Source organism: Tinamus guttatus, unplaced genomic scaffold (genome assembly GCF_059628265.1).
Source record: "Tinamus guttatus ecotype Peru unplaced genomic scaffold, ASM5962826v1 Tinamus_guttatus_pri_ptg000090l, whole genome shotgun sequence".
NCBI lineage: Eukaryota > Metazoa > Chordata > Aves > Tinamiformes > Tinamidae > Tinamus > Tinamus guttatus.
The window spans coordinates 3,541,380-3,829,737 of record NW_028288624.1 but is presented as its reverse complement, the minus strand read 5'-3'; the positions used below and the strand labels follow the sequence as shown (position 1 = coordinate 3,829,737).

The window sequence follows — 288,358 nt, the reverse complement described above, 5'->3', positions numbered from 1 at the left end:
AAAAGACATATGCATAAAAAGCTATTTGGTCTTTAAAAATCTGTGAACTATTAATGTATATGGAAGAAAGACAAAGGGACAAAAAGACTGTCTACTCAAGCAGTTCAAAGAAGCTTATAAACCTTAAATGCAAGTTTGTTTTAAGTGGTTACCACTATACAACCAATCTTGGTCTGCCAGATTCTATCAGAAACATAATATAATAAGAAAAATACATTGCAGCTTACTTCAGAAACAAAAACCCTTTAATATCAGATAGCATTGTGGAGATCTGAAATGCCAGAGGCTAGAATATGTTGCTAGAGGTAGAGCTTTTGATCAAGAAAGGAGCAAAACGATTAGTTTATACAGGACTGGCATCCTCAGAGAGCACTGCAAGGCAATGGGTCACTACTACATTGTTTTGCGTGCACGGAGATTCTGCTGGGCAGTATCTATTACTAGGACATAAATGAACCTGCTGGTTTACTAACACATTTTTGCTTGGAAAAGAAACTGGCCCCAGTAGAATTAATTATCCATGCTTTTCTTGTTCATGTTATCACAAATTCAAACTTCACGGCTTTCTATTCTGACTGCCATATATCTTTTAACTGATCAGTGTATGCACTTCTCCAACCATATAAAACAACTTGAATCACTCAGATCATGATATGTATTAGTCTTCCTTCTCTCACCTGTCAATGCAACTCCATTTGTTTAACCTCTCATTAACATTCAATGAGGCAGAGAGTGAAAATTACTCTATAACCCAGTGGTTAAGGAACTTATTTGAAAGGTGGAACACATTAGTTCCAAATCCTATTCCCGGTAACATTTGGGCAAGGTGGAACAGCAATCCCAGGATAGACTGAGTCATGCTATTTCTTCCCCTCTGCATTCCATACCACAGCCTTGGAAAATCTTGGGGGAAATAATAGATTAAAAATCCAAGATCCTGTTCTCTAAAAAGAGATATACAAAACTACTGAAACAAACTCTTCTCTTTTGCAATGCAAAGCTCTCTTGGTCTGTCTTAGCAGGGAATTTGGCTTTTCATCTCTGTTTTGTAGCATAACAAATACCTGACATACATGATTCTCTCTACTACTCAGGAGGAAAGATATATATTTTTTTGCAGTAAGTTATGACTCATCAGCATGAATACACTAGCCAAGACATAGAAAGTGCACTATCTGAAGTCTTAATGTATGTCTCCAAAGTATACTTCTGCAAAGTAATTTCCAATGCTGTTCTTCTACGAGTCTGTTAAATCTGTATGTCTGATCCCAAATCAACATGGTTTGGCACCTAATTCCACATCTGCCTCTTTGAAGCTATCTTTTGCTCCTGCAAAGAGTATTTGATTATAACTCAAAGAGCAACATTCTGTTCTCCAGGGGTCCCCCCTCTCTGATTTTACACTCTCCACAAAGACTAATTGGTTGCAGGCAGAACAAGCACCGTGACATTTCTTTGGCCATTAATAAGTAAAAAGGTGTTAACAAACAGTAGGCTTTACAATGGTTTTCTCGGCTAAGAAAGGAACAAAAATCAAATGAAAGGAAGATACACAGGCACACACAAGCACAAAATCTGTCCCTGCATAACTAAAAGACATCTGAAAGGAAGAAAAAACCTCTTTAAGCTCAAAGATAGAAGACTTTAGGTAATGACAGTTTTAGAACTCCCCTCAGTTTCAAGCATAGCTACATCTTTTCTGACAGCTCTTTTGTGTAAGCAGCAGAAGCACTTGGGAAAGCCCATACCCTGCTTCATATATCTGAACCACATTTTGTGGCGCTTGAAAAACATGATGAAAACATCTGTGTTGCTCAGGACTAAAATGACAACTGAGATGCTGAAAGATGACATATGTTCTGTGCTGGGCTGACATGCAGATATAACTGACATCTGAAACATTACATCAATTTTTGTTTTGTGAAATAAATCTTATGCCAACAATATTGAGTATGCTATAAAAGCAAAAGCAGAGAATTCAGCCATAGAACCGAGCAGGTTCTGAACTTACTGCTAACAGACATTGCAGCAATTCAAGCTCTTACACACCAAGGCAAGCCAATGCGGTCGGCTACTTGGAATGGGGGACGGTGCTTTATGGATAGGACTAAAACTCATTCCAAGCACCTGTAGCTGAAAATAGTCCACAAGATCTTTTTCTCATGGCCAGAGAGAGATGCTCTGCTAAACAGAGAGCTGGTTAATTACACTCCAATTTTCAAGTTCTCTGTTCAATTCTTCGCTGACATGACTAGAGTTGCTATGCTGCTGTAGACAAACAGCAAATTAATGTTGCACACAGGGGGAAAAACAACCAAACAAACCCTGCACATAACAGTACGTGAGAGGGGCACTGGTCACTTCACCAACTGGCTGGAGAGCAAGAGAAACTACAAAGATGCTGCAGCTGGTTAAAAGGACCTTCAGTGGGACTGAAGAAAGGCAAGTTCCTGACTGCTTATTTTTCACACCTTAGAAGTTTTCTCCTTCTGCCAGATATTGTGATACATTTTGGTGGAAAGCATGTGTACATAGCACACATTTCATAATTCTTAAGGCATCTAGCTTTTTAAACTGTATTTCCTTTGCATTTTTGATCAGATAAAGCAGAGAGAGCAACTAGAGAATCTACTGTAATATTAATGTAGGCCTGCACAAGAGTCAATTGAGTGGTCATTTCTAGGCAGACATCCAGCGAAAAAGTGTGTGTTCTGCAGGATACTGGTTTTTTGATAATATTGAATTAGTTTATTAGTATTGAACTTTCAGGCATTGAAATTCAAAGCATAACTATGCTTTCGGAAACGGCAACTCAGCCTCCATCTCCCAGAAGGAAAAGGAAGGATGTAGGCTGAGGGTTTGGTTTTACTCACTGCACATATCTCCCTCATCTTCTCCCCTAGCACAGTCCCTGATGAAGTCGCACGCCTGCCCCAGTCGGATCGTTGTTCCATTCCAGCAGCTGAACGACCCCTCCAGAGCCATTTTTGAGCCAGAAGCAGATCCTAGAGAAAAACAAAGCAAAACCCATTTCACATCACTGAATTGCCCTCTTTGCTATGAATAGGTCACAGCATCCTGGAAAACACTGAAGGGGAAAATATCCTTTGAAGCATCTGGTCAGGCCCGCAATCCATGTCTCTGAAAGTATGTAATTATTGCAGTAAGGTATATAACTGTAACATTTCAGTTCTGCCATTTCCAATCTTTGAAATCTTAATAAAGCAATTTTTAAAATTTTGTTTGACTTGTTGAATTTTGCCAAATACCTAACAGTCCACATATGAGACAACTTCTGCGGGCATTTCTAGTGTTTTAGCTTTGAGGGCAGATCTGCTCTGTGAAGAGAGGGATGAAATCCTATGCCCTGCTCTGTTTTACTTCTGAAGAACAACACAATAATCATGACAGATTTTTCATTGTGTATGAATTTACTGATAGATTGCCAGTCCTGAAGACTGATACTCTTTCTCTCTAGCTCCAAAATAACATGGCTACATAGTGAGGAGGGCACACAAGCTTTCTCCATACCCTCCTGTCAACCTGCATTACCTATGAATTGAATGTATCACATCATCATATCTCTGCAAGATGGAAAATAGTCTGACTTCTGTTTGCAGAAGTCTGACTTCTAATTTTTCTTCTCCATCCACTCCCAATCCTTTCTCCCTCATTCTCCTCCCCATTAGGCAACTAGTCAGCGGTCCCAGAGCAATTTGAATCTACTATCACACTAAAATCAGCAATTCATTTTAACCTATGCCAAGCAGCAAAAAAGTTAGGAATGTGGAAAGCAGCTAGCTCTTATAAAATGGGATCTCTGAACATAAGATTAAAAGTCAATATGATTCATTGGGAAATGATCCTGAATACTTATGGTCTGGAGATTCTAGCGGAAGAGGTGGGAACGTCTCTTGGAAACAAACCTTTCCTCCCCACCTCCAAAAAGTAGGTATTTTGCTAGTGTTTCCTCTGATAGCACCTGTGCCCCCAAAGAAGTCATGAAGGCTTTTCAGTGGTGGCCATGATAGAACTAGAGGAAACGGCCCGAAACTAAAGCATTAAAATTTCCACAGGAACTTAAGGGAAAATTTCTTAACAGTGACAGTGACAGAGCACTGGAACAGGCTGCCCAGAGGGGTTGTGGAGTTTCCTTCTCTGGAGATCTTCAAAACCCGTTTGGATGTAGTCCTGTGCCACGTGCTCTAGGTGTCCCTGCGTGTGCAGGGGGGTTGGACTAGATGACCTCTAGAGGTCCCTTCCAACCTTAAGCATTCTATGATTCTATCTCTTAGCACCATCCTTTCCTGGAGGCACTTGGCTCCTTGACAGCTGAGAAGTCAGACATCAGCCAGCCTGACGGGTATAATTTTCCATATCCCAGGATTTCTCTGAATTTGAGTCCTTTAATTCTGGCCAAGCAAGATACTTATGACAAAAAGAACCTTTTTTTTTTTTTTTTTTTAAATAATAATATATGTTCTAGATCAGTCACCTGAAGTAGTCAAGAATTATTTCAGGAATATCCTACAGTCAATACATACAGAGGGAGCCAAGCTTGATCTGTACAAGAGTGTCCTCCACAAAAGATATCAGTGTCGATACAATGCACCGACAGCGACTCTGCACAGCTGTGCTTCCAGTGCACTACTCCGCCAAGGCAGGTCTAGGCGTACAGAGACCTGTGCTGTGAATTGCCCACTGCGACAACTCCTATCCTGACTCACATTAAATGGGTAAGTACTAAAGAATAAACCAAAGCCTCTGGGCAGAATGAGCCATTGTTTGCCTAACTCGTCTGTGCTTGCTAAACAGCACAGCTACATCATGTTCTCTGGTACTACAGGGAGTTGGGAATCACTGGTGATTCAATTAGATGTGCGCTTGATACTTTCATTTATACTGCCTGCCAAAACTAAAAATTAATGAAGCATGTAGGAAAACAACCACCATTTCTTCTCAAGCTTATTTTATGGTACAAATCAATTCAGGAGTGGGGGCAATACATGCCAAACCTTCTTAATAAAGGACCCTAGCTCCTGAAAAGGGTGCTCTTGTTATTGTCAGCTCATATTTTTTGATTGCCTTAGAGCAATTCTGGCTTGCTGCAAGCAGGCTCCACAGTGCCTCCGTATTTCAGTCTGGGTCAAGGCCTCACAAGAGAGGAGAATTGTGAAGTAAAAAAAATAGATCAGCTAACTCAGGGCTGGCTTCTGGCAAACTTTGCAGGCTTCTCAGTAAAGACTTAAGGGGGGGAGATGACTTCCTCCTTACCCTTGAAGCACTTCTTGCAGAATATGCCCCCTTGGACATGCTGCTTAGAGCCAAAAACAAAGTTCTTCACATGTCACAATTCACAGCAAGGCAAAGCCCAGATGTCAAGGGAAGCAACTCCAGTTACTCAGTAAGTGATATTCCCACCCCAAGGGTGAGCAGTGAACCCTTGTGGCACTGTGTTGCTCCCAACAAAGACGTAAGAAACAAGTCCCCAAGGACTTCCATGAAGGAAGTGACATTCTTTTAACATTTTAAAGATCGAGTCAAATTCAGAAGTGTTCTGCCTTTCTGAATTTCCCCCAAAGACAGTTCTGCAGAAACTCCATGTTCATTACCAGCTCTCATATCCTGCACAGTTTCTTTGCAATCTTTGCAGCAACGTCCATGCTTTATCCCAGCAGTTGCTGCATTTCACAATCAAATGCAGAGAATGAGAGGAGGGGTGGTTGGAAGATACAGAGTTGTTCTGCTTATTCCAAGCATTGCAACTCCAAATACTGCAACTTTGAAAATGCTCCCAGCTTTCCAAGGGCACAACGACACAGACACTACTTTTAGTGTAACCAAGGCATTCAGGAGCCCCACTGTCTTCCTGGGCATCGTTGATGCAGCCCAGAACCACAAGTCTCCTGGAAGTGATTGATTGTGGTATTTAAAAGCCATCAGTTGCAACCAGACATCAAGCAATTCCAGAGCTTTTCTTCCAAAACCACACAGCCCATTCGCCTGCTCATTCATCTCCATGGAGACAGGGCTTGAATTACTTCAGATTTGCATTAGATGCACATATAGATGCTCCTTGTATAGGTTAGAGAGCACAAACTGCAAAGCTGCAGCTGAGGGAGAGGCTGGCTCTGTGACTATGCATGATTTATTCCTGTCTTCTGTCTGCATGCTCACTATATGCACAAAGGCAAAATAAATTGGATAAAGGAGAAGATTAACTAGTAAGATAAATAATAACCAGAAAAAAACTAAATACTAATAATAACCAGAAAAACAAAACAAATACAAATGACTCTTTTGATGGGTTTTCTGATGCAGATGTTTGCATCCAAGCTCAAGGAAGTTTAATTTTTAATTAAAATATTTTATAAAGAAAACAGACATTTCATTTGACTTTTCATTTCACAGCCTCAATCACTTCTGGCCAGGTGAGCAAGAATGACCTTGACTGCTGAGTCAAGTGATCTTGACTTACACACAAAAGATGTGTAAGGGAAGGGAAATGCATGATATCAAATAAGCATCAAACTAAAATTTGTGGGAGACATCTTTTTTTATTTACAGCAGTGTTTATGCAGCCACTGGCATCCATAAATTATACTACTCATTAAGCTGTAGCATGGCTGGCTTGGAGTCTTATAAATCATTATTTAAACAGCAACATTAAACAAATGGCATTTCAGGCTCTAAATTGAAAGGAAAAAAAAATTCCTTGGGGAACAAGTGCTGACAGTACCTCACAGGCCCTGCTTTTGAACACAGTCCAGCACTGTTAAAGCTCAGATCCAAGAGCAGTCCCTGGATACATGTGCCCCTGCTGGGCTCAGGGCGGGCCAGGCTGTCGGACCTTCTGCGCAGCAGGATCAGCAGGGAAGACAAATATCACCAGGCTTAGCACGACACAGGGTGAGCAACCTATGCTCAGAGGCAGGGCCCAGGGACAAGCACTTCACTTCTCAACAGTTTTTCTTCAGTGCTGGGCTGCCTCCTCTCCCTCCGTCCTTGGCCAGTAGAGAAATCAGAGTGTACTTGCAAGTTCTGATGAATCTGGAGGTCTCAGAAGAAGATGGCTAAAGAGACATTTGCCCTGGTCATTGCAAAATGGAAACCTTCAACTTAGTGCCATGACATGTGGCAACATAGAGGAGACAACTGGAATTCTGACAGCCATTCACAAAGCTGTCTCTGACCTTGCCAACTTGCTGCAATGCTAGTTGTCATGTAGGATTAATCAAGCTGAACATAATTATATCTTAGAGTATTTCATGGAAGTTATCAGGTCATAATTTTCACTGCTACCAAAAGTCTTGGGGATGCACAAACTCAGGTGAAGCATCTGCACCCCGAGAGCAGAAAACCAACAGAGCCTGAGAGGGAAGCACTCGGGTGCTGTGAAACACCAAGTCACGTAAGCTCTGCAAAACGACGAGCAGTAACGGCAAGGCTCTGGCATGAATTCATGTGCTGCTGCCCTTGCCACAGGCAAGCAGCGGTTCTGAGCTCTTCCTAAAGAGCCCTGTCTGATGCAGTGGAGTTTCAGCTCCCCGGTCCTTTGGACGAGAGCCCATGCCTGTCTGAAGTGAAGGCCACCCTTAGAAAGTGCACAGACACATCCCAAGAAATGCTTACACATGAACTCGCACCCTGCTAAGCTCATTACACATCACCCTCCCCCAAAAAGAGAGATATGCTTATTATTTAACTACTTATTAAAAAAAAAAAAAGAGAAGTTTTATACCAGGCTAATGTTTCAGTCTAATGTTCTTCCCTCTGGCCATGCAATATCACAAAAACTCTGGATTTTTGAATGTTTGAACGTCACCGATGTTGCTTTTCTGCTGTATGTATTATCATTAATGCAGTTTCCTTTGCTCCTATTCCAGAATGAGTCCAAGAGCCTGACTCAGAGATACTGAGAAAGAGAACACTCAGGGATTTAGAGCTTTGGAGGACAAGGAAAGGCTGCTGTCTTAGGGGCACAGCTATGCCCCCGTTATAAAAGCACGTCAAGATCTTGGGCCGGGGGCACATTGCTCATGGATTTTTCTATGACTCACTGTTTGAGGGGCATGCCATTTCCGCACTCTCCCTCTACCACCCTCCAGCCTTCCAGCAGTGCAGACACTTGAAGGCTGATGGCTCACTCAGTGCTGAGGATGGTCACATGCTAGGACAAAGTCAATTTTCTACCACTAACGGGCCAGTATTAACCCAGGCTTCCAGCATTACAGAAGTTGGAAGGTACAAAATAAGGTAGGAAAGTGGAAGAGGAGAAAGGAAGCCCATGGTGAAGGGAAATGAAGTAAGCCTTGGCAAATGGCCATTAAACTTCCATGTGATATGTGTAAGTATCATAAACCAAAGTTTTCACAGCCACTAGGCTGCCCTCTTTTTCCAGGCACCCACCCCAGGACACCTGAATTCAGATCTGCAAGAAAAGCGAAGCAATTACTACTGCAAATGAGACCAATGAGAGATATGCTGGTAAAATACTATGTCCTCAAAAAAAAAAATGCTTTGAAAAAAAGACTGGATCCTAGGTTGCTCAACCCAGGCAGCCAAAATTAGTCAACATTTCAAATTTTCTAGCTTCATCTTTGTAACAGCATCATTACTATTGCTGTCATTGCCTAAGGAGGCAAGGGAGGCTGTATTTGTAAAAGGAGGCAATCTCTTTTATTAGACTGACTGATACAGCCAAAAAAAGGCAGCCCATGTTTGCATGCTTGAAAGTTTGTGCATGTTTCTGGTTATATAAATTGGCTTTAATCTTTCTATTTCACTTTCTATGTGTAAAAGGGGAATAAACTCATCACAGGAGCCCCGTGAAGTTTGTTTCATAACATTTGCAAGGAACTATGATGTTACGGTAACAGAGCCATGAGAAAACCCATAACGTTATTTAGGTTACTTACTCTGTCTTTAGAGGGGTTTGAATAATTTATAGTGTAAAATTAGGAGGGCCATACGCTGGATGAAGACAGTACAGGGAATACTAAGCAGTTCCTTGCTGAGTGAGCAGCACCTGTCCTGCATGCTAGGGGGGCACCACTCCCCTTGGAGGAGGCTACTCCGAGGCTGGAAGTCTTTCTCTTAGACATGGTTAGAAAACAAAATTTTCATTTTACAGCAAATTTCAACAATTCCAACATATTTCAGCATAAAATAAAAAATGTCTCAATATCTCACAGACCAATACTCTCAAAACCATTCTGGTTTGGAAATCATAGAATCATAGAATCTTTAAGGTTGGAAGGGACCTCTAGAGATCATCTAGTCCAACCACCCTGCACACGCAGGGTCAAGGCATGAAGTTGACCCAAGAAACTACAAGTAAATAAGATCTTCTTTTTTTTTTTTTTTTTTTTAAAAAAAAAGCACTTTAGCCTGTACTTTAACTTACTGACTACAGAATCATACTGGCTTAAGAGGTGATAACATATAACCTTGTATTATCTTAAAACCAAGACATTTTGCAAAATTTCAACTCAGACAAAGATGAATTTTCTGCCAGGAAGCTCAAATGAAAGCTTACTGCTTAGGAACTTGCTCATGCCAGCAATTCATCCGGCTCAGTTCTGATGTTCTGAACCTCCTTCTTGCCCTGACCCTGCTCCTTCAAAATAGACTATTAAGCTTAATATACTGATTTTAAAGGCCTGCTCCTTTAGCCTTGCCTTATGCTAGTATTATTACATATAGTGGATAAAACTGCTTAACGCGTGTGAGGAACAGGCATTTACTCAAAGCCACACCTCAGTAGCATGATCTAATATGGCCTTAAAGTATTAGTCACATCCTCCGTATTCTCCTGAAAATGTTTTTTACATCTAGTTACAGGGGAAATGAATATATCACAGAACCACATAATGGTTGAGTTTGGAAGGGACCTCTAGAGATCATCAAGTCCAACCCACTGCTCCAGCAGAGACATCTAGAGTACATGGCACAGGGTGGCATCCAGGCAGGATTTGAAGATCTCCAGAGAAGGAGACTCCACAACCTTCTCTGGGCAGCCTGTTCCAGGGCTCTGTCACCCTCACAGGAAAGAAGTTCTTCCTCACATGGAGGTGGAACTTCCTGTGTTTCAACTTTCACCCATTACCCTGGTCCTGTCAGCGGCCACCACGGAGAAGAGTTTGGCCCCATCCTCCCTACATTCACCCCTAAGGTACTTGTACATGTTGATCAAATCTCCTCTCAGTCTTCTCTTCTGCAGGCTAACCAGGCCCAGCTCGCTCAGTCTTTCCTCATATGCAAATGCTCCAGTCACTTAATCATCTTTGTGACTCTCCACTCCAGATGTGGCCTCACCAGAAATGAGCAGAGGGGCAGGATCCCCTCCCTCGAGGTGCTGGCAACACTCCTCCTGATGCAGGCCAGGATTCCATTGGCCTTCTTGGCCACAAGGGCACATTGCTGACTCATGGTTAACTTGTCAACCAGGACTCCCAAATCCCTCTCTGTGGAGCTGCTTTCCAGCAGGAGAAGGATTTGGGAGTCCTGGCTGACAATAACCTATCCTAACCTGCAGCTTAATGATTTAATGTTCAAGTGATATAGCTTTCCTGAATATATAGCATCAGAAAACTTCCTTAAAATTACAGTTAATAAGAACACGGAATACAGAAAATTAACTGTATCAATTCACACTTTCCTATTTTTCAAATAGGGAAGTTGACTGAGAGTTGAATATTTATCTTCATTGCTCCTGAGACAGCAAATAATTGCTGAGCAAAACAAATGCCATAAGAATGTTTTTCCCTATTAATCTTGAACAAAAAATAACTATTTTTGTGCTTGTTGGGGATCACAGTAGAATATGCATTTTTCCTCCTGTATTTTGCTTAGCAATCAGTGAGCAACTCTAACAGCACATCCAAGAATTAACAGTGAGCAACCCAGCAGCACCACTGGTGAATGTTATAAAGACGTGTTGTGATTTTCCAGCATGCAATGGAATTCATCTAATCAGAGACACCTATAAAATTGAGAGGGGCCAAAAAGGAAAGGAAATTAATACTAATTCCCAAATACCTGTAAAACAGTGTGTATACATAGTCATTAACTTTTTTTAACACCTAACACACCAGACCTTAAAGGTTTCACCAAGAAATATGAAGATTCTGATTTAGAATTATGTAATAGGACAGACTAATTTAAAAAAAAGAGTCAAATCTCAATTATTTTGGTTGCTTTTTGATGTTTATTTCAATAATCAGTCTGCATTTCCTATTTGATTCCCCCTTCTATAAGGTACCATTGCATCTTCAGGAATTAAGAAAAAAAAAGAAAAAAAGAAAAAGAATAGCCTTCACACTCCTAGAAAGAGTATTTAATTTTCAACAGCAAGCAGGTATACATTTTTTTCTTCTTCTGTAATTTCTGTGAATTTTTCTAAAATGAAAACCTTAGCTTTCCCTTCCATGGAAGCAAAAGGCAGTGACTGCAGCGTTACCCAACCTCTGCCCACCCTTGAACGTCCATACGCTGCTGGACGCTATCACTGCTGGTGAGTCTCCAGCTAAATGCATGGATGCAGCGATGGCGAAGCAGCAGTTCTTCACTCTCATGTCAGGCTGTGCTTCAAGGCCTCACTACACTTGACTAAAGTTATCCCAGGAGCAAAGCTGTTGGAAGTCAGTGGCCCTGGACTTCAAGCAGAGCCTGGGGAATGACTCCTTCCCTGACTCGGTGCCTCTGCCAGGGGCTCTCTGCTAACCCATGAGCATACAGAAGTCTCGTGAATCCGGAACATTTACAAAAATCCTCACAGATCTCAGAGAAGTGAGCAGGGACTGGCGCTGTTGAAGCACAGCGACATCATGAAGATCCCTGGAAAGTAAGCAAAGGATGACACTCAAACTGCAAAACGACCACCTGGGTAACAGGCACTCTCCCCACCATCCTGTGGCACACCAAAAACATGCTGGTTACTACTCCCCACCCAAGATCTCTTTCCCAAATACGCATGGAGGGACAGACAGAAATGTAAGAGCTGACAGACAGCATTCCTCAGAATTAGCATTATCTGAGAAAGAGATATCTGTGGCTTCTTAGCCGCAGGGAAACTGCTAGACAAATGTTAAATAATAATAAATGGGGGTTGATTTTTAATACCGAAATAAGAATCTTAATCAAACAACTACTGTATGTAAAGCCAGATCAAGGATATAAAACAGAACATGCCTCAGTGACTTTAGTTTTTATTTAACATCTTTAACTTTCAATAAGCAGACTGTACAATCCAGCTAACTCTGCAAATTTTATACAACTACTCAGAGCCAACAACTATTTCCTTTACAGTCTTTACCTTCAAATTTGCCTTCATAAAACATACACTAGCCAAAAGATTTCCTTATATCTGCTTTGGCAACAGGATTTCTGTTGAGTCTAAGTTCACTTTCAAGCTTCTTTCAACCCTCCTGCCCCCATTAATGCTCAGTTAGAGCATTAATTAATCTCTTCACTATTTGCAGCAATATTATTAAATTCACACAAATTTGCTACCTTCCATCTGGGTATTTTTCAGCTAATCTTAACACCTCGTTGCCTCTTGATAAATCTATTGCACAATGTAAATGTACCGTTTCCTTGCAGGCAAGTTCTTTATAACTGCAGAACAACTCATTATACAGAATAGAAAAATAAGAGCACACTCAGTTTATTGCTCATTCTTCATGAAGAACTACTAAACAAACATATTTGGGCACACAAAAAGTAGCAAAACCAGAATACTAAATATAGATGCTAGGCACACTACAAAGTAAATGGGGCTAACCTGGTTTTGTGGTGAGCAGGACTAGTATGACACCCACCAGCACTTATTTGAGTGCCAGTGAATGCCACAACGCATGGAAACAGCAGGCAAAATCCAGTCCAACACCCATGTGTAAGATTCTGATTGCCTTGGAATCCACTACTACTATACATATGAGGAAACTAATAAAAGAAAATGATTATATTTGATATTTCATGAAATGCTCTTCACCAATCTATCAGCTTGTGGCACAATTGCAAAGGAGATGTCGAAAAAACATCATCTGGGGAGAGTTTAACATTTAGCAAGCTGTACTGGGTGGCAGCAGTTGGACAAACACACCAAATAATAAAAAGGAATCAGCAAACTGTCTTGGCCATTAAATGCACTTCACAAGACCTAAAGACATTTTACATTGACACGTATCTACTCTTAAACATAATTTGGTCTTGAGGCAGAGATGTAAAAGACTAAATAATGATTAAGATGAATTCTCAAAAGCATTTCATGAACTAGTTTCATGGAGTCTCTAAGCAGTGCACCTTTTTGCGAGGTCATTCATCTTGAGCAACGCAGACTCTTCCTGACTTTTCCTATGATTCACAGGGGCTTAGTATTTGTGCTACCATTCATCTTAAACTGCCCATGGTCCCCCTCCTGGTACGGAATTCAGTTGAGCTGAATGCAGCAGCACTAGATACCTGTTATGTATTCTACAAAAATGCAGTTAAAATACCTGACCTCCAGCTCTCCTGTGGCTATAACTGTGGATGCAGTTTATCAGTGATGATGAATGTCACTAGGCAGGTATTCACAGAACTGCAGCATCTCAATGCCTAGGAGGTACTCCGTAATACACAGAGAATCTATGGCCAGAAAATCCCGTGAAAAACTATCAAAAAAAAATGCTGTCCTGGCATTCAGACTTAAACAAGATGAAATGACACCTGCCTCAACATTCTGCTTTGCAAGGATTTCTTGATAAACAGCAGGGAGACTCTTACGCAGCAATTACAGGAAAGGCTTTCAACTCTATTTTGACCATGCCCTTCCTTCCCATCCCAAATGTAATTACTGCTGCTTTTTAGAGGGTAATATAATTTTAAACAGTCTGTCAATGAGGTATCACAAAGATGATGAAAGTGCCTTGCCTTAGCATCTAACATGGATAAAATCAATGAACCACTGTCCCAAAGGCAGCAACACATTAGAAAGCTCAGAAGCCTCTGAGTTCACTGTAAGGCAGCCCTATATGGGAAGCAGCCATTGAATGCTGAAAGTATTTCAAGTTTTCAGTAAACAGGAGGAAAGCTAAGCAAACTAAAAGCTAACAAAATTTGGATTCCCCACGCTCTTGATCAGTCGTCTATGTGTAAGGAAGCTTCAGCAGAAATAACGGCAGTGCAAGTTTTTGTGCACTGCAAAAACGTAACCATTCCACTTTCATTTCATCTCCTGCTCCTGTTCAGTCCAGGGTCAACACTGCTGAGAAGGTCTTTGGACCTATTCACAAAATATAAAAGTAGAAAGTATTTCAGAGAAGTTGCTTGAATACTTTCCAGTATCGTGACTTAAACTGACCAGTTCGTCCGTGGAACTGGGAAATAAAAATCCTGGAATTCATTTCCTGATATCTGAGGGAAGCTAAACAAATTAAAAACCAGGGAGTGGGTACAAAACAGCCAGAACACAGTAGCCCAACACAACCCAAAATCATTATTTTTGAAGTACTTCAAACTACCACTCCATTTGTGTGTGCAGGGTCCCTGAACTGCCAGCAAAGCACCTTCAGAAACACTGCCGATCAAATAAAGAATCTGACAGTCAAAGCTTCCAAATTGACTCTAGTGCTGTGACCATGTACAAGTCTGTTCCCTTCTTAAAGCTTCCACTGCCCATGACAGAAAGAAATAACACTTTGGAGGGGATATATGGCCTCATCTATTGTTTAGAACTAGAGCTATGGGAATTGCTTTTTTTTTTTTTTTTTTTTGCGCAGAAAAAACCCTGATTTTGAAAGATGATCTAAAATGAAAATCTCTTCTGCTAATGAAAAAAATGTGCTCAGCATTAGTCTAAAATATTTTATTTAACCTGTAATAAAACATTAATGTAAGAGAAAGTTTTTTTTTTTCAAAATTTGTTCCAGATACTTAATTTTTCCTTTATCTTTCACCATAAAAAAATCTAACCAAAAGGTGTTACAACTTATGTTTCCACCACTTCTTTTTTTTTTGTCAAAACACTTACTACTTTGACCAGAATTTTGAATTGTTTTGTCCCAGTAAGGTTGCATTTTTATCAAACATAAAATGGAAATGAAGAGATGCTGCCTACTCCTTCTGTAACACACCGAGGTTCTCAAGTGAGAGCCTATACTGAACATAGCAGCAAATGCTAATCAGAAGCTGAGAAGGACAGAATCTCTTTAGTCATTACCACATGCTAATGCAACACCTGTCTGAGGAGGCCATACGTCATCTCAGTTTGGTGCTGTCCCCCAAAACCTACTCACTCGAATACTGCCCCTACAAGAGAATTATTTACAGCGACAGCACTGACATGACTCACATTCTCTCCATTTGGCATATACTGAAATGTGCAAATAGTACCAAAACACAGTATTATGTTGCTATTACTTTCTCAGTGAGTACAATTATGACAATGAGTTAATGTAAGCCTGACATTAAAAATTTCATTGACAATTAAGGTGACAGATTAAACTTATCTACATGCATTCTGCAAGCTGATTTGGCATTCACTGATTAATGCAGTAAATTAGATGCTAACAAATTTCACATGTAATGATGTAAATCATTTACTTAACCCAGCAATGTAAATATGGTGTCAAACAATTTGTGATGCTATGCCATTAAGTTTCACTAGTAACTACTGTAGTTTTAGTATGAAATTATGAACAGAGGCTTCTGTTGCTGAGCAGAATTAACCTCAGACTTTGATACTAAAGTACCTGATACTATTAAAATTGCTCAGACAGATTTACAAGGTTGAAGTGAAAACTGCTTTTCCTTTTGTTGGAATATAACAGCAGTACACCAACATCAAGCCTGCATCCAAGCTTCCCTTTGAACACAGATCTGAAAGCAGAGATGCAGTTTTGAAAATGTGATTTCCTACTCCAAAAGGTGCTTTAAAAAACTGCCCATCTCTGAGTTCCCCTTTGATAGTCAGTGCAATACAGTTCTCCTTTACTACTCAGTGCCATACATGTCTACTGCTTGGAAAAAACTGCAAGGAAAAATGTCAGAGCAGGGCCCATCCACAAATTCCTGGCAATTTTGGGCTGTAGCTTGCTCGCGATACTTTAGCTCACGGCTGGCAGCCCTAATGAGTTAAACTGGATGGAGGTAGATCCTGGAGTTACTGCTAGCTGCAGTACAAGCAAGTGCTTTTGCCTGCAGGCAGACATCCTCCTCCAGCTGCAGGAGCAGGAGAGGCTATTGCCTCCATCTGCTCAGGGCTGCTTTCCCTCCTGCTCCCCAACAAAGCAGCATGTTCCAAGTCCTCCATAATTTACTTCGAGCAAAGTCAGAGAGGTGAGTCCAGAACAACAGCCCTTTCCAGCTCGAATAATTTAAGTTAACCTGTCTACAATAAAAGCTGCTCTCCTGGCAGATCTGTGAGGAATGCAGACAGTCTGAGACTGCACAAATTCAGTACTAGCCATAGAAGAATCGGTGGACTGAGGTGTTTTTCATGCAAGGACTCATTCAGTCATGCTAATATAGGCAAAACTCCAACTAAAGTAAAGCTGCTTTAAAACAGCTTACAAAAGCTTGCAATCTGCTTAAACACTACGAGAGGAAGGCCACAAAACAGTAGGGTTAACAAGCAGAGGACTTGGTGCTTGTGCTCCTGTCATTCTAATACATGTGATAATTCTAATACATGATAGCAGTCTAATAGTAGAATGCTGTGCAAAGTAACTTGGGAAAGGGAAGGTACTTCGTTTTTTTTTTAAGTGGACATACTCTGGAATCCCAGACTGGTTAACTGCTACTACCTTGGCAGCTTTGGGAACGCTTGTAAATGCAGCCTGGTCTCCATCTATGATATTCAGCCCATGTCGGTTTCCAAACCAGGAGAAAAAAAAAAGGGGGGGGGGGATAAATAACTACTGCAAATATGCTCAAGCTCAAAAGGAATTCTGTCTCCATGTGGAGACATGTGGGCTCAAGAGGGGCCGATTTCAAACCAAAGCTGAAAACAGAAGAGAGGTGCAGCAAACCTTAACAGCTTGTGTTTTTGCAGAAAAGTATTTCAAATTATTAAAATATATAACCAAAAAATTGTTCCAATTCTATATTCAGAAGGAACATTTTATTTTAAATTTTCCTGATAAAGATGACACATTAACCTAACACTTATGTAATTGAATATAAATTCCATGACAGAGTTCTTAGTGATATATTATGCCCAAATGTCCTGTCAGTTGAAATTTAGGCTACAACTCAATGATCTCAAACAACTGAATATGAAATGATTAATTTTTGAATGTAAGCAGATACCCACACAGAAGTATAATGAATTAAGGTTCAAGGCAAATGCCTATAACATAGATCTTAGCCTCATTTAGAAGCAACACTGTTTAAGGCTTTAGCAAGAGACAGCTTCTGCTTAAACTGAAGTGACAGAGTCATTCACAGAGGTAATAAAAATAAACAAGATAATGCAAGAGAGGGAACTGCACCTCCTGGTAAGGAGTAATTGAAAATATAATGTGGATCTTCTATTACTACTCTTGGGGAAGCAGCATGTGATCCAATGTCCAAATGCAATTCAATTTAGGTAGATTTTTCAAAGAACCTTCAATAAGGTCTCCCATAAAGGAATGCATCAACAAAAATCAAAGCTTTTACATGTAGATGATTTTGTAAGGATGCAGAGAAGGAATATGATATACAGAGCTCCATTAGGAGGCTTGTGGCTCTAGCTCTGCTTCTACCATCAAGCACTTCACTTTTAACAAAACACTTCCGTGATTGAATGTTCTTCCAGGTGAAAAGGGCTTTTTTTTCCCATCAGTATTCCGTCTTTTCTAAACTGATTCATGGAATGATAATGAGGAAACTCAGGCCTGATCTCTACTTTAATATCTATAACTTACACAGTTTTCCCAGCACATTTGGTACTTTTATTTTTTTAAATCCAGAGAGGCTTCTAGGTCTGACTGGAAGCATCTTGACAAAGCTACATAGATTATGCTTGTACAGGGAATGCTAGAATTAAAAAGTACTCCGGAATACCACTATTAGTCTTACATTCAACAATGTTTTTTACAGGGTTTAACCTAATTATTTTCTAACATACTAATCAGTGAGAGTTGTGGGCATTCGGTGCATGAATGTTTGTTAAAGATTCCTTGTCCGACACTGTTTGTTTGAAAATGAGGGACCAATGGGCAGAGCTTGTACATTACAGGTATTAAAGCACCTACTGACCTCAGAAGGACAGTTCTGCTAGAAATTCCAAGCTGCAATTCTTCAAGGAAAGCTTTGTCCCCTATTTGACACTCCAGTGATGCTATGAAGTTAGAGGTGGAAGGAATTGCCCTTCAAAGCGCCTCTCTCCCTCTCTGTTGTCTACAGAGAGGCTCTAGACACCAGCTGACGTGATACCTCACTTTTGGATAGCTCAAGTCACAAGAGATGAATACTACCTTGTCTAACTTCATACAATATGGCACCTGAATATCTGAACTAAATCTTGCCTGGTCTGAATCCCATGATATCATGAAACAGATTAATGTTTTATTAGAAAGATTTTACTCCCTGACAGTTCAGTCAAGGCCTAGACTGAGTTCTGTGCTGAACTGCCTAGAAATCAGTATTTCAAGTTGGAGTAGGATTACATTTTTTCTCTCTCTTCTCTCCATTGAAAGTGTTATCTGACCTGTGTTCAAACACTAAAACAGGTAACCAGCATTAACAGAATTTAGACCATGTTAAAAAGAGAGGTCTCATATCATGCTAAGACAAATAACTGAGGAGAAAGGGACCACTTCATTGCTTGACTTTCTAACCTAGAAAGAAACTGTCACTTCATCTATTTTTTTTAAACAAATGTTCTGGGTAAACACTGGGTAAAATCCACAAAAGTAAAGTAAGATTCCTTAGATAAACAGTGAAGCTCTGCCATGACCAACCTCTCTGCCTAGGTAACTTATAGAAAGTGTGTAGTTTTCTAATGATGAGCCCATAGAGACAGTGCTCAGTCCTACCAACATGGTCTTCACTTAGTCAAGGCCCAGCACTCACTAAAGATTCAAGGCTCGCTCACTCCCATTTCACTAGTCAGATCCCTCAAGTTATACTTGCTACAGACTCACTGTTTTACTCTCTGTCAACGTTGCTGCCACATTATGGCCTGCTTCTGTTCACTCATTAATTCACTCTCGCTTCTAAGATTGATGAAAGAGCTATTTAAAATTGTTTCCATTTCCTCCTATCTGATTCCATCCCAGGTGTCAGCTCATCTAACGCTCGCTCACCATGGCCCACTCAAAGCACTTGGCTCATTTGTATTCATCGGTCACTTCTTGCCTTGCTGTTTGCACTAAGGAATTCAGAATCTAGTTTCTCTGTCCTTTGGTTGGACACAGTGCACAGCATGGAACATGCTCATCTGTGAGCAGCACTTGCACACAGAGAGTATAGCAATATGAGTAACTGGAAGCAATAACAAACTCATCTGTGGATCTGTAGAATGGCATTACTGTGGGCTTATAAGTTAAGAGGAGTGAATTTGCAAGACTGACTTTCATTTGGTGGCATCCCACCTGGTCATGACAGTTTGGTTTCATTTGAGCAATTACTCAAATTCCCTGGGAGAAGAACACAGTGTTTACCTGAAGAGTCATATTCTTCTCGGTGGTGGCCAGTGACAGGTAATGGGTGCAAGTTGAAACACAGGAAGTTCCACCTCCATGTGAGGAAGAACTGCTTTACTGTGAGGGTGACAGAGCACTGGAACAGGCTGCCCAGAGAGGTTGTGGAGTCTCCTTCTCTGGAGATCTTCAAAACCCGCTTGGATGTAGTCCTGTGCCACGTACTCTAGGTGTCCCTGCTGGAGCAGGGGAGTTAGATTAGATGATCTCTAGAGCTCCCTTCCAAACTCAACCAGTCTGTGATTCTGTGAACTAGAATGTTCTGACTGCTGTTACACTTGAGAAAGAACAATAATGCTTTACAGATGCTGCTGATGTCTGGCACTGCAAATAACAGAAGAGGCGAATAGAAGCACATCCAACTCAGTCATTATAATTTAAGGGGAACTACACAAGTGGCAAATCAGCCAGCATTCTACAAACCAAGAAAAAAAACAGAGATTACTTGTTACAATATAAAGTTACAACTGAGTAATAATTGCCATGAGGGTTGCATGGTGAGAGTAGGATAGGTAGGAATGTTTTATGATTAAAAGGAAAAGGAGGAATAGCTTGTTAGGATGAGAGAAATTGCCTGAATTCACATGGGAGCAGAGGGAGCTGGAGGTGCTGCGCAAGATAAAATTAGAAGAAAACATAAGATAAATATTAACATTGTAACCATGGAGGACTACAACAAAGCACTCTTAGATGTATATAACTTAATAGGAATACATATTATTATAACTACTAAGCATCAGTTCTAGCCTACTTTATAAACTTTGAAAGAACAGCTACAACTTAAATCAATTTTTCTATATGGAGAGGCCAGCAATGACAAAACAAACTGAAGTGCAAAACAGCAACATTCTTGTCAACTCTCTTTTTAGGCTTCTCCTTTTAGGACAGATCTTCAGCTGATATAAGTGGTCCAAGCTCCAAAAACCAATGCAATAATGTATATGTGCTTTACAACTTTCACTAGCAGAACATCTACCCAAGTGAGTTCACAACATGCCTTCAGTATCAGATGTTCAAGTTAGTCTCCAACATGAGAGTGAGATTGCAAATACCGGCTCCTGTCATGGAGTTCACTGTTGGTCAATTTATCTTTCCCTCCCTCAAAATTATTTCAGGAAATCACTTGCATGCAATAAACACTTAAGTTACTTTGCTGCCTAAGCCATGCTGCAATTAGTGGAGACATGCAAATCACTTTACTACTGTTTATTAGTGATCTGTACAATAAAAGCATCTGATGAGATAGTACCATTGCTGAAACTTTACACTTATATTCCTGACTGCTTTCCTATGTTTCATTAATGTTAACATAGGTTCATAAATATATGCATACACACTTCAATTAGGTTCTTGAAGAGTCAATGGTGACTCAATAGGAATATTGATAAGATTACATAAATACCGATTGTTTTTTTTTTGCATTGCATACCATGATGTTGAATTTATGCAGTTGTTGCTTGACACCTTAAGTAACATCTTAAAAATCCAGTAGGTACTTCAGGCTTAAGTGCACAGAATATTCACTGCAATAGTCTCTGCAAATTATTTACTCTGGATGGTAGCTCACAGTAATCAACCAGAACAGCTTAGATCCCAGTATGCCACAACACAACATCTTGCAGAATGCAGACATTTGTCCCTCCACCCTCAAAGTTTTAAGGTATCAAAATAGCTGTTTTGTTCACTTCCGTCCACATCCATTGTAAAATGCAGCACTGATTTTCTGAACATAAATCTCTCTGTAAGAGTTGACTAGATTGTATCTCCTTCTAGCTAATGAAGTTATTTCCAAATCTCTCGTTTTGCTTACAAATTTGCAGATACTCCATCACTCTTGCCCCATGAACAAAACACTTCAGTGTAGGACTAGACTCTCAACCCAGCTAGTTCATTTAAGTGCTTGCAACCTCTCATTTGTAAAAAAAAAAAAAAAAAACTTCGCCACTTCTGCTAGAATTCATTTAAAGAGGAAGAAAAAAAAAGGATTAAAGGGTTTGTAAAATATCTTTTATGTAATAAAACCTGACTGCTAACTTAGGATCTCTCTATCCATATGCGTCTTCTGGATCCATATGCCTTACCACTAGGTCTTTCAAAGGCTCAGTTCATAAAAGCACTCTGTGCTTCATTTACGGAGGTGCTCCGCAAAACTGCCTTTACAGAATAACAGTGGACAGTCTTTCTTTTCTTGCCTGCACATGTGGGAAGCGTATCTCTGTGCAATTCAGTAATGATGGCACTTTTGAAAATTCCTGGGGTATGGAGGAGCACAGTTCCCATTAATTTGTGCCCCTAAATGACCTGGTGGCTTTTGAAATTTCCTCTCTTTTTCCACCTTTTTCGTGACTTCATGACAAAAGAATCATGACACAGGTTTAAAAGTTCTGACTGAGATTCTGATGTGCAGAACTGATTATGAGTTTCCAAAGACAACATAAAGAAGTATGATTTGCTGAAAGGGCATATACTCCTTTGGATCCCTGTTAGAGATTCTTAAATTTATCAGGGCAAAAAAAAAATGAAGTACCTGGTCTAGTCACTTGGTTTTATGATGTTTTATTTCTATTTATGCATTATGAATTTGGCTTGGATCGTGCTACTTCACAGCATCGAGCACGGCTGCCACGAATGTGCTGCCCCTCTCCCACGCTCTCCACTGCACAGAATCAGCAGTGCCTGTGCTTCGATGCAGCAGTTATCCAGCTGAAGAAGCCAGCTAGAGTTGCTCAGGAGAAGCAGAAAAGGAGGATAAAGCAAGCATTAGCACTCTGAGAGAGAAAGATTTTAGGCAAGGAAAGAGCTGGATGGGCTTTTTATAGCAAGATGGGGGCAAATTAGCACTATCCTACAGAGAAAACTAGCTGAACTGAAACGTTCAGAAGCCCAGAGCTATCAGAGAAATGCATGGAGTCAAATTTAAATAATTCCCCATTGTGGTAGAAGCAATTACACACTTTTCTTCAGTCTTGTATGTGTTACACAACTAAGACCACCTCAGTACCTCAGAACCCAGTGTTGTCGTTTATGACCCCTACGCCGGCCTTTAAAAAATAAGGTTCCTGTTCTTGATGCTATTCCATCAATATTTTGTTCTCTACAGCCTGGAACCACACACAGAAAATCTTTTTTTCCTCCTTTTCTCATCTTTCTACATGTCCTTGCTCCTCACCTTCCAAACATGATGTTGCTCATGGATTCCCCTCAGGCTCTGGTGAGTCATGCCAGCAAAAGCAACCAACTTCCACTTCAACATCCAAAGCATTTGTCTTTGTACTTAATCATTTTAAATGTTAATTAATTATCCCTTTTGCCTTTCACCTATTTTCAAAATTTACTGAATTTCTCTCAGTCTCACTTGGTTTCTTTACAGAGTATCTGCCTAATCAGTTCAGTCTGTTTGACTGAGTGACTTTTTGATTAAGTTTGATTGCTCTAGTTAATTAAGTGGTTTTTAAATGTTTATTACAGCTCCTTCCAATCACTTTCTAACTGGTCAAACTCTTTCATCATTTCCCCCATGCAGACCAATTATTCTTGCCTGATAGCCTGCCATTTGTTTTCAGTGTTGCCAGTTTATCAGCATCTTTCCTTTCCTGATCTTTCCCTTTCTCATTTATTCATCTGCTCACATAGCCTGACTACTAGCCTTTTAGCTGTCTGCTTTATCATCTCCAGCTTCTGTTTGGGCCTCCTAGGCTTGCCCTCTGCGTCTCATCTTCCCTTCTCAAAGACCACTGTACATCCTCACCATCACGAATCAAGTTGCATAGCCAGGTTTTAACATTTTCAAGCATCAGTCTTGCTTAAATCAAAATCTTTCCTAAGGCTGACAGGGAATGTCACGGATCAGTATAAAACAAGACTCAGAACAAACATACCCTTGACTTTGTTTTAGCAAACCCAGGGTTCTTCTACATGCCCTTTGTTAGAGGTCAGCAGACTTTTTCAAAATGCAGTCATTTTTTATGGAGATGGAAAAAGGAAATAAGACTGTTACCTACTTGCGCAATGGGCCAGGTTTAATAAATCTTTGAATTTGGAGCAACAGTGGATTAAAATCATTGGGTGATCTATAAATCACCACTGTTCTCCCCATTTCCCAAGTGAGGATAGTGAATCCTGTGATTGTTTCAATAAATCCAAGCAGTTAAACCATCACAAGACCTCTAAGTGGCAGCAATTAATAGTAATAAAAATAAGTTCAATTTGGGGAAAGCAGATTACAGAGTTCATTTTCTTGCACTGAATCAATGGCTCCCCTGTTGAAATAAGCCTTAATTAAGGGAGAAGGTCAGGATAAAAATCATATACAGTATTAAAAAGATAATGTATTGGCCAATTCTTCAAGGTGTTAAAAAGTACTTAATACCTACAACTGCCAACACTTGCAGGAGGAACTGAGAGATTTGCTGTGCCTCTCAACTACTTTCCAGTGCTGTTAAAGAGCAAGTCCTTCTCATTTAATTATTAAACTTGGAATTTTAAAGGCTGAGATTTTTCAGTTTTCTCTCTTAACCAAAGTCACCTAAACTTTTCTAAGTTAGAGCAGAGGAAACTGCCTCACTCTTGTAAGATAGTAACTGTAAAAAGAAACATCCACATTCAGTCTTTCCATAGGAGATTCTAGCCTTGCCATCTATCTAGATGCATCAATTAAGAGACCAGTTTTATAAGCACTGTCCCAGTTAAAAACATTTTTTTACCTCTTTCCTCCTATCTCAAAAAGAATCTATCATCACATGATTAATCAATGAAAGAACAGAGCATTAGATCTCATTCACCAACATGCCTTTGTGACAGACCTATACAACCAAATGCTTTAGATGAACATGTTCATCTTTCTCTTCTTTGGTGAGTAAATTAATGTGTTAAAAACACTAAATCCTTTAAAATAACCATTACTGTCTCAATGTGGCTCCACAAGAAGTAGGTGTTTGCAATCAGCAACAGAAATTCATAATTATTAATTCATTATTGCAAAAAGCTACACTACCACTAATTGAGTTACTGTGCCTTTTCTAAAAGCAATATTAAAACTAAATTTGCTTAATTTTTTATTCCTGTGGTTATTATAACTGAATTTTCAAAAGATGAAAATGGAAAAAGAAAACAAATATAATACACCTAACAAGTGAATTAAATTTATTTTATCTGAATGTGCACAAGCCACAAGTGAAATAATCTGGAATTACCTTTGAATGATTTAATTTCACTACAGCTACCACATTCCCAACTGTATTTTTTTTCCTCCAGCAGGAGATCCCTAAAGGATTAAAACACCAGCATGCTAATGCTACAGATGGTTTTTGGCATTCAACCTAAGATCAGAATAATCAGTCCTGCCTCATGGGGGAGTGAAGGTGAATGGGGAGGAAGGTGATTGCCAAAACATTTGCCTCCAAATACTTAAAATAGTAAAGCTTTTCCAAATACCTACTTAGCGAAATTAGATCTATAGGAAAACCAGCCCAGAGGAATCGCACAAATAGCATAGGCTACTCCAAGGAAAATGTAGACAATCTGTGTGACTTCTTTCTTTAAGATGAAGGATAATTACTAAAGACTTAACCCAAACCTACTGAATAATTCCCATCAACTTCAATCAATTCTGGATATATCCTTTGGCCAGGAAGTGCCTTGACTATAGCACTCATGCCAAAGAAAATTCTCCAGTTTCTTTAAATAGAAATGCTCTGGACAGACCAAATAAGTATTATGGCAAATGTAGGCCCTAGGTCTCAAATAGAGACAACCACTTTGCTTGCTTTCTGTATAGCCTTAACTTAGTGAAAGTTTGCATATGCATTACAAGCATGAGATCACAGTAGAACTAACCACTTAATAACTCTGAGAGCAGTGAGTGTATTTCTGTGTACTTTTAGTAGCCACAGAAGAAGCTATTTCTGAGTGGATGGAAGCATTAATTTAAGAAATCAACAAAACACAATCTCTCCCATCTCCAAAATAAACATTTTTAATGTTGCCTAAGAAGCTTAAAACCCTGAAAGCTAAGTGCCTGCTCTTGGACAGGCTGAATATCTAAAAGAACTGCTTTTAACAGCCATGGAGCATTATTAAATCTTTAACATGTTTTATAAGCATTTATGCATAAGGAGCATTTGATCTCCATGCCCCTTTCCTTAAAAAATTACTTAGAATCAGTAAGTTGAACATTATTAGGTAAACCAGTGTCTTGCCATTTACTTGTGCTTACTTTTAACCATTTCAATTAAGACTTTTGGAAATAAGCTAGCAAATTAATTACTTTACAACTGTAATAAAAATTACTTAAAAAACCCTCATTAACTATCATTAATAAGTCAATACGTTACTTAGGAAATGAACTCTATTTTTATTATTAGAAATTATGATCAACTATAAAATGCTGCTGGACTAATTACTTGTACAAGGAACAAATTCCTAATTGTCATTATTAAGTTATTATATTACTTCTCTGTAATTTTATTTTTTTTTTAACTTTGCATTACTCTACTGCTTTAAATACTAACGTATAAGAAAGAAAAATTGTACAATCCCTACTTTAGGTTTTACACTGACAACCACAATCTGCTTCTCATTTAACACAGAATTTGACAGTCAATTGCATGTAGGACCATGGATAATTTTCTTTAAAAAAGAAAAGCACTTAAAATCACAAGCACATCTCGGATGCACAAAAGCCCTGTCTGAATTAAAGACAGAGGGGTTAATGGAGTGCGTGAGAAGAATGGTGGTGGTGAACTACAGCAACGGTAACATATGCACTATAAACACTTTTCGCTGACCCCAAATACGCTTTTAAAAGTATCAAACCAAACCAAGCCAAATAAGCAAACCAAAAACCTCCCAATCTGCAAGGGTTTCCTTTTCCCATCAATCAAGACCAGCTCCATGATGGGAAGTGGTGAATGTGAAGATGCTCTGGATGACAAAGGCTTTCCAGTATGCTGCACTGTCGACTGCAGAAGCGAGGCACAAACAAGATATGGCAATGGTAGGCTTATGTTTCCATGAAACAATACTTAGTCATATTTGAAACTAGAACTTTGAAACTCAGAGTTCTAGAAAGCTCTAAAATTTTAGCAACATCTACATGTAAATCTTTTAAATTATTTTTCCCATTCAACCACAAATAGACTGATTTTTTTTCAATTCAGCTGCAATTAAAATTCCAGTTTGTGAGAGATTTTGTCCATAATTAGAGAATTTGCAAACAGAACTTTCCAATATTCAAAAGCAAATTGCAAATTCAAGCCACCACCTTCCTTCATGCCCCTCCCAGCATCTAATTTCAATCAAACCTGAATCCAACTATGGAGCCTAATATCTTAATATTGCCTGTGCCTCTCTATTTTTAAATTGCCTATATATTCTTTAAAAAGTTTAAAAAATATATCAGACGAAAGGCTTGCTACTGTTTCTTAGATGTTTCTTGCACAAATTCACCTATGTTTTAGGTACTTTACTGGCATCAAGGTATCCAAATATCTAAGCTGCCCAAAGGCTTTGACTAGAAAATTCAGTTCAGATTTGTCTTTTCTTATTCTTTTTGCTGCTTCCTCCAAGCGGGTGGTGCTACCTCTACATCTACATCTCTACATCTCTATCTCCTTTTTAGTAAAAGGGCAGCTGTGTGCAAAAGGCTTAGTAGTTTCAATCAGGTGAAAAAAAAGAGCAGATATTTTTATTCATTGCAACAATACTCATCTACTGCCTATTGTAAACAGAGCAGGGAAGTAGCCAGGGGAGTACTGCTAAAAATCTGTAGGCACTATATGAGAATTGATACTCCTTTAGCTCACAATATATTTTAATATCCTCAACAATTGAGATATGCCACATTCAGAAACGTGCCCAGTACTGGTACAAACTTCTAACATCAATATCTCAACCAAGTCAAGTTTCAACTTAGCCTGTCTTCATACAGGCTGAATACTCCACAAAGTCTGCAATCACAGAATTTGTGACAACAAACTGCAAAACAAAAAGCACTTGTTTATTTGAATGATTTAATTTTTTTTTTTTTTTTAGTTTGTGGATTTGAAAAAGCATTGTATTTAACCTCACAAAGATATGTAGAGGAATTCTGCATTTCTGCAGCACAGTGGATATATTCTACACTGTACTTTCCAAATTGTGTGGCCATTTCTTGGAGCCTACTTTGGGTATGTACAGACAGTGCCCACAATAAACCTCTTGTAATAACTGGCCTTTGTGAACAGGAACATAAATAACCAAAATAATGTGCATTTTCTAACAAATTCTCCTGTCCTGGAGAGCTTGAAAAGGAAGACATGTAGCTCAATTCATTGGTATTCCAAATAAATAAAACTGACAAAAGGTAATGTGCTAAGTGCTATCAGCAGTAATATTCTTCACTGATGTGCAACCTAAATATTTCAGTATGATTCACAAGCTCCATAAAGATGGTAGAGCTAAAATTCAGCTGCTTCTGGCATGAAGCTAAATTTACATACCTGAATTGATAACAAAGCTTGTATTTAAAAAAATAACTGCCATCAAGGTCGCCTATTATTAAAATTTCACACACTACATTAAGCTATTAGGGGTTACTCAGTACAACTGCTTTGGAATGTTTCCAAAGAAATGCATAGTTTATACAACCAAGTCTTCCACAGCTGTTTAAAAAAACAGCTCTGAAATATATTAATAGGAACTTCAAAAAGATGGCTTGTTTGCAGAGCAGGAAAGTGGTCGTTTTGGTACTGTTCAAGTTTTCTCCAAATGGAACTTTCTTCGAAAGTCTTTCCCAAGGGGGATTTTTTTTTCTTGTTTTAGCCACTTTCAAGAGGTTAAAAGCTTCCAAGATAACATTTAAAAAAGAACTCCTCTCTGTAAGGGACTCTACTTTCTTTATTTAAATGATTGATCTGACTAGATACTTCCAATACTTTCACTCTGTGAAGTCTCTGTAATGGACAGAAATCATACTCCTCTCTAAAAACACATCAAAACACAAAGAGCTGGATGCACTAAAATACAGTATGTTACCTGTACTGCAGTTCTTCATTGCAAAGGAATCGACAGCCGCTACACTCTTGCTCCCGTTAGCAACATATTCCAGTGAGATCCGAAATGGTTTCTCTTGATGTCCAACTCTCCTTTGAAGCAACACCCATCTGTTCCCACCAGAAAAAGAAAAGAAAAAAAAAAAGTAAAGAAAGTGGTGATAAAGACTACTTTACAAGGACCAAATCCTCCCAAAGGAGTAGCTCAACACATGGCTAGTCCTACTATGCCTCCTACCCTCACATCCACTCCCCTCACGCTGCCCCATGGTCAGGGGCCTTTCTTTCCCATAGATTCTGCAAAAACAAGCTTCCAAAACACAAGATATTCCCAGAGCCAAGATGTCCCAAGTGGATATCCAGGTAAGGATACGTTATTGCTCTCTTCTGTCACACTTCTGGGCTCCTGGGTTTATCACAGGTGGCTGTCATTTAAAATAATCCTAAAAAAACCTCCATCAGCTTACTTTACCTGAGCTTATTTAGTGCCTTGGTCACTAACCGTAAACATGACCACAGAAAAGAGGTTCTGTAAAGCTGCAGACATTTGTCTTGTTTTGCATGCAAAACCTGGATTTATTGCAGTTAGACAGCTGAATGCAAACAAGACATGTCTAATAAAGCTTATTAGAAAATTTTCTTTATAGCTCCAGCTGCAGGTTTTGAAAATGAGAAGAAAATCTTATTGTGTTTCCTTAAGTTGCTTTCAAACACCAATACTGTGCCTTCGTGGCCAAGAAGGCCAATAGGATCCTGGGGTACATTAAGAAGAGTGTCTCCAGCAGGTCGAGGGAGGTGATCCTGCCCCTCTACTCAGCCCTGGTGAGGCCACATCTGGAGTCCTGTGTCCAGTTCTGGGCTCCACAGTACAAGAGGGATGTGGAGCTGCTGCACAGAGTCCAGCGCAGGGCTATGAAGATCATCAGGGGCCTGGAACATCTGCCCTATGAGGAGAGGCTGAGGGAGCTGGGCCTGTTCAGCCTGGAGAAGAGAAGGCTGAGAGGGGATCTAATCAGTGTCTACAAGTACCTCAAGGGAGGCAGTGAGGAGGATGGTGCTGGCCTCTTTTCACTGGTGGCCACTGACAGAACTAGGGGAAATGACCAGAAACTGAAGCATCAAAAGTTCCATAGGAACTTAAGGAAAAATTTCTTAACAGTGAGTGTGATGGAGCACTGGAACAGGCTGCCCAGAGAGGTTGTGGAGTCTCCTTCTCTGGAGATCTTCAAAACCCGCTTGGATGCAGTCCTGTGCCACGTGCTCTAGGTGACCCTGCATGTGCAGGGAGGGTTAGACTAGATGACCTCTAGAGGTTCCTTCCAACCTTAAGCATTCTATATCAAGTATTTTTGAGGGAGAGTATAGCTATTTGTAGTTAATATAATGTGCAAGGGGCAACATATTTTTCATTGCTCATTCACAATATCCTCTCAAAACAAAAATGTTTCCTTATCAGGCCTGCCCATCACTCCACTGTGTATTGGTTTGTTATTGTAGGTGTGCTGTACACAACACATTTTGCTTGAGGGAGAAAAAAAATACATTGGAGCAGATGTTCTGAACAAAGGAAACTTCACAGAATAGCGACATCCTCAGCAATCAACTTGTTTCCCCAGAAGTATGTCAAAATTTGGAAGTTATCAAGTTGAGACACTCTTCCAAAAGGGAATATAACTACATATGTGCGTGCACATGTGCCTCTCTGCACCTCCCTCACCACAACATTTGCACCAACAAACTAGCAATAATTTGTGCCTGCTACAAGAGCAGAATCAGCCACCAATTGCAGATCCTACGTTGTTAGCAGCCAGGAGACTTTTCTGCGTGGCAGAAGCAGACACACTGTTCGTCTCAGCAAGGATATAATGAGGGCTTTCTGCTGTGAGGAAACCTCAGAGCTCCCAGCAGGTGAGGGATCTGCTAGTGGGTGCGCTAAGGACCTAAATAAAGGTCCTAAGCAGGGCCTTAGTGACAGCTTACACCGTCCAGCTCTCAAAACACAAATGCAATCTTTTATGCTTTATTACATTTCTTTTTCCTTCCTCTCCCAGCATGAATTGTGAAGCTAGACTACCAAGTTTCATTGTTTTTTTACTGTTATCTTCATTTTACTTTTCTCATGCCTCATCCTCAGACTTCTGTTCTTGAGTTTCCACCTTCAGCAAGTGATGCTGGAACCTACTCTCTCCTTTTCCTTTCCCCTCCCCCAATGTATAATTCTATTTTCACCGAAATAAAAGCTGAATGTGTTTTAAATGTGTATACTATTTAAGTAGCATTTCAAATTAGGTATATTTTAGGGATTAAACTATACAAATTTCTCCATGGCTGGGGCAAAAAGAACAACTCGAAGTTTAATTTTCCACTGTGAAACACAGAAGCATCTGTGTGTCATGAAAATTGTTCTTCTCAGTTTCAGAAGACTGATGGATTTTAATTCCAAGTATGCTGTGGCCCTCAACAATGATTTCCATTTCTGTGCTACCACTCACCCTCTGGATAAATGTGCCAGGAGTTTTAGGAATTGCTTTTCTGAGTTACTAGTGCAATAATTTGAAATTCTCAGGCCTCTCATAGTTTACCACAGAAACGTTATTAACTCTCCGAGCTGTTGCCAGGCAGGTATTTTATATCACCACAATGCAAGACCGGAAAAGACAGACTCACTCAAGTCCACATTGATTACAAAATATATTAATATTCTGTGATACAAATTCCTAGCATGAGGTTATGTGAGATTCACAGATTCGTGAGAAAATAATAACAAGTCGCAGTCTGGTTCTTCAGAGACCCCAAAATAAATGATGTGAAGATGACTAACCACTGCTAACTGGTGGATTTATCAGGGACAATAAATAAAGCTACTGGGTCAGTACAGAGACCCACTGATAAATTAGAACAAGAGTCTCTTCTGCCATCAGTTCATGGCAGAATAGACTGATCTCAAAATCACTCCATGACTCTATTTAACAAAATACAGTGTCTCTATTAAAAAATGATATTGATTTTTGAACAGAACAGACCAAACTCCTAGATGAAAAATGCTTCAAACTTCAGACATTCAGACCAAAGTATGAATGGGAGAATTTGAGAGCTGCAATGGCTACTCCCTAGCCATGATTCAGTATGTGCACTACCAGAAGCTTTTAATATGGAGCTGAGGGGAGAAGGGCATTGAAAGTACGCTTAGAACTCCCCTCTCATTCAGAAAAACAAAACAAAACAAACTTCACACATCTCTGAATTCAAGCTGTTTTTTGTAACCTTATCTCCACTCCTTTGGCCACAGAACAAAATTGTTCTATTTGGCAGCATCCTCATATGCAAGTCAAGTTACAGTTTGAATTTAATTCTCCAAATTCATGTTCTCTCTCACTTAAAACACACCTATTGTCACCAACACGTATCATGGTACGCCTAGGAGGAAAAGGCAATGTATCTAGGCAAAGACCTAAGTCTGTCTCTTTGGTAAAAAGTTAAGTGTATTTGGGGGACTGCAAAATTAAATAGCAATAAGAGCAGTTGCATCACAGCATTTCATACCCAAATCCACCTGCAGTATGATAAACACACTGGAAAAAGTAAAAGCTAATTGTTGAGAATGAAATCTGGTTAAGGACAACAGATTGAAAACAAACCAACCAAAAAACCAGTATTGTCACTAGGACTCCTATAGAGATTTTTTTTCTCCTATACTAGATGAATTGGTGAAAGAACATAACTTTCTCCATCCTACATACCATTGCACAGTTATAATATAATTTACAGCAGGATCTAATCCTTCTTCTCTAATGATCCAGACTTAATAGGTCTGGAAAAAGAACCAAACAAACAGAAAATAAGAAATGTTTTCAGAAGATGCAAATACAGTTCCAAGAGATAGAAAAAGAAGGGAAATAAGCTGAGCCAGAAGAGGTTCTTTAGACTCTACTCCTATTACTTCAAACTATACAATAAAGTTGCCTAGTAATTGCTTTTGATTATCAACTTTAAATTCATTAGAGCTTATTGATCTTAAAATTACTTGAAAGAAGTCAGGGCCTGATCAAGATGATGTACTCTTAAAAGAATCTATTTTCTAAAGAGACAACAAATAAAGTTACTGAATATAAATGCAATGAATTGTTTAGTTCGAAGTAGCTAATATTTGATGTGAAAAACAGAATGTACCAAACTCTTCTGCTTGCAGACCATTCTACTTAATAAGAGAGAGAAAAACAGTATGTATTTTACTCTATTGATTTAATGCCAGTGGCTTTCTACTCTTTTCTTTGGCTTTTGCATATGCAAGATAACTATTGGTGAAATACAGGTGAAATACATTACTAGGGTCATTGGATCAGATCCTTAAGGTCCCTAAGACATTAAGATTCTATGGGTTCCAAGAAAGCTTCCAAGACTTTCTCTTAAAATGCCTTCAAAAAGGAGTCTTAGTGAAAGTTGTACTTTAAAAATGAGGAAATAATTGTAATTATTTCCTTTCCTTTTAGTCTCCAAAGAAAAGGCATTTCAAAAGCACTTAGCTTGCTGAAAAAAGTGCTCAGCTCCACCTGCCTCGCTTGTGCTGGGAAGACAGTTAACTCCGGCCTCCTTTTAGGACAGTAATGCTAAGCCCTTTTGTACAGCCAGTCCACAGAGAACTGTACAACTGGGAAGATATCTCAGTAAGACAGGAACAGCTTTAGATTTTGATGATGCACAGGTAGCCCATGCAGGCTATTTTTACATCATGCTTATCCTTGGATAACAAACAAAATCTGCCATTAAGGCATGAGAGTTTCACGAGTAAGGGGATCTCCTTGTGTATCCTGAGCAAGCTACAAGACTGATATACAACCACTCTGCACAGGAAAATGTATTAATATGACAGACAAACAAACAAACAAACACACACACACACACACACACACACACGCACAAACCACCACTGGAAAATTTCCTTTCCTGTTAAAATCCACAGAAATAGCATGGGTATTCCATTAATACTTTTCCTTATCTCTTATCCAACTGTATTGTAGAAAAATCACTATTATAAATTTTAAAACTCCAAAATTTTACAGTTGAATACTGTAAAGAATTTAACAAAGTAATCTGGAAGAACTGCAGACTCATAGTTTAATCTAATTCTTGTGACTGCAAATTAGAATCTTTCAATGGAGCTTTGTAGGAAAAGACCCAGGAAGAAAGAGTACAGATAACTACACAGATACAAACAAATACTCGGTGGAGGGCAAACTGCTTTCCAGGAGGATTCGGCACCTTTGCACTAGGCTGGAACTCGCTAAACGGCAGGGCTATTATTAGTTCAGTTTTGCTTTTTTAAATGTCTGTCGGAGGAGCAAGCCAGGAATTTGTAAGAAACCTTGCGTTCCTTGTGGTTCCTGACCAAGTGGGGCTGTGAGATAAAGCATTGCTGCTTGGGGGATTTTGTTTTGTTTTTAATGAAGGAACAAAACACGGCATTACTCACTTCCTCATATTTGCTAGGCAATGTGGAGATCTCAGCAGGAGCTCCAAACTGACATGACAGCACGAATTCCTCTAGTACGAGACTACAGTAGAACTACACGACTGCACTGGACCATGTCCCTCTGGTGCTGATCCTTTCCGTCCACTCCACAGTTAAACACTGTAAGGCAGGGAATGCTTCCTTCCACCTCCTGAGGAGTACATGCCTGGGGATGCTCTTGGGATGCTCTAATTAGTAATCATATCTGAGGTGCTGCATCACAACTGATGTGAGAATGGCTCAGCTTACTTTCCTAATGCACAAGGGCTCTTTAGCACCATGTCCTCTTGTGCTCCTCTCCCTGTTTGCACATGGTCGTGATTAAATTTCCCTTAATGAAACCAGCACTGCCAAAAAGGAGGATTTCACTCTGTGAAACCAAACTACAATAACTGCTGGCAGCTAAGACAACCCTAGCAATGCTCAGCATTCATAGCGTCCTTTATATTTTTATAAGTTTTATACAGACCTCACAGGCCTCAGCAAAGAAATCAAACATGTTATTTCTGAGGTAGGTGAAAAAGAGGCATGGGAATGCTATATAACTCACTGACAGTCACTCAATAAATATATTTCAGAATTAGGATCAGAGATAAAAATTTCTGTTTCTTAGTCCTGGTGCTGATCCACTGTATCATGCTGCTTCTGATGAGGGTAATTAAATTTCATGCTTCAGGGAGTAACTTAATTGTCTTTGAGAATCAGAAAGAAACTCCATCCTCTCAACCTGTTGTACAGCACCGCACATTTTTCAGGTGTACTAGAGAACAGCCTTCATTTTTTATTTAAATATTGAAATTAAAAAATAATCTCATCTTCATTACACTCAAGTACAGCCAAGGCTTGAGAAAGACAGGAGGTCTTTTCAAAGAAGAGAGTAGTGGGAGGATTCTGATATATCCGAGCTCTCAAGAGCAGGGTCGTGGAGACCAATTAAACAGGATTCTTCACCTTGCCACTCAGCAAGGGCTTTCCAGAACCCAGGTAAAGTATAACCATTGTGTCTGCTCACCAGCTATATGGTTGAATTAATACCATTAAACATTTTAGGTCAAAAAGATGAAAAAGAGACAGAGAGGAAAGGTTTTATCTGAGAAAACAGCAGTGCTGAACTCTGTATCCTTTCTAGATATGTTGCAATTACGTAGCAGCTTTCAATAATCTAGATTTCAGAATAAGGTATCAATATGTTAAAGAAAGACGAGATGATAGACTGCTTGGACCATAAGGTTTGGCATTCCCATCCACTGCAAGACAGCCTCCACCCTCCTACAACAATTCTTAGAGTCTTCTAAAACCCATACATATGGTCCAAAATCCACAAAAAGCTGTCAGGTTAGGAAAAAAACACATCCAACTGAATTTCAGAAATTTCTGGAAATCAGAGGCCAGCAGATAATCTTCAGCAAATGCTATCTTTCCCAAACATGTAACTCGAGTTAATCTTAGTGTTTGGTTGCAACACAGAGGTGAGAAATATGCAGTCTATGTGCAAACTAAAGAAAGCAGGTATAGTGCAAAATAAACAGAAGGCAAAATTTCTTTCATAAAACTGTGTATTACAGAGGATGACTATCCTTAAGCAACATGAGGAATAGCATGAAAAGAAATTGCAGGGATGAAGATGTATTTTCTAATTAAAAAAAAATCTTCCAATTTTATTTGTTTCCTTTGTACAGATTTTTGAAAGAAATGACTCATCAGGAAGGATTTGAATGAGCCGGGAATGCAAAAAAAGAGATTGTATCTATCACTGTTCTATAGAAAATATTATAATAGTTGCCTGTTAACTATGTGGCACGTTGAAAGGCTTTCTTTAAATTGTATGATCTGACCTGAAATGGGGAAAGACCTTAAAAAATGAGAGTCTAGAACAATTACCAAATCACTGAATCATTGATTCAAAGAAATGGAAAGTAGGAGGCCAGCATCTACTTTTCCTAGCCATGACCTACTAGAGGTTAGGCAGACAAGGCTACTTAGTAACAAATTTTCATTTTAAACTAAGAGAAGCACAATGAAAGAGATGCATGCAGACCTTTCATCACAGAAATAATCACAAAAAATGTTATCGCAGTTGGTAACAATCTTCCCATCTGGAACACATGCAGGAATAATATGTACTAATTACAAAGGACCAAGTAGAAGAACCATTGCCTATGGTTAAGGCTAACTTTTGCCAGACATATCAGGTCTGCTTTTCCCCCACACAGATCTAATTCCCTTTGGAACAAATATTGGACATGACTGAAAAGCAGAGTCACAACAGGTCATGCTGAACACTCATAAACGCAGCCAAGGGTAGATGACAGTATTTGCCACTGCCTGGAAATATAAGTTTGAGCCACTACCTGGGATCACAACTTTGCAGAATGCTGAACGCAGTGCTGCTTTATGCAGCCTGGCACACACTCGCCCAAGGGTATCCACATTTGGCAATCCCACTTCCTTTTAGCGTAAATACAAGCCTTGACGAGTAAGATGCCTGGAAAGCAGACTCCACAGGATGTTCCTGTGTAATTTACCGCCCTCTCACGGGCAAGGAAAAAGCACCTGAGCCAAGAAGGTTTTGGTACCAATGAGGAACTAACCTCATTTCCTCAGGTTCATATTATCAGTGAAATCAAAGGCTTCTTCAACACTGATTTTAAACACCACAAAAAGGAGATGACTTTGTTGATAGAGATATATATTTTTAAACACTTTCCCAAAACACAGCAGTTCTCCCAATGCCTTTTGACTCAGTACCTCATTAAGTTGTTTTTCAAATTTAAGAAGTCTTTTTTCATGACATCAGTAACTACAATTCACTAACATTCACTGAGAGAGCTCTCGTCTTTAGACACAAGTCTGGGAAATAATATGCATCACAGCATCCTCAAAAGCCCAGGGACACGGCCGTGCCAGGGCTCCTCCTGCGCTCCTCTGCTGTGGGGTGAAGGGTGTCAGCCTTCTCCGGATTCAAAAACAAAGACTTCCACGAAAGTTCACTCATATTAAACAAGGACAGGAAATAAAACCACTCTCCAGTTCCTTCATAAGACAGAAATGGGGTGAAAAATCCCCCGAACAGTTTTCCTATGAAACACTGGAAACACTGAACTTGAGTCCAAAGCTGTACACTCAATACCTGGGGATACTGTCAGGGTAGATTAAGTTACCGATACCCAGCTCAGTGAAAAAGGATAAATTAACATAGCCACCATATGTAGGGTCTGACTTAAACATTCAAAATGGATTAAGTGAAGGCCAAAAAGCCTTAAGTGAAATTCTGAGCAAGGATGAGTTTCACTAGATGAAGTCGCAACAACATTTGAGCTCTTCTGACAGCAAAGGCTGTAACTACTGCAAAACATCCATGCAGGGCTATATCCTGCTGGGCTCACTTGCAGGCAACATAACCTGGGTCGCAACAACGCTGCCGTCATCTGCTTGATGTCATGGCAACAGATTCTTTCTATGGACTGTTTCCTAAAATCGTTCCTTTGCTCTTCCCCCTCTCCCCAACAGACCGATCCTGCAGGCCAGGTTCTGCAGGCTGGTGTGAAGGGCCTGGAAAGGCTTCCAAGCCTTTTATTTCCACTCTCAGTGCTTCCCCGCAGGGGCTGCTCAAGCATTTCCTTCAGAGCAGGATTTTGCCTTTTTCATCAAAATTTAGATTCATTGACTTCTCCAAGTCTCTCGATGACCTCTAATTTTCCTTAATAAACATAACCACAAAGCTCTCAGGCTCCTTATCTGCCAAGAGCAATCAATACTGTTGAATAAAAACTGGACTCTGGATCACAGCAGCCCTTGCTTCTGCCTGTCTCAAAAGCTTTATGAATTTTCATCTTGTTTCTGGGTGAACCAACTCCTGGATAATGAAGAGCTCAGAAGCTCCTGCCCAACACTGTTTTGCATGGCTAGGCTGCCTCAGGACATGCTCAACCTCAGTCACAAGGAATTTAATGCTGCCTGAATCTGTATAATGCCCTGAGCTGAGCAATGGGCTGGAAGGAAGACGCCATTAGGCTGCACCTCTGTCAGAGTATTCAAATGAGTGTTTTAGTAACTTCATCTCCACCACAGCACCAACGGATGCATCCAAGCTTCCCACTGTCAGCAAAATTCTGGCTTTGCCACTAGCTACCCTTGGAGGGTGGTTTGAGAAGTCCTTGAAGAACTCGCATTTCCCACTGATTGAGTGCACTGAGCTGCCATGATGACAAACTCTTCTTTTCTGGACAGCAATTCAGAAACTGGTAGACTACAAGGATACAGAGGAATGGTGGCATAGTGCGAAAGGCTAAGGTTATTCTTGAGAGGTTTTGTTGGCTACTTGGAGACTTTAGGGGCTTGAGATGGCAGTAGATGACAAAGTGAGTGAGCATTTTAAGGTGATAAACACTAGATCAGGCTCTATATAAAGTAGTGAGGATTCTTGTTTTCAAAGAAGTTTACTAATGAAAATGAGGGAGCTGGGCCTGTTCAATCTGGAGAAGAGAGGGCTGAGAGGGGATCTGATCAGTGTCTATAAGTACCTCAAGGGAGGCAGTGAGGAGGATGGTGCTAGCCTCTTTTCACTGGTGGCCACTGACAGAACTAGAGGTAATGGCCACAAACTGAAACATCAAAAGTTCCACAGAAACTTAAGGAAAAATTTCTTGACAGTGAGGGTGACAGAGCACTGGAACAGGCTGCCCAGAGGGGTTGTGGAGTCTCCTTCTCTGGAGATCTTCAAAACCCGCTTGGATGCAGTCCTGTGACACGTGCTCTAGGTGACCCTGTGTGTGCAGGGGGCTTGGACTAGATGACCTCTAGACGTCTTCCAACCTTAAGCTTTCTATGATTCTATGATAAAATAAGAGGCAGATCTGCCTGCAACTACTGTCCCCTCGGGTCGCAGCTCTACTTCACTTGTTAAACCAAAATTATACCTCTGCAAATAGTCAAATTATCTCTTATTTTCTGAGACTTTTGGAAAGAGTATTTCACATGCCTCCAGGATGTATTTCACCTCACTGAAGAGCAGGACAGAGTATGATCTCTCTTCCCCAGGCAGAACACAAGTTGGAAATCCAAGCCCAGCAACTGCCATCGTCTAACCACAGGGAGTACTTATGGGGCTGGGCTCTGTTTTGCAGCACCGTTACAGAAAGGACCTTTATGTGAAGGCAGCTGCTTCACTCTCGTGTGCAAAACATAGGAAAGGTTGCAACAGCAGCTTAGCCCATTACTGTGGGAACAAAGCAAAAGAGAAAGAGGGGCCTGCACAGCAACCCCTGACCCATGGCCTGCAGAAATTATTGGGAACCCATCCTAATAAGCCATTCTTTTGCAGCATTATTTCCAGAAACTCTCCTCAGTATTCAGTGATTTAAAAATCAGTGTACACTGTAAAAAAATGATCCTTTGATCTTGCTGTACTTTACAGTGATGTGCAGTTTAAGTCATTGAAAATAAGAGAGAATTGGGATGTTTCGTTGTGTAGGTAAAATGAATTCAGTTCAAAGAGCTTTAGGACCTAAGAGCAGCCTTTCCTCCATCCTTTCATTTTTCTTCTTCTTTAAAAATTGAGATTGCAGCAACACACCAAAAGCCGTAACAAATTCTCTTCATTAGTACGATGCAGCAAACATCTGAATTTGAGATTCACATCTACAGGAAGAGTCCACACCACGCACCACATCCATCAACATTTTTGAAGGTGAATGAATAAAGTACTTAGAGAGCAGAGCAGCTGTTTCAATTACAGCATTAACAGTCCGAGCCCTAAGCACTCAGTGCTCCTCGAAGCCCAAGGGTGGGCAGGGAACAGAGCCATCTTTATAGATTATAATTAGAAGACCAAGGCCAATTCCACATTCAAAGCAAACAGGCAGCAAATGCTTTGGTTGCATTTGGTCGTTTTCTGTCTCAGCCTTCCAACTTCTCATTTTTGCCCTGCAAATGTGGACAAAGTCTCTTCCAGAGTATGCCAAGTAAAAACAACTCCAGTCTTACTATTCTACTGTTTATATATTTGTCAATTCTTACTTTGCAAAAAATCTTCTTACCTCTCCTGCTTATTTTACAGAGACAAGTCTGTATCCTGAGGGGCTTAGTGGATGCAAAATGCTAATGTCCAAGCAGGTACTGTCTCATGTAAATAGTCACACCATTGCGGCAAGAGAATCTGTATGTATTACATTTCACGCCTACTAATGCAAACAACATAAATTCAACAATTTGTCTTAGAAGTTTTGTTGTGTTGGTCTGACATTCAAGTTCACAGGCAGCAATATAGAAAACAACAGAGCTGGCTCAAAAATGCAGTTAAATTCTTCCTTCAAGAGAACTTCTGTTCAACCATACGCACACAGAATGGATAAATAAAATCCAATTTTACCAAACCCTGTTTAAACAAAAGTCAGTTTTAGCCATGTGACCATACTGATAGATCACCTCTGGAACAAGACCTACCAGCATTTTAACAGAGCACTATAAGGCAGAGCAATCTCAGGTGACTCTGAAATCCTCAATGTACCACTAACTTACGCCTCATGGTGTGTGCTTGTAAGGCAGGTGCTGAAGCACAGGTGGAGTCAGTTGCCCAGAGAGGTTATGGAATCTCCATCCATGAGGATATTCAAAATCCAACTGGACAGAGTCTTCTTCAGCCTCATACTCAGAGTTTCAGTTCAAGGAACCTACCTTGCATTTGGCAGAGGGTACAGTAATAAAAAAAATATATTATTAACAGCTTATTGAAGTATCTGCGCTTTGCTCCTGTTGATATAAACCTTGAAAATTCAAACAGCTAAAGAGCTATTACTGAAGCTTTTGTCTAACATTTCAAAAAAGTTCCCTTCTCAGATTCACCTCAGAGGAAAAATATTTTCCTGTTAAATGTGCAGAAGTCAGTAAGCATCAGGCAGTCTTTGGAATCTCCCCAGAGGGAAAGCCTTTAGAAATCTGCTGTATGCTTTGTTTACCTTGCACCTTGTTTTTTGGGTTACTATTCTGTGCAAAGAGGGCAAGAAGGAAGGAAGGAGAAAAGGTTATTTCTCCTCCTTATTATTCCTGTGTTAGCAAAGGGCAACATTCAAAGCCCAAAAATGTGTACTTGCCACTGTAAAGAGAGCACTGCATGGAGAACACAGTAAGAATACATTCAGGCCAGAAAGTTCATCTCTTGGCAAGTGAGACAAAGGGCAGAAGTCAGGGAGAAGCAGAGTTGGAGAACTGCAGCCCAGCAAAGCAAATAAATCAGGAGTTAGGAGGCAAGAGCATGTGGTAAGAGCAAGAGGGCCAGAATGAATGCAAGAACACTAGTTGAATCAGACAACACAGAGTAGAAGTAGCTGAGAAACACGACAGCTTTCTCTCCATCACTCTAGTCTGTGGTTCCAACAGGATCAGGAAATGGATGTTCTTTGAATTCTTCTGGATGGAAAAAACAAGCTAACAGAAGTCAAGGGTAGTATCTCTAAACATTTCAAGATCAATCTGGGCTAACTTATCTATGCAAAACTCATCTGCCTCACGCTCATATTATTTTCCTTTCCTTCATCCCTTGGGATGTCAATGCGCAGCCCTAAGTGAAGAGCAAAGAAACGCTCTGTGTCCTATTTAGCATTCTCTAAAGGCCACTCAGCAACCGTGAAACATTTCATGAAGAAAGCCATTTTAAGAGGTATAGCGATCTTTCTTGGGTGAAAAACTGAGCTGTGCAAATTACAATCTAAAGGAGCCCTCAGTTGCTGTTCTTCTGCTTAGACAATCTTTATGAATACTCCTGTACTTACAACCTTCACTGAAATGTCTGTTAATATCAAAAAGAATATATAACTGCAAGTTAAACCAGAAATCCAATCTAAAAATGCCCAAGGAAAGAAAAAATACTAAACCAGAAGGACTTTTAATAATGAATTTCAACATCATCAGTTATTCTGGGAAATTGGGAGATAGGTGTGTGAGAAAAGTGAAGAGCAAAAAAAGGACAGCAACAAAAAGATGTTATGTTAAGGAAACAGAATATAGTCTCTTAGGATAAAAATAATTTGTGTAGAAATGGGCAAGACTACTGAACATCAAAGTCAAGGTGTCAACAAAATGGTATGCCCCAGGGCAGCTGAAGTGACAAAGTTGGTGAAAGAAAACTTCTCAAAAAAGTGCAAATGATATGCACATACCTAAATGAAATAGCCAAGGATGCCTTATTTGTATTTATGTGATGTTTGATGAAGTTCAGAGGATGGAGATTCACATTGACATCCTGATTATAATTCTCTCTCCCTTTCAGGACAAGGTTCTCTTAAAAACCACTCTGGCACTGTGAAGACTAAGCCTTGCATGCCACTAAAAATTACTTCTGAAGGTCACAGTTGAAACATACTGGCATGGCAGGAAGACATCTCTGAATAAATAGGACAATTAGTTTCCAAAGAGGCCAGTTCCGCTTAATGCATTAAAAGAACTTAAAATGTCACATACCTACTAAATATCTGCAGTCTTTACAGTCATGCCTGATCAGTAATGAAAATGGCCACGATCTGCTTCTGACCGGAACTGGGATTGCTTGCTGCATTGCATTGCATCAACGCCAGAAGGGGCATAAAGACAAGCTCTGCAAGCATTTGCCTAAGTTCCCCATAAAGGTTCAAATACATGACCTAAATGTTTCTTTCTCTTCTGAACAGATTTACCTACAGAAATGGTTTATTGGTGGGGCCTTTGGAGAGCTTGTTAACAGTTCTCTCCTAAGTTGTTATTCTTATGGGTATTCTTGTTCTTTGTTCCCCAGCTGCACAGAGCAGAGAAACAGAGCTGAGCTGTTTCTGTGCAGCCGAGGTGGATTTCTCTGGGAGCAGCGTATGGAGGCACCAGGTGCCAGAACAGTACTTTCAGATGTCCTTTCAGCTAAGCCTGCTAAGGAAACAAGTGCAAGCAGACAGCAAACAGCAGTTGTGTCCAGCATGTGTCCATGCAAGTCAAAACATTCCGCCAGAGCTGCTAGCAGCTGAACTCAGCACAACCCCTCTTTGAAGAGTTTTCGTGTTAAAAGCCCACTACTAACAGAATTTAATTTTCCAAGAAAATACACTAAATGTGCCAGTTGCAGACACAGCTTGCTTTCTAGGGAAAGCTGAGTGGGAGTCTTCTCACAGTACAAACAGCCCTCAGTGTCTGCATGGGAAAACACGTTCTCATATTCCAAAGTTTACCATAGAAAATATGCTAAAATAATTTTCAATAAAAAAAAAGTAGTAGAATCATGGAATTGTTTTCTACCAGAACATCTGCATTTAGAATTGTTCCACTCCCTACCAGAATGGGAGACAGGCGTTTTTAGCCAAAGGGAAATTGTAAAGAAACAAGAACCCACATATAATCACCAACTATTTAAGCTGAATCAGAGGCTCCTGACTAGTAACGATTCCCAAGTTCCAAAAATCTGTGTTAAAAAGCAAAGTATTGCAGAAACTCTGACCCTGACATCTCGGCTTTTAACTGCTATTTCTGAAGCTCTGAACTTCTGAAGCTCTGAACTGACCGAGCCTGTTCGCTGTGTAGGGCCCAGCCGGGCACGTACTGGCTGCTGGTGCACTAAATGAGGCAAATCGGATTCAGGTAGAAGACTTAACTACAAAATTAAAGAAGGTACCTATGGAAAAATCACCATAAACTCTTTCCACCACAGGGTTTTATATAACTTTGTCTGCTTGGCAGCTAAATGTGAAACCACTGAAAAGACTCAAAATCTTCTTATCGTAATTATTGTATGGGGACATGCTCACTACGTGCCATAAAGTAACTTTTGAGGATTTTAAAATTATTTTTCTTCTATTCATATTTATTAGTCTGTTTTAACAAAATACCCTTTGGTTTACCAGAATCTACTCAAACTGGCTACTTAGACTTTTGAGTACTCAGCTGACTTGTTTTTTAGCATATGGGTGTAACTTATTTCAAAAAAATCTGCATGCAAATGTCTGCGGTTTATTCACAAGAGTAACATTTCAATAGTCTCACCCTTAATATCACCAAACAGAAGCATCACTTCAGAAATTTCAGTGAGCAACCAAGACACACCTTAACAAGTACGAGTCAAAGTAGACAAAGTAGAGGGAAATTATTTGTCCACACTCTTCTGCAAACAAGTGTGTGCAATCTGCAAATAGAATAGGGAGCAAGGAATAAACAGAGCATTTGCACAGAGCACAGAGAGAGGCCATTTCTCTCTATGCCTATAAGCAGTCCCTCGCACACCGACACTCATTTTCGTCCAGGCCCTGAGGTGCTATTTCAGTGCACAGAAGTGGTACACTCGTGAGGCAGAACTGGCAGTATCTACTCTGGCTCAAGCACACAAGGTCAAGGAAGGTTCAAATCGATACCGGTTCCTTAGAATGAGGAATAGTTCATCCTGAAGGAAGGAATAGGCAAGACACCAGCGAACATTCAAGATATTCTTTGGAGAGTTTACAAAGGGAAAAAAAAAAGGCTATAGATGAAAGAAGTGGCAGAATAGGTTAGCTGAAATGCTAAAAAGATTTAGCTAATACGATACATTAGGATGCTCAAAGCATACCAGAGACCTGGAAGGGTCAAGAAAAACTGAATGCAAAATGTGAAACAAACACAGCTAACCTGGAGAAAAATGTATGCAAGAAGATGCACAGAAATTCAGAACAGCTTGAGGTTTCTTAAAGCCCATGAACATACATTTACTAGGGAAGATTAACTACTGATATTATTTAATAGTAGGACTATTTTTAAAGTAGAAATCTTAATTCACTTTTAATTGAATAGCAAACCTGGTACGTGATAAGTACATATAGATGATATAGGAGATTTTGATACGCATATCACAGTGTGATACACTCAGATACATATTCATAAACACGCATTTACAAGATATGAATGGAGACTACTTGGTTGGGGAGGATAATGAAACAGAGAAAGGGGAAGATTCGGTGATTTCTCAGTTACTGTTTTTCAAATTTTCTATTTAAGAAAATGCATTTTGTGGGTAATTAGGTGGCTTTCATTACCTACATAGATTGCACTTTTGGAGCATGGGATATAGAGGCCTTGAATCTCGGTTTTGTTAGAAATAAAATTCAAGTAAAATGATATGACAGTGGGCATTTAGCTTTATTTGGATAGTTCCTTTGGACCTTCTGGATTCAAATGGGTACTAGTACTCACAACTTTTTTTGCTACAGTAAATAATACATGAATAAATGTATGTATGTTCCTATAAAAGATCTCAATGTAATTTCACAGAAATAATTACAAGAAACTTCCACACAAAATTTGGTTCCGACCTGGATTCCACTAAATCAGAATATAATTAGACATATACGTACTATTGCATTATAAACAATAAGAGTTGTTAACAGTACTGTTAGGGCAAGAGTCACCATATAATGCTGTTACTGTCATGATAATTTTTTTTGGAAAGTAACTGCAACAACAGCCTTGAAAATGTTATGTTGCTGGCAATTTTGCAATATAGTTTTTGTAGAGGTGAGTTTTGGCCAACAAATAGATTTGGCTATCTTTGTTTTCTCCAGCAGCAGTTTTCAGGGGAAAACTGCTTCCTGAGACAGGGCTCTGTGCACTTTGATCAAGATGCTGTGAAAAGATAACATTCAATATGTTTGAGACTACCCCTGCTCAAGAACCCATGCTGAAGAATGAAAACCAGTTTATCCTGAGTATAAATACTGGCTTTACATCACTGTCTTCTTTAACAAGAAGACGATCTGACAGGCCTCAGTATCATCTGCTAGCTGGCCAGGAGGCCCGTTTACAACGTGGGTCAGGTACCTTTCATGGAGAGTTGCAGAGGTTCCCGCCAGGGTGTGCTGGATACAAGCATTCCCCTGAGTGGGGCAAAACGCCACCCTTTGTACTCTGCAGTTGGCCAACTCTTGCTTTTTAGTGTCTGACCACATGCAGCCCAGTATGAACTGCAGGTTGCTGGACTTCACACAGGATAAGGCATCTGGCATGGTGAACTACCCTCTGTTCAGCACAGACTCAATAGGGGATACCACAGGAACTTAAGGGAAAATTTCTTAACAGTGAGGGTGACAGAGCACTGGAACAGGCTGCCCAGAGAGGTTGTAGAGTCTCCTTCTCTGGAGATCTTCCAAACCCACTTGGATGCAGTCCTGTGCCACGTGCTCTAGGTGACCCTGCGTGTGCAGGGGGGGTTGGACTAGATGATCTCTAGAGGTCCCTTCCAACCTTAACGATTCTATGATTCTATGATTAGGCTACTGGTATCACATCCTACTCTGATAAGGGCAGTGGCCAAACAGCATCACCCTCTCCTAGGCTGCCCCCAGTTCATCTCATATGACAGATAGGTATTAACTACTCACAAATTCATTGTTGTTCAGGATGTTTTGGAGTTTCTCCAATATTATTTAGATAATTTCTCAACAATAATGGTCCTTCTGTTGTTTAAAAGGTTTTTATAAAAAAAACAAGTTCTATCTATCCCAAAGAAGCACTCTCTTGCCTTTAATAGAACAGGTTCAGCAAAGGCAGCTAGTGACTGCAAACAAAGGTGGTGATGTGTAAAGCAAACTGCATAGCAGTTCAAATAAAATAATTTTGGAGCAGAGAGCCTCCAGTATTTCTCTAGTTAAAATGAAATATCAATCATATGTCAAAGATATAAGCTACTGAAAGCTTGAAACACTCTTAACTTAAATTTTGTTCTAATATGTTTTATTTCTTGCCTTGTACATAAAAACATGCAAGTCTTTTGAATTTGGAATAGATATATACACCAAAAATATTTCAAGTCTCAATGTTTGTGTCCTTTCCCCCTTGCAGACTGAATCAGTCTCGGAATAATAACAATGAGGTTTAGATCCTTATAGCTCGCAAAAAGGGGAAAAAATACTTAAAGTATTACAAGCGTATTCATCAAAATATCACTTAGATCATGAAGAAAGGGCACTGATAAGTTCCACTTGTGTACATGTAACTAGCCAAAGACACTGATTTTAGAGCTACCTCAAAATACATCTTAAGTAACCTCCAAAGACAGAGGAGGGAACAGTGGAAGATTCCTATCCGTTAATAGCATGGTAATACCTAGAAGCTTTAATCAAGTTTGAGGGTCCTCTATGTGCTAGACATTGTAGAGACAAGAGCATGTAGGTCTCCTTTCTCTCAGAATTAGGTAATGTCCGAAAGCTCATATTGGCACTATATTTTCTTCAGGCATCCTGTTTTCATTTGAAAATCCATTCAAACTGATGCTCCTCCAGCAAACCGCAAAGTTCAAAAAGTTTCATGAGTTTCTGGTACAGACCATCAATCTAATCCAGCTACAACCATAAAAACAGCTTTTCATTAAGAGACAGGAAGCAGGATCTTGTCATTACATGTGTGACTGACTATGCTCACAAACAGAGCTTTCGAAGCCCTCAAGGGACAAGGATTCTCTGCTCCTAAAAGTTGATTATATCAAGGAATTTTTACATCTTCTCTTCCTTCACAATAAATCAGAATACGTTAAAAGAAGCACTTTCTTTCCTCTCCCCAATGGTTTCCTTTTTTTGCCAGTGTGGATGGTGTAGAAGCGATGCTGATCAGCAGTTCGCTAGACCACAGAACTGAAGTGACTTCAACTCTATTTTTAAATAAAAGATAATTATGCCATTGCCTCTGTGAATGCTCTTTTTGTTCTTTCTTAAAAGGCTGAGAGCAAAACAAGACAGCTTGTTCACTTATCTAGTTATGAGGCACAGAAAAACTACACAAACCTTTATTCAGCGTTTTTCTTTTGTTTCTCTTCTCTCCAGCCTGTCTTTATTATAAGAAGATGCTTATTAAGTAAGTGGTAGGTTATGATTTCACAACAGCTATAACTTTGCTATACAAGTTTTTAGGGAATATAAAGTCAGGAATATGCAAGGTCTTTTTTCAACTCCCCAGGAAAAAAAGGCTTCAGGGAGAGAGGAGGAGACAAGCTAAAAAAAAAAAAAAAAAAAAAGCTCTAAAGCTCTTTGCAAAAGCTCTCACCACTCACCTGCGAGCTGACAAAGGTGCATTTGTGCAACTACCATAGGGTAGTTCTTCTAAATTGAGAGCAGGAAATAAAAACTTAATTTTGTTTTTCTCGGACCTCAGAAATACAATCCTGTCCCTCCCTTTGGAAAGTCACATGAGACACGGGTGAGAAATTGAAAAATCCCTTTAAAAGTAGTAAACAGAAGCTCACTCCCTCCTCAGTTTGGGTCCAGCTACAATGCTGTAACTCTGAAGAAGAACGGTCAAAGAACATATTCCACATTTTATTCTGCCACACAGTTCTCTGCTCTCTGCTAATGTCCCTTCCTCGAGTAACACAGATCACTGCAGTGACAGAGGGAGAACGAGGAGACACTCTGGATGGTACTGCAAAGGCGAGAATGATATCTTCACTTCAGGGCTGTTAAACAGCGAAGGACGCTCGTTATTTCAGCATTTGCTGAAGTCTGTATTGATTTCTTGTTTCTCTTGCTGTTCTCTCCTGAAAATGGTGCAGGGCAATTTGAAGCATTCGTTCTTCTGGAGTTCTGCCTAACATAATGTGCCTTGAGCAAGACTGCAATGAAAACCTAACCTTTCTCTGTACATAATAATGCAAGAGCAACAGGATCCATCCTACTTTATAAGATTTTATTAAGTACAGAGGGAGAATGATCTTATTTTATTCTCTTCTGAACTTTTCAACTCCTGAGAAAATGATTCTGCCTCTAGTCCATGCAGAAACAAAGTGTCACCACTGCCAGGGTGCCTGGGAGACACACGCTTTTGGAAGCTGTAGAGCAATCCCTCTTAGAGGATAATCTGAGTATGTTACTTTTCATGAGGAACTTTAATACTAAGCAAGAATGGTCTACATGGGCAGCACAGGGCAATTCAGAAACTGGTCTAAATACTGATCCAAGTCCAGAGGGTGCCTAACTGTATAGTTCATACGATCTCTTGACCTCCTCCTTGAACATAACAGCACATATTGGCACAAATTCTCAAATGTGAAATGTTCTACTTATTGCTCTGTGATTTTTCCATATCATCATGAAATCACCAACTGAGCCAACATTACCAGCTAGTAAAGGACTGTAAAAATAGAGTAGGAAAAATAAGATAAGGGATTACTATAATTATACAACAAAGTAGTTGGTCCACTGGCTCAGCTTACAGCTTTGTGAATTTTTGCTCCTTTGCACATACATCACAAATTCATAGTTACATCTCTTGAGGGATCCCTCAGAGATCTAATTGCTTTTATGCACCTTTTCTGATATTGGTCTGTTCTTACTGACAGAAATTGCTGTTTCGTCCTGCAAAGTGACTCAGCCTTCTAGCAGAAGGTTGAGAGTTATTCATCCCCACAAGGAGTCTGAAAAATAACAGAACATTAGGACCATGAGATAACATTTAAATCAATGTTTTTGTGATCAGAATTATCACTCTTAAAAAAAAAAAAAGCAGGATTTGTTCATACGGAAGTTTCAAATGTTTCAAAATTGTTCTTTTAGCAGGCCTGGAGAATTTCTAAATGGGGAAATATGGATAAGGCAGGACTAAGAATAGTACAAATCTGCTTACAGTAGTATAAGGTTAGCAACTATGCAGCTGGGGTGAAAGGATATGAAAAATTCACTGGCAGTTCTTAGAGAAACTGCAGTTACGAATTTTATTCCTATTCTTAATCCTAAAATTGTCAAGTCCAGGTTTTGAAGGGCACAAGTGAATGGTTGTAGCAGAGAATTAAAAACAGGTATGTCCTGGCTGAAAAAAAAGATACAGACCACTCCGGAATCACTTTAATTTTGCAGTGCTCAATCTAAAAGGAGAGATTTAATCTAATCTAAATCTAAACTCAATCTTTACATTTCAACAAGGTAAACAAAAGACAGATTAGAAATTGAAATAAATCTTCTAGTTTGCCCTTGCCATGGAAAAAAATATGGCAGATTCTGCTCTCATTCACGCTATCATAAAAAACAGATCAATGAACTACTCCAGACTTGGTTTTCACCTGTTTAACAAAGCGCAGTGCAATGACAGACCTGCTGTGTAAAAACACTTTTATTTTCAAATATTGATATTAGCTCATAGAAAAATCTCAAGTATTCTAAGTGTCCTTTACTGACTTTTCATGCTTTTGATTAAACGGACTGATCATCATTAGGCCAGGCCATTTATCTTGCTAATACAAAGAACTAACTAATCGCCAAGACAGCAGTCAGTATTATGTGTAAGCAAAAGGTAAGCAGCTGGTTTCATGAGCTCTGAGTGTGAGCTATACTGCCAAAACAACAGTGGAGACAGCTCATAGGTGCAATCTCAATCAATATATTAATAAACAAAACAACATGAATAAAAGGCATAAAAGATTTAACTTGCCCTTCTTTCTCCAGCCCCATCGGCTGAGCATCCTTCAAATGAACTCTATAACAGAGCCAAAGAAGATTTTTCAAAGATTTGTTTTCAAAAATGCTGACAGGCTAAAGCCAGAGCTTTTCGTATGAACCCACATCTGTCTGTCTGTTTTTTTCATTCTAAGGAGGAATCCCTTCAAGAAGTTTGCCGTCTCCTCACACAAGAAAGAAACAGAGAAAAAACTCTGCAGTGACAAAAGCCACTGGACAAGATGAAGGTATGTTGCACTTTCATAATGTCCTTATTCCCTAGAAATTATTATTGATTTTTATAATAATTGAGCAGAGATGCTAAAGTGATTTCTTAATATTCCTCACCATCTTGCATAAATTCTCTCTCATAAATCTGTGTTTCAATTTTGCTTCTAATTTCTACTGCCAAGCCTGAATTTTTCCATGATAAGTAGTTGCCTCAGGCTAAATATTCTTGGAACTCTTTGGCAAAATTATTTTAGGTACTTCTTGAAGGTACACATAAAGATTCCCAGGCTAAGTATTTCTGCTAACCTTTTTTTTCAAGTGCAGGGAGCTCAAAACTATGCAAAAAATCACCTTTCTGGCAGTTCTTCCACTATCCTTGTGAAACAAAGCAATGACATTTTTGAACATTTTAATAAAAATCAGGTCATACGTCTCTCAAACTGGGCTTGTAAAAATCAATGAATACTTTTGAATCCACTTTTTCTCAGCCATGTTACAGAAAAGAGCAAAATGCACAGATTTTACAGCCAAATCTTATTAATGACCTTATAACAAAGATAATCTCACCTCCCTATTAGGCTACTGTGGAATCAAATCAGTATCGGAAGTATTCAAAAACTCCAGTCATGACTGATGAGAAAAAAAAAAAAATACATGGAAATGAGCAACTTTGTCCTCTGACTGAGTCTTGAATCATTTCAGTAAAAAAAAGCCACAGAGCCATTAACTGAACAATGAGGAGAAAAAATATTGCAGAGCTACTCATTATATGAGCATTATCTATCCTCTGTTGAATAAAATGTGTAACTTGTACTAAAAATACTATGATTCATATAATTAAAGACAGTATGATAATGAATATAATTGTAAGAGGTTGAGTTAAGATTGGACAGAAAAACATTCTGGCATTTCATAAATTTTGAGTGTTTCATTTTATCTTTCAGTAATATTCACATTTGAATGTGAATGTTTACATATAAGAATTATAAGTGGACAAGAACATAAGTAATAATGTCAGAGACCAATATTCAAAGAAAAAATGGATTTTAATCTCATTTTTAATTACAAGGTTTGGAGAATGTGATTACTTTGCAGGAGGTGAGATCTCATGGCATTTTGGGCCAAAATTATGCAAGCCTTTTATTTTGCCATCATGGACTAAAATTTGAAGAAAGTTGATGCTTTAAAACTAGAAAAGTGCCTTTCCTCTGCTATTGCAAGTAATAGAGCAGAAGCAGAAAGCTGACTTAGACGTAAGGATGTGAATGCAGAAAAACCTAGCATTTTAAGCATGCTAAGATTAGGCTGCTTTGGTATCTTTCTAATTAAATACACAAAATTTACAAAAGGCAAACAGAACAGCCACACCAAGAAACCAACCCTTTTTGGATGGCACGACAAAATAAGAAAGAAGTACAAAGGCAGTGGAATCAGTGCACTAGTGGAATCAATGCATTAGACCTGCCATCTGTTTCGGAGATACTTTTTTAGAGACAGGAAAAATATATATATGTTTTATATACATACGTATACACACATACTTTTCAGTTCATTATCTTTTTAAAATTAAACTCTTGACAGAGTGGGCTACAAAATAAATAAGGAAAAAGGTGTTTAAAGATTTTTTTATAAATCAAACCTGTGAAAGTAGTATTTTTTCTCAATTTTAGAGATAGAAAACTTCCCAAATCCCAAGTTTATTGTCTACAAATCTTGACAGACTGCCCAAGCTGTGCTCATTTCAGTGAGGAAAGCCTCCCACCAGCAGAACTGATCTCATGCAATATGAAAGGATCACCATACCCCATTTAAAACACCAATCCATTTTAAGTTGCAAATTTGCACAAGTGACAATTCAGTTTCATTACTGCAGAACATCACGAAACCACAGGTAGGATAAATTTACTGGAAAACCATTCCAAAATTTCCTGTCTTGCATGTGGTCACATAAAGTAAAGTAACATCTACCTATCTATTCCTCGCTCTGAAAAGAAACCAAACAGAATTCTCTCCTGGAAGGGCATGATATTCTGAAGCAAGGCACTAAGCAATAGGGATAAACAGTAAAGTTGATAACTTGCATTGCAACTTTCTCCCAAGAAATCCCTAAGGGTCTTCAAAACTGACTCTACATGGATTGCTTCATGCTCCTCTAGGTTCTCTGCATCAGAAAATCCACGGGACTGAAACCACGGAGGGAAGTGTAGTTAATCACGAGGTAGTTTTTGAGTCTGAAGCTTAACCACACTGCGCTGGGTCTGGGAGGATGGCAGGGAACACACGTCTGCTTGAGCAAGGTGGCATTTGTACTCTTACCAGAGGGAGCAGCCGACAGACACCTACACTCAGCGATGCACCCATCCTCAGAGACTGCTGGGGCACTAGGGACTTGGGAGTTCACAGACTAATTAATTCTCTAGCCAAGCCCTGCCATCTTCTTGAAAGACAGTCATGTTAAGCAGTCTTAAGAGGCTAGGTCTATGTGCATCAGATACTCCCCATCAAGGACACCAACGTTTGGTACTAATTCTTTGTACTGCACCATTCCGTGAGAGGTATGAAGAGGGGGCATTTCTTTTTCAAAAGGCATTTGGCTACAGAGTCCCCTGCCTAGTCAGAAGGGGGTCAGACACAAGGACCTGCACATGAAATTGTAACTAGAGGCCCACAGGCAAGAACAGCCTAAAATCAACATGCTAGATGCATTTGGGATTCCTCTTTGGATCCCTTCACAGCAGCTGAGGAACATCCAAAAGAGAGATGAATGGATATATCTACAATTAATCAAAGAGGCAAATTTAAAGAGAGATTATTACCTGGTACACATAATCAGAGAATGAAATGCATAAGACATGCTTCAAATTAAATGTCATTGTAGACTAATGAAAAACCAGAGACTTGTTTTCAGTCTGACCAGTTCATCAGCTGCATTCTCAAGTTCAACATTTATTTATTTTCATTAGACCAGCAATGTTATCAGCCACACTGAGGTTCTAAAATCCACTGTGTAAAGCAAGGGAATTAATCTCAAAATTAACTAAGATGTGCTGGACTTGGTTACATCAGAACAAATCTAAGGAGACTTTTGTTAATTTTGTGCATTATTTATAGATTTGCATCTAGATTACCTGGAAACAAAAGGTGTCGTGTGCCCAACACTCCACATAATAATGCTTAACAATTCACATACATACAAAAAATGCTCTCACACTTCTGGTTTTGTGCATGTGTTTCCATTGCTGCAAGAAGAAAGAGTGCTAAGCTTTCCACCCAGAATATTAAAAATATATATATACCAAGGGCACAATCAAAGCACTAGGGACAATTTTTCATGCTTGATGATTCAAACGATTTAAAGGAAAGAGTTGGATAAAACATCCTCTTCAAGTTTAAAATATGAATATAAACACATGCAAGTACTTCACTAGTCTACAGAGGAGTGACTAACCGTCAATTTTTATCAGGATTTTATTATCTATTTAATGTCAGGATAAATGCACGTGAATTTTGTTGCTGTTTTCCTTCCCTTCTATCAAGAAATAAATATAGCTCCCTTCTATCAGGGAATACTTACCACAGTTGATTATAATTCAAGACATCACATTTCAACTCCTAGAATTCTTACACTTGTTCCCTGTTAGTAAGAGGGAAGAAATGGAGGGAGAACCTAGCTCCCAGGCACAGTGTCTAGAGGTTGTTCACCTGCGCGCTTCTCAGACTACAAACAACAAATACTGAAGAAAGGAGTCCTGATTCCAAACACTTCTGTCAATCACACCCCAAATCACTGTAACATCCCCAACAGTAACTTAGATACCCAAGGCCCCTAATTCCTGCCAATCAGGTAGCTCCCTTGCCATGGAAAAATGATTTATAAAAAAATTTGAAAATGAAAATGCAAGTAGCACAAAACTGAAGTACCCTCCACTTTTACTATTTTCAGAAGTTTCAGAAGAAAGCCAAGAGAGAAAGGAAACCACAGCTATCCAGTGTAGATTATTCTTTAATAATGATTTTCAAAGAATGGTCAGAGAGGTACTTGCTGTCAGACTCCAATGATTTTTGACAAGACATCCTTGGAAACGAATCTCTATACTATTAGTATACAGCAAGGTTAGGCTACACTGACATACTTTAAAGTAAGGCATTTGCTCCAGTGCTGTACACCTTCACAGTCCATCAGCGAGGATTTGCAAGTCATTGCTCAATAGGACAAAATCCAGAAACACACAACAGGAGTTCAATTTTCAACCAGGTTCATTTTCTGTGCCTATAAACAGCATGCTTTCAGCATGGTAGGAATAGAATTTGCAGGTACAAATATTATGGCTTTATTTTGACAGTTAGTCACAAACTAGCCTAAAGTTTGCTCCAAAGCTTATTGATTTAGATCGTTCCTGAAAAAAAAATTTAGATTTATAATTATTAAACACTAAGCACAAGCAATCTTATTGATTTTAGTAGATCAAGACTTTATAGCAGTCACAATAGTAAGTCAAATAACGACTGCTATTAGACAACTTCACATTATTCACAGCTTGTTTAGTTCTAATTTCAAGGCAGAAGAAATTACAACAGTTAGTTAGGCTGCTTTTGGATAAAGAAATCTTCTTATGGAAAAGTTAAAGAATTAAGTTTTACTCCCTTGAGAGTACTACATATCAGCAAAATACTGATTTCACTATCATCCCCAATTTTCATTAGCTTTACTGGCTACAGAGGGTACATGCTATCTAGCAGGAATGTTCCTCAGTTTATATCACTTTAATAATCCTGTTAACAATAAATTAGGCTTGACCAAAACCAAAATTACACATTTACTATAGATGAGATTTTAAAATGTTTACCTTGTAAACTGCAAGGAGTGACTAAAATTATTGCTGTTGCAGGTCTTGTTAAAGCCTGGTACAGTTCAGTAAAGCATGTTATTTTGTGTAGGTTTAGAATTATACCACTGTGAAAATCATTTTTACCTTAGGAATGATTAAATGCATAGTGCACCTTAAAGTTATAGCATGAAGAAGCCATTGCATATTGAGTTAATTAGAAGGCAGTTTACATATTTCTTTAGTTTGTTCTCTCAAAGAGTGTGGTAAAAAAATATGAATATAGCTAAAAGTCCTTTTTCCATTTATTCATTCTGTTGAAATTACTGCTTATAAATACTACAATAAATCAGACAACAATGAAGCCAGAACCTTCCCCTTGCTGACTGGGGAGTAGTTTCTGCTTACACTTCTGACTAAACTCCCTCTCTCATCTCTTAAGTCACAAGTGTCCATCCTGACTGCACATCCTGGTCACCACTTATTTCAACAATTTGAAGATTTCTTTTTTTTTTAAACTGGTATTTTAATTCTTAAAAGGATACAGTTACTTCATAGAATCATAGAATGCTTAAGGTTGGAAGGGACCTCTAGAGGTCATCTAGTCCAACCCCCCTGCACATGCAGGGTCACCTAGAACACATGGCACAGGACTGCGTCCAAGCGGGTTTTGAAGATCTCCAGAGAAGGAGACTCCACAACCTCTCTGGGCAGCCTGTTCCAGTGCTCTGTCACCCTCACTGTCAAGAAATTTTTCCTTAAGTTTCTGTGGAACTTTTGATGCTTCGGTTTGTGGCCGTTTCCTCTAGTTCTGTTGGTGGCCACCAGTGAAAAGAGGCCAGCACCATCCTCCTCACTTCCTCTCTCGAGGTACTTACTTATACTTGAAAGAAATAAATAGGCAAAAGCATATGAGAGATGCACATGACAAAATAGTAAGGATTTTGCGATGGAATTAGCTCTGTCCACCACTTTTGCTGGTTGCCTGGATAACAGCAGTTTATAGATCTCACCATTAGGCAACTTCGTTCACATTAATATGGTTTGATTCACTCTCCTCTTGATCATTCTCCTCTTCGCCCTCCTTTCTATTAATCAGAAAAATCATCAAAGCCTTTTTTCAGAATACTTACCTGAGAAGCCGGTTCTCAACAAAGTTTTCAATAAAGCTAGCCACAGCAAATAAGCACAAAGAATCTGTTGAAAGGATGGTCCAAATTGGATACCCACTTTGCTTTATCTCCCAATGGGTGCACAGCTGAGCCTAACACTAGCGCAGTGTAATGCAAGTGGGAGACCCCTGCCCATCAGAGCACATGAAGGTGGTCCCAGGCTGACAGGACATGGCAAGAGAGAGGGGGCAACAATACACTAGGAAGGGAAAGAGGTGAAGCCCTGCATGTTTTGCTGTCAAGATGATCCCAAATAGGTCAGGGCACATGCTGAACCCAAAGCTAAGCACAGCAGGCACTGCACTCATTTCTCCAGTGCTCTGCAGCAGTCCATTCATGACTGCCAGAGCCACAGCCACAGCTGCTTTGAATTGCACACAGTCAGCAGATTTTAGGAAGGCTGAAATGAGCAGTGGGTTGCAGTTCATATGCTGAATGACACCTTCAGTTTAACTGAACATGTGCACTTAATGTTTCTAACAATTCAGCTTTAATAGTAGATTGTATTCAGATTTCTGACTATTTAAACTAAAATGAAACAGAATCCAAGTGTTTGGGATGCATACCTTCAATGTCATAACTGGGCATAAAGGGGAAAATGTCATAAAGGGGAAAACACTGCTATCAGTGTTTTCAGAATTGGATGGGTTCAGGATTTTTTGCCTTCAATCATTTATGAAGGAGAAGGAAATTATTATCGAAAACCAAGTAGAACACAGACAGACATAAGTAGAGACCTATGAAAAGTGAAATAGGGGGTAAAAATATCCCCAAGAAAGTCTTCAAACAAACAAAAAAGCCCACAAATACCCACACACTAAAACCTGTCAACTTTAGTGCGGTCATTCATGTGTGAAGCCTGGGGAAAATCCCTCTGCTTTTCCTGCCTTGGCTTCTCCATCTGGTAAAGATGGCTAAAACACATATACAGTTTGCACTGTTTTGGTACCTGGGCAGAAAGCATCAGAGGAAAATATTAGAAATTTTTCAGAGGTTATATGGCCGGACAGAAAGTCAAACTCCTATCAGGATTCTTAAATCACAGCTTCTGTTTTCGCAACCAGCATCAGCACAGTTTTAGATGACATGTTAAGTCATTACACATTGAAACAGTCTGTACTGGGAGTCAGAGATTCTGCACAGAACGAAGATATAAACAACTCACTGACAAAGTAGTCATATAGGGTCTTAAAAAAAAAAAGAAAAGAAAAAAGCTTACAAATACATGAGGAAAGGATACATGATATCTTTGATATCACACTTCCCTAAGTAGAAAAATATTAAACCAAAAATTTTCTTTTTTTCTACAGAAGTCAGTGTTTTTTTTAAAAAAAACCTAAATTAAACATAGGAATCCTAAATACAGGATTTCAGTATATAGCTGGAAGTCCAGAAGTAACAGTGCTAATTTTGCTTTTCTTTGCCATTAATAGAAGACAAGGTTAACTTAGTTTTCATCAAAAACGGCATTTATCATGTTTTTGCTAAAACACACAGCATCAAAACTGGCTGCCTCTCAGAGATTAATTTCCTATTAGCATGTCCCTTAGCTTAGCACCACAGAAAGCTGGAAAGCAAGAACGAAGTTGCCCTTGAATTCAAAAGTCATCATGTAGCAAATGCAACTTCCAAACCTCAGGCTAACCCCCAAAACATTTGAATTATTACATAATTATTTAGTATTCGTATTATCATAGTGCCAACAAGCCACAGCCCCATATGAAGGCACTTGTCCCTTACGATATTATGTCAGACTTCAGGGACAGGGATTCAGAAGGCTCAGCACCTCCTCATGCTGAATGCATTTACTCCCATTCGTGCACTAACACAGGTAGGCATGAAATCACACTGTATTCAAGCTGCACTTGACATCTTCCCAGACGCAGTCACATACTGACAGTCGAGCTGAAGTGCCGCGCTGCACAGCAGCAATGACGGCTAATCCAGCGCTGAGAACATCATGTCTACATGGCAGTCACCTGCAGACAGTTCCAGGGAAGGAACACTGCTTTGCTTACTACTTACTAGGTTTAGTGTTCCATCAGAAAGATAAACACAGCTGTGCCAGGTCCTATTATGATAAGGAGAAAATAATCTTCATGATCAAATCACAGATTCCAGACAGACTTTTGAGCTCAGAAGTTTCATGTGCACTCTAAATGAGCTATAAGCAAGAGATGCTTGAATATGAAAATGAACCGAGTGACACTTGCTGTACACACCACTTACTAATAATTTAGAAAAGTGGATGTAATAGGTACGTAGTCATCTACATCTTCAAAATGTTATGTCTTGCCATCTCTTCTGAATTCATTAAAAGATTTGATGATTTCTCAATGTCAAATAACGGTTTATCTCTAAAAGTTGCTAACCCTCACACTTTTAAAAGAAATAAAAAAATGTTTAGAAATACAAGGTAAGGTTTTAAAAGACATGGGAAGATTAACAGAACTTACAAAATGTATTATTTTCAAGTCAAACCCATGATTTACGGACACTAAGTATTGGCAACATGGCTAACACAAAGCATTACTTTCATAAAGTTCTATTTTGTTATAGTCTAACAAAGAAAAAAAATCAGCAGATCATCGCATAAAATAAGTAGAAAATAAGTTTACACTGGGCTTTGGAAAATGAGATATGAGGTTTCTCCTTATATGTCACCTGGCCATTAGATATGCCATCTCACTAGTTGCGCAGTCTGCCTCTAGCATACAGCCACTACAAATTACTGGGAAATGAGTTAACAGTAGCAAACTGGTAACACAGTAAATAATGGTATAGCATGATAAAATGAACAAAAGATCAATTATTTCTGACCTCTGCAAGATATTAGTTTAAATTCTCTTCATTTATTCTTCTCAGGTACTGCAGAAACCCAAACTCAGTGATCTCACAGAAAGAAAAAAAAAATCACTTTTAACTTTACTTAGGATAACAACAATTTACTAAGGATAATAAAGACCAAATACAAGCTGCCCCAAGCTGCAATATGTAGCAAAAGACCTGGCCTATTTTTTTCTGAAAGTTCACTGTCAACAAAAGTTTGAGGTCTATCATGAGGAAAAAACACAGTTGTGGAAACAAAATAAAGGTGCAGTTGAAAGGGAAAAAAAAGGGACTATAATTTGGAAATCTGTTTTTTTGGGTTTTTTTTGTTTTGTTTGTTTGTTTTCAAGATAACAGAAATAGAATCCTACGAATGTTGGCTGGAAGTGATGTACTCCAAAAAATTCCAGGAGGTTGGGCTCTGTGTCCCTCTTAGCCATAAAATTCTTGTTATTTTCAGTCATGAGGGATTTTACTGTCTCTCTCTTGAGTATAACAACTTTTTATTGGCAGTAGGCACCATTCTCAATCATATCAGCCAACTCTTTCAGACTTACTAATCAAAATGTATCCAACTCCTCCAAGTAGTTCCTAACTTGTTGCTCTCTGACACTGGCTGCACTTCTCCTTATGTAGCTGTACTAACACATGCAGACTTTGCTTGTGAAGAGTCAAGTGAGAGAGTCGTCTGTAACATCTGTGTTTTCCTTTCATTAGTTGACAAACATATGATGAACTTCCTTCTGTTATTAGCATACTTGCAGATTCCCTCCTTGCTACCCATTATGTTCCTTGCTGGTCCATCTCCAACAGGGTTTTGATATTGCATTAATTCTCTATGGGATTTTGTACAAGTTATGTCAACGTTTTCAGTAATAACCACTCTTCAATTCATAATTTGACTGAAAGGCAAGAGGCAAGACAAATTTTAAGCTATAACTTAACTTGGAACTTAAGCTCTCTAAATAGTCATTGGCCATGAGGTCAGAGCCTGTGGAAGTTGAATGAAAATCCCCTACACGTATTGCTAGCTGCCCAGTCAAAAATTCAGGCAGGATTAGTAGGTACAAAGGTTTGGTTTATTGCTTCCTCGAGACTAATGATTTCTGTGAAAAAAAGAAAATAACTCCTAAGTAGGGCCTCATATCAATACTATAGCTGAGTGCTCCAAGATCCCTAAAATACACTGTAGCCAATCACTTTTACTTTGGCTGGTCCAACATGAGATATCTTTAATAGGGCCTCATGCTCCTTGGGACAAAAAAAAAAAGAAAAAAAAACATCAAGATGAAGAGCCTCATTCAGGATCACTCAACAGATCAATAGCTGAAGTGGACAATATATTATTACAAAAAGATGAAATGCTAAGAAATCAAGAGGAAAGAAGATTACAGAAGGTATAAATACACACTGTAAGGAAAAGAACACATATTCAGCAGGTCTTTGTGAAGATAGAGCCTGCAAGAAATCAAAACGAGGAAAAAAAGCACCTGGGACCCTGGAGGGGCATAAGTTTATGACATACCCAATACACATCTAATCTTACAAGCAATCTTACTAAGGTGTAAAATCTCAGTCATTCAGGGAGAAGATGCTAACCTGAATTTAATTTAGCATGTTAAACAGATCTTAGGAAGGGTCTCCAAGTCAGATTTTTTGAACACAGTATCTTACACAAGAATCTGAAAAGCTGACAGTTACAGCAATATGACAAGAACCGTATTACAGGGCAATGCAGACACAGAGAAATCAGAGCAATGTCAATCAAGCAGCAACCAGGGAGAGGTGACAGTGGCGCACATAGAAATGCGCTAGTGGATCAGGTTGAGAGAAAGGGAGCAGATTAAGTTGTTAACTTGCTTGCACAGGCTTTTACTCACCCTTCAAGAAACTAACGCACAGCTATAACGGTTGTCACAACTCAACACGTCTTTCCACAGTAACAATGACTATTCACATCTCCAAACACTGTAAGTTAGGAGACAAACATGTACATAGACAAGCAGTCATTTGTAATACAGGACCTTAAACTAACCAGTCAGAAAAGAATTAGTTATTTGTAATGGCATCTAAAGTAAAGAATTACTAAACTGAACTTGTTAAAGAAGATATTGTCAGGAATTTTTGGATAAAGACTTTTTCATCTGAAAATGAAAGCATAAAAAAAACAAAAGTTTGATAGTAACATCCCAATCTCAACTATATTTTTATCTCAAAGAAGTTCTCAAGTCCAAGGTGGAACGTCTCTCTTCAGAAAGAACAATCACAGCATCACAGCATCACAGCATGGTTAAGGTTGGAAGGGACCTCTAGAGATCATCTAGTCCAACGCCCCTGCACACGCAGGGACACCCAGAGCACGGAGCACCCAGTCGCCTCCAGGCGGGTTTTCACACCATTCCCTTAGCAGCAGAACCGTTGCTTTACTGTAACAGCCAAGATTTTGTTCCATGCAATCAATATTCACCTCACCCCAAGCCCCAGTAAAACAGCTACATCAGTGCTATGAGCCAGGTAATAGATGGTATTCAGTAGAAAGCAAGTGATCTAAACTGTATAAACTAGAAAGAAAATACTAGAAAGAAAAGATATCTAATTTTAACAGACAAGTGAGCACATCTCCACTGACTTAGTCAAGAGCAACGAATTAATTAAGGCATTCCCAAAGACCACCCCAAATTTCAAGAAAGAAATGTGATCTACAAACATAGCAGTTTTCAGTGCAGGACTCTGAACTATAAGGATTCAGCTCACACTTAAGGATCATGTTAAACTAGAAAGCTGATAAATGACTGAGGAAGAGCTACAGAGAACAAAGAGAAAATGGCAGATTTCAGTGTTTCTCTCTTTAGCACCAGCCATACCACCTAGCTTTCCAGAATAGGTCTTCACAACCACTTGCCATAATCAAGTACATCTGAATTGCTCTAGCACTTACCCATCAACTTCTGAAAGAAATGAACACCAGTAGCTGCTATTATGAGTGGAGTTTTCCATTAATCTTATAGTCTTTACACCACTAAAGGCTACTTGCCTTTTCCAAGATAGATCTCTTGATTTCAGTTACTGAATTTTGCTATTCTGAACAAAAGCCTTCCACTGTACTAAGAAAAGGAGTACAAAAAAGAACAACCAACAGGCCTAAACAGTGCTCCAAAGTCTAACCTCTGCCCCTCCTGTTCTATAAAACTATCAGGTACTGATGTTTTTGAAGACTATCATATTCTCAAAGAAGGCAACAGAAAACATGACAAATAGTGCTAGGAAGACTGTATCTCAGCAGGTCAAGGTAGCATTTTCAGCTAATACAACAACGATCTGCTTATTTGACTGTACCGACTAGTGCTGGCAACCCGTACTGAGGTTCCCGTAATGTTTGGAAGAGGTTAAACTCAAGATGGGAAGAGAAACTAATCACAAATAACGGAATCATCATTCAAAGAATGGTAGCTTAGGTTTGAATAGTATTACTGAAATCTTAAATTTGCAGACTTATGCAATGGTCACAAACAAGCATTCTACCCTCCTCTAGTTTGACTGAAGGCACAAAAAGCCTCATTTGCGGTGGTGATGGGACTCGCTCTGTATGTGAACCAAACATTTCTGAATCACCACCAAGTCAGGCTTGGCCCACTACTCAGAATTACGACAAATTTCATTTCTTGCAGACAAACATGCCTGTTCCCATTTCGCAATGAACTCCAGAAGATATTCTAAAACACCATACCTGCTCTGGGCAATGCTTTATCTTGAGTGGAACAATCCAATCTGTCACTCCATTTTATCAATATAAAGCCATAAAATCTATAATTACAGAATCTGCTTTTAGTACTTGGAGAGCTGGAGGTTGGGATCTTGTTTACAGCTGTATGATTAAGTACTGACAGAAGAAAGAGGAGAAAAAAAAGCCATATAAACAACACGATGACAAAAATTCCTCAAGGTCCATCAACATTTCACAGAGCAAGTATTTAGAAGGGCAAAGACTCAAAAATAAAGATGTATAGCATCACCGCACAGAACTGGGACATAAGATTTCTGGTTTCTGAACACAGAGTTGTAAATAATACATTAGCATTGCTGGTCTTCCAGTAAGTTATCTTTAAGATGGAAAAAATGTCATAAAAAGCCTTAACATTTGACAAAGTCCTGCAAATTTTTACCTGACTGGTAGTACTGAAGTACAAAGCATTAAATTAGATATGGCTAAAGACTGTTATGTATTAGTATAACTTCTTGATTTCTCTAGCTTTTTGTCTTGATCTCTAACCGAGCTTCTCACACTAGCTCCCACACACCCACAGCCCCTGTACCACAATTTACTTGTCTGTCTGGCACTGCTTGAAATGGATGAATATTAAAATTAACTTTCTGGAATTGCACTTAGAAGATAAAACTACTTGCGGAGGGGAGCAGGGAAGGGAACAGGGCAGAGAGAATAGAACAGGGCATTTTGCTTAAAAAAAAAGAAAAAAAAAAAGGATCCTCTCACCAAACCTTCATCTGCCACTTGAGTCAGAAAGATGCAAAATTCCATGCACAAACATTACTCAACTCTAAGGACAGATTCATAATCAAGTTGTCTTGAACTGGATTCTGAAAAGATTTGGTGTTATCCTTTTGGACACTTCAGAACATATCTTTTTTTCAAAGCCTCATGCTCCTCTTCACTGGCTTTTAGGCACGTTCAGTAATATTTTTCCAGTCACCACCCCCCTTACATGTTTTATATACATATTTCTACAGAAACACAATTTATCATCTACAGAAGAAAGACATAAGCACTTTTTCAGGAGCTACTTGATCTTTTAAAACCAGTTTGCTTTGATTCAGACTGCATCTGTTCCATGTGTGCCTCCTGTGAATGTTATCATAAGCACATATTCTACTCCACACAGTTATGGAAGAGCATTTTTTTAAAAAAAGTGCAGAGTATTCATTGAAAGTATACTTTAATTTTTGTATGTTCTGGAATGAATAATGAATAACAAGGAAAAGAATAATATTACAAATTTTGAAGGAAATGCCAAGGAAGCAATGCCAAAACCTTTCCTGGGGTATGGAGTCCAACTGTTTCATTTCTGGCTAGCTGGGCACTGATATGCACCTAGGCAAAATTCTGTACTTGCATCATAGTTTCTGAACTCAAGTTACCTCTAAAATTAAAATTAGTTTGGTCAATGTCCGTCTTCAGTAAGCACTAACGTCCTCAATCATAGCCAATCACTCAGATTAACGTACCTTGAACGGGTAACCTCATGGCAAAGCAACATTTGAGGTATTTTTTTTAAAAAACAGAACAAAAATAAACAAACAAAACAAACCACACACTCCCATAGAACTTTTGCAAGCCCCATCGTGATAATTTACTTGCATCTGCAGAAACCAAGTGGCTCAGATCTTCTACCACGGAATTGTGAAGAGGAAGATACTACTGTGGCTTGCCTTCTCAGTGGAAGAAAAAGGAAAATTAACAACTTCCATTTAATTAGAGGCATTTTGATGGCTTGCTAGAACTGTTTCTGGCTAGCAACAAAATGCTTAGCAGAGCTCTTTCAACGAGAAGCACTTTAACAATACACTATTAAGGTTATGCTGTCCTGTTACTGAGAGGTTAATGACACTCTTAGTATAAGTTTAATGTAAATATGAATGAATGAACGGTGTAGCTGATGTGGATTAGACATCCTAATGTCCTGATGAATTATCATTAAGGCACAGGGCAGGCAGGCAGCACAGCAGCTATAGAGGCAGGCTCAACACAAGGCTGCTTCGGAGCCTCCTCCAGAGCAATGCTGACCAGGGCTCAGCACCCCATTCTGGCAGACCCCCACACAGGAAGGCAGAGCAGCATGCTGGGCTCTTACCAGACAGCAGGAATTTTAACAGGAATACTCAACAAATGCTAACTTCATCTCTTGAGCTCCACTAATGCAAGCCTATGTCTTTCCTCACCAAGTTCAGAGTGATTTGGCAGTCAAAATGATAAGTTAATTTGGCCAATCTAGTCTTAGGCAAGTCTGACAGTTTGCAAGTGTTTCAGTTGGCCAAACTTAACAAACTTAAGACAAAATACCATTTCTTTCTTCCTTCCTTCTTAACATGACCACGGAGGAATTAGAGATCGTACCCAGTTCCCCCTACACCGAGTTTCTGCTCCAGCCAGACAGCATGCTGGGACACCCAAGATCGATGCATTTCAGAGGACACACCACTTCTGGCATATTCATCAGCTGCCCCTAAGACTTTTCAATTTATAAATCCAGAAACAAACACTGAGAAAATAATTTCTGTCTCGCTTCCATACAAAGTCAAATTCAAAAGCGCAAATAAATAGCAGTAACTTCATTCAGTGCCCCTCTGCAAATCAGGAAACAGATGTCAGGTCTGTGGCCAGAGCCCACTGAACACAGCTCAGAAAGTAGAGCTGAAGGCTGCTTTCGAGGAGCAGAAACGGAAAGGAGTGCCAGCATGCCTGGCTCTCCTACCAAGGGCAAGGGCGAAGAGAACGAAAGCAAACTTCTTCCGATGAAGAGGGGTAAGGAGAAAAATCAGCATCATAACAAGACAGAAATACCTGCCTGCTATCAACATAGCAATGTGAAAATCCTCTACAATATTTAAACTTTCTCCCAAACCACCGGGACCAGAACTGCCATGTTCTGTGCAAGGTCATAAAATTAACTACAGTTAAACGAAAATAACCAATTTTCCTCCAATACACACTTCTTGGTGAAGATGAAACAAAACACACAAAAGTAATATGGTAAGAAAGGATTTAATACATCCAAAATCCTATTAGCGAGCAGGAGAAAAATACAACTTGAAACAGCAATACTATTCTTTATTAATGTCCAAATTCTACCACAACAGAGCTGTAAATCTCTTCTACGTGGGAGACCACCCCAACCAGAGATGCACAGCGAGTCTCATTTTCAGACACTGGAGTGTCTTCTTCACTTGCACTGAGCTTAGATGGAAGAGGTCTACATATTCAGCCAATATTAAGGTAATCTGAATTACAGGTATCCAAATATTTGCGGACAACAGACTCATTCTATAAAAGTATGAATGTAAATTCATAAATTAAGAACAGGTAGCTACATGCATAAAGTCTTAACCTTGCTTACAGAAAAAATACTAACTGCATCTTTCTTCCCTCACCCTGCAATACATACAATTCTCATGTGAAACAGTAGCTGGATATGCAATAATATTTTTAATGTGATATACTGTTAATGTGTTTCCTCCGGGAGTTGTTCTTCCAAAGCATAGTAGAAACTACATTTATTACTCAAGTTTTCATTACAGAAATGCCATAGCATATATATCTTTGGTCTCCCACGTACCTTACTACTGAGTGTGACAGACTCATGACAGGCCTTTTTTCCTGTCTTCTCCCCCTCCTTTTATTTATTTATTTATTTATTTTATTATCACCAGTGCACTAATATTAGATAGATTTACTTTGGAGTAAATAACAGGAAGCTGTTTCCATTTCTCATTTTCATTTTGATTAACGAAATTGAAAAATACTCCCTCCCAAATCCTCCTACTTCTCTGTCTGAAAACACATTGAGCTTATCCTTCTTCTACATCATTAAAAATTGTTTTACAGTGTCATTAGGGAAAGGATTTTCTTGGGAAAGGAGACAGGAAAAAGCCAGCCCCTGTATACAGTATAATACATGTGAGAAAGAGACATAGAGGAAGACAGCCAGAACTGTCATATATAGAGAAGAGCAAAGACTCAAATTCTTATTCTTTTGGATGTCTCCAGTTTTCCAGAACATAAGACTTTCAAATCAAAAAGATACCAAAAATATTTACCTATTGACATTTTTAGTACAGAGACCACCTGTGCCTCTTCAACTTTGAATAACTATTGGGGTCAAAACGGGTAACATTGTATTCAAAGACTGTTAGAAGGGTCAAAGTCCATGTCTCTCACAAATATTCAGAAACGCCTAATAGTATCAGTGATAAAAACGCATCAAACTCCATTTTACATCTAAATATTGGGAAAAATGAACAAGCGAAAAAATAAACCAAGGAAACAAAAAAAGATATTAACCTTCAGAAGTTATTACCAGGGCCAGTACTGAACAGTTACATTCAAATGAACGTTGTCTGTAAAACAAACTGAATTATCAGTCAGTAGATATAAACAAAGTGCAATCATGACACAAATTATTACAGAACACTACAACCAGAAGTCATTAAGAAAGTCAATACTGTGAAAAATCATTTATGTCAGTCCTAGAAAAACAACACTGTACAATGCAAGAAGTTTGAAAGATTTGAAATCCATTGGGTCTGCTAGACAACTTCTACTTGACTCAATTAATGACACTGTCCTTCCTATCCACCAGTGTTTTTTTCCCTACAAACTGCTCTCTAACTCCAAGGAAACCTAAGACATGCTAGCTTTGCTATTATGCTCCAGGAAGTTCAAAAAATCCAAACTATTTGTAAAGTAGCATCAGTCAGAAAATTGCTTAAGCAGTCAGTTAACTACCTAGCGACTATGTTCAAAATATGCTGCCATATTTATCATTGCATGCAAACTACTTACAAATATATGAGGAAGGGGTTGATTATATGTGATAGGAGCCTTGTCCTAGGTCTTATCATGAGAGCTTAAATATTCTAGAGGCTAAGAAAATATGCTGAAATTATTCAGTCTTGCGTTAGAGAAAATTGCAGCATCGACTACTGCACACTTACACTGTAGGATTTTAAAATAACACATTTAGACACAACCATTAATGGCTTGCTTCTTTTTGAGAAAAGGAGATTCTTATGAACATTAAAGATGCCAATACAATTCTTGGGGCAGTAAAGATGGTGACAAATCCCCATGTCTCACCCAATCTTCAATCAAAATAATTACCTTAACTAATAAAAACAAATCAGAATTTCCACTGCAGAGGCACAGTAATGCCTCAAAAGTCTTTTATCCAAAAACCACTGGAAAAACTTCCAGCAAAAAGTTCTTATCACAGGAAACATCTATAAAAACTTCAATAATTATATGGATGTCATTTCCCAGCATTTTAAAAGCAGAATGCTCATATTCACTTATCAGCATGTTTTACTGCTTTATTGAGCTGACCTGCAGTATTTCTCTCAGAGTCAGTTTGACATTAAATCTCATTCACTTCGGATGCTGTATGGCCCAATAACTCAATAACGGTGGCACTGTTATTCCTCACATAATGAGGTCTCCCCTCAGCTCTCCTCATGAGGCTCCTCAACCCATGCAGTTTCTCCAGCACACCACAGCATGGCCAGAGGAGATGTGCTTTCCCATCACAGAAGTCAAGCACTTGCTGTAACCCTGCACAGGTACCTAAAGAAGTTCTTTGGGTCCAAGAAAATAGTATTTCCATCTATCTCTTCCTAAGGGAAGACATTTCACCAGAACTGAACTTCTCCCCAGGAAAATTCTGATTTCATGGAAGATTCAATTTCTGCATAAAAGAAATGGTTCATTTGTCCTAAATTACTTCTGGTGTTTCAGTCGGACACAATATTCTTTCTTTGTTTGCCACTTGCCTAACATGAAATTCCATTATATGTGAGCAATTTCCACCTTTCCAAAATGCAGTTGGCTTCCTAATGAAAGATGCAGCTCCAAAAGGAAGGAAGAGCTTGTTTCACTGACTTGCAACATCTTCCTCTGGATTTAGGCAACACTATTTACAGAGCTAAATCACAGTCTATTAATTGCAGTTAAGACTGCAGCCTATGAACTAATAAGACACTCATAATCTTAACACCAAACAAAAAACAATACTCAAGTTGACTGCAAAGGCAAATAATTCAACTAAAAAAAATCTAGATTTTGTAATTTAAATTTCTCTGCTCATTGAGGTTTATATTTTAAGGCAATTACAATCAGACATCAAAGGCACATGAAATTGGGTTTGGGTGGTGATTACTTTGAAAAGGATTCAGAATTCGCTTAGAAATGCCACATAAATGGGGAGAATTAATAGGATAAGCTGGAGGAGGCATCAGGATGATGGCATGGAAAAAGTACTGTGCTGGGTACAGTACTGACTTATCTGCCATGCAGTGTTCATGGTAAGATCTTTATCTTCAGATTCAGGAGCTGATGAAGAGTTAGCTCCTTTTCTAGGAATAACTGCATTTTTTTCCTGCCCCTCTGAGCTTTTCTGTATTGCATACAGAATCTAGATACAGAATCTAGATTTTGTGTGCACACTGGTTTTGGAATATGAATGCCTGCTCCCCAAATAGTGCTAGGCCCCTCACCTGAGGTGAAAAGAATACACATTAAAATCTCTGAATGAATTTGGAATTAATTCATCTCTGAAAATCCAGACCTCAATATCATGCCTCTCCATTAAAACCTGTACTCTTGTCATAGCAATAATCCCATCAAGACAGTCTCAATCAGCCATACTGCTCCTGAACACCAGCCTCCCTACGGACCTACTCGAACATCTCTCCAGCACTTCCCTGTGTCCAGCTGTTTCACACCACCAGGGCCTGAGGGGCTTCAAGAGTCCTTCAGATCATTTGAAGGCTGCCACTGCAGGTCTATGGCATCACTTGCTTCATTTGTGTGTGATTCTTTCTATGAAAATTCACCTACGTACTGCCAGCTTGCAAGCTTCTAATGGGCTAAGGGTTGTCTAGTCTTAGTGAAGGTTTTCAGACAGAAGTGGCAACTCTAACTCCCCAGGAGTCACCCTGGCCTGCAGCTCGCACTCCCAGATCCGGGCACACAAAACAAAGCTATTCTGTGCCACCCACTGGCCTCCATCGGCAAGTTTGGCAGGAGCAAGCAACAGGGAGCAAGGAGAAAAGGAGACAGAGAAACCTGCTGAGGAAATGGACTGTGGAAAGAGAAGGCTGGTTAGGAAGAAAGCTTCGAAGTCAAAAAAAAAGATGGGAAGAATATACTGAGATAGAGCAAGTAGCCTAGGGCAGAAAGCTGGCCCTGGGAACAGTGAGATGGGCTAAAGCAGCTGACGAGTGGGACAGGGCAGTAATTGTGTTGTCCAAGACAGTATTGCTCTGCCTTGTTTCAAATTTCTAGAAAGAAGAAAGTCAGTAAAATTATGCAATAAATAACAACAACAAAAGCCACAACTGTTGGGAAACAAAAATAAATAAAATGGAAAGCAAGATGTTCCTGAGAAAAACGTTTAAAAACTGACAGTGGTCCAATTGCTAATAAACGCTGCATTTGATGGTATCTCTGTGTCTGAGAGTCTATTTTACTAGGCGCTGTCAAACGCAGCTATCTTCATAGTGGCAATCAAAATCTGCCAGAGAACTAGTAGGAGCGGCGCCAATTCCTCTCAGGCAGTCTGGCTAGGTGCCCCAGCCTTGACCTGCAGAAATTGCCTGAAGGAATGAAAAGAGAGGCCAAGTTACCGGAGACTCAGCAAACAAACAAACCAAACACACACACAAACAAACCAAAAAATCCACCTTGTGTCAGACCTTATCTCCTGACGTCCAAGAAATGAGCCTCTCAATACTCGTAACACCCCAAACGACCCTACTGCAGTCATCACGGTTTGCTAGAGATTGGAGCTGGCCAGAGTGTTGCCGTGCGCTCCCCACCCCGCAGTCTCCACAAAGACGGGAATTTGGAAAGGAAAGGAGCAGGGATGCTAAAACTGTCTCCATTCAAATTAAGACAGTATCCGGTTGGATCGTATCACATTTGTATTTTCTGATCAGGTAATATCTTCAGCTGGACACTCTTACGATATTTGATACTGTGAACACAGGCAGCTCACTTTGCGATATTTCAGAATCTGCCTCAGAATAGAGAATCCACACAGGCATGAACACTGTGCTAATGCGCCTAGTGGCTGAAGAGGTCAAGGACATTAGTCTTCACGGTGCAAAGTAGCCAGCAACTGATTAATCATTGCTCTCCAAATTTGGAGAGAGACTTTCTATCGAAGCATAGCATGGTAGGTTTGTAGCAGTAGGGTAGATTTGCCTTAGACAAGTAAGAGATCCTTAGCAAGGAGAGTCCCAAGGAAACTATGCACATTGATAAGCCCACATTCCCAAGTAGGGTAGCTGCAGGATGCACTGCAGAGAACACAGGCAAATTTTCTTAAGTTGAAAAACAAGCAGGGGATGCAGAAAGCAGTTATACATATTTGGAAGGTACATAGCAATGGATCCTAAAGACACTGCTCACAATGCTATATGACACTGAGGACAAAAAGAAAAGACAACAAAAAGGAGTGAGCGAGCGTACACATGGGGGTGAGAGGGGGCCCCCATGTGTAGCTGTGGGGGGAATGTTCTTTTTGCTTTAGGAACTTCACTCACATACAAGGATATAAAATGCAACGTGGCCTAGTAGCAATATGGGGCTGTACAGATCAGCTCAGAATGACGTTTTAAAATTGAAGCCTCAGGGAGGAAAAGAGAAGATCTGTAAAACAAGAGAAATACATTAAATGACTCAGGAGGGGAGGGAAAGATTTTGGAAAGTGAGACTAACATAACCACCAGAGAAGTCTGTAAATAATTGACACAAGGTAAAAAAAGTGTAAGAGAACAGATTTTTGTGCGAGGGACTAGGTTGGTGAATGTAGTCTGAAACAAATTGTGTCATCCATAGAAAAAAAAATATACATTAAGGAATTTGGGACTTAAAAGGAACACATTACCAAAACACTCGCAAGGGTGCCACCCACACGCTGCCACCGCGGTCAGTGCAGCATCATTTCTCTGGATCAGATGTGCTGCTGCATGGAATCACAAGAGAAAAGCCATTCCCAGAGCGCAAGAGGGTCACCAACACATGCTGGAGTTATTTTGGAAGCCGCAAGGCCTCCTTATGCCAGGCATGCTGGGCATCAAGCTCACCTCTGCAACACTGTGTCCAGCAGCATGTTAAAAGCAACAGTAAGTCTGCTCCACAAGGCATCTTTAACTTGAACTGTTATCCTGGCAGCTGAAGGATTTTGGTTTTTTCCTCTCTTCCATTCTCTTCACATCAATTGATGAACTCCTGTAATAGGCTGAATTTTGATACACTGGGCAGAAATTTGCTTCAGATGCTGTTTTTATTTTAACTTTAAAATTGCTATAAAAATAGGAAATTGTAACTGGACATGAGCTCCACAGCCCTGGCCCTCCAGTTTATATTTTGAATCTAGTAAACATCAATAAAAAGCAGTCTGTTAACTGGCTAATAACATGTCTTGGATGATAAGAAAGTGCATTTTTGCTCTGCCACCACATTGCCCCTAACTGACTTTTGATCATTTTGACTGAAACTATATATTAAATGCTTAAAAGGAAACTAACAAACAAAACCCACACAATTATTCATATTAAACTTGCTTTGCTTGGCAGGTGATACAGCATGACTGCTCTGCTACCCGATATACCATAGGAGTGAACAGCAACACTAGTGCATTACTCTTTGTCATAAATAGTTTGTTCTCATGCAGCAAACTCCCTAAAAGGAAACAAACTGCTACACTCCAGTACAGCAAATCCTTCTGGAGCAACCAGTTTGTTGCACTTTAAGCTGCATGCAAAAATAAAGTATACTCCAAAACAAACCAGGATCTACAAAAAGGATCCTAGTTCATCTCAGTGTCTCAATATAGTACTTTTGCAACACCAAAACCCCTAGGAAGTTTTAAATGAAAATGTAACAGTATGTCCCGGATTTAAAAATCTGCCTCCAGTGCTGAAGATCACTAGGTTATGTGACCACAGAGCACCTAGGAAAACTTGACATCCACAAATCCATGGGCCCTGATGGGATTCACCCAAGAGTTCTGCGTGAGCTGGCGGATGCCATAGCTAAGCTGCTCTTCATCATCTTTGAAAGATCCTGGAGAATGGGGGAGGTGCTGGAGGACTGGAAGAAGGGCAATGTCATGCCAGTCTTCAAAAAAGGCAAGAAGGAGGACCCAGGCAACTACAGGCCAGTGAGCCTCACCTCCGTCCCAGGAAAAGTGATGGAACGGCTCATAGTGGCCATTGTCTCCAGGCACAATGAGGACAAGAAGGTGCTCAAGAGTAGTCAGCATGGATTCACCAAGGGGAAATCTTGCCTGACTAACCTGATAGCCTTCTATGATGAATTGACCGGCTGGATAGACGAGGGGAGAGCGGTGGATGTCGTCTATCTCGACTTCACCAAGGCTTTTGACACTGTCCCTCACAATATCCTCCTGGGCAAGCTCCGGAAGTGTGGGATAGATGAGTGGACAGTGAGGTGGATTAGGAACTGGCTGGATGGCAGGGCCCAGAGAGTGGTGATCAGCGGTGCAGAGTCTAGTTGGAGGCCTGTGGCTAGTGGGGTCCCCCAGGGGTCAGTCCTCGGTCCAGTCCTGTTCAATTTATTCATCAATGACCTGGATGAAGGCACGGAGTGCTCCCTCAGCAAGTTTGCTGATGACACAAAACTGGGAGGAGTAGCCGATACCCTAGAGGGCTGCGCTGCCATCCAGAGGAACCTGGACAGACTGGACAACTGGGCGGTGAAAAACCTCATGAAATTCAACAAGGCCAAGTGCAAGGTCCTGCACTTAGGGAGAAATAACCCCAGACACCAGTACAGGCCAACCTCCTGCAGAGCAGCTCTGCAGAGAGGGACCTGGGCGTCATGGTGGACATAACACTCTCAAGGGCTTTATTTCACCTCACATGTTCTGAAGGACATTGACTTAAATCTCAGTTACAAAATAAACTAGCAATGAATTCCTCAATGCCATAAAAAAAAGGTTCAAGTTTTCCTCAGTTCTTTAGAGCTGAAGTTTGGAAACAATCAAGTGTTTATTAAGTGATAATTTCCAAACATGATTACCAACCACAAAAAGGACTCAGTTTTCTACAATACAAAGAAGGATTTCTTTTGTGAAGAGAGGGGGGCAAAAGATGCAGATGGTTAATAGCAAAGGGAAAATTACAGAAATACCAATCTTCTGTCTACAACAGTTTAAATTCCTCTTCTTAAGTGAGGATTATTTGTACCTGGCCACCTAGGATAGAAAAAATACTTTCTAATGAATCCATAAAGCCATATTACCTTTTAGTTTATCTGATTTTCTCAAATGAATATATTTAGGCTGAATGACTTAAACTCCAGATTTAGAATTTTCTCAGGGAAAAACAGGTTGTAAACTTTGAGACATACTTCGATGCCTAAAAAATATTTTAACTACCTGTTAGGTAACCCAAATATAAACACTTTGGTCTTTCTGCTTCTTACGTTATATTTTAGTCCAGACAACTGTAAAATAAATACTATACTTTTGTGTTCCTCCAGAACTTAGTGCAATGGTTTCAGCTGTGTGGGAGGGGATGTGTGGGGAAGCACACACTATAAAGGACACGAAAACCATGCTTTTAAGGTTAAAGGGTTCCAAGAAAGTAAGTTTCTTCTATTAAGCCTGTGGATCTATGAGGCAGACTAATGAAGCTGTTGGAAAGGGAAAAAAAAAAAGAGAAAGGAACAAGAAGAGGAACAAAAGGAACAACTCTACAAGAAAGCACACCTTCAGGCTCAAGGTCAAATGTGAGAGATGACAGCAATTCTTTCATTTATTTTTCTTGAAGTCTATCAGCGCAATTTTGAGTGAAGTTGTATATACCATAAAGGGGACAGCCTGTCATGATTTGTAGTAACTTTCAAGAACAGGTGCTGTTTTTCTGTCAAACAATCTCGGTGCAGAAATATGCATATATGTGCTGAAGTAGCGGCTATACAGAGATGTAGTATTCTGTAGTTTTCTTGCTCATATAAATATATTCAAATCTCAGATTTGAAGAGACATCTTTTTCTTCACACCTTTACATAAAAGTCTTCGGAGGAGCATCAGGTTTGGTTAACACTCTAGACTAGCCTAGAGGTCCTACAGCTCCAAAGTCACATATTCTAGCAAAGGCATTTGATGTGCCTTGCGCAGCTCCTCTTTAGTCCAAGGTCTGTATGTTAGTGCTGACAGTTCTCTGCATGGATCCTATCCTTATTATTTAACTGTGTGGTTACATACCAGATGATGCCAATCTAATTTGCAGTGCTTCAACCTCCCTTTGCCTTCAACTGTTACAAGGATGTGTAGGCAGAGATCATTCCCCACCAAAATAAAGCAAAGCCTAAATCACAATGAAGAAAGAACTGTATAAAGCACCGCAAAAGTGCTTTATACATGCAAAGGTGCTATATATATGAGGGTCGAAAAGAAAAAGTCATCCCCAAACCAGTAAGCTGGTTTACAGAGGATCTTTTTGCTCTCTCTTTTTTTTTTTTTTTTTTTTTTTTAAGTGTAACTCTGTTCTGATAATCAAGAGCCTAATTCTCCTTTAAATTGTAAGGACTTTTACAAATCATTATGCAGAAAAATTATCATATTGGGCAACGTTTTGTACAATGCACAAAGAGAATGCCTTTGCCAGCCTGTGGTGCTCCATCACTCATAAACCATTCAGTTATCATTTTTGGCTGACACTTCCCAGTGTCTGCTCCATCTGCCCTGTCCTACTGTTATGTGCACATCTTAAACTCTTTAGTTTTCTTCCTATGCACCAGAGATCAGCTGCAGGGAAATGTGTCAAATAAGAAAATTCAACAAATATAACAATCTGTAACTCCCATGTAGCAAATTGAGTTAAATGGACCTGGCCTCACTACAGAATTAGTAGAACTCTAGTATGCAGACTTAGCTTTTTTCTAGACAGAGACCACTGGAACAAGCAGAATAGCACTTTACTCCACCTCAAAGTCTTTTTGCATGCTAAATATCCATCAAAAGCAAAATTAGTGTTTCGCATACAAGAACTGCAAGGTAGAACCCTGGTAGCAAAAAAAAATACCAGATGGAATGGTCCCCATATGATCTGAAAAAAGTTTGATGGCTTAGTATGTATTTTGCTTAAAATCATCTCCACATGCCAACCAAAACCTTTGTTCAGCTGGTCCAACTCCAGATGAAAGAGTAATACCTGACTGCACCTATTTTTTTTTTGCCTTGTAAGCATACACGAACTGTAAAGACTTTGTAAAATATTAATATATGTAATTCAGTCTATGAAGCTAGAAGACAAGTCCAAATATATTGTGCATAGTTTGAGATATGAGAAAACCCATCCTGGAACTAATTTATTGCTTTATTCCCCTCAGAGTGCATTTATTTCAATAAAACATGCTTTTCCTGCTGTGAGCTGGATTTTCAGCAATGCATGAACTGATACCTATAAAAGTCTCTAGGAACTCCACAGGGTTCACATCTCTTGTTTGAAGTACAATATGTAAAGTGCATTTAATCAAAAACACTTTGAAGTGTTTGCATGTCTAGCACAGTCTTATCACAAAGGAAATCTGTTTCTTTCCTATACAGGTAAAATTCTTTAAAAAAAAATAGAAATTATTTGATTGTAACATGGTTAAAAAGATCATTAGAAAACAACAGATTTCTTTGCAATTTCCAAGACAACTAAAAAAATTAAACAAAACAGAGATCTGTTATAAGATTGCTACAGTTGATTTAAGAACCTAATTATGTTTGGCTTTTCTTCAACTACTCTTGATTTCTATTTAAAGCAGATTTTTACAGAAGTCTGGTTTGCATGTTTAGTTAACACAGTCAGGATAGTTGAATATTATCCCTCTAAAGGAAGTGCGCAGGAACGCCCGAACTCTGGAATTAAGGTCAGGAACAAACGATACATAAGTGCCTCTTGCCAGCTGCAGCCAGGTGGGTAGCTCTTCAACAACCATTATGTGCCCACTACATGGGTAATCAGGCAGGGCCTGGGAACAGCAGCCCTGCTAAGCTCTGGGAAAAGCTCCCGCAACTCACAAAAGGGAGACAAGTGCAGAGGGGGAAAGTGAACAGCCTCTGTGCTTGCACTGCAAAGCTACAGCATACAACCCAAGGAGGTGAGAGATGCACACAGTCTGTGGAAGGCAGAGCACACATGTACTAGCCTGCCTGCCACGGAAACGCTGTTGCTGACCAAGCTGTCACCCTGCGGGTGTATGGGATAACCCATCTTCTTTAATGGCATGGGCCCCCTTTGCTGTGATTGAAGCGTCTGCCATCTGCAACACGCAGCTGAGCAGTCCAAATTGTATCTGATATACCTACCATGCACAAGTGGGTTGCACATTTGTTACCATAGCTAAAAGTGGTATTTCCCTCCGAAGTTCCTTACACTTGGCGCTTGCCTGTATGTGTGGCAAACCCTGCCCGCCCATAGAGGCACCAGGAGCTCCTCCAGGCAGCCCAGCAAAGCACTTCACTCACAATGCCAAACAGCAGTGGTACTGCCGGTGCAGGAAGCCTTTTGCACAAAGCATGTTTATAGCTGTGAGAGTACTGCATTTCCAAAGAGCTAAGGAAGAAGCAGCTGCTGCGGCTCCCCTAATTACCTTTTCCCAGACATCAACAGTAATTTACAATTTGGATGATATTGCTGGAACTAAGCTAGATCCACACACGGGCGCTCCTCCTCACTCTCATAAGCCATGTGTTATATGAGAATTACAACTATTCAAACTGTTTCTATGAGTCAGGTTATCTCCTGTCAGGTTTTTTATTGCACATTCTTCTTTTGCTACTGGAAAATACAGAATCTGCTGTAGACAGTAATCAGATAATCACCACATCCTGTTACAAGTGTAAACCAGGAAGATTTGCTATTAGATTTGCTCTCTATCACATCAAAACAAAGACTATTTGAGATGCTTGGTAGAAAAATAATAATAATAATAATGCTTCTTAATACACCTTCCATGGCACAGAGGTTAAAAAAAAATCATTATAGTATATAGAATAGGGATAATGGTTGCTTCACATACATCCAAATTCAGTTCTAAATTATTCTGCTACCAAAGAATTTAAAACATATACTATATTTGTTCAGTTATTACTCCTGCTGTTTTCCTACTAAGCAAAATCTAAAGGAACATGCAGGAAGCCTGACAAATTAAGACATCAACAATTAAGATTAATTGCACAAACAGAGCATTTCAAACAGTTGCACTCCTGAAAGATCAAAAGCTTTCTTCATTTAGGCTGCAGCTTTCCTGACCAGAGAGGCCATTGAAAAACAAAAAACATAAAAAATGCAAAAATCAAAAGAAAACTTAAAAATCACACAGATGGATGAAACTGCAAAAGACCCAGTAGCTATTTAAGCCCAACAGTATACTTGGGCAAAGAAGTAAAGAAAGAGAAATCAGATAGAGAGGATTAGGCAAAAAAAGCTTTGAACAGACACTGGGTCTGTACTTGTAAGCACTGGGAATAAAGATGATGTTGTCTCATAGCACGTGGAACCAACAAGTCCCCTGATGTTTTCTACAATTTAAAAAAAAAAAAAAAGGAGCTGCAGCCTCCAGCTTCTACAATAACTTAGATTTGTGCAAGACCAACATCTACTCAGTGCAGTGTCCTGCCCCACAGCAGGTGACAAGCATGCAGCTTGGGGCCATATTACTACAAACCTGCATTAGTTCTCAGACTGACAGGTCAAGCTACAAGTCAAATGAAAAAAAGAAAGAAGGCACTTACCCATGTTTCTCTGGACTTGGCACCGATAGGATTTCACTGGTGCTTTCGCCAATGGAAAAGACTCGAGCAACATATTCTCCATTTTGCTGGAAATACTTATAAACAGCCACCTGAACTGTGCATTGGTCACTGCTGCTTCTTAGCCAGGGGCTCAGGATGACTGGATTTGGGCCATCTGATGCATTGAGGAACAGGAACAAACCTAAGACAGATGAGACAAGAGGAGACCTTTTTAAAAAGCAAGAAAACACCCTAAACAAACAGGGTGCAGATGAAAACCTGCAATTTTTATGCCATAGTTCACTCATTGTTCAATGCCTTACCTTACTTCCTAGGAAGCCTAAGATTATCTCTGCTACCCAGTATGAAAAGTTTGCCCATTCTGTATTAATACTATGAAGATCTTCCTGGGCAAGCAACATTTCAGCTCAGCTTTGGATGGGTGATTTAACTCCCAAAAGAAAAGGTACAAAGTCAACAAGGCCATAAATACCACTAGAATAAAAAAACACCAGACAATAACAAAAATCAGTCAACCAACATTTCCGAAGTTAAGGTCAAGATAAAGCTGGTTTGGACTTTTGTTTTTATGTACCTATTATTTCCTGGACTCCATCTCCATTTCTGAAACTTTTCAGGTCTACAGTCAAACATTTATGGCCTTGGTTCAATGGGATCCTGATTTGCCAGCTCAGATATATGGTTATCCATTATAACTGATGAGGTTTTCTCACACAAATAAAGAGCACATTCAATAACCCTAGTTTTGTCCTCCTATAAACAGGAGAGTGCAGAATTTTTAAGTCACTAGAATCAGGTTAAAAGTCTGGCATCATTTTATTTCTCCAGCAATTCATTCTAATGTGCTGATTTCATATGCAGCTAATTCACATTAAATATTTGATTATTATCCAGTACATTGAATCCTTTGGCCAAATTCTATTCCAATACACTTTGAGGTTCTCCAGTGGGACAGAAGTAATGTATTTTCAGCACATTGTAGCTCATTACAGGTAAGTGGAATTACTCCCTTTTGGCAGTTGACCAATTTACCAGATTCCTTGCAGAACAAGTACACTAGGGTGTGCAGTTAGGCAAATGACAGGGAACAACCCTTGAATCAAGATAACTTGTGATATTCCAGATTCTCGCACAACTGCCAGACAATCAGACAATGAGGTTTCATTTTCTGGACTATCCATCAGTGAAGCTTGTCCAATAATACTTAGCACATCCAGATCTGATAAATAGCTTAATTTCATAGAGGTAGAAATTATGGCCCAAAGGGACTGAAGTCTAACCCTTGGTTTAAGCACACAACAATTTTAACAGGAGAGGAAACTTGTTTTTGCAAATACCCCGACTGAGACTCTTTTCAAAGGAATGATTTTCAAAATGGTTGAGCCCATAACCCAAGAGTCTCCTGAGCATTCAGAAAGTCTAAGTAGTCCCACGAAGCAATGATTGGAACCTGCTCACCTTCACCTTGATGTCTCTTAAACTGTAGATCATTAAGTGAAAACTAGCCATTTTGAGCTAGTCCATGGAGTAGTTAAATATCATCCTAAAATGGATTGGGTGAGTAGTGCTTTGAAGATTTTTCTTTCTCTCCACTTAACTGGGAGTGACAAACTCAGATTTAGACCTCTAACTGTCAGATGTCAATTTAGAAATTGCACTCATGCTCACAAGATGTCACCTTCGCAAAAGTCTGACTTGGCAATTTGTCTCTGGTCACATGGTGTAATAACAGAGAGCCTAAAAATGAAACCAAAATTCTTGTTAACCATCGCCTTTCCCTCCCATACACACATTTACCGTAAGGAGTATTTTTGACATATTTGTCAAAAGCAGCTTCTTGACATTGGCAGCAGGTTAATGACACCTCAACTAGAAAACATTTGTCTTGTTAGCAACACAGAAATTCAGCAGGTACATCCTTCCCGGATTCAAGGTTTTTAAGTAAGTGGAGTGAAATACAATCACAAAATTATCTAGTTACTAAAGCAATCATTTAAGAGTTTAAACAACTCTGTTATACGTACACAGTATTTTGTTGGTCAGTAAAATAAAAACAAAAGCAAAAAAATTCAGCTATATGTATCATAATCCCTGTCTTTGCCTTCTGTCGCAAACAAAAGAGAATTAGACCACTAAATCTTGTAGCTTTAATTGTACCATTCCCATAAGAACACTGAAATTTGTGACATGAACAGGAACAAAGCGATTTCTGCTGGTGGCAGAAAGACACTAAGCGCTGCAGTAATTGCTGATGCTAACTTGGCAGGTGCAAGAGCCATTTGCTCATCTCACTGCTTTACAAGAGGGAGAAAGATTTTAAAAACAACAAACAAACAAAGAGAGCTCTTGTTCTTCCTTTTCTTGCAGTGGGTCTGAATAAAGAGAGCGTTCAAGTACTCATCCTGACACTGGCTCAGATTTGGAACATCAGTGATGTTTAGCAGCAACAAGACTGACTATGACAGCAAACCTGTTCAGTCACTATTCTCCTGCATTTTGGCTAGTACTTACGTACAGGGCTCGCGCTTTACAACTATGGCTTATTACTCACCACGTGGCTAGCTCTGCTTACTAAATAACTCACTCAAAGGAATGTAATTTTGCTGTGGTTGAGGCTACCCAGCTATACGCTCGCAGGATGTCAGGAGAAATACCTGCACACTACACCCCTCTGTTGTGGTGCTTAGCTAAATTTTCAAAAAGCAAGAATGAAGGTTTGTTTGTTCTATTTCAAGACTCAAGGGTAGCATCATTGTAGGCTGTGAAGTTCTCTTTTTGCACTGAGTATTGGTCTAGTTCATAAATGCTAAGGAAAAAACATCAGAACTGCACTTGACTGTTATTGGATTTTTTTTTCCAAAACTTAAAATGGGAGGAACTTGCTGTGAAATTCTATAGGAAATGTACAGGCTCTGTCGCACCACAGCATCTGAAGATTCCTGCTCACAGACCACATGCTAGATCTGCTCATTACAGAGCAAACTGGTGACCAGACCTGATATCTATGCTGTGCATTACACGTACCCTTTTCTACATAGGCAGATTCAAAATACCAATTCAGACCATTATAATTTCATGAATTTGTCATCACTAGAGTATAAACAAGCTAATTGTCAATAAACTATACATATGTATATATGTACGCATACAGACAAGGAATTACTGACACGGGTCAAAATCAATTTCACTGAAGTCGACAGAACATATTCTACTGAAATCAATGGCTTCAAACGCACAAAGAAATAACTAAGGTGTCTGAAGTGAAAAATGATACCTTCTGAACACTGATCCTCATACTCTTCCCTCCCCTCAGAGGAATGATCTTTTAGCCATTTCCTGCCACGAATTCACGCAACAGACTGTCACAGGATCAATACAAGAACCCTCCTAGGATCAGGTCATGGAGCGCTACTTAAAGAGAAAAGGAGCACAGTGACATTGATCCCTCAGTCACAGAGAGGGACATAATATTGGTTTTTTATCTGGGGCAAAATTAGAAGCTGGATTTTCACTAGTTTATGAATACTGTATTTCTCTCCTGAGGAAGGGAACCTATGCGGCAAGCTGTGTCCAAAACTGCTGCATGGACCCTCAAGTTCCTAAGATTCTAGCAGTGATTTCCTTGCACCTACCTTCTCTAATGAGCTCCTAGCTCTAAGAATGCTTTTGGGATCTCACCGGGTGAATGTCTAGGGGAAAAAAAAAAAAAAAAGTAGTTCCAAACAAGATTCTACTGGGATTTAAATACCAAGAGATATAATGTGAGATGGGAGGCTCCTTCATGGTACATGCTGCCAGTATTGTATTCTACCACTCAAATAAGTGGTTAAATACAAAATACCAAAACCCACAAAAACAAGCTATTTTCCCTCTCCTTTTCTTCCCAACTGAATGACACAAATAGAGAGAAGGGACCCACATTTACCAATATGGCACAGCACAGGTAATCACTTAAACTAAACAGGACTCTCAATGGTCTATTCACTCTTCAGAAAGATATTCATCAATGAGATTTCAGGAGTTTTCTGTCACAGGTTTTGGAATGACTCTAGCTGCACAGTGTAGTGCTGACATTAAAGAGGTTCAGTTGTAATAAGTAAACTGCAACTGGATATAGAGCCTCAGATCCAGGTACTCAGCACTTCCTGGTTCATGAACTCATTCATCACCATCACACGGAACCATGTGGTAGCAGTGCAATCATCATCAGTTTGCATTGCATGACAGGAACCCTAGTAGCTGACACTGCTCCATGTTGTTCCAGAGACAGCTGGTATAAATTGCAAATACTTCATTTTTCACATTCCTCTTGAACACTCACAAGTTGCATGAGAAACCTGCCAGCTTACTCAGCTCCTAATCCCCTATTTTCCCCTATTTTTTTTACTACCCAAGTAACACAACGCTCTGTGCTCATGTGTTGTGCCTGATGGCATCTCTTGTAACTTGCTGTCACTTAACACATATGAAAAGATATTTAAGCTTAAGGACAAGAAAATATTGCAGTTAACACAAAAGCAGTATTACAAGACAAATTAATACATCCTGCATGAAAAAGAGAGCCACACATGATATTTTAACATTTGTACCACAAAACAAGAAGGATGGCTGATCCAAGTGCATCCTAAGGCCTTTCTGAGGCAGCCAAGTAGCAAAGATGGTTGGATCCCAAAAAGTGGAGCAACTTGAAAAGTTACAATGGAAAATAAGGTTCTCTGGGCTACCATTGCTGCGGGAAACGCCAGTCTCCTCTTCCAGGACATACTGATGGAACCAGCTTCTCAACTTTTACCTAAGGTCTAAGGCTTTCAGCATTAGATGTTCTTGCGTATCAGAAATTGTGCATTCAAACAGGATCATCAAGAAGTGACATCCAGCAGCGCCAGGGAACTTGAAAATCAGTTACAGAAGCAGCATTCCTTAGAATTCATGAAGAAACGAGAAGTGCATGTTATTCAAAATAATATTTGACGATAAACCCAACGCAGTAACACACATGGATAGTTGATGCAAATTAAAGCATCCTCATGCCAATTTACGCAGATTTTTCCTCTAATTACCGAAGACCACAGTTTTGTTGGTTTAACTTACTGTCTGGAAAAGCAGGGCTCAGAACAAAGCTAGGCTGACTTAATCTGATCACAGATATAAAACAGCAATTTAACAACCCTTTGCAAAACTGACGGATTGTTATTCTGAACATAAACTCCATCTTCCTACTAAAAGGATTTTATTATCTTTTACGTATGAGTTCAATATTCCACCACATCAAATTAGAGCTGTAAAAACTATTAACAGCCTATGTCTGTCAGAGACTGCACAGAAGAAAAAAAAATCAAGTTTTATGGTCTTTGGTGAAGCTGACTGAAGAAGACATTTCCACTGGTATCACAAAATATTCCACACAGCAGCTTTGGCTGCTTCATTTTATGCTCCGTTTCGAAGTTAACTGCGCACGCAGACCTCCTCCAGTAGGAGCTCAGTAGCTGGTAAAAGCCGCAGAAGAGCTGGGCACACAGTGCCCGAGTGACAGCACTGAAAAAAAAGACAGTGGCAAACTTTTGGTAGTTCTTTTAATTCTTTTAATTGCCTCATCAAGCCACCAAACCCTTTTGAACACTAAGAACATGAATAGTCTCCAGTGCTGAGTGCAATGCATCTGCATAAGCACAAAAGATTTGAAATTTGCTTCACTTACATCTGACCAAAAATTCATGAAGTAACAGCCTATGAATTATGAAACTTGGAGCTGAACAATTCTTAACAATCTAATTATGGTAATTGGGCGACATCTTACCTCGCATGAAGTTAGTCAGAGTTCTTCCTATTAACTCAAATAGGAGCAGGATTGCACTCCTAGTGCTTAGCAGGTATGTAAGCCTGCTTCTCGAGATGAAGCAAGAGCAATCCAGAAATACTAATGAATTCACAAAAACTCCTGTGGGAGTGTAATACATTTCACAACAGGCAAGTTAAGGCAGAGAGATTAAATAACTGCAGACAAGCCTGTGGCTAATACAGGCAGCAGAGCAGAGACCTGCAAGTCTTCAAGATTACCTATTCAGGCATTTTTCATTTCCCAAATATAAAAGCCAGGGAGGTGGGAGGAAGGCTGAAGAATTAAAGCAAAAGAAAGCCAAAGTCTGTCTTCAGTGAGGCATGGGGCGTATTTAATTTGCCCCATATGATTCATCTTAAATTCAAAGTGTTCACTCATGTAAATTCATGTCCCTTAAACAACCAGTATTTACTATGATCACTGAGAACTGGTCCAGCACTATATGAAGTTCGGAAACAGGAGGTCCCTCTTCTCATATTCCAGTCCCAGGAAATTTCTGTATTAATCTACCTAGTCTCCCAAAGCCACTCGGAAGTCTTATATACACTGGGAGCGGTCTCAGAACAGCAAGCTTCACCCAGCTCTTCTCTCAGCTTCCTTTTTGCCTCCCTAGAACTCCAGCTAGGGTGTGAGCTGAAGTCCAAACGGATGCTCTTAGGCTAGAAGCAAAGCATATTGTTGCTATTTATCAGTTTAAACTGCAATAACCATTAATCTCCCCTTCATACCCCAACATGGAAAGTTGAATAGTGTTACACTAAATACTTCAGACATGCAACAGTAGAAGATATTTTCCTTCCAAAGCAGTCCAGTCAGTCCAGTAGGAAAAAGGAAAGAAGAAAATCTAAAGCTCCATTACCTTCAGTAATGGTAGCTAGACCCAGATGCTGCCACAGCCTAGTTCCTAAATGACTTAGCAGTGTTTGCCCCCAGCTGAAAAGCAGTCAACTGAAAAAAAACACTTAGTTAATTAAAAACTTGAAATTCAATGCTGAAATTAAAACTTTTCCTAGAGAATGACAAAAGAGTGTTTAAATAATTCAGCCTTGCACAGCTGATAAACCAATAGGCATCTTCTCTGGTGCTGACAAAGGCAAATAGAAAGCTACTTTTGAGGTATCCATTTTGAAACTAGATGACTGGAGAATTTCCCATCATCATGAGCTAGAAACAAAGGCCTAGAGGGAAACCCACGAGGAAGCGGGTTCTGTCAATAGAGAAAGACAGTATGAGTTTCCAATACTTCACAGTGTGCATGGTAGCTAAGGGGAGGATGAGAAAGAAAACATAACACTGTACCCCTAGTTACCACTTTGCTCTGCAGTGCACTTATTTGATTACACTCAGGATTCTAAGAGCTTAAAAATTAAGAAGTCTGACAATACTCTGACGCACAAGTATCGGAAAAGAAACGTGTCTGCAACAGAACTGGTATTACAACCATTGACTGTGCAGCAGCATCACAGCCCACACCAAACACAGAGCAAGCATTAGATCCAGGGGTTCCATATATTTCCCAAGGTTTCCTAAGCCGCTGTTGCAGGGATGCAAAGAGAAAAGAGCAGCTTTGCACACTGATTACAGGATGGCAAGAAATGGAGGTGGCAGAAGTTTTGAGGGCCCTTCTCATTCCCTCTTAGGAAATTGTACTGACTGCTGCTTTGCCTTCCACTGATTCAAAAACCCCACCTGATGTGTATGCCGGGGACGAAAACGAGCTTCACTCACAACCCCTTGCCCAGGACCAGCCAATGAAGGGGACCACGGTTTATGAGCCCCGACAGCTTTCAATCACTTAGAGCTTCTCTGACCATGGACAGGCAGAGCCAAAAGCTGCCTGAATGTCAATGAAATGTAACCATTCATGAAGTCACCCATATCTTAGAGGATTTCGTAAACCTGAATTTCATAAACTCTTTTTAGATGAACTACAACCCAAATCTGCTTCTCAAAACAATCATCAAACTTTCCTGAACCCATGAGAAATCCTCGGACATCTTCCTGTTTTTTGTGTGTGAGAATAGATAGGATCACCAGCTTTGTTAACAAGGAATAGCTTATTTAAGAAACAGAACATATTAATCTTCACAAGAAAAATAGGCTTCGTTACAGCTTCCATCTAAGCTCCTTTCCTTTTTTCTTTACTGAGCCCATGACTTCTATGCTTCAACTATGCAATGCACAGAGTCATTTCCTCATTCAGTAACTGATTTAGTTCAGCTTATTCAAGAGAACCTGAAACAATGATTAGATCACAACCATGGGTTTCCGACAGCAGCTCTTTACTACTGTAAAGAGACACATAAACACAATACAGACACATAAACACAATGTCCTCCCTACGTCCATGCTACACAGCGGGTGCACGCAGCAGAGTCTTGTGCAGTCCCAACCAGAGGGCATCTGCCCATCAGGCATCAGGAGAGGGGCTGCGCACATAGCGTCCTCTTCAGGCTCTAGCTCTCTTGCTTTTCAGAAGGAGAGCCCCATATACAGGCAAGGAATGAACTATGGTCTCTTGGTTTGATTGTGAAAATGGGAGTCCAGGCACTCACACATGATTAACATTCCCTAAGCCTTCACATCTTAAACCATTGAGCATTTTCAGAAAGTATTATCCAATAACAGTTAAGTTTCATATTTAGATAGCATTTTAGAAATTCAAAACATTGTGCAAACATTAACTGATTAAACTCAGAACTCTCAAAATCCATTTTGCAAATGCGGAAACAGCTCAGAAATGAGGCGACTTGCCTACTTCATGCAGTAAATCAGGCATTACTTAAAATTAGTATTTTGAGCTACTCAACTGTTGACTACATTACCTGTGATAACAAATAGAAAATCATTTCTGAAGTTCTGGTTTCACCTCCTTCTTGCAGTTAGCTCTTTAATTAAAATTCTACCGGATACGTTTAACCTGTGAAATACAATATTTTCCTTTTATTATTGTAGAGGTAGTGACACAGATGAAAGAGGATTGTTCAGATGAAGGTGATGTGCCATGGTAAGATCTGAGCTCAGAATGGACTCCAGAAATCAGTTATGGATTCAGTTATGGCCCCTAAAAGGCCCTGCATTACGAAGAACATGACCCGTCTACTGCTGTCATTGCTTTATAACAGAATCATCAATCAGTCCAAAGGCCCAACATGAAGTGGCAGAAGAGACTTCTGCAGGTTTCTTGCCCAACATCCTGCCTAGAGCAGAAGCAGCATCAGAACAGGGCAGGCTTGGTCCAGCCACATCTTGAAAACCTCCAGGGATGGAGTTCCCACAGCCTCACTGGGTAACCTATCCCAGCACTGTAACGCCCTCCTGGTGGAAAGGTGTTCCCTGACACCCAGGCTGCACCTCCCAGACTGCAAACTGTGCCAGTTTTTCCACATCCCTCTTGAGGTCAACAGCATGAAGAGGAGCCGAGGCTGCTACAGCAACCCAGGTGTGGCCTCACCACCACCAAGATGGCAGGGATAGCGATTTCCCTTGCTGCTAACCATGGCCATGGGCCTCCAAACACTGCCCAACGTGGTGCCTATCCTACCTGTGATGCCGTGGTGTCCTCTCTAATGCTCAGGCCCTCTCCAGCAGGACCGTTCAACCTGCTGCTTCCCAGCACTGCTGCAGGAGGGGCCATCTCAACTGTCAAGTGCCTTAGTCCTCATTGGAAGATACATGAGGCTTCCATTAGCCCAGGCCTCAAGTTTGCCACACTCCTTCAGGAGCAAAGCTCTGGCATTTGGTGTGTCAGCCAAGCTCCTCATCCTCCGTGTGGCATCATCCACAGATTTGCCCAGTTGTTCATTATCTACATCACAGATGAGGAAGCTGAATACGACTGACCCCAGTACTGGCCCCCAGGGCAAAGCTGCTCATTGCTGGCTGCCTCTGGACATGAAGCCATTCAGCATGAGCCTTTGAGGCTCACAGTCCAGCCAGTTTTCAACTTGGCCAACGGCTCTTTATGTCACAGGCTTCCTCACCTCCCACATGACATTGCTGGAGCCTTACTACAATCAAGATGAAGTACATCTCCCCACTTTGCCCCCACAGCCAGTCATTTGACTAGAAGGCTGTGAGGTTGGTATTTGCCCTTGATAAATTCATATTGTGTGCTCTCAATCACTTTCTTGTCCTTTACCATTTAGGAATGGATTTGAAGAGGACATGCTCCGTGTTCCTTTCAAGAGTTGATGTGAGGTAGACCAGCCTAAAGTTCTCTGCATCCTCTATTTTGTCCTTCTTAGAGATGAATGTAATGCTGGTCTTTTCTGGTTGTCAAAAACCTACTTTAACAGTAATGACTTCTCACAGATGTGTGACCTTACAGTCACCTCACCAAACTCTATCAGCATCCTCGTGTGTATCCCACCCACTGGATTTGAATAAAACCAGGAACTACCTAGAGAAGCTAATTTGATGTTCCCTCAGTGTCAACTGTCCCTTTCCTGAAACCATGCAGTTATGCACAAGGGCCTGGGAGGAGTCTTTGCCTGCCAAGGCAGAAAAGGGGTTGAGCACTTCCTTCTACCTTCACAGTATCATCTGTCACCAGCCTGTCTGTTATGTCATCAGCTCTTTCTAAAACTGCTTTAACACGCATTGAGGAAGAGTAATATATCATTTTTAAACACATATTTCTTTAGTGCCTAGAAGCCTCACTGAAGTCCAAACTTCTTTACAGATAAGACAGAAACCTGCACCAAAGATTCTAAGAGAACAAGGCAAAAGGCAGCTGGTAGCTATGAATGCATAGACAGCAACTACAGTAAAGAAGAAAACAATGAACAGCTTCAGTCAGATCAACTGTGACTGAAGCACATATATTTCAAAACAAAATATTTTCCCTACAAGCCATAATTCCCTTACCTCATATCTATTCTCTCCAGTTTGGTATTTTTACTTGGATTGGACTGTGATTAATTTAGAAACCACATTTATGGTAGAAAGGAGACATTTCTTCTTTAGTAATCTTGAAAGCTGCCTAGCATACTCTGGGACTCCAAATCAGATGACCTGACTGGAATAATAAGGACACTGCTCTTACCAGCACAAACAACCAAGCCCCGCACTCTACTAGCAGGCAAATATCTATGAGGCTTCAGAGCGGGTTTTGCATGAGCACTAACCACAGAAGTTCCAGATCCCAGTGAACATCATGGATGAAAGCCTGTATGAGTCCTTTGCTCTAAAACACGCACAAAAAATGCACAGTCACAGGGATATCTGCCCAATGAACAAAGCATGCCAATCATTCTCACATGCTATAATCCTGACTTACAGACATTCTGAAGGTAATCCTATTTCTACAAAGACCAATTTTTAATCTTAAAAAAATAACACACTTGGATAGCATAAAGCGTAGATATGAAGAAATGTCTCTTGGAATTCAGCTAAACAGGATCACAGTTCATCACACAAACTTTCTTCTTTATACAACCACCAGAAAAGAACAATAAAGAATCTTTGAAATGTCAACCCAGTCCAACCTAGAATTTCTGTCTCACAATCAAAGGATGTGATATATATATACATTTTTTTTTTGGTGGGGGGGGATGGAGGGAGTGGAGGGGGGCCAGGAAGGAAGGAATTAAAGGGGGAACCCCAGAAAGTGCTACAGGCTTTTGTGTTCAACTACATTCACATTTCATTCTTACTGAAGCTATCTGGTAAGAGCAATTCTAATATTCAGATTTATCATTTGTTGCCATATTGAACAAATTAGCTTTAGCTCACTGACATTCTAATTTCATAGAAACAGAGTTATGCTGCGAAGCTCCTGACTCATGTATCTATTCTGCTTGGTTACAATTACTCCATTGTCTTTTCACTTCCCTAAGATACAGCATAAATGAGAAATTCCACTCTAGTTGTTTTCTGCTTACTGAAGACAGAACTATTGTCTTATTAAAAGAGTATCTCTCTACTCCAGTCTTCGCCAGGCGATAACAGAACAAGGACTGGATGGCAGAGTGAATTTGAAATGGCTCACAACCTGAATTTTACCCAACCCAGGACTGCACTCAATTTTAGACGCTGTCTCTGACAGAATGATTCCCATTGATGGCTTCAGTGAGTCCATATCGCAAAGTCATTACCATTATTGGCACTGAAGTGAGACATTTTGATGACGTAAATGTCACTTGCATGGTTCCTGTACTGCAGATACACAGTGACTTTTGACCGCAGTGCTGTTAGACTCCACCTGCATTAAACTTTGAATGTCTCCTACTGCTTACTCACACAGAGTAAAAACCCAGGGAATGTTACTTTTGAAGATAACAGGTACATTATCTAGCTATGCAAGTAGTACAGAAGTGATTGAGGAGCCAAAATAGCTCCGGTGCACACATGGGAACAGCTTACCTGGATACAACTCTTCTTGCCTTTAGCTCTTCACCCTGGCTCTAGCACAGGGCTTAGCTGATAGTGAAGCACCAGCAGGAACACTTCAGTTCCCAACCCAACACACTGCGATAACCTGACACAGCATTTTATGCATTTTGGTTTATATGGAAGAAAGAAATGAACAACACAAATTTAAGGCAGCTCTGTGAAATCACCCATGCCGTATTTAAATTCACGAGTATCATTTGTGGTACATACTATATTATTAATCACTATATTATAAAAGGAGGAGAGACTTCTCTCAATTTTTAAACTGTTCATATAATTTGCTTACATCCTGCATTTTACCTGCAGGCCAGTCATCCTTGCCTGACTATACTACATACCTTTCCTAAATAGGTGCACAAGGATGCCAAAAGTTGTTGCAAAGGATAAGTTATTTAAACTCAGACAAAATTCTGCCTTCCTTGACTATAAATAAAATCTTGTGACCATCTGTCAAATGATCGAAGCTCGGTAAACCCATGTAGTCTTTTTAAAGCATCACTTCTAGCCTTAAATCAGACTGACAGCCTTGTTTTAAGGATGGAAAATAAACTTCCTTAGGAATAAACTAAGAGAGGTGGCAGACATGTAAGCTGTAACACCACAGCGAAGAACAAACAGAGTTCTCCTATTTCTTATGACATCCAGCCTCACAGGATTTACTACTACTGCTTTTCAATAACCCGAGTCCTACACAGAGTTAATGTGCTACAGGCTGTTCCACAGCTGTTGGCAGAGACTCCACAGAAGTTACAGGAGATACCCAACCTTCATGGAACAGCTCCCCATCTCTCTCTTCTTTTAGATAAAAATAAATATTGCAGGCTAATACGCAGTAAAAATATGCTACTTACAGCACACCACAATGGAGGCACTAATAAGTCCATACGTACCTGTGCACATGTTATGTTTGATAGTATGCACTTTTACAGTTCCTACAGGCACTATATTTCATCAGTACTGGGAAGGTTTAAATGTTTTTATTAAACTATTAAAAAGAAAAACATATTTTTTCTGTCCACTATAAATTCCCATTTCCATAAACTGGAAAGCTTGTAAAAATTAGGCAAGGAGAGGCTGAAATGAGAAACAAAGCTAAAAGATAATTGCAAATAAATTCAGAACAGTTTTTCTGATAAAGTCCTCTTCCCTCAAAAATAGTGAATTTAATTTTCTGAAAGAGTATAGTAATCTAATTAAAATCTAATGAGTTACGACCTAGCTAAATGGAAACTGAGCTTCTGTTCTCAACATGAAGTTTACAGCTGACTCTGGATGGTTCTTTAGAATGCTTAAGGTTGGAAGGGACCTCTAGAGGTCATCTAGTCCAACCCCCCTGCACATGCAGGGTCACCTAGAGCACGTGGCACGGGACTGCATCCAAGAGGGTTTTGAAGATCTCCAGAGAAGGAGACTCCACAACTTCTCTGGGCAGCCTGTTCCAGTGCTCTGTCACCCTCACTGTTAAAAAATTTTTCCTTAAGTTCCTGTGGAACTTTTGATGCTTCAGTTTGTGGCCATTACCTCTAGTTCTGTCAGTGGCCACCAGTGAAAAGAGACCATCACCGTCCTCTGCACTCCCTCCCTTGAGGTACTTGTAGACACTGATCAGATCCCCTCTTAGCCTTCTCTTCTCCAGGCTGAACAGGCCCAGCTCCCTCAGCCTCTCCTCATAGGGCAGATGTTCCAGGCCCCTGATCATCCTTGTAGCCCTGTGCTGGACTCTCTCCAGCAGCTCCACATCCCTCTTGTACTGTGGAGCCCAGAATTGGACACAGTACTCCAGATGCGGCCTCACCAGGGCTGAGTAGAGGGGCAGGATCACCTCCCTCGACCTGCTGGAGACGCTCTTCTTAATGCGCCCCAGGACCCCACTGGCCTTCTTGGCCACGAGGGCACACTGCTGCCTCATGGTCAACTTGTCGTCCACCATGACACCCATGTCCCTCTCTGCAGAGCTGCTCTGCAGGAGGTCAGTCCCCAGCCTGTACTGATGTCTGGGGTTATTCCTCCCCAGGTGCAGGACCTTGCACTTGGCCTTGTTGAATTGCATGAGGTTTTTCACCGCCCAGTTGTCCAGTCTATCCAGGTCCCTCTGGATGGCAGCGCAGCCCTCTAGGGTATCAGCTACTCCTCCCAGTTTGGTATCATCAGCAAACTTGCTGAGGTAGCACTCCGTGCCTTCATCCAGACTGCCTTCCCCAGTCTAAGGGAATAAATTGAACAGGACTGGACCGAGGACTGACCCCTGGGGGACACCACTAGCTACAGGCCTCCAACTAGACTCCGCATCGCTGATCACCACCCTCTGAGCTCTGCCATCCAGTCAGTTCCTAATCCAGCTTTAGCTTAGTTCTCTTTTTTCTTCAGTTTCCCACAGATCTGCACATAACAAGGGAAGCTCACATATGGTTTGCTTTGGCTCTTCAAACAAATTAAGCAGGCTTTGCTGGCAATTGATGCAGCAATTGCAAATTGACCATCAACTGACACAGAAACAGAAGGAAAACTTTACAGTAACTGCACATGCAGTTTGTGTCTTTAGATATTTCACCACTATTTGAGGGAACATTCCTATCAACTTCTTACACTGAGGGCATGGCAGGTCTCAAAGCAGACTGAGCTCCAGGGGTAGGATGCAGCTTGCCAGCTCTGGGGCCACAGGAATGCTGGGTGCCTGCAGGGGCTGGTAGAGATGGGCTCCCTGCCTGCAGGAGTTAAGAGCCTTGCTAAGTGCAGGAGAAAGAAGGAGGTCAGCAAACTACATGGCATCTAAGGGAAAAAAAAAATAAAAGGAAATACTGACCAGATATTCTTCAAGACCTGCTTTGAAGAATGCCCTGGGAACAGCCTTGGAGAGATCTTGTCGGGATGCATAAATATCTGGTGGGGGAATGGAATACAGTGGAGCCAAGGCACACAGACCTCTTCTTAGTGATACCTTTTTACTCTTTACTGTGAGGGTGAGCAAACACCAAAGCAGCTTGCCTAGACAGGTTGTGGAGTCTCTGTCCTTGGAGATAATCAAAATCCAACTGAACACAGAGCAGAGCAACCTGCCATAAGCGACCCTGCTCTGAGCAGAAGGTTGAACTACACAACCTCCAGAAACCCCTTCCAACCTCAACCATTCTGTAACTTCCAATGGCATCCCAGTTCTTTGTTCAGTTCTATGTTCACAACATACTACAGTCCCCAGAAATAAAACCTTATATATAGTAAATTCAATTTGATACCTTAAGTCAAAATACTAAAAATCATCCTGGGGTTTGACCTCAGTGCACATAAAAGGCCTCTTGAAAGTTTTAGCTTCAAATTTTTATCATCCTCTTTGCCTGGTACGTCCAAGCCAGGTTATTCCCATGATATACTGCAGCCAACTCCCTAGCACAGCAGATTATGGTGTCTTGTGAGGAGGAGATGTAAGTTGACCAAAGATCTTGGTTTATAAGGGACTGGAACATACAATATTCCAAAATAAATATCACTTTTACAAAGCAAAGTATTTCATATTTTCTAGGGAGCTTAAATAATTGGTCAACCTAGTGCCACCAACATTATAACATTCAGAATAATTGTGCTTTTTGCAGAAATAAAAGTGACAATTCATTCCTCAGCCTCTATAAACTTCCAGCAGGGCTACCAATTTATGCCACAGGTTTCTGTTGTGTGGATACTTATCCCGTCAGCAACTGAGCTGCAGCTACCATTTATTTCCCATAGATCATCCTAAAACCTTCACAGCTGGTGAATTCTGTCCTTACAATTCAGATAGATACTTTTAATGCAGTATCTCTCTGAGCCAATTGCTTTAAAAGATACATAAATAAATCATGCCTGTCTTTCTATTTTTGCCCAAGATACACATCCTTAATACTCGACTTCGCAGCTATTATTCCAGATAGATTAGGAAAACAAAAAAAAAAGCCCCCCGTTTTTAGCTTTAAGCATATTAAGTGAAAGACATGACAGGATCTCAATTATAAGACAGCAATTACATGAAAAAGTACTAATGTCCTATCACAGTTTCTTAGTATCAGATTTTTATAAAACTAAAATCTTTAGATACTGAGAAAACAAAGATACTTTCAGCCTAGACTTTGCTCTTCTAAAGCTTGCAAATTACTCAACATTTGCCCCAAATAAAAGTCGGTCATGACTTTTGCCAGTCAATGGCAAAAGAGCCATTCTACTCTTTCCCTCTCCCTCTTTGAACATGTATTTTCATACAGTATCTACCAGTTGTATCTACTGCATCTTATGTTAGCCCTTACCTTGCATGCACACAGTAGTTTCTGCATGGAGAGGACAGAGCTTCACATACAGAAAATGCATGTCTGAACAAGAGGAAGAATTCTCAGCAGCAGACATATGCTTGATGGTGGGAAGAAATATTCAAATACACGATTTTGATGTTCTTCTCTGAGAAAACCATCTCCTATATTCGTTTAAAAGGTTGAAATAAAATTGCTTGTGTACTGCATGGCAATCTCTAGAATGGCACTGCTTTTCTGGATCCAAGCAAAGACAGCTTATAAATATATATCATATGTGTGTGTGTCAATACGTTAATGTTCTCAGTATAATGAGAGGATATATGGTCTAAAAAGCCACCTGCATTTTTCATTACAACAATTCATTCCTTGCAGTCAGCTCCTCTTACCTCACTGTGCCTGGAAAACTCATGTTGAAAGGTGATTAGTTTGTGCTACCTCGATAACATGCCAATTACTAAGTATTTGAAAAAACGGCCTCCTATAAAATTACACTGCAGTTAATGAAGCACAGATGCTTCCCTTAAATGGAGTGAAAAAAGAAGAAAAAAAACACGGACAATTAAAAAAAGATACAGAAAACCAGAAACCTCGCTATTAGATGTGCTAATATCTGGCCATGAAATGATTAAAGAATTAACATCCCATAAACTGCAAGTATCTAGTTTGGCTGTCGGGAAATTGCTTGCATACAAGTCACCTCAAATCCAATAAGCTTTTCTGAAAGTTTGATTATAAGTGAGATTATAACTCTATTATATTAATCACTGCAGAAGAAACACACACAGAAAAAATACCAGACAGTGCCATAATTGAGAACAGAAGACAGATGAACAACATATGGTAGTTCACTCAGGTGCCATGGCTTTGTAATTGCTAAATTCAATTAAGGGAAACTGGGAGGAGAGTCAAGAGATTCTGCTACTGCTGTGATTTGCATATTGTGGTTCAAAAAAAGCTTTTCAAAAACTACACTGTACTGAAGTTAACACTACAATACTGGATAGTAGCAAAAAATCTGAACATTTTTGGATAATAAAACTCAATATGAATTAGTGGCAAACATGTCAAGGAAATGTACAAGGAAATGTACACAAAAAAAATATTTTGCACTTGTATTACATTTCATCTGAACATTAAAACATGCTTCATAAAACATAATTTTTAATAGCTCCTTGATGTAAGCAAATAACACACAGGGATTGCCTACTAGAAAGTGTCATTTCTTAAGACTAGCAGAGCAAGTGTTTAATAGTGCCAAATAAGACTATAAAACAGAATACTACAAAACAGAATAAGAAATGAAGAATCTCATACACAACCAGAAAAAAAGATCGGGAAAAAGGAATGCATCCCATGTAAGGACCTCAGCTATCACCAACAACCCTCTTAAAATACTGTTGGCTTCTACTTGGGGAAAAGAAAGCAAACTGTCCTGCAAATTCACAAATCCTAGAACACAAACGCTTCCAGAGGCAGAATACCTTTAGCCTTTGCCATTTTGCTGCTGAAAAGAACTCACCTCTGTGACTTCTTAGCAGTGGCAAGCACACAGTACACCAGCTTACCAACACAATGCATTTTGCACTGGGAAGAAAGCAGGAAAATGGTCATCCAGAGAGCACTATTCTTACTGCCTGTGCACCATAGACAGGGACTCCTTACAACTGTGTTCAGCTACAAAATGAGTGGAGGACATGGAGGACATGGACATGTAATTACTATGTCAGCTGCTTGGCTACTTTTATAATCTTATGTTAAAAAATATATGTATACATTGGGGCTGATCCAAAGGATACTGAAATAGTTTGAAAATCTTCCACTTAAATGTATAGGCTGTGTAGCCTTTTCATCAGTTTTTTAACCTTTGAAAAAACTTTCCCCATGTAACCCTTCTACTGGAGGAGTGGTTTTTAATTATTTTGTGCTTCCCTTATCAAGGAATGTAGATCCTGAAAACTACTATAAAACAAATCAAAAAAATCCTAAATGTACCCCTGGAATCTCACTGGACAGGTAGAGAGGGTAGAAGGAGGCACAGGGAGACAGAATGAAGTCATGCGTATGTGTTTAATACAACTGGTCTTTGCAGCACACCTCAAGGCACTGCCGTGGTGCACACTGCTATAAATACATAAATAATGTAGTAATATTTTATTAATTCAGCCATGAATTATCTGCAAACAGAAGGCTTTTACAATCATGTACACTACTGAAAATTACTTGATAAGTGTTTTGTGTGCACATATAGACTTAGGAAGTATGTGACTTAGAAAATTCAATATTCTTAATTTCCCTATTTGAATTTTAATGTTTGTACTGTAATTCAAACCCACTCTCTGACTGGACAAGCACTGACTCAGGAGGCAATGCTGCTTGCCATGACTGACTGAAAGAACACAACATTTCCATGATAAGCAAGCAAAATAGAAGAGATGCAGCTCATTCCTATGAGGAATGAGATGGGGAATAGTTAAGATTAAACAGCAATATGAACAAGTTGCTTCAAATAGAAATCAGTGGATGAGCAACCAGCAGGCAAGAGATGGTGTTTGTAAAGATATCAGTTCTATATTCTCCAGACAACAGAGGTCGCTAGATGCATGATGCACACCATATTTTGGAGACTTTTTGCTGGGGTAAGCCACAGAATATGCATCCAAACCAGGACCTACAGGCTTTCCTAAAAAAATCATCCTTACAAACCCAGTCCTATGATTGATTCACTCTATGATCTGCCACCAATTAAGTTTCCTTAGCAACAAATTGTTGGGTTCTTTTTGTTTACTTCGTTTTGTTTTCTCCAGTTGTTTCAAAGGAAAATACAACATTTTTGAAAACTGCAGTCTTCTACTTTCTGGACAGGCATTTCAGAGTGAATCCAGTTTTCACACCCAATCTCCCACCTTGAAGTATGAAAATCACCGTTTTTCCAAAGAACAAGTATATAGCTTCAAGTCATTGTTTGGCAAAGTATTCTCACACACTACTTTGCATTCATGATACAAATCCATTGCAAGGACAGACCGGGTCACTTAGCGCACACAGCGCAGCCAGGCCTCTCGCTTCTCTGCAGAGGGTAGCCATAACAGTGGCCAGGCAGTGCCAACTGAGACAGCCAATGCTCTTTCACAGAAAAGATCAAGTTCTTCAACAAAGTTCACACTATTGCTGCAGATTGCAGAGATTTTCAGCATCTGAAAAGTGGATAAATTTGAAAGTGAGTGACTCTGGGTTGAACAGCTCCAAAGACTATTACCTACCTCTTGTCTTGGAGATGCTTTTATTGTTTTGAGGACAGAGTGGTTCTCCAAGCATTTTGCCATTGCTCTCCCGGGCACACACATATAGTGGAAAGGAAGCAAAGCTCTTTCTCAAAGCACTTTGTTTTCTTTTCAATTCCCTACTTGGGAAGTGATATAGAGGTGTTGAACAGAAGCCTTGGCCTATTGCATAAATCAGATTTCGCTTAAGTAGCTAATGCCAACCTTTGGGGTGGGGGAAAATGAGATTAAGTGTTCATTTCTAGAGACCAGCACATCTTTTGTGCTTCAAAAGCATTTGAAAGAATATAAATCAAAGCAGAATGTGAAGCAACAAGACTAATTCGCTGCCTGTTTCATTTCTGTTGTGTCTTTCTCAGTATCCTCAACTAGGTAACAGGGTCTTTCCTTGAAAGCAAGGTGGGTGTGGGGAGAAAAAAAAAAAGAAGAAAAAGAGAGGAGGGGTAAAATTTATTACTGCCTAAAAGGGAAGGTGACTCATAAGACAGGGGTATTAGCAAAGTGACAGTACGAGACGAAGAGGGACTGCTTTGAACTCATTGTAATGATCTAATGACTAATATAATCCATTAAGAAAAGCAAGGGCAAGATCATATTCACTGATTAACGTTGTACCTTATCCATGTTTTTAATAAAACATTTAATATATACTGCTCCTTAGCTACCTGCATATTTAATTAAAATGCTGAAAGCTTCCAGAAACTGTTCATTTCACTCATCAGATGAAATAGTGAACTATCCAACCCTTAACTAGGGATCTGGAAGCAGCTGGAGAAATTGAGAAGGAAAAACAGAGAGAAGCATATCACAATAAACACCAGAACACCTACTGACTTAATACACCTATTAAATATGGTGCATGAAATCCCTAGACAAAAACTGCAAGAATTTAACACTAATATTTTATGAAGCAGATGTTTTATTAAAACTAGTGATAGCATAAATATAGCTGTTAAAGATATTAAAATTCTGCTCTTATGCTTCAGTGGTGTGTAAATGAAAATAATTAAGGGCATATGGAACTTCATATAAACATCACTGCAATATTTTTAAAAAGTATCTCTAAACCCCACACTCATCATTTCTTCTCTCATTCTATACAAATCTCTAATGCCCTCAAAACTGAAATGGAAGATATAGAAGATCCACCTTCTCAATTCCTAATCAAGCATCAAGCAATCATCTAAAACTGCAAGTTTCTACCAACAGAGTTAGTATGGGTAAGTATTTATGATTAGGTGAGGTTCTGCTGAGGACTCTGTAAATACACAGTATTTGTAAATACACTGCTTTTGCTAGGCAGAGTAAGTGCTATAACATATTTTAAAAAAAGGAATACATTATTACAGTATATCCAACTCACTCAAGCAGGCAGTTGAGTCCAGCACAGGGCTACAAGGATGATCAGGGGCCTGGAACATCTGCCCTATGAGGAGAGGCTGAGGGAGCTGGGCCTGTTCAGCCTGGAGAAGAAAAGGCTGAGAGGGGATCTAATCAGTGTCTATAAGTACCTCAAGGGAGGGAGTGAAGAGGATGGTGCTGGTCTCTCTTCACTGGTGGCCACTGACAGAACTAGAGGCAATGGCCACAAACTGAAGCATCAAAAGTTCGACAGGAACTTAAGGAAAAATTTTTAACAGTGAGGGTGACAGAGCACTGGAACAGGCTGCCCAGAGAGGTTGTGGAGTCGCCTTCTCTGGAGATCTTCAAAACCTGCCTGGACATGGTCCTGTGCCATGTGCTCTAGGTGACCCTGTGTGTGCAGGGGGGTTGGACTGGATCATCTCTAGAGGTCCCTTGCAACCTTAACGACTCTATGATTCTGGTTTAAAACAATGGTTCAGGGCCATATTTGACATGAGGAGACAGGGATCCAGGTCAAGTTTCAGTTTTGTCACAGCTGGATTCCCTGGTCATAATTTTGACTAAATTCAAAATGGAAACCTCAGGCCAAGAAAACATTTAGCTGAGCACCTTGAATGCTGGTGAGCTAGAAATTATGCTAATATACAGTCCATGCTTCTGAGTATTTTGCTGCTGTAAAATCAATACATTCAGTAGTGACTCAATAGCACTGTCTTTAGCAACAGCAGTTACAACTCATTTTTCAAGTATCTTAACAGAATGCTTAATAAATGTTTGCAAATATCAACAATCAACTTTTTTTATATATAGTTATCTTAGACATGTTCTGCGAAATGTTAGGTTTTATTTTTAATAACTCCTGGAACAACAGGGTGTTTCTAAGGGAAATTATCATTATACTAGTATTTTTAGGATTTAAGAGGCGATAGTCCGTCACATTAAAGAGCCCTGCAGAAATTATTCTATTGATAAAAAATTAATGGCAATAAATACAATTATTGCTAATCTGCATGGGGCTTACAGAAACTACAGCCTAACTTGAAACGTATCCTGGTAAGTTGTTGCAGAAAACTAACAGGCTTCGTGTAATGCAGTTATACCTCTACAAAACATTTGACTTGCTAACACAAGAAGCCTAAAAAATGCCAGAAAAAAAAAATGACAGTTTAAACAGTTTCAGAAGAGCTGATGAGTCTCACGATGCAACAAACATGAGATCAATGCTAAGTAAACATTTTCATAGTGCAGTGGAAACAGTGTATTGCTATTTAATATTTTAAGAAGAATGAATGTAATTGGCAGTAAAGTATGCACCTGACATAAAGACAGAAGAAGCCTAAATGTCAAATCATTGACAAGAAGACAGCCATTGCGAACAACCCCTACTTTGATAAAGTTCAGTACAAAATAACATGGAGGAACAAAAACCTATCAGTAGTGACTGCCTAAAGGGTCCTACACTGAGAAGCAGCAGCACTGGAGTAGATACATCATCAGACAAGCAACTGAACCCGCTGCTGCAGTCAGGCCCTGCTAGCAGCTGTGCCGGGATGTCTGGTCTGTGCTGCTCCGACCTGATGCTGAATGAGGCTCCAGGCTCAGTCACACAGGACAGCACCAAGGAGCTGACTGCAGCTCTCAGAAGCACTGCCCTGGCTTCTAGCTAGAAAGCAGAAGGAAGCAGAGCCTGAACAAAGTTTGAGTATCACCACCTAAGACCCTGTGTATAGAGGTCCCCAAATTAGCAACTTGTAAAATTATTCATTCATAAGCCAAAAATAAATGCTTTTAGCCTAGCAATAATAAACTCTCCAGAATAAATGCTTTATAATAAATAAAATGAACATTGCCTCTCCATACCTCCTCCTCCACCAAAAACAAATCTTTCCCCATCTTTTGTACTGTTCTTTGAGATCCCCATATAATCTACAGGTTCAATATGCTGACAATAACCAGAAACTTGCTATTCTCACCCCATATTCTTTTAAACAATTGAAATTATTCCGGACCACTATATTGTTCAGTGCTTTGCACACTGCCACTCAACACAAGCAGCAAAGCAAATACTAGCTATCTTTCAGCTAACACTTTTAATAAGTAATTCACTGAAATCAATAGAGGGATTATTAGATCAATTTCTATGTGCAATGTATACAGGAGGTCAGATGATCTAATGGTCTCCTTTGGCCTTAAAATCCATCAACTAATTTATTTTCCACAGGTCACCAAACACAACTCCAAGAAGAACAGTCTTCACACTTTACCAACAGGGACAAGAAAAAAGCAGAGGGGAGCCGCCTTGGCAAGGAAGTAAATTTTACTGGAATAGGTCAATGTTCAGTTGGTACCATCAAATTCAGGCTGGGCATAAACTGGGATATGAATCAAGTACTGAGGGGACTGAACTGCCAAGAAGATAAATGGTGTTCTAGATGTCTGGGTAGAACTTCCAGGCAAGTACACTATCAGTACTGACACATGGCCTACATATTTGGTCTCTGGCAACATGAAAAATTGCTACAAAATCAATTAGAAAAAAAAGTGAAGTCTCCCAGTATTTCCACAGCAGGGGCCATCCAAAGGAAAAAGAATAAAGAGGCATTAAAAAAGGTGAAGCAGTCCAAAACTAAGTATGGGAACTTGCAGTTATGATGCACAGGGTGATCACTGGTCTAACTCCTTTCAAATACTATCCATTGCAGATCCAAAAAAAAAAAAAAGAAAAAAGAAAAAAAAAATGCATGCAATTCAGTAGTCGATTATGTGCATGGGTAATAATCTCTATCTGAGGACCCCTACGAGCTTCTCCTGGAAGAGCTGAAGGCTGCTTTGTTGTTTGTTAGTAACAGGAACATTTTCAGCAAAAGAACATGAACTTTGACTACAATAGACAAAACCTAGCCTTTCATCTCAGCCTGTTCACCCATTTTAATGTTTTGTTACAACTAAACTACCCTGCTGCTGCTGTACATGACGGATTCATTTAGTTTTATTGGATCTATCAGTTTTAAGTACTTACAACAGTTTTAAGAACCTCATTAAATCAAATGTCAAGACAAGTATGTCACTCAAAAGCTTTTTCCAAGCTTAAAACAACTGCCTGCAAACCAAACACCTCTAGAAGATGGCTTGAACTGCAAGCACTCTTCTTCTCCATGAATACACCTTACAGTCCATATTAACCTCCTATTCTACAATGACAGGATATTAGTAGATCATGATGCAAGGTAACAACAAAACCTAAACGGTTGACGGGAGGGGGAAGTCTCTCTGAAAGGAACATTGAAGAACATCCTACTTATCAAGAAAATCCTACCAACAAGCCCAAGAACTTTTAAACAACAGATGTCAGCTCATCATCTTAAGGATCACATGTGCAGCGGGGCTGCATGAAGAAAAGTCCAAAATTAAAGAAGTAATCTTTTAAAATATTTTATATAGTACCACTAACCCTGCAAAGTGTGCCTGCAAATTTGCTGGCAACACTTTGGGGATAAATCTGCCAATTCAGGGTAAGATAATTTTGTAGCAGTGCTACCCAGAATTACTAAGAACACAGACACAGTGCAGCTGAGCAACTTTCAGGCTGAAAAGAAAGAGTAAGACAAGACAGAGAAAATTCTGCAGTTATATCCAAAAAAAATCAAGTGAACCCTCTGTGACTTGAAACAATGTCCATGAGAGGATTTTTATGCACTTTCCAAGTTATGTAGCCTTGCAATATTCCCACATGCCAGTACATAACATCCTCATTTTAAGGCCAGTGAGCTGGAATATGGAATTGCTAACGTCCACTCCTACTTGCTAGTCAAAGCTACTATTAGAAGTCAAATTCTACCTTCTCAATTTAGTAATAAAAAACATGTCTAACCATTCCCTTTAATGGCACTTCCTATGCACATTAAAATACACAGTATCCTTCAAGAAAAGAGCACTTTAAAATACTTATAAAATATAGTCTTTTTATGGCAGTAATGTTCCTTCTCTCAGAAAACGATTGAGCAAAACCCATTATAAATTTTTATTAGGTATGTATTAAAAGAAATCAAGGCCTAAATATACCTAAAATATCATTAAAAATTATTCTTTATTATTTCAAGGCAGAGGGTGCACTGATAGTAAGAGTCAGATTATGGGGGAAAGGTGGAAAGGCAGAGAAGAAAGTATCCATTTTCCAGCTTATACTCTAAAACGTGGCTCAGTGAAAAATATCCTTTTGCATTAAGCCACAAATATTGGCCAACTCTAACCAGATGATTGCCATTTAAAGGCTAGAAACCAAGGAGGATATATTAAGGACAGAAGAGAACCAGCTTCAGCAAGACACAGGCCAGCAATTTCTTCTGTCAAGAAGCCAACTTGGAAATATCTAGGATGTCCCAAGGTACTGATCTGAGGACCCTCCATAAAATAATTCACTCCAACTAAACTGTGCCATTTCTTTGGAATCAGAATGCTTCCTAAACTTATAGTTGACATGCGTTTCACTGGAAAAGCCTTTCTTTCAGCAACGGGACTGCCAGTCAAAGACAGGAGTGAAATGTTTTTTTCCTCTGCTTTTGAGACAGTTTAATCACACACCTCTAGTCAAGAAGGATTAGAAGTCAATCCAAACCCTGTGACAACAGAGATCGATACCTCTACTAGGGATTGCTATGAAATCCAGTGCAGTGGAACAAGGTTTCTCTCTATGAAAACCCTAAGGGACATTTCTGAAAGGAAAGTACAAGAAAATTCTGTTTAGAAAAAAAAAAGTCTACAGCATGCAGATTGTGGTACCTAAATATGCTTCACTTGATCAAAAAGAAATCATTTTGACTGACTGAACTCTTCCTATATCTCCAAAAAAAGAATTTATTAAAGTTTCTGCCATTCTATATTATTTTTATAATATAGAAAAAAACTTTCATTAAGAAAAAGAACTTCTGCTGCTGCGGCCTGTAAGATGATGTGTAACGCACAAAAGTTTTGAGAGAGTACTTTTGTGTTTCTTTAAAAAAATACCATGGATATGAAAGGTATGAACAGTTACACACATATATTTAAAAGCATGTATTCTAGGCAGAGATTCTAAACATTTTCATGACAGTTTATAACCACTGAATTTTAAACTGACTGACTCCCTGAAAATCTAGTGATCCAAAAGTAGCCAATTTTATTTTTAATTTAGAATATAAGATTTATTAGGTCTTTTACCGCTTAACACCAATCCCCAGCATCATGTCTCCTTAGAAATGGTTATTTCCTGGGGCATTTTAGAAGTACAAAATATTATCTGTCTGAAGCTGTCTACACATAAAATGCAGGCATCTTCACAGAAGACCTAAAGTATCGCAGTGATGATTTCTAGAAAGGAGATGTCAGAACAGTTACCTGTAGTCATTATATTTCACTGAGGGAAGAAGGCTTGTCCCCTTTTACATTTGTGATGTCCCAGCCCCTGAAAATCTGCAGTTCTTACGCTAGAGGCCACTTCTGCTTCAATAAGCCTCACTCCATTACTCCACTGTGGAGGGAAGGCACCATGGAGGCAGATATGACCATGTGTTGTGTCGCCCAACCAACCTCTTCCCTCTGCCTGTAGCTTTATCATTTTCCTGAACAACTCGTAAAAAATACAACTTGACTCCCCTTTAGCACTTGCAAGTCTGTTGCTTTCTTCCTTCCTTACCATTTACAGAATTTATTCTTTGGATACAAAACCACATGCGTTCCAGTAACTTAGCTACCACATCAAAGAATCTCTTTGCAAATAAGCATTTTTTTTTTCTTGAAGAATTTGGCTTCAAATCAACTGATACTGTAAACTGCAAACTAATGAACTTATATTGGCAAGGAAAAATGTTTTTGCTTTTATAGGTTGCAGTATTTACTAGAAACAAGATTGCTCGGCACAACTCCCATTTTCCCCAGCAACCTAGTTACTTGTCTCTTAGAAGGTTCATATGTTGATTTGTTCCTCTCTGTGGTCCCACTGTAAATGTCTGCTCCTTTCCACTAGAAAAAATCATGGAAACCAAATGCGACTCTAAAAGGTTTGAGCCTACCTAAATGCTGGCCATACGTCCAAATTGTATCTTGATGTCATCACTTTTCTGTTTCTGCTTTAGGAGCATCTGTCAATATTTTTGCATGTTCCTTCTCTGTCCTACCCATCATTAGATTTAAAATGTGACATGTAGTCCAAAATCACTGTTTATCTTCTGTCAGTGCTCATCCCATTCCCATTGCTTTGTAAAACCATGAAGTAACCCTTAAGTTGTAAAGCCAGAATCTCTGCACAAAGAGAAATTTACCTAATACTGTTTAATAGTTACTCCCTAAAATAGAGCTACTTGTTCTTCTCATCTTTTCCTTCCAAATGCTATTTATAAAGAAAAATTCGAAGACACTTCTTTAACTTTCTAGGAACTCCAACTTTCCAGGTCAGTTCTGTAACTTAAACATTTGCCTCTGTTTATCAGTCACAAGCAAATTCTGTATGGCTGTTAGAAATGGTGTAATTTTAATATGACTTGACAAATAATGAGTGTGATTAGCAAAAATCTGATGTTTTTGAAAAGCAATTCAAGTAGTCTTTACCTGAAGCAACTCAAGTAGTCTTTACCTGAATTCTTTGAAAGGTTGTTAATAAGGAGTGATCTGAAAGTAATGTGTTACTCTAAGTGAAAAGAGAATTAAGCCACATAACAGACCAAGAAGTGTCATCAACATTTTGAAATACTGCACTTTTGATGTACTTGTACACATTAAACCACTAGTGTAATGCATTACAGCAGATTTGTTAAGCCTAACTCAAAATAGAAGAACAAACCAAAGTCCATCAAATCAGTATAATTCTTTGTTCAGCTGTCATAAGGAAACATTTTGATGTTCCCATATGTTAAATGGGCCTCTACTAACAATGGTGGGGATAAGGGTGGGGATTGGGAGGCAAAAATCTATTATTTAAAATATATCTACTACGAAAGTGACAAAAGGAAAACCTTTTATACAGCTCACTTAGCTTCTGGGAAGCTGGAAGTATTGAGGCCAGTAGCATTTAGGAAAACCAAAGGGGGGAAAAAATAAAAAAAAAAGACAGGAAAAAGAACAAGGTTTTTACAGAAATAAAAATATCCTCAACTCTAGGGAGATAGCAACGACAATATGAACCATTCCTGCTGATCATGGCTAGAAGCAGATTTGAGACAATATAGACAATTTATTCTAAACCTCTGCATGAGCGTTTCTTGCACCAGTCTCTCAAAGAACCCAATATAGTAGTAGTCTCCACAACAATAACTTAGACAAGATGAAATGCTAGTTTCATGGTGTAAGAGTTCTCACATTCAAAGTCAAAACAGTTAGAAATATTACCCTGCTGTTCCCAAATTAGGGGCTCCCCAAGAGTCAGTTCACTGGGGAGCACCATTAACTTCCAGTACCTTCCAAATTAGCAATTATAGAAGATGCTGATTTCAACTCTAAATTGACCAGTCATTGCACAAAGTTTCTCTACCAGCACAGTGCGCCGATGCCTGAACATATGTGCTTACAACAGGCAAAGCATAAACATAAGTGTAAGGACTTTGGTGAAAAACATAGAATTACTACAGAAATTTCCTACAACTAAAGGAACAAAAACAACAAAAAAAAAACAAACACACACAACAAACCACCAACACGCACACAAAAAAGCAAATCTACCAATTAAAAAAAATTAGTAATTTTCTGTTCTACCTCACAGACAGGAAAGGAAACTGAAATTTTCTAAGACCATACTGTCACATTTCAGGACTCCTTGCTAGAGCTGCTAGTAGAAATTTAATGACAAGTATTTTTCTTTTGAAAAGCTCGCCCTAACTTTGGTATCATGTATGATACAGATGGTTAACATGCAAAAACATTGAAGACATTGAAAAAAGTTATTTCTGCTTGCTTTTGATTAAGTTTGAACATGCAGGTATATCTGGTACAAAGTGCTTTTCACATTTTGTTATTCCCACTAATTTTATTAAGGCGATGAATTATATTAAGGTTTACCTCAGAGAGCAGGTGCAAGATTCTTTAGGGCTATAATAAAAACAAAGTAGAAGCTGCTACCAATAAGCAAATTCGTGAATTATTTGTTCTAAGGCAAAAGCTTAAAAATTCAGAGGAAGACACATTCTTATTTTACAGATAATGGTACCATGGATCAACCATGAAAAAATATTTTCATAAACCTTATACATATTTTTAAAATATATAAAACTGATCAGATTTAATTTAGCTGACCATTCTAATGCCATAATAACCTGGCACCCACAGACCTCATACAATTACTGCATGGTATGTTTATCAACCCATTCTCAGGCACTAATTCACCAAATGATGATTGCTGTTTTTATCAACGACATTAGCTGGAACATAGAGGCTGTGATTTAACATGTCCTTGTCTTCAGAGGATCTTTGCCAGAAGTTTCCATTTCAGACCAAAATTAATCTATTTTAAGAAAAATGGCTTGTCCAACATAAAAAGGTATTTTTGCAGGCCAGAAGTTCATGAGGTCATGCATATTTTTAAGTTTCCTCTAACTTCTATCAAGAATAAACAATAAAGGTTTAGTCCACTTAAATCCATTACCATTATTTTATTATGTTCTCAGTGTTGAGGATGATTAATTCTAGCATTTGCACATTGAGGAAAATTACTTCTGTTAATATTTGAATGTTTGCCTACTTTGAGATTTCTAACAGAAGACAATACATCTAAAGCATTCTATTTTTTCTCAGCTGACAACTGTAAAAAGATTGAATTTTCTAAGTGGACAGCCATTATAAAAACTAATAAATTCCAAAAAGTATATCTTGAGCAGACACACGGAAAAATCAGTTTAAATAAAATACTGTATTACAGGATAGCAGTCCTGTCTGGCGAGTTCATAGCTTATGACACAACGAGCCATGTGGCTTTGTCCATTTTATTACATGCCCATACAACACTTGGTCTATTCCTACACTGAGACTGCAGGACAAACAAATAACAATTCCCTTCATCCCTGTCATCACAGGACACTGACACTCAAATTTCCAGGCTTGAAACATGTAACCCCACATCTTGACACACCGTAGTTATAAATGCAGTTCTAGAGGATTGATGTGGATTGATGATATTTTTTATTGGAATCAAGTGAGTATGTGTCACAAGGGAAAAAGTTGTTGAGGCTTTCTGCTCAGTTAGAACTGAGTTTTGCGTAAAGAAGTCAGGTGCACAGTTCACTTCTGTAAATGAGAGGTCAGAGTCAATTCTTTCCCCTGACAAGGGCACTATTAAAACTATATTACTGAACTGAAAACTCAATTCTAGTCTTTCTCTGACTTTGTTCACTATTCAGCAAAACACCTTCTTGTTAATTATCAACTTCATCATCAAGGGACAGTTTAATCGCAAGGCTGTCTGCAGTTCAGACAATCACAGCAGTACTACCAGGGAATTTTGCATTGCACATAATTGGTCAGGTAATTAGAATACAACCACCATAATTGCCCCATTATTGGAAATAAATGGCACAGAGCAAAATGCAGGACTGGTGGAGGAATCGGGGGAACCAATGCAGCTGCCAAATGCACATTTTTCCCCACTTCACAGCACAGATAAACGAACAGTGCAGGTGGCTTACTGATACCCTGTTCTTCTGCAGGATCCTGGCAGTCCCCTCTGTCCACTGGATAAGAAGAAATTTCGCAAACTGCATATATTTCAGGATATTCAAATCCATATGAAAATAAAATCATAAAACCAGGATTTTTGAAGAGCTGACAAAACCCAGCATTCTGACAGCAATGGCAAGTTTGACCCCAAAATACTCATATGAACGGACATCGCTGCTGGAATCGACAGAGCTACCAACTCTGTAGGACAGGGTACAGTCACAGGCTGGGAATTTAATGTAGGATCTCCATGGTCTTGGCAACAGGAGGTGTTTTCAGCACACCGTAGACCTATATAATGGAAAGTATGCACCTGGAAAAAGCCATCCTGCTCTAGGAACTGCCTTTGGGACAGTTTAGATGCTACCACCGGAGGTGCTTTAAAATAGACAAATATGACATTTTTTCACCAGCTTTTTCCATGACTTTGTGGACACTTCGTTCAAGGGTTCTTTGGTCAACACCTTCCTTTCCCTTAACTAGATCTCCTTCTGTGATCTAGCACTTGTCTTTCTCATATTTGTAAACATCACTGTCTACTCTTCATGTCATTCACCTAAGAAGGGCTCTTTTGCAATCACCTTGTGCAGCAAATTCTCTCCTCTCCAAACACGATCCTAGAAGCACTTTTTTACACCTATTCCCATTTTAGAACACCTTCCTCAAATACAGCTGGCCAGACTGGTACCATTATTTGGCAGCAGGCACCGTTACTGTTTTATACAATGGCAGCAGCACATTCCTATCTTTTCAGAAAAAAAGGGGCCTTCACTGGCCTCTCAGCTGACTGCTGCATGGCAATATACGACAATTCAAGTGCCTCCTACACCATTTGCGGTGTGCTTAGAATGGAAATTCTTTCTGTGCTTCATGTAGATGACTTTTCATTTTCTACTAGTTTTTGTCTCTAGGACTGTAGTGGTAGAGGTATCAAATTCTTCTTTAGTTTATCCTACTGTTATATTAGCAATGCTTCCAAATCCTACATGGTCATGTTTATCCTACTGCCTCTGTGGTCTCTACACTCTCTAGAGGCAATGAGTCATAAATTCTTCTATCAGTAGATCAAGCAACCCTCTGTGTAGCTCAGGGCTCCTTTAGGAGTTTCTCTTTTCAGGTGATGAAGAATTTGCTATTACACACACCAGCTTCCCAAATGGAATCACAATGCTTCATTTGTATGGGAAGGAGAAAAAACATCCCTAGGCACAGAACTGAACTGATAATCTCCTTTTTTTAAAAAATTTTTAATATTAAGTTATAGATATATACGGATATTTGCTACTTGTCCATATTCCCAAATTAAGCCTTTCTTTAGGGAATAAAAAGAGCAACAGAAAATTCTTCGGCAGACAAACCCCACAGAAAGCTTCTTTCTGGGTGAAGACAAAAGGAACTTTTGTAAGCAGCTAATTCAATTGCCTGTTGCCTTAGTGTCCTGGTTACATTAAACCTGCACAAAATGATTCTCCCTAGAAGGAGAAATCCTGAGCCAGACATAATCATTAGGCAAATTCAATCATGTTTGAATTATTCAGATATAATCAGAACCTACTTGTCCTCATCACTGTAATGTGTCTGAATAGCACAGTTGTTTGTAGCAGGAGGCTCTTCCCCCTCCCTGCCGCCTTTTCTCTTACGAGGGTAGAAAAGATAAAATATTGGACTCTTCATTTCTTTAGCAATTCAGTTCAGCACAACAAATTCCTGTGCTGATAAATAAAGTAGATGTAGAGCATATTTGTCACTGTGCAAATAAAAACTGCCTTTGAGAAAATGAATAAGATGCAGGATTTTTCTAATCTGTGTACACAGCCTCAAATATCCAAACATTGTCTCCATACCATTAATAACATACAGTTCAAGAATGTTTTCATTTGTCCATGAGAGCTATGAAAATACACCAGCAGCTTTTAGACTTCTTAAGGCCCCTAGCTACAGCCTCACCCTTAGTGAGAAGAATAAATTAGTAAGGGAAAATTTGGGAATACCAAATCCTTGAAAGCCTTGATAGTAATCCCAACCTCATAAAGCATAATGTTGTCATTAAACAACAAAAAAAAAAGATTAAGGGGACTAAACTCTAATTTTACATGGGGGAAAAAAATGCTACTCCCAGTCCTAAAATTTGTCAAATCTTAAACAAATCACTTACTAAGACCCTATTAATATAGCTCAGATTGGTGTGCCTATGGAAGTCTGATGCAATTTATAAAGTTACTAAGAGCTTTTTTTTCCTGTTGAAAGCCACAGCAAAACAATCATAACAGTATAAAGTAACATGATTTCTCATTAATCTCCAGCCCTCCATTTTAACTGATTCTGGCATGGTTCAATTAATCTTTGTATCTCATTGTAATATGACTTCAGTTCAGTGACTGAAGATATTTACTTTGAATTAAGATTCACATCTATGCAAGACAACTGCTACTAAAACCATGGCTGATATCATGATGAGAGTAAAGAGAACAGGAAACAAGGAGAAGTTTAATCTAGAAGTGAGCTAGGACTTAACTCTTCCCCCCAGCCCCCCACCTCAGTCATTACATCAAGGCCACTCTTAATGCATTTAGCAACAATTAATTTTCAAAGCCAAAACAGCTGCACATTGCTGATGGTCTCCAGATGCAAGCTAAGGAATTAAATCATGGGATAATTCAATTGGAAAATTGGTTGTAATTATGGAGAATGCAGCGTCTGCTTGACTCCTCGTGGTGATTGGTAGTTGCTTTAAGAATAGTGAGGTGGTCTGCGCAATGCACAGTGAATACAGATATGTAGCTATGTTAGGAGAAATCTCACTTAGTTTCACAAAGATACGGACTTAACATTGTTAAAATTGTTTTTGCTGGCATTAACGACAATCCATTTTCACTGTCCCGTTACTGTCAAGGAACAGAATGACGCATAATCACTTACAATATCAATAACAACTTACAGCACCTTCTACGTGAAGGAACTCTGATGTACCTTGCAAACACCTCAGGGTGGTGTTACTCTTAAAAATACACACACACACGCACAAACAGATCTGTTCTATCATGTCATTTAATCCCTTCATACCAAAATGCTGACAACTTTGAGGAGCTGGAGAGTTTACTCCTCTAGACAAAATACAAAAATTCACAACTGTAATCAACAGAAGCACAGACTGCACAAAGTTCTAGTCAAAGAACCTCTATTATTGTTGACAATAGGAAAAAATCCAGAGAAATTGGCCTGTCTTTTGGATTTAGTTAAGTTGAGCAGAAAAACAGTCATCATTTGTAAACCCAGCAAATGTATCCTTAAAATAATGTGATGATTCTCCGTTTGTAAAACAGCTTTGCCAGAACCGAACCTTGTTAGCCTTACAACATCTGACAGTTTGCTTATAATTATGAGTGTTGCTTACTCACAAACTGAGGAACAAATGACCTCTATATACAACTGCATTCACACTGACTCAGTGATGGAATTGGAAAGACACCTAGAAATGCTGACTGGCCAGACTCCTGACTTAACTAGTAAAATACAGCCTCTTAGTTTGCAGGGCCCACATAGAGTAACAGTGATTACTATGGTAGATGATAGAATCCATGCCCTCGCTACTGAAATGTTTGCCAGAAAAGTTTATTTACTTGAAAAAGTATTAACATAAAAAACTTGAGGGAATAAAAGAGCAAGTATTTACAAGCGATATCACAAATCAGTCATCAACTATCAAAGTTGAAGCTGTTCTTTTTAGCACTATTAGCTATAAAATAATTAAAATTGATTACAAAGTCACAGCCCTTCATTAAGTTGCTGTCATTTGGGGGGAAAAAAAAATCCTTCAAAAGCTTTTTTTTTTTTTTAAGTGATTGTAAAAAGACTCCCATCCATTAAAGAGACATCTGATAATAAAGTGACAAGTTATGTTCTCTTCTCAATTATAACACTTTTCAGACCAGTGGTGGAGGTAAGGACTAAAATCCTTATAGCCTTTATCTCTTATTTAGAATTAAAAGAAATTTCATCATCTTGGAGCCAGTGAGAAGTCATTCTTTTTTAAATACACTATATAGCGACCAAAGCTCAGATCTCAGTAGTAGATAGTACATATTATGAAACATTGTAAAATAAATCCACTGAAGAGGCAAGCCCTGTGTTTCAATCTAGCAAAACACTTAAGTATATGCTCTAGATATTTGAGTAGTCATAATAAATACAAAGAACTTCTTGACAGATTTCATTGTAGTATGTGGACTGAAGTGTCCGCATTTTAGTCAGACACAGCCTTCTACCACAATTTTTCCAGTATCAGATGTTACTATTTATACCTTATGCACTCCATTGCTCCCCTGTTTTTTCCTGTCCCTGTTCTAGGTTCATTCTGAGAAGAGGAAAAAAAAATAATAACCCTCCCTACCTACCCCAGCATAAATTTCTGTATTGCAAGGAATTCACAAAATAAAATGTTTTTTTCCCTCCTGACCATTTTTCACAAGCTTGGAATATAGGTTATCAAATGTATGAGCTCTCCTGCCACTCAAACTTCTGCTGCGGTGAGCCAGAGAAAGAGATAAGGGCCAAATTGTCCGTACAGTAACAAAACAGGCTCCCCAAAGCACCCAGGAACATTTTGCAGTGTCAATCTCAGCGCTGGGTGTAACTGCAACACATTGAGCAAGACAGTCTCCGAATTTCTATGAATTCCGCTCACTCAGACTGCTGTCTAGAACACCTTAAATATCATTAGAATTAGACTAAGCACAGCTACATAGTGGACCAGAGACAGAAAAACCGTTGGGCTGCCATTTGGCCTGGTCTAATACCAAGTCTGCAGGGGAATAAAGACAATGAACAGTCACATGCAGAAAGTTACTGTGTAGAAGTAAATCTCACTCCACCTTTTTCCACTGTCTCATGGCAGGCAGGAAGTGCACAACATTAAAATACGTACAGGAACTGCTCTCCCTGAAGGATATGATCTCTCCTCCATACAAAGCAAACCTGAATCCTGACCCTCAGGGTTCAATCTGCTGTGAAATACAGCTTTAGTCTTGTCACAAACTCCATATAAATTAGTGTACAAGAATTCTGTTGTGCAATAGAGGAGGACATTTCGTATTAGCAGCACTACTAGCATATTGCTAGAAGTCCAAATCCAATTATCAAATGATCTGTATTTTAATTCTCAGTTTTGAACTTAGAGATTTTTCTTTGAAGTAATTAGGAATAATACTGCTGAGAAAAATTACTCAAATATCTTGGCAAAAAAAAAAAAAAACACATACTATTTGTTCTTCACCTTGGCCACACAACAAACTGCCCGTAGTGGGTCAAGCACTGACTCTGAAAAGCCGTGGACTACACTATCATCTTTCTTAGCTTCAAAGACATCAGGATCATCATACTTTATGCTTTCCCTCCCAGGAGGCTTACAGATAACTGGGAACCACATTTTCTGTTCTCTAGCCTGGCAATCAATTCCTTCCAAAACAAGCAAAAGTCTTGCTCCCAGACTCCATTTACTGCAGATCCTTAGGTGAGTAATACATCCTGCCTCATCTGTTTTGAATTAAAGAAATTTGTTATTAAAAATATTTAAAGTTTTAGCTGTTACTGTGCATCCAGATGTTGCCACTGATTTGCAAACAGCTTAACACCTTTACTAAGAGCATTTTTCAGAATCTACCCTTATTTAATATATACTCCCTTGCCTGCATTAGTAACTGGAGAGGTCATTAATTTAAATGCAAGTCACAGCTTCTGAATTGAGAAATATAACACTGTATTTTACTTCAGGACTCTTAATCATTAACTGATCATAAAACAAACAGGAACTAAATTATCTCCACCATTAACTCCTCGGAAACTTTGACTTGACAATGACAACACAATACATAGGCCTTTACCAGCTGGAAAAGAATAAACAACACGTACAGTGTTAAAATGATTTTGCACTACTCTGCAATTAGACAGTTAGACAGTAGGGCTAGAAGAATAGTCTTTTTTTTTTTTTTCTCCCCTCCAGCCTATGAAAGTTTGGCATGGAAAATTCCAAGACCAGCGCGTCACAGCAAACTTGCAGTTGCAATAAAGTGACCTTGTTGACATGCATGATCAACTGAGGCAGGCAAAGCTGCCCTATCCGCAGCCTGAAAACCTGAAATTTGTTAAGGCAATCAGACATAAGCCATTCCCTGCCTCCTCCTGGCACATTTCTACACCTAGAAAAAACAGAGTAGAATAAAAGCTGCATCATCATGTTGTTTCATCATACCCTCTTATTTCTACAAAGGTCTGAATCAACGCCTTGTAACTAGAACAACCTTGAGCCTTCAGCTGTTCAAAAAATAATAAATAAGAATAAGAAATAAAAACAGTTTTGCAGTTCAGGCTTTCCTCTGATATATGAAGTTAGTGTAACAGGTGAAAAGGAGTTGTGATCCAACCTTTATTATGCTGTTGATGTGCCTTGCAAGGCTCCAAATGACTGCCAGAGACTATTATATCTCTGGTACGCAACAAATTGCTTCCCTTCATTGCCCGGCTCTTCCACTTCCCAGGAACATAGGGTGCACATGAAAGCAGCAAGATAACCCCTGCTAAAAGCAGCATGCAAAGCAAGTTACTGTTGCTCTGTCCACCATCAGGTTTATTTGCCCAATACAGGCAACAACAAACAATAAGCCTTCTGGTTCAGCAGTTTGAGTGCTTCTTTGAATCTGGAGAAATCTACTCATCACCTTATTTGTTCATGTGTATCCCAGCTAATTTAGAGGGACAGTCTCTCACGTAAGAGTTGGAAGATCTGCTCTTGGCCATAGAACAGGAAGAGGAAAATATATATATATATACACACACAGAGAGAACAATGTCTAAAAGCCCATTATTAAATTCCTTGAATTCTTAAGTAAATGCCACTCTGAATAAAGTTTCTGTCATTTCTGTTATGAAATCCAAGTATTCATTTCTGCAAAAACGTCTGTTGCAAGCCATATGCCATTAAAAGGCATTGTTTAAAAACAACAACAAAAGTTTTCCTCATTTTAGCAAAAGACATAACTCATTTATCATCTTTAAAGCTCTTTTATGGAGGGAAAATTAAAGAAAAAGGTCAAGCATTTCTAGGTGGTTGCATCTGATGGACAGGAAAGACTGGGGTGTTTGGACTAAGGGGACTAAAGAAAGAATTTTTTTATGAAGAGAGATGCATAACATAACTCATCACATGGAAAGACAAATATGACTGAATAAAGGAATGTGGTCTATGAATAGAGAACCCAAATCAAAACCTGGGTTTTGTGTCATGTATCCCAACAGACTTACAATTTAACATTAGGGAGCTATATTGTATTGCTTCCTTCAGGATACAGTCCCCGAGTCAAGCATGACTGCAGCTGAAAGAATATTCTGGGAAGTTCGGACCTAGGTTTGCTTCCTTCTCCTGCCTTGCAATACTGCCAGTCTTACGGTTTTACATAACACCGACTGTTTAAGCAGCATGCCCTCAAAACAAGGAAGCAAAGAAGTCAGATGATACATCAGGGATAGTTTCTAACTCATAATTGAATGGATGCTTTTTCATTATAATCTATGAAAGGTGCTTGGGTCAACCACAGATCGCGTAGTATCATGAAAAATGAATCCTAAAAGGTACAATAAAGAATTATCACTTAAGATATCCTACCTTGAACACTTTAGCTGGTTACTTTCATGAGGATTAAAAAAAAAAAAAAGACCTTTTTAGGTGGCTGTAAGATAAAAATCTTAGAACTACACAGTTAGACTTACTGACTACCCTCCCCCTTAAAGTAAAGTGAAACCGGTCAACCCTAAAATTAAAAATTCTCACAAGTAAGATTTAGCCTTTGAAGTCTTGCCCAAAGGAATACTTCTTGCAAGACCTCTGAAGCACTACATTGTATTAGGTCTTTCCAACAATATTATGTAAGCATCAGCATTGACATATCCTTTACAAGATCCAAACAACCCAAACTTCATCAGAAAATTAAGGACTGATACCAAAGACTGAAATACACAAAACAGATCTTCCTCCCCCCGGTATCTGTCTAGATCAGGCAAAACAGTCAAACTGTACTTGAGTTAACTTTGCCCAAAGATGCTGAGTGAATCATGATCTTTTCTCTATCACAGTTCCAAATTAATCATCTTTTATTTCTGGTTAATTGGTTGGGCTTTGTCCTTGGCAAGAGTCACAGCAGTAAAACACATTAGCTTTCAAATTTCTGCAACTCTTTTAAACTATTCACTCAAGCTTAAGTGTAAAAACCTAAAACGTAACTGCGATAAGTTTTAACAGTGAAAACATTCTAATTGTTGTCAATTTGCTTTTAATATACTCTCACAAAACATGGCTGTAAAAAGCACCGCATGATGATGTCTGCTTATCCAAAGTGGATCTGGTCAACTTCATGTCACCACTACTTCAGAGCAAGCGTTTTTAGTACTTAAGGTTAGGTTAAGGTGCAGGAGTACCTTGTACAACAAGTCTGACACAGCTAGGAACGCAACTCGCCTTGGGCTACCACTTTAATCACTTGTGCTTCAGTTTCTCACTGATGACAGGAGAAAATTCTCAGACTTCTTAAAAATGTTAGGAAGTGCCTAAAGGGGAAGAGTGTTTTCAGAGTCTCACAGGTAAGGTGATAAATAAGGTCTTGTGGGTCACTGTAATAATTGGTAATAATTCGCAAGACCATGCTTGAGAAAATACACAGCCAAATGGCTACAAGGCTTATACAGTGCCTTACTGACATTCCTTTATCACACCTTCTATTTTATGTATAAAGGTATGGGTTTTAGCTGTCATTGGCATGGAAAAAAACATTAAAAATGCAAAAAGTAGAGGTAGCTGGCAGAGTAGAAAAAAATATTCATTCACTGAATATTTTCTTCATAAATCCATGAGTTTTCTATATTTGAAAAATACGAATAAAATAATTATAAAAGAAAGCATGTGTGGATGTACATCAGCACTTGAGATAAAGTACACTGTCTCTATGTCACAAGAGAAAGGAATCTATAAATGTACATTAATCTAGTAGCCTTTTCCTATAAAAACCAGAAGAGCCAAGTGCAAGATATGCTTCCTTCCAGCTGTCCTTCCAACATGCTTCTCATCTTGCCAAGGAGAAAGCAGTTCTAAGAGTGAGAAAGAGTCCATTTTACAATCCATCTATGCTTCACTGTCTATACCTTTTCTGAATGTGCTTCGTGAAGTACATTAGTTACAGGTATGCAGCAGTTCATTATAGCATGCTAACATCTGATGCACACTCAAATTAAATTTTTCTTTTTTTTCAGTTTGGGGAACAGAATGTTTCATGATTTATGCAAGTCTTCACTGTACTAAGGAATGAACAAACAAGATTTCCAAAATCCATAGTCTATATAAAAATATACTTACTCTGTAAACAAATACTGTCCCGTGAGATAATTTTCGTCTTTAGAGCAGACTCATAAAAGAGAAATGATGTTGCAATAACAAAGCACAAGTGTAGTACTAATGAGAAGAGCAAGCTGAAAAATTCTAGGAACATCATCAACTTCATGCGCTGACACTGTATGATCTGTAATCTGACCATCATAAAAAGTTGCATTTTGTTCTTCATAGAGTAGTTGGCTCTAGAAGCCAGTTTATTTTGGTTTTAGCATATAAATGCTGCATAAATTCCTATGAGTATGTATTGTGATACTGCATATATCTATGTTGCCAAGCTGAGTATCAAAATTTAAATTTGAAGTACAGCAGCCAGAATTATTCACTATAAATAATACTCTATTAAAAAAAATCTTCAAACAAAAATTGATTGTAACCTCTGCAAATTCTTATTTGTAACAAGAATTGATAAACTATTTTCAGCCTACGTAATGCTTCCAGGTTTCAACTAGTTCTCCTGCAAGTCACTTGCGGGGTGGCTGGTCTTTTAATTCACATTGAAATTACTTTCACTGATTCGGGGGCTAAATTTTAGGCAGAATAATAGAATTTATAGAAAAATAAATCCCATTTGGAAAGACAGAAGCATGAAAATACACAGATCTTCATAGGATACCTATATTTTATCTGAATACTTATAAAGAGTAAAAACCAGCATGCTTCGTATCACAGCTATATCACTTTAATGACTACTCAAGCATCTGGAATGAATCTTGGTACAAAGACAGCCCACATTACTTTTAACAGTAGGAGTGATGCAATACACATCCAGGTCTGAAAGCCCTCCGTCAAAATTTGCGACATGCAAAAATATTTTTCCTTCTAATAAAATAAGAAGTGTCCTGATAAAACAGCTGTTTCATCTTCAGTCCCAGATCCACAAAACCTCAAACAGCATGTATTGATTTACTAAAGAAAAGAAGTTTAAGAAATACTCTGATATTTTGTTTAAAAGAAACTTCTCACTTCTATGAAATGAATGCATAATCTGAGAACAGTCTTAAGTATCAACATAGATAGGAGACTTGTTCACCTAGCATGACTTCAGTTACTCTGTTTACTGTTTACTCATCCCGTGGTGAACACATCTTTTCCAAACAGATATTCTATTTCTATTTTCAGTGGAACTGCAGGTGTTAGAAGTCTATCTGCTGCTTAAGGGTTCTACAAGGAAAAAAAAAGAAAGAGCTAGTTGCAAGCTCACATTAATTTATATTTTGCTTTGTTAATAAAGTGATAATCTGAAAATATTATCTGCCTCATATTTCTCTGTCTGAGAAATAATAAATTAAAGTCAACAGACATTTATAATCCTGCAGTTCATTTCCTGATATCCTCATTGCCTTAGCCTTGCTCTGTTTCCTTAGCAATGTTTACAAAATTCAAAACCATATTAACACAACGTGCATATACTTCTCATTTAAGAACTTACTAGAGCTTAGCAACTAACAGATGGCAGGTTACGACACTGTCCTCATTTACCTAGCAGTTTCTCTGCCATACTTGATTAAAGTTTAATCTACATTTTCCATTGTGAAGTTCTCAACTGGTGTTTCCATTCACAGGGATGGATTTATGGATTCTTATTTGAAATGGCAGTCACACCTCCTCAAGCTATTTCTTCATCTGAAATTTTTATCAAGTTTCTGCATACTTCTGAGGCCCTGAGACTTTCAGATAAAGTAAGTGAATTCCAGACCCTGCTATCTAGTATTGCATGTTTTAAAACAAGAGTGAACAAGTAGCCTTAGTCACCAGGGACAAGACTGGGCAGGTCTCTAATCCTTCAAGTTTAAAACTAAATTTGCAATTGGAAAGAGATCACTGATTTATTCAAACACACATTTGTTTTGGGACAAGCAACAGTTGGACCTTCTTCCTCAAATACAAGAGAGGAACTCTATACTGGTGTTTTCTACACTCCAATCATAAAATCTGTCTCAGGAGCAAGTCACCGTGGTTCTCCAAGATCAGGGACAACAATTACTGTCCCCCATGAGCCCACGGGCAGCACAACCTTGCTGACAGGAAGCAAAGCAAGCCTCTCCCTTACAAGAGGACCAGATGAGCACTGAGGCAAGGCAGCACTAGGAACAAACTCTGGAAATGCACATTTTCTAACTGATGTTAAACCACCTGCTACTCAGAACAACCCTAATGACCAGCAGAGTATTTTTTTTTAATTAAAAAAAAAGAGAGAGAGAGAGGCAGAGAGCGAGTTGAAATTGGGAGCTCAAGAGCATGTAATCTATGGCTGGTTTGACCCCTCTCAGGTTTACCACTCCTTCACTCCTTCATTTGGGCATGACAAACACACACAGAAACACAGAGCTGCAAAGTGGAACTTCTTTGGTCTACAAACTCTGTCATCTAACCACAAGCCTGTCTGCTTAAACTGTCACCTTAGAAAATACTACCGCAGTTCCCAAATCTTCAGTCCCCAATATTTCACTAGGACACACCACAGTACATTTTCTGGTATAATATATTATGAAGTGTCATAAATAATTAAAAATTAATCACACTTGTCAAAATAAATAAATGCATTCAATGATGCAGTGCGCCTGAATTTTTTATAGCATCTATTTGCTTATTCATGAATTAAAATAAAAATCTAGCACTCCACAATGGATTGCCTACTCATTACAGCACTTACAGGCCTGATTCAGATCCCAGCAGTGGAGGTTCTTCTGTCAATCTTGAGCACATCAATGGAATTTTAATATTAAAAATCTCTGATCCTGCAAAAAGTTACATAAGCAGGACTTCAAAAATATTAGTAGTCACAACAGATCTTTGTGCATTGTGTAGGGCCTAGCTGACAGATACACTACTGATTTTATCCCCCATTGGTGCATTTAGAGGAAAGGGGAGGGTACAGGAATAGAGGGAAAGTGAAGTTTCTTAGCACAAAATTGTCTGCACTGATGCCTTTCTATAGATTTCTGTAAACAGACAATCCTGTAGTTCTTGACAAATACTCAATATTTTTGCATAACAAGTAATTCAGTACTATTTCACAAGGCTTTAATTGAATAGCAACTAATATTTGTTACTTAAATAGCACCTTTATTCCCTGAATCTTCAAACAGTTCTGAAAAGCTTAGTGCCCTCTCCTAAAAGAGGCAGGCAGGGAAGGGGAAGGAAAGGAACCACCCTGCTAGCACAGACCAAAGATACATAGGGTATAACAAATGCACAGAGAAAGCATCCAGTAGTACATCCCCAGCGTATTTCCCTAGGATGCTTGCAAGGATCTCAGCCCTGCAGGACAATATCCGGAGTACTGTGTCCAACTCTGAGTTGCCCAGTACAAGAGAGACATGGAATTGCAGGACAGAGTTCAGGGTATGGCTCCAAAGATTGCTAGAGGACTCCAATCTCTCTCTCTTCTGAGGAAAAGCTGTGAAAGATGGGCCTGTTTAGCCTAGAGGAAAGAAGACTAAGGGATTCTTATCAGCATATACAAACCTCTTAAGGGAGACTATCAGGAGATGGGGTCAGATCATTTTCAGAAGTGGCCAGAAATAGGATGAGGCAATGGGCACAAACTGAAACAGAGAGTTTCATCTGAACATGAAGAAAAACTTCTTGACTGTGGGGGTGACAAAGCACTGAACAGGTTGTCCCAAGAGGCTGTGAAACTAAGCCTGTATCTCATGAGGGAGAAGGGATGGGGAGGGAAGGGACATGACACAAAAGCAAACATAAGTTCTCTCAGTGTCTCACTTTAAGAGACTGACCAGTGATTTCCCACTCAACCTTTTACATAAAGCAAACACATGAATCATGTACGAGGCATTTGTCTCTATCAATATTTGACATGACTTGATAGCCAAGTGACAAGGATGAGCTAAACCATCTCAAAATCCAGTTATGCTATCTGTTTATCTCAGTACATTACTGTCTGCAAAGGAGATGAAATGAGATTGAGATAATTGGAAGTACAATTTGCAGGGAACAGTGGGGGTTGGAATTACTGTGCTTAATTATTTCAGATTGAAACAGACCACGCAACTATCTGTGCCAAGCAGCTGTAATTAAAGTGATTTAAAATAGAAAGATGCTATCCCCAAGTGTTGATTTTTCAAATGAGTCTTTACATGTACAGGAGCTAGTCATCTGTGACCTATAGACCTGCAGGTCTTTTGAGGGGTGCAAGAGAACACTGCCATTGATTATGGCCAATGTCTGATAATCCACCAGAACCGTGTGCCATTGTGATTTGCCAGAAGATAGAAGAACACAACCCTCAACCTAGGTTGTCTATACTACAGAAGGAGAAAGAAAAAAAAAAAAAAAACCTTTGTGCTCAGAAACAGAATTTCATGCCAACAGTAACTGAAAATTACTAGTAAGCTAGCTGGGCTCTTCACCTGGAAGAAGGGGCACTGAAATCTCATGCAGGCCCAGTCTGAGCAAACTAGTGGCTTTAGCCTCAGCTCCCTATATTCTCACAGGCAAGTCTTCTACTCGCTGTGGCAGGCTGCACCTTCCATGCCACCGCTACAACAGTTTCAAAAGCTTTCTGATTTACCTCCAAATTTCTCTAAGCTGTATCTTTCTTTATGGCAATAACTTATTGCGTGCATATATATACTTCAATGTGTACACATTCTTCAATGGAAAAATTAGAAGATATTTGTGTGCATCATAAATGCAGTCTATCTATCTGCTTTAAGCACAATTCGGATCTCACCAAAATCAGAGAATCTGCTTATGTTTCAATACCAAAGCAATCACTACTAAAAATGTATTTATAATGGATAGCTGGAGAAAAGTACTATACGCTGATACGGATAAGTAGAATGTGGGAACAAGAATGAAAGCTGCCATGGACATAAGGAAATTGTTTAAACTAGTTTTCAGGTGAGTAAGCAATACTTAGAGGAAAGTTAAAACTCGAGCCTCAAGGGTTTTATTCATTTTATGCATCTCTTCCATGCACAAAATGACCCTAAACAGATCATAATGTTCTCATGCTTTAAATTACTCAGAGTGAAGTAAAGTTGAACTTATCAACAGTTGTTCCAAGAGCCTTTGAGGAAGGCAATGTAATATTCTCAACCAAATACTGCCCACAGCACAGGTCAGCTTGATTCTGATTTTATACAGGACTACGTTTGGTATTTTGCTTCCTATGTATTTGATGCAGATTGTCTTTAGACAAAAAGCAGATACTTCATGTGCAGAATGACTCTTGTTTGTCACACTGCATTCATAATTTGCCACAACAAACAGAACAAACAGTCCGAAGTATTTTAGAGTACAAGGTTTTTATAATCACTACATTGAAGGCATTTCATTACTGTATTCATTTTACCTTTTGGTGTTCCCTCTGAGTGATCTCTTTTGGGTCCATCTGGGATGTTTAGCTGTGAAAGCTCTTCTGCATTCACTCTAAGCCAGGCTTTGCTGTGGTATTCCTGCTCTTCTGAGGAAAGGGAATATTCCAGATCACAAGGAGATTCAAAATTGCAATCAAATACTGGAAAAGAAAAACAGACAAGAACACACCAGGTTAACATCAACTTTCTCGGTGCTGAAAGATACACACACACACACATATAAATTGTTTAATAAGCCAGGACTTTTCTTCTGCAATGAGGTAAAGACATATAAGGGAAGTCCATAAATAGGCAAGAGTTTATTCAAAATGGACCATGCTGGAAGGTTTATTGTGGAGGCAGCAGCAGATCAAGAGGATGGCCCAAAAGCCAGTCACTTCTGGTTAGATATAAGGGCAGCATAGGCTAAAGCAGGGAAAGTCATCACTTAGACTGATGACAAAAAGCTTAGCCACTTGATAAAATGCAATCTCTTCTGGGATGCAGGTTCAAATTCAACCAGGACCATTATAACAGCAATGCTACTAACTTTGCAGTCATGTTCCAACTCAGTGTGTCAGGACTCTACAAAATGAATCTCATACATTCTGGCCATACTGTAGATGTTGGTAGCCCTAGGAATTATACCTTAAGAAGTAACCTTTCGACCTCCTGCATTTGAAACATTTCAATGCAGTAGTTGAAGCTTTATCTGCTGCTCCAAACCTCAGCCTTCAGGCTGCACAGGCAGCATCTGTCTACAATACAGATACTTCTTCCTGAGATGTTTCACTTTTAGAAACCAATGGGGCAACTATGATTCTTTTCTCTGTGTACAACTTACTATCACATCATAATTCAAGTTCCTTAATACAACACCCAGTGATAACCAGAACAGATTTTATTTTAAGCATCACTGCTAGGTTTTTCCTTGAACAGATGGCATACATTTGCTTCTACCATCACAGTCAGCAGACAACACAACACTCACTGAAGGGAAGAAACCACTTCAAAGTAGCCCACTGTCAAAAGGCTAGGTTCTTTCATAAGAGACAAAAAAAAAAATCCCACTGTTCTTTGGACACCTTTGATAATGTCTACTGCCCTGCCACAGATATGCAAGAGGACAAATAATCTCTCTAATGGCAATTCAGACTAAGACTTTTTTTAAAAAACTCCAATTATAGTCTCCATTAAACATCTAATTTCTTCTCAGTGTGGACAGATTTATGCAGTTCAGCCTATTCTCCAGGTAATATAACATCTTTTAATCTCAAGGTTAATACTTTTGCCCTCTGTCTAAACTTTTTCAGCTAGCTCAGCTTTTTAATAACAAACTGGAAGAAGCAGAGCCTGTTTTTCCAGTTACCTTTGATTTTCTTACTCAAGTGTTTCATCATGCTCTCTGCATTTTAACTGTTAATAACACTATGAAAAACATATAGTACAAGAAATCCATATCTACCATAAACAGGAGTAACAAGGATTGTATATATTTCCTTCACTGTGAATGCATAGCCACTACCTTTCTCAGGCCTCTGTATTATCAACATAAATTTCAAGATACCATGAAGCAGACTTGAATAGAGACAGCAGGGAAGAGTGCACAAATTCATGCTACCCAGTTTATTGTAATGCTATATCCAAAGTTCAGGCAAGTTTTATCTCTACTCCATTGAATTCTCTTACAAAAAGCGAAAGAAGCTCAACTTTTTCTTAATCCATAAACTATAAAACTCTAAACTTTGCGCTACAGCACAAACACACCTAAGAACAAACACTGAGGAACACATTATTGAAGACATACCAACACCACTAATTCACTTATGGGGAATACATTGATTAGTATGTGCTTTAAGGTATTGTCAAAAAAAACCAAAACGAGCAAAAAATGACAACAACAACTAAACAAACAAAAAACACACAAAAACACACATACACACAGAGCTCATGTGACCTACTCTTGACAGGACCCACAGAGAGCAGGGTATGCCAATATGAGGCAAGTGCAATCACTTCACATTGTCTGACTTCATTCTTTGTGAGCTTCTGCTCAAGGAGTCTTACACATTTTAATGACTCGTCAAGCAGTCACAACTTGGCTCCCATACTTCTAACACCCAAGCATCACAAGAGAAGCCCATGCTTTCTCTTACTTCTCTGAGCCCAAACAGGGCAGCACTTTGGAGACATCTAGAAGGCTACCTTATTTTCCTTCTTCAAAGATTATTCCTCCCCAATTACAGTGCCTACAAGAACTCGATAGTTCAGCTCCCTTGTTTTGTTTCAATTTCCAGCAAACTGTCAATTGCTGTGGAGTACTTAATGCAGCAGACCTCTGACCTACAGGTGAGACAACTTATTCAGTGTACGTGACTCAAAAATAGTCAGTACATTCAATGTTATGAACCCTGCAAGCAGCTGACGCCTCTACACACAGTTGGAAAGAGACAAGTAGCAATACCTTTTCCTTCCCTTGAACAGCTACAGAGAAGTAGACAAGATCAGACATGCCTGCCATAATCAAGCCAGACACCTTTAAAATACATCATTCCTTGGAAAAAGAGGAGACTACTTGGTTCATCTTAGAGCATCTGCAATTCAATTAAAACATATCGACACCTATTTACAAAACTTGACAGTCCCAGCGGACTTCTCCCTACATTATCAGAATACAGGCATTCTTCATAAGCTCCTATTCAAAACTCATCTCAGAGCATTTCTTTTTCATCATTTCTTTGGGCTGAATAGGTAATTGCAGTGTGCCATAATTTGGGCCTGCTATCTTATGCAACATAGCAAAGCCTACACAAACAGAGCCTAATGTCAGCTTCCTACTCCCAAGCTTTCCTTGCTTTATGGTGTTCATCATAACGTATGTTAAATAAAAATGCATTTAAATATTTTTTCCTAACTGATAATCTGTTCTTAGTGAGGTAGCTTCTGCAAGACCATACAAATGACATTTGCAAACACAGAACCTTTACAGTGTTCAAATTACTACCACAAATCACCTCTCAAATTTTAATGCCTTTACAACAACTCTTTCTCCTTACTTCTTGGCTTTCGTCTTAGCATGTTTAAGTCTGACACCAAGGGTTTTTCTTCTGCTATCTGGCTAAGCAAATGAAGAAATTGTTGTTCACCTGTGGAAGCTCAGTAAGACCCATTCAAAACAAAAAAACAGCAGACACTATAGGAAAGGTAATTAAATGTAACAGATCCTTTAAACCTTTAGTAATTATGTTTTTAAGCTACTACCAATACAAATTGACTAGATACACAACTTCAAGATTTGGATAGTACATCTAGTCAACAAGACTTTTTTTCCCAATGAGATGACACACAGAGATTTATATCCAGAGTACACATCTGTGCAACGCCTATGTTGACATTATAGAACCTGAGAATTCTACAGAAATTTAGGTTCCAACAATTGTAAAGTGACTCTTAAAAATACTGCAAAAATATAAGATCCATTACCCAATGAGTTTTTGCATCTGCAGCCATTAGACCCTGAAGAATTAGAATTTTATTTTGTAATCATTGTTCTTTTAAAGAGGAAACAAAACACAGTGCTTACAATCAAATAAAGCTAACCATCTGCTTAAGAAAGGCAGTAGATAGCAATCCACATAGGAAGATAGAGGATACTAACCATAAAGCATTTGTTAAGCCACCATCTGATTGAAAAGACAGCAGAATCTATGTATATCTGATGATTATGAATCTTGTGAGTGCTTCAATTTATTTTTAATCAAAGAAGATGTCAACAGTAATTTGTGTATAAACAACTAAAATCTGGCAACTATATCTTTTTCAATTAAACTGATTCAAGTTTTCTAATAAACAAGAGATCAAGAATAGTAGCATAAATAATACTACATTCCCAAAACACAGTAATTTGCTGGAAATATCCTTTTACTATGTTAGAAGTCATATTATTGATCAGTGGCTTGGCTCAGCTTAGATCACTTGTCTAACTACATCTCACTGAAAAATGCCTTATGGCATACGAAAATACAATGCCTGTTATTTATAAGAAACTACTGATTTTCCTTTCTTCAGCTACCCTATAAGGGATTAAGCTTATTTGTTTTTAGCCAAATCTCCTTTCAATCACAAAAAGCATATCAGTCAATAATTTCATCATACACTGTTCCTTTCCTACATGTTACTGTTTGTTTTTCAAGGGTCCTTTTCACCTCTTGCCTCTTGGTTCTCACAGTTCCCTCTTTCCACATCAGTGGAAGGGGAGGTAAGGTGCGGGTCTTCCCTCACGAGAAAAACAGGCAGTGTGTAGAGGTTCTCTGTTCTCAGAATGACCAGATTAAGCAATACACTGATACACAATGGCACCTGATCATCTTAAATCTAGCTAGTTGTCACTATGAGTGCAGATCTAAGCACACAGCTAGGAGGTCAGTAATACGGATCAAAGTGGAATCACAACCTTCCTCAAGACCACACCTCTTCCACTGGCAAGAATCACAGCAGCAGTGTAGAAATGGGTAAAAAAATAATCTTGCACCAAATGTATCTTTATATACAAATATTGACAGATATTCCTTGTGGAGAATATATAATTTAAATTGCATAGTAGAGAAGTGCTCTGCTGAGTGAGTTTTGAGACCTCTATCAATACCCACTAACCTCTATTATACTCATGTTATAAGGCCTATAAGCTTTTAATTTATGACAGGGAAATGACAAATTGATTTTCCAGTTATTAATCCTAGACAAAAAGCCTGAAGCTTTCCCCATTTCCTCTAGGTAAAATGGGGCAGAGGGCATTCAAATTAAGGGTCTGGATCTCTTACCAGGCCCTTCTGAAGTTCTGCCCAATACTTTGGGGGACACATGCAGGGTAATGTAAGGAAGCCTGCAGCAATAACTGTCTTTCCCAGAAAACAGAGCCTGAATAGGAGACTTCCTGCTCTCTGTCTGTCAAATTGGTTGCTTGCAAGGAGGAACTCCTAGGAGAAGGCACATTAAATATTGGTCAGGCCCAGGAAAGCGAGCACTGCCCCATTAGTATGAGGAAGCTGTGAAACTCCTTGCAAATTAAGCCCTGATGCCACCTTTCTGCTGCATGGCAGGAGATAGAACAGCAATCTGAAATTAGCAAATCCATCACAGGACAGAAGAGCTCAGAAAAGCAAAGATGCAGGGATGCCAGCAGTCAGGCAAATTAAAGAGGTAAAATAATTAGAGTTTAGCTGTTGTTCTTGCAGAGAGAGAGAACATAAACAGACATTTTCACCTGCTTCTTTCCACTGCTGGGCACTGAGAATGAGCAAAATGGCAGACCACAAAGGACAGCGAAATACGCGCATCACAACTGGGCACCAGCAAGAGCCTTAGTGTCCTTCACACTTGCCTGCTTGCCAGCAACAGCCTGGCCTTTGGGCTGCCCCCTCTGCTACGTGTTTTTTAAGAGATGAGGCCAGGAATTCAGAAAGAAAGCAAGGAACCTTGGGGTACAGCAATGCTCACATGCTTGAGGATTCATACACCTGGACACACCTCGCTCCTCTGTGTGCAAAGCAGAGACCAGCTGAGCAGCTGGACAGCAAATCCATCCCTTTCCCTATCACGAGGCTGCAGCCTGTTCTCACCAGGCACTTTGCTTTAATTTAAAACTACTTAGCACCAGGGAGCTTATCGTGTCGCATCCTTCCTCTGCTCCAGGGCATCTTCATCTGCTTTCCCCAGACCTTGTTTCTGCTGACAGGGATTTCTCCCTGGTCTCAGGGGACAAGGGCAGCTCACAAATTGAGCTGTTATCCCCTGACCCGTTAGGGCAGGTCAGGGCGAGGGCTGCGTGCGAGGCATGGCTGTTATCCCACCACAGCAGCGCTTGCCCGCAGGCGCCCGTTTTGCCACGCCACAGCAGGGGGACGGATTAGACCCTGAAGTGCCACCCCTTCTGCTGCAGCCCCCTTGGGCAGGGCTTTATGTTTTTTTAAATAACCATTATTATCCTTTAATGCTGCTTCCCGGAGTCTCCTCCCACCTTCTCTCTCGACAGAGAGCCCTCCAGCCTGCTGGCCACTCAGCAGCACGGGCAGCCCCCACCCGACCTGGTGCCCGCACCGCTCCCGAGGGCTCCACGGCGCTGGCGGCTGGAGGAGCAGGACTCTCTCTGCAGCCCAAAATGGCTCAGGCTGGGGCCTGGCCCAGCTCGTCTGCGAGGGCCAAGCGTGCACCCGCAGCTCTGCCCCTCCCTCAAGCATCCGCATTAAGCAAAGAGACCTGCTAGCTTGTCCACAAGAGATGGACTGGCCCACGCCCCCCTCAAAATAAAGTTTTAGAGAAACTGTACCCCACAGGATAAATAATTGCACCAGCTTTGTAAAAACGCTGAATAATCTGCTGAGATTAGGACTGGGGAATCCTGGTTCTCAGGACGCCCTGCTACGTGTCAGGCAGGATGCTTTCATATTTGGAGAAGCTGTTCTCTCTCAGTGCCAAATGCTTTTAAATTAATCTGCAGGAGGGCAAATAACATCTGGATCACTCACGTCCTCCAGTAAACGACAATAATGTAACCATTCATTTATTTGTTAAGAGAATCTTTAAAATGACAGCATATATTTTATATCCACTGCGTCCCTCAGTGCGCACTAGGGACTGAATCACCCAAATCTCTGACAGTTGCTTTGTTGGGTGGAAATGAAGCTAGAAAGCAGAGGGCCAGGAGTTCTCTATCAATCCATTACAAGCACCGGCCCCCACAGCAGCTCCAGAGCAAGGTGCAGGGGGAGCAGGTGGGAAGAACAGCTGCTAATAGCTCCCTTTTTCAATTCTCCTGCTGTAAAAAAAAAGTCACAGAGCTCATCCCCCACACAAGAAATATTTGTCCAGCAAGTCTCCCATGCACGCAGTAAAAGCAATCGATGAAAGTGCATTTCTAATGCCAGTCCTGGTCAAACGTCTGAAGAGAAGTGACTAACAGTGATTGTTAGAAAACATGCTCCAGTTGGCTCAAAACAGTAGCTCAATGAACTGGCATGTTTTGACAGTTCATACAAGGGATGTCTTGCACGAAGTCTGAGAGATCTCTAGAGGAAATGAGTACTTGAGAGACAAGGAGAAAAGACATTTGTTGTCTTACTGTATGCTCTTTTATTACTGAAGAAATGTTGAGCTGTCATTGGCATATTATCTGCAGATGAAAGAGGATATAAGGAAAAGGATAACATCAAAGGTAAAATTTTTTCCCTGATAGGAATTTTTTTTTATTCTCTGCTTAGCACAGCCTGCAGTTTGCTTAGGCAAATGCTGCTTCTCCTGCGATTCTCCCTGTGCCCCTTGGTGTGCAGCCCTATTACACGCGGCAAAAGGAACATCTAATGATGGCTAAACAAGAATCCCTGCCCATATATTTGGGGTCACAGCATTTGCTATTTTATATGGAACAATTTCATTCATTTAGTATCAATAACTGCTGTTAATTGAAGACTTACTCTACTATAAAACTGTACCCAAAATTACGTTAGAATACTTCCAATATTATAGAAAGCTTTTTTTGAAAGTTAGATGTCAGGATTAAGGTTGTATATCACTTTTGCATTATCATATACGGAATTCATACATTTTTTTCCTCTGAAACAAAATACTCTTTTCCTTATTCCTCTCCCAACTTTAACTGAAAACTGGAGCTTTTGGTAGTTATTCGTCCATATCTGTACTTTTCATTATACCTGCTATTTCAGTCAGGTATCATGATAGGGCTAGCACTCTGAGGATGACAATATCAGTCCGATTCATTGCAGATTTACAGAGCCAAGTAGTCATGGGAACCCAACTGCAGCTCCAATTCACGTAGCTGGGGCCTCCTTCCTGCTGCCTCACGTTCAGCCTCATGCAGTTTACAGGCGGCAGTACCTAACTGATATTCAACTCGCAGGAGTGAACTGGAGTTTTGAATTTATACATGTAGGAGTACTTAATAGGAGCTGCGCTCAGCCTACCACAAGAAAAAGCTAGTCATCTGGCACTCTGCTGAGCAGTGGTCCCCCCCGACTGCTTCCTGAGCATCAAGTACTCAGACAGAATGACCCCAAATTATTCCACAGTAAAATTAGTTCAATCTCTATTTTTTTTTCCTGGCAATTCAATTCATGAAATCATGATCTGCTCACAGACAACAATCTGTTAGAAGGTGAAAAAAAAAGCCCTGTCAAATTAGTTTTCTGAAGACAAAGATGAGTGAAATTATTAATAAGTTGTTAATAGAGGCCATCCTCTGGATTATGCTTTTAGTAGCTATTAAATCAAAGCTGTGAATAATTATGCAGTCCTGACGGTACGTGCTCCTCCTCTGCAGAGCTCACCTCTTGTAGATCGTTTTAAATACACCAGTCATTTGATAATCTGATCATGTCCCTCTAGGTTTTACTTCCAGTTAACTCTGGAACACAAAACATCACTATTGCCTTAAGTTTTTAAATTGCAGGGGACAAACAACATCTATAGACTAGAAAGCAGAAGTTTGATGCAGCAGGAGAGAGATTTATCTGCATTTTGAATGAATCAGTAATTAGTTCTGGGGAGTGGTAGTTCAGATCTTTTAAGATGTTTATTTTTTCACTCTTCCTTCTTCAAACAGGGTACTGGAAAAGCAATCAGAATGTTTTTTAGAACACCAGCAAGGAATAAAACTCCATCTTATATTCTTTAGACCTATTCACTTGAGTGAATTTTGAATAGGAAATAAGTAGCTTACAAACATATATTGCTTCTGAACATAAAACAGAAGTATGAAAAACTGTTTGACACAAGGGAGTTCAGCTGGCTGTGTCTACCATGAGGACAAGCACCCCTTCAGTTCCTGCTCTCCAGCAAGCTCTCTGCACACTGCTTTCCTTGGACATGGTGGCGTGAACGTCGCTAGGTCCTGCTCTCACTGGACTACAGGGCACACATGGCTCGTGCAGATACTAGTCACTATGGCTAAAACGGAAATCAAATACATTTAAGAAAAAAGATGAGCCTCAGGAAAGATTCCTCAGTAATGACACTTCTCAAAAGAAGCAGCAGATACTTCACTGGTTGAGTAATTTCTAAATTGTTTAGAAATATTCTTTAAAATTACGCAGATGTATGCGTTGGGCCAGCTGAGCTGACTAAGAAATGTCATTGTGATTCCCACAATAAAAATTTGTTTCTTCATATTTGCTGGCATTTTCTTATGGGCTTCTTGGACAGTATGACTAAGTCTTTACATCAGCATTAGTCAACAAAGGTATCATGCCCTCATGGTTTCAGACAAAAGCTTAAAGACTTGCTCAAGGATTACATTAAGCATTTTAACAACATCAAAAGGATAGAAAACATGATATCGTTGAAAAGACTGAAACTGTGATCATACCAAGATAGCATAGCTTTGTGGAGTCATATTTCTCATTTTTGGATGCTTGGCTTGACTTTATTCATTGTAAAGTCTAAAAAGACTCAGAGTCTAGTCCAAGAGCAGGCAGCGTGAGGCAAAGAATACTGTTCAGCACTCCCAGCATGTGCTCAGCTGTGATGCCCACTGTGAAAATGGCACGACTGCCTCTAATGTATGGTAGTCCTAATGCAGGGGGCATGACTATTCGCATTTGGTTAGGATCACTGGGGGCTACTAAAGATGTTTCTGCACTTGTTAAAATGGCTTCACGACTTTCAAAGCCAGGGAGGATGCAGCAGGCTCAAAGGAGCATCAGCATGAGACAAAACTCCACAAAATGGACTCAGCAAATATAGAATCGGGAAAGGGAATCAGGATTAAGCCAAATGCCCATTTGTTTGACCAGATCTCTGGCAAGAGGGAGCAATTTCCATGTATATGGAAGAGTATGGAAAATACAGCAATAAAGCCTATGGTGTTTTATAAAAGGCAAATCTAAAGAACTGCGGTATTTTTGTTTGTTTGTTCTGGGTTTTTTTTTTTTTTTGCAGGTGCATGTCCTTCATTGTCACGAACCCAGCTCTCCAACGCAGTAGCCTTGCTCCTCTTCCCCAGGTGAGGCGCAGTCACGCTCGGGCATGTCTAAAGCCCCCCACGCAGTAATGGCTTGTCAGGAGTAACCACGACCTGCAGCATTACTGTTTTTTTCCAAAGACGGGGCACTTATTTGGGTCTGTTTGAATTTCCCTTGTCAAAGATGGTTCAGAACAGCCAGTGCATTCAGCTGCTATGGAGCCCTCTGACAAAGAGGAGCCCAGATGCCACAACGGCGTGTCAGAATAGTGTTAAAAAGCAAAACTTGACTTCCAAATAGTCCTACATGCCTATTTTTATTGCAGTTTGTCTGTTATTCTCAAGAAATGCGCTGTCTCTCAAAACAGATTTTAGCTGGGTTGAACTGCAAGTGAATTTTTTCTAGATGGTGACTGTTTCTTCAGCTGCCATCTCACCATGCCAACGTTGGGCTCCCGGCTTTTTGCTGGTGACTGGCCTGGGGGGACCTGTAAGAGGGGTTATTAACTGCATGAAAGCTCCTAGGCCTGAAGGGGGGCCTGTCATCTGGAACCCTCCTCTCCTTTTTTTTTCTTTTTTTAACAGAAACATTAACATTTTTTATGCAATAGACAATTGATTCCTTATACAATACCTATGCAGAAGAGAAAATTAATATCCAGCCAACCAGGGTAAGAAATAAAATACACGGCTAGGTGCAGTTAATCATGTAAGCCTCAGGACAGAGTTCCATCAGTGCTGCAAATGGGAGATTAATATGTTGCAATAAGTCATACGCAGAATGCATTAAAAGTTTGTTCTAGCTGTGCGAAACAGGCTCAGCATACCTCCTGCCCTACAGACAAATTCCCAAATAATTTGACTTTATGAGTTTGATTTCATTTGTTGTTTTTTGTAAAGTAGGTGGATTTTGCATCTCTGAGATGGCAAGCGATTAGTAAGTGCTTGTAATCTAGAAACCCCTAGACAGCATAGAAGAACATCTTGTAAATGCTTCACTCAAGTGATGTTGTGCCAGCAATATCTTTTAGGATTGCTGCATACAGTTTCAAGGATATCAACAAACTCTGTTCCTGATGGAACTATTAAGGCCAGTTCCTCAAAATTTTTAATTCTGAGTGCAGCTGGAAAGTTAGTTTGGCTGAGGGGCCTTACACTTCAATTTACTCAGCCTTTCAATCAAGGAAATTTATCCAAAAGCGGAACACAGGAAAAAAAGTAATTAAGACAACTAATATTTCCCCACTTCAACAGTGTCCGTCCGTTAATTAGATGGGTCCCATCAGATGATTAGACAAACAAAGTTTTAATAGAACTTTCATTGAGCTCTCACTAGTAATCTCAATTACGCAGTGATAGGTGCAAAAAGCTTCTGACAGAAGAGAAAAACACTCTAGTAGGAAAGGACTTAAGACTTTTATCTGCTAAGGATTTACTGTGTAATTTTGGATTAATCACTTAATCAGAAGGCAGGGGTAGTTCTGAGAGGGTAGTTCTGAGACAAGGTGACTAGCCTAGAGTTAGGATGATCTGACTTTCATCTCTTGCCTAGCTCTGCCAGACACCCTGAATGATTTAAGAGAGCTGCCACACTTGCAGTTATTCTGGACAGACAGTGAAACAGAATTCCTGGGGAAGTTTAATAATAAACATTCAGGTCCCAAAAGCTTCAGGATAGAGAGAACCTGTAAGAATTGCCCTCCTAGGCCTGGGGTAGCTTGCACTGCTCCTTGGGCTGACTGAAAGGGAGCTTTGACCGCTCTGTGGGCTGACTGGAAATCATGTGAGGTGCAGTGCTGAGAGCAAGCCAACGATCCTTGCCATGAAACAGACCTTGAGAGCTGATCTCTTAGATCAGAACACCAAAGACTCCTGGTGTTTCAGGGCAAAACTGTTCCCAGATACCTCCAGCAGGTAAGATGTGATTATGAGAAATGTTTTGCTGCCTTTATGACCAATACCAGTCAAGAATCCTTTTTATGGATAGCTACGGCCTGTCTAATCTTGAAGCTGAAGTGGTTCTACTCCATGAACTGGCACCGGTCCTCTGCACAGAGCATATCTGAAGTGACAAGAAGTGTGTCTGCTGTGAGGTGCTCCGGTATGAAAAGCATCAAAAGGGCCATTGCTATCCCTGTAATTTAGAACAGGTTCTGCCCACCTTGGAAACCTCACCTTGCAAAGCTGATCAAAACCAAATCAACCCTTCAGGATTGCCTATTCCTGCCAAGGTTCAGGTCCTGAAGCGCACCTCTTGTGAGAGAAAACAGCGTAGAGGTGGAAACTGGGATTTCCTAAAGTAAGAATTGAACTAGTTAAGTGTTGTGGGACCTTTTCAAAAGAGAATATAAAACACAGTAATACACTCTTCTAAATCAGAAGCACGAGTGAAGACTGTGTTTTGTGTAACACGTGATCAAATTCCTCCCTTTGCTTGCAAAACAGATGGTTGGAATGTGGTAGAACTTGGTGTTGGGCAACTAGCTAAGATCATCACAAATTAAATTTCTATTTAGTTGCAATACATTTATCTCCATGTGTTGCTATCAGGTGGAATCATGCTTTTAAGGTTTTAAGAGCATTGTAGAACTAATAAAGAATAAATTAAAAATCATCCTTTCAACTTCTGAGAAAGCCAAGTTAGGGAATAGGATTGTGCTACTGTCCCTTCCAAGATGAAATTGGTGTGTCCTCCTTGTTCAAGCAGATACAACAGCTAGAAGCAGATATTGTATTCCAGTGGAAATAATATGTATTGCACACATAAAAAGGCTGCAACATAAACTTGAAGAAATATGAGACTCCTTCATATAGGCAGGTCAAACTTTTCCCTCAAGCAGATAATTACAGCCTTGGGGTGAGTAAATCTTATTAGCCTCTCAGCATCTTATCTCCCCTCATAGAGACTGGTAGTAGATATATCCCACTTCAGTCACTTTCTGAACTGTATATTAGATATTGCCTTATGCAATCTGGTTCTAACTATGCCCATACTACTTCACAGTTATGGTTTTGTCTGTATATAGGTAACATCAGAGAACAGTTGAAAACAGAACCCCCAATTTTAGAAGGGATGGAAGTTAAGAAAAGATACAGGAAAGGAAAAAAAAAAAAAAGAGTTTTGTGCATGGCTCTCTCTTCATAGTATTACTGTCCTCAACATACCTCCAAAATGCTACAACCTGGGAGACTGTTTCGTAGCTTTACTATATTGTAAATTCAGTACAGCAGCTTGACCTGCTAACACCAGTTCTGGGATCCTTAAGATAATTTCCTCCTTTTGGAGTTGGAAAGCAGGTGTTAGGGGGCTGTGGGATCCCTGCGGCCAGGAGCCATGTGGAATCCCTGGGCTGGAAAGCCTCAAAGCCATGACACCATGGATATTTTAGCGTGAAACATTTGACCTCTGTTGTTTTGTTCCTCAACTAGACCAGTGTCATTAGGCATTTAGTTACAGCCTCTTGAGGCTAATGTAAACTCTACTTACAGTGCCGTCCTTTATGAGGGAAGAAAGGGGATGTATCCCTCATGATCCAGGTTAAGTTCCAAGCAGAGAAACCAGGATGAGGAGGAGGGCTGCTTGCTGGGAGATCCGAAGTGCTGAAACCTTTCAGCAAAGGGAAAAAAGAAACAAATATTATGTATTTTACAATCGTTTTTATGCCACATATCAAGCACAAAGTTCTTAAACAGCCTTACAGACCATATGTAATAAACACTTATACTCAGCTACTTCTTGGATGGGATACAAAATTTGAACTGCATAAAGCAATACTACCCAGCTCTTTGATGGACAGTAAAGAATACAATACCCACTGAAAAACTGCAAGCTCAGTTATATGCAGTTCTGTTTCACTAGACGCAGTATTAGGAGAGTTTCAGTATCTGAAATCACATCCTTCCTGATACACGTGCACACAGGGAGAAAGGAGGCAAATTGCTTTACATAACAAAGTTATTGTCACAGAGAAAACCTGTCAACTTTAATCCCACACTGATTCTAAGTTACCCAAGTCTCAGTGCTTACAAACATATATATATGTATATTTAAGTTCTGTTAGCATCTGTTATACCCTGTACATGGAACAGAGAGACATCTACCTAGCTTAGCTTCAATAACTGAATGCACCTCAAACAAGCCTTTGGGGATCAGAAGGCAGCAGTGACTCAGGCCAGGCCAGATCTGCACAGACCTCTGCCAGACCAGGATGACATTAGAAATGCAAAGAGAAACCGTATCTGTAGTAACCTGCTGGGTCAAGGAGCAAAACAGAATTCCATAAATTCTGAAAGCAAAGAACTTCCCTGCAAATATTCAAGTTGGGTTTTCTGGAGATGGCAGATCTCAAGTATTCCCATCTCAGTTTTGAGGTTTCTAGGGGAAAGGTAAGATTATTTTTCCATAGAAATATGGGCAGGCAAAAGTTAGGCTTGGTAAATTTGTTTGGTGCAACTGAATTAAACTCTGATTTGCTGATATATTCCAATTTATCAGAGAAGCCATGAAAAATGTGGGGTTTTTTTTCAGAAACTGAAAGAAATAGTATGCGCATTTTTGTTCTATTAAATAGTATTTTTGCTAAGTAAGAACACTAGTACAGTTGCTTGCTTAAATTCTTTTAGTTAGCAATCAGCTACAATGTTCTGTTACAAGTTTGGTAAAACTGCCTGTAACAATAAGAGTTAATTAATTACAGTACTAATTAATTAGAGTGATAAGAACTATCCTCTCGAATAGATAAAAAATAGTGGATAATAAGAGATGCAATTAAGAGGATAGTGTTAAACAAGGCTGAAGCTTGGGGAAAAAAAGCTTTGATTTTGCTCAACTTCTGCTTCTCTCTCCACTGAAGAAAAACATGATAATTTCAGAGGGACTTGTCAGAAGCTTAAATAACAAGTGTTAGTTGAGCCCTATCTCATCTTCAGTATACTATAGCAAAACAACAATAAAAACAAGAGAAAAATAACCATTATTTTATAAGCATTCTATAACACTTGCACTTTGCTTAGAACAGTCACCTCCAGGATAAGAGTGGACTTTACTTTGCTTCATAAGCATCCCAGAGTGACAAAGATTTCATTTTCCTAGTGGTACTTTAGAGCTGGTCTGTATTTCTAAGTTATGGTACAATAACTGACTATCAACTATTACTGTTTGCAATTTAGCAAGGCTGTGGAACAAGCCAGTGATTTATGGGGGCAGGTACCAAACCAGGCGTCTTGCCATCAACTGTGAATTATGAAACAAAAGGTAACTATGGAATAACATTTATATGGGATTTTTCTTCCTAACTTCAGGACATAGTTGATATGTCTTTTTGGTAAAGCTGATAATGGCAAAGAACGTCAGGTTTCATTATGAAAGATACCACTGTTGCTAAAAACAGATTTTTCTTCCTAGAAATCTGCTCCACTTGATGTTAATATAAAATAATAAACAAAGCAATAATGCTAATTAAAATGGAGCTCCTGAAATTGACTAGTTTCAAAAGCAAAGTGTATTGTGTATATTGCTTGGTGTGAGATGTCTGACCAGCATCAATATCCCTATTGTACTATATTAGTATACAACAACAAAGAACAAGGAAAGATTTATTAACCTAACGCTGGTCATCTGTCTCCCGCAGAACAGAACTTTAGGGCATCTTTACCCCTAAAAGACTCAGATGAAGGCAGGTGTCACACATGCAGCACTGACACAGAACTAAGCCCTGGGGTATACAAGTCGGGTGAAGGCTTGGCACATACCTGAAAGTCCCGTTCCCAATCTCTGTCCTCATGGAAAAAATACCCAATGCTTTTCCTTCCCTGCTACTACAGACACAGAACTCCAGATTAAATCACTACTGGTAACCTGATCATCCTTACCTGGGTATCAGTAACATAACGACAACCTCCAGAACCCGAGATTGCCTGGCACTTCTCATATTCACCAAATGCTTCTTATGACTATAATCCAATACACAAATCACTCCTCAGAAATCACTCCTACCCTCAGCACCAGCTAGGTGATCAGCCGTGTTCCTTCTGCCACTAATCTATGCAATAAATTGATATAAAAGAGAATGTTTAGCATCTGAGTGGAAAAGACAGATAGCCCAGGTACTGAACCTCCCTTGTGTCAGCAGTGAGAGGTGCATGAGAGAGAACATCAAAAATCGAAAGTTTTTTTTTCTCTTTTTTTTTTAAATATCGTGGATCCAGTTCAATGCATTTTAACCTAATAACCTTTTCTTACATATATATTCTTCAGGATTAATTTTGTAATTTCATCTCAAATTACTTGCTTGGGCTATTGATCTGAGCTTGAAGACAATAAGATTGTATCAGAAATTATGAATCCTTCCCAAGTAAGTTATCTTCAGAGAAAGATGCGGGGTAAAAGGTTTCTATATGGCCAGTAGGCTACTCCTCACAATGAGGAATGATTTGATTTGAGAGAGAGCTACAGGTTAGGCAAAAGAGAGACCTTTCCTCTTCTACCTCCAGGGCATTTATGTCCAGAAAGGTAATTACAGAAGTCCTGCCTATCAGCTAAGCAAATCCTCTTGTTCAGTAAGGGTAATGCAAACTCAGGCTACAACCTAGCCATTTTTCAAAATAAATTTCTTCTCCTTTCCAAAAAAAATTAAGATTGAAGCCAAAAAGCACTAAAAAATTTTCTTCTCATTTTAAATATGCAAACCTCTCCTGGTAGTTTGTACCATGCTGCTCTATCACTTGCCCTAACCTTTTAAAAGAATTAATGGATTAGCAACCAGAAGCTGACAGCTCCATTTTTAGTAGCCAGAAGTTTGGCAAGGTACAGCAGAGGTTTCCTCGATATTTCTGCATAAGGGAACATCCAAGGCCAAAGTCTGACCCAAGGTATTCAATCACAGCTAGAAACATGCACCTGAACTGAACATTTGACATTTCTGTTTTCGAGCTTGTACAAAGCAATTTCCTTAGGGGATGTGAAACTCAGTCAGCTCACTGAAATTTTTGGTAAGAAAAAAAAAAAAAAGAAAGAGAAAATGGTTCACATGTACTGAAGCCAAGCCTGAGGGCCACAAGTTCATTACATAAAATATTCATATACTATTTTAATGAAAAATATCTCTTTAGTAGAATACTCCTACATAATCACATGAAAAGAATGGACAAACAAGAAAGGCTTTCTAGCTGGGTCTTTTTTAGATGAACAAGATATTTTCCCCCTCTCTCACCCTCTCTGCCTTTCTCACCCTTTCTGGAGGAAGCAGGAAATATCCCCAGCAATTACCATATTTATTTTTCTAAAGTTCTCTGCAGTGCAAAAATGTAATTTTTGTTTTTAAAAATGCCTTTTTTAACTAAAAAGTGCATCTACATGTCACAGAATGTATAAATACAAGTCCTTTGCTTGTTTTTACCTTTGGATATTGCAAAACGCAGCATCTCCATCTTGCAAAAGAGGATCCCAGACAGTCATGAAGTCCTGGCTAACCGTGACTAGCAAGATTCTCGGGCATGCCCCTGCACAGCCGGGTCTTTACTCAAGGATTCCTGAGCTCCTGGCTTCCCAAAACGTCTTGTTCTCTTTTTTTTTCCCTTTGTTTTGTTTTGCGGGGGCAAGGCAGGTGGAGGAGAAGGGAGACAACTTGGAGAAAAAGATTGCCTGCGATTTCCCTGAAAGCTCAAAGATTCACAGGTGATCCTTACGATCACACTAACAGTGTTTATGCATCCACTTAGAAGTTTTCTTTTTTTTTTCCCCTCTCTTCCCATCTGTAAAAATCCGCAGTCATCTGTAAAAGTGCCAAGAATACATTATAATATCAAGGTGACTAGACACCACCAAACTAAGGAAATAGTTTGTGAAAAATCTATAGACTAAACTACGCTCTTATAAATTATTGTCTAAATGACATAAATAAAATTCAAAATCTGATTACAGTCCAGGCAGAGAACAAGACAAAGAACAAAATTATTCTACTCCGGTACTTGCTCTGAGTAGTTGGTGTACATTACTTACACTAATAGGTGGATGTATGCCAGGCTTTATTTTTACAGACTTTCTCTAAAGTACAAAAATGTTCACTGACAGTCTGTCAGGTTTGTCTTTTTCAGTGGGAAAATATATTTAATAATGCATTATGCTACAATGATTTTATGTCATATTGCAAACGTGACGAGTACAAATAAAGGATGGTCTGTGTGTCACGGCGCCGTGCTGGACGGCTGCGGGGAAGAGCGGCTTGTAGCCGGCCTGCGGGTAGCGACCTCGTGAGACACCCTGAGCGCGGCAGCGCCGTGAGCGGCACTGCTGCCCGACAGGGGCTCCATGAGGAAATCTGGGAACGGCACGCTTCTTGTCCATAAAGCATGTGTCACTAATACAGCGGTACTTGACTTAACAACTGTGTTATCCTTCTGGTCCAAACCGCTCTCTTTTTTGACTTTGTAAGGTTTATTTTAAATTTTTGGTTAACTCTTTTCTGTTAGGAAAGCATCTCCTTTCCATAAAAAAAAAAAAAAAAAAGACTTTTTACTGAAAACATAAGTGTTTCAAACCCAACTCTTTCAATCAGAAAATATGCCAAGGAGCTCTGTGTCCCTATTCTTTCTACAGCCTGGCCTGTCCCTCTGATCCACTGTGTCCAATCCCAGGGATATTCATGGATGTAAGCAGAATCTGCACTAGGTCTGGGATAGGTGGGCTGGTTAGCAGGAGAGCATAAAGCACTCAAAATATAATTCCCTAAAGGCCCTGTGACAGAGAAACACTAACACCATATGGTATGTGTCACTGATCATTACAAAACCACCTCCCCTCCAAAAAAAAGTCCTGTTAAAAATGCTAATGAAGGCATCATTTTCTTTGCTGCTTTGTATTAATTCCTTTTAGCATTGGCACGCATACTGTGATATCTGAGTAAAGTTTTTTCATTTCCACTTGGAGAGCAACTGCCATGATAAGAGCTTCAAAAAGCAATTAAAATGACCAAGCTTATATTCCCCTCAGTTCAACTAATATAGTTTAAAAATATACTGCCATCTAGAGCCTCCTACTGCACCTGACCCGCTCTGCAGCTGCTCAGGACCGCGGTGTCACTAAGACACCGCGGGCGAAGCGGCAACGAGCCCCTGGTAACGGCTCAGGATCTCAGTTACAGGCCAGACACCAGGAATGGCTTAAAGCTGTTACTCATCCGTGCGCAGCCATTTAAAAATAAATCTGCAGTAAATTGATCTTTGCCTTCATAATCTCTTAAAACACAATTAAACATCATTGTTTACAGCACGAGAAAAACAAAGAACCAAGGGTTAGAAATTGAACAGCTCTCAACTAGGGTTAGTCCCTTCAGTAGCTTTGGTGTTCACTTGTTTCCACAAGGCAGACTAAGCCTGTGAGCACACATTGCCTCATTCATGCCCATTTAATATAACCTCTAGAAAGCACAGCAGTCATTTCGACAGAATTTTATTATTTAATTATGCACACAGACCTCAAACCGTTCAGTGCCTTTACTTTGATTTATGCCTGGCTACTTCCACACTTAATACATACACCCAGCTTGAGACTCTGAACAAATGTTCATTTTATCTTTTGGAGTAGCGTAATTAAGTAAAAAGAGAGAAACAAGCCCAGAAACAACCTCCTGCTCTATACCTACTTAAAAGCAATTTTTGTACTACAGTGAGTGTGTGCTAGACCACAATGCATACGCAAACATACACGTCCAAGCAGGTTTCACTTCAACACAGCTGCGAACATTTAGATTCTCAATGTCCCTGAAAATTTGAACACAAGTTCGCAGTTCTGTCAAAATCTGTGTCTTCTGATTTGCGTCTCTTGTTCCCAAGGTATAGACTTCAATACTTACTTATTTTTGTCTTCATATTTCTAAGTTTCAGTAGGCGGAGTGACATGCAATACTTCCTCAAACATTTTAAATGCTGGGACAAGGATTATTTGAAAGTTTAGGTATAGATCCGAACGCCTGCGGACTGCAGGAGCCTCTTCACCCTCTGATGACAGAGCCTCCATGACCTTATGAATATCTTTTTTGGGGACCAAGGTGAAAATCCGGGTAAATCACTTGTCCTCCCACACTTTCTTGCCATATCAGTGCTTCTGGTTCTGGAGATGTCCATAACAAACTTTAGTGAACACTGTTTGCTGTCATGCATAACAGAACTGATAAAGAGGTTATTCTCTTAAAGATCCCCCCCCAAATCAAGTTCACCTACATTCGGACATGAACTGAATATTTAAAATCCTCTCACATAATTGTAATACTGATCTTGAATGGGGATGTTCCCTAAGAAATTCCAGAGTGAAGTCTCCCACAGAAACTGTGACTTAACTACACTGTAGAGGAAGAGGGAACACCTTAGGAAAGGTCACTGTAGCGTTAGAGGCTTTGCCCAGCTTAAAACTGTGGATTAATTCCAAAAATTGTGATTTAACAGTGACATTTTAAAAGAAGAAATTTTTTGAAGATGCCTGCAGTATCAAAACATAAAGCTAACACTCTGTAGGATTATATGAAGCACTGCATATGCACAACAAACTGCAACAGAATGACAATTATGAATTCCCTGTCACTGATATGGCTAAAGCCATTTATTTCTGCATTAGGCATTTCTGTTAAGATATATTCTGGCAGAACAGCAACAAACACGCAAGATGTGTCTGCACCAGAGAAAATACCAGACGTTTGCTATTGGTAGGCAAGCTGCATTATCTCTAGAAATAGCAAAAGGGTGTGATGACTATTTCAATCTAAAGCCCAGCTGTCTTGGCAGTAACAATAAAAACTAGTTCATATTCCTTTACTGGGAAAGATGCCAATATGCTTACATTGTCTACTTTCACTGCAACATTTAATTCTGCTTAAGGTAAAGGACATCATCACTGGCTACAACTGCGGGGCATTTAGATGTGAAAGGATTTCTCAAGAAAGTTCTGCAAGTGCTACCAAAATGAAAGCCATAAAACACCTGAGCAAGAAATTAAAAACTCTGATCCTCATCCAGATAGATAACTCCGAGTTGACTATGAGTGGAAGTTGTAAAAGGAAAAACTACCAGTCATTTTGTTTTTCAATTGCAAAAGAAAGATGAGAGGCAGTATCTCTATAGATACTTTTTTTTTTTTTTTTTAACCCCAGTGTGGCACAATTTTGCTCTGTAAAGCAGCTTTCCAGAGATCTTAACTGCTAAGCAACCCTCAGCATTCACCTAAGAAAGGTGAATGATGCTGCAGAGCTGTGGATGCAGCTGGCTACAGCTCTCCTCTGCTGGGTCCAAGCTGGGCTGAGGAGCTTGGCCTTCATGAAAACATAAGGAGCTGTAAAATGGCTAGGAGCAGACATGAACCACGGGGCAAAAGAATAAGGTGATGGATTTGTTGCAGAATTAAATACCTTTTACATGTTAGAGAACTAACAAACCATGGGATTAAGGGACCTGCCCACATCCACATAGCAAAGAGGTAGCAAAGTTCAGAAGAGAAAAACTATTGTTTCCCTCTCTCCAGAGGTTATAGAATCATAGAATCATAGAAAGCTTAAGGTTGGAAGGGACCTCTAGAGATCATCTAGTCCAACCCCCCTGCACACGCAGGGTCACCTAGAGCACGTGGCACAGGACTGTGTCCAAGCGGGTTTTGAAGATCTCCAGAGAAGGAGACTCCACAACCTCTCTGGGCAGCCTGTTCCAGTGCTCTGTCACACTTGCTGTTAAAAAATTTTTCCTTAAGTTCACACGGAACTTTTGATGCTTCAGTTTGTGGCCATTACCACTGGCCACCACTGAAAAGAGGTCAGCACCATCCTCAAAAGGTTCCTCCTTTCGCTACTCCAGCCTCATCTCTGTCAAATGACTTTACTCTGTCTTGTGAAATTCTGCATATCTGGTGCAGGGTCTGCATGGGGAAAGGGCTTCATCTGCCATCCCCTCTCTCACAAACACACCCTGCAAGACTATCTAGAAAGAGAGTAAGATACTTTATATAGATAATTTTGTTTTTTATTCTTCCCCGAGCTTATGGCTGTCTAAATCCTTTCCTGCAAAAGTGAAATAACTTGGCTTCTTTCTGCCCCAAACCCTGTGCTTTTTGTGGAGACTCTCCCAAAGCGATTACCAAAAGGCCTGTAAGAGAAATGGTTACAAATAGCCGAGTTAACTGCTCCAGACGGCCTCATCAGTCATCATAATGTGGTCTCAGCACAAGGCTCATCGGGACAGGCAACCTGTCATGACAGATGACACCTCTTTAAGAATACTTCCTCCCGTGGCTTTTCAGCAAGCAAGTCCTCCTGGGACAAGGTGTTTGCAAATCGCAGTCCTTAAGCAGTAATGAAGGAGGGATCGTCGGCAGCTGCCTCCAGCAAGCTGCTTCAGGGCAGCAGCGCTTGCTTTTTAGTTTGCTTTTGGTCCTAGTCTTACCTTTGCTCTGACTGGAATGTTTTATCTGCCTGCATGTCTTGAAATCAAAGTACTTCCAAGAGCTGCTTTAAAGGTGAATTTAGAGGTGATGAAAAGTGAGACAAATTAGGAGGGAGATGGACAGAAAAGGCTGAGACAGCACTCCTAGTCTCGTGCTACTTTTTCACTGCCCACCCCAAGTGCTGTAAAACAATTTGCAATCTATACTTCATTTTGCTCATCTAGGGAAGGAAGAGAGCACAGAACTGTATTACGAGTCTGCTGTGGAAACCAGTAAATTGAATTTTGTGAGCTGCACAGAGTCTTCTGTGATTAGTACCACAGTAAAGCCCATTATAAATAAAAGCCAACTTATCACTCCTTAGGTAATATTTCATGAATTGGAACTTCAGAGAGCTAATTCCATTCCTAGCTCTTCTTATCTGCAATGGGATCTAAGACAAATTGTGGAGTTTCTTTTTTTCCTTGTCTTTTTTTAGCAGTAAAATGGATGCAATCGTGCTCACTGTGCTTTGGAATCCCTGGATAAAAACTGGTAAATATCTTTATCCAGGTATGCGAAAAGAATTAACGTTTTCAAAACCTCTTTTCCCTTAAACTCTACTGTGCTGCTCCTCAGCACAGTTTTTAACATCGCAGGGAGCTTTTTAAAGAAGAACAGTTGGCTTCTTAATGGCACACATTTTATTCACAGTTAAGAGGCCAACATTTGCAATCAACAGTTCTGTCTGTGAAATTTGGCTCTTGTTGGCTGCAAATTGTTCATAGATATACCACAATTGATGAATACTCTGAATTTACTCAAATATTTACTGGCAACAGATTTTAGCCTGTGCGTTTTTGCTTGTTTGTTCCTGTTAAATATGACACATCATTTAGTTTCTCAGATGCCCATGGAATTGAATGGGTGTTAGATAGCAGCAGATACAAGAATTTCTGTTCTGCAGGAAACTTTATGATTTCTGTTTCTTTCCATGGCACTTTTTTTTATCCTGGAAGTTTCCTGGAAATGAAATTCTATCTAGGAAAACAATTTGGGACCAAATGTTTCATTTGGAGGAAATAAAATTAAAGGTTTCCTGAGAATTTTATACAATACTGTAGTTGCAACTGAAGTAAAAGATCCAAAGGCTTCGTTATGGTAAAGTCATTTCATTCTGATTTCCTCCCAGACAGGAAAAGACTCTGTTCTTGGTTAACTTGATATAACCCCACAGGAAGTCTAGCTTTCAAAATGTTATTTCCTGATGGAAACCCTGGCATAAGAAAATAACTTAAACTGTCCGAATGCTTGTGCATCTGACAAGATGTTTGCCAGGACCCTTCCTGGCAAGCAGCTAGCATGGAGCTGGAGCTGGAAAGGCCACTCCACTTGGCCAATATGAAAAAGCTCTCTGTGACCTAACCAGTTCTTTTAGAAAATCTGGCAGAGTGGAAAAAAAAAAAAAAAAAAAAAAACAGAATGAGAAGTGTTACAGTAAGCACATAAAATCCAAATGAAAGAAGGAAGAAGTCTCCTGAAAAAATCAGTTTTTCAAACCTCTTTTCTTCTTTGGAGGCCTACATAATATCCCTCCACTAATGAGAGGATTAGCACTCAAAAACTATCAGATGGGGATTCAGGCCTTTTTAAAGGTTGTTTTCATACAGTTTAGCATGCAGAAATAGAGAAGAGCCAGTACCACCAGTCCTGCAAACCTCATTAATAAACAGCCCATGGATTACCCAGGATCACCGTTTGATAGGTTCCAGGAAACACTAGGTAAGTATATGAAAAACAAGTATTTGTATTAATAAGCCTGCTACTCAAAATTGTTGTAGAAGGCTACCTCAAAGCAAGGTACTTGCTGCCTGCCATGGTGCAGTCTTGAAGTATCACCTCCAGTCTGTGCGTTGGGGAGAGGCACCGTGGGCTCAGCATCGAGACCCCACCAAAAGTGCCTGCTTCGTCCATGACAGACCTCACCGCAGATCCAACACACTCATGTGTCATATATCCTAGAAGCACATTTCTGTACTTAAGCAAAATTGCTTTGTGAATGTAAGTGGTCATTTTTCCATTCCATTTATTAAAAGAAATCTAGGTAAGAATAAAAATAGGGAATGTGGTTTTCTCCCCTGATAACTTTATCTCAGAAAAGACTCTTAGCTCAGCAGGATGTCTCAAATACAAGTCTGTGGAAAAAAACGGAGCACATAATAAAGAGGCCAACCTCAGACTGACGCACTCTAACTTGCAAGGAGAGGGAAAGAAGTGAATAATTTCATAGAGCTTTTGAATTTCACAGAGGTGATCAGATGACGGGAAAGCACAGAGCAGATTAATAGACCACTAGCTTCCCTACATGGTGAACAAGACAACGCTCTAACACAACTTCAGGATCAGAAGACAGTGATCTCGACGTGGGGACTCTTACCCTAGGTGTGGATGATAATCCAGGCCACAGACCAAGGCCATCCTGTTTCCACTCACTTCCCCAGTACTCGTCTGCTCCTCCTTGTCCCCCCTGCGCCAGCGCCACCACCTGTTCATGGATGTCCTGCAGTTGCTGTTCTGAGCTGGGGCACTCGTGAGGATTTTGGCTTTAGTTGCTTTACTTCTCCCCCTCCCTTCCTTTCCTCCAGAGAGGTACTAGGGACAGACACTCCTCTTTCCCTCCTTTTTATATCCCTGCTCCTGTCTTTTGGCTTAGCAGAGACGCTGAAGGATTTGGCCTGCCACGAAGAGCGAACACCGTTCTTGGCCATGGGAGCTGGTAATAAAGGCAGGAGCAACAGTGGCTCCTAGGGCGTTTATCTGCCAGGGGTTTTTCGCCTTGGTGGAGCTTGGCTTGGAGCCGAAGGATGCTGGGTGCAAGAACAGGCTGCTTCTCATGGTGAAGGGTGGACTATGAGATGTTGGATGATGAAACCTGCCTCAAGGTAGCTCCTGCAGTTTCACATTAATAGCTGCCATCTTAGATAGCTATGCTCCCTGAAGACCCACAACCTAGCATTTATCAGGGAACAAGCACAAACTTGTTAAATTTCCTCTTATTGCATTGCTAAAAATAGTAATTTACCCATTTTTCTATTTATTGCCATCTCTGGAGCACACCTGTCTACATGAGGTTGATCAGCGAGCAGGAGTTAACATCATTATCTCCTTGCACAGACTGCCCAACCAAGAATCCGTTTCCCCACACTGAGCTTCAGCTTGGCCAGCAGCGCCTCTGCTCGCTGACCACAGCACCACGGCTGCCCAGCAGGCCGAGCAGCCTCCCCTCCCTTCGCTCCATCCCCTCCATTCAGTACTGGGAAACGCGGCTGCCTCTCCTCTGCAGGCACTCAGCGCTCTGTCCGGAGGAACCGCAGCAGCCTGGAGCTGCCTGCAACGCGCCTGCTAAAAGCGAACCTAAGACAATCTCCCTCAGTCAAACTGGGCTCAATTTTGAGGTGTGCAAAATCAAAATCCAGACTGGAAACCTCGCTTGCAGGGATCTGTGTCATCTCACATCCAATTACTGCATAGTATGATACCATTTCTGCTGCAGTTTAAAAAGGATTTATCACAGGCCTATCGTCATTGACAGGTCAATCACAGTGCTGTAATCAAAATCCAAACTGCTCTTTTTAAGTCTATTTTTGTGAAACCTTGATACTGGACAATCAGAATTTATTTGGGATGAAATAAGAAAGATTGTGCAGAAGGCCATACAAACCTTTTAAGACAATCTGGCCATTTTTGGCCTTTTTTTCTTTCCCCTAATCAAGTTCTTCCCTCTCCCAGGCAATGCTGCTCTCCACGCAGTGCAGACCCTGGCGGTATCTCTACCGCTATGGCCAGAGCTGGGGATGCTGCAGGCACACGCGTGCCCTTGCTTTCACATCCAGGTTTGCAGGTGTTGGAGGCTGGTATCCAGACGATCACTTTCTTAACCAAAGCGAATGACACCTCCCGATTTTTAGTATCATCCTCCTGCACACAAATCAGTTGCATAAAAACACTGTAACAGGACTTTACATTAATGCAGCAACAAGATTCAGCGAGCAAATGAAAAAAAAAAAAAAAGCAATAATTTCCTAACCTGCAAATATAAGCCTAAGCTCAGAGTTAAGGTGTTTTTGTTTTTTTTTTTTTTCCTCCTCATATAGTGCACCCAGTATCAAAAATCCTGTAAACTGAAATGATGGGCTCAGTAAAACCTGCACAGTCCCCTGGTTATGGACCAGACCTCAGGTTAACACTGACGTTGTTGACAGCACTCTGGTGCCTACGAGCTTCTCTCCTGGGCAAGGCATTATTTTGGTGGATATAACCTAGTACTGCAGAGATTCCAGCTTGCTCAAATCTGAATTGCTTCTGCAAGGCTATTAGAAGCTAAAAGCAATAAAACTCATCATGTTGTCACTAACGGATTTCATGTGTCTGAATGTACCCACAGAGTAGCTCTATTGATTAAATAAGGACCTTTCTTTGAATAGTCAGTCTTCAAAGCAGCATAGTATGTTAGAATCACTAGTGAATTATCTCCATTTGAGGAATTCATCAGGACTCTGTTGCAGTCACAATTTTAGCATGCTCTAGTTTTGCTGCTAGAACAAAACATCCCACATCACCTGCCTGCAAGGTTGGTTTGAAGTAAAAACAAATTTAGTACAACCTATAGCTACTACAGTGCCAAAGCTTTAAGATTTTTCTAATATGTAAAGTCTCCATATGCTGGATAAACATCAGGGATATGCTTTACTTGCTATATATTAAAAAAAAAAACCACACACACACAAAAAGCACACAAAAAACCTCCTTGTGATTTAGGCAATATATCTACCAGTATCACACAGTAGCTGGGCTCTAGACAATACAGAGCTAGTACAAAACCTAACACCAAGTGGGATCCAACCCAATACTTGCACCCTCTGGCCGAATCAGAGAAAGAATGTTTCCCCTGTCAAAATATTGATTTTTCCAGACTTAGCTCAAAATTTTAAATAACTGTTCTTTAAAACTTAACTTTATCCTGAAATGTCAGTGGTAGAGAAGTCTGTAGAATTTGTTTCCCTTCTTTCCTTTTTTTTTTTTAATTAAACAAACTGTGATCCTGTAGCTGTGTAAAATCTAAAGGAGCTAGAGGGGTAAGTTTACCACTGATGAAACAACATTACACGAGGGATGAACAAAGGCCAGTGGTTCTACAATTTATTTTTTCGTTACACTACATTTTGTTTTTAAATCAAGTTTGTGGGTGAGAATGAAGCAAGGGTTGAAGCTGATATGCTGGAGGGCAAGACTGCCATCCAGCAGGATTTACACAGGCCAGAGTACACAGGCAGCTGGTGCATGGTGGGAGAAGGGGAGACATGACCTGAAACTGGAGCTGGAGAGGTTCTCACTGAGAATAAAGGGAAAAAAAGTCCCTGTGAGAATGGTTCAGCAGTGGAATAGGAGTTTAGAGAAGTCCGGACTGGACAAAACCCTGAGCAACCTTGTTTGACTTAAACACAGACCTTGTTTTGAGCAGGCGGTTGGGTTAGAGACTGCCCAGGTTCCCTTCCAGCTTTGAATTACTCAAAGATTCAGTGAAAGCAATCACTTTGAACCTGAGCTCCGCTTGAAAATGATTTAGAGGACTGATGAATTTTGACTTGCAAAGTTACGATTTCTGCTGGTTTAGTAGAAAGCCTATTCTGAATTCCTTCTTCCAGTGAAAGCACAAAAGAAAAATTCAGCTGGCACAAATCACAGCAGGTCAACAGCAAAATATTTAACCTACGGATATCTCTTTTGTCTTACCTGGCTACTCTGAGGCCCTTTATAGCTTCATTCTGCAGACAGGCTGCAGACAGTCCACGTTCATGATCCATATCAGAGCTCAAAGCTGGAAGGGATGATGTGCTTTTATTTTTGTAGCAGAAACACATCTTCCTCGCATTTGGGGAACATGCTGAATGCTCTGCACATTACACAGAACCCAAGAATTAAGCCTGTGTTTCCAAGAGAGCTTTTTGGTGCCTCTTTGCAGGCTACAATACTATGTAATTCACCACTGAGAAGAGCAAAGTCTCAAAGCTCACTCCTGAACTTTAAAACAAAAATAAACAGAATTTCTTCCCCACCCCCTTTTTTTTTTTAGTAAGTTGGGGCATATCTGTTTTTCCTTCTATTTGTGCCTTAGGAAACCAGCCTGATAATGCCACATTAATTCTTAATCTTAAACAATAACAACAAATGAGTTGCATTTGATCTGCTCAAATACAGAGTATATTTGACAAAAGCGCCAAGGGCTGCTGGTGTTGCAGGGATATTGGCAGAAGCTGTTTCCTCAGTGGAAAGAAGACCATTTTTAGCATTTGCTGAGGCAGTTGCAGCAGATTAACTTTAGATCAATGGGCTGCTTGATTATTCTACTTCACTCTCGAGTCTCTTTCAAGGCTTCTCTTTACCAACCAGGAAAATAAAAGCAATTTACAAATTCCAAAGCCTCTCCCAGTTTTCATCTTCATTCAGAAAGAGGGGAATTTTCCAAAGTGCAGCTCATGTGCAGTAGCACTGAGGTGCCAGAGTGTCGCTGGGTGTCACTAACTGCCTGGAGGTGATGTGGGCACCTTGAATTGCCAGAGAGGCTTTGACAACTACTATGCAAGGACTTCTCATTTTGACCCTGGTCCCAGCCAGCAGCCACCTTGCTTCTAGTTAATAAATAGGAAGGAAAAGTGTGTTTCCCAGGCTTGCTTGTTTGAATCCCTCTCAATTCTAAAACATCCCTGGAACTTTTTCCCATCTCTCCTTTTCCTCCCACCCCAACCCTTATGCATGACTCACTTGGAGGACTTCCAGAACTTGATACCTAGATGCACAGTCTCCAGTCCAACCTTGCTCTCAACAGACCCTAGGAGAAGTCAAGCTGGGAAACGCGAACTGTTAGCAATCATGGTGCACAGCTTTGCAACCATGTTGGGAGGCAGCAGCTGCTGCTTACAGCAAACTCTCTGCTCAAGGATCCCTAAATGTGGTTCATCTGAGCTCCATCCCTCTGCTCCAGTCCTACTTGCCTCCGTGCAGCCCCCCCTTGCCTGTTCTGCTCAGTTCCTCAGCTGCCTTTAGACCCAGTGTTATCCTACCTGAGATCCCCCATGCGGGTGAAAGAGCTAGCACTGTCCTTTGGAGTCCATCTCAGTCACACCGAGGCCAGGACGGGCAGCCTCAAAAGCAGGAGGCTTCAGAGAGTGCCCCTCTCTAAGCACAGGTACCTCTAAGCTACGTATCTGGCACTGCAGCACCAAGGGACTGGCAAATCTGTGCCCTCTCACTTGAGAGATGTTTTAATGTGTGTATTAAAAGCTCCACCTGGATGTCTTAAAAAAATAATTTATTGAAGTTAAATTCTGGTAAAACTGTTTCTAGAACAACCTCCTACAGATGAGAATTCGTCCTTCCCAACAAGTTGAAGAAAAGGAGTCTGAGTTTCAGATTATTATTTTTCTAAGAAGGTCATGTTTTAAACATGCGGTCTTCTTATCAAACAAAAATTCCTCTACCTTCCTAAGGCAATCTGCCCAGGCCCTGAAGTGGCGCTCAAGCCATCTTTGGTTTGTGATTTTTACTTTCCCTCAGTTTTGTGTTGTCGAACATTTAAAACAAGATATCCCTCCCTTTTTTGGACTGAGGTTAGGTTCTTAATGAGAGAGGCGTTCTGCGATTTCTCCCTTCTCTGGCAATGTCCTCTGTCTTTTCAGTTGCACGAAGTAATTAAATTTGTAGTCATATAAATGAGGTAGTGTTGGGCAATGTGATGAACAGACTTCTATATCTGAACAACATTGCAAAAGAGTATCATAATATTTTATGGCCATGCAACTAAGAAGCCATTTCTACATTTGTTTGCTCATGGTCATATGCAAGATGTCCACTGCCCCTAAGGGTGTGAATAAAAAGTTTGCCAAGCCAACAGACATAGTAAACAACTGTTTACAGCAGCATTTATTTTCAAACAAAACAAATTCAGAGGAAACTCACTGTATCTTCCAGCGTGTATCTAGAATATAGGCAAGATAAGCTCATCCCTTCTTAGAGTTTGGTAGGGATTTGAGGATGATGCTTGCCATATTCCCCGCTCTCACTCCTATTTCTGCCTGTGGCGACCTCCTACAACCAACCATCTAGGGCTCCTTTCTCTGTTTGTTGGCATATATTTTGTAACATCATCTAAGTTTCCACAAGCTAAAGGAACTTTGCTAGTATTTTACCTCTTGCTCTCACTTCTCAATACATGTATGTGCAAAATGCCTTAATTTAGAAAGCTAGAAAAGAGCTGAAAACATAAGACATCCGAGCATACAGAGAACAATAAGGCATTTTACTATCATCAGATAAGACTTATTATATAACTTAGTTATTATATATAGACACAAGCCAAAAGGACACTAGGTAGACATGGGTGGACTGGAGTTATAGCAATATATAGGTGATATTTCCAGCTAATACTAACACCCTTATCTGCATTCCAGTGTCTTCTTACTATTTCTTCCTGCCCTTGATCTCCCCTTTTCTGTCTTCCACCTCTCACCACACTTGAAGACACACACACTGCCTGCCCTCCCATGCATTCGTTCCAGCTGGGCCAGGAATCTCGCAGGGATCTGCACTAATATGTGCGCAATGTGTCCTTGCTTCTTCCAGTTGAAGCTTGGATTTTCAGAGGAATCTAAAGAGTTAGGTGATACTCCAGTGATACTCCCCTGGAGCAGCCCAGTGGCATGAACAGCAGAATATATTTGTTTCAGCGTGTGACGAGCTCAGAGCCTCGTGTCCTCGTGTGTTTCACATTGAGCAGCTCACTCCCCATGCCAGTGCTGTTGTTCAGGAGGTACTCAGGAATGGGCCACAGGCAGCTCCTCACCAGATCTCCAGTTATTTTGGATACCTCATACAAAGATTATATAGGAGCACCCCATGCCTCCATCCTGCGGTGACAGACATGCAGCCAGGCTCTTCCAGGAACCTCCAGGCTTCTTGGGATCTCAGTGCTATGGGCTGGGCCTAGCAGAAAGCTTTGCCTTAAGAAAGGTGCAGTGCAGACATTTCAGCCGTGTGCCAGCACGCAAGGAGGAGGTAGCAGGGGTTGGGGACACTTTACCTCTAAGCTTTGTTCGGCTTGTGCAAATAGCCTGAAAGGGATAAAGTAAAGAAACTGAAATGTTGCCACATTGAGAAAGAATGCTCTTCATGAATGCAACAAGATGGGTTGACCTAGAAATCCTGGAGATTTTCATGAGAAACCGCACTGATACTAACCCTATCAACAGAAGCAAATACATCCTCAACCTATTATATACAACAGGCATAGTTCAGTTCCCCACAGTCTTAGGGTTTTCCAGTTAGTTACGTAGGCTGGAAGCGGGTACAAGTTGGTATCCGTTGCCGTTTTTGCTGTTTTTAAAACTTCAGAGAGCTCAATGGAAAACAAACAAACAAAAAAGCCTATGGCTGCTCCAGCCAATTCCAACTGCAGAGCCCGACCCACACAGTTTCTCTATCCCCAGGTTCAGCAGCTATTTGGGATGGAAACCTCAGGAATGTGGAGAGTTTAACTTCTCTCTGCTGCTTCCTAGCAATGCAAGGAGATACTGTTTTCATTTGTTCCCCATATTGATCCTTGTCTCCTCCTTTCCCTCTTACTCCACTACTGGAGGAAAAGACTGCATTGGAAACAAACAAACAAACAAACAAAAAACCCCACAATTCTTTTATTATCCTGCCGCTCTTCCCTCTCAGAGCGGCCTAATAAACAACCCTTCTAGGAGCTGTCAGGGAGTTCAGGATCAGGACTCTCGGAGTCCCACTGCAAACTTCATTCATTTCATCCATGTGGGTCCCTTTTATCCGATAGTAATGACGTGCAGGGATCCCCTAGGTCACCAAGCCACCGCAGAAAGGACAGCCCTTGTGCAGCTGCAAGCACCGAGCAAGCACTTCCCAGTCCTCCTGCTTCCCTCCCTCATGTTCCTGTGGGCCCCTTTGAAAAGCAATTTGCAAGGAGCCTTGAGAAATTTGAAAGAACCTTTTAAATTTCAATACGTAAACATACATATATGCATGCATTAAATACGTGCATGCACTAGCAATTCAGCTTAATGATTGGAGGTAAAATTCAATTATTTTTAGCATTTCCAGAGGCTCTTTTCTCAGATCTTTCACATTCACTGAAAAAAAAAATAAAAAAGAAACTGGGTTCTTTGTCCAAAACCCTCAGATTTCAAAAAAAGATATTCAAGCTTAACATTTAAAAGTGAATTCTCCCTTGACAATGTTGAGTACTTCCATTCAATCAAAAATTATTATTAGCATCTGCAACCCTTTTTAAATGGACCCATTGTTCAGGCAAACTGACCTCTGCAGCACTTGCCCTTTACACTGCTCCAAAGCTTGACAGTCAATTAGCTCCTGATCTCTCTTCAATGGGTCTTGTGGCTGGAATAACCTATCTGTCATATAGAGGCTAAGTATAATAGTGTCTCACAAGCATTTCTTCACTACTTATGCCATAAACGCAGCGCTGCAGAATAAGTCAAGGAATTTTGTCTCAATCCTCCTGAAGAACAACTAAAAGGCACCAATACATGAGCAAGCTGGTCTCCCTAGGCAGGTATCTCTGGACCTACAATCAGAAATAACCAACAGATTGAATCTAGCATCATCTAGTGCTTGCCAATACCACCTGACTCACACACAGCACTGGGACTGCACCTCCCCCAGCTATCACAACACCATTCAGCCTTCATGGATTTGGGAGGTACTGCGAAAAGATGCAATTTTCTCTCTCTCTCTCTCTCTATATATATATATATTTCTTCCAAGCAACCTGATCTTGCTGGGGACTTGCACCACAGGTGAGTGCCACGCTGCAGTCCCTACTCTGTGTTCGGCTTCCAAAGAGGGGCCCTGAGCCGCACAAGTTCCTGCTGGGCCCCCAGGGCTGGTGCTCCCTTCTGCTGTGCTGCGTGGAGGCACGGAGAGCCCCAGGCCTCACCGCGCCATTCTAGCCCCGGGGACGAGCACAGAGGTTGCGGCCATGCCGGGTGAATGCTGTGGACGCTGCAATATTGCTGCTGCCTGAGACTCCATTTGCTGCCGTGGGCATTTAGCATTGCAGCACTGGTGGCATTAATATATCACCTTCCTCCAGTGTCCATTCAAAGCTAGAAGGTTATTTACCACTAAAGCTAGAAGAGTGAGGAGTTTCTTTTCAGTAACATACTTAAAGCTTTGGACTTAGCAGTTAAAGGATGATATAATTTCTAATATCACAGACTCTATGCTTAAAACTACAGAAATATTGGTTTATTGATAATAAAGCACATCTCAGCTGTGCAAACCAGCCCCAACCAACAAAAACAAATCATATCCCTGGCACGCACGTTTCTAGAGAAATAGTAGAGACTATGCATCTTGAAAGCATATGCTTCATAAACCAGGCTCCATAGAAACATTACACCTCTTGCAGTCTCTAACAAGGTCTAATGTGACTTAGAGGGGAAATAGTATCTTGGGAGCTGGGAATCAACAAGAGTGAAAACGCAGGTTTCATGAGCAACAGACAACAGAGAATGGAAGAGGAAGCTGTAGAAGAAAAAACAACAGGCTGAGAAGTAGTAAAGTACCTTTTACTAATCTTCAGCATGGTGGTAAACCCTGGCCTGTGATTAGCAGCTGTTCAGGGACTCCTTAAGCCCATGGAGACACCTGGAAGCCTTACAAGTAGTCCTGTATTAGCCACTACAAGCCACTGCAATTGCTGTTGCAAGATTAAAGTCGAGTTATTTGCATTTCAGGGACACCCTGAGCTAGATCCTACCACCCATCTGTAGGCAAAGTGGTTCCTCTTAGATAAACAATATGCAGTGAAGAAAAGGATGCAAAATTACTAAAACAGTTAAGCTAGAGATATTGGCTCTTGAATGTACCTCCTCTCCTGACCTCCTATTACTGAAAAACTCTCAGGACGTTTTGGACGAAACTAGGATGTTAAATACAGGCTGCCAGGAAAGTCCTACTTGGGAAAATCCCCTGGGGCTACATACCCAGATTTTACTTGAGTTCCAGGTGCACAGAGTCCCATTGCCCCTCACTTTGGAACTGCTACGCGTGTCAATCCCTTATGCTAGAAAATAGCTGCTGTACTATGACCTGCAAGTGGTTATGTTTCAGTGGTGAAAGTGGCAGAAGATTTGCTGGAAATGTGTAAAAAAAAAAAAAAAAAAGAAAAAGAAATAAGAAGAGGGTTTGGTTGATAAAAGCCAGCAAAAGTTGGACTTTCAAAAAGCTAAACCCCGAAAGGAAAAGATACTGTGACACAGTTGCAATATAGGTAGAGTTATTGTCAAAGTGGTTGCACAGCCAGCTGTTCATTCTTCATTGCTTGGGTATGATCCGAACCTCCAGACAAAGACAGGCAATGCATTGCATTGCATTGCACTGCATTACATTGCTTTGCATTGCATACCTGTTGGCAGAAGAGACCCAGAACAGTTACAAGTAGGAAAGTTTCTTTATGTCTGTAATGATAAGAAACTTAATTTTTCAGTCTTTGGAAAATAAAAAGGCCTTCGAGGAAGACCAATAAACATCTACAGGGTGCTTTTTATTTGTGTGTTTCTAATGGCAAAATAAAGAATCTCCGACAAGCTGTGACAGAGTGACAAATAGGCAACCCTAGCTATTCTTATTAGCTCATCGGTGGATACCCACAGAGGAGAGCTGTGAAGAGAAAAACACAAAATAAACAAAGAAGAGAGTACCCTGCCATAATTTGATTCTTAAACACAGAAAATATGAACACATTTCATCGGAGCGCACAGCCTTTAGTGCGAGCAACTTTGACTCATAATGATTTAAACAACCAACAATATGAGATTTATGGAAATAATTTAGCATCTCTTAAACAAAAGTCTGTCTTACTCATCTCCTATGTAGTAGAACGAACACTTGAAACAGAGGACAACAAAAGGCACTGGTATACTTACCCGACCAAGTCTTAAAGTGATATGGTCAGCCTAACTGGGGTCCCAGCCATATTGATTTACCAACTTTAGTGTAAGTATTTTATAGATATACAGTAACATGCCCATGAACTATGCATTTCCAGGAATAATAGTATTCATTACATATGATGACAAACAATAGAGGGGTGAAGATGATCTGAAAAAACCCTTATGTTATGGCAAACCCCAAAAATAAATGCCAACAAGCCAGTGGCAATGGGCATGAACACAGCGGCTGTAAGCAAGCTGAGGCAAAATCACAGGGCAAAATCAAGGGGCAAAATCACAGGGCAACCTGGAGACGGAGACTCTTGGAGGGGCAAGGACTTGCCCAAGCCACTAAGGGAGACTGCCGCTAGTCCTCCTGCCTTTTTTTTTAATGGAAAAATAATAACAATAAAATCTTTGAAAGTCTTCAGTTTGTCCTGCTCAAGGAAACAGAAGACTTCCAAAACTGCAACTGCACATAGTTGCAGACGTGGAAATAATTCCTGTCTTCACCCAACAGCAAAGCTTGTGATAGCTTCATTCACATAGCTTTAGATCTAACCTGAGCTTTTGTATAGCAACAGTCCTTAAATTTCACCTAGTTATCCTCTCTTTAAACCCAATAACTTCTATTTAAAACAGATCTCCCACAAAAAGCATTCAGACCTGATGTGAAGGTACTGGCAGAGGAAGGATTTACTGTTACACTTGGTACTTCTTTCTAACTAAAGTGGTACTTTATTACCACTTTCTTCCATGTTAGAAATCTGTGCTCCAAGTCTGACATAGACGAACCACCAGTTTGCAGGCACAGGCCCTTTTTATACCTCTCTCTATTGCTTTAACAACCACAGATACCATCAAGAGGAGAAAAACAGGGCATGGAGACTCCAAAAGTGACCCTTTGAACTCTTCTTGGTCACCTAAATGGACCAAGCTCTTCAATCCCCTCATGCTAAAGCATTTTCCCTGGCTATAAAATAACTTTCTAGGCTTTTTCTATTGTGGGTCAGGTGAAGGGGACGGATGACTAGATGGATGACTTCAAGTGACAGCATTCACCCAGGAAATGGGTTATTTAGGTTCTGCTTCACAGAATATTCAATAGTTACACAGAACAAAATAGCTTCTTGCAAAGAAACCCAGAGAGATGCAGTGCTTGGTCTGCTGAGATTATCAAAGAAAAAGCTCAGAGGTCACCCAGACTTCTAAAGCCCAGAATAAGATTTTAATTTATCTATCTTCTTCATTTGCTTCAGTCCTCTTACCTCTTCCACCTCTCTGGGACCCCATTTTTGTCCCATCTGTGATAATGAAAGGCTTGTGTCTCTGGATCATTTGGATCCCTGTTATATTTCACAGGCTGAGGCCCCCTCTTCAATAATGCATGACACTGCAGCACTCACTCCTGTACTCAGAAATGCAAAAAGGATGTCTTTTAAATGCCTTACAACATGCTAGAGTCAAATGAAAGGCAAGTTCAGTAAATATCCACCTCTCTCACAGTACAAATCCACCTTTCTGTAAAAATTCAGAAGTAAAGTTACATCAAAGTCTCACTGCTGTAAATCTAGGTTAAGTCGACTGTTCTGCATTTCATGCAGGATTTTTATACATAGCCAAGTGCTCTTACATGTACAAAAACAGCTCTTCCTCCAAATTCTCCTGATAAATTTAAGGGGTCTGACAGGTACATTACAGTAAGATAAGCTCGCATGGGCCTTTGCAATGCATTACCACTCAATAACTGCCCACGCCTGGCCTCTTACCCAGCAGTAAATGAGTCAACAGCCTAGAAGCTGCTCACCTGCAAGAACCCCCTGCTTCTCTACATCAGGAAGATTTTTAACTAACGTGAAGGTCTCTATTTTCAACTCTGTCGTCCCTGCTCAAGCGCCTTGGATGAGCACTGTTTCTGATGCAAGTGGGAACCCAGTGTATTATACACAAAAGATAACTCCTCATAAAATGTATAGTGATAATATGACCTTGATATAGAAAATTCAGATGGGTTGGGAAACACCTAGCTCCTTATATACATTGTCTTTTTGGATGGGAAAATTTCCTGGGAATTTTGTCCAGGTTTCTGGACAAGCAGGTTGTCTTTAGAGCAGAGTATCAATCTCATAGGGCTGACCCAGAGTCTTAAAATATGGAGTAAGGATCTCTAGTTAACTCTAAGATCAGGACAGTTTTGTACATGAGCCTTTTCATTTCCCAGTGATGGAGCAAGTAAAATCAGCTGGCCAAAGCTATTTTTTTTTAATTCTGAAGTTAGCAATTACAAAGTCATTGAATAACTAGTTGTGTCATTAGGGGAAAAAAAAACACCCACTCAAGTCTTTTGTCCAACAGTGAAAAATGCTCAAAAACCAGCAAGCATGTGTAGGGTTTTAGGGATTCCTTTTCACTGGTTCTGCACATCCCCCTGCACACCCCGGGTGCATACTTAGTCTCAGCCCTCATTCTCAAGGCTATTTTCACACAAACTTGAAGAACACAAACTCAAGTGCTACCTTAAACAGTCAGATACCCCTGAATCAAGGTCCCTGACAGAAACACAGAGATACTCACAGTAAGAAATTGCAGGTTGTCCTGTTGCTAAATGAGTTCTGTTCATATCCATCATAATAAAAGTCATATGATCTAATGCAGCATTAATGCAGACACAAAAGGTACAGGAAAAGCTATCATCATTAAGTGATTCATCGATTTGCCATAAAGCGGTAGCATTTTAATTTGAATTATTTGTTGCATTTTAAATGAGCAAAATAAATATGCACACTATGTTTTGTGCAGCTCCTGCTGCACGCAGCAGCAGTGTCAGCAATATGCCCTGTTTGTGTTTGGCACCGACCTCTCCATAGTAAAGAGGCAAGGACAGTGCTCAAAGTCAAGGGCTGAAAAGTCAGACTGCTCAGTCCATCTGCATGTCCTTACAGGTGCTCTGAAGCTCAGCTGAGCTGAGCACCCACCAGTTTTAGAAGCAGAAATACTCCAAAAGGGAGGACCACAAAGGTAAGCTGGCTTTTCTTCTCCTTCAGCACAGTGAATAAATGTAGGAATTTCAGCATAGCTGCCTTAGACCAAAGCTTTCCTGGAAGAACCAGAGTTGGACACGGTGTCCCACGGCCACTTCAGCAAGGGCAGCCGTTCCCCAGGCTCCTTGCTCCCACCTGGCTGTCACCCTCAAGGCAGCACTGAAACGCCTCCCCCCAGCACTGCATGCTGCTGTTTACTGATCTCCCGTCTCCTTTTCAGGGTCAAAACTTCCCAGGATACTGCATGCTACTTGATGGGATGTGGCCCTGCTGCTTTGTAGACTTTGTGTTCGGCTGCGTTACAACGCTCGTTGCTTGACAGCGCTCACCCTCCTACTGCTGTGGCCTGGGTCATGCGATGGGAGCATCGTGCTTGTTGTTTGCCTCCACACACTGTCTGATTTGCAGAGTTTACCATGATTTTATGGTTTGTCCAGATCTCTGACACAACAGTGCCAGGTTAACAGGGAATTTCTGGGGAATGCTTCATAGAAACATTTCCTTCATGCAACAACTGGTTAACTTAAAATGTTCCATTAACTTAGCATTGCCTATTGCTTTAAGCAGTGCTTTTGTATATAGCCTACTGGATAAAATAAAAAGCTTTAAACTTTTCTAAAACTGTCAGTACAGTAACTTTGTAAAATTATTGACTCTCTGATTAGAAATTATACTGACTCAATAGAACAGTAATATCATTTGAATCTGTATTTTCATAGCAAGGAAAAAAAAAGGAGGGAGAAAGATAGATGGCGAATAATATTCTGATGTAAAAAAAATGAGGTTATTGGCAACACGACATGGAAATGAACCACAGTCCACATGTGGCCAGGCTCAAAGCAGAGCTGGGAGGGCAAGCGGAGGGGCACGTGCCACCCGGCTACTGAGGCAACTTTGCACTTGCTCTTTGTCTCAATCAATACGCAATTATCTGAGGTTAAATTAAACTACTTCAGTTTAGCAGGGAGGAGGAAATGGTAAAAACACCCTGCAGCCTCACAGTGAGGGTGTCTCAGAGCTGAAACCTGGCCTGGATGCAGCAGAGGAGAGAGCTGAGGACGGGTGCCCTAGAGGAACCTGAGCTGATAGGAGAGAGGAGGGAGGCTCCTTGGCTCCCGCCGCCTGGGAATCCCAACAGCAAGCCGTGACGGGGCACTGCTTTCAAGTTTTCCTGCATTTCTCATTTTGACAAAAATGTTTCTCAACCTGTCCTCAGTTTTGCCAACACTTTTAGTAGTTGAGCCTGCATTTCTTGGCTAATCAGCTATTCTCTTCATCAAGACGACGCACACGTACTCCTGCGGAGACGTCCTAGCTCCAGGTGATCTCCGTTTCCCCAAACCCCGCCAAGCTGGAGCTGACCTCACCTCGCTGACCTGCAGAGGACAGAGAAAAGCCAAACCGCCCTAGCAGCTAGCAACACCACAGGGTGAAACCTGCACCCCCAGTGGGGTTGTCAGAAGATCAGGAGTGACTTTTTTATGACACCTGATTGATTCGGGACTTTTATCTCCTGCACGCACTAAACTATGCGATTTTTAACACAAAATTGGTGGAGGGTGAAGGCAATGGCAACTTAACAACGCAATTTGCACTGGTGAATGAACCTCGAAACAAACCTGCGATTTCATCATGACGAATGCTCAGTCTCATAGGTTCTTTCTAAATAGGATCACGAAGCAAATTTACCATAACCTATGAGGAAATGATCAGGCAAAGCTTCCGAAAAGCCATACAACCAAGGGCAATTTCAGCATCACTTTAGCAGACAATTTCAACAGGAGATGAAAAATTCCTGGAGCAGCTAAACCAATATTATGCAAAAAGCGCATTGTATTTACCAAGAGCCAGTCCTGAGTCTATCGCCATAGCACCTGGGCAAACAGAAGTATAATCTTGCAATTATATCGTTGAACTGACTTCACCTTCACTCTCCAAACCCTGGATTTTACCATGGCCTTCAGCAAAATAATGTGTTAATTCAAAGCCATTTTGATTTTAACACTGCGGATTCCTTTTCTCTGACATAAAAATGAAGTATCCGAAGTTGTACTTTGCATGTGCATTAATATAACACTATGTAAAGGACTCCACAGTAAGCCTTTATTTTCCACCTCTGTAACCCTTCAGGTTGGTCAGGACGTACCAAAAGAAAGGAATAAGACTACCTATTGTTAAAACTAATACTGCAAGACATTGTAGAAAGGGAAAAAATGCTTCTCAGTTAAAGGAGCAACAGGCTGTGATTTTGGCTGAGTTTCTGTAGAAAAGTGACTTTTATGAGATGGACACTCCACTGTACACAGTGATGGCTTTTCAGACCCAAGGAACTGCTTGACTGAGTTACATTTTAGAAGACTGATAGCCCTGGGAAATTTGGTCATACTGGCTTTTTCTATCACAAACACGACAGCATCTCACACCTGTGGAGTGCTGAAAGTATGGCAACTCCTCCATGCACGATTCAGCCACCGTAAATTCCTGCTGATCCACCCAATCTCCCCAAACGCCCTCTGTGATTTTGTATTCTCACATTCATGCTTAGTCAGGAACTTAATTCCATCCTCCCTGCACAGCTACTGATAGGAAGCTGTCACGCTGTTACCAAATCGCAAATCAAGCCAGGATATTGGATCACAGCCTCCATTATCCACTCGTCGTGACAACTCGGAGAAAACTCTGTACAACCAGCTTGAAAGAAGAGGCAGAATATTGGTGGGACACGCGGCAAAGGCAGCATATACCAAACGCTAATGAAATGCTTCCTAAAGAAGCAAGTTGGAGTTGGAGATGGCGAAGCCCATGTCACCATTCTCAACCTTTTCAAGCGGCTGCAGCCACTTGGCAGGCTTGGCGAGGAGGCTGAGGTTGCTCTGGCCTGGGCTTGGCGAGCAGGAGCCACGGGCACAGGCTGGGCGCGGGATCGCGCTGGCTGCGTGTCACTGAGCAAGGACAGCGTCGCCCCGGCACTACGCAGCTTTCTGGACAAGTTCAACATTTACATCTTCATTTCTCCTTCAGATTAATAAAGCCAGATTCATCTCCCTGGAAACAGGCAGAGGAGCTGCAGAGGAAACGCACACAAAAAGCAACAGCAATACAGGCCTCTCCTCTCCCCCCGATCATCTTCATTTTCCTACTGGCTTTTACAACTCTATAAATTAGTAGATCTCAATATGATACAAGAAGCGAATTGATATCCCTGTCACTGTTGCGCATGTAACGACAACTGAGGTCCAAGTGAAAAGACAGCTCAGATCAGTAACAGGCAAGGGACTAAAATGAAAAACTCTTGTTGGACTAATGCTTTTTCCTCCGACTTTGTAGGATGTCACCTTATCAGTGTGAGTTACTTTGACCATTTCAGACTAGCTATTAAGGAAAATCTCCTGGAAGACAGTGAATAGAACGAACCAGAATTCCCTGGTTGTCTCTAACAGCAGGTCAGAAATGTATGCGAGCACTTTTCAGATGGGAACAAAATAGTCCAGACAAGATTATCTCAGAAATCCTGTGCAAGAAGGTCTCAATTCTTACCCCAGCTGCTATGTTAGACTATGAGGCCATTAAATGCACCTAAGAAAGGCAGCTGGAACCCTGCATTGGCAGGACTAGACAGTAGCTGACACAAGGATAACAGCAATATCTGTAAAACACAAGGGATTAAGACTGATTTGCCCACATCAGATGCAGTAGTAAAGCCAAAGACGACTGTTTCTGTGAATGTAAGTCAGACAGCCCAGCAGATAATCTGCAATATAGCCTGTTCTTTGAAAAATGGACTCTTGGGCCAAATAGCTGTGTTTGTTCATTGCTTCCGCGAGCTCACTGCTCATGCAAACCTCTCAGCTACTTTAACAAATGAAAGCAAGCTACTCAATACTGGATGAAGGATAATATTCATACAGTTTGTAAGTAAGCGCAGAGTAGAATTTTAAAAGGGTTGATTACTGCTTCAGCAAGTTGTAGGGAATCGGGAATACATCACGAATGGGACAGTTCAGTCCTCTGGAAGGAAATGGAAATGGCTTTTAAAAAGCATATCAAAGGCCTCTCGCAGGCAGGCAACATTTGTCTGAGACATCCTGCCTTATCTGCAGATCTGAGAGATGCCTGCAGGTCTTACAGTCACACCAAGGGGAAGAATTCCAGATTTAAGGAGGACAGAAGTAACCTTCTGGAAAGGGAATGCAAGAGGTGTAGGCTGAGGAGTCACAGGAGCCTGTGCTTGCAAGGACCTGCTGGCTCCAAGGAACCACTTTTGGGAATGCGTTCGCTCGCACCTGCACGAAAGCCAGTCTGCAGAAGCAGGCCCCAAAGGGCGTCACCAAGGAGGGTACGAAGCCACCTCTGTGCCTCGCGTGGGAAGGGCCCGTCCACCCCATCCGCGGCCAGGAGGAACCATCCTCACTGTTCACAACTGCAAAATCACTCACCATTTCAGTGAACCAGCTTCATCTGGCTATAGCTAAGAACTGTTGTTCTCTGTAGGGGATCAAAAATAAATAGCTTGCGGCACATTTTTAATGCAAGCGCTGCTTCTTAACTACAATATTAAATGCACACCAAATATACCCCAATCTATAAAATAAGAATGAACTAGGGAAATTTTTTAAAAATACATATGTCTCTTCGCACTAATAGATTCTAGCATTGATTCTTCCCGATCTCACCTTGGAATGGAAAGAGCATCATCAAATATTTGCTAAAAAAAAAAAATAACTGCTTTGCAATGACAGATGGGGAGCTACACAGGAGAGTTTCACCTCTTCAGCATTTTATCTATCCTGCCTTCCAAGAGAAAGGAACAAAGCCAGCAAATATCCTCTGCACTACTGAAAAGCTGCACATCTAACCAAGATACCAGTGCACAAGCCAAAACTGTCAGGAGAAAAAAGTAAAACACACTTGTCTTATTTCACTGGGGAAATAAATGACAAAGTAATAAACAAAATAGATAGTTAAAAGTAATTAGACTTATAAAACACCGTGCTTTAAGGCACTTCTTTTTATTGGAAAGATAGAAATTAGGTTTTCAAAATGCTTACACTTCTGATAATTTGCAGTGTTCTTCTAGTAATTCTGCAAGAATGCTTGTTTCACAGGTGTACTATCTTTAACCCAAGGGCAATCCATCAACACGGCAAATAAAACAGGCAGGAAAGGCAAAGACAGAAAGACAGAAGGACAGAAAGAAATTAGGCTGGCTCCTGTAAAGCAGTATTATCCTGAGCTAAGTAGTAAGCATTAATAGAAAGTGCATATGTGGATCAGGATGTGTAATATATATTTGGAACTGAAATAGAAAGAACAGAATAGACCATATTTCAAAGAAAGAGAGAATTGGAGAATAAGGAGAGAAGAGCCTGGAACTAATACAGTATTTTTTTCCTATTACTACAGGAGCAAAACTAGAGGCTGTATATCAGTGAAGGAGGCAGTTAGAATATTACAGAATGGATATAAAATCTGTAAGATATATGCAGCATTATTCAAAATATATTTCCAAGCAGAATATTAACCGCATATCGTCTGGCTTTTACATGTTAGGGTTTAGACAAAGCTGGCCTGGAGCTAACCAGGAAGAGGGAAGTGAAAAATACCCAGCATGTTTCAAGGACTAGCAGAAATGTCATCAGCAAATGGACAAGAAAGTCCAACAGTTGATACTGCGGTAAGGCTCTTAGCAATCACCACCACATCCTAGAAACACCCAAATATGATGCAGCCTTTTGCCAACATTTTCCAGGTTGGAAATACTGATTCCAGTTCCCTCTCCTGCCTCCTTTCTTCTACATCAGCATCTTTCCTCTGTTCAGCTTTCCTAAAATTTGGGTTCACGAAGAATGAAACTAAAGCAGGAGTAGAAGCTCGTTTGGCACGAGCAGTCACAGCGGGTGCGGTGCTCGCAGAGCTCCTGCCCCTCCTCAGCGCTCTCCAGAGCAGAGCGCGACACCCCCCTGCCTCCACCGCATCGCTCTCTGGACTGGCTTTACTAAGGCATCTTCAGGACTCACCCAGCAATTGGCCATAACCCCAGGTCATAAAGCTGGCATGCAAAAACAGGGAGAGTTATTCCTAGGGCTAGAGACTATCTTGCATTTCTAATTTTCCTCCTTGACTAAGGAGCACAGACTAGAGAGCCTCTCCCTTGCTGATTAGCACTTGGTGTTGCAGGTAGCTGCTTTGGGATTAGTTTGTGATGCTAAGTCATCATCCTGGCCAGAGCTGCCACTGGGCCCTGCAGGTAACCTGCCAGTAAGCAACCTGCGAGCATAGACGTTACCTGCCTGCAAGCCACCTCACGAGCACAGACCCCCAAAGAGCAAATCCTCACTGAGCCGAACGCAAGCAATGAGCTAGGGAAGGAGCTGCACTCTCACCCTCTTTTAACTGATTCTGCACTGAGGCTCCCGTCATCTGCATCATCTCCCACTGTGCCCTTCTTCTGGCCCACTCCAAACTAGCTAAGAAACAATTTAACCCAAAATGTCAGGGAACCACCTAGAAACAGAACTGGATTTCATATTGGGATGAGGTTTTAAAGACTGGTTATTTAGTGCACTCTGCTGTTTACGTATGTGGTACATGGAAGTGTGATGACTGTGCTTTTTACAGCTGATCCAGCTACAAGTAAAAGTCACTTGCTTGGCTATTTTAGTCCAACTTGGCATGAGCACACAAATGAGCTTTGGGCAAATATTTCAGCACTTTGGCATTCATTAGCAACCCCCCAGTGAGAGGTGTTACTGCACGTTGCAGGTACAACACGGGCTGCAGGCTGACACAGGTGTCTGCCTGGGTTGGCTTTGAAATAGCACTGAGGATCCAGCCACCAGGCGCTGCAAAACCTACCACCTGAGGGGCAAGGGGCCTAACCCGGCTCTGGGCTCCGCACTGGCAGGGGTAAACGAGCTGTGAGCTGCTGCTTGGGGATTTGAATTGCAAACTCCTACATGAATTCATTGCATAGCAGATCCACATCCTCACTGCGGCATCTCCTCTGACTGTGCCACTCGCTGCGTTTACTAACCTGCCTCCTGAAGCACAACAGGAGAGGGGCACGCAAGAAATGGAAAGAAGTTTAGCATTCAAAATCACAAGCATTTGCACTGGAAGTCTCTACCCATTACCCCTGAAAGCTGCTATAACAGGTGACAGGAGTATGACAGTGCTTTCACTCAAAACTATGAGCCTTCCAAATTACGACTGTCAAATGCATTCACCTAGCAGGTTATGTGTAAGCATAAGCCAGATGCATTGGCATAATAAAGAGCCAATCAATGCCCGGGGAAAGACAGATTAGTAAAAGATGCTTCTGTCAGAGGACAAATTGAGGACAGGAGAAAAGATGAAATTCTATGAATACAATTGCTCCCTGTGAATAGCAACATTCAGCTCTTGTTCTGATTAGATGGAATTGGTTCAGATGAGCATCAAGAACTTCTGAATGCTTTTCTAAAACTGCTGAGGCTTGTCAAAATGCACTGCACCAAAGCCAGGAAAAGAAAACAAAGCGAAGCACCAAAAACTCTCGAACCGATTCTGAAAGAATCCAGGGGTTTTGTGACTGTCCTTATCCACTCCATTTGTGCCTTCCAACTTCTCTTATCTGGCTCAGTGAATTTGTATCACAGGGTACCTTCAAACTCTGAATAGGTTTGGATGAGAAGCTGGGCACTGCTTTGCCTCATGCAATTCTAAGAAAAATAGCCAGTCAGTCAAGCCTAGACTCTAAATTCTTTACCATAGGTAGTGATGATGATATATGGAGTAAATAGGAAAAAAAAAATGATTTTTCTAAGAGCAGTGGGCTGCATTGACAGTTTGAAAAAAAAACTTGTTCTGACTTGCAGCACTGAACAAATTTGATGGATAAGTCACTAACCAAGAACTGATACAGAGCACCAAATTACTGTATTGGACATCCTTCTGAACACAACACAGCTTATTAAAATATAATAAATGCCATCATTTAGAAGGTAGCTCTCTGGCAATGTTCCTGAAGACACAAGGCCCTGATGTGCCCCTTAATGTTTAGGCCCAGGCATGCACGTGAATAAAGATACCATTTGAGTCTGATCTGAAACATTTTGCTTTCCCTCCCTTTGTAATCCACATTCTCCTGATAGAAGCGAGAGTAGAAAACATCATTAGTAAACCACTGCCTGTTCAAAGTGAAAAAATCCCCTGGTAGAATTAGTAGAACAATAGCAAAATAACTCTTTTTTTGTCTTTAGGGACAATTTATATCCATGGAGATCTGAACACTTAAAGAGAAGAGTGGCTTTTGCTCACTGAAATTCATATATGCTTCCTAAAAAACATCAAAATGTTTCACAAACTTCCATCAGTTTTGCTACAGACATCCCTAAGGGGAGGGACCACAAGTATAATGCTTATCTTCTTATAGTTGCATGAAGACGTGCGAGAAAGACAGAAACATCTAATTTTAGATGTTGTAGATTTTCCAGAAACATCCTAAATCAGCCAAGTTTGGCAGCTTCAGCTCTTAATAAGGAATCCTGCCTAAACATCCAAGCTGTCCCAAATGATGAACTGCTTCAAAGAGGGTTCATGGGAATGATTAAGTACTTGCTGGGTTATTTTGTCGCTTGTCTACAAGGAACAAACTGATGTCGAGTGAGCTGAAGAGCCACCAAGGCACAACACGATAGCTGGGGAAGCAGTTAAAACAACTGCCAGCCCCGGGCCCAACTCAGCGCAACAGCTCTCCCTCCCGCCACCAAGGAAGGAGCTGGGATGCTCCTCTCAAATAGTGAAGACTCATCAAATTTATGCTGAGAAGCATCAGGTAAAACACAACTGCAATAAAGCCAGCATGTGCATGGGGATGTTGCGCTGAAACTCTATTCCCTACACATCTGCCTCATTTCCACACCCGAAGCCTGGCTAGCTATGGAGTCCAGGAGCTCCGCTCCAGGATGGAGGCCCCCAGAGGACGACAACCAGCTCAGAAGCAGGAGGGAAGCGCTCTGCCCCGTGCAGCCTCGGCCCCTGCACCCTCTCTCCGTGCTGTGCCTTCAACAGCCAGTGCTGGGAGTACAGTGGGACACGGTCCCTACAGGAAGAGAGGTCATCAAACTTGGAATCATTGAGTCATTGTGGTTGGAAAAGACCTTCAAGATCATCGAGTCCAATCATAAACTAACTTGAACTGAAGGTTGAGGCAATTTTATTACCAGGTGTTTTTCTTTAAAGCATTTCAAAAAGGGCTCTGTTTAGCACAGCAGACTTCTCAAGAATCCTGGAATGAGGCAGAGGGTTCAAGCAAACCATGAATGCCTTTTCTCTCCTCTCCTCACCTTCCTTCTCCAGTGCAATGAAGCTCAGTCCACAAACCAAAGATTGCAGCAGCTGCCTGCTTCTTGGTGCCACAGAAACGCAAAACAAAGAGAAACCGAAAGGTTTTTCAAGGAAAATTCTCCTCTATCCACCCCATGCCCCGTTCCTAAATCTACACCTCCATTTGCCGAAAACTCCTGGGCAGAACAACAAAAGCACTGTGTTTTCTCTGGAAAAGCACCTGGTTTTCATGAAGTCAGAATTTTCAGTATTGCTTTGCTAATGAAAGTAAAGTAATTTCTTCACTGAAAGTGAAGAAGTAAAGGAGTAATTTCTTCACTAAAATTTTCTGTGGGAAAAAAAAGAATACCAAAAAACAATTTCCCAATACTTCTATACTTCTAAATTCTGGTATTAGATACCAGAGGCTGCTTCAGCTTGGGACTGAAAAGGAAACACAGAATTGTGTTCGTGTCCAGCAATCTCACTACTGCCAATCTCCTCTATATTCATTAACAGCCTGTTCCTATTTGTTCTGTGCCATAGGGCACATATAATTACAAGTCAGTAGCAAAGATTTTTTTTTAATAAATCTATCAAGCCAGAGGTGATACCACATGACGAGAGATGGGGCATTTAGATTTAGCAAAGCGATGGGCGACGCAGACACACAGACCTTCTGGCTTGATCCCAGCGAAACGCAAGGCTGAGCATACTCTGAAGCGTAACCAAAAGGATGTGAAGGGCTGAAATGGGACCTGGGGGCCATGGAAACAAGCAGCCTTAGTACCTCTGTTGGCCAAGGTAATCAATTTTCTTAACAAGGTTATTGCCTTATATCCCACCTGCACAGGCAAAATATTTGAAACATCACCATGTAGAAACCCACCCCTGAACCTGAGAAGTTTTTGCTCAGGGGCATTCCACTCCAAACTCATCCTCCTGGATCACATGCACAGGTCTAAGTGTGCACAAAAAAACAGAGATCTGATGCGAGGGGAAAAGATACCACAAATGGAAAAGCAGCGTGGGCGAAGGTATAGGATGGCTGGCTTATTAAATGTCTGGAGATTAATAACAGGAGAGAACGGAGCCATTAAAATTAAACACTTTTGGTATGAGAGCAAAGCGATACAAACTGATTCAAAGAAAATATGTCTGGAAATTATAACAGAGCTTCTGAACAGCAGAAGAAGGAGGTTCAGCAGTAACCCTGTTGCAGGAGCAATGGGAAGGAGAAAGGGAATCTCAACTACTTATAGAAGGAGTTATATCCATTTGAAATGGGATTGCAACTGAACATGACATCTCAAAATATGCCATCCCTCCTCTACTAGGCTTGGTTTAGTTCTGCAAACTGATGAAGGCTTCATAATCTTGTTACAGAGTCTCTCCTCCTTTCCAAGACACACAACAGGACTGTGCACAGTAGTAATGTCACATTTAACAGTCACAATGCTGAAAACAAATCCCATCCCTCGGGTCAGCCACCCTGACCTCGGGTGGCTCTGAAGCCCTTCAGCTCACATGAAAGTCAACATTGTTTGCACTAATTGATGCAAGGGACTTTTACCAAGAGAGTTCCTGTAACCCGAGTACAACTTCCCAAGAACATCACAAACAGAAAAGAAACAGGTGATGGTTGTTCAACTGTAACAGCCACTTTGTCACCATAGAGCTTTTCCTTATTTTTGGCCTTCCACAAAGCACCTAGAGCTTTGCAGTAAATGCACATGTATTGGCAAGAACAGCACACAGAAGCCACCCAGCTGCAAACCAAACACAGGAAGAAGTTACTGCCTGCCGCAAAGAGGCAAATCCAATATAGGCATGGAAAAAAAAAAAAAAACAACAGGCAGCCAAGTTCATCCTTGGCTACCCCCAAAGCACTAGGGCACAAGGGAAGAGAAGACAGTCACATCTGCCCTGGCCACAGCCCGACGGCAGGACAGGTAGCCCAGGAGGGGTGTCCCTGCTGCCACCAGCAGCACACGTGAGGCTCTGACAAGGGAGCTGCCACAATCTGTGGGTAGCAGAGAGCCCTGGAGCATCGAACTAATGCTTATCCTTTCTGTGCTGTGGCTTCAGAACAGCCAGGGAAAGTGAGTGCCATTCACTGGAACCTAAGAGAGGAAGGGAAGCTACATACCATCCCTGGAAACAGGGGTCAGTTCCCTGCTATGGGACTTACCGTGACCTGACCTGACTGGCCTTGAGCTCTGCGACCCCTCCAAGTATGGGCTGGAGGTTTATACTGTTAAGATTTTAAAGAGGAGAACATCAGCTACTGGTTTGCTGCCCTCCCTACACAATTAGTGCAAAGTAAAATATCTAAGACTGTGAGGTATGCAGATACTATGATATTTATAACTTAGATTGACAGAAATCGGTCAACATTTTTAACACAGTCCTGAAAAATTGTGGATAACTGAAGCATCTACACAGGCCCACTTCATATATGTTGAAAAACAAGTTGAAGTAGGCAAATGTTTGAGATAATTGAAGCAGACTAATCTTCCCTAATTATCCCTATTCCTCTTCGGTACCTCCCATCCTCCCACTCCTGACTCCTGCTTGCCCAGGGAGCTCTAAACGCAGGAAATAAACAGGATTTCAGCTCCGCAGCCCCTACTTGTATCCTAAGCACAGCTGCAGTGAAGAACAGGCTGCTAAATTAGGAGAAACACTGACGAGAAGCAGAGGGCATCCATTAACCTCTTCAACAAAGAACAGCCAACACTAGATTTTATTAGGAGGAGTAGGAATGCTTACGAGTTAGCGCTCCTCCTTGAAAAATGTAATTAGATTGTGATCAACAGCCTTGGTATATTTACCTATTAATGACTAAATTAGCCACCACTTCTGTGAAGAGAGTTCTTGGATGTCTTGTTCATAATTCTCTGAAAACGTCACTTCAATATTCAACAGGAGCCAAAAAGGCAACTTCAGAAATTATTAGAAAAGAACTAAAGGAAAAGCAGGAAATGTAATTACGGTGTATTTCTGGTCCCATAGTCCCCTCCTAGATCTCAACCTCTTCTCCTCAATCTCAAAAAGCATATAGAAGAACTAGAAAAGTTTCAGACTGAGGCAACAAAAACTATCAGATAGCGTGGCTTCATTACCTAGAGAACTTATATAAACAATAATTTTCCAGCCTGGAAAAGAGATGAGTGATGTGGGCTATAATAAGGGAATACAAAAAGATGAATTGCAGGGAAGAGACAGTAATTATTTTCATAGGCCAAAATCTAAGGGTGCTCAGTGAAGTGATCGTGCAGCTTTAAAATAGAATTGCTTTTCATGTGATACAGTTATTAGATTGTGAAACTCATGTCCCCAAAATGTCATGGAAGACAAAAGTATAATGGGTGGAAATAGCAGGGAGACATTTGGGAGAAAAGTCCATTAAAAACTACTAAGCGAGATGATGCAGATGCAACTCCCATCTTAGGAAGTTCCTCAGCTACAAATCACTGGAAAGTGGAATATGACACCAAAGAAAATATCACTTTTTACACCTTGTTCTTACTTTTTTAAAAAAAAAAAAAATACTGTTCCCCGTAGCAGACATGTTCCTGGTCTGATCCAACATGGCCATTCTTCAGTTTCAATGATTTCAGATATTTTTAGGGCCTGAAAGGATGATGATAATCATTTATTGCACAACACAACAGAGACTACAGAATTACTCCACTGAATTTCTGCATCAGTCTCTCATTTCTGGTAGCAGCTCTACAGAATACCCTGATGCAAGACAAGAAACAATGCAAGTGTCACCAATTCCTCTGCAGATTGCTATTCCAGTTGCTTGCTGTTCAAAATACCTACATTACTTCTTTTCTGAATTCCAGTTCTTCAGTTTCTTTTACTACAGCCTGCTGTTTTATATCAATGAGAACAAAAGAAGAACTCCTGAGCATTAGTTGTATAGTTAATGAAATCAAAAAGTGCTGCAAGAGCCATCCGAATAAAAGACCCCATTCGTTTTTTAAGGACATTATATATAGCTAGATCTGAAGATGTGTAATTTGCCTGCTGGTTGAGGTTATATATTAGGGGAATACTGAAAATAGCATTAATGGGAGGCAGAATATTTTTAAGACTTGTGGTAGAATTATCCCAGGAGGAAAACAAAACATGACAAGCCACCAAAGAGCGCTGGCCTATCTACCAGTTCATCCAGATAAGACTGCGCAGTCTTTGCTGCTGGCTTTCATTTTGTGCTTGTATGTCATGATTTTAGCATTCATAAGATCATTCAGGCTTACAGAGGCCTCATGCAATATTAAAATGTTTATGCAACCCCTTTCTGTGCTTTAAGCAGCAACAAGTTCTGAGTGTGCAGAGAACAAGAAATAAAAAAAAAATATGTTCTACATCTCAGGAGGAAACCTGACTTTAGCTGAACTGTAGTCTCAGGGCCATCCTCTGATTAATCAGAGTGGGAATTTTTATGTCGATCAGCACTGCTTGCAATCCTGCTCTCTTGTCTCATGTTTAAAACCTGCTTCTGGGCTCAGGTGCATCAATGAGCTAAAGAACCTGTGATTAGTTCAAGAAAGTGTCTCTTTATAATCATATTGCCTCTGCAAGGACAGCATTCCAGCTATACATCACACAAGAAAGGTTAAGATATCTAAGGAAACATGCCACTTGGCCAGAAGCAGAGTTTTACGGAACCGCTCGATGTTGTAAGCAGCAAGCTTCACATGAGGACCTGAAAAAAAAGAGCTCTGCTACATTGTACACAGGCTTGGCAGCATGAAGTGCTTAAGGATTTACAGACAAGCCATTGAAAAGAATAAAAATAATTAAATAAATAAATAAAATAAAAGGCGGCAGGAATGAGACTGCTTGAGACACACAGAGGTCTAAAACAAGAGAACATGGGAGAAATGGCCCGAAGATGAAGTGGCACTTTTGTATCCTCTGGAGTTTTCCAGCAGAAGGTCTGTGCTCATCCTCATGTTCCCACCTGGAAGCTCAGCCAGAGGCAGCAGGTCCTATGTCACTCAGCTCTCCTTATGCTCCATTTACACCGTGAGCAAGGCAGAAGCCTCTAGTCCCTATTTAGGTCTCGTTCCTTTGATCAGTTGCAATTTTACTAAAGTCAAGGAATCAAGAACAGTCACAGAATGGGGTTATGTACATGAGGGACCCATATGATTCCATTTTCTCACCACTGTATGCCAGGTTAGCAGCGTAACTTATCTGCTTCGGGATGCTCAACCCAAACACCAGTCAACCCAAATTCAGAACCTCACTAGCATTTACTTGAAATTATTTTCTAAAACAAAGAATAAAAAACTTCAATTCCATCAGCACTTTTTATGATGTTTCCTCATTAACAGTGAAGTTAATGTGCCTTGCCCATTAAAGATTTAGTTCTCGGGTGGAGTTGAGCTGAAAAATTCATGCTGCACACGTGGGCCAAGCGCTGCTGGCGCCGCTGCTCTCGGGCTGGAGCAGGGGCCCCACGCGCAGCGCGGCCCACGGCGCGCACAGGCCTCACAGGTGCCGGGCCTTGGCCACTGTCTCCACGGGGCCCTTCATCAGGGCGCCGCGAGGCCATTTCACCCCACACTGCTTGGAAATTGGAGTTTACACACCCCAAACTTCTTACAGGAGGCTCTAAAACATGTGCAGCCCCATAGTAAGCCTTGTGAGCCTGCTCCGAGCCACAACAAGACGCACAAGGAGATGAGAGACGTCCCCACGTCACAGCTACGCGTGGGCAACGGATGCTTCTAAGCTGGCCAGACACTTTTCCCACAATACAACGTGCAGGGCGAAAACTGCCTGCTCCATGTGGCAGCGAACACTGTCCATCAGCCAGCCAAGATTATTGATTTTTTAAAAACTTGTTTGCTTTCAGAGATTTTCAAAAGCGATTCTTTTCTAAGGGTGTTTGAAGGCTTCACAAAATGGGAGGAGGAATGAAAGGCTTGACAAGATGCTATACAGCATTCACTTGGCCCAACAAAAGAGCTATAGAAAACCAACACCTATAAATATCCAGCAGTGTTTTTTCCCCGCCTTGTTTCTAGGCATAATATTGCTTCATTTAACATCAAATTGACAGCTAAAAGTCCGTCCAAATACTGAGTCGTTCTACTATCACTTCTGTTGTTTGCTCTAAGAAAAATAAAATAAAAATCTAATGGTTCCTTCTAAAAAGATTGCTGTCTTCCCATTCTTCTCTCAACCTCTCCACATCCTAACCTGCACGTCTTCTCTGCCCCGTGAATTTTGTGTGAATAACCAAATTTTCAGTTCCACTGCAGGCCTGGGAGAGTGCGTGCAGCAGGGGGAAGGCAGGGAGGGGAAGACCCGAGGGCAAAGGGTGTCATCTCTGTGTATCCAGTGTCCCTAAATTTGATCTGAGGTCCAGAGTCGATCTGAGATCAGCTCTTCAAGTGAGCGTCCTGTAATGAGTAAGTTACAAGACGTCACATAGTGTCTCCATCAGTCTTTCCTGCTGGACTGTCCCTCTTCATGCAAAGCAATAAACACGGCCAGCGCAACAGGGAGCAGATGATTCCGTGACCTCTGAGGGATGTCTCCCTTGGCAGGAAGGACTCTGGAGCTCCAGTCGCCAGCAGAACTGAGAAGCTGAGTGCTTTTCATGAAATGGAGCAGCACCTGCAGCAGGGATTCAAAGTCCTGCCTGTCCCCATGGGCAGCACTCCTCCAGGGCTTGGGTGCTCTCCTGCCGTGTGCACATTGCAAGTCCAACCTCCACAGGCAAAGAAGAAAAGTAAACCTGGGTTTTCTGCATCCTGGCTGACCACTGTGACCACTTAGTTAAATATGTAAAGAAATCTTCCAGCCATTTTTATAACTCTAACCTCAAATATTTTTTTCCAAATTTTGTAAAAAGTTCCAAGAGAGCTTCCCTTTCTTTTTCAGCAAATAAATTACTCTGGGGATGTGCAGCTGAGGACAAAGAATGAGCAATAGTTTTGAGTGCGAATTCTTCACAGCAAGGATCTGTGAACTATTCTCTTTAGCCAGTGCTTAACACCCAGGGAGTCGGGTTCTGGTTTAGTCTTCAGGCAGTACCCTGAAGGGGCAAACTAGCACTGTGGCTTTGGCCAACTTATGCTCAAGCAACCAAACTGTCCTTGGAGAGAATTCCCAATTAATGCAAAAGGCACTGGGAGCGCTGGTGGCAGGGATGGGAGCACCAATGCCCTCAGGTCCCCTGCGTGCAGAGGTACAAGAGCTCCTCAGCCCTGCGCTGACCCATCTCTGTGGGATCCACATGGCCTTTATGGATCCAGCCCGGAAAGTTTTAAAACCCCAAATAACATAGAGGAGAGTTAGCTGCTGGGGCGGTAGGAGGAAATTGGCCGTTTCCTTCCTTCTGGTCTCATTTGAACTACCCAAAGGACACAGAGGTCGCTGCATGTCGATTAAGGTGTTCAAGGTGCAGCTCCCTGAATTCCTGCTCATCTTGAAAACCAGAAAGAAAAAAAAAATACAAATCAGAGCTTGCCAAATCAAACAGGACAAATTCATCTCTAGAACATACTTTACTTTTTTACTTAAGTGTAAAATAGAATATATCAGAATGGCAAATAGCTTGTCTGCTTCTTAGAAGCTAGAAAATCAAATATCTTCCACTGGTGAATTTGTCCTATTTGATTTGAAAAAGCACTAATTTCTCTCTTCCACATTTCATTTCTAAATGAGTATATACCATGTAAATGAATTTATGTAATATACAGAGCCGCCTTTCAAATAGGGCCATTTGTCAACGGTATATTAGCCAAGCCCTAAGCTGTTAGCACGCAAAAATAGAACAACTGCAATATGAAACTATAAGCAGCTCGTTGCATGAAGGATGCCAAAACTGGCTAATGACATATAGCTGGCTAGGAAGGATGCCCTGCGAGACTTCCAGGGAATATTTCCCCATTATCCACATGTGTGCACATGCAGGGGCTGGTTTTGGTCCCATTTTTTTTAAGAACAGATATCAAACACAGCAAGACTTGCAGTAAAATGGCAGGAGTTGGCAACACCGCAGCTAGAATTATCAAGGGTTGTTACTCCCTGCGAAGAGGCAGAACATTTATGTCTGGGCTACTTCCCTTACCCGGATTCACCAGACCTGGGCTGGCCAAGCTGGCAAACCCAGCAGCCTTTGAACACCGCGAACTTCTGGAATCCCTTTTTGCACATCGTCCATCCAGGTTTTTATGAACTTAATGCGTTCTCATGAAACTAGAGGTAATTTCTGGAAATAAACTGTGTTTCTCTTTACGATACAAGTGAAAAAGCTACGACTAAAAGCTGAGACAAATTTTAACCTGTATGTACTTTTAATAGAATGCACCATGCTTTGGCCATATTTTTAGAGACATGCAGTCGGGTGACACATCTGGCTTTATGGCTTAGTTATAGACAACTAGACAACTTGGATTCTCCTGGAACAGGTAAAAAGAGCAAGTACGAGACCACGTTTGGATTTCTAGAAAGTAGATTCTGAATTACAATTAGATGAATCTATCTAATCAAGAGTATGTCTTAATATCCTAATTATACAGTCACGGCAGTTAGATGAAATATGAGAAATAGAGAACCACTGACCAAGCAGTTTTAAAGGTTGGCCTAACATTTTTCATATTCCTCAAGGGGAAGAAAAAAATTAGGAAAAAAAGAACAAGTACATTATGTTTCTGAGGAATAATGAAGTAGTGATGAAAATAGTGATCGTGACTGACCAATCCCTAATTGCCAAATAAATCAGAGTAGTTGTCTGATACACATACAAACAAGTGCTTATTCCATTGCTAAAAGGCAACCCTTTCTATACCCTTGGGAGTTCCTATAACCTGGCTCCAATTATACTTGGATTAGAGATAGCATTTTGAAATATCCCAGGGAAATGGATGTGCAGTCTGATCTTGGTGCAGATTCCCTGGGGAAAACCTGCTACATTAATGTAGCAGCCTGGGCGATATGATCTGAAATTCAACCTACTGGGCATTTCTGGTCAGGAGAAACCAGGACTGGGTTAGTAGTGAGAGTCCTTAGGGCTGAACCTGTGTTTAAAGATGATATTCCCTCTCTTGATTTTTTTTTTTTTAATTTAAATAACTTACAGGTTTGGGAGTATTGCCGAGAAAAGCCTATTAATAATCTCTTTCCGGACACAAAGGAAGAGACACATAAATGAAAAAGCATCCTCTAAGCGAGCCAGTTTTCAATCATTCAGACTTCACTATCAGGCTTACCAGTTAAAACGGGGAGGAAAAGATCAGGGGAGAGAGGAGGAAATGCTGAATAACCCCTCATGGGGAGGGAAGAGGACAATTTGTCCCCTCACTCTCATTCTTTGCTTCTTTGCCAATTCCTAGTCATGCATTTCCTACGCTAAAAGTAAAATCAGAGAAAGGAAAGAGGGGGGAGGGGAAAAAAAAAAAGAAGAGTGAGAAAATGGAGCCCTCAGAGGAGGCATCAATAAATAAGACCTGGGCATGTTGGTTTCTATTAAAAACAACTGGGATTTAGGGAAAATGAGATTCAGCTAAGGTGTGATTTAAACCCAGGACCAAAAGTAGTAGAGAAAAAAAAAATGAGGATAAAAATACATACAGGTCTAACATCCAAACTATCAAGTGAGTACCGGCCCCAGCCCATCCGAGCACTAAATGTTCTTTGCTGCACGCAGGCCCATGGGAATATCTGATGGGCCCAGTTTTTGCCAACCCCACTCCCTCCCTAAGAGATGACCCTCAGCAGGTCCTGCCCTGCTCCTGATGACGTCCATATCAAGACTGCCTTCAACAGATCCTGATCTGGGGTCTAATTTGTGACCTCTGAGAGATTTGCAATAAAAAGTTTTGCAACCTCTAAACACACTGGCATTAGTTAGGGAAGCAGCACTCCATCCCAGGATTGCCACTCGGCTGCTGTAAGCAGCTCATGTGATGGGATTTGACTCTAGCTCAAGCAAGAAGGTTCAACAACAAATCCTGCATGCCTGACGCTCGCACCTCGCGCCCCGGTTTGTGCCTGTCAAGCAGAGCAGCACTCTCCAGCTAACCCAGCACCCTGCCTGTTGGCTCTGCGAGTGCCCGTGTCAAGCAAACCAGGATATAGATTGGGGGGCACCCAACAAAGCTTCCTTTTGCTCACTAGTCATCAATTATGAATGAAGTGACACTAGACTTCATCTACTAGGTCACTGATGGAGATCCATGTTAATGTGCTCATGCTGTCAGGAGCTACCGCTCTCTCCCATAAACATAGTACACTCACACTGTTTGGGGCCTTGGATTTCAGAAGAAATTCTTGATTAAGAGCCAACTCATAACCTTTAATTAATTAGCAGACATCCAAGCACAACGTCCTTGAACTTTCAAGGGAATTAGCGTAAGAGATCCTAGCAATTAGTTAGCGTGTTTCAGAAGCAGGCAAGACAAGAGTGCATGAAGGAGAAAAAATGTTTTTCTGACAAGATAACAAGATATGATCCTTATTCCATGAGAAACAGTTCAGATGTAAAAGCACTGGTCATAATTTCCTCCACATTTCCTTTTTATTAGCCAGTGTGTTCTTGTCCTTTAGATTTTTGCCTGATGAAGAAATAGTCATGTTGTCCAGCACTACATTTGGGTTAGTGGTTCACTCCATTTCCATGAGACTCTTCGCCAGACTTCCTGGGAGTAATCTCCTGGCAGAACATGCAATGGGACCTCTCCAAGGAACTTTCTTTTTCCCTGCCTTTCACCAATACTGTCTGAACCAGAGACCCCATGAGATCAGATGACTACCTGGTTGTGCACCGAAGAGCACCGAGAGGAGAGTCTGCTTTACCAAAGCCGTACTCAGCAATGGTAGGTAAGTCACGTAGCCTTGGACTACACATTTATATAATCTATCCACTTTCTGGAACTGTAATGAGGATTCATCAATTTTTCAAGTATTTTGAGATCCTTGAATGACAGCAGGAACTTTTCCTTGCAGCGCTTCAAGGCTGCTCAAAAAGAGGTAAAAATGAGGAACCACAGGACACAATCAAAACAGAAATCCCTGTACGTATTCAAACCTCAGAAGGAGATTGTATTAATTTAACATGGGGGAAGATGTGGAGTCCAGCCTTATTTTACACCATCTGAAATAGGAAAGGAAAAACACATTCACTGTAAAGAAGCTCCATTCCCATCCTAGGTTTTCAGCAACATTTCTTAACATCTACTATGTTAAATAGTACAGACTTGAAGAATCCATTTAAGCGTTTTTTTCCAGGACAAGACCATCCTCAAGGGTTACCACTTGGGGTAATTTAAGGAAACCATCCTTTGGAAATTTACTTTATGCTCAGAATAGGGAGGAAGATAGAGACCAAGATCTCACTGCTAATTGGAAATGTATAAAGTGACTGGGCTAGCAGACTGTGACAGGTTCAAGTCCCATCTGTTAGGCATGGCCTGACATTAGTTCAATAGCAAATTAGGGGTCTGTTTGAGCTAATAATAGATTGAGCACAACTTCTGCACAGTCTTATATCCAATGTGCTTCTGTGACATGGACCTGTCTGCTAATTCTTTCCCTTCATAGTTTCGGTAATTCGCTTTCACTGGAGTCCTTGCCACTCTGCACTTCGTGCAGGGAAAATGACCTGTGGATATTTCTGTATTTTGTCTCCATCTTACTAAAATCCCACGTTTTCTGTGTTGCTTTTCAGGACAAGTTTTTGATTAAAGAAAAAAACACCTTACAAGCATTTAAGCAAATTAGGCATTCAAGTTCCATCATATATCAAACAGATCTTCAGTACATCCCTTTTTCTGGTAAGCTCCTAATCTAGTTTCGAGTCATATGCAAATAGTGAAAAATCAAAAGAACCTCAGACACTCAGAGAAAGTGCAAGTTCCTCCCAGCAAAGCTGAGCTTCCTAGAACAGGAGACGTTTTGAAAGAAATAATACACTCTAAGGAGTAGCTTGCAAAGAGCAAAATCCAAAATTCACACAGGAATGCACATTCAAGCACCTGCATATGTTGCTTATCTTTGCATGCACACGTAGCCTGGGCTGCGCTTACCTCTTTTGCTGACACAAGTTCACGTTTCTTTTTACATGCATATGGAAGAAATTATTCATGTTTATGTAATCCCAGGTTAGCCTGGGTCAAAAGTATAGATGAAGCTTGATTTTCACAGAAATGTGATTTGCCATTTCATAAGCTATGCAGAAGCTAGCTCCTTCCTGGGGAGAAGTCAGTTTTGAGATGAGCTGCTTAGAGTCCCAATTTTTCATCCAGGTTGAAAATTGACCTAGAGTATTTCTATGGGTTTTATTGCCCCTCCAGTTCTGGGAATGTTCTCAACCGTCTTCTGAGTTACATAACACTTAATTCCTCTGTGTGCTGTATAGAGTCAAAGCGTTCACCAAGTCCACTCAACTGGACAAATAACATCTCACAGCACTTACTTAGCAAAATAGTTACAACTTTACAGCCACAGGGGACAAGAGGACAGAGTCTTTCGCTGACTTCCTTCGGAGCCACAGGGCACTGGCAGACTCCCAGGCCTCTCCTCGAGACAAACTACTCAAGGCCCAGATATTCTTTGCTTATCCTGACCTTCAGAAAACTTGCCATGAGATCAGAAGGACCTCGGGATATCTTTCAAGGACACAACTGTCTGTCAGTAGAATGAATTCACTGACCTAAGAGGTCTCTTTCCCAAGCAGAGAGAGGGACCCTTTCAGAAGCTCTGGTCCCAGTCCTGAAGTGATAATAAAGGCAATCTATGCAATCGGGGACTGCACTTACGCGTCTTCCCTCCAGAGGTAAAGGCAGTACTTACGACAGGTTATTTCACCAAGAAAGAGGAAGAGAAAAGAGTTTATACAGAAAAATCTGTCATCATGCAGAAGGCAGCAGAACACTTCCAGGAGGCCCAAATATACAGCAAATAAGGAATACTGCTCACAAAGAAAGAACGTTTCATACAAGTTTAGAAAAAAAAAAATGTAAACCATGATTATCGTAAGAATCCATACCAGACTTCAAGGAAAAAAAAAAACCAAAAAGCCTAAACTAAAAGGAAACATTTTTTCTGATCATTCCTCTCTATTGGGAGAAAGACTCAGCCTCAACTTCAAGAAGCTCTATGAAAGTTGTCTTATATGGCTGATATCCCCAAGCTCTAGAGACTTCAGTGTATTTTAGAGCATGTTTATGTGCTCCAACGGAGGAAAAAAATAAAAAAAAAGTGAAAGTGCCAGAGAGCACAGGCAAATGTTCAGTTGCATTCTGGGCAATATTGGTACCAAACAAGTCACAATAGAATATTAGGATGATAATTTTATACATCATAATGTCCATATGCATATAAATATACATCCCTTAAGACTCTCTTTATTTCTGTTGATACTTTAGAAATTATTCATGTGATTAATGAGTGAATTATACACTGAATTTATACATTAATACCTAATACTGAGGCACAAATAATTCCTGGACTAATATATTATTTAAAAGCATGTAGGAAGATTAGAAACTGGGTTAATTTACTAGTATCTAGCTTACGGCTCCAATTTTCTTAAAGATAAATTCAGTATGTGATGAGGCAATTGGACGTGTTGTGAGGACATAAACTTTCAGCTATTTCAGATATTAGAGCTGCTCAAATAGATTATCATCTGTATAAAATGGAAAATGAAAACATATACTACTTCAAAATGGCAAACTTAAAGCTAAAAAAATAAAACAGTCCTGCAACTAGATACAGCACCCAAGAACCATTTCATGAAGTTTTGAATACCCAAAGCAGGGTGACTGTGGTCACCTTTTATGTCCTTTGCTCTCAGTTACATCCCATACTGCTCATATCCTCTTACTTTGGGGCAAATGCCACGTCAGACTTAGCTCAAAAAAAAAAAAGGGGGGGAGGTGGGAGGCACGAGTCTCACAGTTATATACTGGACACACTACCATCTAGGCAAAAACACCACAAAATCACTGCTTCCAAGGGAACTGTTTCCATCTCTGCAGTTTATGGGTGGGAATTCTGGAATACTGTGTGAGAAGGAAGCCCAAATGATTCTTCTAAAACAGCATATTTGAATCTCAATAGCAACTGCAGATGCCCCTCACAGCAGTTTTTACACTTAATCCCAACTTGTTTTTAAAACACACCCACACGCAAATATTAGGGGCAGATTAACCTGATACTGCCATATTTTCTGTCTCCCTCTCCATTTACATTCCAAAAATAGACACAGATCAAGAACATTCAATGATTTATCAATCACCGTGATGGAGAAATTTGACATATGGTTTCTAATAGTGCTGTAGATTTTACTTACTCTACAAGCAGTTGTTTTCAATCGATACTTTGATTTAGAATTGGTGGCAACATTGCAGAAGGCCAAAGGATGCCTTGGCAAAACTCTCCTAGTGTTTTATTTATTCTCTTGTAAGCAGTGGGACATTGCAGTTGCATCAAGCTGCCCATCTCAATGCTAGCTACATCCTCCTAACTCTCTAGGACTAGAGGTAATGGCCACAAACTGAAGCACCAAAAGTTCCACAGGAATTTAAGGAAAAGTTTCTTAACAGTGAGGGTGACAGAGCGCTGGAACAGGCTGCCCAGAGAGGTTGTGGAGTCTCCTTCTCTGGAGATCTTCAAAACCCGCTTGGATGCAGTCCTGTGCCACGTGCTCTGGGCGACCCTGCATGTGCAGGGTGATTGTACTAGATGATCTCTAGAGGTCCCTTCCAACCTTAAGCATTCTATGATTCTGCAACCCAAAGGAGTCCAGGCAGACGCCTACCAGCCTCTCTAAAGTTGAATTTTCTCCAGAATAAAATACCTGAATACATCTGTTCTCAAAAGAAGGCAAGATGTCCCGGCTGAGTCACTAAGGGAAAACAGCCTTCAGCAAATGATCAGCATTGAGAATTCCTTTTTGTTAAGCTCTCATGGCTGAAAGTTATAAGGAACTTATAAGAGAGGGCGAGCAACCTTTTCCATAGGCACACTGCTCCGAGCTCCTCTAATCCTGGATGCTGTAACAGAGCTGCTCCATACACTGCATTTAAATGAATCCTCTCAGTAACTTTTACACCACGTCTTGTATTAATGCATGATATTAGCTGTTCTGTGCTCTGTCTTTAAGAGTTACTACTCAGTATTCACAGTATATTGCACTCATACAATGCCTTCATTCTTTCATTTTATTGCCAGTTTTGGAGGGAAAATCTTCCTTGCACCCACTACTTAAAAAAGGCAGCATGTACAGACCAACAAGTCTCTCAGGAGACTTAATCAACTTTAACCCAGGGTTGGTGAACCGCTGAATAGATTTACTTGATAACCTCTGCACGAGAGAAACTCCCTCCTCAAGGTTTCACATGGTTGCACCACATTTTATACCTTTTTCAAGTACTTGAAGTTTTGCGAGCTCTTTGGGGACACTGCAGCATAGAAGGAGCAGGAAAAGCCTTGATCTTGCATTTGTTGCACAGCCAGTCATAAATACATGAAATTCAGTTGTCCCCAAATGACAAAAAGGATAGGAGACAAATATAAATCAGCAGTCATGCTTCCTCTACTCCTTGATGTTTTGCTTTTTCCAAGGCTTTGGCTATGAATCGCAGCACTGAATGAGCCTCTTTTGTTTAGAGGTCTGACATGTGCCTTGCTGCCTGCCCCTCCAGCCCTGGGGCACTGCACTCAAGGGCAAAGCGCACACATTTCTGCAGGAGACAGCCCCGGCACAGCGGCCCCGTTCTGCAGGCCTGCAGTGCTGGGTGCACCTCTTTCTTTGCAAAGAAAAAGAGATACAGACAGAAAATGAATTACAGAGTACAGGCCTGAATCAAACTAGGTCAGGAGTACTGAGAACTGACTTTTTCTAGTTGCAGAGTGGTATTCAATACTAGGTTTGGTCAAAGGCACAGCGGGCAATTGTTTGCTCCCCAGCTGTCACCACTACAGCTCCTCAAGAGGAATTAGGAGCTTACGGTGCTTCAGAACCCTTCAGAATTATGTTCTGTGCTATACCTAATCATATGTGAAGAGTAGCGGATGGTCGATAACAGACATTTCACAAACATCCCAAAGGGGGGAAATGAATCTACCAGCTTCTCAACCGCTGCTTGTGGCTCTGATGCAGGAGCTCACCACTGATCTGGAAATACAGTAATTTGGTAGGGCTACATACAGTTTTATACAACTGATAAAGGCAGGGAGAGAGGAGCAAATGGGAGTAAAAGACCATTTTACTGAAAACAGCGCTAAGGATCCATCCCAAATAGACAGCTGGGAGGCAGACAGAACCATGATGCACCAACTAGTGTTTCTCTCAAGGAAAGTAAGAACACAATATAACTTAGTATTAGTACAAACTGAAACTAGGTTAAATTCACAGGTGTACATTGCCAGGAACAATTCTAACAGGCTGAAGGAAAAAGCGTATGTAGGCAGAATCACAGCTCACAGAAATGTGTATTTACTGAAGTTACAAGGCAAAAAGAACAACAGAATCACTACACAGACGTGCCGGTTTCTGAAGTTTCCTTTGTTCATACAAGGAACTGCCAGACTGACAACAGTGGCACTAGGTACTTTAGAGATTTATACTTCTCTCATATTGCATCCTTCACATTCACCTAAAGAAAACTCCTTTTTCCTCTCTGAACAGTGTTTCTCCCTGATTGGGTGACGCTTTGACTAAGGGACCTACCTGATGGAAAAATAATATCAAATGTGCAGAATGATTTACATATTATCAATTATGTATGCAGCTGGCTCTGTTTTGAGTGGTGCCATTGCACCACGCACACGCGCGCTCTGGGACCTGTCACTCTGTCAGGCCCTAAAGCTCTGCCACCTGCCTGCGAAGCATGAGCACCCCGAACGGGGCAGCCAGGCTCGCTGCCACCTGCCCGCAGGGCCGGGGTACCGCAGACGCCTCCTCCTGCTTTTCCCAAGACAGCAAGTCCTGCTACTTTTGATGCTCAATCTCATATTCAAAATAACAGGTCAATTAGCTCGCTACTACCGAGGCTACTTCATAAGCTTCTCATTGACCACTGGATTCAAACGAAGCGTTTGCATTTCCAAACACACACATACACACGCGCACACATGCACAGAGTCACACAAACTTTGGCAGTCAGTTAAAAGCTGAATTAGTGCAAAAAATGTACAGTTTTCTTTATATGAGTCCATAAATACTTAAGATGAGGCTACATTCAACTCAGCTTTAACCTCCTCTCAAATAACATTGCTCTATATTTATTTTCTTGAGGAAGGTTATCTTTTTGCCCCAGAGGTTTCATGCAAGTACATTTTGAGGAAATACTATTTTTGTCCTATTTTTCTGAGCATATGGGAACTATGATAGAAGATGTTCATCCTGCTGCACGGGTGCTGAGCTGGAGATGCTCAGTAGAGGCAGCACCCGGCACACTTGGCTACCTACAGGACAAGGCCCTGGACCATGGCTGTAAAACAGAGGCACAACAAGGCTGAGCCTTTCTAAAGAGGCCTTGGAGCACTGGGCATGTGCGCTGCAGTCGCGGCCCATCAACGCTGCTGAATCCCTGCTGTTGGAATATAACACGTCACCTTCCTTTGGATAAAGCCTATCCTAGCAGATGAGCCACCAGCAGGGAGGCTGCCATCGCCTTTACTCCAAACTGCTCCCTCATTCCTCATCTGATTTAGCACCACATACGAGTCTCCAGGACTTTGTTTCTTACCTAGTAAAAGTCACACCAGCATGGTGCTAACAGGGTGGCAGATGTTGGGTTTACAGCCTCTGCCAGCTGCACAAAACAGGGAAAAAAAAAAAGCAAGAAGTGAGACAGAAACTCCCATTCCAGCAGGTTACCCCCTAGAGTACCACAAACCTAAGGGGGTGCCCCATGCTGCTCACTGGCCTCTGCCCAACTTCTGCAGCTTCCATGGGACGAGCCACTTAAGAGCACACTCTTCTGACCTCAGTACCGAGAACTGGTTCAAATACACTCAAACCATCATGTACCCTGTTGTGACTGTGGTCATGATGAACCAACGTGCAACTGCAGAATATAAATAGTCTTGAAAGAGCTAGATACAGATAATGCAGTTCAAACAATTGTTTATTTCATGATTTGACATTCCACAAACCATTTCTCTAAAGTCAGGGTCTTCTCACATGGAGCTTGTACATACAGGCGCTTTCATGAAATTTTCAGTTCTCCCTATTCTCACTTACCTAAAAATACCCTGCGTCTGGGAAGCGAGCCTGCAAGATACTCTCAAGGTATATTAACAGCAACACAGCATCACTGCCTGCTCTCCCCTCACTGTTCCTCTCCTCACCTGCCTTCCCCCCAAAAGAAAAGGTAAGAGAGGTGACAAAATGGGAGTCAGACCTCACCTCAGCCGAGTATCTTGTAGTGACTGGGAAATGCCCCCTCAGAGGTCACCCCCATTCTGTGGTACCAGCTCTCAACACTTTGTGAACTCCCATTACAGGGTCATTGGGCTCCCATTAACTGACCTTTATGCACTACTCTTGTCTTAAATTCCAAGTATTTATGCTGTTTGTGTTTCATTTAAACTATGGTACTGTAAAGCTACAGACTGAATACTTAATTTGTGCTAAAAATGCCACATAAGCTATTGAAAAATGTTGAAACACAACAGGTGATAAAATAGTACTAAGACCCCAATCGTCTTCTGTATTATATCCTACAGAAAAAATGGGAGGGTGAGGTAGGAGTAAAATAACAAATAAATAAATAAAGAGAGAGAGAGAGAGACTAATGATGCATCCGTCCAAGATGAGCTACCTCTGACCATGACAGAAATTGTTGAATTCACGCGTGTGTTGTACAGCTCAGTCATTGCTGGGATATTCACCTCAGAAAGTCATTCATTGACATAAAAACCTACGGGGCTATGGAAAAACAATACGCGGGCTTATCAAATACCCTGCTCCAACAGCTATCTTTGAAGCAGAGGATACAGTCTAATAGCATTCAGTAGGTTATGAAACCATGCAAAACCCACTCATTCACAGGGGCGAGATTTATCAATAGCCCGGACAGGTCGCCTGAGCTCTCAAGGTATTTCATAACGACGCTGACAGCTGAAAGACTCAGATGCCAGCTTCCTTAGCCCATAACACTGCCAATACTCCCAAATTTATCAAAATGACAATTCAAAGCTATCTGCCCCTGGTTATGATAGAAGGGTCAGCTGGATTTTTACACAACTCAAATGATTGATGAAAGACACTGGAGAGAGTCACCGCTGCTTTCCAGGGACGTGCTGCAAGATCCTGAAACTGCTCCAAGCTGACTTGTTAGACAGACACTTGAGGATGCTAAACATGTTTTAATAAAGTTGTAGATAAAATAGAGGCTTTAGAGAAGCACTGTTATTATTGTGGCCTTATAACTTTTCCTATTCCTGGGGAATATACATATAGTTGTAAGAAGGTCTGATGAGGAAAACAAAGCTGGGATTAGTTACATACAAAAGTTAAGAGGCAGAAAATGTCTTCAGTACTAAGGTGGCACAAACTTTTCATAATGCAAACGCAAAACAGTGAATATTTCTCGAACAGCCTAACCTAGAAACTTATTTTAAAAATAAAGGCCAATTGACTACATTTTGGCTATATGCAATATGGAAAGTAATATTCAAACCCACTGGAATCTCGTCTCCTCAAAACCCTTTGTGCAATGTTAAAAAAGGCTTAGAAATCGAGAGCTTAGAAATAAATCTGGAAACAAGAAAAAAAAAAAAAAAAGGAAGTAATTCGGGGTATATCCTGAAGCTTTCCTTCCAGAGTAAAGGCCCAGTTAGGTTACATAATTAATATCATCACAGAAGACAACCCAGCTCAAGACAGCAAATACGAAATGGTGTTTGCACTTCAATGCCTCAGTCCTCAGAGTTCCCAATGCCTCAGTCTGATCCTAGCAGATCAGCAACAGAGCTGGACACCATCCACATTGGTAGCAGGTATTTTAAAAGAAGCAGCATTTGGGGTTTCTCATTTGTGGTTGCCTTAATATACAAAACAAGGATCAATTTCACCCCCCCAAAAAAATACTATCTATCTTCATCATTTTTTGAGGCAAAAAGGACACTTCTTGCCTCCCAGGTGCTCCATCAATTATATTCTTAGCAGAAGTCTGTTCAATCCAAACCCCCTCCCAAGCTGCTTTACAAACAGCAGAATGCCCTGAGGCTACTTTACCTATTTTCCTGCAATGTATAATCAAAATTCATTCAATTTTTTCATGAGAATTTTGTGATCTCTTTTGAGGCTGAAAATATTCCTTCCTTTCCTTGGAGGAACTGTATTTTTAATCAGACTTCCCAGAAAGAGCTTTTGCTGATCTTAATGTGAAAAGAAGTTTCTGAAAAAAAAAAAAGACATACCCCAGAAACATAACTTCAGAATGAGACAGTTTATTTGATGGTGATAGTGTAAAAGATTAAATGGCTCAGGTCCTTAAATGCTATGTTCTCCACAGACCACAGGGCAGTGCTCAAAAGCTAAAAGTCACAACGTGGTTGTTCTGGCTAGCGGCTGCTTGGCTTCTAACAGACATTGCAGGAGCATCTAAGGAAAAGCATCGAGAGCCCAAACTGCTGCAGCGCCCTCCTGCTAATCCGAATTGCTTCATTGGCGCCTTGTGCTCCCTCACCAACTGCTGATCTACCCAACGCGTTACAGCTCAGTTCTCACCCCTGCTGTACTGCAAGGCAAATAAGGGAGCAGGCATGTGTCAATGGGCTGACCTGCTGTCTTGATGAGGGAATGGCACACACTAGCCCCCATAACCACCAGATACCCAAAGTGTGTCCTAGAGGAGTTTGAGAACTCAGACATGACTCGGGATTCAATGATACCACAGAAAATCCGTCACTCCCTCGATGAGGCCCTTTCTCTGCACACCGCTGTACTCTGCTGATGCTCCCTGGAGAACACCGTAAAGCCGAGCACAACGCACCAAGCAATGGGGGCGTTTCTGACGGTTGCTGTTCACAAAAAAGAAATGGGACAAGAAGGTTAAGCACATATGGACTGAGGGTCATAACAGAGTACAACTCAAACTGCTGGAAAAAAATACTAAAAATGGGCTAAAACCTTCTCCCCCTTTTTTTTTTTTTTTTTTTTTTTTAGGAATTGCAAAGGCAAAGATCACTCTAGTCTCTAGTGTGGCAGGAACATGAACTACAGGCATTCAAAAAAATGCCCTTCTGTGGAGCAGGGAGGTCTTGGGAAGCCCATGATGCCCAGGCAGCCCCAGGGGCTTGCACGCTGCAGATGGGCACTTCAGTATAATATCCTAGGGGAGAGCCAAACTCATTGCTATTTCACACCACTTCAGCAAGATTCAGCTAGTGCAATTATTCTACTGGAAAAATAGGATCATGAAAGACCTTGGAATTGCTTACAAAACCTAACTTCCACTACTCTCAAACCTAGCCGTTTGCCGTTTTCCCACGTGTCAGTGTCACTTGTTTTAACCTCAGATGGCTTAGATGGTAAACTCTTAGATAAATTACATTTCAAGAAAAATTGCTAACAGATGAAATCTTAGCTGTTTAAAATATTAGTAAATAGCTTTTTTATTGGATATTATAGGAATAAACATATGAAACCTGGCAAAAAATAAAGTCCTCCACCACCGAGGCATCAGTTTAAGAAACAAATAACCCTTCATTTTACGGATGTTCATGGCTGATTTTGAAATGCTGAAACTGCCCTTATCTCTCTCCACTTAGAAGACTAAAGCTGCCTGACTCATTTTTCCATTTAGCCAGCAAAAAAAAAGTTGACAAGCCAGTAGTTTATCACCTTGCTGTGAAACCTCTTTTAGGTTTGTCACAGATTTAGTGCTATTTGGAGGAACGGCAGCATGGTGCTTTTACTCGGTGCCTTTGAGAGAAGAGTTATATGTTCAGAAACGGAATCTAAAAAGCAGCACTCGGGAAGGAACCTGCAGAGGAAAACGCATCAAGGCAGATCTGTGCAGGATCAGGCTGTGACACTGGCGGCCACGGGGAGGTGCGTCTTGCACCACAAGCAGCCTCATTAAAGGAGGCAATTTTGGAAGGGATTCCTGTTCACATTTAGTTTGCTCAGAGGGAGAGAAAAAGAAGTTCTTCTGATAAAAAAACAGACAAACACACACTCGGGTTTGCCCAGAATATAAAACCCAACTGGTCTCTGCATGGAGGAAAGGCAAGATTCAGCTCACTGGAGCTGAACTTGCTCCCTTGCAGCTTTAGCTCCGGCTTAGGCTCCGCTTCAGAAGAAAGCCTTTTATCGGCAACTCTCAAGATTTTGAGAGGAGATTTTGCAAGACTGAATTTTGATGAACCGCCAACTCCACCAGCTAGTTCCCCCATGACAGGGCCCGTGCTGAAGCTTCCCGTGTGTGGGACCCAGCAGCCTGGGTCAGCAACAGGGAGGCAAGAGATATATAGGAAAAATATATTTCAGAATTTGTCTAAGCCTGAACTGACTCAGAGGACTATAGCTGAAACGGAAATGCCTTTTGCACTAGGTTGGATAAGTGTTTTCATTATGTTTTAGGCACTTTGCCTCCCTCCTTTCTGATAATTCCGTTGATGTGACTTGAGTAGAAACTAGTCTGATCTCCGTATAATATTATTTCCTTTTCTTTAGCATTTTAATGAAGCCCACTCCACCATCTCCAAACGTTTTGAAGCAAAGAGATTGGAGTGATGACAACAGACACGATAAGAGATGAGATCATTATTCAACTCTATCTTTGTAAATGGGTTTGACTATCACAGCTATCTTGGAACAACTTGAGAAGCAGGAATAAGGCAATTTCAGTACCTTCTCAAGCAGAGTGAAGTGTTCTCCAATAAGATGGAGATCTCAAGTCAGTCAACTTTCTTTTCAGGAAAAAAAATTGCTTCATTTTCCTTTTCAATCCTTTACTCTATTTAAAATATTTTCATACTTTCAGAAGCAACAAGAGTCACTTTGAATATCAAATATTAAGCAGAAAGCATATATTTGTTGACCTTTTTAAATTAAAACCAAGGATAACAGCCTGTATATGTCCCATTAAGAAGGCAAGCTTAGTATAGCACAGGCAGGATGGGAAGCAAGAAGCTCTTATCCTCAGTCAGAAAAATCACCTGAGGTTGCCTGTGACGTCAAGTTACTTGGTGTAAATTGAACATGATTTTAAGTGAAGGTAAAAATCTGAAACTAGATCTTCAGATATAGATGCAGACGTAAAGTCTTAGAGAGGCAACCATCAGAACATTCCATGTCTTTTCTTTTGGACATATTCAGACAGAGCAGGTAAGTGCTTTCCTCCTGTCACTGGAGCCCGGAGGGTTGATACCTTTCTCTCTGCATGCACTAGGATAGATGTCTTAGTGCTTTGCTCCTCTTACTGTACTAAAGTTCCCCTGCGTTCATTCAACCAAAAGGATGCCAGAGGCCTAAGAGCTAGGACAGAACACCCAACCGCTAACCAACAGCCATGCTCCAGTGTGATGCCTCAAGCCCAAAGCCCTTTCCACAGCACAAGGAGATTCCAAGAACAAGGGCTGCCACCTCATATGCTCATTTGGTCAGTTCAAGTACAGCACAGGCAAAAAAGTTTTGCTCAGTAAACTTTGCACTATTTTTTTTTTTCCACCACCTAAACCGAGAGGGGATAGAAGGGGCCATACTGGAAGAGAGGAAAAAACACACAAAAACAACCCCCAAAACTGCAGTTCCTAATGTTCTCACACACACAGAACAGACGCAGTGCGGAGCAGAAGAGGCAGCCCCTGCCCGGGTCACGCAGGAGAACAGGGACCTAATGTGACGATGCTGCCAACTTCACTAGGCTCAGCGTCTGCCCCTTATGTTTCCCAATCAAACTCCACTTCCAGGCCTTCAAGGAAACATGGGAATTATGACTGTAAGGAACAGAAACCCCTGCCTATACTACAACCTAAATCTGGGACTCGTCTCCACTCAGTTTGATCATTCTTATGGGATGACAGTCATTGCTTTATCCGCAGGACTCTATGCTTCAAAGCAAAGTAATATACTGCCTTCAGTAACACTAATGCAATCCCCTCTGATTTATTTCTCTCACCATCTCAGTCAACGTCCCAGTGAGTCAGCTACTTACCAGCTGCACATCTGCTCGACAGCTTTAGGGATCCTTCTCAAGCAATAAGTCCTAAATTTCTTTCCAGGGTCTTATGCTCCAGCTCTTTACTGTTTAGAGGATATTGCTCAATTTATTCTCTGCTTCATAGTTGTCTTTATGTTTATCTAGCAGCATTGCCATCTTTCAAGCCACTGTATTTACAGATAAGGCCTTCTGCATCTGATTACTGGTCCAGTTATTTTTTGCTGTTTTCTCCTCCATATTTAGAGGTATTTACCCATTTACTGGCTTCATTTCCACACACTATTATCCTTGTTAGAGATTAAAAGTTGCACTCTTAACAATCTTCTCATAGCTACCTGCTGTAACATTTTAATAATTCTGCTCCCTACTCCCTTAGTTACAATATTCAGAGTTAACAGCTTGCAACTTTTGATTAACTAGAAAGAAAAAGTGAGTTATGCTTTTACTTAGTTCTTATCTACAAGCAAAATATGGATGTATTTGTTTTCTTTTTAATTTGACAATATTTCTAATAGTAAGGAAATACACCTTTAAGCTTCTACTATCTAACTGGGTGGGGAGCAGCTTTTATTTATGCTTTACCTGCATGGTTTGGCAAGGTCATGTCCCTGAGGGAAAGTCTGGCTAGGACTCCAGGCTAGGATTCCATCCCAGGAAGGAATCATAGGTTCCCCAAAATCTTGTTCTCACCAACTTCAGCCTTTATCTTAAATCAAGTGCTCATCAAGATAGTAGCAAGAGTTATGTTTTGATTGTAAAATAAACCCTCCAGTGCTCACACCCAGTTTTCTTCAATTTCAGCCTCATGCTGTTTTTCTCCTCAGCCTGCATTTCTTGTGAGAAGAAATCCCTGTGTTCCCTCTCACCAGCTTGACAGGCACCCTCAGAGGAGCCTCGCGCTGCTGGACGGGTCTGCGCGCGCAGCGCGGGAGAGGCGGGAGCTGCCACGTGCTCCTCCCGCGGCTGTTCCGCCACCCGGGCAGGGCCCTGCAGGGGCACCGCGCTCCCACCCGCCGGGGAAACCCAGCTCCTCGGGGCTCCCCGTGTGTCTCCGTCTGCTTCTCCAGCCTGAACTGTGACTTTCTTGCAATGAAAGGTCTCTTTTCCCATTAATCTTGTTGAGCAGCTCTGCTCTCCAAGCTCTGCTGCCCACAATTTGTGATTCCTTATTGTTGAGCATCCATCACACACAAAATTGGCTTTAAGCACCCCATTACTCACATATTTAGAGATGTCAAAGCAAGGCCTCCATGGGGCTCCCAAAGCACTTTTGAATTCCCTTCTGCTTTCCCATCAAAAAGGCAGGAAGGACACAAGCAGACAGCACCCTATTTGAACTTACCAGGGAGGGAGATTTCCTTATGCAGAGAGTTCTGAAGGAGGCAATGAAAGGCAACTGTGAAGCACGGTACACGTGCAGCTAATGAGGCATGAGCCACACAAGGTTTAGCGGAGCAAGGACACAGCCCTGCCTCCTTCAGGCGACTTTTTCAATGCAAATGCAATCCTCTGTCTCATAACTTACTTACTAGACCACTGCACATGGCATTTCAGGAGTTGGAAAGCACCAGGGCTTGCTTCTGCTCATGTTGGTCTTCAGTTTGGTTCAGGGACCATCTCCATAAATGGTCACAACATATAGACATACTGCCACATTCAATTCAGCTGGACTTGTCAGGGAATCAGGAAAACTTCAGAAAACAAAACACAACAGCATGTGGTGTTTAAAAAAGTTTGAGATTCAAGAGTTTCCATTGCGGGGATGAGCTTCAGAGGGAGGTGCAAGATTCTCTGAATGGCATCTCTGAAAACTGGATTCACACACTTACTATTAAAAAGGAAGAGAGGATTTAATGATCTCCAGGGACTAGTCACTAATGGATTTCCTTTCCCAGCACAGGACTGCTGTAGTTCATTAACTCATTCATTCAGCAGAACTTCACAGTTTTACAGACTCTGCAAACAAAGCCTCATCACCGCCAAACTCCTCCGGTGCAAGCTACAGTAAGTGACATGCACATAAACACCCCACAGAGAAATGGGAGCAACTACTTCATTGGTATTTCATTCTCAACAGCACAGTTGCTACTGCTTTGCAAATGATGTAAAAAGATAGGTTACACTGGTAATAAACTTCAATACATTAAGTCTCACTACAGACTGGTTGCTGAAGGCTTAATATCAGTCATAATTATTATCCATAAAGTGTTATTGAATCGAGTCTTAAAACTTAATGCTGCTTTCTTTTAGGAGATAAAGGACAATAGGCTGGCAAGACAGAGAAGGAAGCATTGGGATTTTGACCAGCCTTCACATGATTTAGAGCCATAAGCACTTGGCGGGACTAGGCGCTTCAGGCGCTACTCCAGAATCCTACAGGCAGAGTCTAGAGGCATGAATGGACACGCAGAGGGTGTTTTGAGGCATGACGGCACTACCCAGACAGAGGATGCAACTCGCCTGCTGACTTCAGGATGGGTGAACACTGTCCTCTGAGAAACCGCGGTGCCCCTGGGGCTGCAGCACCCGATCAGCGAGGGAACCACTGCAAACCCGAAAGGCTTCTGCAAGCTGCCGCTGCCGACGCTGCTGCTCCAGGGAGAGCAACTCGGGCAGCTCCCTGGGCAGCAGGGAGCCCTGGGCTCCCGCGTGAAGGGAGCCTCGTCCTCTCCCACCCTCCCGCAGGGAACGCGAGCGCGGCCTGGCGCTGCCCCCCTGCTGGGGTCGCGGGCCTCAGCGAACCCCAGCTATTACGTGGGCACCTCTCTGCCCTCTCAAGCCAGGCGAGACTTTAGTGGTTGGCTGCAATATTTAAGGGAGAAGGGAATCGGGAGACTTCAGGGCCTGCCTCAAGCCAGCCCTGACTGCAGATTCACTCACCACCTCCGTAACACGCCTGCTTTGCCAAGCGGCCAGGGAGCTGGGAAGCTCTAGAGAATACTGCATTTTTCAAGAGTAGGCCCGGGAAATCACACAGAAGGGTAATGGGAAATACTTGGAGGGGGCCCCATTCGGCATTGCCTACTCAACGATAAGGCTCAGGACTCCTTTCCTTAAAGGGTTTTATTAACCTTTTGCTGATGGAAGGAGATTTCTGATTGAGAGCCAGATGAGGTCAGTGCAGCAATTATATTACAATCCTCTTCAAACAAGTCTCTTGCACAACACAAGGGAAAAAAAAAAAAGCTGATAAAAAGATTTTTTTCTTAAACCAACTCTTTTAGAAGAATAATTAACGCATAAAAAACTACTGTGGCCTCCTCACCAGCCCTGAAAAGTAATCCTTTCTCATTAGTTTCAAGTTTAATTAGCATCAATAATTTTCCTGGGAAATTACCCTTGCATCATGCTCTCTAAATCTAACATGCACCATACCACAAGTGGAAAGGCCACAGGGCTACTTCTGAGGATGGGGATGGGGATCAGCAGATTGAAAATGTAAATAAATATAGTTAAATATAAATAATACTGTAATAAGGGCAGGAAGTGACAAAACCAGATTTGTTTGAAAGGCAAAAAGGGCAAACACAGCTTGGAGTGCAGAGGACTGGAAAGTCCTTGCTGCAATTTTTTCAGTAAGTTACCAAGCCTCTCACCTCTAATGTCTTGTTCTTTCATGGCCTTTTGGCTGAAGCAGGGAAAGACATCAGTATTTAGTATATTCGATATGAGAAAACCATATTCAGCACTTGCAGTCTAACATAATCAAATAATGCTTTTTCCATCTCTGGCTTCTATGATCTCTGTAAAATGGATATAATGATGCTTAGCATTGTCACTAGGGTGATAAGGCTTAAAGTACTTTGAGAATCTAAGATGAAGGAGGCTATAAAAAGCCCAGACATCCTGATACATTTGAGATAGCCTGTTATTTAATGGGTGAGCTGGAACAGCAGGAGAATGCCAATGCACAAGTTGTAATCGGGGGTCTGCTGCCACTTGCAGAGCTTAGAGGGACTACCAGACTTCTGCTGGTGCAGGCACAGAGTTCAGCTGCGCGGCACAGCCAGCGATTGCCTTCAGCAGAAATACCCAAGCTTTCAAAGCTGAGCTAGAAAGAAAACTCCAGGGATGTATAAGCACTAGGAAGACCATGAAATATGGGAAAAGCTCCACCACTTCAGAGATGTCCACTGATGCACATCATTTGAGTACACATGTAAGCAGGTATTACCTCTTCCCCAGTAGAAAGAAATAGGCAGTACAAGAACATACATTGAGCCATATTTTATCATATTTCCACCTCGCCAACATGGCACCCCTGCTTTTCTCCCATGCTCCTCACCAGGTGCTGTCTACTCTTGACCTGCTTACCTTACACAGGATCATTTTCTCTCCCCTTACCCACTTGTAACTCTGGGGCTGAGTCCCAGTTGTCTTTCACTGCATGGTTTTCCACGGCGCATGGCTGGAGCTTAGCATTAAGATAAGAAGACCACAAAAGAGCCTGCACCTTTTCACTCACATTCAGTGGACTGCTGCAGTGGAAGTCCAAATCTGAAACAGGTTCAGCACATGTCTTCTTTCTGATAGAAAAGACAGTTCTTCTGCCTTAGTGTATCCCCTGAAAAGCTTTTGAGACCAAACTGAACCAAAGAGTTGTTTAAGACAAGCTCATAAACGGGCTTCCTATTATCTCTAGATGAAAAGCTCCTACCTAACATCTCAACTTTGCCCACTACAATCCAACAACATGCAGCCAGGCCTCTGAAGCTTGAAGCAATCTCAGATCCCACCTTCGCTATTAATTTTTGACACATGGAGCAGGAAACAATTACAGCCCTTCTCTGCTGGCTTCTGCAAGGGTTTCCCTCCCAAGACAGGCTGTGCCGGGCAGCCCCGGCCACCGGCTGCAGTCAACACCAGCAGCTCGTTGCTGCACACGGGGCTGGCACCCACATGCAGCTGCTAAGGGCACCCTGGCAGCAGCGCGGTCGGACAGGAGCCTCCTCCCAGGCTGTGCGGCTCTACATGCGGTGCTGCCCAACTCCTCACGGGGTTATTCAGGTGGTTTTCTCCACATTTGACAATTTGCCTGCAAGACAGGAGGCTGTTTTAATGGTCAAGGGGACAGTATGTAGTTTTTCCAAACCCCAAAACTCATGAGGTTTTAGCATCAAGCATATTGATACTACTTGGAAATTTCAAAGGTTGCTATCAGTGAAGTGAGGGAAACAGCCACCCTGCAATTAGCCCCGTGGATGTGGCAGTAGGTCAGTATGGTAGGCTGCTTGTTTTAGCTTTTACTGGGGAAAGACCAGAGTTTGAACAGCAGCTCAATGTCCTTATTGGGGTACTCAGAAAATAAAAGTAACAGCAACCTGCAATAAAAGAGAAAATAGGCAAAACTACTCTTGCTTTATACAGGCAATACCTTGCCACCAGAGGAAGTTATCTATGCATGACACGAGTGACAGAGCTGTGCATGTGTGTGTGTATATACATATATATATATATATATATATATATATATGTATACATAACCCCTCTTCTGATCCCAATTCATCCCGTGAGTTTCCCCTCCTCCCCGCTCACTCTCTGCCATGTTCACCACTGACAGACCCAACACTGCAAGACAGCAGCGCAGGGAGTTGAAGCAGAATTTGATTCTTGCACCTCCCCTCCCTAAAGCACCACAGCTCTTTGCCAGAAGGAAACGTAAATGCAGAGTAGTCACTGATGCTCTGTTTTTCCCCACAAGCACCACTTCGTATTCAGCAAGCAATTTTCCGTGCTTGAGTCCGTTTTTGCGCAATAGTTTGCTGTTATCTTTAAAATACCCATTGTTAGAAAATACTCTGGAGTCTGTCTCTAGCAGCCACCAGCCCTTTCTGCCAGGCACAGCTGGGACAGTTCAGCTACCTGCCATAGGTCCTACAGCACCAACAACCGAGGATTCTCCTTCAGTGCGACTGACAGCTTGTAGTTCTGAAAACAGAGATACCGACCTCCTATCTGCGCCGTCACAGGAGACTTCTGAGCGGCCACGCTGAGCCCATGCTGAGGGTAGTGACAACCATGAAGCTATCGGGCAGTGTCGGTCATAAATCAAAATATTTATGTAAATTAGACTTAAGTCTCAAAAAATGTGTTTCTTGCCTAAATATTTAAACACATAAATAACCTCCAGCCATTCTAGCCTGTCACTTTAAGCTTTCTGACATTTATTGTTCGGAAGAAAAGAAAGGTCAGAGTTATCAAATCTGCATTTATGCTTCCATGACATTTTTCTCCAACCAAATTTTTCTGAATTAGAGAAGCAAGACAAATGTGGCACATTTCACAGAGGACCTTTCTCCGCGCGGCGCTGCGGCCTGAGCAGCCCCGCGGAGCTGCAGGCGGCTCCTGCGGCAGCAACGGCTGCGGTCAGCGTGCGGGCAGAGCTCTGCAAGGCAGGCAGCGCGCGTGGCCGCGTGCTGCTCCACAGAGCACACGTGTGAGGAAGCAGCTCTCCTCGTCCTGGCTCTCAAGCTCCAGGGCAGCCAAAGCTGACGCTTCAGTCCAATAATCAGACGTGAACTGGCCAGGCACAGAGCTGAATTAGTTGCTACCTGAGAAGAAAAATCTTCAGCGAGACTCCCAAAAGCAGCAGCGTCCTAAATTAGCACTGCTAATGGACTGAAAGGGTGATACCTTCTTTACTACAGCAAGGCTCAAGCTGGCTGTGGAATTTCTGAGTAAGCACTCAAACGTTGCTGATCTCCCCACACCTCCTCTGCCTGTTCTGGCTCACTCACCACCAGTGTCACATATGCAGATTATGTGCGCTTCTTCTCATGTAATGTTCACACGAGACGTGCAATGAACACAACGACCAGATTACTTTAGGATACAATTAAATCAGACAAGGCAAAACTGCCTTTGATTCGTAAGTGTGTCTCTGCAGTTGTATAATAAAGCACTTAAGTCTCCCAGCGCTCTCCTCTGCTGTAGGTATATAGCCCTTGTTTTAAAGGATGGGAAAATAAAAGCATAGCGAGATTAGAGAAAATACCTTTTTAAAATGTGTCATAAATGCTCAGTCAAATAAAAAAGTTAACATAATAAACTGGTATTTGTGCCCCTTTTGGTGTTTGTTTATGGGTACATATGGCTTGTTTATGGTGTTTCCTGAGCAAGCTCACGAACGAGACCGTTCCTAAAAACAACGGCTGTGCCCGAAGGTAAAGGGAACCTGTGGACAAGCGACACGCCAAGCACAGGCCCTTTACGGTGAGACCCTGACCGCCACCAGAGAGCAGCAGCTTCACTCCGTGACTCTGGTCCAGGCAAAGCCGCGGGGGACACCAAGTGATGACAGAGAAGCGCTGGAAACCCAAGTGCCTTTTCCAACACAAGCTGCCAAGCAGCTGCCAACAAACCTGCAAAGCCTCGAGTCTTTGCAGTCACCATGTACGCAGGGAACAGGGCATCCATCATTTGCCCAGAGTTACTTGCTGCGAGCTCCTGTGGTGCTCCTGGAGAGGGAGCATCCTCGCCAGGGCAGGTGGGAGACAGGGATGGTGCCTCCTGTGAACTCGAGCCCCTACTGGGCCATCGGCTGCCTCCCAAAGAGGCATTTGCAGTTCAACAACTGGCACCACGGATGGGGCAAATCCACATTTCTGGAGACTGTCACTGTCTGGTGGGCTGGAGTGAGGCAGGATAAACCTGGTACATAGGGCAAGAAGGACTGGGAAAGACACCGCTAAGCACATCCAGTATTAGCCATGATTTAGCAATGGGTAACCAGCACTCAATATGCTGTCAGCCACGAGAGCCCAGGGGGAGAAAAGGAAAAACAGAGTTTGCGCTAGTTTACGTCTAGAGCAACTCAACAAGGAGCAGCGCTTCAGCCTTGTCCACTGAGTTTTGCCACTCATTTTTATGAGAAGCAAGACGAGCTCTCAGATGTCAGATACACACCGGAGGCTGTGAGGAAAACAGGGAGCGAAGGGGCAGTGATTGAAGTCTCCTATCGGTTTTCTGAGCAGGCCTGGCTCAGCATGGCCCAATTCCAAGCTTTGTTCTTCGAGAACAAAAAAAAACAAAAACAGAAAACAACAAAAGAAAAACACAACTCAGAGACCCAGATCAAATGCTGGTACCTCTGAAATACATGACAAGAATCCTATGGATTTTATTGCAGGCAGATTTTAGCTTGGGGCACTGATTTCTGCTTACTGAATGTCTGTTTTCTAAGAACATGTTTGGATTGGGTTGCAATTCTCCCTACCGTTTAAGCAGAGGGCCCTTCCTGCAAACGAGTTCAGGGGCACAAGCACTACTGAAAGATGCAAAGCCCAACCGCTTTGGTGTTACAATAGCGTTGGCGAACACAGACAGTTTCAAGGGAGAATACATGTGGCAAGTTAATAAAATTTTAGATGAAGGCCACAGTGCAGGAGAAGTATTTCCCCTAGCCAGGGGATGAAAAGTTACGCATTGCTATTTAAAAACATAATTGGAATGTTAAATCTATTTCATGAATGGAAGTGCCCTGACCTTTACAGGGAGCAATGACTCACTTTCATCCCACTAGGCCCCTTTCTAATGTACTCTTCCCACCTTTGCATATGCAAGTAGCAATTAGTTCTCTTGGGAAGTTATTCTATGGCCGTTTCAGCTTATTAAACTTACAAGAAACCTTTTTAAGCAACATTTGTGGCCCAGATGCCATGCATTAAGTGGGCTGGTTGCCTGTGACGTTAGCAGGACAGCAAGCCCTGCATCACTGCGGAGGCAGTGCCAGCACCGGGCACCGGTGCGGGGCTCAGGCAGCCACCTGCCCATCCCTGGGACAAGAGCCACCAAGGTGTCACCTCAGCACAACGCCATATTCAAGACCAGGGGGTGAGCTCAGCCCAGCAGCAGAGGAACAGCCCTGCCCCGCGCAAAACCAGGGACAGCCACAGCAACGTCACCTGCAAGCTGGGAGCTAGGAGACTTGCCCAAAACCCAGGGGCTTTCTGCAGTGGGGATCCCCTCCGAGCTCGCCCCTCACTTCTTGTGTGAGTTTTATTGCCTGCAAATTTGATTTTGTCCCAGGGAAGCACTAGGAGAAAGAGAGGAAGCCAGTGGTAATTCCTGAAGCTTTTCCAAGAAAGCAAAACTGTCTCCTGGCCAATTCTGGGACAGCCACACAGAAGCTGACACAGAAAGCATAGATGGGCTGGGGATCAGTGCTCCTGAAATAAGGAGCTCTTTTTTGCAGAGTACTCCATTCCCACAAGGATGAGCACACAGAGAAATCTGGCATTGAGAATATTTGCAGAAAGCCCTGTGGAAATTCCTGGGAGCTTCACAGTTTGTTAAGCAGCAGCCGTCCAGTTAGAGCATCTTTTACTAATTGTTGAGTAATGCCCTGAGGCAAATGACATTACACTTCATGCAAACATGTTGTCAGGGAAGAAGAGAGCTCATCCCGATTTAGCATCTCTGAGCCACTACCAGGGAGGTTAAAGAGAATAAAGCACTTCCAAGGGTCTTTTCTGTAACCCTTGAAGTCAGTGGGTATTTAGTCTCTTGTATTTTAGGATGAGGAAAGAAAAAAATAACTGCATTTCAATTGCCATTTATACGGAGGATAATGTTGCCAAAATAATTTAGCAAGGTAATTACATCTTCCCTGGGAAGTACAAGTAACAAAGGGAGAAAAAGAAAGGGGAAAAAAAAGGAGCTAAATATGCCATAATACATGAAGCAGCTTTACATTATTGCTGGCAGGACTGTGTGGTTTGCAATCCATTTCCAATTACCTTCTGCAATGAAGGTGGGCGCAGTCGCCCTGTGGGAAGGACTCGGCTAAGCCCCGCGCGCAGCAGCCGCGGGGCCGTGGGCAGCTGCCGGATCCCTCACGCTCGGGGCCGCCGGCCGCGAGCGCCGGCTCAGCACGTCCCGCTCCCGCCAGGGCTGTGCAGCTCGCGCTGAAGTCTGGCAGTGGCACGCACTTCAAACAGGCAGCCCCTCCGCACAGCGGAAAGGATGGATTTTTAAAGTGTTTAAACAAGCCGCATTCAAAATCTAATGCAAAGACATGTAATAGCCTAAGTACACTAAGTTTTTATTGCTACGAAAAACAGAATGTAATTCTATACTGACACAGCCAATCCATGTTAGCAACCTTAGTGTAAAATTCAAGAGGCAACTTGACTTTTTAGAGATTAGGAAGATCTGCTAGGAGTAGTTATTACAGTGATACAGGTATATGAGGTCAATATTCCTCCCTCCCTATCCCTTCTTCTTACTCCAGCATTCCCTATGGTTGACTTTGAATGCAGTAAAGACTGCAGGGGGAAAAACGAGCTACTTATTTATCTACAAAAACGTGCATTTCTTCTCGACAGTGAAAACAATATCCAAAGCCAGTGGGTTTGCCGACTTTGGTTAAAGCTCTGTCCACCTTGACTGCCCGAGAGCACAGCAGAGCACTCGGAGCTCCGCGGACGCCTGTGCTGGGGCTTGGACGCAGCCTCGTGCCCGCTCACACCACCGGGGCTAAGCAGGCACTGAAAGCTAAAGCTACGTCCTGACCGCCCAACAGCGATGCGAGGCAAGTGCTACTCACAGCAAGTCCCCCAGCAGTAAAACCAGCAGGTTTCCCTCTGTTTTTATTATTTTGGTTGGGTTTTGTTGTACTGTAGCACAGCTGCAAGGCAAAGGCAGGGTGTTTGGACCTCACCTGGCCACCTTGTGGTAGGAAGTGCCCAGTAAGGCTGATCCCGCCAGCACTGGGTATTCCTGCGGCTCGCAAGCCAGCCGCCAGCACAGTGGGTCACACAGACCCCGCACACAGACCCTGCTCCTACAACCCGCTTGGATTTCTACAGTGATAGGGATCAGTTTGAGTTTAATCAAATCGCTAGCCCAGCTTTTCAGTTGAGCATCAGGAAAAAAAAAAAAAAAAAAAGGCTGTTTTCCATTCAAACTTTGCATTCAAAGCCCAGAACTGACTTGTCTCATCTCTTGTGATTTAGCTCCAGTATATTCCCCACTCCATTAAGTGGGTGTCTACTCAGGAACGCATCACTGACTTCCACACAGCTCAGAAAAGCCCTCTTGCTTCACTCCCATGATAGCCACCCCAGCCCTGCAGCCCCCTCCGTGCCACAGTCCCACAGCAGGAGAGCCTCAACAAGAGCAGGAGCCCAAGGCACGGAGCATACGGGGCAGGGAGGCTTCCTGCTCAAGCAGCGCCGAGATTAGAGGCAGGGGAGCTGCCCCCTACCCTGCCTGCATGGGCCCGCAGCAGAATTTTAAGCCGGCTCCTCAGAGAAGGACCCGCACTAAGTGAGGCTCCTCAGAGGAGCAACTTGGGCTTCGTTCACGTTTCGCTGCCAGTGGCTACCTCAGAGCTCTAAGGGGCGGGACGGCGCTGCCAGGGAGCGCTACGGGCCCGGCTGCCGCCCGGCTCCACCCGGGCGCCTTTGCGGCCGCTCCCTGGGCCCTCCCGTACGCGGCGGGCGCACTGGCCGCACGCGAGGCGGCCCTGGGGCGGCAGAGGGGCCGCCCGGGGCTGCGCGGCGGGGCCGGGGATCGCGACGTGCCGCGCGCGGCTCACCTGCCGCCGAGACGTGGAGGAGGAGGCGCGGGCGGGCGGCGCGGATGGCCGCCGAGAGGCCGCGCTCGGCGCCGGCCCGCGCGGCGCGCCGCTCGGGCATGAGGCGCACCCGCAGGCGGCCCTGGCCGGCGCGCAGCCAGGCGGCGAAGAGCTCCGTGAGGTTGAACTCGAGCTGCGCCGCCCCGCCGGGCCCCGCCGCCGCCTCGGCGCCGCAGCCGGCGCGCACGGCGCCCTCGCCCAGCTCGAGCACGAGCTGCTGGGCGCGGCGCGGGCTCCGCGCGGGGCCGCCGGGCGGCGGCGCGGCGGGGCGGGCGGGCGGCGCGGCACGCGGCAGCGGCCCCCGGGCGGCGCGCAGCAGCGGCGCGCAGTCCAGCCGCAGGCGGCCCCGCGCGGAGCCCGCGCCGCGCTCCGGCGCCGCCAGCACTAGCTCCCGCAGGTAGTTCCGGAACAGCGAGGGCACCACGAAGTCCACGGAGAGGCTCTTGCGCTGCAGCCTCGAGAAGCCGGCGCTCTCCCGCGCCGCTGCTGCCGGTGCCAGGCTCAGCGCGAGGCAGGCGGCGGCCAGCAGGCGGGCGGGCAGCCGGCCCGCAGCCATGGTCCGCCGCTGCGGCGGCGCGGAGCGGGGCCGGGGAGCGCGGGGCTGCTGCGGCGGCAGAGCAGAACGCCCGGGAGCGCGGCCGCCGCGCGGGCTTTGCCGGCTCCAACTACGCGCCACAACGCGGGCATTACCCGGCGAGCGCTGACGTCACGGCCGAGCGCGCCAGGCAGCAGCCAATGGTATCCGCGGCAGCCCTCGTTATGCAAATAACGGGGGCGGGGCGGCTCGGGGGGCGGGGACTTCATTGAGAAAAAGCGGCCCCGCCGCCCCGGCTGCCCCGACGGGCAGGAGCGAGCGGGGGGCGGGACGCGCCGGGGACCGGGGCGGGCGGGGGGTCGGGGCCGCCCCGGCCGCTCTGCGCCTTCCCCATGCGCGGACAGAGCTGGTCGCTTTTCTTCCTTGCCTCTCCTCCCTCCTTCCTTCTTCCTGTTCTTTCCCTTTCCTCCTCCCTCCATCCCTTTTCCCTTCGTCCTTCCTTGGTTAATCCCGAGGTCCCCCAAGCAAGCCTAGGTAACTTTGCTCTGGAGAAAAAAATCATGGGAGAGAGAAAAATAGAAATCTTCGCACGTAAGGCATTTTTTTAAAAAAGAAATGTTCCGTTTCAGAACGAAAACAACAGCCTTAAAGGTTGATGCAACCATTTCCCTCTCTTTATCTTTAACAAATACAATATAATTACTGTAATTACATTACTGCTGTGCCTTGGGATAGCTAATCATAACACATTCATACTTCTGGAAGTTGCCTATATGAATTAATGACTTATTATTACTATCTCTTTAGTTTGGTACTTAATGCATGCATATTTTTATAATCCAGGTACTTCAACTATAAAATCATTAGAGTGCAATTATTCTGTCATGCGGTTATTCTTCTCCTTCTATCAAATTAGCACTAATACGTGGCTACTGCAGAGCAGAACCGACGTGCAGGATCACAGAGTGATCCCTGCACTGCCCAACAGCTCCGGTGCTGGCGTGACCCCAGGAAAGGGAACCAAGATCCCAGCTGATGCTAAGGGGGTTAGGACATCCCCTCTTTCCTCCATGGCTGTTGTTATCTTACAATCCACTGGACTCATTTACCCAATAGGTAAACTCTGATCCTTCCCTTACGAACTTTATTAACGCTCGGGGGCTTAGCCTTCCTTTCTCCCTTTAAAGAGGGAGACAGCAGAAACACTCCTGCTCAGAAGCCTGTTCAGAGGCAGCATCCAGCATTGTGCCCCTCAGTTACAGAGTGTGTGTGTGGGAGTGGAGGAAGTTGCTCTATTTTTACTTTTTGCAAATGAAACACATGTAAGTGTCCTGTGATACACAAAACCCAACATGCGAGTCTTTCAAATTGATCTGTATACTCAGGGTCTCTCAACCACAGAATCCTTACTGGGGAAAAAAAAAGTGTTAAATGGAGTGAATCCATCACGGGCCACCTGCCTTCTCCCTCGACAGCATCTCTTGCTCCAGAGCACTCTGCTAATGTGCATATTCCTGGGCTGAGCACGCGCCTCTCAGACCTCCCCTATCCTCCCAATTATCTCAGACTCTCATCTTACTCTGGGTGAGTATTAACTGCTAGTGAGTCTCTCGCAAGAATGACAATTACTGCAGCAAATGGCATGTTGGTCACTGGAAGAAAATGTTCTAAAAACCTCTTTCACAGTTTATTATAGGCAGTTTTCCTGCTTGTGCAAACCAGATTTCCATCAAATGAAGTCTCTGCAATGGGACTTCTACAGTTTTCAGTTCTGAGTATTTTCCTCTAGGATTCAGTCACACAAGGCTTAACGCTCTGCTCATTTCAGTGAGAGGTCAATCTCCCATTGACTTCAACAGGGGAGGCCTGTGACACTGTTCAGATTTTCAGCCCAGCTACTAGGAGCAGAATAATTTGCCTGACTCATTTATCGCTAATGTCATGTTATGATGGACCCTATCTCCTCAGCTTTGTCCTTTATCCTGCAGGTAATACAGACATCTCACTGTCCTTCACCCCAGCTGTGAAGTCAGAGGTGGTCCCAGCAATGAGTCAGACCAGCATAACTAGAAACTTCCCTCTCTCATTCCCGCTCTGAATGGAAGAGAGCATTCGCTGGAGCTGCTTCTCACACTGCTCGTTCCTGTTTCTAAGTGGCACCTCTCCTAGAACTGAGATCAGTCACCAATCTCTCAGACTCTGTCTTCTGTGATGCTGGAATAGAGGGATTCATTTCTCTGGAGTCCTCGGAGCAGCAGCCAGTCTCCAGGTCAAGAGTAGCTTGGCACGCCTGGCTGAGGCTAGTGCCACCTTTCGCCTCATGCAAGGGTGCTGGAGAAGACACCTGAAGAACCAGGTCTTTTAGGACTGTGGCAATACTGTCTGGACCAAGCATCCGAGCAAAGGTGCTACTTAATCTGCTCTCTGAAGAACATCGTCTCTTTCTATATATCTCTTCCTGTGCTGTAAAGCCCCACAAGCTTCTGCCAGTTGGTTTGGGATTGTTCTGTAGAGGACTGCATGGGAGATATGCTGAGATGCCTGGGACTAGACCAGGAGGTGGTGGCTTTGCCTGCCTTTGGGTTGCAAAGCAGCGCTCACCGCAATAACTGGAGTGTGTTCAAGAAGAAGAGAGAGAAAAAAAGACAGGTCCTGAGATTGTCATGGCAGATAAAACATGTATGTCCCAAGGAAATCAGGTATTGCATCAAAATATGTAGATGTGTTCTTCCCCCACTATATTAGCTTGTTTCTTTAGCATGAACAAACCCTTAGAACTGAAAACTGAATCTTTATTAATAGACATTAAATGAAACAGGAATGACTGTTAATACATCTAAAGAGAAAAAGTGGAGAGGGACCCATTAATGAATGAAGAGAGAGGCAACGAAATCAATGCGGGATCTGCAGTGGCCGAGCTGCTGCGCTGCCTCTCTTCTCTCCCCTCTTGAGTGGCCTTTGACAAGAAGAGTGGTCTGGATAACTGGGAAGTAACAGAAGCCGCTGATGAAGGACAGGTAAGGAAATACTTGTACAACCCTGTGATAGGTCAGGATCAGCAGATGTGGACAATATGCTTCCCAGGGTTTTAATTTAGCTAATGAATGGACTATGTCACCGGCAATTAATTTTGAAAAGTGGAGGAAAACGAAGGAGGTCTCAAAGGATAGAAGAGAAATTAAATACAGTACTAACTTTACAATGGAGTAAAAGAAGAGCTATGTAGGTATGTCCACATTTCAGCCCCTGCCAAAGAATGAAAGCGAGTATGTGAGGAAGGGCACTTGGGAGGGCACGGAGCAGCATCCCAGAGCTGAAGGCAGGATGCCCCCCGACAGCGCAATCTGCCAGCAAAAAGCTCACAAACCCCCTGCCTTAAGAAACTTGTGCCAGCCAAGCTTTGCTGCTTGTCGGGGCTCCAATCGCAACTGTTTACATCTTGGAAAAGATCCAGTAAATCTAGTATATCCACATTCTAGTAAACCTTTATCAGAACTACATGTGAAATATTACTAGGGAAAATTAGAGCTGAACAACACCACAGGGCTCAAAAATTAACCAGAAGATTTGCAAAATGCAGCACCGTGAGCAGAAGATGGGTACATTGCAGACTGAGCAAATGCTTTGGTTAAACATTTCTGCTAAGACCTAGCTGCAAATGAAAAGTGCCAACTCCTTAGGTTCCCACACCAGCAAAAATGGGGAGACAGGACTGAGGGAGTTAATAATTGGAGCAGGACAATTACAGCAAAGAAAAGGTAGGCGAAATGTTGCTGAGGAACTAAGCCAAGGTACAAGCAAGAAATGCTATTTAATAACAATGTTTTCCCACTAGATCTGGGGAAGATATTGGTATTACTGAGTGTTACCAGCACTCCTGGAGATGCACAGAACAGATGGAGACATCTTTTTTTTTTTCCTCCATCCCAAGGAACTCCCAATCCAGGTCATTGCTTATTTGTGCTACAGGGACATTTTAGGCATATTAGACCAAAGGGATCAAGTTCAAGGTCCAACCCCGTATTCCTTTATTTAGGCAAATCTTTCCACCCTCACTTTTGGCAGGGCATTTGCTATCAAGTTACATGTGATTTATGAAAAATCCCTTGTTCTCTGCCTAGTTATCCAGGCTCCCAAGGAGAGCAAGACAGTTTGGTCCAGAGCTTGTAATTGAGGGAGCAGGTCTGGCAGCTGCACTGCATTCAGCGCAGCTCTGCTGAACCTACACTCATGAGGCAGGAAGCAGGTTCTGGCTTTTGCTCATCTCTACTGTGGCTCCCAGAGACAAAAGCAGTGAATCAAGAGTGCTCCTTATTTCATTCACAGCTTTCCTTCAGCTACTTCCCCATTCTTTGGATATTGAGTGTTTCTAAAGTAGCCTGCCACTTGCCAAGAATAAAGCACAATAGCCTCTTTATTACTTCTTTTTTTTTCATCTTCCTCATCATGTCAATTAGTGTGTTTGCATTTTAACAGAGATCCTGCCTGAAAGCGCTCTAGCTGCTAATGTCACAATTAATGTTTCTTTCTGTTGGACCAATTATAGGTGCTAATGTTACTATTTGACAGTGTTTGTGTTCTAATTAAAAGCCTGATTGCAAATTGGGTGCTCAATTCTCGCCAGGCTGCTGCTTTTTTCCATTGGGCATCCCTCTGGTCACAGCTTTTTACACATCCCTGGCACCGCACACGCAAAATAAAAACAGATGAGTCATCACTTGCATGAAATATTGTCTCCCCTTCACACAGATGCACCCCTTCGCTTTTCTTCTTGAATACTTCAAGCGTATTTTCTCTTTGGTGAGAATCTTTATCAAGGACAGAGCAAGCCATAAATATAAGCAGGATGGAGCTTTTGAGTGACAAGTTTAATCCATCACTTAGCGCCTGCACTTCCAAGTGTCAGCCATGAACCCCAGACTGTTAATATTACTCAGCACCAGTACAACAGTTTTGCCCATTAAGGAAAGCAACGCCAATAAAGTGGCAGGCTGTAAAATGGGAAAAGCCATTGCACAAAGCAGGTTCTGGGACAAAAAAGGACTAATATCAAGTGTTTTGTTCATAATAGGTGAAAATGACATTCTCTTTTTTTTTAAAAAAAAAAAAAGGATCTCATCTTATGTTTGGTGCTATGTAAAACAGCACAGGGATATTTCACAGTATTATTTTTACTGCAGTCTCTGTTTACTTTGCCTTTCAAAAATGCAGATGCTTTAACCTGCAGCTCTGCGTGCGTCCATCTGGATGCTGCTGTGCATAGGAGAGGATATAGGCGTACAAGGACAGACAGACAGGGAAGCACCATATATGTGCAGTTTGTGTATGGTCTTCACAGCGCTCAGGATCAAACACATCAGCAATAAAGCGCAGTGCCCATCAGCGCGATTTCCCCCGATCACCTGAAATGAGCAATATGCAGGCACAAATATGAACTTTCTTTGCTTCAGTGCCCTCAAGTAAATTATGCTCACAAGAGGGAAGACGCCAATTTTATGGCATTTGAAGTGATGGTTGAAATTTCAAGCCAGGAACATTCCTGTTTCACAAACACTGAAGGACTTTACTGAGAGAAGGACTCTGTACCTGGAAAGCAGCTTCTTCAAGAGGACTCAATGGACTGCACGAATTCAGCAGAGCTCTACCAGAAAATCAGGCAATGTGTCCCACACTAAGCCTATCCTGACAGAAGTAACGCACCACTCCCATTTGAAATAAAGCCTCATGGAAAAGCTGTCAGTGTGACTTGATTTCCCTTTCCCGGGAGAAGGCAGGACCATGCTCACCCAAGAGCACTGAAAGAGGCTTAGCTGCCTGGATACTCTGCAGGCAGCTGACAGTTGGGTCTTGCACTTTCCTAATTAGACTTATCTCAACGGAGAGCAGAACTGCACAAGGGCAGCTGCAGTTCCCCTTGTCCTTTCTGACACATTCTGGATGCAGGTTCCTTGCTCTGAACCTTGCACAGGAAGAACAACCTGTAGCTCATCTTAACTGAGTCTCCAGATGTAGTGCTAATGACTTTAGGATTTTTGGCTTATAATTCACCTCTTCAGGATTTTGGCTAAACATATGGTTAAACCAGACAGACATACTTAAGCAAGACTTACTACAAGCACATTCACTCTTTTGATGCTGATCCAGATAAGATTGTAAGAAAATATTGTTTGTGTTCCTCTGCCTCCATTTCCTTACTGCTGCCATGGGTTCTCAGACTTTGAAGGATTCAGAACCTTCCTGAAGTCATGGTCGGAAACACAGAACCTGCCTCTCCCGCACAGTCACATCCCTTCTCCCTCAGCCAGTCATTCAGTTAATGAGACTATGGGCAGATCCCACCCTCTTTTTCGTTCGAACTTCAGGTACCTGAAATCCTCCTGAATTCTCTCCATTCTGCTCTGTAGCTTTCAAGGATCCTGTTAATACCTTGTCTTCCTGAATTACCTGTCTGGGGCTTTTCTACCCTTGAAACACCAGGCTGTGTAGACAAGCCCCACTGGAAAATGCCTTCCACAAAAATACCCAGGCATTCATGTGTTTTTGCTATTTCAGAGCATCAGCCAGACTACCTCACATGTACATAGATATATTTCCTGAACCATTGCTGGGAATAAAATAACCCACATCTGCTTTCTAGGCTTGTGGCTTGGCACCTCCAAGGCTTGTGGAACAATTTCTAAATTCCTTACAGGCAGTAATATTCTTAAATCTCTGCAAGTGGAACAAGTGCAATTAAGAGTTGGGGATTATCATATTAGTAGTGCAAGCCACATCTTATTTTATTTCAAACTAAGTGAAAATGACCTTTTTTGAGAGGTATTCCGTGACCTTAAATTCAGGCATGTGTATACATCTGTGTATACACCTGATCATTTTGTGTAATGTTTGTTACATTATCACAGAACCACTATTTTCCCCATTTTTCAAAGAAAAATATAGTCACAGCTCTTCCCCTCCTGCCTGCGAGGCTAATTTAGTGCTGAGTCAAGCATTGCAAGGGAAACAGCGAACAGTAAGAGCCCATGCAAAAGGCTTTAGGGAGTGCACCTCTCAGTGCACGCTAAGCTGGCGTTTAGGGCTGACAGCAAAATCAGCAAGCTTCTTAATGAAGACGAAGCCACTGCATTTAGGGGGTGCTTTTTCTCATTAACTTTCTGAAGCAACATTTCCAGCATAGCTCAGGGACTGCACAGAACGGGTGGCTGCGAAGTCCCTCTCCACTGCTGTAAGGGGAAAAGTGTCAGAAATTCCAGCAGGGGGCAGTGAAGAGACTGCTGTCCCGTGCGATCAACAGTCAAATACCTAGGAAAGTACACCCTGCATCTGCCACTGCTCCAGCTCTGCAGGTTGGACAGCAAGGATACCAATGCATAACTGCAGAAGACTCTCTGTCCTACATGAAACATGCAGTGGCAGGGCAGGCACATTAGGCATGCCTCCGTGATGCCTAGCAGTGACTGCAGTTCCTCACTTTAAATGTACAGACGTGGGCTGGGAGTCTAATTGCCAAACACGACGCCCAGATGCCTCCCCTACGGACACCAGGGCGATCTTCGCTCAGCATCTGTGCAGTGCGACTCTGAGCTTCCAGTCGTGCCTGAATGTCGCCTACAGGCATCCTGGCAATCACTTCATTTATTTATGGGATGACCTCATAATAAATATTTCATTGCATATCCAGAGGAATCTTTAAAAAATCTGTATATTTTTGTTCAATGGTAACTGCTCTCAGGAGATGAGACACATGCCTGCCGACTTCAGTGAATCAGCAGATTTCAGGTAATGTCCAGTTTAAGTAATAGGCTGAAGAATCCTGCTTCAAACACAGACCTTCTTCACCATTTTTCTTGGTTCAACGTGGCTTTGAAATCCCACCATCCTGACTGGGTAGTGTTTTACAGGCACTTTGAGATAAACGACGTGAGAAACAAAGGTATCTAGGTCATAGTGCTCCAAAACAAATCTAAGGAAGTTCAGCAGCTCCTTTCTTGACTGTGCTGGGAATGCCAAGGACTGAGGGAAGACCATATTGCCTGGAATAACACATAAAAGAGGTTCTGGATATCTTAGTTGTTACAACAGCCATCTTCTTTTTTTGAGAAGCTTCTCCTGCTTGGATGTTCACAAAAATTAAAACACTGCCTACATACCAAGCTGATGGTTTGCAGAAATTTGAGAGGTACTGAGAAAAGTCTGCCAGCCACTGTTGAAGTGTGAAGCACCTTTTTGTTAATATCTTGAAGGATTTGGCTTACAAAAATCCCTCAAGTGTTTCACACTGGCTTACAGATGTATTGGTAATTGCTTCCAGTTTTGAAGTAGACACAGGCGTAGGGAGTTTATAGATTGTATGCATCCTCTCTCTGAACTAACTCATAAAAATGGCTCATCCCTTTGGATCCTAAGACAGAAAAAAAATGACATGGCACAAAAGAATTGCTGGATTTCCCAATCTTTTGGGTAATGTAGGAAAAATGTTTAACCAAGAACCATCTATTTTGGAAAATGTTTCTGCACCTCTGTGCTGAGTTATACTGAGCGATTAAAAAGAGTATTTTAAAAAAGCTGCAAAATCAGGCTGATATTCTGCCTGAAATTCTTCTTTTAGACATAGCTTTGTATTCCATGAAACACATTAATACTAACAAGCATAAACAAGCAAGGGTAACCCTGGAATTAACTATTATTAATTGTTTCCAATCTGCTGCAACATCAGCCTGTGTCTCACCAGGCAATTAAGGTTGTTTTTTGCCTTTAAAGAAGGTTTAATGGGTGTAGCCAGTGGACCATCTATTATCATGAATGAATGCAATTACTATCCTGGTCATGATCAATATTTGCTTACACTGAGTTAGGAAAAATGCTGCAAGCTTGTAGAGCAACTAAATGGCTGCTCATGTTAAGACAGTGGGAAAGCCTGAGAGCAGGGAGAAATGTACCCTTAAATAAGTGCAGTTTGTCTTGATATTTCTGAAGTCATCCAGGAAAAGAGTGCTCATGATCATCGTTTCTGACACTTTGATACTATGAAATCACATCAAAGAGACAAAGACTTACTAAATCTCACAGTGGAGGAAGGTTAGCAATTAACTGGCTGCTTCTTCAATATCACAAGGAATGTATTAAAAGAGGCAAACCCACTACGAAACGCTCTGCAAATGAGCCGAGGAGATGTACACTTGTGTTCACATGAGTGACCGGCCTAGGCTAGAAACATTACTATATAATATTTCTGCACTACTGTTAACCAGCTCTGTAAGAACAGAGCGGAGGAAAACTCTAACCCAACAGGGTGACTTTGACTCCCCTGCATAGGCAGCCAAAGGGCATTAGAAGACCTGAGAGTCTCATTAACAAGCTAAAAGTTTTATCAGGATCGCATCAATAGCAACCCAACATTGATATCCAATTATTTAATCATTCCGTATAGTGATTCAAATGCAGGAGGGGGAGACCGGAGTTTTTGAACTTTATTGTTATATTTTCTTTGGTGAAGTCATTTAACATTTCTACTTTGGTTTCCTCTACTTTAAAATTGGCTTCATACTCTGGGAGCTTAAGGATTATGAATTGAAGGCAGCTAGGAAGAAAGGGGTTGAAAGAGTAGGAGAGAGGTCATGGACAAATCCACTAGTTATGAGCTGAGACTTTAGAATAGCGCTTAAAATGAAAAAAAAAAAAAAAGAAAGAAAAAAAAATTAAAGCTATCTCTACGGCAGTCAGAATGTTATTTCCCTGGAAAATCCTCAGCAGGAGAGCCTGAAATACCTCCACCTTGCCAGGTTATACTGGCTGTTCTAGGTGATAGAGTTGTCTTTGGTTTAGCACAGCCAGGCAAAGGGTGACCTATACTTCAAAACAGGCTAGGAGACAAGTAATTTCTGTGGATCCTTCTTGGACCAGGTCCCAGAGCACCCACAGAGCATGCCAAGCAAGCCAGCAGCAAAGGATTACAGGTTTCTGAGGGTGAGGCTGCTGATGGCCCGTTCCCTACACTGTGATAGAAACATGCTGGCCAGGGGAAAGGGAGGCAGGAGCTTCAATTAATCACTTACACGGTACAAACGACTTGTTAAGTAACAACGGGTCACCCGCTTCGTCTTACTGAATCTTAACTCTGTCTTGAACACGAGGTGAGATCACTCTCATATGCTATATGCTTGGGAGATTGCTGCAGGTACCAGCTTGTATCACACTCCGCAAAGGTGTGAAATCACAGAATCACAGAACGGTTGGGGTTGGAAGGGACCTCTGGAGATCGTCTAGTCCAAGCCCCCTGCTCAAGCAGGGACACCCAGAGCACGTGGCACAGGGTGGCATCCAGGCGAATGTCCCGTGAGACAATGGAAGTAACAGCAGGTCTGGTGCTCAGCTATGCTAGGCCACGCAGGCAACATAGAAGGGTCTCAGCCAGGACGGACAGGGGCTTTATTTTTGATTCCATGAGTTTGTTCAATAGCTTTCTGAACACAGGTAACATTTTGTCCAGCTTGTTTTGTGGATACCAAAAGGGTTAGTTGCATTTAGAGCGCAATGAAACAAATTCATGTCAGGAAAAGGCATCAAGGTCTATTAAAAAGAAAGTTGCGGCTTCCCCTCAAAACCCTAGACATCAGCATAGGACAAGTATAAGACTTACTGGCAGCCCTGACGAATCAAGGGCATCAGCCAAATGAAAACATCAAAAAGCGATTCAAACATGAAACAAGAAGGCAAACGTAAGGGAAGAGTTTTCCAGCAGGAAAATCTCCCTTATTCTTCTCCCCGCCTTCTTCCCATCAATCACTTTCAATCAAATATAATGCCAGGTTGTTTTTATTTGTCTTCCCATTTCAAAACTTAAGTGTAGACGTTTAAATGAAATGTTCGCTTTTGGGAAACACCAAGTAACAACTTTTGCCTTCGCTCAGAAATGTCTGTTGCCAACAAATTTAATATCAACATCAGTTCCTGGTCAGATTTTGACTGACCTGAATCTGTATTTTTAAACAAGTGAAATATTCAAACAGGGAAGTCTTCGACTCTGTACTGACATGACCCCTAAGTCAGGGCAGCCTCTCTCCTATGTACAGCATAAGGAGTAATTAGCTCTGTTGTTTCTTTCCCAAGTGTGCAGCATAAAGAAGGGATCAAATTCTAAGTATGGGAATATGTCATCATTACCTGCACTAAATTTCAGTACAATCAGTGTGAACAAGCTTATTTCCAGAAGTCAGGGCAGGCTCTGGCTAAGCAGAATGCGCACAGTTCATTAGGGGTGTTGAGGGGTTCTCCACTATTTCTTAACCACTATATTCAATATTCAGTTTAACTCTACTGAATGCTTGGACTGACATCCAAGCACAAAAACAAGATTAAAAAAGAATTCCTGTCCAGAGTACTGTTTCAGTGTTGTCTTTCTTGGTTACTTTATGATTTTCAAACAGAAAAAAACAAAAAGCTGGGAACCTTCCTCTCTATATAATTATTTCTGTTAGCATTGCCAGTAAAGGATCACATACATTACTTACATGTTTGCCAGCTTAAAAATAGTGTAAGGCTGCAGTTTGGCAAAAAAAACAAACAAAAACCCCACACAAAGAAAAAAGAAAAGCAAACCCCAAAAGCCAGTGCCCTTGGCAGGAAAGACTGTTTGCTTTTTTCAGGCCATAATGCAGGGAGGTGCAGAGCAAGCTCAGCTCAAACTGGAACAGAGACAAAGCCCTTGGAGATTAGGACTGCTGAGACTGTTTTGTTTCCATTGACTTCAGATGTGCAAGTCTTTGTTTTTCATCTGCCTCTAAAGTTATTTTAATTAAACAAAACAAATCAGAAAATCCCACATTTCAACAAAGGAGGATCCAAAATAGCCTCGTCTCTGTGTTTGCTTACTGGGTTCTCTTAGGAGTTTGGTCTTCAATTTGAAAGCATGCTGTTTTCATGTGAAGGAAGAATGGAAATTTCTACTCTTGAGAATTTTCCCTAGAAAATTTCTGTTGGAATCAGCTCTGCCTAAGAGAACAGATTTGCCATACAAATAAATATAACTTCTGTCTTCCTAATACATGTATCCTTTGAGACCCAAGCAAATCACACAGAACTGATGTGCTCTCCCTGTGGAAAACCTGTGCCTCTGCTTCCACCCCAGCGCCCAGCGTGCAGGAGATGCCAGTGTGATACAATGGTGAAAAGCGAGTATGAACTCGGGCTACAGATTCAAGGCATTTTCAGGAGAGACAGAGAAATACAGACACGTTTGCATCGCGTAGAACACTCGTAAGACCTCATTTCAAAAACTGCAGTTCAGGTCATCTCCATCCTAAGGAGATAAACTGAAATTGGAAGAGGTACAAAGAAGTGTTTCTGGGATAAGTTCAGGAACTGAAGATCTATCTTACAAAAGGAAATAAAAAGAGCTTGGCTTGTTTAGCCCAGCGAAATGAGACTAGAGAGGGGAGATAATGACGCTTTATAGATACATTGAGGAGTAAATATCAAGGAGATAGAAGAATTATTTAACCTAAAGGATAATGCTGGAACAAGATCAAATGGATATAAATTGGTCATGAATAAATTTAGACTGGAAATTAGGGGAAGGTTTCCAACCATCTGAAGAATGACATTTCGGAACAGCCTCTCAAATAGGGCAGTGATGGGCAAAGAACTTGAGTTTAAACTTGTGCTTTGAGTCCTTGAAAAGCGGGTTTGAAAAAAGGATTCATCAACTATTTGTTGAAGGTGTTGCTTACAGTATATATTTACATAACATTATTTCTTGCTCTGGAGCTTCTCCTGATCACCAGCTAGAGACATGAAGATTTTTTTTCTACTTCATCAGTAATTTTGCTTGTGGATATTTTCCCCCATTTTCCCTTTTCCCTGAAGTGTTGGGGATTAGCCACAGAGGAAGAGAGAAGTAGGACAGGTGCACATCAAAGTCTCCCAAGAGGCTCTGGTTATGTTATTTTCCACATACATGAGTTTGTACTCATTGCTAGATGTGATGTCTGTAGGTATTCTCTGGCCGTTCACAGAAGAGCACTGACTTGTCTGCCACCTAAGACCAACTGAGAATTTCATCTAAGACATCCTAGCAACTATTAATAAAGGCAATTTCTTGCTTTCATCCTGTTGTAGATGACAGCTCAAAGTCTTTCACTGCAGGTCTGAAACTGGTGATAGGGTGCGGAAAGTGTTCTGCTTTGTCTTATGGCCAAAAAACAATGTGCACAGCATGTGCAATGCTGTTTCCTACTCCTTGCATCCAAAACTGAATCAAAATCCGCAGTGCTTTTGGCACTGTGGGACAGGGAAAGAGGCACAATTCTACCAAGGCAGTGGTCAGTGTGCATCTTCCCAGGACAGCCTTGCAGCTCCTCTCCATGTTCACCTGCAAGTACACAGGGCAAAGGAAGCAGGTCTGTGTCCACACCACACCTTAGAGACACCTTCTGCAGCATTTTCCATCCATGAGCTGTCTTCATATTTATGAGGCACATGGACTCCTTCTCCAGCCCAGTACTACCATGCTGAAATTTCTTGCAAGGCAGAGTTTTAAACAAAGCTTAAGCAAAGGGAGCATCATCCCTCCTTTCTCTCCCTAAAAATACCCTAGTCTTTCTGTCCATTCTTGGTATGACTCCCAGCTTCTCATTCCAACTTATCTGACCTGTGTCAGGGTCTGCTGTGAAAGCCCATCTGACGCCTACAACCTGTCTGTGGCTTCCTACACATCACACACTACTACATTTCTCTTGCAGATCTGCTGGCTGCCCCTGGGTCCCTGATCATGCTGGGGCAGTGCATGCTGCTACAGCATTCCCATAGGCCATGAAGCCCATGTGCTTTGGAGCTGATATTAATGTTTACAGTTAAGAAGGCTCTAAAGAAATCTTTTGCTTTTTCCTGTAATATGTCCTGTAAGAAAGCCCACTTGGTCCAAAGCCCACTTACACCAAAAGCCCCAGTACAGATGTGTGTTTCAATAAGGGTTAAAGTTTTAAGTTTTTACTTTGACTCTATCTGTCATACAAGCTCCATCTCTGAACTACTTTACAGAAACCAATACTGCAGCTGCAGAGATAAATAAGAGAAGAAAAATAGAAGTAAGGGGGAAGGGAGAAGTTTTCGGCTGAGACTTAAAATGAGATGGAAGGCCAGTGAAGCAGAGAAATATAGACAAGGCTGCTCCAGATGGCAGGAGGCATAGAGAAGATTCTCATGCCACCTCTGGCCAGATTGTATGGCAGGACAGAGAACAAGTAGTTACTTTATCAAATTAAAGGGCATTAGATGTAGAAAAAATTAAAATGAAATGCTTCTGTGGACAGCATGTAGTCAACTTGTGGCATGTGCTGCAGAGAAGGTCATGGAGCTAAATACTGAGGTGGGATTTCTATAAGAGTTTGATCATTGTGTAACTACTAATAATATGCAGTGCAATGCAAGTGGAAGGTAATCAAATTTCAAAGCTTCCCAGGATGATCCATCATCTATCAGGGCAGTAAGGCAAGTTCACCTCGGGATGTACAGAATCAAATGAAATTCCGCAGTTACCTGGGAGGTTATGGGAGTTTGTCACCTTCTCTTCACAAACCAAAACTGATCCCTGCTGGAGGCTAGGCACTTACCACACTGACCAGGGCTCTCTGCTGTTTCTTTGGTGCTGTTCTTGTTCCTTGATTATGCTGTTCCTGCTCATCTGGGTATTCAAACCTTAGCACTTCTTCCTTTGTATAATTAAGGAAAAAGTGAGGTAATGTGCATCCCTTTCTATACTTCTGGAGAATTACTGAAGGTCAAATCCAGGATAATCAGCATTACTTCATGAAGGGTTGCTGTTATCTGAGCACTTCAATTAAGAGGAGGCTGAAAGGAATGCAGCTGGGGCTTTGAAAGCTCTTGCCTCTCAAGAAGCCCATCTTCCTAACCTCATGTTTTTTTATCTGCTTGCCTCCTATTCTCCATGATGCCAAGGATTACCCCCAAATGTATCCAAGAGATTGAGGCCTCCGGTGACTGCCCCCCAACTCGCTCCCTTCCCTCACAGAGATCTCAGAGAAGTTTCAGGAACTTGGCAGTTTGCAATTAGCAAGAGCAACAAAAGCGACACGAGTTTTACTCAGGAAAAAAAAAAAAAAAAGGTTAATTTTTAAAAAGATGCTTGGGAAGTTCATTCTCTCCCTTTTAAGGCAGCTATGTTGATTAGCTGCATGAACATCCTCTGCTCCCATCAATTTTTGCATCTATATTTGGCTACCAAGATTTGAGCAAGGCATTTGTGATTCCTTGCTCACTCCTGCAGGAGCCTTGGCTGAACACCCCTGACACGAGCAGACAGCGCCAGGCCCAGGAGAGCAGCCACGTGCCTGCTGGTGAGGGGCATGACAGCATCGGTGGCTGCCTTTGTACAGAAGTCCAGTAGTTAAAGCATTTATTTAGGAAATGAGGGATGACCATTCATTAGGAACACGTGTAGAAAGAAGCTTGGGTTTCGGTAGCACACAGGAGTGATCTGCTCCCTTGTGTCTCTGCTGAAACTGTATCTTTCTGCAATACAGGATGCAAAATTCACATGCCATACCAAAAGGAAAGAGACAGAAAAATAAAAGTAAAATCAACGTGAATTGTATAAGCAATCTGTGGAAGAGCAGGAAAATGACTGGAAAGAATGGTGCTGGGGAGCTGGGGGTGCCAGAGGGAGAGGGGAGGAGCAGAGGAGAGCAAACCATGTGTAGCTGTTGTGGAGTAGCTGTACGGGGCCAAGGGACACAAAGCTTCCCTCAGCATCCTCTACTCTAGCTGGAAGCACAGGTGGGAAACACAAGGGAATTCCCACTGCGTACTGCTTTCATGAACATGAATTGCCACCGCTTTGCTTTGATAAGGAATGTGGCTAGCTTGTGCATTCTAGCTTGCTCTAAATAGACTGAACTCTGAGGAGTCTAACTCTTCCTCTAAGCCTCATCCCCAAACAAGTAACAGCAACGTGCTTCTATGGACAGAAAGACTAGTTTGCTAATGGGGGAATAACATGAGCCTATTCCCTCTACAAAGACAATTCCTTATTTTTCTATTTGCTGAAGACTCAGAATCTGAAATTTTTCTATTGTCCAAACCACAGCCCCTAAGATTCTAATTTATCTATTTGCCACTCTAGCTCAGTGTCCTTTACTAACTGGGCCTCCTTAACCAGAAACACGACCAAAAATCACCCATGGGAGAAAATTCCCCAATGCAAACTAACAAAACAACCATAAAAAGGGGTCTTGTTTTATGACATGCTCCATTGGTATTGCAGCATTCTGCCTATGTGGGCATATTTTCTAACACATTATGCAAAAACAAGTCAGGGAAGATGGTGAGGATTGTAATTTTCTAATTTAATTCTGCCATTTCCAGTAATGGAAAGCCATACTCTGGTTATTTATCTTCATAAGTGACAGATGCATTTCATTAAAACTTCCTTAAATAATTTCTCATGGCACTTGAAGGAGGAAAAAAAGTAGTGAGAAGATATCTATTTTGTAAGCACATGCACATTGATGTTTTGAGAGCTGTTAAACACGCAAATGATCTATGACATTGCATTAAAGAGGTCAAGTAAAAAGACATTTGTCTGTTCTTTTCTGAAATGTTGAAGCCTGTTGAACAAGTTGTGAAACAATCTGACATTGACTGTTGCTGAATGAAAATATGTTAATAATATCAGCATAAAGTGATACAATGACTCCCACTTGGGAGAATCTCAAGGCTCCATGTGATGCTGTGACAGACAGATGCTTCCTCCTCCAGAAAGTGCTGAAATGCTGCCATGGAGGGGCAGGATGCAACAGCTGTAAGGCAGGTGACTGCAGAACATCGTGGTCAGGAAGTAAATAACGCTGTATGCAGTTGAGACTGCATTGAAATAAGCAGTGTTCCAAGGAAGGTGAAAAATCACCTGGCTTTCATTCCGTGGTGGATTACTGATGGCAGAAATAAAACATCTCTTCCTCGAAATCCATGTTCTGTGCTGATACGCATGGCCCTCACAGAGAGAGGGTGCTCCATAGAGTAAAGCCCTAGTCTGGGTGTCTGCATATCGGAGCTGCAGAGGAAGCAATGAAAGCATCAAAGAAGGGACGGTTGCAGGAAAGATCATTTCTCTCTTGTCCTCATACTCAGCATAGTTTAGAGAAACTTATTCTACAGGGTGAGGAAAATGAGCAGTGCACCGAAATCACTCTGCTCACCCACTCAACATGCCTACATCAAAAAAGGGTGGAATGGTTTAGAGGTAGCACTGACATGGTGTTTTCCTCAAGTTCCTGATTAGGATAATTTCCTAACTTATAAGGGGCTCAAAATGGGACAGAGCAGCAAAGGGGACTTTTCCCAATCTCCTGTATCACAAGTTTAGCAACTGCTCTTGTGCTTGCTGCCCACCAACAGTGTCAGAACAAAGACCACTGTTGAGGTGAGCAAAGATTTCACTTCGGAGGAAGTGTTCATCCCTTCACTGATGGTGTGGATGGAAAGCTTCATGGCCTCTACACAATGGTGCTCCTGCTCCAGGCTCCCCTTCTTCAAGCCTCAGAGGTGTCAAGTGAGCTGAGAGAGTGACCTGTAGTCCCTGCTATCATTTGGCTGGCACTCTGCCTACATCTTAGCACCATAACTGAGGAAATAAACTCAAGTGAATAAGTTACTCAAGAAATGTTGCCCTCTTTTTGGATCATGAATCCTGCAGCCTCTTCTCACTTATTTTAAACGACTCACTGAAAACTCTCCATTTGTTATTCTTTCCCTGTACAGTTTGTTGGCAAAGAAGTCATGGTGAATACTGGAGCAGAGTAAATCAGCATGGACTAGACAGGTGGTCTTCTTACACTGACTGAAGAAACACTAACTCTTTGACTAAAAAATACTATCTATCTTCTTCATAGAAAATGAGTTAAAGCTTGCTTCCTCCGGTGTGTTTAGAGGATGTGATTTCCATATATAGAGTGCCCTAATGCTCTTCACTGAGTTCAGAGCTGCATTGCGCAGGGCATGGTACCAAACCTCACAGGGCAAGGGGTCTCCTCCCTCCAGGCAGGCTGGCACCTGTAATTAATAGATTTCTGGGTAACCAGTGCCCCGCTCCCTTTGCAAGTCAGTACCTCCTTAGAAAAGGAGGTCTTTGCAGTCTACCTCCTTAGAAAAGTTTAGCTTGAAAAGCATTAGCTATCATGGCCATTCCCAAGTTATCTGAACACTGGACTTCTCAAGTGAGAGTTCAAGGTGCAAGTTGTGGCCGGACAAAACATACCCCTGTTTCCCTAATGTTCATTTTGTTCCTGTTTCTTCATTCATTTGGGAGATGCTGCGTGAGAAGGTGAGAGAGATCCTCCTGCAGGCCTCTTCTCTTGCTCTCCTCTCTGGCATTATTACCCCTGATACTTAGTCACTCTGAATTCATGACAGTTCCTGTTGAGTCACAATGGCAGGTAGCTCCAGGAGGCCATGGCTGTGAGTGGATGAGACCACCTATGTGGGCACAGAGGAGCAGCACAGAGGAAATCACGCACAGAGCGACTCAGGGGAGTGAGGGAAGAGAGATGATGCTGCCAGCTCACTGGGAGAACCAGGCTTCGGGGAAGGCTCAGTTTTCTTACTCACGCTCTGGTGTTCAGAGCATGACTCAGTCCACACTGCACAGCACTCTCCGAGGCTGGCCACATGGAAAGCCTTCCGTCTGCAGCATTTCAGCTGGGATGCTGCTGTCACCGCCTCTTCCTTCCTCCTCGTTGTGTTGCTGTGCAAGGGAATAGCTGGGGCTGATGCTGAGCACTTCTGTTGCATGGCTCAATGCTTACCAGAAAGCACAAGTCAAGGATGGAAGAAAATATCTCCCTTGCAGTTAATCATTGGCCACCCTGTGAAACTCATCGAAGTATGAGGAAGTAATTGAAGCTATTTGTACTCGTGGAAAATGGAAAAGACAAAAGTACAGGAAATTGCTTGCTGTTCTCCTCTCAGTGCCATGGCTATGATTACTCTCCTGTTGGATGAGATTCGTTCAGAAGAAAAGGCTTGTAGCTAAAGAAAAAATAAACCCATCAGGTTTTGCTTTGTTTGTTCTGAAAAATCCTTTTCACGTATGTTATGATCAATAAAGACAACCCCGGGGCACTCAAGAAACACCCCCTCCCTAGAAAGACTGAGCTGTATAGCCCAGCTGAACACACCGCTATGGTAGCCTCATCTGCCAGATACTTATCCAAGTGGGGAGGGTTAACTAGAGCTCTCAGTGGATCTGAAACACCCTAGCGAAAAACATTTTTCTTTCCCAAGTTTCTATGTATTCTTACACGTCAAAATACAATTGAGCACTTTGTAATAGATGTAATATCTCTAGGCCTTTGCTGAATGCTTGCAGTGGCCAGAAGAGTGACTTCATTTCGCCCCACCATCACATCAGGTTCATGCTGCAAATACAACAAATGGACAGTCCTGAACATGAGGCCTCTGACTCTGAATGAACAGGTTCCTTCCATCAAAAAGTCATGATCCTCACAGGATGTTGGTTGCCCTGGGCATCTCTGAATACACATTTGTAGCTCCATTCCCTGAAATGCTTCCATGAGACCGCTGCAGCAACAGTCTTTCCCAAGACCAAATTCACTGGTAGGTAGCCCCAAGACAGAAACTGTTTAGGGCAAAAGTGCTTTCTGAGAACCACTTCAGTGTGACCCAAGCATAACAAGAATATAGCCTGATATCTCTGTAATGATTCCCCCCAAATTGGTGTAAATTTTCTTCCCTCTTGAGGTCCTGATTCATGTAGGTCCTGATTCACTTAAAACAGTGATCTAAGGAAGCTCAGAGCTCTTTGCAAACTCTGTGTACACAAAAAGCATATCCTGCTCGCTGTTTTGTGGCCTCAGTGGAGTATGGCAGCATTTAAATGCATGGCATTATACTAGACCAGATCTTTGGGGACATAAATCAGTGTGATGCCAGGGCTTCAAGCCATTTGTAGTTTACATGCTATATCTGTAGGAGTAGCATGCACAAGGACAAAGTGTGGAAGTTTTATCTTTTTCTTGCCTATTTTCTTTGTTATATTATTATCCCTGTCATGGACCCATGGCATTCCTTTCTACCTCATTACGAGGATAAAAATTTCAGCCAATTTGTAGTACATGATACATTGACTTGTGACTATGTATATGATACCAGCCGTAATGACTCCATCCAAAATGACAAGCAATTGGGTTAATGCTATAGGGTAGTGTATTCCTTTTCCAAAACAATATATTTTTCACATGTGCAGAGAAGCAAGAGAAGAATCAGTGGTGAAAACAAAAGATCAACATATTTTCATTTTGTTTCATAGTTCTAATATGATTCCAATTCTCACCTGCACTGCAGTCGGCACTAAACAAGTGATATCCTCATTCAAATGCTATGAGGACGACAGCTATGAACAACTTCAGTAAGCGACCAGACGCTGAAATGAACCCCAGGTTAGTATCCAAGGCCTCGTGCATTATAGTGAATGAGAAAATCCCAAAGCAGGGACAGAAGCAGAGGAGTCACCACAAAGACTTCCAAGGCAAGAAAATTAGCCTGATTTCTTTTTCCATTAAGATATGATACTATTTTAAATTTACATCAGAAATCAACTAAATGCTCCACTGGGTTCTCTGTCATTTTTCTGATTGTCAGTAAAACACAGAGTCATATAGCTTTGTCAGATGGTATATAAGAAATTACAAATCACAATTATAAAAGCAACATTAATGTAAAAGTTAGGTCCTGCTTCCATTTGTGCAGTGCACTGCCAGCAGGCTCTTGGTAGACATCACCTCTGAATTTCACTAGGGTATTTGAAATCAGGATTCTATACCATGACTCACTCTTTTTTAGGCATATCATCAGCTATGATGATTTAAGGGCTGACATACAGCTCCACTGATATCTGTGCCCATTTCCATCAGTTAAATGCCTGGCTGTGACCGTGGGTTTTGTTACTTTCTTCTTTTATCTATTATCTTCTTTTTTATGATGTTAGTTAGATATAACTGATAGAGTTTTTAAAGGTTTTTTTTGCTCACCTCTGCAGAGCCCATTTTTAAAAGTCAACCTGCGAGACTTATTCACTGTCCTTGCCCTCCCTTCTCCTGCTAACTCTGTTAAATCAGGCTCCATTTTTCCCCCAATTGCTCCGCACAACCTTGCATTCCGCATATTGACCTTTCATACGCTGCCGTTTGGATCACCAGCTCTAGCCATTACATTAGCAACACACAATTACACCCTCAAGGTAGATTCAAGTGCAGATTCTACCTCTATATAAATACCTTAATGAATGGAAAGATGCTGATGTATGTTTGAAGTATGTTTGCAGCTCACGTACAGGAGAGGAAGGATTCTGCAGAGACTTGAAACTGTGGGTAGTGATGGGAGCATTTTCCAAATGTCTGTGTTCCAACAGAGTGCCCTCTGTATGCTGCTGTTTTCTGAAGCACCCACACCTTAATTTTTTTCTAAAGAATATATTCTTTATATATTCTTTCTAAAGGTTATTGTCAAAGCTGCAACCGGGTGCCAGCTGGGGACTGTACCATCTAATAAGTTTGGTCAGTTGCTCATTTGGTACAAGGACTTGACACTTTTCAAATACATGGTCTTCATGACTAATTTAATCTACTGTGCCTTTGTCTACAAACTGCTGCCCTAATGCACTGTTATGAATATTCACTGCTATTTGATGCTATTTTGGGGCTGAGATATTGTCATTTTTTCCCCCAAAACTCAGCATATATCCTTCTGTGAACAAATAACATCACACCTGAAGCAAGTCTGGCTTCTCTCCCACCGGCAGCACTGGGTGGCAAATCCCACATCTGAAAGGGATTTCTCCCACGCTCTGTGGGTACTGACTGCATGTCTACGGGAGCCATGTTTCATTGTCTTCCATAGGCTTCCAGTTGTGATAGTTAGAAGGACATGTGAAATACTGAATTGAAACCATTTTCATCTATCATTCATCCAGATCATTGGAATAAAATTTGTTCACAGCCCCAAGACCTCTAAGAGTGATTTATTTTCGCTCTTCTCAAAAAAAATATTTCAGTGAAAGAAGCGAATCAGGGAGAAGGCACGGAGCGAGGCTGTGCTGTACTGTCGCTGTGTAAACAGAGAGCGTAGCCTCCAAGGTGTTTGTTTTTACTGAAGACCTTGTTAAGCACACAGTGCTTCATACTTACACTGACATTTGGCCTGGAGAAGACTCACCACAGGCTCCAATAGTATTTCCTAATTCACCAAAATAGCTGTCAGATATTATTCTATGTAATGGTAGGTAATATCATTCTTTTTATATATTTAATACATTGATTTTGTAAATGGGGCCTCCTATGTACAGAAGTCTTGCTTTAGCTTTGTGCATAAAAATGAATTCCCTTCTAAAATTCATAAAGGTAATAAAAATCTGTGGCCTTACTGGGCACTCCAGAGTCCCCATTTAATTAACTAGTTTAGCGAAGGTGAGGAAAAGAGAGCACTTCTGAAGGATCCCAGAAAGAAAACATCTTGCTACCAGCGAAGGCAATACCTTCCAGAACATCCTGCCTTCTGCCAGTGTGTGATATAATGACTTCAAGTAAAGTCTAAAAGGAAGTGATGGAACAACTATGTGTGTGAAAAAAAGGGAATTTGGCGTACTTCTGCACTCCGCCCCGCAAGGCTTATTCAGACCTTGTCACCCCCAGAAGAATCTTTTCACTGAGCTCCCCCTGAGGAGCAGAGACGCTGTGTCAATCACTCGCTGCCTCAGCGGCTCCTTGATTAGCACACGGCCCTGCTGGCGGGCGGCCACGGCCTCCCGCGGGAGCTGCCGCTCCCCTGGTGCTGTGCAGCCTGGTAACAAGCTCCCTCTCAAGGGCAAGGGAGCCTCAAACGTGCAGTGCCTTTCTGTTGGGTTAGGGAGAATTAACTGCAGCAAAGGGTAGTCACGCTTACAAAAAAGGCTCTGTCAGGACAAACGCAAGTCTGAAACTCTGCAAGGCTGTTGAAAGTGTGACAGTGTGGCATTTCTCCTCTCTGGTTTAACTTCACTTATATGCAGAAATGTGAGCTGCTCCCATGACATCTTGAATCTTAGCTCAATATTCATCATCCAAGGATTTTAATCCAGTTAATTCACCAACAATCTCCTAAGTAATTATACAGATCTGCCCACTTTACAAACAGCTGGGCAACGAGGGCAAGTCCCTTTCTCGAGGTTTCCAAGCAATTTTATCCCAATTCCATCAGTGTGTGGCATGCCTTCTTCTTGAGCCTGCAGAGCTGAGTGCCACACCACTGGTGTGGGAAGGCCACAGGCCCCTTCCTACAGATGCCTCCTGTCTGTGATGGACCACACTAGCTTCCTCCTTGTGACAAACCTTAACACTGCACCTGAGCCGCAGAGCTAGGATGAAGAGCTTATTTGCCGAAAAAGGGAGAGTCATTGCAACCTCAGCTATTAGAATTCTGAATGAATTCAGGGATAATTATTTATGACTGAAAAAAAGGAGAAATAAATGAATCAGGGAAAAAATGCTACTCTTTTGGTCATTTTCTAATATAAATCTTATTTCTCATTCCAATGTCATCTTTCAAGGTCAGATTTAACCACACTTACTTTTTGGAAGTTAAAACTAACAAATGAACTTTCTCTGTATCACATACCTGAAGCTCAAAATTAAAGCTCCTTGGGCAGGTTTCACTCTGGGTCAGCTCAACTTAAGACACATTTTTCCTGCTTTACCCACTCTATTGCAGGACAGAAAATAAACTGTTTACACAGCTCATCAATTACAACACGCTCCCACATTTAACCTGCTCAAGGAGCAGGTACTGGTGGCAGGCACAGTGTTTGTAACCAGCACATGTACTCATGGATACATTTTTAATGCAGAACATAAAAATATACAATATAAATATTTATGTGGAAGTTGAAGAGAAGGCTGTGAGGTCCCTGCATGTAATAATGTTTTCAATGGGATAAGCAATTTTTCATACGCGTTAGCCTAATTAAAAGAACAAGTAGGTAACTATTGATAATATATGTGTGCACATTAGGAAAAAAAACCTAGTCACGCATTCCAAGCCTATCCAGAAATTTATGAGGACTTGGATGAGGTGCAGAGGGATCTTTACAGAAACAATCAAAGGAACCATGAGGATACAGGCACGAGTTTTCTTAGCGAGCCCCTGCTTTAAAAGTTTTGTGGAAATTTGTAACTCAGGGCTGGTATTGTTCAGCTGCAGCAACAGGCAAGAGGAACAGGAGATAAAACCATCCCCACATGCACGGGGTGGCCAGTGCTACATGCTAAGTGACTTGTTTAACTCACTCTGCTCTGATGATAACATTTTCTCAGGGACCCCCTGAAAACTGACCTCTCTTTCTGTCACTTCACATTAATATCATCTCCAGAAGAAGGAAGGACAACATCAGTGAGCAGAATGCTCAAGTTTCTGTATTCATCAATAAGGGGGTTTCTCCACAGTTTGGCTGAAGTGCAGGACAAAGGGAGGGGAGACTGAGTGGAGCCATGAGCTGAGTGGGACAAAAAGAGCCATCTGCAACGAGATGGGGGCCTTTACAAAGGAGGGAAATAGGGCAATTCCCCCACATTCTTCAGCAAGGGGGACAAAGGAGTTGGTGAGCTCAGGTGAGAACAGATGGCGGGAGGCCAGAGTTCGGTGTAGGCGGCTGGGAAGGCTGTAACTTCTGAGTACCTTGGCCAATGGGGAAAAGGAGAGGGCGTCCCTCGGTCGGGAAATTAGGATAAAAGGGGGGCTGCGTCCTCCAGCAATTTGAGAGACCCCACAGGGATATGCCCGGTGGACTCTCTCTTTATTCAAATAAAGTTTTAGGACTCCTCTGTCTCCTTTTTGGACATTCAGTTCTTGACAGCGAGATTTTCCGCACAACTGGGGGCTCGTCCGGGATCCTTCCACCTTCCGGGAATGGCAGACGGCGATTGGAGTCGACGGCGCGCCTCACCATAGCTTTTGGTGATCGACTCCCTTCGACGGCAGCCTGCACTGGACGACTGATTGGGTTCCCGAGACTGTCCGGAGACAGACGAGAAGCGGATCAGGGGGATCTGCAGGTAGGACCGGGAGGGGGTCCCCAAGGGGTGTGACGGAAGGGACTAGGTGTGATGGAAGGGACTAAGCCTGACGGAAAGGGCTAGGTCCGACGGAAAGGACCTCCGGGTAGCGCTAAAGTCCGACGGAAAGGACTAGGTCCGACGGAAAGGACCTCCGGGTAGTGCTAAAGTCCGACAGAAAGGACTAGGTCTGACGGAAAGGACCTCCGGGTAGCGCTAAGCCTGACGGAAAGGGCTAGGTCTGACGGAAAGGACCTCCGGGTAGCGCTAAGCCTGACGGAAAGGGCTAGGTCTGACGGAAAGGACCTCCGGGTAGCACTAAGCCTGACGGAAAGGGCTAGGTCTGAAGGAAAGGACCTCCGGGTAGCGCTAAGTCCGACGGAAAGGACTAGGTCTGACGGAAAGGACCTCCGGGTAGCGCTAAGTCTGATGGAAAGGGCTAGGTCTGACGGAAAGGACCTCCGGGTAGCGCTAAGTCCGACGGAAAGGACTAGGTACGACGGAAAGGACCTCCGGGTAGCACTAAGTCTGATGGAAAGGGCTAGGTCTGAAGGAAAGGACCTCCGGGTAGCGCTATAGTCTGACGGAAAGGAGTAGGTCTGACGGAAAGGACCTCCGGGTAGTGCTATAGTCTGACGGAAAGGGCTAGGTCTGAAGGAAAGGATGTCTGCGTAGCGCTAAGTCTGACGGAAAGGACTAGGTCTGACGGAAAGGACCTCCGGGTAGCGCTATAGTCTGACGGAAAGGACTAGGTCTGAAGGAAAGGACCTCCGGGTAGCGCTTAAGTCTGACGGAAAGGACCAGGTTTGACGGAAAGGACCATTGAAATCTCACTGGTGAGTACTATGGGACTGGGGAACAAAAGGGGTGACGACCTCGATATGGACATCCAGGGAGGGCAGCAAAGGGAAGCCAAAAGAGGGTGCTGGGAAAAAGGTATGATGACCTCGACTTATACCTATATAGTCCCTTGGGAAGACTTTTGAGGGTTTGGGATAACTTATGCATTCCCCCAGAAATAATTAAGGAACTAATGATAAAATATTGTTGTTTTGTTTGGCCAGAATATAAGTTACCAGGGGGATTTAAGTGGCCCCCTGTAGGGTCAGACGACGATCCTAGTCTTTGTCAGGTTTTGTGCCAGTATCTCAGTGATACTGAGAAGGGTCTCATCGAGAAAGAATGTGTGTCAATATGGCTAAGGGCAACATCTAGAGGAATCTATGTAACAAAAGAGAGAGGCAATCTGCTGAGGGGCTGGAGTTGATGGCTGGATTGGGAATGTCAATTGATATTGTCGGGGATGATAAAGAAGTTAGCACTACTGTAACTTTGTGCAAAGTGTCTGATAAAGCTAGGCTGAAGTGAACTCAGAAGTGTGGGCAGTTCCAGGAAAATGATAAAACGCCAATTGACATGGACAGTCCTCCTGCAAGGAAACACCAAGGCACCGGTCCTATTTGGACAAGCCTTGCAGAAAATACTGAAGGAATTTATCCCACCTCCAGGAGCCAGGTTATTGCAGTATGACTTGCCCCTATCAGGTGAACAAGAGAGGGTGGTGAGGGAAACTGCTGTGAAGTTACTCAATTCCTTGGCCCAAAAAGGGTTTAGGGCATCGGGGAAAAATATATATATATGTGTACATTATATATATATTTGGGACATATTTTGGCTGGGGGTTTAACCCAAAACAGCCCCAATGTTGTGGTATGGACATGAGAAGGAGAACAGAGCTTTAGAAAATTAAAAGATAAATTGACCAAGGCTCCGGCCTTAGCTCTTTTGGACACAGAGAAAGAATTTGAATTATATGCAGATGTCAAACAGAGCCATGGCAAGGGAATTTTAGTGCAAAAGCATGGAGGCATGAGAATACCAATAGCTTATTTTTCTAAAATGTTAGGCCCAGTGGCTAAGGGGTGGCCTTATTGTCTGCAGAATTGCGCAGGTATGGCCCTAATGGTAACTGAGGTCCGAAAACTGACCACAGGGGGATCCCATGTTGTCAAGGTCCCATACCTGGTCAGGGCCTTGCCGCCTGAAGGGGCTTCTGAATGGATGATCATTAAGGCAAGGGAGCTGCTAGAAAGAGGAAAGCTGCCGTCTACCTGGTCAGCCCAAACCGCACAACTGTGTTCTCTAATAAGGGCCTGTGAATTACATCAAGGCAAGCTATTGAATATCTTTATTCATATGCGGTGGCACATATGTTTGGAAAACTGTGGGAAGATATATTTAAAGCAATATGTGGCCAGAATACATTCTCTTGTGAAGTCTCTCCGTCAGGAAGCCCAGCTCGCACAGACCCTCCCCTTGGATTTTGCAGTCCATGATATCCAACCAGGAGATTGGGTCTTGGTAACCACAGAAACATCAATCAAGACGGCTGAGCATGGATGGACTCATCATACCAGAGTTAGGATTTCCAAGACTCCAGAAGCCTGGACTTCTCAGTTGATCTGTACCGCTGGCTGGGAGTGGGTCTGGAAAATAAACTCTGGGTTGCTGGGTCTGTGGGAGTCCAGGAGAATATGAAGACTACTCATGGGTACTAGACATACTGAACGCAGGTTGTTAGTTAATAACCTAGTTTGTAAAAACAAATATTGTCCAAAGGAGAAAAAAAAAAAAGAAAAAAAAAGAAAAAGAAAGAAAAAAGAAAAAGAGGAGGGATTGAGCGGAATGCTCAAGTTTCTGTATTCATCAATAAGGGGGTTTCTCCACAGTTTGGCTGAAGAGCAGGACAAAGGGAGGGGAGACTGAGTGGAGCCATGAGCCCAGTGGGACAAAAAGAGCCATCTGCAACGAGATGGGGGCCTTTACAAAGGAGGGAAATAGGGCAATTCCCCCACATTCTTCAGCAAGGGGGACAAAGGAGTTGGTGAGCTCAGATGAGAACAGATGGCGGGAGGCCGGAGTTCGGTGTAGGCGGCTGGGAAGGCTGTAACTTCTGAGTACCTTGGCCAATGGGGAAAAGGAGAGGGCGTCCCTCGGTCGGGAAATTAGGATAAAAGGGGGGCTGCGTCCCCCAGCAATTTGAGAGACCCCACAGGGATATGCCCGGTGGACTCTCCCCTTATTCGAATAAAGTTTTAGGACTCCTCTGTCTCCTTTTTGGACATTCAGTTCTTGACAGCGAGATTTTCTGCACATCAGCAACCTCAACCTAATGTTGAGATTGCCCTGGATATAAGCAAAAGCTGTGGGGAAGAGACATTGCTCACTCATGGCAGCAGGTTTATGAGATTCTGGGCTGCCAACACAAGGCAGCCTTGATTGTCCAAGGCTCCTTCTGTTTCTTCTTGGAGAATAACGACTCTTGAAGGACACCTCCCTTGAAGATCACAGACACACTCACCTGCTGTCTACTTTTTTTTTTTTTTTTTTGTGGTTTTATCTACCCAAATGGATATTTGTGAACTACCTGGTCTGAAAAATCCCAGTTAAACGTGGATCTGAACTTTGCTTGATGTCTAATGAAAGGCATTTCACTGGTGTCCACTTTCTGCCATCCTAACAGCATGGGTTCCGGATGTTTACATGCCATGAAATATAAAAAAGGATGCAGGGCTCTTAAACATAATGAGGTAATGATCTGGAAACTTCTGTAACTACAGGTTTGCACCATTCTGACTAACATTCTGCATTTTTTTTTCCTCCTGTAAGTGCATTTTAACTGCTGGAATAAAGACTACACCTTGGATCCTGAGAGCTGGGCACTGGCTGACATCTTCATGTCAGGATACTCTACCAGTCACTGCTAGTGCTCCCTGATGTTTGATCCCAGGCCTCCCACACATGCTGAGATACAGGAGGTTTGGTATCATGAGAGGCTATAATGATAAGAAACACAGATCCCCAGTGTGGATGCAGGAGCCATGAGTCAGACATGAGCTAGACCCAAATTGCTATGAACAACGCACCATCTGAGCGATATCAGCTTAATGACGGTCAGAGAGTTAGTACATCTCTCATGCTGAAACAGTTAATGTCTCCATTTTCCAAGACGTAATAATACTGTAGCATGCAATAACTTCACACTAGTCTGTGAAAATCATCTTTCTTTTTGTTGCCTATTGCCTTAAAAATTGGGTCCTTCTCAAAAAAAAAAAAATGATTTTTTAAAATTTGTGATTCAAATCAGTAAAATAATCCTATCTATTGCATCTCACTTTTCACTTTACAATCCCAAAGTTGATGTAGGTGAACAGGTTCTATCTTTATTCAATGTAAAATGAAACTGTGTTTTGCCCACACTCAAGTTATCAAAAGAGAGAGTCAGGATGAGGATTCACACACAAACTCTGCTCCAGCCTCAGGAGAACACTGTTTTCTTTCTGTTCACATCAGAAACACAGTGGTCTTCACACAGATTGAATTTAGAAGTTAACAAGTGAACAAGAAGTTCACTTATTTCTAAGGTACTTATACAGGTGGCTTTTCATGTAGCTGGATACATAGAGTTCCTTGTTTGCACTATTTGAAAGATAGACTTTCGTTCCTCAGTAACTGTATTTGAGGCATGTGATGAAACTTCAGGGTATGTCAGAAACTCTGAAATGCAATGAAATCACTATACTACCATATGTCACACTCTGCCTAGGCACAGCAAGAGTAAGCTAAATTCACTATTGCAGCTGCCAAAGTGAATTTATTTGCTTTTATTGGTATATGACTCAGCTTTAATATTTTCCTAAGACAGTTCTTGGTAATTCTGAGGACAAGAGTATAACATGAATAAGAACAGTTGGCCAATTCCCTCCAAGCCGCCTAGAACTCAAGGTAGGAAGTGAAGTAAAGCAAGAGCCAGAGCAGGTGGATTTTCTTCTTAAGTCTTTTGAAAGGAAAATTCCCACCCCTTTGGCCCTGTACAGTTTTTCTCACTAGTCAGAGAAAGCATTGTACAGGGGGTAGCACATGAGACTGAAAGCTGAGAATACTGGGCCCCTGTCCTAGGTCTAACACTGCCTGTGGCGATCTTCAGTAGTTCCTCCCACAGCCTCAATGCACTGGACCATAAAATACAAAACCAGCACTTGCCTACAGTGCATGTGCAAAGAGGCCTTATCTAATATCAATATAGTATTTGGTGATTCTGGGAAGAGAAGACAGGATATTACTGCTGGTAATTTATCAAAACATATTCTTGCTAATCACAGGTGGAATTGCCCCCAGTCCCAAAATAATTAGTTTTGTACCAGCGGAAGAAGTCTCATGATGCTTCTGGAATGAAAGGGGAAAGAAGGGGAAAGAAGGGGAAAGAAAGAAGGATGGATCTGCCTTTAAATATCAGTTGCAGAGATGACCTTAATTCTGATATTTCCTTACTTCATGTTTATGGGACTTTGCGCTTTGTTGCTATAATTGGCTTCTCATTACTATCACCTTTATTTACTGCTACTGAATTATTTTTTCTCTAAGAAATAAAGTGAGATTGCTCTTGATACAATTGGTCTATTCTCTCCATTTTCACATAGCTTTGAACTAAACCCAGACACCAGTTCTATCTCTTGAAAGGATACAAAGCATTCTGCTTTGGTTCACAGGACAGCAAGGTGTTATTTAGACTCTTTTAATAAACTAAGCTGACTTTGATGTGAAAACTGGGCTTTACAGATCTTTCAGAACAAGCCACAACTTAAATATTGGTGACATTATGCATTTCTGATATTATTTCAAACACAAATGCTTGAAACATTTGTGTTTCATTACTCTACATTTCTGTAGGCTAGCCCCTCTTCCCTCCTCCTCTAATTTCACAACAGTCCCCCATGCTATCATTCCCATCCGGAGGGGCTGTGTACAAGCTGGATATGTCTATTAGACAGAATTAATTCCTTTCAAGCTCCTCTGTGCATGGCTGTGACTGACAGAGAAGGGTGCTGTTTGCAAGTGTCATCAGAGCATGACCTCAAGTTAATATGTTGAACGATGAAAGAAAAAAAAAAAAAGACTCATTCAGCATATGGACTCTGTACTGAGATTAGCCAGAAGTACTGAGCACATACAAATTGCTGTTTTGTCAGCACAGTGCTTGGCGGAGGTTTTAAATATTCCAGCTATTCTCAGCTATCATCCTCAAGGCTGTGGTAACTAAAAAAAGAGGAGAATCAAAATAGCATTTCCAATCTAAATGTCATTGTTTTAGATAAAAGGTTTGGACCTGGGGGCTTAGAGCAATACATGACCTCCTGGCAGCTGCCGCCCTCAGTGTGATGTGGAAGGACTTGCAGTAACACACACAGAGGTGTTTGCAAGGCCCAGGGAAGGGACCACAGGGTATGTAGCCATTCAGTGGTAGACACTGGTTTAACTCCAGCCTAGTCCAAGAACAAAGGAAATTACAAGAATCTCTAAAGTCTGCGTGGCCGCTTGTGCTAGCTGCTCTCAGTTCGCTTGCCTGCAGACATCGTGCCACTTGTTCAGATGCTATCTCTGCTAACAGTGGCAGCAAAGCTGTCGGGGTCGCCCGGGCCATGCATGGTGGGTGACCTTTTCCTTCCCTCAAACAATATTCTCCAGAGAGGAACGTCTGGCTGCCTGGGGGTGTATTGCCTGCATTAGTGTTCAGAGGGTGCATCTAATCCGTAACTGGCTGAAAATTTACAAGTTTAGGTGAAATTAAAAATCAGTTGGGTTTTTGGTAATTTCTCCCCAGTTCTACAGCTGATCCTTTCTTAAACCTAAAACACAAGAGAACCCCTAGCAGAAGGACTGAAAGAAACATGATTTGCCTCCCTCTTCTGAACAGCTCTAGCAGTAACTGTCTCTGCAGGCAGGATTGTGGAGAAGACATCAAATCTCGTTCTATCTGTGGTTCCTATTGTTTACTTTGACAACTACATCCATTTAGGGTCAGACACTATCTTGCATTGCTCCTTTGAAATCAGCAGACATCTGGAGCAGACAATAAATGCAGAATTTAGGGTATAATAACTTCAATACTTTCTGTGCAAAGAATCATCTATTCACCTCTCCACATTGCCTGCCTCTCCCTCATGCATGCTTTTCTTGCCTTTGTGTCTGGTCCTATGTGCAGAAACCTCTACATCATCTGTTCTTTTTGCAGTCTTGTTTAACTGAATGAGCTTCTCTGTATCTATTGTCATCTTTTTCAAGCCTTTCAAAACAGCAAGACCCACAGTGTTCCTGTCTCTCTTCAAAGGTGATCAAATCTGAAAGCATTGCTTATTACATTCTTCCATTACTCCTCTTCTACCTCCCCATTTATAGCTGCTTAAGAAAACGGGATGTAAAAAAATCTGCTTGAGAGCCAGAGGACAGTGAATGTCTTTTTTTTTTTTTTTTTTTTTTTTTGTGGAGGCACAGATATCTATCCTGGCATTGATGCAGCCCATTAAACCTAACACATACAGATCTTGGGACTTATTTCTGTTATTAAGCTCTGCTTTTTTTTTGGTACCAGCCAGCAGCTTTTAAGAAAAAGACAGATTTTGCTGAAGCCTCTTTCCTATTCAATGGTTATTTCACGAGGGGATACAGTTTAGACTGCAAAGTTATCAGCAGCACTTGTGTACAAAATCTGGTTTTTCCCCAGTGGTCCCCCATCATGTGCTGCCCGTACGCAGTGCTGTTTAGTTTAAAAGACATGTATCACAGTTGAAGTGGACAAAAAATGTGTCCCAGCTGACATGACCAAGTTTGTCATTCTCTAGACATTGTTTTTTATTTTGCTCATCTGTTCTGTCCTCTTCTATACTTTCTGCTTTTCATGTGGGTCATTTGCAGTACTGTTCACAGTGACACTGGATTGTTATGCAGACACGGAATGGGAATTTCCATTCAGTTCCTCCTACTGCAAATAAACAAACACTGGTTGTCTAGAATCACCTCACCAGGTAATTGAAAATATAATAGTCTTTTGTTAAACCTCCAGCTATGAGAGCTAAGGAGTAAGCATGCGGAGAAAGGAGATGGAATCCGCATTTACACTTAAGTCAGTTTATATACTATATAAACATTTGTCAAGCACTTGCTCTAATGATTCACTTCTCATGGGCAAATGCCAAGGTCATCTGCTTCCAAGAATGTCTATACACAGAAGACTCATGCTTGCCTCTGAAAGGATTGGTTGGTGGCTTGGTCTAACAGCTGGTGAACACCAAAGTTGAGTCAGCAGCAGAGAATTATGATAATAATAAAAAGCAAGACCAGGCAGCATTTCCTAGAGCACTCTGCAAGCTCACTGGGAACCTCTTAATAGCATTACAAATACAGTGGGTGGTTTGCGGGCAGTTGCCAGCAAATGGTGCATGTGGGAGAACAGCAGCAGCTCACAATCTTCCCCGGGCTGAGACTGGAAAAATCTCACCCTCACATTCAGATGTTGTAAACTGGACTTGCACTGCCATCTCCTGGCTGTACCACACACAAAGGAAAAATTAATATGCTGAATAGCACTTCGTATTTTATTCCCATTCAGGTTATGGGCCTGACCTAAAGTCCACTGACATGAATGGGTTTCAAACTAGCCCCTGAAAATATGTGGAGGATGAATAGTTACACAGACATGGATTTTTGGATCATAAATATGAAAGAAAAGGTTTGCTGGCCTTATAACACCCTCCATGCATATATTTTAAAATACAATGAAAATATGAATAGAATTCTATTGAAGAGAACCTACAGAATACTATGCCAGTCACCACATTAATGTATTTTACTACAGTTTCTCACCATGCAGGGGAGGGAGATCACAGCCTCTTTAGGCATCCCTGATATTCTTGTCACACTTTGTCCTCCCAGATGCTTAGGAATCTCCGCTTCTTTATTGCTTCATGTAAAGGAAGTCCTATTTGTGTACAAAGAAGGACCATATACTTGTTTGTTTTGTAGCCTGGGACTATTATATGGAGAAAAGCTTCTAGTTAACATTCTTCTTTCTTTCCTAGCTTGCAATGTCTAGCAATATTTCCTGCTAATGTTGGTGCAGGGATGGAGATAGATATTGACTTTCATCTCTGTATAGAATTCTGGCTTTACTGCTCCATAAACTGCTCCAAGAGAATAATAATAATAATGTGATGCCATGATTTATAAGAACAATTTATTTTTGTTTGCTTGTTTTTATATTTTTTACAGTTTCAAATAGTACTTGCTTTTAGAGTTTCCTTTTATCTGAACTTCTACCCAATAGAAAGTCATGGAAAATCTCAAGTTTGTCAGCCTAAGGACACGTGGACCTTTGGGAACATGAGTCTCCAGGAAGGAGAGAGAATGTGGGCTCAGAGTTTTTGTTGTTCCAGGTCTGCCCTTTAATCATGATCAATTGATCTGGGTCATGTAACTTTCACCTTCTGCAGTGAATCATTTTTCACACCTGTAAAATGAGGGATAATCATACTGCTTTATCTATCAGCATTCAAAAGGAGATTCACTGTGCTCCATTCTTCCACATTCATTAGCGACACTGATAGCCAACTGCAGGACATTATTCTTTACAAAGATTCTCCAGAAAATGCAAATCTAGATGAAATCAACAGTGACTGTATTTTGAACCCTATGTTATCTTTGCTCTGCAGCTAAATAACATCAAATTCACCTGCTAAAGGCACATTCTTTCCTTGGTTTACATGTGTGTGATGTATTTTAAATGAGAATTACTTTCATGACAGAAATTGCTTTGACAATTTGCATTAAAGATAAACTAAATGAGGTGTTTAAGAGTAGAACTAGCCCCTCACATTCATTTACTTTTAATTAACCCATACTGGATGTTAATTTTGGATTAAGCCCTGTCTTATGTTATCTATATGATCCAAGTCACTCTTCCATAAACCCCTGATCACCTCATTTTTTCTATGCCAGTTAACCCTTCCAAGATACTGACAGCTCACAGAGAAAAAATAAAAGAATGTCAGTTTGCTTTTATGTACTTTGAAATAAAACACAGTGGCTTTCTTCTATTTTGTCTCAAGTAAAATGGCAACCGTTAACATTTTCAGTTGGACAGAAATCTGTATTTCCAGCCAGGTCTATTTAAGTACCTAGCAATTTATTGGAAATTATTAAATCACTTCCCATGTTAATTGCAAGTAAATGGTATTATATGAAACCTTAGTGACCTCCAAATGGAACTGAAACCTTTTAGGTCCCTAATACAGATCTCTACCATGCTGGCTAATAAGTAACTGATAGCTGTAGAAGCATTATCATCCACAGAGATCAGCCTCATCAGGGGGAAAACTCAATCAGCAGACTTGAGGAATATACAATATGTACTTCATCAATAGGTAATACAAGAAACTAAGAAAAATGAAGACTCTGGAAAGCCCCGGCTTGGCTTCACGATGGACAAGAACAAACTAGGGGCTATATAAACTCTGGTTCTGTGTCTTCCCCATTTTTTCTCCCCCCAGCAGCTCTCCTGCCCACAACATTAAGCTCTAGCACAGTCTCCAGCTTTTTCCCTTTAATCTGCCCTACCTGCTGCAGCCCCTGCTCTCCCAAGGAGGAGTCACCAGCTGTGTGCGTGACATGGAGCTGCACACCAGCAATTGAGATGGCAGACAGGCTGCAGAGCTGGAGGATTCTCACTGCAGATGTCACCAGTCAGGAACTGAGCTACCAAATTCTAACAAGCTTCTGCTGAGGGGGGCCAAATTGCAATTAGCAGAGCTTATGATTTAGCCAATTCATATTTTCTTGGGGACAGCAAAAGGGGCTTGTTTGATACCAGAGATGCTTCCTTCTGTAAAGCTTGGAAGAAGTAACACTTCCAAGTGAAAGTGCTGTATGACTTTTAACTAGTTTAAGAATCAAAATATCTGACACAGTTTCATCTTTTTAGGTGGCTGAACCATAAAATGTTCCAAATTCTGGCAAAGGCAAAGCAAGGAAAGTGCTTGGTAACATTTTAGATACCTCCACAACGCCAACCTTATATCACAGTACCACAGAGACTAATGCTACCTCCCTGTGGAAATGGAAAGCGTCTCCTGGTCATCGATCCCAGAGCCTGAAGCAAAGGAGAGACATCTTGAATATCTTTCCTGACGAATATAGTCATGTTGGGAAGGAAATGTGGAATAAAATCCAGTGTGCGCTTCACTCAAAGGACATAAAGACTAGTACTGGGCACAGGCTTGAAGTGGGCACGTAGTCTCCACACTGCTCAAGCGCATAGCCTCAGTACAGTTCTGGTCCAGGTCATCTAGTGCTCCTTCAAACCCTACTGGTGCATGGTTTGAGAGTCAGTACCAGCTACAGACCATTCCCAACGGGCACCCTGGACGCAGCTCTCTTGTTCTGGAGGCTGCGTGTGTTTAGTTGTGCCCTGCCAGTTGACTTCAGTTTGATCACTGGCAGAGAGCCAGTTGAACAGGCTCGCAACTGCAAGGACAACTGTAACCACTCAGGCTGATGCTGTGCCCTGCACCTTGCTCCTCACCCACCCACCCTTCCACTTACTATCAAAGGCCAAGAAAAGCAGCTAAGCTACCTATCTGGAATAAGAGCTTTTAAAATTACAGCAAAAGAATAAGGAAGAAGTTCATTTTTACACTGATAGCAAGAGGCCAAAAAGATAGCACTTTACACGCATTTTGGCAAGAGAAAAACCTGAGGATCATTTTTTGGAATGTTCAATAAATGTCATTAGCATCCACATTTTTTCTCATTTTGTTCTTAATAGGATGTTTTGGCAAAGTGATGAGAATTACTTGTAAGGAAAAGGTTATGAATGCTGGCAGGTAGAGGCAGGCAAGGTCATAAGAGCTTGAACTTGAGAAACATTAGCTGCCATAGTAATAATAAATACTTGGACCTTGTGAGGAGATTAAAAAGAACCGACTAATCTGGCCAAGTAACAATGCCAAAGGTAAGGATGACAGAAGATGTTTTAAAATTGTCTGCAAGAGCCTAAACATTATAATGGGAGAAACCACTAGAAATAAGGGAATGTTAAAATAAACTGAAGGGAAAGTGTAGGCAGAATATCAAGGAACCTTTACAAATGCATAATCCTCCCTCATAGAAAAAAAAAGTGCTTACCTGGGGAGAGGAGTAAATAAAATGCTCAAATCAGTGCCCTTCAGAAGTGAATTAACACCAGGAAGTTCTAATCCAGAGGGAAACTTGAAACTTTAGAGCTAGAGTTTGGAAAGTGAGTGTGGTTTGGTCTGCTGTCTTTCTCTTAAATCCAATGACATATATGGTGCTGAAGACTTCCAAACTTGTATGGATGAAGTATGGATTTAAAACAGGTGGCTAAGTGAGAAGGAAAATGAGAACCATCTCTCTGGCACCACCAGTCACAAATCAGCCAGTCCTATCTCAAGGCTGCAAAACTTGGGAAATAGTATAACCACTTACAAAATACACTGAAAAAAAATCTTCTGGCAAATACAGCAGTCCAATTAGGAGGGGAAAATTAAAGATCTATTGCAGACGTAATAGAATTGGTAAAAGAAAAAAAATGCAGAAGGAAGATGTTTTGACAAATGAAAGCCTATTCCTGTGATTAGACCATTCAATTAAAGTAGCTGCATGGATTAACACTGCAGGAGGTGAAGAAAGCCCACAGCCAGCTCCAAAAACTGATACTGCCCTGAAATGTGAATACTGAGCAGCAATTATACAAAAGCTCTTACTAGGCAAGTTTTGGTGGGGGGAACCTTTAGAAGTAAATGGTAAAGAACAGCCTGATCAGAAATGAGGCAGTACTGTATGGAATATCATTTGCCATGCCAGAGAGAAGAAATGAAACGAATGCGCTAAGAATGTCAATGCTGACCTGCAGTGAAGCAGGGAAGTGGCCTGTACCGTGTAGCCATGGGCAGATGCATTCAACTCCTCCTGCAGCAGGAGAGATGGGGTGGGCAGGACAGACCCACATGCCAGGACACCAGAAATACCCTCACCTGCATGGTGAGAGGGCAGTGTCGCACTGAGAATATGTCTCTAAGGTCTGAGCTCTCACAGCTATGCAGCACATTGTCAGGAGGAAATAGGGCCCAGCTACCTCCCTGATTTCTATAAGAATAAGGATCAAACCATTTCTTCAGTATTCTTTAGCAAGTTAACAACCTAGATCAGGGGGAATGGACTCTAGTTCCCACAAACAGGAGTTTTTTTGTGGAATTCTGTGCATACAGAAGCCTCAAGGACCCTCAAACACCAAGTGCTAATATGGAGTCCTCCAGCAGTGTGGTTTCTCATAACAAATAAGCAAGTTCTGATTCTCTTCCACGCTGCAATCACAAAAGCAAGAGGCAAGGGCAGGAAACACGGCTGCTTCTTTCTAGATCTTCTGTTACCTCAAGGACGAAGGGGTCTGTCTCTTCTCCCATGTCTGTTCTGCGTTTGTGAGGCAGAGGTCGTAGTGTCCATGGTGTTTCAAAAAACACCCTGACACTGACAGGGTTAAGAGAGAAACAAGGAGAACATAAGAAGAACACTGCTGCTGTAGCTGAATAGATGCAATCTTCCCTCCCAGAGCTGGATTGACACAGTGTAAAATGCACAATTGTAAACTCTGCAACCTCACAAACTAGCACAGCTAAGATTAGAGGCACCATCTTAACTCTGCTCCCTTGCATGTGTGCATTACCACACATCTTTGATGACATGATTATTTATGGCTTCTAAAATAATATAATATCAGGCAGTTTTGTTCTACAGCCTATTTATTACTTCTGAGTCTGTTGTCTCTAGTTAATCTTTTCCTGCCTGGAAGAACATCATTCCATCAGTGAATCAGCATCTCCAGAGAGAAAACGAAATGGAGCCACATTCATAATATACAGCAAATCGCTGTCTTAACACTCACTTAATGTTCCACAGTGGATTAAGAATTATTTTCCTAGTATTTCAGCTTAGTCCAGATTTAGTGCCCCAGTGGAAGAATTAAGGAGTAGATGAAACAGTGTATGCAAAGCCGATTTCCAGAACAAGAGGAGCACAGCATTTCTGTCACAGTCACTGGGGCAGGTACGTAAGAATGAGGAGATGCCACACAGCACCTCCCTTTTCACAAAGGTTTGAGTAAGGGGAGAAAAAAGCAGTCAGATACCACATGAGATTTCAATAGTATTCCTAAAAAGCAAACAAAGATAAGCTACTTAAACAGAAAAATTTTAATGAGTGCCATTATAGACAGGAATATGACTAGTGTCTTCATGGTCCATGTGTCACTATGCATCATCCACTTAGATACTGAACGGCTTGGCTACAGAAGATACATCTTTACAGCAACTGAAGCTCACATCCTAAAACTTTACTCACAGAAGATTCTCCAGAGGGTGATATCTCCAGTGAATAATATAAATTTGAAAGTCATTTGCTCTCAAATTCCTATCTCTACTCAAAGAATATTCCTGCAGCTCCATATCACACATCACTTTATCTGGTCCCTGCTTCCCCTTTCTCCTTCCTGCCTCTGACAGGCTCTTCCTGCCCTCCTCCATGACTCAGGGCTGCTCAACTGCCTGTGTTCCGAGAGGATTTTGAGCTGTAAAGCCCAGGAGGAAACGTCCCCTTAGAGCTTCATATGATCCTCACTCTTTCTGCAGCTTCAAATATCAGCTATGCCACCATGAGCTCATGCTTCTGACTCACAGCTCCTGAACTATTTCCCCCTACTCAGCTTTGGCAATTTCACCATCCCCACATCTCCTGCTGACTAAACACCAAGCACAATTAAATCCTGAACTCTCTCTCCAATCATCTCCTCTTGCTCTACTTTGTGTAACTAAGAATGCTACAATGTCCCTTCCCCTTCAGATTAGAGCAGATAGCTTTGGCTACTCTCCCATACTCTTTTCCATACTTGACTATACCTAAATCTTGATGATTCTCCTTTTGCGGTGTTTTTAAGACTCAATGCTGCCCATGCTCTCGCCCATTTTTACCTTTTTTTCGTTTTACTTTTTTTAGCTACTGCCTGATATTACTTCTCCCATTCTGGCCTAACACTGCAGCCAATCCAGTGCACAGCTTCCAAATCAACCTCATGCCCTGCACAATGATCATATAATTGATACCTCTTTCATATCAGTGATCACTGATTCTCTCTCTTCATCAGGATGTCTCAATGAAATTTCTTCTAGAGAAAGATAAAAGGAGTGAAACCCATTTTTTACATTAAAAGGGGATTTCTTCCTAGAGCCCCAGGAATACACAAGGCTCATAATGTCTACGTGTTAGCACAGAAAAGAGGCTTCTGATGAGTCAGTTACAATACTGTACGGTGGGACATAACTTTAGAGGTGGCCCATTGTATTGCTGCTCAGCACAGCTCATGCTGTCTTATCATGGGCCTGTTTAATCTCCATATGAGGAAGAACTTCTTTACTGTGAGAGTGACAGAATATTGGGACAGGCTGCCCAGAGAGGTTGTAGAGACTCCTTCTTTGCAGATCTTTTTAACCCAAATGAATGTGACCCTGTGCCACGTGCTCTAGGTGTCCCTGTTTGAGCAGGGGGATTGGACTAGATGATCTCTACGGGTTCCTTCTAACGTCAACCATTCCGTGATTCTGTGAAAGCAGGCTGGTAAGTACATTAGCAGAAAATAATCTTAATAGTTGGATTTTGGAACAGGAATAGCAATCATGCATCACACCTGCCCTTCATTTTCTTCACTAGTCCATGCCTCATGCCTAAAAGAAGAAAGTAACATGACTAAGCCAGGGGATTTTCTTGTTCAAGAAAATGGAGAGACACCTACCCTCCTGGGGAAGCAGATAATGCTGCTATGGTAAAAGAATGAAGTGGACTCTTACGAGCTCTTCGGCCTGCGTTTTCCCCTCTCGATACTGTGTGATTCATCTAATTAAGGTACACAGCCTGAAAAACAAGAGGCAATTTGGAACTTATACTCATGCTGGCTGTGAATGGGATTTTTTCCCCTCTTGGCTGTCTTCATTTATCCGCAGCAGTTCTTTATGACTCAGACTGACTCCAGAAGTGCCCATGACTGTGTGGGTTGCCTCTGGCAAAGGCAGTAGCCTGAAAGTAAGTGGCTGTCTGTCTGTCCGACTTTTACTTCTCTCTGAAAACAAACACTGAAAAGTCTATTCCCTGTGAGGCAGACCGGGATGTCATGTCTTGCCTCCTTGCTGGGATACAAGATGATTAATCTCCTTCCACATAGTTTAGTGCTTAAAGCCTATGTGAAAGGGACACAAGGGCTTTCTGATGGAGCAGGGTAAAGAAAGCCTTGTTTTATGCCTAATGAAGAAATAATTTCCTTCAGAACAAAAAGCTCTCTGAAGCCAGTGCTTATAAATTGCTTAATTGGAAGTACACATAACAGTCCTATGAGGTTTATCTGAGTGCTTCTGGCTGGAATAAGAGTCAGGAAAGAAAAGTTATTTTAGACACACTAATAAAATAGGAGGTCACGAAGGCTTCTGGGACATATACAGACATTTTGTGCTTGGCACACAAAGCTAGGGTTTAACCATAGAATCATAGAACGCTTAAGGTTGCAAGGGACCTCTAGAGGTCATCTAGTCCAACCCCCCTGCACACACAGGGTCACCTGCACGTGGCACAGGACTGCGTCCAAGCGGGTTTTGAAGATCTCCAGAGAAGGAGACTCCACAATCTCTCTGGGCGGCCTGTTCCAGTGCTCTGTTACTCTCACTGTTAACTATTTTTCCTTAAGTTCCTGTGGAACTTTTGATGCTTCAGTTTGTGGTCATTTCCTCTAGTTCTGTCAGTGGCCACCAGTGAAAAGAAGCCAGCACCATCCTCCTCACTGCCTCCCTTGAGGTACTTATAGACACTGATCAGGTCCCCTCTCAGCCTTCTCTTCTCCAGGCTGAAAAGGCCCAGCTCCCTCAGCCTCTCCTCATAGGGCAGATGTTCCAGGCCCCTGATCATCCTTGTAGCCGTGCGCTGGACTCTCTCCAGCAGCTCCACATCCCTCTTGTACTGTGGAGCCCAGAACTGGACACAATACTCCAGATGCGGCCTCACCAGGGCTGAGTAGAGGGGCAGGATCCCTCGACCTGCTGGAGACGTTCTTCTTAACGCAGCCCAGGATCCCATTGGCCTTCTTGGCCACGAGGGCACACTGCTGCCTCATGGTCAACTTGTCATCCACCATGACACCCAGGTCCTCTGCAGAGCTGCTCTCCAGAAGGTCAGTCCCCAGCCTGTACTGATGTCTGGGGTTATTTCTCCTGAAGTGCAGGATCTTGCACTTGTCCTTGTTGAATTTCATAAGATTTCTCACTGCTCAGTTACCCAGTCTGTCCAGGTCCCTCTGGATCTGGTTTGCACAGCCCCCTGGGCCCGCTGGGGTATCAGCTACTCCTCCCAGTTTGGTATCATCAGCAAACTTGCTGAGGGAGGACTCCGTACCTTCCACCACGTCACTGATGAATAAATTGAACAGGACTGGACCAAGGACTAACCCCTAGGGGACACTGCTAACCACAGGCCTCCAACTAGACTCTGCACCGCTAATCACCACCCTCTGAGCTCTGCCATCCAGCCAGTTCCTAATCCACCTCACTGTCCACTCATCTATCCCACACTTCTGGAGCTTGCCCAGGAGGATGTTGTGAGGGACAGTGTCAAAAGCCTTGGTGAGGTCGAGATAGACGACATCCACCGCTCTCCCTTCATCTATCCAGCTGGTCATTTCATCATAGAAGGCTATCAGGTTAGTCAGGCAAGATTTCCCCTTGGTGAATCCATGCTGACTACTCTTGAGCACCTTCTTGTCCTCCATGTGCCTGGAGACAACAGCCAGTATGAGCCGTTCCATCACTTTTCCTGGGACGGAGGAGGTGAGGCTGACTGGCCTGTAGTTGCCTGGGTCCTCCTTCTTGCCTTTTTTGAAGACTGGCATGACATTGCCCTTCTTCCAGTCCTCTGGCACCTTCCCTGTTCTCCAGGATCTTTCAAAGATGATGAAGAGCGGCTTAGCTATGACATCCGCCAGCTCACGCAGAACTCTTGGGTGCATCCCATCAGAGCCCATGGATTTGTGGGTATCGAGTTTCCTTAGGTGCTCTCTGACCCAATCTTCCTCTACCCAGGGCGAGTCTTCCTCTCTCCAGTCTCCTTCTCTTGTCCCTAGGGCCTGGGACTCTAAAGAGCTGCCCCTGGTAAACACCGAAGCAAAGAAGGCATTCAGCAACTCTGCTTTTTCTGTGTTATTCGTAACCAGGGTACCCAACCCCATTCACCAGCGGACCCACATTTTCCCTGATGTTCCTTTTGCTGTTAATATATTTGAAGAAGTTTTTTTTGTTATTTTTAACGTCCCTTCCAGATTGCATTCCAGACGTGCCTTAGCTTTCCTTGTGGCATCTCTGCATTTCCTGACTACATTCTTGTATTTCTCCCAGAGGGCCTGTCCTTTTTTCCACATTCTGTATACCACCTTCTTCTGCTTGAGTATTGCCACAAGCTCCTTGCTCATCCACGCAGGTCTCCTGCCCCCTCTGCCTGACTTCTTACACACAGGGATGCACTATTGCTGGGTGTGGAGGAAGTGCTACTTGAAAACTAACCAGCTCTCTTGGCCCCCCTTCCTTCTAGAGCTCTAGTCCTTGGGATTCTTCCCAGGAGGTCTCTGAGGAGGCTAAAGTTGGCCCTCCTGAAGTCCATCGTCATAAGGCTGCTTACAGCCCTGTCTCCTCCTCGTTGGATCCAGAACGCCACCAACTCACGGTCACTGCAGCCGAGGCTACCCCCCACCTTCACATCTCCTACAAGTCCTTCTCTATTTGTTAGCACGAGGTCCAGTAGCCCACCTCTCCTCGTTGGCTCCTCCACCATCTGCATCAAAAAGTTACCACCAGTGCTCTGCAGGAACCTTCAGGACTGTTTGTGTTGTCCTTCCAATCAATGTCAGGGTAGTTGAACTCCCCCATGAGAACCAGGGCCTGTGACTGCCAGGCAACATCCAGCTGACTACAAAAGACCTCATCAACTTCCTCATCCTGGTCAGGTGGCCTGTAACAGACACCCACCACAGTGATACCATCGTTATCGGTATTCTTCTGGTTTGCAAGGCCTGCTTGTTAGTCTTGAGGCAAATAAAAGAAGTATTGGGACAGACCCCCTGAGCAGAGGTCTCCAACTCCAGAAAGCTTTAGTGGATTTTTTGATTTTTGGCGGAGGTAGTTCTTTTTTTTGTTTGTTTGTTTTGTTCCTCTGAGACTTTCAGCTACTGTGCCTGCTACCAGTACTTAAAAGTAAAGCTTTAGTTGCCACTTGAGATTCACTCAAACGTTCCTGAAACACGGGCACCTGTGTCTCTAGGGGCCGCTGTTCCCGAGGGCCTGAAATGGGGACTGCCACCGGGCGCGGCTCTTCCCTGGCCGAAGGCGCCCAGGTCTTTAGTGGCGGATCACGCACGACCCGCGCCGCCACCCTGTGCCCGGTGTGGCTAATTTGGACTCGGTTCTACCGCGGCCCGCCGGGGCCGGGGGCAGGATCATGGCGCCCGCGATGACGGGGGAGGGTCCCGCCGGCGGAGCCGCGACGCCATCTTGTGGCCGCGGCGACGCGAGGCTGCCTTCGTGCCTCAGCGATCCCCAGCGAGCGGGAAGACCCTAAAAGCCTCACGAAGTAAAAAGAAAGGACAAGCTGGTGACGGCTTGTGGCCACGATGGTGCTGGAGCTGCTGTAACAGTTACCTGTCCCGCGGCGAATCTGCGCCACGCGGTGCTGGCCCTGAGGGGCAGCCCGCAGCCAGGCGGGCGGCCATCGGGCGGTGAGTCCTCCCCCCTGTCCGCAGTCCCCATCTGGGGCAAGTCAAGGGGAAGGGTTTTTTCATAACCCCTTATTTTTATCCTGGCTCACTCAGCCAGATGTCCTCTGTTTTATGAGTTATGTGCTTTATATTTTCACTAATAAAGGATGGCTTCTGGTTTCAAAAGCCCTGCAGGGCTCTGGGGTGCTCTTGGTAAAGTGTATTTGGGGGAAGGTTTACACAGATCTGTTGTAGGGATCTGGTGATGCAAGGGCTGATGCCAGTGGGGCTGGAGGCTTCCAGGAAAACTAAGGAAGCTGTGAAATGTGTCAGACAGTAGTCAGAAAGAAAACAGCCTTTCAGTCAAAACTGCAGTGGAAAAAAAAAAAGAAAAAAAAAGAAAAGGAAAAGAAAGAAAAACAAGAAAACAATTGAAGTGTTTGAAGTGTAAAACTTAGAAAGGAGTTGCCTCCCTGACTTGGATGAGCACTGCTGACAGCTGTGTCAAAACCTTGCAAAGCTTACCTGTTCTGGTGGCTGCAGTGTCTTCTTACTCAGCAAGCAAAAGAGAGAGGGAGAAAAAGAAATAATTTCACCTCACCTGTGATACTGGCATATGCTTTCATGTAGCATTGCATATATCCTGTGCAGCAGTTACTGGAGCTTTAAATTTGGATATTGATCTTCCAAACCCTCTCTCACAAAGGCAGTGATGAGAGCAAAGGCTCAGGACTTGATGGAGGTGTCTTCGTAAATCCATGAAAAATGGGCTAAGAAATGGTAAAGACAGCTTTATCTTGGCACCTTAAATCTTAATTAATTATACTGTAAGGGATGATATGTATTGGAGTAAAATGGAGACCTTTTGAAATCTGGCCTGGGTTTGCCAAAGAACACAAATCTACTGCTATAAGTCAGCAAAAATACAGTTAATTCTGTAGAAAAAAACTAGCTGGGTAATTTTGTGGGAAATGTGCCTTGGCCTCCCTCGTCCCAAATTTGTGATACCTGCCCTATCTTTCACCTTCCTGAGCTCATTAAATATGAGTGAGAAAGCCTGAGTAGGCATATGGATTTTTCAGTGCTTAGGGAACACAGCTTTAAGCAGAAACTTAATTGAAGCATAGCTTTTTCTTCTTGTCATTTCTGCTTTCCTTTCATTAAATTCCCGTTTTTGCAGGGACTGTAATTTTCTTTCTTGTGTCTGTCACCATGTATTGCTCTGAAGGCAGCAGCTTTCAAGGACACTGAGTTTTACTCACGAGAGGAGTCCCAGGGAAAAGATTTAATCAAGCAATCAACTTTATTGGTGAGATGTTTGATATTTGGAAAGATATGCATCACAGCTCTCCAAAGTCTGTGAACTCATATATGAGGGTTTGAAAGACTATTCGCAGTGTGACTGCCTAACACCTTCCAGGCACAAGAACTGATTTTTTTTTTTGTCCTGTAACTGCTCATTTTCTGCTCCAGTGGCATTGCTTCATTGCTGGAGAGTCTTTTAAGTACTTTTTGCATGAACTGGGCCTAATTATGTTGGGTGTTGTGTACGTGTAATGCAACACTGTTCTTCCCGCAGAGAACTTTGAGATGAGAATGGTGAAGAGAGACAAAAGTAGAAAAGGCAGATCGACCTGCATTTGTCCTGGGACCAGAGATGTATGGAGTGTGGGTTTCAGGTCTGGGATATGGACTGGATCTAGACTTTAGTGCTTACTGAAAAGAGAACCTGCACTGGGGAGGTACTACGGCACGGAACTGTTTTGCTCAGTTAAGTAGCTCCTAGCTTTCAACCAGCATGGGAGAGCACTTCCATGCTGGAGGAGATACTTCTGCACAAATTTTGCACAAATTATAAAAGTCTCTAGGTCTTTCTTAGGGACAGTGTTTTTTAGTTCTAGCCTGTCAGAACGGGCTTTATTGGGGAATATATTTTCATCAAAGTTGTATTTTTTTGTCAGAGACATGTCTAACTTAAAAGGATGGAGGATAAAGGGAAGGTCCAGTTGGCAAAGTGTGTTTGAATTTCCAAAGGTTCCACACCAAAGGTTATTAAAGAAATACATTTGATAAAGCTCTGCAGGAAAATTTCTTTCATGCATTGAAAGCTGGTTACAGCACATCAAGCAAAGGGGATTTAGTGGTCAGTACAGAGGGAAAACAGCTGTGGTGTCACTCGGGAATCAGTGCTGGACGCAGTTTTGTTCGACATCTTCAAAAACCAAAGGGGGCAGCGAACAATAAAACCTGTAGCTCTTTCAGGTAAGCAAACAAAAGGCACCAGAAGGAACTCTGTAACTGAGAGGGCAAAAAAAAAGGTGTCAGATAACTTTAAATATAGAAAAAATGGATGCTACTGTCCGAGGAGGTTGTGGATGTGACTGTACCAGATTGCTCCAAAGGAATTAGGCAAAGTTGGTGGAGACCAGTTGCAGAGAGAGCCACCAAAGGACTAGGAACCTTTAGCATCCCTAATCCGACAGTGGTGGATACTGAGGGAGTAGGCAGGGAATGGGCTGTAGAAAGTGCTGGAGCCACATGCTGTCCTGCCCAGACTTTCCTATTGCCAGTGGTGGGAAATGGAGAGCCAGGCTGGATGGATCCAATAACGTGTTTTTTATGTTTCTGTGTTGACAACATTTCTGATAGAAGAAAGTCTGAATAAAGAATTTCAAGTATCAACAAGTTTTGCTTTGCAAAGAAAATTTCAACATTGACTCTTTCTAAAAAAATGCTGTTATTGAGAAATTTAAATGCATGTAATATGCTTGAGACTGTAATATACGATAGAACATTAAAAATAAAAAGCAAAATATTACACCATTATCAAAATGATGCTGTTCTTTAACAAATAGTTTGATAGTTTCTGTATCAATTTTCTTTGCAAAATTTAATTCCTACAAAGCTTAATATTTTGAATTTTCATTATGATTCAGAATTGAAGTTTATTTTACCATATTGTCATTTCTGGTGGAACAGAAACATCAATTTGCAGTCAACTCCAGCAATTGTTTCCTTTTCTAGTGCTTGTCAACCTCTTCCTCTGCTATCTCAGAAGCTGGCAGTGTTATATCTATATTTATTATGTGCATATAATGTACAGCATGATGGGGGGCAGAGGGTTGGCTCAGCATTATTAGGGATCCTCTGTTTTAACTTGACACCAAAGAACAAGCTTTTCCACTGCCCAAGTTAAAAACAGCCTCAGAAAGGAGTAATATCACCTGTCTGGCTGCTCATTCCCATTGCTAGAGTCTCCTGTTCCTACTGTTTTCCCTATTTCTGTCTAGCTGGAGGAGTTGCTTCCTCAAAGCAATCTTGTCATACTCCTCCTCAGCTGTTTTTCACCCAGCTTCCTTTTGAGAGCCCAATAGCTCTGTGGTATCGTTCCTCCTCCTCTCAACTCTGCAGGAGGCTCTGCCTGTCTCACCGTGTGGGTGGCAGAGCAGGTACGTGGAACATACTGTGTTACCTCTTCTCTCTAAGCAGTTGTGACGTTCACCAAAAGCCTTCCCACTAATAAAAAGCCTCTGCCTCACAAGAGATCCATGGCAGAATATAAGCAGATTTTATTAAAGCTAAAACTGAGACTGCTTCTGCAAAATTACCATTGATTTTCCAATTCAAGCAGCCTTCGGAGCAGTCCTCAGAGAAACCCAGCTTATTGGCTTCAGAGCAGCTTTCTGAGAGTAGAGACAACTGTGGGAGCCTTTGGAGCTAGATCCCTGGGAAGGCTGTGCCCGCTCACCTGTGTCCTCGGCTGTGCACAGCAAAATGCAGTGCTTGTTCACAGAGGGTGATGCTGCTGCATGGAGGAATATACCCTTCACATGTCACTGTTTGAACAGTGCCCCAGGCAGTGCCACCACATCCACATCTACGCTGCAAGAGTTCAAGATGCCACCACGCTACTTTGTTCACATCCATATTATAAACTATGTGGCATGGAGCCTATTCCACATTTGCCAGCCTTATTTCTGGATGAAAAAGTCACCTTTGGGCTTGTAGCAAAAGCAAATTACCTACAGACAGGCCAGGTATGTAAATGGCAGCCAGGCCCTGCCCAGGCCTCTCTGCCCAGCTCTTGGGGAGGCTCTGCAAAGCCCAGGCAGTGTCTGACTTGCAGGCATGCAGATTTTTTCCTCGGTGTTTTGGTGAATTTGCTGGTATTTTGCCCATATAGGCTACAGCATAAGTCTGAACAATAAGGATTCTGCCAAGGACTGTGTCAGGTAAACATGTCGGATCCTGAAGCCAAGTGTCCTGGGCCAGAGGGGCACTAGCACCCTCTGGGTCTAGCCCCTCCAGGTAACATCTGGAGAGCTGCTTACCCTTGCAGCCAGGGGAGCCATACTCACGGCAGGGAAACCCCCCCATGGGGCTGACAGCCCCTGTGGGGGGATAAATCTCCCACTACGAAGGCAAGGAGGTGGTCTTGGTCTTTGTAGTGGGATCAGTGAAACAATTCCTGTCTCTGTGTTCCTCTGTGAAAACCAGCAGCTCGGCATGAAGGACAGGCTGCCATGTGGACTGTTCGGGTTGCACCTCCCCTGCGCTCAGCGCACAACGAGGTCAGCTGCTGGTGCTGGTGGCCAGAGTGAAGCCCTCGGTACCTTCACGTGAAATGCTGTGGGGTTCCGGGTTGGTGGTGTGGGCATGGGTGGTGCTGGGGGGCTCTGCCTGTGCACTGCAGTGGGAGCTTCGCTACTGCTGGGGTCCTAGCAAGTGTGAGGAGTGCGTCTGGCCAAGGACCTGCAGAAGCACCTAAGCCTGAAGGAGCACTCTGAGTGTTGCTGGTTGCTCTCCTAAGGATGTCTGTCTATATCTAAAAAAAAAAAAAAAAAAAAAGACTTAGGAAGGAAAGAAGCATGTTGACTGCAGGTAATGAAAGGAACCTTCTGGCACTGTGATAGTCACTGAAAAAAAATTTGTCCTAAGACACCTTGACCTGAACTCAAACCTAAAGATGAAAATCTCCAAAAACAATTATCACCCTGCTGGACCTTTCCTCTGACTCACCTTCATCTTGTGGTAGATCTGTGAAACGCGGGTCCACCTCAGTGCCTGGGGTCATCCTCTGAGGGCACAGCCTGCCGGTGCAAGTTTGTGAAGAAATATATTACCTTCTTTGGATCATGATTTGGAGGTAATGGCTCAGCAGTCAGAATGAAATCACCACGCATCAAAATCAGTCCAAGCAAAAGCAATTGATACCAGTGGGTGTATCTGACCAACTGGCTGATAAAAGATACCTCAAGTTTATTACAGTAATACATTCAGAGCAAATAATTTTCACAGCTGATTTTATTTATACCAGGGTATGTATATATATTTTATTCCCAGTATATGTTGCAATCTTTTTACCCTTAATCATGCAGCAAGTAATGTACTAACACAACTATATGGATTTAAAAAAAAAAAAGGAGAGAGAAACCAAAATTACAAAAGTATGGCTTTATAAGAAAGTCATATCTTACTGAGAACATTCATTTGCACTTGGGCATGGCACCATTTGATCTTTATCATAGCGAACAACAGCATCTGTCACACTGAACCCCTCAAAAGCCAAGAAAACTGGGAATAGGGAAATGCCCATCAGTATTAGAGAGAGGGAAAGCATATATCTGCATGCATTCAAAATACCAAAAATGTAAAAAAATGTTCAGGGATTATGCATCACATTTATTTATATGCTGAAGCCAGAGTTATGGAGACTTGAAGAAAACAGTGCACAAATAGAGCAAGTTTAGTTTTTTTTTTTTTTTTTTTCTTGTACAGCAGAGACCTGGAGTGGTGCAATTAACTTAAAAAGTGTTACTTCAGGTGTAAAGAGATGTAGCTGAGACCCGAATCTGGCCTGTCCTTCTTGCTAATGGCACTGCAGAAACAGAAGCATAGGGCTAGAAAGTGTCATGCGTGGCTGAGTGTTGCTGGCAGCCCAGAAGCAGAAGTCTGCTTTCACTAAGAAAAAAGACGGATGAGGATATATGTTTAATAGATTTTATTAAAAAAATCAAGAATAAAATGTGGCCACTATCACAAACACTTGGCTGGTTGACCGTAGGTTTGGCCCTCAGAAGCCCTTGTGCTTGATGTTCAGGGATAAAATGCCCATCTCAAGAGCAAAGCTGCTGCCTTTTTATGACAGAAGATATGTCCTTACCTGTTAGCAGCATGATGTTTGGGACAGAGACTGACTTGGGACACAGACTTATTTCACTGAAAGGTTGCTTCTTAAGGCATTGATCACTGCATATGAATATTGTAAATCAGTAAGGAGTTTTACCAGGAGATAGAGGGCAGACAAACAGACACAGACATACATGTGCACGCACACACACATGCACCAACGTACACACACAGTCACTCACAGTGCTCACTGAGATGTTACTCATCAAAACTGAAGTAACACACACACATAAGTCAGATCTTGACAGTGCTGCTCTCAAAAGTGAAATAAAAAGTGTCCCCTGCAGAGCTAACCTGTAATCCAAGGATTAACACAAACTACTCCCTTTCACAGAACCACAGAATGGTTGAGGTTGGAAGGGACCTCTAGAGGTCATCTAGTCCAACCCCCCTGCTCCAGCAGGGACACCTAGAACACATGGCACAGGACTGCCTCCAAGCGGGTTTTAAAGATCTCCAGAGAAGGAGACTCAACAACCTCTCTGGGCAGCCTGTTCCAGGGCTCTGTCACCCTCACAGGAAAGAAGTTCTTCCTCACATGGAGGTGGAACTTCCTGTGTTTCAACTTGCACCCATTACTCCTTGTCCTTTCACTGGCCACCACAGAGAAGAGTTTGGCCCCACACTCCCTACATTCTCCCCTAAGGTACTTTCCCCTCTCTTTTTTTTTTTCCCATGTTCAGAAACAAAAATCCTAGCTACACTTATCCATAATGTTTATATGCCAACTGTAAACATGAGCACATGGCACCTAGCACCCTTTTAATTAATAAAGTTGCAAACATATGTCAGGCACGTGTAGGAACTTTTCAAGACTATACTCTGTCAGATTGCAGGAACTGTGGAAAATATTTAGAAATTATTTTGGCTAATTAGTTGGCTTGAAAAGAATGAAAAAAAATCAACCAAGAGGGAGCTGAGGTAGATTTGGTTACATCTCATGTAACATCACTGTAGTGGGCAGGAAGACAGACAGAATCTCCAAGAAAGAGCAGGTCACTTCAGGGGAAGTAAACCTGGTCCAGGGAACAGATTCCCTTGGCTCTGGCAGAAGGAAACCTCCCCCCTCACTGGTGTCACTAGAGGGACGGGAAGGACGTTCTGTAGCAGGAGCAGCACAACACTGACACTCCTAACTCTGGCCCAACGGGACCACATGTCCAGTCAAACAGTAGCTCAGTGGCCAAGGCCCATTCAGTGCTTGCTCTCCTGTTAAAACAGGCAGTAAAAGGAGAAGTGAGGGCACCTGGAGGGCTTTTTCCAGTGTGGCTTGCTGCCTGTTGCAAACTGCATGGAGAATACCATTGGTTTTGCGTGTTGGCCAGCAAGCAGCCAGCAGCTTTCTGCCGGGTGGTGATCGCAGGCACAGGTAGGCCTCAGAGCATGAGGTTTTTGAGCATGTCCTGAGGAGAGTGGATCTTTTGTCCTCTGTGCTGGCCAGGAGCTAGAGCAGCCTCACACAGGGATGGATGCAAGCACATGAGGCCTCCTCCTACAAAGCTACCTGTTAGCCTAAACACTGACCTTACCAGTGATCCCTGCTCTCACTGTCAAGCAGGGACACTGCTCTCACAAGCAAGCTCATGAGACCCATGTGTGGCTCCCAGTGGGTCGCTCCAGCTCCTAGGTCACTGTAAAGTGCCAGGAGTCCCTGTCCACCTCCATTGCTTCATAATCCCAGCAGCCTTCTCCTCCATCCCATCCTTTCTGCAGCTCCTTATAGCACAGAAACCCTCGTGGAAGTGAGCCAGTATGATGACAGCTGATGAATTCCCTGCCCTCTTTCTTTTGTTCGATCCCTCCTTCCTTGGAATATCTGCTCTGGGCCCTAATTACCATGCTAATAATATCCCTCGCCAGCCTCCTCCGTCTCTGGCCCTGCGAGATAGGGCATTGCCGCTGGGGACCAGCCTGACACCCACTCCTACGAGCTGCCCTGCGCTCCTGCCTCTCGCCAGCCATGGGCAGCAAGCGCCAGTTTTGTCCCAAGCCACCATCTCTGCTGCAACGAGGAGACGGGTTGGCTGTGGAGCCCATGCAGAGTCGCACAGGAGCAACTCAGCTGCTGCTGATTGTGTAAATCTGCCTTGGGCTCTGCTCGCTTGTTGAGCCATGACAGCCTCAGAGCGCCACAGAGGCTGCGAGCAGCCAGCCACCCAGCCAACCACTCGCCCAGGGCTTAGCCAGCGCTTCCCGCCGCTGCTTCTGCCCTCCCCAGCACAGCAGGAGGCTGAGGCAGCACAGGGAAGGAAGCACAAGTCCCTGAGGGAGGGAAGGAGGCAGGCAGGGAGGTCGGGCGGAAGGCAATGCAGCACCAGGGAGGTGTGATTTCAGAAAGATTAACTCTTTCACCACCTGCCTGCTGCTCTCAGGGGCTGGGCCAGCGTTTTCTCCCTCTCCCAAGGTGCGGGAGTGAGTCTGCATCTTCACTCAGAGCAGCGCTGGCACCGCGGCGCTCCCAGCGCATGCGGGGAAGGACCGTCCTGCTTGGCTGACCGGTGTCTGCGTGAGGACATGGCGCCTGGCTGTGCCCACAGGAGAGGCAGCACCTGGTGCCCCTTGGCCTTGTACTCTGAAGTTATTTAAAGAGATGAGCAATCTGTTTGCTGCTGGTTGAGAGGAAAGGGGTTACCCTGCCTCAACAGAGCCGAGGGCTGCACTTACATCTGGGTCCCAGATAAAGCGTGTCCCCCAAAGGGAGCCAGGAGGGAGTGACCCTGCTGTTGCTGCCCTGCATTGAGCATGGCCAGGGGAGCAGGACCTGTGCCTTGCTCACACAGGACCCTGCTCAGACAGACCCAGCCCTGCTAGGAGAGCTCAGTCCTGGGAAGCCACAAACACACGTGGGGCAGGCAATGGGAATTTGTATTTGCCAGGATCAGATCCTCTGTCTGGAGCCAGGAGGCAAAAATACTCAAATCGACAACAAAGGACAACTTCTCACAGCAGAACATTGTACTCCAGCTTGGGATAACCAGCAGGTGCAGGTGGCATTGAGAGTCACTGGTAAATCAAGTTAGTGAGCAATGCCTTTTTAGGAGATATATTCACTCCTAAAACACAAGCCAAGGGTAAATGACATAGATGACATTTCATTTATGAAAAACAGGGCTTCCATCGCACTCCCCCCTTTCCTCCGCCTCCCCCCCCCACCCCCGGACAGAAGGAAAAATGGTTTCCTCCCTATTGCCCCAATCTGTGGAGGAATAGGGTCCAGGATTGCCTTTAACCCTCTCACTGCCAGGTGCGGGGGGAGAGCTCTTTTACCTCTCAGTCTTCCCCTACCAGAATGTCCTCTCCCTGCCCCTCTCTGCGCTTACACCCTCTGCACTGTGACTCACTGTTAAGCAACTCCTTAAACCCAGGCACGCTGCAGAGCTGGCTCTGCATCTCTGCCGTAATGGCCGTGGACATTTAGGTTATTACAAGAAGATACTGGATCATTCCTTGTTAGAAAGGAAACCTGGCATTTCAGCCCTGTTGCTACAGTACGGTATCCCTAACCCTAGCAGAACACAGTTCCGTAGTTACACCTTTTGAAAATCCCACTGAGCAAGTAGTTCCTTTTGCCCAGGTACTTTGCACAGGATACAGTTATCATATTGTAAATTTGGATACTCTGATATGAGTTGACAGCTAAAAAACGAACATAACACAGTCGCAACTACAGTTAACCCTTCACATGCACAACAAAACAACAAAACAAGACAGTTTTTTCCTTTAAAAGTGCCGTGCCTGAAATCAGTTAAAAAAACATTTAATATCTTGTCACAAAATATTGGATTTTCCAGCATAGCCTAACAGGAAAAGTACTAAAATCACACTGAAATGCAAAGGGCCATGAATGATCAGCTCCCCTAGGTTGCCTTTGAAAATCCAAGACCCAGTAAATAAAGTCAAGGAAAAACATTTACCACATTTTTTGTCGGTAGCTTTTTGCCATAGGATGGTAAGGGCTTTAGTGCCTGAGGTATAGGTAGTTCCTGGATGCTTTTAGGAAAATGAGAGGGGGGCAGGGTCTGGAGAATAGTTTGCATAGCTTGCAGGTATAAAGAGGCGGGTGTGTTCCCCACCAGGCTGTTGAATTTGTCTTCCCCCAGCAAAGCTGTCCAGTGGTCTGGATGATCCTGCAGAACTTTCCTCATCTTAAACTGTGGGTTGGGCATGAAGAGCAAGAGGTAGTCAAGGCAGAGCTTCTTTGATGCCACATTGACTTTGGAGTCCCACATCTGCTCCAGGATGACGTCCAGCGGGGTAAGCCCTTTGCTGTCCTCTATCCTGGGAGAAGCTCCGTTCCCCAGGAGGATGAGGACCGTCTCTGACCTCAGCAGTTCACAGGCAAGATGCAGGGGGGTTTTCCCGTCCTCCAGATGAAAGCAGCCGGTCCTGTTGATGTAGGAATTCAAGCTGGGGAGCTTGTGTGCAATTTTGATGATCAGTCCCAAGATATCTCTCCTGTCATATGTAACTGCCATGGCCAAGTGTGGAGCAGAGGATGGGCAGTAGCAGAAATGTTCCCCAGGCACCTTGAGAGCCTCCTCTGGAAAATGAGACAGCAGATACTGAGCATAAGGCAGGTGATTATGCACCACTGCATAGAGAAGGGCTTCTGAAGGTGAGTAGGTTCTTAGGCTGGCATTTTCCTCCCAGTAAAAATATTCCATAGTTCTCATGTCTTCCAGCATCCACACAGGCTTGTGATCTCTCACAGCCTGGTAGAACATATAAGACAAGAACTTGCAGTGCCTGCTCTGATCGTCCTGCAGGCTGGCCTGGTTACTGGCCATGGCTCAGCAAATGAAGAGCAGCTCCACGTCAAATTGCTCCACACAGTGAGATGTGAGCACTTGGAATGCAGATCCCGCTGCCGCTGCAACCTTCAGGCTGTCATTGCTGCCTGGACTGCACTTGCTGGAATGCATGGGCTGATCATCTCCACCCATTCATTGTTTTTTCCCTCACTGCAGTGGTTTTGTTTAGGTAAGCACAATCCCACAGGCTCAGTTAACCCATGCCATGCAAGCAGATGGTTAGTAAGTACATCCTGCTCTGTGCATGGCACAGGTTACCGGAACACTGTCAGATTGCGAGTGATTTTATATGCACACAGCTAGAGAGCAGACAGGGAGAGACTAAAATTAGCTTGAGAGGTGAGGCAGTTTTCTGTCTGCATTTTGTGTCTAACCAGATCAGCTCATACACTGCAGTAAGTGCAACATCAATATTCACATATTTTTTGTATGTCATTCACACATGCAGAGCTCATTATACAGTCAAAATTATGTAGCAGGGTAACATACTCCACAGCTGATAATGCAGATGATTATATATTTAAGAAATGAAGGGATTGGTAGCTGCAGAGTTAGGAAGGGAACCCTATTCTATGAATAATGGTATGGCTGGCCAATTAGGGGATACTGATGTTAACGGATTGCCTGCAAGGCATCAGAGAGGTTTAAGATCCCAACACGAATCTCCAAAGAGGAAAGAGCCTAACAGTACATGGAGTAATCATGCCCAGAGTCATAAAGCATTTTGCTCAGTTAAAACGCCTGCCTTTGTTTACCAAGGGAACAGCTGAAGCGCCTCTGTGCTGAACAGCAAGTACACAAACAAAAGGTTAGTGTACAGTGGCTGATGGAGAGCCTCAAACCAAACATTTCTCAGATGTCGTGCTCCAGAACTAGGGTCAGAGGGAGTTGTAACAGGAGGGAAGTAGGTTCAAGCAATTAGACTTGTGTAAAGCCCTGATAAGATGCAGAGGACCAAGGCTGTTGACTACAGCATGAAGTACAAGGACCTGATCAGAATTCAATTCCTAGAAAGCAACTGGACTCAGCACCTTTTGTTGCAACTTGTGTTTAAGGAAGGAGGACTTCCATGCATCATATAACTTAAGAGATTACAGTAACAGGATGTTTCATTGCTTTGTTTTTGAAACAGGCAAAGCACAGAAAATCAAGTCTTCTTTTTTATTTAGCAAGGAGGCAACCATATATTCACTATATTCAGATTTAACACATAGTATTCAAATATCAAATCCAAACACCTCCAATGCCTGGCCACTTACAGGTGTGGGTCTAGATCTATCATACTTTTCCATCTTCCAAAGTCCTGGATGCTAAGTCTATGCCTGTCACGGAACGAGTGGTGGGGCGGGGGGTGAGTGACACAATGCACTTCACTCGTGGGAAAGAAATAGGAATAGGTTTTATTGGTAATGACAATGGTTTCACGAGATTCTATGGCAAGATCACTTATTAGTTACTGCATGGAGGTTCAAGATATACACAGAATTATCAAGGACACCCTCCCGTTGGGTCACGAGGTTCAGACTGGACGCCCTTGCTTTCTAAACTCCTTCTGAGAGGAGTCTGGGTGCAGCTGAATCCAGTCCTAGTCCCAGACCTGGTCAACGGTTGACTAAGGGATTTGTGCACAGTTACAAAGTAAACTTTACAAATTCAGAAAGAGAGAGGTGCGCTATAGTCACTTACCACGAATCTGTAGTGGGAAGGATCTCTTAACCTCGAGGAGTATCCTTGAGAGGCGTCCCTGCTCAAGGGGAGATCCTGGCGTGCAGCCTGCTGCGATGCAAGGAGAACTCAATGGGCTCTTGGGCTGTCCTGTATTTATGGGATAAGATGATTGACTGATAGTCATTCTTTCAATTCAGAAATGACTGTTGGCTGATGTACTCACAGTTAGCCTTATCTCCCCATCAGGATAGGGCCATCAGGACTGTTATTGATGGTTAATGTCTGAGAGTGAATGTCCAAGGCAGAAGAAACAGCACTGAAGGATGAAATTGAAAGAAAGAAAGAAAGAAGTTGGTTTTACCTCAAACACAATTTATCATTTCAGCTGAGATCAGGAGGCTCCCTGAAACACACATGGGTAGATGCCATTTTCACATTATGATGGTGACTTCAGGTCATAAAATTATTTAGTTATTGTGAACCTATGAGAAATACAATCCTGAGTTATTTGGGAACCTTCTTACAGTGCTAAGCTCAAAATGGCAAAATTTATAGGCAAAGAAGAAACGCACCTTATAGATAAACACAAGAATTTACGGATAGTATAATGGAAATCTTCATGCTGCAATCCAAGAATCATTACCAATCCAGTATCTATTTTTCACAGAAAAAGAAAGAACCTTTCTATGCAAAAAAAAGTTTCAAAAACAATAATAATAAGTTTTAAATGGTTAACTTTTGAGTTTCTACTCCTGTTCCTTTTATTATATGCACCCTTCCACTGATCTCCTTAGTCCCAAGGTCAGTGGCTTCATTCTAGCAGTATTGGGAGTGTTACTGCAAATTGTCAGTATCTGGAGTCCTTTGCTGGGAGGAAAATGTTGATGTCCTTCCTCACTTTAGTACCCACTTTGGGTCATTTTTATGCTTGCTAACATTCTTTTACACCTTGTTCTTTCTTCTCTGGACTGCAGCTCAACGCTACATGCAAGTTTCCCATCTGTGGTGCTATTTACATATACTAGGTACTACTTTTTTCACTTTGTTGTCCCTAAAACGAGTTTTGTCCAGTTCCAGAACATGGAATTTCTTTAATTGGCCATAGTGATCAGTTTTATAGCTGGGATGTCTCCAGTGACAAGCCTGTACCCCATCTCTCATCATGCCATGCCTCTACTCCTCTATTGGCATCCCGTGTCTGTACTTCTCTGCTAGCATACCGAGCCCACACTACATCAAACGTTAGAGTCACAAATATCTCATTCTGTGCAGCATAACTTCTTGTTACTGCTATCTCTATAAAACTATGGTGGTAACATACAGTGATAGCCAAAGTAAAACAAATTTGCAATAGCCACCTGGTCAAAATCAAAATAGTTGTTAAGGTTAAACCAAGTTGAAACAAAGCTGGAGGCAGCTCTCAGTAAAAGCTGGTAAAAGTTCAGAAAAGCAAAGCTGACAAGCCCCAGCCTGGAGTTTTTGCAGATTCAGTACAAAGCCCATGGCCTGTTACTAGCAAGAGCAGTTCTGCCTTGCAGGGTCACAGGGCCACAATAGTGCCCGCTTTGTGTCCCAGCTCTGGAATAAACCCTTGCAGAAGGGCCTAGGGTAGCGCGTACTGCTTCAAGGGCCGAGTGGGGGTCTCATCATGGCCATGACAGGTGCTCTGCATAAAGGCTCAAAGAGCAAGGAGGAGCAGTGAGGGGTCAGGAGGGGATGACAAAACCTTCTGGAAACCCACAGAAGTAATGGCAGCTTTTGGTCTATGGAACTGAGCACAAATTGCTTATGTGGTGCACTCATATATCTTGGTTCACTGACTTGTCGGAAGGGTGGGAATGCTCTCCCAGAGAGCAGCAGGCATACCATGGAGCCCAATCAGTCTGGAAGATAATTTAATCTGAGCTCTGCTCCCTCCTGCCACATTTCTTTTCAGAGCATACATGTGAAAAACCTCAAGGAAGAGGCTCCTGGGAAACAGAAGAAGAAAAAGCTTTGGGGAATATTGATGCCTTCTCTGGGATCCTACACTTGTGAAAAAACACAGTGAGATGTTTCTTGCTTCTTCTTTGCCTCTCTTCAGCAAGCTTGATTGGCTTGGTACAGCCTTGGACTCCCAGGTGGTCTCAACAGGTCATGCAAAGCAGTGAGGGGACTGCCAGGTATCTGCTAGCAGGGCACGGAGCAAGCCTGGTGTCCCCATTCAGTGCCCTGTTCCTCTTCAGTTTGACGTTGTGCAGCACCCAGCTGTGCCTCTCTGGTTGCTTTATGTCCTTAATGCCACGACTGGGGAAAGAGTGATAGGCTCAGCTGGAAAACAGGGTCAACCCCAAGTCAGCAGTACAAGGAAAAAGAGCACGACTGAACAAACTGATAAAACCATCATCAAAGACTGCAGGTGTTGGATAGTAAAGAAACTGCCTGATTACAAAGAAGAATGAGCATTTTACCTGTGTCAGAGTGGAACAGTATAGCCAGTCCTGAAGACTGGTTTTACTGAGCTCCAAGGGTTTCTTTTTTATCCTGCTATACACTTACTCTGAATGTTCTGAGATGGCAGAAAAACCTACATACTGCCCTGTCCTGGACTGCAGAATATTTCACACAGACTGTCAGAATTCAAACAGCACATGAAGCAAGCTCTGAATAAGTGACTGAAATAAAAATAAACAGAAGTGAAAATTGGAAGGACAACACAGCCAGGCACAAGCAGTCCTGGAGGTTCCTGCAGAGCGTCGACGATAACTTTTTGACGCAGGTTGTGGAGGAGCCGACGAGGAGAGGTGGGCTACTGGACCTCGTGCTATCAAATAGGGAGGGCCTAGTAGGAGATGTTAAGGTGGGGGGTAGCCTCGGCTGCAGTGACCATGAGTTGGTGGAGTTCAGGATTCAACGAGGAGGAGGCAGGGCTGTAAGTAGCCTTACGACGATGGACTTCAGGAGGGCCAACTTTAGCCTCTTCAGAGACCTCCTCGGTAGAATCCCATGGGCTAGAGCTCCAGAAGGCAGGGGGGCCCAAGAGAGCTGGTTAGTTTTCAAGCGGCACTTCCTCCACGCCCAGCAACAGTGCATCCCTGTGTGTAGGAAGGGAAGCAGAGGGGGCAGGCGACCTGCGTGGATGAGCCGGGAGCTTGTGGCAATGCTCAAGCAGAAGGCAGCGGTATACAGAATGTGGAAAAAAGGACAGGTCCCATGGGAGAAGTACAGGAACGTAGTCAGGGAATGCAGAGATGTGACAAGGAAAGCTAACGCACGTCTGGAAGGCAAGCTGGCAAGGGACGTTAAAAATAACAAAAAAAATTTCTTCAAATACATTAACAGCAAAAGGAAAATCAGGGAAAACGTGGGTCCGCTGGCGGACAGGATGGGCACCCTGGTTACAAATAACACAGAAAAAGCAGAGTTGCTCAATGCCTTCTTTGCTTCGGTGTTTACCAAGGGCAGCGCATTAGAGCCCCAGGCCCTAGGGACAAGAGAAGAAGCTGGTGGAGAGGAAGACTTGCCCTGGGTAGAGGAAGATTGGGTCAGAGAGCACCTAAGGAACCTCGATACTCACAAATCCATGGGCCCTGATGGGATGCACCCCAGAGTGCTGCGTGAGCTGGCAGATGCCATAGCTAAGCCGCTCTCCATCATCTTTGAAAGATCCTGGAGAAGGGGGGAGGTGCCGGAAGACTGGAAGAAGGCCAATGTCACGCCAGTCTTCAAAAAAGGCAAGAAGGAGGACCCGGGCAACTACAGGCCAGTCAGCCTCACCTCCGTCCCCGGAAAAGTGATGGAACGGCTCATACTGGCCGTTGTCTCCAAGCACATGGAGGGCAAGAAGGTGCTCAAGAGTAGTCAGCATGGATTCACCAAGGGGAAATCTTGCCTGACTAACCTGATAGCCTTCTATGATGAAATGACCGGCTGGATAGACGAGGGGAGAGCGGTGGATGTCGCCTATCTCGACTTCACCAAGGCTTTTGACACCGTCCCTCACAACATCCTCCTGGGCAAGCTCCGGAAGTGTGGGATAGATGAGTGGACAGTGAGGTGGATTAGGAACTGGCTGGATGGCAGGGCCCAGAGAGTGGTGATCAGCGGTGCAGAGTCTAGTTGGAGGCCTGTAGCTAGCGGGGTCCCCCAGGGGTCAGTCCTTGGTCCAGTCCTGTTCAATTTATTCATCAATGACCTGGAAGAAGGCACAGAGTGCTCCCTCAGCAAGTTTGCTGATGATACCAAACTGGGAGGAGTAGCTGATACCCCAGAGGGCCGCGCTGCCATCCAGAGGGACCTGGACAGACTGGACAACTGGGCAGTGAAAAACCTCATGCATTTCAACAAGGCCAAGTGCAAGGTCCTGCACCTGGGGAGGAATAACCCCAGACACCAGTACAGGCTGGGGACTGACCTTCTGGAGAGCAGCTCTGCGGAGAAAGACCTGGGTGTCATGGTGGATGATAAGCTGACCATGAGGCAGCAGTGTGCCCTCATGGCCAAGAAGGCCAATGGGATCCTGGGGTTCATTAAGAAGAGCGTCGCCAGCAGGTCGAGGGAGGTGATCCTGCCGCTCTACTCAGCCCTAGTGAGGCCGCATCTGGAGTATTGTGTCCAGTTCTGGGCTCCACAGTACAAGAGGGATGTGGAGCTGCTGGAGAGAGTCCAGCGCAGGGCCACAAGGATGATCAGGGGCCTGGAACATCTGCCCTATGAGGAGAGGCTGAGGGAGCTGGGCCTGTTCAGCCTGGAGAAGAGAAGGCTGAGAGGGGATCTAATCAGTGTTTATAAGTACCTCAAGGGAGGGAGTGCAGAGGACGGTGATGGTCTCTTTTCAGTGGTGGCCACTGATAGGACTAGAGGAAATGGCCAGAAACTGAAACACCAAAAATTCCATAGGAACTTAAGGAAAAATTTCTGAACAGTGAGGGTGACAGAGCACTGGAACAGGCTGCCCAGAGAGGTTGTGGAATCTCCTTCTCTGGAGATCTTCAAAACCCGCTTGGATGCAGTCCTGTGCCACGTGCTCTAGGTGTCCCTGCGTGTGCAGGGGGGTTGGACTAGATGATCTCTAGAGGTCCCTTCCAACCCTAAGCATTCTATGATTCTATGATTCTATGAAAATAAAAGAGCTTTACCAGTTTGGAAAGCACTTGAATAACATGTAACAGAGCTGGCTGACGTGCTGCCTGCAGAATGAATTAGTCCACACAAAGTCATCCATACACAAATGGAGAATGCTTATGTTCACAGAACCTGCCAGCTGAGCGCTCCTCTCCAGACTTACACTGCGACGTTCAGGCACTCATCTGCACCTTGGCCCAAGATCTAGAGCTCTTGCAAGCCGAATTGGGGAGACTGGGCAGACTCATTATTTTTCCTGTGGTCTTCATGGATCAGTCCTGGGAATATGGGCTTAGCCTGTGATATCCAACTCACCTCGCTCTGCACTTCCAAGGCATGATTGAACCTGAGCTACACCAGAGCAAGTCCCAAACAACACATGCAGAAAATGCACAAATCGAGGGGGCTGGGTGCATTTCAGCCCATGTCCGCTCCTACCCTCAGGGTAAAGAGAGAGCCCTTGAGGTAGGTAATTCTCTGAGCATACATGGATTTAGGACAAGCTTTCTGGAAGCAGCAGATAGTGGGGTAGGCCACCAAGAGCGCAGAGCAGTACAAAATGCATGTCGTGAGAGCGATACAGGATGATGACTCCACCCACCATGCACCTGTGACAGAATGGAGCCTGCTGCAGATGTGATAGCATCTCTGCAACGGAGATACAAGGAAGATATCTCTTGACACAGAATCTTCTCCATCTCTCATGTTTTCTGTGTATAACTACAGTTTTTTTCCTGGTTTCTTACAGGACACTTAAAGGAAAAAACATTGAAACAGTATGGTTAACTATGGTCCCATGTTTGGGAAAGAGCTGCTGACAGAGATTCAGGCAACCAAGCATAAAATATTTCAGGCTTGGAGAAGGCCTCTCAACTGTTAGCAGCTTGCTCCTTTAGTTCATCTTCTTGTTTTAAGGAACATAAGCTATAAAACACAGGGCAGGTCTCTATCTGTACCCCAGGTGAAAGCAGAACACTTATATTCCTAGCCACCCTGATCCCATCTGATGCCATACTGCAGCGAGCGTAACTACATGGCGCTAGCCCCTTGTACAGGTGTATGAAAGCCTAGCTGGGTGCCACTCAGCCACCAGAGAGACACAGATCTGAGCCCCTCAGCCCTGAACTGTTTATTGATCTCTGTGTGTTTTGGGGGGCATTTTCAACAGCTTTCAACTGTTTTCAGCTGCTTGTTTCCACTCGGCTGGCAGGATGACCAGAGCCCAGTGAATGTCGGGTGTCACGGTCAGGTCAGGTCAGGTCAGGATCCTTCCAGACATGGATCAGATGCTTTTTGTCTGACAAGTGCCAGGGTGAGATTGCTCATTTGTAAGGGTAGGCACTCAATAAATACCTGGAATAACTCCAAAGGAAGGATAAAGATGTACGTAACTCTCACTGAATGTCATACATCCCTTCAAATACAGGGTAGATCAAATAATACACTTCTGTCTGGAGGATGAGATGTCAGCTCAGTTTAATCAGCTATGAGAACAGCAAGGCTTATTTTTTTCCATCTTTGAAAATGCTTTTGAGACCTGAATGCACAGTGCCTGCATGCCAAAAAACTTAGGTCTCCTGTTTCTAAGTAGCCTGTTTGTTTTGGTTCCCAACTCCTGTCCTAGATTGAGACTACATCTGACAAAAACAGTACAAAAATAGTCAAATTACTATGCCTATTTCACAATTACAAAACAAACAAACAAACAAACAAACAAAAAAACAAAAAAAAATCAAAAGACTCTGTCAGCTGGGCTCTGGTTAAAGAACAAAAAGCATCTGCAGACAATCTGTGCCTACAGTTCCAGTGAAAATGATGTTTTTCCAGTGAATGGATGAGACTGGTGCAGCCTTGTGTTGTTGGACCTCTTCCTTTCTCTTGATGATTACAGGTGTAAATTCCCTGTTTTGCTACACCTCTACATATGTGTCAAGGCTGACAACCATCAAGAAAGCATTTAATTTTCAAAACTGATGAATGTGAATGCTTTTTTACACAACCCATAATTAATCTGGGGAATTCAATGCTACAGGATATCAACAAGGTTAAATGATTGTCAGATTCCAAAGTAAGGTTTTTCTCCCTATTATATGAATATATTTATAATAAGCCCTCTGCTCTTTGCTTGTACAGGAGCTGACATGACACCAGCAATGGGAGTTTGAGCTTCTACCACCTTGCAATCAGGCAGAAAAATAAAGTATTATGGTTGTACCATTCCTAATACAACACTGACCAGTCCGGATCTTCTTAATGCTTTATAGATATTATGGACTTGTCAGAAATTTGTCTGTGTATTTATGTATGAGAAATGCCAGCGCTAAGAAACTAAAACGCTTCACAGAACATATCAGCTTCATTTAACCTTTTGACAGAAGACACAGACCAAAAAGGAAGGGAAGTCTTACCTTGACAGCTACTGAGGTTTTGCAGAGCTTAGATCCTTGCAGTTGGATTTGCCATTCTGGGACTAGGAACCCAATTCTCAAAGCAAACTCAGCTGGATCAAGATCCGCAGCAGTTGGCAAACTCTCCACCACTTGTAGGTTCCAGAGTATCCTTATATAGGAATACATTTTTAAAAATAATATTACTGAATTTATTACAAAAGAGAACTGCAAAAGTATTTGTAAGGGAATCTTTGCAGAGCCCTCTGATGCCTCAGAGACTGGTTACTGTCCAAGTTAAGTTGACCATCAAGATCGCCAGTCCCTAGGCTTGCATCTGCTTGTCTCATAAACACTGTATTTCATGAAAAAAAATCAGATATAAAAAAAAATCAGATATAATCACTCCCCCCTGGCTTCTCTATCATTTCTAGCTGTTGTTTCTGCAATGGACTTTTTATCTGGGGTATGTCCAACTAGCAAAACACACTTCAGAAATATCTATATTAGCCCAAGTGGAATCTTTCTGGACTTTATTTCCTTTAAAGCTTGGTTGAAAGAATTCATAGAATCATAGAATCACAGAATGCTTAAGGTTGGCAGGGACCTCTAGAGGTCATCTAGTCCAACCCCCGTGCATCCGCAGGGTCACCTAGAGCACGTGGCACAGGACTGCATCCAAGCGGGTTTTGAAGATCTCCAGAGAAGGAGATTCCACAACCTCTCTGGGCAGCCTGTTCCAGTGCCTGTTCCTGTTCTTAACCCTCACTGTTAAGAATTTTTTCCTTAAGATCCTGTGGAACTTTTGGTGCTTCAGTTTGTGGCCGTTTCCTCTAGTTCTGCTGGTGGCCACCACAGAAAAGAGGCCAGCATCATCTTCCTAACTGCCTCCCTTGAGATACTTATAGACACTGATCAGATCTCAGCCTTCTCTTCTCCAGGCTGAACAGGCCCAGCTCCCTCAGCCTCTCCTCATAGGGCAGATGTTCCAGGCCCCTGATCATCCTTGTAGCCCTGCGCTGGACTCTCTCCAGCAGCTCCACATCCCTCTTGTACTGTGGAGCCCAGAATTGGACACAATACTCCAGATGTGGCCTCACCAGGGCTGAGTAGAGGGGCAGGATCACCTCCCTCGACCTGCTGGCGACGCTCTTCTTAACGCACCCCAGGATTCCATTGGCCTTCTTGGCCACAAGGGCACACTGCTGCCTCAAGGTCAGCTTGTCGTCCACCATGATGCCCAGGTCCCTCTCTGCAGACCTGAATTCTAATAGTATTATGGATTCCCTGTAGTGACTCAGTCAGTGACAAAGATAAATTGTTTCTACTGGCAGATTTAATGAGTTCAGATTCCGCTAACCTGCAGATGGTCACCTCTGTTTCTTTCTTCTTTATGACTTAATATCTATGTAAAGCTGACCAGTGAGAAACCACTAAACAGCTGATTGACTAGCCACAAAATTATATTGTGTAAGAGTAGGAAATCCCATAGGACTTCTGAAAGAAGTGTTTTGATGCTTCAAAAATGCTCTGGGTATGATGGTTTTGCATTAATTCCATTGACATATGGTGCCAAAGTGTACTTGTGTGTTTGTGAGAGAGCTGCATGGAGGACTGAAGACTTTGAGGTCCCCTTGCCCAAGCTCTTGCTTGCATTGGCATTGTGATCTCTGGAGGTTGCATCTGAATGTATTTGGAATGGGAAATTTCCCTAGGGAGGGCTGCCTTCAAGCTCATCCATCAACACTCATGAGAGGTTAATTCTGGGCACCTCTGGGCAGCCTGGTAATAAAAATATTATAAATATCAGAAACCTTGGAACTGATATTAGTGTTTAACAGCCTTTAGTGAGATCTCAGCTAAGATCTACTGAATGGAAAACTGAGGGAGAATCTGCAGATTTCGCCCTGTAGGCAGTCTGAGCCACCCTCTCATTGCCTGAAGCCTGTTTTTCCTGTGCTTAGTACAGCTAGTTGATTCAGGACAGAAAAGCAAATCCTGAATGTGCCTTATTAACTAATCTGAAATATTCTGCAGTAATGCCCCAGAGGATATCGAATTGCTTCAACACACTGGAGGATCTCAGTTAATGGATACTATAAACTGTATAAAAAGCCTTCTGCACATAACGAACAAAATGGTCTCCTTTTGATAAAGTGCATACAGGTGATAATGAAAGTGCTGTTACCACAAGGTAAGAAAGATGAGGCAGACAAAAAAATCATCTCCTTTCAGATCTTTGTTGGAGAGAGGACTTAAATTTTCAGTATGCATGACTCTGTTGCAAGCTCAGGCTGTTTTTTCTTTTTTGTTTTGTTTTTAGGTGAAAATCTAGGAGGTGGAAACACTTACCCCCTCACAAAATGCAGCCTGCCCAATCTCATTTTTAAAATCATCTTTCTGGGTCACTCTTGTCAGACTGCCTTTACCAACACACCTTCAAGGTCTCAACTGCAAGTTACTGAAATTCAATCAAGACATCAATGTGGACTTCTTAGTGTGATATTAGGTGATTTGCAGTAGGAGAGATACAGCAGTGCCAGTGAAATTCCTGGGGGTACCACCTTAATAACAGTGCAGGCTAATGAAGGTCCGTGACCTATATTCACTTTTTCTCTTTCTGGCATCATGGATAGTGCAAAACTGTGACAGGTGCTGGGGGTAGGTCTCCCTTGGCATCGTCTGACTGACATCACTCACTTTGTTGGCAATGAACGAGAGCTTACTGAGGGCTGCCGTCCCCTAATTGTAAGTGTCATTGTCTAGTGACATCTGAGATGCGCTATGGATCTGAGACATCTCCACAGAGCTGCTAGAAGGACCTACTGCAGACCCTCACTTTTGTAGCTGTAGGCCAGGGCAAATAATCTTAGAGCTTTCAGCTTGGCTTGTACATGTAGACACCTGTGTGGCTTCACAGGCTTCGGCAAGCAGTCCTGTGAAACAAGTGCGGACTTCTCTCATCTGTGGGCAGTTGTCCCAGACTAGGTGACACTGTGCCAGCCTGCACACACCTCGCTTTCTGAAGGTCTGCTCAGCTGAGGGCAGGCTGAAGACCGATGGCTTGTTCAAAGATACTGCGATCTGTCGTAGGGTTCACCAAAACTGAAATATGTTTACAGAAGGAGTCCTGCTCTGACGAGTTCCTGAGAAGCTTCTCATGAGGTCTAACCTAGCAGGTTAGAGCTGAAGAGCAATCAGAGTGTGGTCTTTCTCTGATCTTCAGGCTGCTGTGGAGCCCCAAGATCCCTTCAGACAGCCCTGTCTTGCAGAGACCCAGACACAGACCATAGGCTCTCGGGTTAGCTGTCTCCCTACCTCTTGAGCATTTAGGAACCAGACAGTCTCTGAAGAAGGATCCTCACTGTGCCTTCACTCCTAGATCCCCTGCTCCTTGACAGCTCAGGCAGGTGGGCAACACCAGAGCTGGGACTCCTGATTTTTCCCAAGTCCTGGTTTACTTTCTGTTCAGTGTAAATGCTGGAAGCAGTTGAGGATGTTGAAGAGCCTTCATGGGGGCAGCATGAAATGCTTTTTATTTCTCAGTGTCGATACCTGGGGATTTAGATCTTGATCTGGGATATTAAAAAATCCTTAAAATAGGTGTCTTCTCTATGAATCAGAAATTCATACTCCTGGCCAGCTCAGTTGGAATGGCTGCACTTGTTCCTTCTGAAAATGAGGCCTGCTATCATGGATGTAGGCACCAAATTTTAGACACCCAGATCTGAAACTATTGGCTTTAAGATTTGTAACTGAAATCCCAGCAACCCTCCAACTGTTCTGAGGTTTATACTGAGGAGCTGCATCTGCTAGAAGTAGAAATCTGAATTTACATGAGTCACACATCAACTCGTTCTATGGAAAGGCACTGTAAAAGCAATGCCAAAAAAATCCTGCCTGTGTGCCAGCAAAGCCATGTTTACATTAAAGCCTGTCAAATATAGCCCTAAAAACACTGCATAAATAGGTGGAAATATTGAATGTGCTACTGCATCATAAAATCAAAAGTGTTAAACTATTGCAGATGGCCAGTATGCATTATCTTCATCATCTGTGAAAGTGAGGACTTCCCTTGGTTGGAGCAAGGCTCTGTCCTGATAGTCACAGCTCCTGCCAGAAGTGGTCTGTCTTTTGCTAGCTTGTTCTGCAGCCAGAGCTGTCCTCTGCTGTCACCAACCAACCATTCTCTGCTGGTAGTCAGTCCAACATAGCATCTCTGTGCTAAAAGAGAATATGCAGTCTGTGAAGAGTTGATGCAACTAGACATCGGGGGGACAAATTCTAAATGAAACTGCTCTGGTTATCAATCTTTGGTAGGTTGGCTCTTCAGAGTCTTCATTGATTTCTTTGTACAGCACTTTACAAGAGTGAATAATTACTGCTGGCCCTCACTTTACAGATTGGAAACTGAGTCAGAAACAGAGTTTTCTTCAATAACAAAGGCAGTCAATGTTTCCTTCATTTCTACAAGGTGTTCTGAGCATGCTGAGAGTCTTTCTGGCCATCTCAGGTTCACAGAGGAAGTGAGCCTGATTCCAGCATTTCCAGGCATGCTTGCAAGGCTCAGGGTGGTGCTCCAAAACTGATGTACCCCAGGTAAAAACTGGTTCTTGAAAGCAGGATACTCTGTAGTTAGTTAGTAGCCATGTGGCACATCTGCAGCACTGCTGGCAGAAGATCCTTGGTATCTAGGATGACAGGCAGTGCCTGAAGCACAGGACAACCTTTCTGCTGGTCTCACAACAGACCTGAGATAGATAGTCAGCACAGCTGGTGAGTGGAGCGGCCAGTGGAGCTGTCAGCTTTTGTACTCCCTTTCCCTGGGTCCCTCCTCACTCTTGGTCTTGGATCAAGACCACTCACTCTTGGATCTATGTTGACTATCATCTTAGAAGAAGAGAAAAATTTGTACAAATGACAGCTGACCTTTTCTTTAATACATATTTCAGGACTTTTACTATGTGTTTCCTCTATATTTGCAAAATTTTGATTGTTGCATCGGTGTTTACAGTTTTCCAATAACACTACTAACAAAGGCAAAATCACTTAAGGCATGAAAATCTACCACTAAGTTCCTAAGACCTGTTTCTGCCAGCTGGCTGAAAACAAGCAGGAAAACAAACAAACAAACAAAACAAAACAAAACAAACAAACAACAAAAAAAAAACAGTTCCTGATGACTGCTTAGTTAGTCTTTGACTAACAGTGCAAGAATGAATCAACCTTATCCGTCTTTTAGAAAGTGACATCACTATTCAAATGCAATTACTTCATTCTAACACGGAGGAAAAGATTCAAAGTCTCAGTGCTTTCCAATGCCCACAAGATGGTGCCATTCAATCATGTTACAATGAGCAGCTCTGCCAGGGCATTGGGGAAGATGAACTAAGATAGAGCTCCCTTTTTGAATTGTCTGATGCACAAGCAACTTATTTTTCTAAATCCTAGCCCAAGCATCACCCCAAGAGCATCTTGTGCTCAAACAGTTCACAAAATTTTATCAAGGAGCCTGGACTGCCGTCTCGCACCTCCTCAGCTTTCCTCCATTTAAGATGACTGCAGCATAACAAATCTCAGAGTGAAGACAGCCTCTTTAGCAGGATGCCTCTGCATTGGTTTTACCAGAAGTTACTATTAACTTTATGATCCCAAAACATACAGCTTTTTTGCTTGGGGGCAGGCTAGCTCATAGCACAGGAAAAGTGCCTGGCAACTGTCATCCCTGGGAATATTCCACTTTCATTAGAGAGGCTGCTTTGCCTTTCTGCCTCATCATCTCCTGCTTGCTGGGACAAATCTGGATTCAAATGATTCTGTTACTAACCTGAAGGTTATCTCTTCTAATGGAAGACCATTCCCTTCCGGTCCGTTCTTTTCTGAGTGCCAAAATCACAAGAAGTCATGAGATCAATGACTTCTAGATCATGAAAACGGCATATATTAAGCAGACATTAAAATTGTTCCTGGAGGATGTATATTGTCCTCATAAACACAAGCACCAGATTAGCAGAGCAAGGAGTCAAAGCAATCTTTCACAGCAAATTAAAGCTCTTTAACGGATCAAGCTTTTTTTTTTTTCCTATTTTTTTTCTCCTAAGGCAACTTCATCTGTGCCACTATTCATAATTCTAATGAAATTCAGATAATAATCCAGCTGAACCTCTTCATAGCACCTCTGCCTGCAGCAGTTCTTGACTCTATGGCCTGGAGGAATGCAGAGGAAAATTGTGTTAGCATATCCTTCAAAGGCAATATGTTACACTTGTGAGCGGTGCTGTCTCAAATACGTCAGTAAAACATATGTTTACCATTAAGCAATTGCTAGAGCAACACAGGTAAATGAGCAGCAAAATGGTTTTTCCTAGTTACTATTTACTGTCAGAGTGCCAGGAAGAGGAAGGAAAAAGGAGAGAGTCTCTAAGACGACAACCAAATGAAGTGTGAGGAGCCACATGATGCATGCAGAAAAGAGTCAGAAAGGTAGAATTTAGCACTTGTCTTCTTACTTGCATATTTTTGTTACCTCTTCTGTTATCACTTGTATAGAGATGTATAAAATCACCAAGAACAGGATTTTGAGGTACAACAACAAGAAATAAAACTAGCACTTAGCAAGTTTGCTACAGTCAGAAGGAATTGCTCTTCATATCACATAGACATGCAACTAGGCAAATTCTTAGAAGAAACAAAAAACGTGGCGAGTTTTTAACAGCAACTTCTCACTCAGAAATTCTGTAAGATGCAAAATTCTGAGGCTAAGAAATCAGCCTAAGAAGGAACATACAGAAATATCTATCTACAAAAATCATGAGATTTTTTACCAGTGACTAGGCTAAATTTACACTTGTTTTTAACAAAGGCAGCTTGCAGGATGCAGGGAACTTTAGGCTGGTCTGCCTCACATCAATCCTTGGGAGGAACATGGAGCATGAGTAAAGGACAATAATTAAATAATTAAATAATTGAGAGAACAAAACATGGATTTATCAAGGACAAATGCCAGCCTGATGGCCTTCCAGACAAATGACTGACTGTGGGGGCTAAGGGACCATGGCAAACTTGAGGCCTGGGCTAACGGGAGCCTCATGAATCCCCCAAGGAGGAGTGAGGTACTCGGCCCTTGGGATGGCCCCTCCTGCAGCAGTGCTGGGAAGCAGCAGGTTGAACGGTCCTGCTGGAGAGGGCCTGAGCATTAGAGAGGACACCAAGGTGTCACAGGTAGGGTAGGCACCACGTTGGGCAGTGTTCGGAGGCCCATGGCCATGGTTAGCAGCAAGGGAAATCGCTATCCCTGCCATCTTGGTGGTGGTGAGGCCACACCTGGGTTGCTGTAGCAGCCTCGGCTCCTCTTCATGCTGTTGGCCTCAAGAGGGATGTGGAAAAACTGGCAGGGCCTGGGGGAGCTGCCAGGATGGTGAGGGATCATCAGCCCCGAGGAAGGGCTGGGGGGCTGAGCTTGCTGCGGTTGGGAAGCGGTGATGGAGGGGAGCAGCCCACGACCTCCCGATGGAGAAGTATAAGGACCGCGGAGTCCCACCCGCGCTTCTCAGTAGGAGCAGACAACACCAGAAGGTGGTACAGCAAGTGGGCATGGCCACAGTTTGCAGTTCGGTGTGCTACAGATTAAACACTCCACAATCTTAGAAATACCCAGAGTTTTCCTTGGAAATCTTCCTTGGCCTGGCTGAAGGAAATGTTAGAATACGAGAAAGAAAGGGAACCTTTCAGAAGACAACATTTATGGAAAAATATGGGAAAAAATGGTGGAAAATACTCTTAAGTCTAATGATCTCTCCCCATTTCTACCCCTACTAGTACAATATAGCTTTTGACGTATTCGATAGCCATACTTGATAGCCATATTTGTCCAAACAGATTATATATTACTTAATATTTATATGGTTTGAGATGACTGCAGATTTCTCTGAGATCCTACTGAGAGGAAATTTCCTTGGTGTTCTTCTGTATTTGCATTTTGTTATGATGGATGAGCTCAAATGAAACAGGTTGTGCCTTGGATTGGGAGATGTAGTGATTCTGGAACTAAGAATCTCCAGGCCAACTAGCCCTGGTCTAGATCAAACGTTACATTTCCTTAATGTCCACTCACGTTAAGAGCCAAGGGTTTGGAAGCTGGTTCTATATTAATGTTCCATTTCTCTTTATTATAGCTTTCTTGTGCTAGCACTCAAACTTTAGCAGAGGCGCCACAGGCTATGATTTGAAGCTGCAGTGCTGCTGTGTGAGAAGCAATCAATCAGACAGCAGTGGAACATCACATCTCTTATTCTGGACAGCCAGGCTCTTCAAAATGTTTTCCAAGAAAATTATCTGCACAGAGTTCTGTAAAAATCTAATTCTACCCTATTAACCAACAGCTTATAATCAGCTCAGAAGAAAATTCAGGTATAATAGTCCTATGACAAATGTGCCAGCACTTAGTCAATTCATTTATCTATTCACTAAATGGATGCTTTAAAACCAAGAGACTGACCTCTTTAACCTCCTTGGTTAATGTTTCCAGATGACACGCCAAACATATCCATTTCATAAAATCACATTAAAATTAGAGATGGGCAACGTCTGGTGGGTCATCCTGGTTAAGCAGGATTGTTCCATAAAACAATAATACTGAAATTGTATTAACAAAGCTTCAAGAGCTTTTAGACATAAAAATCATTCATATTCCCTTCTCCATTTTGCTCTAATGACTTGGCTGGCCATTGCTTATTATCTGCATCTCAGCTGTTGCTCAGATCCTCAGTTTTGTACTAAAGTACCCGTTGTACAAAGACAGAAGAAAGAGGGGGTCCATCTGCCAGCAAATCAGCCCTGTAGGAGATATAAAACAACAGAGAGATGCTAGCTCCAGATTAGCCACACTCATAAGCAAGGGGTCAGAGTTGGGTAGTGTGCTAGGCAGCTTATTTAGCATAGCATCAGTCTGATCCTCAGTGAGTTTTCATAGAGTTTATGGCAGAAGAATTTTAGGGAGGGATTTATAGGACAGTCTGAGGTGATGTCATGGTGTTGTAGTGCTATGCTGTGCTCCTTTGCTGCAGGGGCAGAGCGGAATTTGTGGCGTGGAGTGCGCGGGAAAAAAAGAGCAACTGGTCAATGACTGTGGTGTCTTTTGCAGAACAGACACTGGATTACATGAAAAGAGGACTTAAAGGGCCTTTAAAGAAAATATGAGAAATTTATTTTTGGTGCTGCTGACAGAGGAGCCTGCAAAATTGTGGCAGGGCATTGTGATGATGAGGCAGTAGGATGGTCATGTCTTTTGGTGTTCTCAGTGCTCTGCTCTCTAACCTTATCTGTTTTTGCACAGCTTCCCACCTGAATGATCCACGCTCTTCCTCTCCAATATGCCTCAACTTGTTCTTTCAAGTAGCCTTTTGGATGGACTGTAATGTTCCTATTCAAATTGTGAAGACTGTCTTATTCTAAGTCAAACAAATGAACATTTCAATGGCTCTACTCAGTCCCTAACAGTCTACCCCTAAGAGTGTCAAAACGTCAAATGCTTGAGGAGTTTTTAGGGGATGTTAATAGACATCCAACTGCTACTGCATGCACACCTCTCTGCAGTAGTTGTTACTATTAGTTACAGAAAGGACCAGACATACATGGGGATGAAAAGGGAAATTCAGGCAGCCTGCCCTGTTTATGTGAAAACGCAAGAGTTTTGCAAGGAGTTTGGATCCAGTGTTATCTCAAGCATCTGCCTTGTACCATAGGCCCTGTGCTCCATGGCTCTCCATGGGTACATCAGAAATCTGTAGAAGTGTGGAATCACATGGGACACACCATCCTGAATATGAGTGGCATATTCAGAACCATGGAGGCTGTCAGATTTACAACCCAGGAAAGCCACAAGGACATAATGAGAGCAATTCTGGAAATATTGGCTGCTTCTAATTGAAGTCAGAAGTTGGATGTATTTCAGGGAGGATATAGATCAGAGGATGAGAACAGAATACTCTTTTAAAAGAAAAATATCACAACACTAGCTTTTCCTAGGAAGACCATGGGATTTTTGCCACTGGAGTGGTTTAAAAATGTTAAGGATGATCTAGAAGTACTTGCTTCTGCCTCAGCCCAGGAAGCTGACCTTGAGATCCTGAGCTGTCTTCTGACTCTTCTGACTCTATGTCATCAAATCTCTGACTCTATGACATCAAATGGTAACTTTCTGCATCAAAAACATGCCATTGAGACAATGAACTGGACATTTTTTTTTCTGGGAGTCTTGACAGTTTGTGACAGCTGCTGCCATCAAAGCATTTTTATTGCAGTCTGTTGTGGCAGCTTGTTGATCAGTCATTTGAATGCAAACTCAGTAAACTTGTGTGGACAAATATTGACCTGCAGCAGCACCCAGGCATCTGCAGCTGCAGGCTCCTGCTTTATTTATAGCTCACTAGCACTGGCAAACTGCATGCTGCCCATCTCAGACGTCACATATGAGTTAGCAGCGACTTCCTAAAGGCTAAACTGTATTTGCAGAAAAGATTGCATTATCCCAGTCACCACTATGGAGAGACATAAAGTAATCTCTATTGACATCTGAACGCTAAGCCTGCTTATCTGATAATGTGAGGTCAGACCTGTGGAGTGATAGGGGTATTTTTTTATAGTAACAATCGTGATTACTTTGCAAAAAGACGTGTCTCCGGGAGTTATTTAAAATAATCTCAGGCCAAAATGCAGATTCTCAAGAGAATAAGGGGTTTAATATCATATCATTCCCTATCAGGATGCTTTTAATCACCCAGACACAAAATAGCTATGAGATATTTCCTTCAGGAGATAAACCTAATCAGATGTCATCTTGTAGGACTTGTGCAATAGGAAGGAAGCTCTCCCCACCAGACACAGCTAGTACGTGCTGCTGGCAGAGGTCTCACACAGCCACCGTGGCTGGGCACAAGCTGCACCGGCCTCAGAGCCTGGGCAGGGCTGGCAGTCCAGCCAGGACTCACATGCAGTTGGCAGCTGCCCATCAACCAAGGGGCTGAGTGTACCCTGCCTTCAGCTCTCCTGCCTCTGCCCACCCACCCCTCTGCAGAGGGAAGTGCTCACTGTCCCCCTGTCAAACTTGCCTGACCTTGGCCAGTGGGATCCAAATTTACTAGGGAGTGACTGAAGGCGTAACAGATGGACAAACAGCATGACTGCACAAGTCCTGTTTCCTTAGACAACTAGGCTGAACACCCCTTACTGCTTTGAAATAGCAAATACCATCTCGCATGTAAATAGCAACTGCTTGCTCCAGCCTCATGTCTCTTTTGGCTCCAAAGCCACAAAGGCCAAGTGACACATTGCAATAACTGCACTCAGCCACTCCTGGCTACGACAGCTGAGCTGCTCTCCTCCAGGTATTCAGGTCGTAATTCCCAAAGCTCTGCCACAGAGCCGTGTGGCAGGCAGGCTGTGCAGTTCCCTCTCCAACCTCTTTCCTCCTTCCTCATCACCCTCACCAGGTCTGATTCCAGCCTGGAAGAGCTGCTGCCACTCTGCTTCTCTGTCACATGGAGGGAAGGCATCCGAAGGAAGGGTACTCAACTGGAGCTCAAATACAACTGTGAGTTATGTTGTAGCCTAGCACCACAATTATTTTCAATACTAAACATTGCTTATGAATGTAATTATTAGTTATAGCAATGAACATTAATGACAATATCCCTGCAAAACATCAAAAAGACAGAAGAATCTAAATGAATATCTCATTCACCCAGTAGCAAGGTGGGTTTTTAACTCCCAGCAGCACCTAGACCATGTAGAGTCACCAAGAGCATCTGCCTTTACAGTAAAGCAGGGCAGGCTGGTCACTAAGACAGGGGCCCCAAGACAGAGAAAGAGGGACAGCAGCCTGCCTGAGGGTAGAAGAGGCTAGAAGAGACAGGCAGTGAAGATAAACAGGGAACACATTTCTCAGGAGGCTGGTGGGCTTCTCTTGCCAAAGAAATAGGCTCAGACTCTAGATTTAAGAATTTGTGCATATTTGTGTTGCACTGAGGTATCTAGGCTTTCAGAAGGACCTCAGAAACAGCTGCCTTCCTGGCTCCCTTTAGGCAGTAGCCTGATTGCCCCCATTTTCCTGCTTGGTCCCTGCAGCACCTAACAGATTTACTAGTCCTGGAGCTGCCATAGCTCTACCTTTCCTCAGCGCATCTGCCTGGCAGCCCTAGGCAAGTGAGCTTCATGGGCTAACGGGAAGGGAGAAAGCTGAGCACATGTGTGCATGTGAGGATGTGTGCTCATGCTCATCAAAATGGAAAGGGAGCAGCCTGTGGCCAGCTGAAGGGAGAAGGCAACATTATGTTATTTTTCTCCTGTGGAAGTAATGTAAACTCTGGCATAGCCCTAGACCATGTTACTCAACAGAAGTCACTTGACTGAGGGATTTGGCAACCAGTTAGTTCCTCGAAGTGTTTCCTTAAAGCCGCCATCATTTTATCTATAAACATCTGCAAATTATCCTCCTTCGAATCCCTCCTTAAAATTCTTTTTTGCAAGAGCGCAAATGACAAATGAGCCTATTGACATGCTCTTTGATGCTGTCTATCCTATCTCTTTCCTTTTGCTTCCATGCTGAAATAAAAAAATGCTAGACCTCAACATGTTTCTTCAATGCTGTTTACTCCCAATCTGCGTTGTTTCCATTTCTGCGCCTGCAAATACAAGCTACTGCTGGAGCCCCATCTGAAAGAAAATATACTAGCATATGGTCAGCAAATGCAGCGTGCTCAGCTCTTGTCTTTAGATTCTGTTTCCCAGTGCTTCTCCAGGGGATCAGAGCTGATTAAACATGCCAGTCTATTTCCCTGCATTGGGAGGATCTGCAGATTATCCTTCAGGAAAGGGGAAGCATGAAAAAGTAACCCAGTAACAGAGAGCAGTTTGTTGTATGGTGCAAGCTGTGATCACACTTAGAAATGGTTAAAACATGGCCCTAAGAAAGAGATTCCTCAGTGACTACTGCACCTGTTAACTCCTTTGTGAGCAGCAGTTGCTGGTGGATGGTTAAACCTCTGCTGAGAGTGTGAAGGAGAAGCACCATCTCATTGTATGGCCTCATGAAAGGGCACTACTTCAGCTCCATGTTCATCCACAGCCCCATATTGTGCTGCCAGGGCTGCAGAAATACGGAAGAATGTCCTACAGGTCAGAAATTTTCACTGTCCAAAACCCATGAGCTATTGAAAGGTAAGAGACCTGGGACATCATGGAATTACTCCTGGCCTTTCACAGTCAGGACCACAGAATTACAAATTTGCCAGGAGCCTGTAAGTATCCATATGTAAGGGAATGTCTCTCCATATGTTCACTGTGTTCACAGCAGGCTCAGTGGTGGCAGGATTTTCTTCTGGCCTGGAAAAGGAATAGGCATCTTTCAGGAGGCTAAAACTGCCCATTGAGTACAGCTGTATCTGTACATGATCTGGCATGATCACTGTCAAATGATGAACTTCCATCATCTTTCAGCCACAGAAGCCCACTAACATTTGCCTACCTTAGTGCAAGCCTTCGTCAGGGTGCCCAAAGATTCACAATCAAACATGTTCAAACTCTAAGACATCTCCATCTGCCATTATTCCTGATCGTGTTTCTTCAGCCCATCTGGAAATCAATGCTGTGGTGAGCTCCAGACCACTGTGGGAATGCAGGGTGCCAGGGTCAGGAGTCTGGAGTGGGAGTTGGCCAGCGGAGCCATGTCCCCAGCGCAACCCAAGAGAAGGCTTTTGGATACATTGCTATTTCAGCCACCTGAAATGTCCAGAAAGAACTAAATCACTAATTAAATTTGACATTTTCTGCTTTTTTTTTTCCTCCTATATTTTTATTTTCTTGCTGGACCCTCGAACCCTGGGCTGGCATTTTTCTCTGGTGTGACTGACAAGGTCACCAAGCTTCGCTGCTGAGGCCGCCCTGCTCGGCAGGGCAGCTCGGCAGCCTCTCATGCGCTCTCACCTGGAGCCTCGCGTGCCGCGTTCCCACGCTGCTCCAAAGCACCACACTTTTTCCTGGCAGCGTAGGATCCGCCTCACCTGCCCTGTGTGAGAAACCTTTGCTTGAATTCAGGATCCTGTAACCTTCCAAGCTGAAATTGTTTTTTCTTTTTTTTCTTTTTTCACCATAATCCCAGGAGTGTCTCACTGCAGGGAAAAAGCACAGACAGTGCAAGGCTAATGCGAACTGACAGCGCTGCAACTATTCCCCTGCAAACGCTGCTCAATATTGTGCTGCCCCCTGCCTACAAGGCAAGCCAGGGGACTGCCCCATGTTATCCTTGCAGACTTGCATTGGCCAGAGTGCCACAGGCAGCTTTGCCAGGATCAGAGACCGCAGTCTCCTGTTGGAAATAAAATGCAAAGCAAGCCCTGCCAAAGTCAGATGGTGACTAATCCACTCAAATAATTACTTATGGCACAATTGATGGTGACTTTCATAACCCAGTACTCCCTGCGAACTACTGTGACTGAAAGCACTTTTCAGATTTGTCAGCCTGTCCTCCGTGTAGGTCCCAGACTTCTTTGTTTCTTCCCTTTCCAGATCCA

At 42.0% G+C, this 288,358-nt stretch overlaps 3 protein-coding genes across 3 annotated transcripts in view; all 3 read right to left on the bottom strand.

The window, feature by feature from the left end:
* Positions 1-28,839, bottom strand: part of LOC148595496 (ALK tyrosine kinase receptor-like) — a gene marked incomplete at its 3' end in the record, with an annotated part of 34,716 nt that extends 5,877 nt beyond the window's left edge. Inside the window, exons 1-2 of the mRNA XM_088520567.1 lie at positions 28,683-28,839; positions 2,874-3,005 (exon numbers count right to left, since the gene is read on the bottom strand). Coding sequence (XP_088376693.1) covers positions 2,874-3,005; positions 28,683-28,701 — 151 coding nt within the window. The remainder of the gene's footprint in view (positions 1-2,873; positions 3,006-28,682) is intronic.
* Positions 28,840-79,206: 50,367 nt separating this feature from the next.
* On the bottom strand, positions 79,207-208,858 carry LOC148595495 (ALK tyrosine kinase receptor-like). Its single transcript, XM_088520566.1, has 5 exons — positions 208,589-208,858; positions 208,264-208,504; positions 138,276-138,395; positions 124,815-124,979; positions 79,207-79,412 (listed from the first exon to the last, which is right to left on the bottom strand). Exons 1-5 carry the CDS (start codon positions 208,856-208,858, stop codon positions 79,207-79,209), a joined length of 1,002 nt encoding a protein of 333 aa, XP_088376692.1.
* Positions 208,859-259,298: 50,440 nt separating this feature from the next.
* Positions 259,299-264,844, bottom strand: LOC104565022 (ankyrin repeat domain-containing protein 9). The gene is made up of 2 exons (XM_088520548.1): positions 263,737-264,844; positions 259,299-259,511 (listed from the first exon to the last, which is right to left on the bottom strand). Exons 1-2 carry the CDS (start codon positions 264,607-264,609, stop codon positions 259,503-259,505), a joined length of 882 nt encoding a protein of 293 aa, XP_088376674.1. The 5' UTR covers positions 264,610-264,844; the 3' UTR covers positions 259,299-259,502.
* Positions 264,845-288,358: the final 23,514 nt, after the last annotated feature.

What these genes read in the sequence shown, in the direction of transcription:
- LOC148595495 (XM_088520566.1), bottom strand. Translation starts at nt 208,858, where the DNA reads ATGGCTGCGGGCCGGCTGCCCGCCCGCCTGCTGGCCGCCGCCTGCCTC. An exon ending in CCCGGGGGCCGCTGCCGCGT is followed by an intron (nt 208,505 to 208,588) that starts GCCGCGCCGCCC and finishes CTCGTGCTCGAG; the next exon opens with CTGGGCGAGGGCGCCGTGCG. An exon ending in CCTCCACGTCTCGGCGGCAG is followed by an intron (nt 138,396 to 208,263) that starts GTGAGCCGCGCG and finishes CTTTGCTGAAAG; the next exon opens with GTTTCAGCACTTCGGATCTC.
- LOC104565022 (XM_088520548.1), bottom strand. Translation starts at nt 264,609, where the DNA reads ATGGCCAGTAACCAGGCCAGCCTGCAGGACGATCAGAGCAGGCACTGC.